Source organism: Microcaecilia unicolor, chromosome 2 (genome assembly GCF_901765095.1).
Source record: "Microcaecilia unicolor chromosome 2, aMicUni1.1, whole genome shotgun sequence".
NCBI lineage: Eukaryota > Metazoa > Chordata > Amphibia > Gymnophiona > Siphonopidae > Microcaecilia > Microcaecilia unicolor.
The window spans coordinates 252,615,052-252,903,409 of record NC_044032.1 but is presented as its reverse complement, the minus strand read 5'-3'; the positions used below and the strand labels follow the sequence as shown (position 1 = coordinate 252,903,409).

The 288,358-nt window shown below is 44.3% G+C and overlaps 3 protein-coding genes and 23 non-coding genes across 36 annotated transcripts; 2 read left to right on the top strand and 24 right to left on the bottom strand.

Annotated features, from left to right (window-relative positions):
- Positions 1-224: 224 nt before the first annotated feature.
- TRNAD-GUC lies at positions 225-296 on the bottom strand. The gene has a single exon. It is a non-coding gene; the product is annotated as a tRNA-Asp (tRNA).
- A 137-nt stretch (positions 297-433) lies between these two features.
- On the bottom strand, positions 434-506 carry TRNAM-CAU. Its single transcript has one exon. It is a non-coding gene; the product is annotated as a tRNA-Met (tRNA).
- Positions 507-1,478: 972 nt separating this feature from the next.
- On the bottom strand, positions 1,479-1,550 carry TRNAD-GUC. The gene has a single exon. It is a non-coding gene; the product is annotated as a tRNA-Asp (tRNA).
- Positions 1,551-1,687: 137 nt separating this feature from the next.
- On the bottom strand, positions 1,688-1,760 carry TRNAM-CAU. Its single transcript has one exon. It is a non-coding gene; the product is annotated as a tRNA-Met (tRNA).
- A 972-nt stretch (positions 1,761-2,732) lies between these two features.
- TRNAD-GUC lies at positions 2,733-2,804 on the bottom strand. Its single transcript has one exon. It is a non-coding gene; the product is annotated as a tRNA-Asp (tRNA).
- A 137-nt stretch (positions 2,805-2,941) lies between these two features.
- On the bottom strand, positions 2,942-3,014 carry TRNAM-CAU. Its single transcript has one exon. It is a non-coding gene; the product is annotated as a tRNA-Met (tRNA).
- A 972-nt stretch (positions 3,015-3,986) lies between these two features.
- TRNAD-GUC lies at positions 3,987-4,058 on the bottom strand. Its single transcript has one exon. It is a non-coding gene; the product is annotated as a tRNA-Asp (tRNA).
- Positions 4,059-4,195: 137 nt separating this feature from the next.
- Positions 4,196-4,268, bottom strand: TRNAM-CAU. Its single transcript has one exon. It is a non-coding gene; the product is annotated as a tRNA-Met (tRNA).
- A 972-nt stretch (positions 4,269-5,240) lies between these two features.
- TRNAD-GUC lies at positions 5,241-5,312 on the bottom strand. The gene has a single exon. It is a non-coding gene; the product is annotated as a tRNA-Asp (tRNA).
- Positions 5,313-5,449: 137 nt separating this feature from the next.
- Positions 5,450-5,522, bottom strand: TRNAM-CAU. Its single transcript has one exon. It is a non-coding gene; the product is annotated as a tRNA-Met (tRNA).
- A 972-nt stretch (positions 5,523-6,494) lies between these two features.
- On the bottom strand, positions 6,495-6,566 carry TRNAD-GUC. Its single transcript has one exon. It is a non-coding gene; the product is annotated as a tRNA-Asp (tRNA).
- A 137-nt stretch (positions 6,567-6,703) lies between these two features.
- Positions 6,704-6,776, bottom strand: TRNAM-CAU. Its single transcript has one exon. It is a non-coding gene; the product is annotated as a tRNA-Met (tRNA).
- Positions 6,777-7,748: 972 nt separating this feature from the next.
- TRNAD-GUC lies at positions 7,749-7,820 on the bottom strand. Its single transcript has one exon. It is a non-coding gene; the product is annotated as a tRNA-Asp (tRNA).
- Positions 7,821-7,957: 137 nt separating this feature from the next.
- On the bottom strand, positions 7,958-8,030 carry TRNAM-CAU. Its single transcript has one exon. It is a non-coding gene; the product is annotated as a tRNA-Met (tRNA).
- Positions 8,031-9,002: 972 nt separating this feature from the next.
- Positions 9,003-9,074, bottom strand: TRNAD-GUC. Its single transcript has one exon. It is a non-coding gene; the product is annotated as a tRNA-Asp (tRNA).
- A 137-nt stretch (positions 9,075-9,211) lies between these two features.
- Positions 9,212-9,284, bottom strand: TRNAM-CAU. Its single transcript has one exon. It is a non-coding gene; the product is annotated as a tRNA-Met (tRNA).
- A 972-nt stretch (positions 9,285-10,256) lies between these two features.
- Positions 10,257-10,328, bottom strand: TRNAD-GUC. The gene has a single exon. It is a non-coding gene; the product is annotated as a tRNA-Asp (tRNA).
- A 137-nt stretch (positions 10,329-10,465) lies between these two features.
- On the bottom strand, positions 10,466-10,538 carry TRNAM-CAU. The gene has a single exon. It is a non-coding gene; the product is annotated as a tRNA-Met (tRNA).
- Positions 10,539-11,510: 972 nt separating this feature from the next.
- TRNAD-GUC lies at positions 11,511-11,582 on the bottom strand. Its single transcript has one exon. It is a non-coding gene; the product is annotated as a tRNA-Asp (tRNA).
- A 137-nt stretch (positions 11,583-11,719) lies between these two features.
- On the bottom strand, positions 11,720-11,792 carry TRNAM-CAU. Its single transcript has one exon. It is a non-coding gene; the product is annotated as a tRNA-Met (tRNA).
- Positions 11,793-12,764: 972 nt separating this feature from the next.
- TRNAD-GUC lies at positions 12,765-12,836 on the bottom strand. Its single transcript has one exon. It is a non-coding gene; the product is annotated as a tRNA-Asp (tRNA).
- Positions 12,837-12,973: 137 nt separating this feature from the next.
- Positions 12,974-13,046, bottom strand: TRNAM-CAU. The gene has a single exon. It is a non-coding gene; the product is annotated as a tRNA-Met (tRNA).
- Positions 13,047-14,011: 965 nt separating this feature from the next.
- TRNAD-GUC lies at positions 14,012-14,083 on the bottom strand. The gene has a single exon. It is a non-coding gene; the product is annotated as a tRNA-Asp (tRNA).
- Positions 14,084-46,496: 32,413 nt separating this feature from the next.
- HDAC6 (histone deacetylase 6) lies at positions 46,497-176,264 on the top strand. 11 transcript variants are annotated; one of them, XM_030193921.1, is made up of 29 exons: positions 46,497-46,535; positions 53,046-53,202; positions 54,770-54,883; positions 55,434-55,519; positions 66,233-66,317; positions 66,624-66,664; positions 76,922-77,018; positions 77,354-77,451; positions 78,965-79,069; positions 79,252-79,320; positions 83,033-83,159; positions 84,205-84,270; positions 89,679-89,738; positions 90,153-90,242; positions 96,707-96,813; positions 96,944-97,011; positions 109,151-109,331; positions 115,081-115,209; positions 129,143-129,311; positions 130,194-130,327; positions 133,345-133,413; positions 140,437-140,629; positions 140,749-140,898; positions 147,627-147,801; positions 157,850-158,646; positions 158,728-158,844; positions 162,776-162,919; positions 163,005-163,133; positions 175,447-176,264. In XM_030193921.1, exons 2-29 carry the CDS (start codon positions 53,098-53,100, stop codon positions 175,510-175,512), a joined length of 3,771 nt encoding a protein of 1,256 aa, XP_030049781.1. In that variant the 5' UTR covers positions 46,497-46,535; positions 53,046-53,097; the 3' UTR covers positions 175,513-176,264. The 11 variants fall into 11 exon arrangements, with proteins under 11 accessions (XP_030049781.1, XP_030049780.1, XP_030049776.1 ...); XM_030193920.1 differs by having other exon boundaries at positions 54,764-54,883; XM_030193916.1 differs by having other exon boundaries at positions 54,761-54,883.
- Positions 176,265-195,678: 19,414 nt separating this feature from the next.
- LOC115462388 (LHFPL tetraspan subfamily member 3 protein-like) lies at positions 195,679-205,554 on the top strand. Its single transcript, XM_030192395.1, has 3 exons — positions 195,679-196,078; positions 196,890-197,126; positions 205,488-205,554. The coding sequence occupies exons 1-3, from the start codon at positions 195,679-195,681 to the stop codon at positions 205,514-205,516; spliced, it is 666 nt and encodes a 221-aa protein (XP_030048255.1). The 3' UTR covers positions 205,517-205,554.
- A 10,690-nt stretch (positions 205,555-216,244) lies between these two features.
- On the bottom strand, positions 216,245-252,415 carry LOC115462387 (proSAAS-like). Its single transcript, XM_030192394.1, has 3 exons — positions 252,273-252,415; positions 219,231-219,874; positions 216,245-217,526 (listed from the first exon to the last, which is right to left on the bottom strand). Exons 1-3 carry the CDS (start codon positions 252,339-252,341, stop codon positions 217,187-217,189), a joined length of 1,053 nt encoding a protein of 350 aa, XP_030048254.1. The 5' UTR covers positions 252,342-252,415; the 3' UTR covers positions 216,245-217,186.
- Between the last annotated feature and the right edge of the window lie 35,943 nt (positions 252,416-288,358).

The window sequence follows — 288,358 nt, the reverse complement described above, 5'->3', positions numbered from 1 at the left end:
CTTGTCAGCAACTCTAGGGATTCTAGAGGCCTTGGAGGAAGAGGCGGAGGGCAAGTGGTCATGACGGTCTCCTGGTGTAAAGGCCTCAGCGGTCATACAATGCAGGTTTAATCAGATCAGAAGACCCACTGTGCTGTCCTAAAGAAACTCATCAGAAGAAAAGTGACCCCCTCCCCCTGAAAGCCTTGGGATCATAGAGCAAAGAGAAACCTCAGACCACTTATCTCCCCGTTGGGGAATCGAACCCCAGTCTCCTGCGTGACAGGCAGGGATACTCACCACTATACTAACGAGGAGTTGGGGACTTGCACACCTGGAGTAATTGACACCTCTCTGGATTCTGAGCGCAGACTCAGAAGGACAACATGGGAGACCCAATCCCCCCTCCCCCCCACAAAATGAAAAATAAACACCTAGCCTGAGGGGCAGCAGATGCCTTCTCTGAGGATTGAACTCAGGACCTTCAGATTATGAGACTGACGTGCTGCCTACTGCACTAAGAAGGCTCTACAGCAAGTGCTTTTCATAGAGTCCTTAACAGCTGTCTGTAGCATGAGAGCAGGTGTTGGTGGCAAGGAAGAAGAGCAGATTGCTTCATTGCTGTTAAATGAAGCCGCAATTCAAGTGTTGTCGGATGCTGACCTGCATAGCTGAGAGAGGGTCAGGAGACAAGATGCCTCCTTTTCCAAGCCTTCATTCGGGACTTATACCATAGATGCAACAAACGGTCTGCAAGTCAGCATGAGACACGCCTTGTGCAGACTCAACAGCATAAAGATATCAGCATACGTAAAGATATCCACGTGAGAAAGGGCACTGCTGGAGGCATTTGGAAGATACCTTCCAAGGAGTATCCCCGAACATGCTCTCTCCAAAAGACATCACTCGAGGTGACACCCGCAAACCAGTCTCCGCTATCGTGTGAAAGCATGGGTGGTCCATAGCGTGGCCAGTGCCAAAGTTGGCTTCGGTGGGAGGAAAATGGACTAGAAGCGAAAATGGCTCCTTGAATGAAAACTGCAATGGAAAGGAAAGTCCTGCTCAATCTGTCCCCGAAGGGCCCCATACCCTGACCCTTTGCTCTCGGAATCGCAGAGAAAGCCACATTTAAAGCTTTAGGGGTATTTTGCTGGCCAGACAGTATCCTCTTCACTCCTCCATTATTTTGAATGGTGTCTGCTTTGTGTTCCTTCAGTGGTTGCCCCCTGCAGCACAGGCCACAGATGGTGCTTGTTGGAGCCCCTCCCTTCCCCCCTTGTCAGCAACTCTAGGGATTCTAGAGGCCTTGGAGGAAGAGGCGGAGGGCAAGTGGTCATGACGGTCTCCTGGTGTAAAGGCCTCAGCGGTCATACAATGCAGGTTTAATCAGATCAGAAGACCCACTGTGCTGTCCTAAAGAAACTCATCAGAAGAAAAGTGACCCCCTCCCCCTGAAAGCCTTGGGATCATAGAGCAAAGAGAAACCTCAGACCACTTATCTCCCCGTTGGGGAATCGAACCCCAGTCTCCTGCGTGACAGGCAGGGATACTCACCACTATACTAACGAGGAGTTGGGGACTTGCACACCTGGAGTAATTGACACCTCTCTGGATTCTGAGCGCAGACTCAGAAGGACAACATGGGAGACCCAATCCCCCCTCCCCCCCACAAAATGAAAAATAAACACCTAGCCTGAGGGGCAGCAGATGCCTTCTCTGAGGATTGAACTCAGGACCTTCAGATTATGAGACTGACGTGCTGCCTACTGCACTAAGAAGGCTCTACAGCAAGTGCTTTTCATAGAGTCCTTAACAGCTGTCTGTAGCATGAGAGCAGGTGTTGGTGGCAAGGAAGAAGAGCAGATTGCTTCATTGCTGTTAAATGAAGCCGCAATTCAAGTGTTGTCGGATGCTGACCTGCATAGCTGAGAGAGGGTCAGGAGACAAGATGCCTCCTTTTCCAAGCCTTCATTCGGGACTTATACCATAGATGCAACAAACGGTCTGCAAGTCAGCATGAGACACGCCTTGTGCAGACTCAACAGCATAAAGATATCAGCATACGTAAAGATATCCACGTGAGAAAGGGCACTGCTGGAGGCATTTGGAAGATACCTTCCAAGGAGTATCCCCGAACATGCTCTCTCCAAAAGACATCACTCGAGGTGACACCCGCAAACCAGTCTCCGCTATCGTGTGAAAGCATGGGTGGTCCATAGCGTGGCCAGTGCCAAAGTTGGCTTCGGTGGGAGGAAAATGGACTAGAAGCGAAAATGGCTCCTTGAATGAAAACTGCAATGGAAAGGAAAGTCCTGCTCAATCTGTCCCCGAAGGGCCCCATACCCTGACCCTTTGCTCTCGGAATCGCAGAGAAAGCCACATTTAAAGCTTTAGGGGTATTTTGCTGGCCAGACAGTATCCTCTTCACTCCTCCATTATTTTGAATGGTGTCTGCTTTGTGTTCCTTCAGTGGTTGCCCCCTGCAGCACAGGCCACAGATGGTGCTTGTTGGAGCCCCTCCCTTCCCCCCTTGTCAGCAACTCTAGGGATTCTAGAGGCCTTGGAGGAAGAGGCGGAGGGCAAGTGGTCATGACGGTCTCCTGGTGTAAAGGCCTCAGCGGTCATACAATGCAGGTTTAATCAGATCAGAAGACCCACTGTGCTGTCCTAAAGAAACTCATCAGAAGAAAAGTGACCCCCTCCCCCTGAAAGCCTTGGGATCATAGAGCAAAGAGAAACCTCAGACCACTTATCTCCCCGTTGGGGAATCGAACCCCAGTCTCCTGCGTGACAGGCAGGGATACTCACCACTATACTAACGAGGAGTTGGGGACTTGCACACCTGGAGTAATTGACACCTCTCTGGATTCTGAGCGCAGACTCAGAAGGACAACATGGGAGACCCAATCCCCCCTCCCCCCCACAAAATGAAAAATAAACACCTAGCCTGAGGGGCAGCAGATGCCTTCTCTGAGGATTGAACTCAGGACCTTCAGATTATGAGACTGACGTGCTGCCTACTGCACTAAGAAGGCTCTACAGCAAGTGCTTTTCATAGAGTCCTTAACAGCTGTCTGTAGCATGAGAGCAGGTGTTGGTGGCAAGGAAGAAGAGCAGATTGCTTCATTGCTGTTAAATGAAGCCGCAATTCAAGTGTTGTCGGATGCTGACCTGCATAGCTGAGAGAGGGTCAGGAGACAAGATGCCTCCTTTTCCAAGCCTTCATTCGGGACTTATACCATAGATGCAACAAACGGTCTGCAAGTCAGCATGAGACACGCCTTGTGCAGACTCAACAGCATAAAGATATCAGCATACGTAAAGATATCCACGTGAGAAAGGGCACTGCTGGAGGCATTTGGAAGATACCTTCCAAGGAGTATCCCCGAACATGCTCTCTCCAAAAGACATCACTCGAGGTGACACCCGCAAACCAGTCTCCGCTATCGTGTGAAAGCATGGGTGGTCCATAGCGTGGCCAGTGCCAAAGTTGGCTTCGGTGGGAGGAAAATGGACTAGAAGCGAAAATGGCTCCTTGAATGAAAACTGCAATGGAAAGGAAAGTCCTGCTCAATCTGTCCCCGAAGGGCCCCATACCCTGACCCTTTGCTCTCGGAATCGCAGAGAAAGCCACATTTAAAGCTTTAGGGGTATTTTGCTGGCCAGACAGTATCCTCTTCACTCCTCCATTATTTTGAATGGTGTCTGCTTTGTGTTCCTTCAGTGGTTGCCCCCTGCAGCACAGGCCACAGATGGTGCTTGTTGGAGCCCCTCCCTTCCCCCCTTGTCAGCAACTCTAGGGATTCTAGAGGCCTTGGAGGAAGAGGCGGAGGGCAAGTGGTCATGACGGTCTCCTGGTGTAAAGGCCTCAGCGGTCATACAATGCAGGTTTAATCAGATCAGAAGACCCACTGTGCTGTCCTAAAGAAACTCATCAGAAGAAAAGTGACCCCCTCCCCCTGAAAGCCTTGGGATCATAGAGCAAAGAGAAACCTCAGACCACTTATCTCCCTGTTGGGGAATCGAACCCCAGTCTCCTGCGTGACAGGCAGGGATACTCACCACTATACTAACTAGGAGTTGGGGACTTGCACACCTGGAGTAATTGACACCTCTCTGGATTCTGAGCGCAGACTCAGAAGGACAACATGGGAGACCCAATCCCCCCTCCCCCCCACAAAATGAAAAATAAACACCTAGCCTGAGGGGCAGCAGATGCCTTCTCTGAGGATTGAACTCAGGACCTTCAGATTATGAGACTGACGTGCTGCCTACTGCACTAAGAAGGCTCTACAGCAAGTGCTTTTCATAGAGTCCTTAACAGCTGTCTGTAGCATGAGAGCAGGTGTTGGTGGCAAGGAAGAAGAGCAGATTGCTTCATTGCTGTTAAATGAAGCCGCAATTCAAGTGTTGTCGGATGCTGACCTGCATAGCTGAGAGAGGGTCAGGAGACAAGATGCCTCCTTTTCCAAGCCTTCATTCGGGACTTATACCATAGATGCAACAAACGGTCTGCAAGTCAGCATGAGACACGCCTTGTGCAGACTCAACAGCATAAAGATATCAGCATACGTAAAGATATCCACGTGAGAAAGGGCACTGCTGGAGGCATTTGGAAGATACCTTCCAAGGAGTATCCCCGAACATGCTCTCTCCAAAAGACATCACTCGAGGTGACACCCGCAAACCAGTCTCCGCTATCGTGTGAAAGCATGGGTGGTCCATAGCGTGGCCAGTGCCAAAGTTGGCTTCGGTGGGAGGAAAATGGACTAGAAGCGAAAATGGCTCCTTGAATGAAAACTGCAATGGAAAGGAAAGTCCTGCTCAATCTGTCCCCGAAGGGCCCCATACCCTGACCCTTTGCTCTCGGAATCGCAGAGAAAGCCACATTTAAAGCTTTAGGGGTATTTTGCTGGCCAGACAGTATCCTCTTCACTCCTCCATTATTTTGAATGGTGTCTGCTTTGTGTTCCTTCAGTGGTTGCCCCCTGCAGCACAGGCCACAGATGGTGCTTGTTGGAGCCCCTCCCTTCCCCCCTTGTCAGCAACTCTAGGGATTCTAGAGGCCTTGGAGGAAGAGGCGGAGGGCAAGTGGTCATGACGGTCTCCTGGTGTAAAGGCCTCAGCGGTCATACAATGCAGGTTTAATCAGATCAGAAGACCCACTGTGCTGTCCTAAAGAAACTCATCAGAAGAAAAGTGACCCCCTCCCCCTGAAAGCCTTGGGATCATAGAGCAAAGAGAAACCTCAGACCACTTATCTCCCCGTTGGGGAATCGAACCCCAGTCTCCTGCGTGACAGGCAGGGATACTCACCACTATACTAACGAGGAGTTGGGGACTTGCACACCTGGAGTAATTGACACCTCTCTGGATTCTGAGCGCAGACTCAGAAGGACAACATGGGAGACCCAATCCCCCCTCCCCCCCACAAAATGAAAAATAAACACCTAGCCTGAGGGGCAGCAGATGCCTTCTCTGAGGATTGAACTCAGGACCTTCAGATTATGAGACTGACGTGCTGCCTACTGCACTAAGAAGGCTCTACAGCAAGTGCTTTTCATAGAGTCCTTAACAGCTGTCTGTAGCATGAGAGCAGGTGTTGGTGGCAAGGAAGAAGAGCAGATTGCTTCATTGCTGTTAAATGAAGCCGCAATTCAAGTGTTGTCGGATGCTGACCTGCATAGCTGAGAGAGGGTCAGGAGACAAGATGCCTCCTTTTCCAAGCCTTCATTCGGGACTTATACCATAGATGCAACAAACGGTCTGCAAGTCAGCATGAGACACGCCTTGTGCAGACTCAACAGCATAAAGATATCAGCATACGTAAAGATATCCACGTGAGAAAGGGCACTGCTGGAGGCATTTGGAAGATACCTTCCAAGGAGTATCCCCGAACATGCTCTCTCCAAAAGACATCACTCGAGGTGACACCCGCAAACCAGTCTCCGCTATCGTGTGAAAGCATGGGTGGTCCATAGCGTGGCCAGTGCCAAAGTTGGCTTCGGTGGGAGGAAAATGGACTAGAAGCGAAAATGGCTCCTTGAATGAAAACTGCAATGGAAAGGAAAGTCCTGCTCAATCTGTCCCCGAAGGGCCCCATACCCTGACCCTTTGCTCTCGGAATCGCAGAGAAAGCCACATTTAAAGCTTTAGGGGTATTTTGCTGGCCAGACAGTATCCTCTTCACTCCTCCATTATTTTGAATGGTGTCTGCTTTGTGTTCCTTCAGTGGTTGCCCCCTGCAGCACAGGCCACAGATGGTGCTTGTTGGAGCCCCTCCCTTCCCCCCTTGTCAGCAACTCTAGGGATTCTAGAGGCCTTGGAGGAAGAGGCGGAGGGCAAGTGGTCATGACGGTCTCCTGGTGTAAAGGCCTCAGCGGTCATACAATGCAGGTTTAATCAGATCAGAAGACCCACTGTGCTGTCCTAAAGAAACTCATCAGAAGAAAAGTGACCCCCTCCCCCTGAAAGCCTTGGGATCATAGAGCAAAGAGAAACCTCAGACCACTTATCTCCCTGTTGGGGAATCAAACCCCAGTCTCCTGCGTGACAGGCAGGGATACTCACCACTATACTAACGAGGAGTTGGGGACTTGCACACCTGGAGTAATTGACACCTCTCTGGATTCTGAGCGCAGACTCAGAAGGACAACATGGGAGACCCAATCCCCCCTCCCCCCCACAAAATGAAAAATAAACACCTAGCCTGAGGGGCAGCAGATGCCTTCTCTGAGGATTGAACTCAGGACCTTCAGATTATGAGACTGACGTGCTGCCTACTGCACTAAGAAGGCTCTACAGCAAGTGCTTTTCATAGAGTCCTTAACAGCTGTCTGTAGCATGAGAGCAGGTGTTGGTGGCAAGGAAGAAGAGCAGATTGCTTCATTGCTGTTAAATGAAGCCGCAATTCAAGTGTTGTCGGATGCTGACCTGCATAGCTGAGAGAGGGTCAGGAGACAAGATGCCTCCTTTTCCAAGCCTTCATTCGGGACTTATACCATAGATGCAACAAACGGTCTGCAAGTCAGCATGAGACACGCCTTGTGCAGACTCAACAGCATAAAGATATCAGCATACGTAAAGATATCCACGTGAGAAAGGGCACTGCTGGAGGCATTTGGAAGATACCTTCCAAGGAGTATCCCCGAACATGCTCTCTCCAAAAGACATCACTCGAGGTGACACCCGCAAACCAGTCTCCGCTATCGTGTGAAAGCATGGGTGGTCCATAGCGTGGCCAGTGCCAAAGTTGGCTTCGGTGGGAGGAAAATGGACTAGAAGCGAAAATGGCTCCTTGAATGAAAACTGCAATGGAAAGGAAAGTCCTGCTCAATCTGTCCCCGAAGGGCCCCATACCCTGACCCTTTGCTCTCGGAATCGCAGAGAAAGCCACATTTAAAGCTTTAGGGGTATTTTGCTGGCCAGACAGTATCCTCTTCACTCCTCCATTATTTTGAATGGTGTCTGCTTTGTGTTCCTTCAGTGGTTGCCCCCTGCAGCACAGGCCACAGATGGTGCTTGTTGGAGCCCCTCCCTTCCCCCCTTGTCAGCAACTCTAGGGATTCTAGAGGCCTTGGAGGAAGAGGCGGAGGGCAAGTGGTCATGACGGTCTCCTGGTGTAAAGGCCTCAGCGGTCATACAATGCAGGTTTAATCAGATCAGAAGACCCACTGTGCTGTCCTAAAGAAACTCATCAGAAGAAAAGTGACCCCCTCCCCCTGAAAGCCTTGGGATCATAGAGCAAAGAGAAACCTCAGACCACTTATCTCCCCGTTGGGGAATCGAACCCCAGTCTCCTGCGTGACAGGCAGGGATACTCACCACTATACTAACGAGGAGTTGGGGACTTGCACACCTGGAGTAATTGACACCTCTCTGGATTCTGAGCGCAGACTCAGAAGGACAACATGGGAGACCCAATCCCCCCTCCCCCCCACAAAATGAAAAATAAACACCTAGCCTGAGGGGCAGCAGATGCCTTCTCTGAGGATTGAACTCAGGACCTTCAGATTATGAGACTGACGTGCTGCCTACTGCACTAAGAAGGCTCTACAGCAAGTGCTTTTCATAGAGTCCTTAACAGCTGTCTGTAGCATGAGAGCAGGTGTTGGTGGCAAGGAAGAAGAGCAGATTGCTTCATTGCTGTTAAATGAAGCCGCAATTCAAGTGTTGTCGGATGCTGACCTGCATAGCTGAGAGAGGGTCAGGAGACAAGATGCCTCCTTTTCCAAGCCTTCATTCGGGACTTATACCATAGATGCAACAAACGGTCTGCAAGTCAGCATGAGACACGCCTTGTGCAGACTCAACAGCATAAAGATATCAGCATACGTAAAGATATCCACGTGAGAAAGGGCACTGCTGGAGGCATTTGGAAGATACCTTCCAAGGAGTATCCCCGAACATGCTCTCTCCAAAAGACATCACTCGAGGTGACACCCGCAAACCAGTCTCCGCTATCGTGTGAAAGCATGGGTGGTCCATAGCGTGGCCAGTGCCAAAGTTGGCTTCGGTGGGAGGAAAATGGACTAGAAGCGAAAATGGCTCCTTGAATGAAAACTGCAATGGAAAGGAAAGTCCTGCTCAATCTGTCCCCGAAGGGCCCCATACCCTGACCCTTTGCTCTCGGAATCGCAGAGAAAGCCACATTTAAAGCTTTAGGGGTATTTTGCTGGCCAGACAGTATCCTCTTCACTCCTCCATTATTTTGAATGGTGTCTGCTTTGTGTTCCTTCAGTGGTTGCCCCCTGCAGCACAGGCCACAGATGGTGCTTGTTGGAGCCCCTCCCTTCCCCCCTTGTCAGCAACTCTAGGGATTCTAGAGGCCTTGGAGGAAGAGGCGGAGGGCAAGTGGTCATGACGGTCTCCTGGTGTAAAGGCCTCAGCGGTCATACAATGCAGGTTTAATCAGATCAGAAGACCCACTGTGCTGTCCTAAAGAAACTCATCAGAAGAAAAGTGACCCCCTCCCCCTGAAAGCCTTGGGATCATAGAGCAAAGAGAAACCTCAGACCACTTATCTCCCCGTTGGGGAATCGAACCCCAGTCTCCAGTGTGACAGGCAGGGATACTCACCACTATACTAACGAGGAGTTGGGGACTTGCACACCTGGAGTAATTGACACCTCTCTGGATTCTGAGCGCAGACTCAGAAGGACAACATGGGAGACCCAATCCCCCCTCCCCCCCACAAAATGAAAAATAAACACCTAGCCTGAGGGGCAGCAGATGCCTTCTCTGAGGATTGAACTCAGGACCTTCAGATTATGAGACTGACGTGCTGCCTACTGCACTAAGAAGGCTCTACAGCAAGTGCTTTTCATAGAGTCCTTAACAGCTGTCTGTAGCATGAGAGCAGGTGTTGGTGGCAAGGAAGAAGAGCAGATTGCTTCATTGCTGTTAAATGAAGCCGCAATTCAAGTGTTGTCGGATGCTGACCTGCATAGCTGAGAGAGGGTCAGGAGACAAGATGCCTCCTTTTCCAAGCCTTCATTCGGGACTTATACCATAGATGCAACAAACGGTCTGCAAGTCAGCATGAGACACGCCTTGTGCAGACTCAACAGCATAAAGATATCAGCATACGTAAAGATATCCACGTGAGAAAGGGCACTGCTGGAGGCATTTGGAAGATACCTTCCAAGGAGTATCCCCGAACATGCTCTCTCCAAAAGACATCACTCGAGGTGACACCCGCAAACCAGTCTCCGCTATCGTGTGAAAGCATGGGTGGTCCATAGCGTGGCCAGTGCCAAAGTTGGCTTCGGTGGGAGGAAAATGGACTAGAAGCGAAAATGGCTCCTTGAATGAAAACTGCAATGGAAAGGAAAGTCCTGCTCAATCTGTCCCCGAAGGGCCCCATACCCTGACCCTTTGCTCTCGGAATCGCAGAGAAAGCCACATTTAAAGCTTTAGGGGTATTTTGCTGGCCAGACAGTATCCTCTTCACTCCTCCATTATTTTGAATGGTGTCTGCTTTGTGTTCCTTCAGTGGTTGCCCCCTGCAGCACAGGCCACAGATGGTGCTTGTTGGAGCCCCTCCCTTCCCCCCTTGTCAGCAACTCTAGGGATTCTAGAGGCCTTGGAGGAAGAGGCGGAGGGCAAGTGGTCATGACGGTCTCCTGGTGTAAAGGCCTCAGCGGTCATACAATGCAGGTTTAATCAGATCAGAAGACCCACTGTGCTGTCCTAAAGAAACTCATCAGAAGAAAAGTGACCCCCTCCCCCTGAAAGCCTTGGGATCATAGAGCAAAGAGAAACCTCAGACCACTTATCTCCCCGTTGGGGAATCAAACCCCAGTCTCCTGCGTGACAGGCAGGGATACTCACCACTATACTAACGAGGAGTTGGGGACTTGCACACCTGGAGTAATTGACACCTCTCTGGATTCTGAGCGCAGACTCAGAAGGACAACATGGGAGACCCAATCCCCCCTCCCCCCCACAAAATGAAAAATAAACACCTAGCCTGAGGGGCAGCAGATGCCTTCTCTGAGGATTGAACTCAGGACCTTCAGATTATGAGACTGACGTGCTGCCTACTGCACTAAGAAGGCTCTACAGCAAGTGCTTTTCATAGAGTCCTTAACAGCTGTCTGTAGCATGAGAGCAGGTGTTGGTGGCAAGGAAGAAGAGCAGATTGCTTCATTGCTGTTAAATGAAGCCGCAATTCAAGTGTTGTCGGATGCTGACCTGCATAGCTGAGAGAGGGTCAGGAGACAAGATGCCTCCTTTTCCAAGCCTTCATTCGGGACTTATACCATAGATGCAACAAACGGTCTGCAAGTCAGCATGAGACACGCCTTGTGCAGACTCAACAGCATAAAGATATCAGCATACGTAAAGATATCCACGTGAGAAAGGGCACTGCTGGAGGCATTTGGAAGATACCTTCCAAGGAGTATCCCCGAACATGCTCTCTCCAAAAGACATCACTCGAGGTGACACCCGCAAACCAGTCTCCGCTATCGTGTGAAAGCATGGGTGGTCCATAGCGTGGCCAGTGCCAAAGTTGGCTTCGGTGGGAGGAAAATGGACTAGAAGCGAAAATGGCTCCTTGAATGAAAACTGCAATGGAAAGGAAAGTCCTGCTCAATCTGTCCCCGAAGGGCCCCATACCCTGACCCTTTGCTCTCGGAATCGCAGAGAAAGCCACATTTAAAGCTTTAGGGGTATTTTGCTGGCCAGACAGTATCCTCTTCACTCCTCCATTATTTTGAATGGTGTCTGCTTTGTGTTCCTTCAGTGGTTGCCCCCTGCAGCACAGGCCACAGATGGTGCTTGTTGGAGCCCCTCCCTTCCCCCCTTGTCAGCAACTCTAGGGATTCTAGAGGCCTTGGAGGAAGAGGCGGAGGGCAAGTGGTCATGACGGTCTCCTGGTGTAAAGGCCTCAGCGGTCATACAATGCAGGTTTAATCAGATCAGAAGACCCACTGTGCTGTCCTAAAGAAACTCATCAGAAGAAAAGTGACCCCCTCCCCCTGAAAGCCTTGGGATCATAGAGCAAAGAGAAACCTCAGACCACTTATCTCCCCGTTGGGGAATCGAACCCCAGTCTCCTGTGTGACAGGCAGGGATACTCACCACTATACTAACGAGGAGTTGGGGACTTGCACACCTGGAGTAATTGACACCTCTCTGGATTCTGAGCGCAGACTCAGAAGGACAACATGGGAGACCCAATCCCCCCTCCCCCCCACAAAATGAAAAATAAACACCTAGCCTGAGGGGCAGCAGATGCCTTCTCTGAGGATTGAACTCAGGACCTTCAGATTATGAGACTGACGTGCTGCCTACTGCACTAAGAAGGCTCTACAGCAAGTGCTTTTCATAGAGTCCTTAACAGCTGTCTGTAGCATGAGAGCAGGTGTTGGTGGCAAGGAAGAAGAGCAGATTGCTTCATTGCTGTTAAATGAAGCCGCAATTCAAGTGTTGTCGGATGCTGACCTGCATAGCTGAGAGAGGGTCAGGAGACAAGATGCCTCCTTTTCCAAGCCTTCATTCGGGACTTATACCATAGATGCAACAAACGGTCTGCAAGTCAGCATGAGACACGCCTTGTGCAGACTCAACAGCATAAAGATATCAGCATACGTAAAGATATCCACGTGAGAAAGGGCACTGCTGGAGGCATTTGGAAGATACCTTCCAAGGAGTATCCCCGAACATGCTCTCTCCAAAAGACATCACTCGAGGTGACACCCGCAAACCAGTCTCCGCTATCGTGTGAAAGCATGGGTGGTCCATAGCGTGGCCAGTGCCAAAGTTGGCTTCGGTGGGAGGAAAATGGACTAGAAGCGAAAATGGCTCCTTGAATGAAAACTGCAATGGAAAGGAAAGTCCTGCTCAATCTGTCCCCGAAGGGCCCCATACCCTGACCCTTTGCTCTCGGAATCGCAGAGAAAGCCACATTTAAAGCTTTAGGGGTATTTTGCTGGCCAGACAGTATCCTCTTCACTCCTCCATTATTTTGAATGGTGTCTGCTTTGTGTTCCTTCAGTGGTTGCCCCCTGCAGCACAGGCCACAGATGGTGCTTGTTGGAGCCCCTCCCTTCCCCCCTTGTCAGCAACTCTAGGGATTCTAGAGGCCTTGGAGGAAGAGGCGGAGGGCAAGTGGTCATGACGGTCTCCTGGTGTAAAGGCCTCAGCGGTCATACAATGCAGGTTTAATCAGATCAGAAGACCCACTGTGCTGTCCTAAAGAAACTCATCAGAAGAAAAGTGACCCCCTCCCCCTGAAAGCCTTGGGATCATAGAGCAAAGAGAAACCTCAGACCACTTATCTCCCCGTTGGGGAATCAAACCCCAGTCTCCTGCGTGACAGGCAGGGATACTCACCACTATACTAACGAGGAGTTGGGGACTTGCACACCTGGAGTAATTGACACCTCTCTGGATTCTGAGCGCAGACTCAGAAGGACAACATGGGAGACCCAATCCCCCCTCCCCCCCACAAAATGAAAAATAAACACCTAGCCTGAGGGGCAGCAGATGCCTTCTCTGAGGATTGAACTCAGGACCTTCAGATTATGAGACTGACGTGCTGCCTACTGCACTAAGAAGGCTCTACAGCAAGTGCTTTTCATAGAGTCCTTAACAGCTGTCTGTAGCATGAGAGCAGGTGTTGGTGGCAAGGAAGAAGAGCAGATTGCTTCATTGCTGTTAAATGAAGCCGCAATTCAAGTGTTGTCGGATGCTGACCTGCATAGCTGAGAGAGGGTCAGGAGACAAGATGCCTCCTTTTCCAAGCCTTCATTCGGGACTTATACCATAGATGCAACAAACGGTCTGCAAGTCAGCATGAGACACGCCTTGTGCAGACTCAACAGCATAAAGATATCAGCATACGTAAAGATATCCACGTGAGAAAGGGCACTGCTGGAGGCATTTGGAAGATACCTTCCAAGGAGTATCCCCGAACATGCTCTCTCCAAAAGACATCACTCGAGGTGACACCCGCAAACCAGTCTCCGCTATCGTGTGAAAGCATGGGTGGTCCATAGCGTGGCCAGTGCCAAAGTTGGCTTCGGTGGGAGGAAAATGGACTAGAAGCGAAAATGGCTCCTTCAATGAAAACTGCAATGGAAAGGAAAGTCCTGCTCAATCTGTCCCCGAAGGGCCCCATACCCTGACCCTTTGCTCTCGGAATCGCAGAGAAAGCCACATTTAAAGCTTTAGGGGTATTTTGCTGGCCAGACAGTATCCTCTTCACTCCTCCATTATTTTGAATGGTGTCTGCTTTGTGTTCCTTCAGTGGTTGCCCCCTGCAGCACAGGCCACAGATGGTGCTTGTTGGAGCCCCTCCCTTCCCCCCTTGTCAGCAACTCTAGGGATTCTAGAGGCCTTGGAGGAAGAGGCGGAGGGCAAGTGGTCATGACGGTCTCCTGGTGTAAAGGCCTCAGCGGTCATACAATGCAGGTTTAATCAGATCAGAAGACCCACTGTGCTGTCCTAAAGAAACTCATCAGAAGAAAAGTGACCCCCTCCCCCTGAAAGCCTTGGGATCATAGAGAAACCTCAGACCACTTATCTCCCCGTTGGGGAATCGAACCCCAGTCTCCTGCGTGACAGGCAGGGATACTCACCACTATACTAACAAGGAGTTGGGGACTTGCACACCTGGAGTAATTGACACCTCTCTGGATTCTGAGCGCAGACTCAGAAGGACAACATGGGAGACCCAATCCCCCCTCCCCCCCACAAAATGAAAAATAAACACCTAGCCTGAGGGGCAGCAGATGCCTTCTCTGAGGATTGAACTGAGGTCGGTAGTGCGCGGCCGCAAGTTTGTAATAAAATACCCATGTACTTTCCCACAGTCAATCATGTTTCTTATGGAAAGTTGTTTTTGTAACATTTAGAAGGAGGGGGTGCTCTAGGCCTGCTATGACTTTCTATTCTCCGGAACCTCTATATAGTTTTTTGAAATATCTTTTAGATTCTGCTGTGTTAATAATATTTTTGTCTCTTGATATAATTCTGCCCTACTTAGATTTTGGGTCTGTTTGAGCCTTATATCTATGACCCCTCCTTTTGCACTGTTTATTAGTTGTGGATGTCATTATATTTCAGCTCAGAATTATGATTAGGTTTACACTGTTCTACTTCTTGTTGCTTTTTTATGGGAGCTTATTCAAACTGAGATATCTATATTCTCTTACTCAGTTCCTTATTTTTTCTGCAGCTGGAGATTTTCAGAATATTTAATTTGAATTCGCAGATATTTATGTTTGTTTGTAGTATGTTTGACTCTTCTTTTTCAAATAGAATCTACAATACTACAATTTTTAGCTCAAGTTGATTATTTTTCACAGCAAACTGTTAAAATGGCTCTATAGGACTCTAGATAGTAGGTTTTCAATTTTCTGTGGAATTTTTAGAAAATCAAGTGACTATAATTTATGCAGGAAATGTTTCCTTTATTTTTGCAGGATCAAGTTAAACTTTTGGATTTTTTGCACCTCACTAAAAACTTTACTCCTTTGTTTCCCTAAATTTTATTTAATTGCTTCTTAAGAGTTTTTGTTGAATTATTTCTTGGGTTCGTAGTCAGGGGGGTGCTGGAGGATGTCTGTGGAATGGAAGTGTGAAAGATCAGCTCCTGAACCACAGCAGAAATTTCACTGCAAAACCTTACCAAATCTTATTAGAGCACATGATTTCTTATGTCCTAATATGTGTAATCAATGACAGAGTAAATTGGAAACCTACTCTGCTTCTCAATGATTTGGCAAACGTCCAAAATATTATATGCCTTCTCCTACAAAAGAACCAGTTGGTCCTTATAATGGTGACAATATGGTGGCTGTACAATTGCAGAGCATATCAGAATTTTGTTTCTGAAAGTAGGAACAACATTAAAGATATCAAATTTGAAATAACTAATTTGACTTCTAAAATATTGACGTTGGACTCAAAAATGGAAAACTGCAGGAAAAAACATTGCTTGTCCACAAAATTGCAATAGACCATACATTACTACTTACATGTTGTAATATTTATTTGCCCTTATACAAAGAAATAAGTCTCAAGATGACTAACTCTGAACATTTGTGGAGGTAAATCTTTCGCCGGTGGATTCCTTCCACAACTTGATTAATAATTTCAAATACTGCCTTGTGCACTGACCTCTTTTGTTCTGGTCAAATTGTGTAGTTTAATGTAACTAAGCAGTGTGTATTATTTGTTATACTGAATCTTGGTTAGTTATGGGTGGGCAGCATTATTAGCATTTGCCCTTGGATTATACTTCCTACTAATTTTAGTATGTTTGTTGAAACTAGTGCTCAGTATATTACCCATTTGTATAATCTGTCTTGTTCCTTTTTTGGTTGTTTTACCTGATATAGAGCAATAACTTATGTATGGACTGTCGTTTAGATAGTTGAAAATCAAGGACTGAATGTAATGGAAGATTTTAAAGATTGTTTTTCAACTCTGCCTTGACCAACAGTGCACTCAGGGTCTGTATTTTTGATTAGAAGTAATTCTGTTTGTGTGAAATGTGGAAGAAGATAAGACACAGCTCTAATTAATATGGTATGTGAAGGGAGAGGAGGAGGCTGTTTTGAGTTCAGTCTGGCCACCTGGACTGAGAAATAAGTGACCACATTCCCACAGTATGGCTTGTTTACCTAAGCAGAGAAATTCTGAAGCATTCTGTAATTTTCTTTAGCTCTGAACATGAGTTCTAAGCCTAATAAAAAAGGGAATTTCTGCCAGTGAATTTGGGTGCTCGTCTGTGAGTAACTTACGTACTGCGCAGAGAACTGTATTTCTTGGTCAAGACTCCTGGCTTTCACCATGAACAGGGCCCTCCCCCAGCTGATGATAAGAACCTGGATGTAGAGATTAAAGACCAGTGACGTATGTATATTATAATTTATTATTGCTTCTTTTCCTGGTCAAGAGACTCCTAGCATTGCTTGGATGTAGGGACCAGTGATGTAACGATTGTTTCGTTTTAACTAAAGATAGGTATTGTTTCTTTTCAGTTATATAGCTTAATCATTGTGTATACATCTTAATCATTGTGTTTCTTAGACAATTATGAACCTCTAATAAAAGTCTCACTTACCTAATACGAATCCAAAAGAATCCACAGTAATTACTGAGTAGTCTGTGTCAGTGAGGCAGGCTGTAAAACCAAGTCACAACAGGAACAAATCCCAGGTTAGCATAATTTGTTTTTCTTTCCTGATCTCAACAAATTTTCTCTGTCCTTGTAGCTGGATCATTCTCTTTCTTGCATAGTGCACCTCAGCTCCAGCTCTGCTACCCACTACCCTGACTTTACAAACAATGGGCCCCTTTTAGCAAGCTGTGGTAAAAGGGGGATTTGTGGTAGTGTTGGTGCATGTCTCTGATGTGTGCTGAGGCCCCCTTTCACCCTTTTACCACAGTGGTTAAAAGGCTGTTTTTTTTAAAAGAAATGGCCCTACACTAATCAGAGGGATTGGTGCATGGCCATTTTTGGGGCAGCCCTTATTGCCATCTATTTAGGTAACAGTAAGAGCTCCTGCGCTAACCTAGTAGTAATTACCACCAGGTACGCCCCGGCACTTCAAAAATACAAAATATTTGTATAGCACTGAAAATGATGTGTGCTGGGGATAGAAGCTACCGCTGGGCTCCTGTGGTAGCCTGGTGGTGCGCAGCAAGCCCAATGGCGCGCAACAAGCCCTTTGTAGAAAGGCCCCAAAAAGAGAGATCCTGTCACTTTAAATGGTATATGATACCTGTTTCTTCTTCTGCTGGAAGCCCTTATTACTGTGAATCTAACTATCCTAGAAATAAAAGGATAATTCAATACTCCTTTTTTATTGCATTTTTGAAATATTACATATTTCCCACAATAACAAAGGAAACAACAAGAAACAAAATCACATCGCCTACTAAAGGAAAGAGAAGCAAATACAGGAGGAGATATACCTTCTATATTGCCCCCATCAAGAGGGAGGAAGAGGCATCATTAAATATTCCTAAGTTTTTCTCTTTCAATTTCAAACTTGCTTTGGCAGTGCAACACTAATAAAACCCTGTGCTGGCAGGACAGATACCTGGAGTTTTAAAAATTCCTCTCCAAAAAATTTCCGTGACTCAAATTCAGTCAGAGCACTCCCTACTCAGCTTCTTCATACACATTATCAAATACTAGTAAAAGAGGCCCGTTTCAGAGCAAATGAAACGGGCGCTAGCAAGGTTTTTGTCGCCAACACCCCCCCTCCCTGGCCAACCCCTTCGTTGTTCTGCCATTGCTCCGCCCCCAACGTCATGACGTTTGACGCGAGGGCGGGGCCTGGAGCGATTTCCCCCCGCCTCCCTCCCTGCCAACCCATTCGTTGTTCTGCCATTGCTCCGCCCTCGAGGGCGGGGCCCGGAGCGATTTTGGTGGCTTCACCACCACGAACCTTCGAACCTTTTTGAAGGAAGTCAGGGCTTGGCTTCACTGACGTCAGTGTCCTCAGAACGTTGAGGGTGAGTTTTATTATAGTAAGATATCTGTTCAACAGCTACTTCTCTTTCAGCAGCTTTCAATGGCTTTCAATAAGGTCATTTTTCCATTTAATTTTTTAGAATTTTTAAATCAAAGGATGAGTGCGAAGTAACAACACTTGTACAGAAATATGCCAGGGCTACAGAAAATCTAAGGGGGTCTTTTACAAAGCAACAGCAAACCCAAAGCGGGCTTACTGCTCATTAATCTGGAACTACCGTCAGCCCAATGCGGCCACCAGCGATAGTGAGGGAGAAAGGAGTCTGTGTGCAGCTGTGACAGCAGCAGGGAGTGGGAGTGGGCGAGTTTCAGTTTCAGCCGAAAATGCCATGGAATTTTTGCCTGGGACCCAAATCCAAATTTCAGGCTGTTTCGATGCCAAAACCGAAATTTGGACTGTTTCTACTCAGCCCCTGTGTATACCCCCTTACAATTCTACAGAACACAGCTGCAACATTGACCTATGGTTTGGGAAAATATGAAAGAGCATCCATGCCCCTTATTAAATGAATTACATTGGCTTCCTATACACTTTAAATTTGCTTGTATGATGTATAAATTGTTGTATGGTGATGGCTCTGGAAAGCTGATTAATTATTTGGATTTTCCATCATCTTTTTCCTCGGCTAGGTCAGAACATATTTTGAAATTAAATTATTCATCTTTTAAGGGCACTCAAAAGAAATCAATGTTAAGAGTTGCCATTTCTACGTCAAGGAGTGAAACTTTCGAACAGGTTGCCTGGAAATCCAGAGAATACCATTATACTCTGCTTTTCCCAAAGAGTGTTAAAGTCATTTTGGGGTCCTTTTACTAAGATGCGCTGAAAAATGGCTTGCAGTAGTGTAGGCGTGGGTTTTGGGCGCACGCTGATCCATTTTTCAGCACGCCTGTAAAAAAATGCCTTTTTAAAATTTTTTGCCAAAAATGGACGTGCGGCAAAATCAAAATTGCCACACATCCATTTTGGGTCTGCAACCTTACCACCAGCCATTGATCTAGCGGTAAAGTCTCACACAGTAACTGGGCGGTAAATACCTACATGCCTCAAATGCCACTTGGCATGCGTCAGATACGTGCATCCGAAAATAACAATTATTTTTCAGCTGCGCTTATCGGATGCGCACCAAAAATGAAATTACCACAGGAGCCATGTGGTAACCGGATGGTAACTCCATTATGCCGTGTATTGGGTGCGCGTAGACACTTACATGGCTTAGTAAAAGGTCCCCTTTGTTTGTTGAGAAAGACATTTTATAGTAATAATGAAAGATGTGTTTTAGATTAAAGTTTTTAGATGTTTTTATTGTAATTCTCCTGAATAAAGGAATTCTTGTTTATAATCTGCTTAGAATCAGCTTTGAACTTACGGAATATAAGAATCATGTAGTATAGTAATTATGCGCTGTCATTTTAGCTCATATTTCTGGAATAATGACTGAATGCTCTACTGCCATTTAAGTGCATAAGTGTACTCTTATACACATAAATGCCAGTATTCTATAAATTTTGTTACTAACATACAGCTTTGTTGGTACAAGAGATCATAACATGTGTTCACCACCCTATCATTTATGTTGTTTGATGCATCGTAAGAGAACGTTGGACTCTTGATGCATTGCTGGAACACAGTCTGTGTCGAGTCCCTGGACTGATTTGTTGGATATATAATAATGGATTCTATTTTAGAACCAGATCTTTTGGTCCCTCCTTTTGTGGGTCATCCCTGCTGTGTTTTGCCTTCATATTTATCATGGGGAAGCTGTTCTATTTTTCATTTGCTTTCTAAAGGAAAATAAGCAGAGAACCAGAACTAACTTCACCTAAAAAAAAAAAATGACAATTATCCAGAGAATGCTGTTAAAAGACAGACACAGCCCTGAACGATGGTCACATTATCTGAGTGCTAAAAGTCACTCAACTAGTTTTGTGACAGGAAAAGCATCTGTCTGCCACAGAGAGGATCCAACCTCTGTAAACCAAGGCAGAAGCCAGACTGTTGACAATTATGGATCTCTGGAGCAGACCTCGGAGAGGGGGGGGGGAGAGGGCGGGTCTGGTAGGCCGCCTGGCCAGGTACAAGAATGATGTAATTAGAGCTATATGAAAGGAAAGCAGCCTGGCTTTCACACGGTGAGACAGGACTGAGGTGCCCAGAGACCTGGAAGCTGGCATTTGGTTGTGGGAAAGCTTGCTGCCATTCCTAAGAGCTCAGGAGCTGCTGGACTTAAGTGAGTACACACTCTCGGTCCCCCTCCTCCACCCTGCAGCCATACTACCATTGCAGCTTAACCTATGAACTATTTACGTGTATAATTCAACATCATCTCTAGCTCATCCTGCACTGACCCGATTAAGGGAAAAAGTAAGGCGTTTCAGTACTCAGTAGTAGTAGCTCAAGGCGAGTTATATTCAGGTGCCACGCCCACAGGTGTTTCCTTGTCCTCAGAAGATCTAACCAGTCAGTCAATATTCAGGCTGTGGTAGTCAGCGTTGTGTTTTTTTTAAAGCCAGAGTCCGGTTACTGGTGCTGAATATCTGGGTCTTCACAAGCCCCTGGAAGTTATCTGGACAGCTTAGGACTACTATTTATGTGGTCCAGCATGCCCAGACAGTGCTATGGCACTGTACAGTTATGTAGCACTGTCTATCTGCCCTGGACCAGGCTATGGCTAACTCTTGCTGAATATTATTCTGTATGTTTGTACATAAGGCAAAATCACAAGGAGCTTACCTGGTTTCTCCCCCGAGTTCTTTTCTAGTAGATGGGCCTAAGAAGAGTTTTTGGTATGTTTTGTAATAGTGTTATTGGAAATGAAGCTCATTTAGAGGGCCTATCCTTACTGGGTGGGATCTATCTAATACTGTTGAATACTCACAGTCACTAGCAAGGAGGTTTGAACAGGAGACAGACAGCAGAGCTTGTCACCCTATCAATTACATTGTTTTGGGTGTACCAAGATAGTGATGGCTGCATTGGAGAGAATGAAAACCCCATTGAGTGGACCAGCTTCAGCTTTGTGATGCCATGCCATGCCATCTCCTGTTCATCAAACCTCCTTGGACACTAGAAGGGTGGGAAGGAATTGTGAGAAAGGTAGAAGTAGTGTGTTTGCTGGCATGCTACCTGAGGGGAAGGCAGCAAACTTGCCTTCCTGCACAGATTCAGAGGACAGAAGCAGGGTCTACTAGACTAGTAACTCAGGAGAACTGGTGTATCTACAGAGATGCCAAAGAAACCATCCCAAAGAGTGAGATTTACCACATCAAGGAGTGAGACTGAGGGCCAAAGAGTGAGATTTTCTAGATGATACATCCAGGGTTTAAATCTAGAATAAATGAAGGGGTCTATTTACTAAGCCACACTAGTGGCTTCTGCACAGCATTGCTGACACAGCCCATTCAAAGTAAATGGGCTGTGTCGGCACTAGTGCACAGCCAGCTGTGACACCGGCTTAGTAAACCCCAGCATATGTGTGGTATTGCTTCGCAAATGAATTGAGGTAGCATTAAATGATGTTGGCTTTTCTTTGGAGCTTCTGAAAGGATACAAAGTAGGGAGCAATTTGAGTAAAATTTTTAAGCTAAAAATTGTCTCCCACCCATCGGTTTCAGAGCACATGTACTTGCAATAAAGGGGAAAAGGACAGGGCAAGGGGAAGCAGTAGGCAGGAAGGTGTGCTCAGATTTCTTTTCACTGCTTGGACCATTTGGTTTACTTCTCTAAGGCTTACCTCTCATGAAAGCAGTGATCAAGATCAGTGCACTGGTATTGAAGCTCTGATGAGTGAGAAATAGGGCTCAAAGCATGAGAAAGTGGAGGAGTGGCCTAGTGGTTAGGGTGGTGGACTTTGGTCCTGAGGAACTGAGTTCAATTCCCACCGCAGGCACAGGCAGCTCCCTGTGACTCTGGGCAAGTCACTTAACCCTCCCTTGTCCCAGGTACAAATAAGTACCTGTATACAATGTGTAAGCCACATTGAGCCTGCCATGAGTGGGAAAGCACAGGGTACAAATGTAAAAAAAAAAAAAAAGCTTTCAAATGTGTGTGGCACCCTTCCTTTCAGCCAGTCACCCTGCCCCAACAGGTCTAGCACCTCTTTTCAGCAATCCCCTCTCTCCCTTTCCTCAGCACCCCCACTCCAGGGGTCCAACACACCAATCCAGCACTTTTCTCCCTTCCCCCCCGGCACCGGCAACTCTGTATTTTCCCCTCCCTGCTTCTGCTACAGTGTTTGCAACTTACAGCACTGGTGCTACCCAGCAGCGATTCACACACACAGGCTCACAGTAGTTCCTGAGTTCCCATGCAAGACCTCTAGAGATTATACCCCCACCCTATCCCTCCTCCTCACACCCTTTGCTACTGCAGAATGAATCAGGGAGGGCAATTTGAAAAGCCATTTCCATGGGTAAAAGTGCATCACCTTTTATAAGATTGCCCACCCACCCTATATGTGAGTAAAAGAAACACAGGTATTGCCATTTTGTGGGCAATTTTACCCACTGTTGAGGTAGGTGCTCCTGAGGGTTTGGAAATATGTGCATGCTTTTGCATCTTTAAAAGTGTGCATTTATTTTTCCTACAAAAAAAAAAAAAATCACAATTTTTAGCGGATGTAAATGTGTGCAGGTACTTTTCCTGGGCTAATTTTCAAAGCAGAAGTACATCACATGTACTAATTTGAAATTTCAGCCAAGTCCATGGAATGAAAAGTATGCAGTACTTTTTCACCTATGCATGAAGTTATAAAATTACCCCCATAAACAGCCATTTTTATTGATTAAAGCAGTTTAGAAGACCAGGTAAGGACAATGATGGCATTAAGGGGAAAAATGGAAAGGATGAGTAACTTAAAGAAAAACAAGGATGTGAATGATTTATTTCAAGCTTAACTTTTATTGGAGTAGATTGTAAAGAAGATTCATAACAATACAGTTCTATAAGTAGTGATGCAAATACAACAAGATCACATTTCAAGAAATTTGTATATACTCTATCAAGCCAGCCAGTGGTGCTTAAACTGGACCTTGATTCCAGCCCTCCCCCCTTAGCCAGTAAGGTTTATCTGTAATGAATACAGAGGCAATGCCTGCAGATATGCTTACTCATGATTGATATCCTGAAAACATGACTAGCTGATGGGAGAGGGGAAGTATGATCCATGAGGTACAACAGAAGTAGATTGCAGGCCCACCAAAGGGGGGGGGGGGAAGATTCCCCAGGTGTGCCCGGCTGACCCGGTGGCATGGGAGTCCTGGGCCCCTTCAACTTGGGCTTAGACTCCCCCCAACTGCAGTACCCTGAATGGCTGGTGGGGATACCCAAAACCCGCCAGCCAAAGAGCTCCATGCCCCAAACCTCCCCTGGAGTGAGGAAGTTGGAGGCATGCTATCTAGCAGCCGACTGCCAGCACTCCACACATGAACTGATCATGTGCTAGGAGTGCTGGCCTTGGTGGTTAGAAAGCATGCTGCCAACTTCCTCACTCCAGGGGAGATTTGGGCCACATAGCTCTTTGGCTAACTGGGCTTAGGCATCCCCGCAAGCAAAGGTAAAACTTTTAATGGGGGTGGGGAGAGAGCAGAAAAGAATGGGGGAAGGGTGGGAGCCCCCTAAGACTGTTCGCCCCGGCCTGGCTTTCAGCGTCCCTGGTAGAATAAGAAATATAGCAAGCAGTTTTCAAGGCACATAGACCATCAAAATAACCAAAAAGACACACATTATCTCAAACAAAAGGGTGTCATCTATAGAGCAGCTCACTTTAAGGGGCTATTTTCCAAAAGATCCAGCTGACTAAAGAGTTAGCTGGTTAGATCTGAGGTTTTCAACATTTATCATCGTGCAGCTGAACAAGACACTGTGGGCCCTGTTTACGAAGCTGCGCTAGAGGCACGTTAGCGTTTTTAATGCATGCTAACAATTAGCACACACTTACTGGGCCTACACAGCAGGTGCTAATTTTGTGCATGCGCTAAAAACACTAGTGCACCTTAGTAAACAGTGTCCTGTATTTAGCCACTGGAAAACAGGTATTTCTGAAGGCATACTAAGATTGGGGATTGGGGAGAATGGCACAAAATAAAGAAAAATATTACATTTTCAAACATACATGCATACTTTCCAGCTGCAGATATAATAGATAGAAGATATGCTGCTACTTTTGTACCTGTGTGAGTTTTAGCCAGTTTTGAAAGAGTTTTGACTTTCATTACGAGGGTTCATTTTGGTTACACTTAAATGTTTGTGAAGCTGGATTTGATTACTGTTTTTAAATAGTTTTTGGTGACTTCATCAATTTGTTTTAAGAGTGGATGACTATAGAGAGGTAACTAGAAGGCATGTGCAGCTTTTACACATGTGCGTAGCAGGTGTTAACATGTGTGAATGTCCTACATCTTTGTAAAAGAGAGAGAGAGAGATTTTATTTTATTTATTTATTTTCCAGAACTTGATATACCGCAAAATAGGGCCAATACTGGTGGCTGAGTGGTTTATAACAGATGAATATAACAATCTGATGGTGGACCTCTAGCAGATGAAAGGATGGGACACACAAGGAAGGGGAGACAAACCACAACAGAAGGAATGCTAGTGGGTCAGAGTGGAACGAGAGGGGCCTAATTAGGAAACAGCCTCGAAGATGGAAGATAAAAGAAAAGTCTTTAACCGCACTTTAAATTCTTGAAGAGATGTGGGTGAATGAAGGAGTGGGGGCAGAGAGTTCCAAAGTTTGGGGCCTACATAACTAAAAGTAGTTTCTTGTGTGAGAGAGATTTGAAGAACACAGGGGGCCAGAATGAGAGAGCGAATAGAATGGGATGACAAGAAGAGACAAAAAGGAAGAACACATGACGGAGTCAGTTTGGGGTGTGAAGGTCAATTCAGAGTAAAAAATTACACCAAGGATCCTTGTGGAAGAACTGAAGCTAATGGGTTTATTGTCAAGTGGGGATACGGGGGGGGGAGACCATTATTTCTTACCCAGACTGAAACTGCCTGAAACAGCACTTAGGCAAGAATTCAGGGGGGAGGATGGAGATGAAGGATCAGAGATATGGCAGAGAACCTGAATGTTGTTGTCATAGCAGAAGGAAAGGCAACCGTGTTCTTGGATGATAGTAAGGAGAGGAGTGAGGAAGATATTGAATAGCATTGGGGATAGGATAGAGCCCTGGGGGACACCTGATAGGACAGGTAGAATGGCCGTACAAGAGTTGGATGGGTTAGTTGGAAAGAGCAGTTGGACAGGTAGCTGGTGAACCATGAGATGAGATTCCAATAGAACAGAGGTGACAGTGAAGGAGGGACTGCAGAGCTGTAGCATATGCAGTTTTGAAGGGGGCATGTTTTGGGTGCTACTACACACACTGCTGGTGGTGGTCCACCCCACCTCCCTCCTGAACTCACTTCCTGTTTGTGAGGGCATGACCGGAACCAGCACCGTCAGAGTGTGTAGCAGCACTGGCATTATGAAAGGCCCCACGGCTTCTCTCTGCTTTATTGCCACTTCTGCACATCTCAGAAAACAGCAGTGGCAGACGAAGCAGCAGGTAGAAGAGCTGACATGTGATTCTGAAACGGGAACCAGGATGGCAAACCGGCACCGGGCCCCCCCTTGGAGGCAGGACTCAAGGAATTGCCCCCCCCCCCCCCCCCCCCCCAGCAGCCCTGCTGAACAATTACAATTATGACCTAAAAATCAAACAACACAACAGTTTAAATAATTGAGAATAACTTCTGTATTTAAGCAGACACACTCATTCTACCCAATTATAGCTGATAACAGAATCAAATAACCATTTAAAACTTCCCAAAATCATAATATTTAAAAACATTATTTTCCACAGTGGCGTTTAAACAGTCATAGGGAAGCAACTGCTTGCGCTGGGATTGGTAGCATGGAGTGTTGCCACGATTTGGGTTTCTGCCAGGTACTTTTGACTTGGCTTGACCACTGTTGGAAACAGGATACTGGGCTTGATGGTCCTTTGGTCTGTCCCAGTATGGTAATGCTTATGTACTTATGTTCTTAATATGAGCCATGCAAAGGCTGTTCCCTGGGCTCTAAATTCCACAGTTCTGGTCCTATCCCTATTATGGACCTCTCCTTGTAATCAAAAGTGATGGATTGTGGGTAATATTACCCTAAATTGTCCCTCTGAGTGCAATTTGCATCCTGGTACATACCAGGAGACCCAAGATTTCATGTAACTGGGGCTATTGTTTAAATTGTATATCAGCTTAAACCAGCAGTCAATAAAGAGTGACCAGAGAAGGTGTTGCCCTATCTCATCTACAACTGCTTAAAATTATCTTGGTGGCCATGTTCCATAATCCTGTAATGGGCTAATTGTTACTGTGTTAGGCCCAATAGGGCTGTATTACAATAATCTAAAGTAGCTAACAATCCTCTGCTAGGTATACTGCCCCATTTTAAACAGGTCATAGAAGTAGGAATTGAGGCGTGCAGGTCAGTGTGACTCAAGTTTCACCAGTATTTTAGAACAGAATCTGCCAAGATAGAGCCTGTTCTAAAACACAGGAGAAATGGACATTTTATATGCTGGGTGCATGCACTGTTAACATCCATCTAATAAAAATGAATGTATATAATATTGAAGGGTTCAAAGCCAACACATAACTGGTTATCTATGCGACCTTAGACACATAATCGGGTACTATTTCAACGCTGTCACAATGATTAGTTTCCCTTGCCAACTTGGAATTTGGAAGAGGACAAAAACCACTGGGGATTAAGGGGGTAACCCCTCCAATCCTTCCACTGGAATGCTGGCTCAATAGCAGCTGTTTACCAGATCTTAGACATGGTTGGTAGCAGGTGTAATCCCAACATCGATCTTTTAGGACACAGATGTTTAGTCCCCTTCTGAAATGGGGAATAAATGTCTATGAACTTGCCACTCCCTTGTCCCACTGAAAACACACTTAGACCAAGCTATTTGCATACACTTTTATTTATTTATTTGTTGCATTTGTATCCCACATTTTCCCACCTTTTTGCAGGCTCAATGTTACTTACATAGTACTGTAGCGGCGATCGCCAATACTGGTATGAACAAATACAGGGTGAGGTTATGGTAGAGTAAAGGTCACATGTGACAGACACATTGGGACTCATAAGAAGGAAGAGTTATGTCCAGTACAAGCTTTTATTTTGTTGTGTTTCAGGGTTAAGGCATTTAAGTTGGATTGTTAGAGTATGCCTTTTTGAACAGGTTAGTTTTTAGGAGTTTCCGGAAATTTAGGTGGTCATATGTTGTTTTCACGGCGCTTGGTAATGCGTTCCATAGTTGTGTGCTTATGTAAGAGAAGCTGGATGCATAGGTTGATCTGTATTTGAGTCCTTTGCAGCTTGGGTGGTGGAGATTTAGGTATGTTCGTGTTGATCCTGTTGTGTTTCTGGCTGGTAGGTCTTGGGTATGATACGTGCAAACAGTATGCTAGCTTTGTAAAATGGAGGCGAACATTTATGTAAGATAAATAGTTGTTGTAATTGTCTAATTGTTTGTTTTATGTTACTTATTGCATGTAACTACTACTGATAATGTGGATATAACTATTTAAGTAAATAGATTCACATTTATACGTATATGGTGATTTATCAACTCTGATGGATACACCTTATACTGGGGTCCTTTTACTAAGCTGCAGGAAAAAGGGCCCTACAGTAGTGGCGGGGGCTGTTTTCCCCATGTGTCAGGGCCCTTTTTACTGCAGCTGGTAAAATGTTCCCCAAAAAATGACCATGCGGTACAATTAGTCTTACTATGTGGCCATGCGAGGGAGGGGGAGCACTTACTGCCACCCATTGAGCTGGTTGTAACCGGGCAGCATGTGGCAACGCCCAATTACTGCTGAGTCAGCACCACGCTATAAAATAAAAACAATTTTCTGGTGAGACGGAAATGGCACATACTTGAGGCGAAACTATCGCTGCGTTGGGCTGGCAGTAGTTCCATGTTAGCATGTAAAAGAGCCCCACTTTTTCTTAAGTTATGCCTCTGTTTATTTGTGATCTTCCTCCTTTCATTGACATGCCTTGTGACCTTCCCTTGCTTCCTTGTTTTTATCTCCATTCATGTGTGCACTATCCTACCTTCCCTCCACCCCCAGCCTTTCTAGCTATCCTTTCCTGTTTAAATTGTAAACCACTGAATTTGTGGATGCACCTATGAGGTCCCTTCTCTTCCCTTGGATATCACACAGAGATGGTTTTCTGAGAATAATTTAGTATGGTTTTTATTGTAAGGAGCTTGTCCATTACAGTTTGCAAAAACAGAGAGACAGAGAATACTCAGAGCTTTTTTTTTTGTCTCACTTCATATAGGGATGAATCATAAATTTCCTCATTATTCTAAATTTGCATACACGATAACAAGCTAGCAGAATAACTATGACCATATGTAGTGGCATCATTACAAAATGATTTAGCTTATGCTTCCATCTAAAGGATAAAAGCTTGCACAAGTACAAAGAGGTTTTCAGCCACTTTCCAGACTTTCAACATATAATAGTCTTTTCATGACAGAGAAACAAATTATTTGGTTACTTTTCTGCATAATCTATAGCTTTCCTGTTTCTCATATCTGATTAATGAGAGGCGATCAGTGATTTGCAATTCAAATTTGATTGTCTTGTACCAAAGCAATGCACTCCCCTGGGTTCATGTGTCCAGCCTTTAAGGTTTCACATAGCACTAGAGTTTTTAGTTGAAGTTTTTTGTTAATCTAAAAGTGTACCACCATGAGAATTAAGTACACCTGGGTGTTTGGGACACTGCCTCTGAAAGCAGCAGTAGCAGAAGCCATTTTGAGCTGTGGAAATTCTGCCTGATAAGAGTTGAGAGGTGTGGCAGCCGTGTTAGTCCACTCTTAAAGGTTATCAATAGAAATCAAACAAAATAAAACATGGAAAAGAAAATAAGATGATACCTTTTTTATTGGACATAACTTAATACATTTCTTGATTAGCTTTCGAAGGTTGCCCTTCTTCGTCAGATCGGAAAAGGAAGAAGGGCAACCTTCGAAAGCTAATCAAGAAATGTTTTAAGTTATGTCCAATAAAAAAGGTATCATCTTATTTTCTTTTCCATGTTTTATTTTGTTTGATTTCTATTGATGCCTGATAGAGCAAATTGTTTTAACGAAAAGAGGATTCTGAAACAGATTAATCTTAAATTGGATATTTTGCCTGTGATTTTTGAAATGTTTCTATATACTTCTGCTGGCCAGCCCTTCCATTTCAGGTGCCTGTATCATTTGCAGGGTAGTTGACTTTTGTTAACTTAACTCTGTCCTATGGTGGTGCATTGGATTGCTTCTCAATCCTTCCTGCATATTTCATCTGCCCATTGCCCCTGCTACTATCTCTATGGCTAGAGGTAATGTAAAGAATTTCTAGCTAGTCCCATTCTCCTTCCTCACTGACTTTGACTCCTGGCTTTTCTTCTTCCATGATCCACCTTCCCCCTCCCTCTTCCTAGGTGACTTTAACTTCCAAACAGAAGATCCCTCTGACTCTTACACCTCAAAGCTCTTTGCCCTTATGTAGAATGTAGTTGAATGAAGCTTGTCTGTGAAGAAGGTAAGCTCTTTGAGCAGGGACTGTCTTTCTTCTATGTTTGTGCAGCGCTGCGTACGCCTTGTAGCGCTATAGAAATGCTAAATAGTAGTAGTAAGAAGGGAGTATTTTGAAAATTACAGGAACACTAATGTGGCATCAGACTTGGGGGCATAGTTATCAATGTAGGCTGCTGTTTAGATGCTTTAGTTTACCACTAACTCATGCTATTTCAGCACAGATCCCATTTTATGTATTGAGACCTAGCTACTAATAACTGCAGTAAACAATAAAGTAACACTTCTAAAGAGTAGCCCACGTAGCTAACTTCTCCCCTTGGAGTGCAAACTGTTTGAATAGTATATATCCTTCAGAAAATTAATGTGATGTGAAACATTGGGACTGGGTGCGAGGTGCTGAACAAAAATCTGTACAGATGTCATGGAGATTGTTTCTGGGTCGGCTTAACTTTTGGAGCTGTAATTGAGCATATCCACTCTGTAAACATTTATTTATTACATTTGTACCCCGCGCTTTCCCACACATGGCAGGCTCAATGCGGCTTACATAGTAACAATATAAAGAATTACAAAGTCGTAAGAAGAATATACAGTTTGTAGTAAACGCAATATTAATGGGGTTAACGGATAAGTAAATTGAACATAGGAGGAATTGGGTGCAGAAGGAAATGAGCATTGGGAGGTAGGTGTAGGAAGATGAAGAGGAATGGATATGGGGTAGCAAAAAGGATAATGGGAAACAGGGTCAATGTATAACAATCGTCAATAAGAATCATGTGGGCAAGCTTTGGTTAGGTTGAATCGTTAGGGTAGGCTATCTTGAAGAGATGGGTCTTCAGTGCTTTTCTGAAGGGCAAAAGGCTGTTAATGGTACGGATAGGTCTTGGTAGAGCATTCCAAAGCTGGCTACCTGAAAAGGAAAATTTGGATGCGTAGAAGGATTTGTACTTATTACCTTTGCAGTTGGGGAGGTGTAGATTAAGGTAAGTATGGGAAGACGTCAAACTGTTCCTGGTTGGGAGGTCGATAAGGTGATTCATGTATCATCATATCAGGTTGGTTGGATGCTACTAGAACACGATAAGCTATTTTTGTATGATATTTCTATAATGATGTGTCAGGTTCTCAGGTTCAGAGCCCGCGGGGCCGGGCTCTGGAGCAAACGTGAGCCCTTGGGCTGCTGACGAGGAGCGACAGCAGCAGGCAAAACCCACCAACCAACGCTGGGCAAGCACACCGACACCGGCAGGGACTGCAGGCACTGCCCAGCGAACCGGAACACATGGACTGGAATCCCCCGGACTGGAGGACACAGGACTGGAACACACACCGGACCGGAACACATTGGACTGGAGCACACTGGACTGGTCCGCACAGCTTCACCTGCTCTTAGCTACTAAGCCCCCCAGGAGTTGAGCTCCTGGGTTCGAGTAGCCGACAGGACTTACTGGATACCGGATGACATAGGGACCAGGACTGGAAACAGAAGTGCTCCTAAACCTAAACTGATCTACGTGCTCCCAAGCCCTAAACCAGCAGGAGTGTTCCTAACAGTAAACTGACAAAAGGACTTCCTAAGCCCTATACTAAACAGGAGCTCCTAATCCCTGCTCAAGAAAGGGACTTCCTAAGCCCTAAACTAACAGAGCAGGGAACTAAACACAAAGCTAACACAGGTGCTACTAAGCACCAAGCTACAAGCAGAGCTTTACACTAATAAGCTAAACACAGAACTAACCAGCTACCTAAGCACTGCTCTAGCAAGCTAGAAACAACTAACAAGGTGCTTCCCAAGCACTACTCTGGCAAGCAACCAGAAGAGCTCCTAGCACTAAAAGGGAAGACAGGGGAGCCACAAGGAAAAAGAAGGGAAGCTAACACATAAGCCAAAAGTGATTCTAAATCACCAAACACCAACAGCAAAGACTGCAATGCTCCCAATAGCACAAACACCAGAAGTACTTCTAACAGCAAACTCTGCAGTGTTCCTAACAACACCAAACCCTGAAGTACTTCTATCAGCAACAGAGCTTCCAAAGCCCTACACACAGCAATGCTTCCAAAACCAAGAGGGAAAAGCAAGAAAGCTAAACACACAGTCACCAGTGCACACTGCACTAGCACTAACCTGGCTCTTAGCAAAAGCAGGCAGGGAAACTAGACACAAAGTCAGAAGTGCACACTGCACCACCCTACCTAAAGCAAACACAACCGTTGCAAAGGCCCTGAAGGAAACAACACCACTTCCTTATCAAGGCCCTCCCTGATGATGTCACACTCCCTAGACCTAGGCAAAAGCACACTGACCCAGAGAGGCCCAACCCACACCAATGCAACACTGTGAAGCACTTGAAGCCAGTACACCCAAAGAGAGGTAGAGCAACTCAGGCAACACACACACAGGTGCAGTATAGTGAAACAATTAGAGCCATGCTGCTGGAAGCTGCCAGCACAGAGAGACAGAGCCAGCTCAGAAAGGACAGAGAAAAGAAACAGAAGCCAGCTAAGAAGCTGACCCCCAGGAAAGAGGTAAGTTTGAGAGGGGTTCAGACCCCAATCATAACAGCAGCTCCCCCTCAAGGCTCCCGTGTCCCCACGGGAGCTCCAGGTCTCAAAAGACAATTTAGGTCTCCATGGGTAGCTGTTATGAAATCTCCCAATGGGTTTCACAACATAAATCTGGGCGGCTGGGCAGGACGTGACAAGTACATCTGGAACTAGGAAACCAGAATGGCTTTGGCCGCCACGAGGCTCTTTAGAACGGCTGCTAGGCAGGATCAGAGTCTTGGATGCAACAAGCGGAGTTCTATTCAACAGGAACCATCTCCTGAAGGAGTCCACAACTTCCTTGACTTCCTGGCACTCCACTGTAGCAGCCAGAACTGGGCTAGAGCCCACACCCATCCTGGAATCTGAAGCCAGACAGGAACTCGAACTGGACTTCAGACTAGACCTTGCCCCTTGGCTGGAGCTGGAACTCAGAAGGAGTTCAACATCTTGGCTGAAATGGGAACTCGGAGTAGACTCAGCATCTTGCCTGAGACTGCAACCTGGTCCGGCCTCAGCATCTTGGCCGGAACTGCCACTCAACTCGGACTCAGCATCTTGGCTGGACTTGGTACTCAGCATAGACTCAGCATCTCGGCTGGCACTGGAACTCGCTCCGGACTCAGCATCTTGACTGGAACTGCAACTCGATCCAGACTCAGCATCTTGACTGGAACTACAACTCGATCCAGACTCAGCATCTTGACTGGAACTGCAACTCGATCCAGACTCAGCATCTTGACTGGAACCGCAACTCAATCCAGACTCAGCATCTTGACTGCCAATGCTGCAACTCGATCCAGACTCAGCATCTTGACTGGAACTACAACTCGATCCAGACTCCGCATCTTGACTGGAACTACAACTCTCAGCATTTTGACTGGAACTGCAACTCAATCCAGACTCAGCATCTTGACTGGAACTGCAACTCGATCCAGATTCAGCGTCTTGACTGCCAATGCTGCAACTTACTCCAGACTCAGCATCTTGACTGGAACTACAACTCGATCCAGACTCAGCATTCATCATGGACTCATCACTCGGTGTAGACTCAGCATCCTGGCTGGGACTGCAACTCGATCTATACTTAGCATCTTGACTGGAACTACAACTCGATCCAGACTTAGCATCTTGACTGGAACTACAACTCGATCCAGACTTAGCATCTTGACTGGAACTACAACTCGATCCAGACTCAGCATCTTGACTGGAACTGCAACTCGATCCAGACTCAGCATCTTGACTGGAACTGCAACTCAATCCAGACTCAGCACCTTGACTGGAACTACCACTCGATTCAGACTCAGCATCTTGGCTGCCACTGCTGGAACTCGCTCCGGACTCAGCATCTTGACTGGAACTACAACTCGCTCCAGACTCAGCACCTTGACTGGAACTACCACTCGATCCAGACTCAGCATCTTGACTGGAACTGCAACTCAATCCAGACTCAGCACCTTGACTGGAACTACCACTCGATCCAGACTCAGCATCTTGGCTGCCACTGCTGGAACTCGCTCCGGACTCAGCATCTTGGCTGTCACTGCTGCAACTCGCTCCGGACTCAGCATCTCGGCTGCCACTGCTGCCACTCGATCCAGACTCAGCATCTTGGCTGCCACTGCTGCAACTCGCTCCGGACTCAGCATCTCGGCTGCCACTGCTGCCACTTGATTCAGACTCAGCATCTTGGCAGGCAAAGCCCTTCAGGCTGGACTCAGAAGTTTGGCGGGAAAAATCAGGAAGCCACCTTCTTTCAGCTTGGGCTTCAGGAGTATCCCGCAGGGTTGGCTCTGAGAGGAGTTGGAAGCGGTAAAAGAACAGCTTGGTAGAGGGATCAATAGCAGAAACTGGGTTTTCTTCGAACCCAAGCCAGGAGACACGCCTTCTTTCCGCTGCAGCTTCAGGAGTATTCTTCAGGGCTGGATCAGACAAAAGTGCAACCCGGTAATCCTGGAGTGTCAGAAACGGATCCAGATCAAAAATGGGGTTGGAACTGGGATCCAAACTGGTACTAGGAGGCTTGGTATGAAGCAACACTCGAACGGGACTCAGAGACTTGCCTGGAAGCACAGCTTGGACTGGACTCGGAGATTCAATTACCAGCCCCACTCGGACTGGAATAGGAGGCGCAGTCAGCGTTTCTCGGACTGGACTCCGAGGCTTGCTTGGAGGCGCCACCTGGACTGGCACCGGAGGCTCGGTGAGAAGCCCCCCCCCCTTCGGACTGGAATCGGAGGCTCGGTCAGCAGCGTCCCACGGACTGGACTCTGAAGCTTTAGTGGAAGCGCCACTTGAACTGGCATTGGAGGCTCGGTCAGAAGCGTCCCTCGGACTGGACTCTGAAGCTTGGCTGGACGCGCTGCTCGGACTGGATTTAGAGGCGTGGCTGGGCGCACTGCTTGACCTGGATTCAGAGGTTTGTCTGGACGCTCTGCTTGAATGGGACTGGATCCCTGCTGGGCCCAGAGCGTGGAATTCCAAAGACGTCTTCTCTCAGCGACAGCTTCCGGAGTATCCCACAAAGCTGGATTCAGGACAAGGCTGTGGCGATACTCTGAGAGCGTGATGAAAGGGTCCATATCTGAAACTGGGTTTTCAGCAATTCCAAGCCACCGGACACGTTTTCTCTCAGCTGCCGCTTCAGGGGTCTTCTTCAAAACAGAATGAGATAACAGTTTATTCCGATACTGACGAAGAGTCATAGAAGGATCAAGAACAACGATGGAGCTGGACCCCAGCTGGCTCAGCTGGGCGGGGGTTCTTGCCGGGCTCATGGCCTTTGCAATCTGTCAGGTTCTCAGGTTCAGAGCCCGCGGGGCCGGGCTCTGGAGCAAACGTGAGCCCTTGGGCTGCTGACGAGGAGCAACAGCAGCAGGCAAAACCCACCAACCAACGCTGGGCAAGCACACCGACACCGGCAGGGACTGCAGGCACTGCCCAGCGAACCGGAACACATGGACTGGAATCCCCCGGACTGGAGGACACAGGACTGGAACACACACCGGACCGGAACACATTGGACTGGAGCACACTGGACTGGTCCGCACAGCTTCACCTGCTCTTAGCTACTAAGCCCCCCAGGAGCTCCTGGGTTCGAGTAGCCGACAGGACTTACTGGATACCGGATGACATAGGGACCAGGACTGGAAACAGAAGTGCTCCTAAACCTAAACTGATCTACGTGCTCCCAAGCCCTAAATCAGCAGGAGTGTTCCTAACAGTAAACTGACAAAAGGACTTCCTAAGCCCTATACTAAACAGGAGCTCCTAATCCCTGCTCAAGAAAGGGACTTCCTAAGCCCTAAACTAACAGAGCAGGGAACTAAACACAAAGCTAACACAGGTGCTACTAAGCACCAAGCTACAAGCAGAGCTTTACACTAATAAGCTAAACACAGAACTAACCAGCTACCTAAGCACTGCTCTAGCAAGCTAGAAACAACTAACAAGGTGCTTCCCAAGCACTACTCTGGCAAGCAACCAGAAGAGCTCCTAGCACTAAAAGGGAAGACAGGGGAGCCACAAGGAAAAAGAAGGGAAGCTAACACATAAGCCAAAAGTGATTCTAAATCACCAAACACCAACAGCAAAGACTGCAATGCTCCCAATAGCACAAACACCAGAAGTACTTCTAACAGCAAACTCTGCAGTGTTCCTAACAACACCAAACCCTGAAGTACTTCTATCAGCAACAGAGCTTCCAAAGCCCTACACACAGCAATGCTTCCAAAACCAAGAGGGAAAAGCAAGAAAGCTAAACACACAGTCACCAGTGCACACTGCACTAACACTAACCTGGCCCTTAGCAAAAGCTGGCAGGGAAACTAGACACAAAGTCAGAAGTGCACACTGCACCACCCTACCTAAAGCAAACACAACCGTTGCAAAGGCCCTGAAGGAAACAACACCACTTCCTTATCAAGGCCCTCCCTGATGATGTCACACTCCCTAGACCTAGGCAAAAGCACACTGACCCAGAGAGGCCCAACCCACACCAATGCAACACTGTGAAGCACTTGAAGCCAGTACACCCAAAGAGAGGTAGAGCAACTCAGGCAACACACACACAGGTGCAGTATAGTGAAACAATTAGAGCCATGCTGCTGGAAGCTGCCAGCACAGAGAGACAGAGCCAGCTCAGAAAGGACAGAGAAAAGAAACAGAAGCCAGCTAAGAAGCTGACCCCCAGGAAAGAGGTAAGTTTGAGAGAGGTTCAGACCCCAATCATAACATGATGATTATGATAGTGATATATAGCCACTAAGAGGAACATTTTGGTGTATAAAGGTTTTTTTGGTTTTTTTTTCCCCATGTGTGGTGATTATAGTTGACAGACTGCCCAGGTTAATTAAGGCCTTTCTAGTATTCTGAAAACACAGGTTTTTCCTTTACATATTTGTATTTTTGGTTTTGAGATTTATAAGGAATATTTTATCTGGTCATTTGGGGGCTACAAATATAGTTTGTATTTTTTTGTACCACTGGGACTTACCTTGCACTATTGGTGGTGGTAAGTGTTCACTTACCGCACAGCCATTTCTTTAAAAAAAAAACAGCCTTTTGCCCGCTGCGGTATAAGGGGGCCTTGGCATACATCGAAAACATGTGCCAAAGCCACTACAGACCCCCTTTTATCGCAGTTTGGTACAAAAGACGCTTGGTGTTTTAGTATAGACTAGGATTTATTGATTTTTTTGTAAAAAAATATTTTTCCCATTATATTTTGTTGAATTCAATTAATGATTGATGATCATCTATGTGGACCTTAGAAATGTTCTTGTCATTTCTAAATGCTAAGGTCCACTAGTGTTCCTTCCATTGAGGATTCTGTTACCATTTACCTGAGGAGAACCCAGGATCTTAATGTTGCTTGTGTGGATGGGATGCTTTATCTTAACATCTAGAAAATTAAAATCTTTATTAAAAAAAAAGGTGCACCTAAGAATTTAAACTAGAAAGAATGCTGAAAGAATAGCTATGTATGTAAATATAGTCTCAAGATATTTGTCAACCAAAAATACCATGAGACAGCAATAAATGTCAAACAGTATTTATAGACATGTTATGAAAAGAATACCATAAACAATAAATGTCAACAGTATTTATAGACATGATATAAAAAGAATACCATAAAAATTAAAGACCAACAGTATTTAAAGATACATATACCTACAGCACAAAGATACCTATGGCCCTTTGACAAAGGTGCAGTAGGGCTACCGCACAGCTTGTTCTCACCAAGCCAAACCTACCATCGGGGTAGCGCAGGAGCCCGGTGGTAGCTCCAAAGTTGGGGCGAGCAGATTCCTACAGTAGAAAATAATTTTCGATTTTCTACCGTGGGGGAGTTCCTGGCAGTAATCGGCAGCGCGGCCACATTTCTGCATGCTGCCCGATTACCATGAGAGGGAAGGCAGGCTGAAGTGCCGAGCCTGCTCGCCTTTCAGTGCTCCCCCGGACCCCGAAGTAAGAACTTTTAAATTCTGGGTGGCACACAGGAAGGCGAGGAGCAGGCAAAGGACTGGGAGAAGAGGGAGGGTAGCGCAGGTTGGTTGGCTGGTGCTGGCTTCCGTTCGTAACATCCCTCCTGACGTCAGCTCGCCTGGAACTGAGAGGGAGGGGGAGGGAGAGGGGGAGGAAGGGAGGGGGCCTGGAACTCAGAGGAGAGGGGGGCCTGGAACTCGGAGGAGAGGGAGGGAGGGGGGCCTGGAACTCGGAGAGGGGGGAGGGGGTCCTGGAACTCGGAGGACTGGGAGGGAGGGGGGCCTGGAACTCGGAGGAGAGGGGGGCCTGGAACTCGGAGGGAGGGAGGGCGGGGGCCTGGAACTCGGAGGAGAGAGAGGGGAGCCTGGAAATCGGAGGAGAGAGAGGGATGGAGGGAGGCCTGGAACTCGGAGGAGAGGGAGGAGGGTCTAGAACTCGGATGAGAGGGGGGAGGGAGGGAGGAGGCCAGGCTGGAACTCGGAGGATAACCTTGCTAGCACCTGTTTCATTTGTGTGAGAAATAGGCCTTTTTTACTAGTGGCCAATAATGCTGAAAATTTATTGCCAGGTCAGGGGCAGCATAGAAGGTTTTCAGGAGATTTCTTGTCAGTTTTTCATCTTCTTCTTGCATGGGCTTCCTTCCACTTGCAATTTGAACACTGCTAATGAGAACTAAGTGTGTGCACAAGCCCGCCCGGCCCAAACCAAAAGTGAAAACACACATTGGTACCTGTTTTTCTGTACTAAAATATTAGCCTTTCAAAAATTTAAAGTGCAAACAAATTTTGAAAAACTCATTTAAAAGCACAGATGAACAGCGCCTGCACTTCCAGGTTTGTCTAGGCAGGCGCATAAGAGCCACATTTACTGCAAACCCTTTGTGCGCATGTGCCAGGCATGATCCTTCCCTTGCTTTTGGTTTGTTAATGTCATATATTATTTGCATAACATTTCTCTTGAGCATCGCTTAGCTATTTTTCTGCACTGCTGTACGAGTCTAGTAAAAAAAAAAAATATATATATATATAGCATTTGTATTTCATTATGTCTCAAAAGCCAGGGTTCAAAGACTATGAATCCTGTCATCGTAAGATGTCGATTACAGATCCCCATCTCAAATGTCTCTGCTGTTGTTACGCCTGGGAAAGTGAGCCCTTGTGCCCCAGCTGAGCACGGCGAAGATGGAGCAGCACCCCGCTCTGTCAGGCAGCCAGACAACCCCTAGCTTCACCTGGGAAGCGACCGCTGTTCCCCGAGAGTTGAGCCCCCAGGTGCAGGGGGCCACCAGGACTTCCGGAACCAGCGGGATGAACGGCCACCAACCACAGGCGGGAAAGCTGACACAGTCCAGTAACCAGGAAGGCAGCAATACAGCAGAGTAGTCAGGAGTCAGTCCAAAGTCTGGGCAGGCAGCAACACAGCAGAGTAGTCAGAAAACAATCCAAGGGTCAAACACAGGATCATAAGCTAACCGGCAGTAGAACACAGACGAGGACCGCGACCTCTACAGCAATAGAAGCCGAAGCATGGAAGGACTGGTGGCAGGGCTTTAAATAGTGCAGGAATTAGACTCAAACATGTGCAGCTGTTCCAAGATGGCTGCCTCCATCAGAGGAGATGTCTTACGCCCAAATATGGGCTTCCTTCCTGATGCCGCCCAACTCCAAGATGGCTGCCACAACCTAAGATACCCATCTCCAAGATGGCTGCCCTCTCCTGGAGATGCCCAAATCCAAGATGGCCGCCACATCCTCGAATGCCCATACGCTGCGGAAGCAGGGTGTACACCTGGAGGAGTGTAACAGAGTGTAACAGCTTTCTTGACCAAGAACACACAGCAGAAGACTGTGCTACTGTAAAAAAATGATGGCAAAGTCTTTAGAGATTCGGCTGCTTAAACTCAAAGACTTATTCTGATCTCAGCCTTTTTCAGGAGACGCTACATCTCAGAAGAAAAAGATGAAAACCAAACATCTAGTAAAGCACATGGAGATTTCATCTATTCCACAATATGGTGTGCCTGCAGATTCTGTTCCCCCCCTCCCCACCCCACCGCTTCTATACCCAGGGGACAGGATCAGAGTATCCCTGAATAGCAATCGGCATTGATTGGACACCTCTCACGGCATTGCTGTCAGTACTGCCGGGACCCTGCAGGAACTCTGTCAGCCAGCTGACGATGTGTCAACTGATTCCAGCACTGCTATAATTGGATCAATAGAAGTGTCGGGCCAGCTTAACACCCGTGTCTTGACATCAGCCTGGAGTCGGGTAACTGGAAGTTTATCGACATAGTCGACCTCCTCATCTACTTCTCGAAGCCGATTACATTCTTCTCGTAGGAAAAGTAAATGGCGCTTTTCTTCTTTCTCTAGAAGCAGTAGGTCTGTTTCACATAGAAGGCATAGGCATGTACACCACTCTAGTCATGGTAGATGCTGTAGATGCTGGCCTACTCATAGTGGAGGACATCTCAAATCGGCTCGGTCTACTCAAACAATTAATACTATTAATAGTTCTGCTAATTCTGTTCAGAAACTGGCTCCTTCAGTGCAGTAAGTTTCTCCATCATCAGTTACAACCTTTGAAAATGTTTCAGCTAATTTTATTTATTTATTTATTTGTAGCATTTGTATCCCACATTTTCCCACCAATTTGCAGGCTCAATGTGGCTTACATTTGCCGTAATGGTGGTTGCCATTTCCAGGTAACCAAATTACGAATGGTATTGCATTAAGGTGCATACATAAGTACATAAGTACATAAGTAGTGCCATACTGGGAAAGACCAAAGGTCCATCTAGCCCAGCATCCTGTCACCGACAGTGGCCAATCCAGGTCAAGGGCACCTGGCATGCTCCCCAAACGTAAAAACATTCCAGACAAGTTATACCTAAAAATGCGGAATTTTTCCAAGTCCATTTAATAGCGGTCTATGGACTTGTCCTTTAGGAATCTATCTAACCCCTTTTTAAACTCCGTCAAGCTAACCGCCCGTACCACGTTCTCCGGCAACGAATTCCAGAGTCTAATTACACGTTGGGTGAAGAAAAATTTTCTCCGATTCGTTTTAAATTTACCACACTGTAGCTTCAACTCATGCCCTCTAGTCCTAGTATTTTTGGATAGCGTGAACAGTCGCTTCACATCCACCCGATCCATTCCACTCATTATTTTATACACTTCTATCATATCTCCCCTCAGCCGTCTCTTCTCCAAGCTGAAAAGCCCTAGCCTTCTCAGCCTCTCTTCATAGGAAAGTCGTCCCATCCCCACTATCATTTTCGTCGCCCTTCGCTGTACCTTTTCCAATTCTACTATATCTTTTTTGAGATACGGAGACCAGTACTGAACACAATACTCCAGGTGCGGAGCGATACAACGGCATTATAACATCCGCATACCTGGACTCCATACCCTTCCTAATAACACCCAACATTCTATGGAACAGATCATGGTATATATATATATACCATGTGCATACATACGTGTTAAAAATAAATTATGGTATTGCATGAACGTTTCTGAGAATAAGTTGGATTGTAACATACATTAGGTCATCGATTATAGAGAGTCCCTATTCAGCATAAGGTTGAAGTGGTAGTGCTTGATCATAAATATCAAAGAGGTTAATCAGTCATGAGGTAAAAGATCGGTTATGTATAGATCGTGTATAGCGTTGTTATTTAGTATTTAAGATGGAAGTTTATGGTATGCCTTCTTGAAAAGATCTGTTTTCAGTAGCCTTTGGAAGATGGTTAGTTCCTGCGTTGTCTTTATGGCCCTCGGTAGTGTGTAAAACAAAAAGAGCAGATCGTGTAGAAATGAAATGCAATTTATTTAAACAATACAACAGTATTTATATGAGTACAAACAGCCCGACACAGGCCGTGTTTCGCCCAACTGGGCTGCTTCAGGGGCTATACAGAAAATCCTTTGTTGCCAAATCTAAGGCACACTCAGAGATACGCGACTGAAGCACTGGCTCTATATCAGTGGACCATGTTTTGAAATCTCTGACTCAGCTGTTTTTTTCCAAACCAAGCCTTGATGCATGATTTCTACAGTGTGCCTTAGATTTGGCAACAAAGGATTTTCTGTATAGCCCCTGAAGCAGCCCAGTTGGGCGAAACACGGCCTGTGTCGGGCTGTTTGTACTCATATAAATACTGTTGTATTGTTTAAATAAATTGCATTTCATTTCTACACGATCTGCTCTTTTTGTTTTCCATCTTGGAGTTTGCAGACCGTCTGCCTTCGTGCTTTCTTGGACCCTCGGTAGTGTGTTCCATAGCTGCATGCAGATGTATGAGAAACTGGTCGCGTATGTGGATTTATATTTTGGCCCTTTACAGTTAGGATAGTGGAGATTGAGGAATGTGCGTGATGATCTTTTCGCATTCCTAATAGGCAAGTCTATAAGGTCTGACATATAGGTCGGGGCTTCCCCGTGAACAATTTTGTGGACCAGGGTGCAAACTTTGAACGCAATTCGTTCTTTTAGTGGAAGCCAGTGTAGTTTTTCTCTTAGGGGTTTGGCACTTTCGTATTTCGCTTTCCCAAATATGAGTCTGGCTGCTGTGTTTTGAGCGGTTTGAAGCTTCTTAATGATTTGTTCTTTGCATCCGGCATAGATGGCATTGCAGTAGTCTAGATGACTTAGCACCATTGATTGTACTAGGTTGCGGAATACTTGGGAAGAAAGGTTTGAGTTTCCACATTGCATAGAACATTTTCTTTGCTGTGTTTTTCACATGGTCTTCGAGTGTGAGATTCCGGTCAATTGTGACTCCCAGAATTTTCAGGCTGTCTGAAACCTGGAAGGGTGTAGTCTGGGGTGTTTATGGTGTTGGGTTTGTTTGTGTTGTATTGTGAGGACAGGATGAGACATGGAGGCATATTTTCAAAGCACTTAGCCTTCCAAAGTTCCATAGGTTTCTATGGAACTTTGGAAGGCTAAGTGCTTTGAAAATATGCCTCATTGTGTTTTTTCTGCGTTTAGCTTTAGTTGGAATGCGTCCGCCCATGAGTTCATTATTTGGAGGCTGTGTGTGATTTCATTTGTGATTTAAGTTATGTCTTGTTTGAACGGGATGTATATCGTGACATCGTCTGCATAGATGTATGGGTTGAGTCCTTGGTTGGATAGCAATTTGGCTAAAGGTGTCATCATTAGGTTAAAAAGGGTTGGTGACAGCGGTGAACCTTGTGGTACTCCGCATTCAGGTTTCCATGGTGTTGACATTTCTGAGTTTAAAATCACTTGATAAGATCTTGCTGTTAATAAGCCTTTAAACCATCTTAGTACGTTTCCTCTGATCCCGAAGTAGTCTAGGATGTTTGAGAGTATTTGGTGGTTGACCATGTTGAACGTGCTGGACATATCAAATTGTAAGAGTAGTACATTGTTTCCAGCTGCAATTAGATGTTTAAATTTGGTTATGAGAGTGGTTAACACTGTTTCAGTGCTATGGTTGGATTGAAATCCTAGACCGTGATTCATGTAGTATTGTGAATTTGTTTAGGTAATTGGCGAGTTGTTTTTGTTACCATACTTTCCATTAGTTTTACTATCACGGGGATGGATGCTACTGGTCGGTAGTTGGTTGTGTCATTTAGTTTTTTCTTTAAGTCTTTGGGAATGGGTGTAAGTAATATATTTCCCTTGTCCTTGGAGAAAAGTCCGTGTTGTAGCATGTAGTTCAGGTGTAACATAAGGTTTAATGGCTCAATTTTTTAGGCAGCATATTTCAACTGCTTCAGAAAATTCACCTATACCTCACCAGAATATGGTTAGATCACATATCACAACTCCCGCTTCAAGAAAGAGAACATGGTCAATATCTCCATCATCTTCCTAGCAAATGGAGTCACGTACCATGTCAGAGGTCAGAACACCTTCTAGGAATTCATCTCCTAACTCTCATGAATCTCCAGGGAAAAGATCATAATCTACTGACTTAACAGTGATCTCCCTCAGAATTCTTCTACTCAACAACGTAAGGAAGACTGTGCATATCCTCAATTTCTACTAAAAATGGCTAATGTACTTCAGTTACCAAATACATTTCAAGTTTCATCTACAGAGCCTGAAAAACTGTGTTGAAATACTTAAATATTAATAAAGGAACCGTACTTCTTCCCACTGAGGGAATTTTACAAGATCAACACAAACAGATCTGGTCTACTCCTTATACTATACATATACTGTATAGGTATAGAGTCCAAAGCGTTTTAGGGCATGGTAGCCAACAACTTCCATACTAATCTGTGGTAGTTAAGTCAGCAATGAGGAAGCATAAAACTGGAAAAGAGAGTATATCTTATCCTCCTAATAAAGATCTTAAATGTATGGATCTGTTAGGACAGAAATCATATCCGAACACAATGCTACAGGCTAGGATTGCTGTTCATTCCTTCCACTATGTGCAATATTTATACCCTGTCCAAGTGCAATATTTATACACTCTCAAGGTCAATATTGCTAAATTACAAGATTCTTCAAACCAACTTTCTAGCACCCTTCCTAACATTAACCAGGATGTAGAGCTATGTTCTTAGTTTATGATAAGGGCAGCATTTGATAGTTATGAAACAGCAGTGTGTGGAATGGCAATTTCCATAGCTATGTGCTGTATGGCATGGCTACGTTCTTCTGCTTTGGCTGAAGATCTTTTTGATAAAGTGGCGGATCTTCCTTGTTTAGGAGATAGCCTTTTTGGACCCAAAGTAGCAGAAATGATTGGTAGTGTTAAAGAGGAATGCACAAGTCTAGACACCTTGGAGGAAGATCAGTCCAAGAGTTCTACAACTGAATACAAATATCTGGCATATTATCAGTCTAAGTCCAGGTTCTCTAATAAACGTTTCTGCCCATAGCAGAAGCCAACTTATCAGAACAAGCAGCCTAGACAAAAACATTATCTATCGTCTAAGGTTCAGGATAGGAAACAACCTAAAGTTGTTAATCCTCAACATCCAAAGTCCAACCCTAGTTTCTGACATCTCAGTGAATGCCGACCTACTACTACTTAACATTTCTAAAGTGCTACTAGGGTTATGCAGCGCTGTACAGTTTCACAAAGAAGGACAGTCCCTGCTCAAAGGAGCTTACAATCTAAAGGATGAAATGTCAAGTTGGGGCAGTCTAAATATCCTGAATTGAGATATAACGGTTATGTGCCGAAGGCGACGTTGAAGAGGTGGGTTTTGAGTAAGTATTTGAAGATGGGCAGGGAGGGGGCTTGGCGTATGGGTTCAGGGAGTTTATTCCAAGCATAGGGTGAGGCGAGGCAGATGGGGTGGAGCCTGGAGTTGGCGGTGGTGGAGAAGGGTACTGAGAGGAAGGATTTGACCTGAGAGCGAAGGTTTCGAGTAGGAACGTAAGGGGAGATGAGGGTAGAGAGGTAGTGAGGGGCTGCAGATCGAGTGCATTTGCAGGTAAGTAGGAGAAGCTTGAACTGTATGCGGTACCTGATCGGGAGCCAGTGGAGTGACTTGAGGAGAGGGGTGATATGGGCATGTCGGTTCTGATGGAAGATAAGACGAGCAGCAGCATTCTGAATGGATTGAAGGGGGGATAGATGGCTAAGTGGGAGGCCAGTGAGGAGTAGGTTGCAGTAGTCAAGGCGACAGGTAATGAGAGAGTGGACGAGTGTTCGTGTGGTGTGCTCAGAAAGGAAGGGGCGAATTTTGCTGATGTTGTAGAGAAAGAAGCGACAGGTCTTGGCTATCTGCTGGATATGCGCAGAGAAGGAGGTCATTTGTCAAATTTCTGCAATGCTTGGAAGATTATAACAACCAACTCATGGGTGCTGCAAGTGATAGAACAGGGTTATCGAATAAATTTCATCATTATCCACCAACACATGTTCCGTCAGCATGCGGAAACCAAACTGCTTATTCACTCCTGCTGCAACTGGAAGTGAACAGATTGTTGCAAGCACAAGCAATCGAATTGGTACCTCCAGAACAAAAAGGAATCAGATTCTATTCCAGATACTTCCTAATACCAAAAAAGTTGGAGGGGTTTCAAGCTATCCTAGATCTCAGGATACTCAACAAATTCATCAAAAAAGAAAAATTCAGCACGTGCACTCTGACGAACATTGTCGTTCTGGCAACGAGGAATTTGGTTAGTGTCCTTGGACCTCAAGGATGCTTATCGGCATATCCCAATAATCCAGATTTATTTATTTAGTTGTTACATTTGTATCCCGCATTTTGCCACATATTTGCAGGCTCAATGTGGCTTACATAATACTGTAAATGCATTTGCCAAGTCTGGTGGGGTAGATTCGTGTCAGTACCTTTGTTTCACTGTGCAAAATGTTCATTATCAGTACAAGGTTCTCCCATTCGGTTTCACTTCTGCATCCCGAGTTTTCACAAAATGTGTAATATACCAGCAATAGCTCACCTTCGTCAGCAAGGTCACATCAATTCTCCATATCTAGATAACTGGCTATTTGTTGGTCACACTCCACAAATAGTCCTCCAAGCACTGCAGATGACAATCCATCTTTCAACTCTTTGGGTTTCCTCATCTAATCTGCTTCTAATATAATAAAACGCACCGTGAACGTTCTGAAGACAACGTTCTGAAGTCACTCAAACATTACTTGAAGGGTTCGTGGATTCGTGGTGTGAAGCCAGCCAGGCTGCCAGCCGTCTCTGCCCCGCCCTCGCGTCAAACGTCATGACGTCGAGGGCGGAAAAAAACAAACAAACAGCGCAGCATCAGGGAAGGAGGCGGCGCTCCCGACGTCTCTAGCCTTCCCTTCGCTGTGTTCCGCCTTCTTCTGACGTCATCGTCAAGGATGACGTCAGAAGAAGGCGGAACACAGCGAAGGGAAGGCGCTAGACGTCGGGAGCACCGCCTCCTTCCCTAACGCTGCGCTGCCGGAACCGCCGCCACGGAGGTAAATTAAAAAAAAAAAAAAAAAAGGGATGTTGGGGGAGAGAAGAGGGTGGGCAGTTGAACAATGGGAGCGGGAGGGCAGAGGAGAAACGACAGCAAGGATGCGAAGGGGGGGGGGGGGGGGGGGGGGGGGGGGGGGGGGGGAAGAAGAGGGCGGGACAGCATGGGGGGGGGGGCATTGCCCCCCCCAAACGACGACGACGACGACGACGACGACCCGCAGCGGCGAACGGGGGCCAGCAGTAGTACAGGCAGCAAGCAGCAGACAGGCTCGACTCCGCTTCTCTGCCCTCTCGCATCCCGCCTTCCTCTGATGTCATTTCCTTTCGGGCGGGAAGCAGAGAGGGCAGAGAAGCGGAGTCGAGCCTGTCTGCTGCTTGCTGCCTTTACTACTGCTGGCCGTCCGTTCGCCGCTTCAACTTCGGTACCAGGGGCTGTTGGTAGCAGCGCTGCAGCGATTACAACAGTCTGCCTCGGAGCCTCAGCCTTCCCTGCTACACGTCCCGCCTATGCGGAACAGGAAGTTGTACCAGAGGAGGCGGGACGTGTAGCAGGGAAGTCCGAAGCAGACTGCTGTTATTGCTGGCTGGCTGCAGTGCCGCTACCGGCAGCGATCAATGCAAGTGAGTGAGGAGGAAGGAAAAGGGAGAGACGCTGGAACCGGGATTGGGGGGAGGTGAGAAAAGGAGAAAAATGGAGGTACTGTTCAGCTGCACCTTTGGGAGGAGCGAGGTGATGGAACCATGTGGGTAGGGGTGAATGGTGGCAGGAGGAGGATCTACAGGATGGAGGGAGAGAGGTGCAGGTCTGCTGTGCTGGATATTTTTTTTTTTTTTGGGGGGGGGGGGGGTGATGAACAGAGAGGAAGAGGTGATGGATTGGGGGGGGAAGGGATTGTTAGATGTGGATTAGCTGGTAGGAGGGAAGAAGGGAGAATGGATGGTAGGAGGAAGGGAAGAGAAAAGCGAGATTCTGGTCATTGAGGGAGCATAGAGACAGGGACATAAAGGGACAATGCTGGACAGAGAGGGGATAAGGGCATACAGGGACAATGCTGGGAGGGAAAAAGGGATATTGGAAGATGCAGGACATAGGGTGGGTAAGAGGACAGGGGAGATGCTGGAAATGGGGCGTAAGAAAATGATGGGAGGGTGCTAGACATTGTACGGGGATGGGGACAAAGAGGGGATATGCTGGACATAGGAGAAATAATGATATAATGGGGAAGGGGACATGGAGGGATGCTGGATTGAAGTAAGGGAAGGAAGATATGCTGGACAGAAGAGGTTGAGAAAAAGAGAATATACTGGTCAGAGGAGTGAAAATAGGGAGAGAGGGTGCTGTATAGAAGGGAAGAAATAGAAAGAGAGGGTGCTGGAAGAGGGGAGAATTAGCAAAAAAAAAAAAACAGGAATAACAGGATGAAGATTGGGGTGAGGGACACATTGAGGGCAGATACTGAAACTCCAGGAAGGGTAGGGACAGGGCAAATGAATATGCTAATATGCTCCGCCCCATCCTTTCCCCCCCAAATGAAACAGTCAAACTACGCCTATGCGGGACAGGCTGGAACAGGGAGAGAGGGGAATTGCTGGAAATGGATGAATGGAGGGGCAGGGAACAGAGGAGCATGGATTGGGAGGGCAGGGCTCAGGGAGAGAGGGGAATTGCTGGATAGGGATGAATGGAGGGGACAGATGGGCATGGATGGATATGGATTGCAGGACAGGCCTCAGGGAGAGAGGGGAATTGCTGGATAGGGATGAATGGAGGGACAGATGGGCATGGATGGATATGGATTGTAGGGCAGGGCTCAGAGAGAGAGGGGAATTGCTGTATAAGGATGAATGGAGGGGGCAGGTGACAGAGGAGCATGGATGGGCATGGATTGGGAGGGCAAGGCTCACACTCTCTCTCTCATATACAATGTCTGGAAGAGGGGAGAATTAGCAAAAAAAAAACCAGGAATAACAGGATGAAGATTGGGGTGAGGGACACATTGAGGGCAGATACTGAAACTCCAGGAAGGGTAGGGACAGGGCAAATGAATATGCTAATATGCTCCGCCCCATCCTTTCCCCCCCAAATGAAACAGTCAAACTACGCCTATGCGGGACAGGCTGGGACATGGGAGACAGAAGAGCATGGATGCGAGGGGGGATCATGGAAGGGAGAGAGGGGAATTGCTGGAAAAGGATGAATGGAGGGGGCAGGGGACAGAGAAGCATGGATTGAGATGGCAGGGCTCAGGGAGAGAGGGGAATTGCTGGAAATGGATGAATGGAGGGGGCAGGGAACAGAGGAGCATGGATTGGGAGGGCAGGGAGAGAGGGGAATTGCTGGATAGGGATGAATGGAGGGGACAGATGGGCATGGATGGATATGGATTGCAGGACAGGCCTCAGGGAGAGAGGGGAATTGCTGGATAGGGATGAATGGAGGGGGCAGGTGACAGGAGCATGGATGGGCATGGATTGGGAGGGCAGGGCTCAGGGAGAGAGGGGAATTGCTGGATAGGGATGAATGGAGGGGACAGATGGGCATGGATGGATATGGATTGTAGGGCAGGGCTCAGAGAGAGAGGGGAATTGCTGTATAAGGATGAATGGAGGGGGCAGGTGACAGGAGCATGGATGGGCATGGATTGGGAGGGCAGGGCTCAGGGAGAGAGGGGAATTGCTGGAAAAGGATGAATGGAGGGGGCAGGGGACAGATGGGCATGGATTGGGAGGGCAAGGCTCACACTCTCTCATATACAATGTCTTTCTGACTCACTCTCACACACTCTGTCTCACAATGTATCACATTCACTCTCTGTGCCACACAGTCACTCACACACTCGCTTAGTCTCATACACTCACTCTCACAGAGAATCTGTGTCTCACACACACTCTCTCTCTCGCACACACACACACACACACACTCTCACACTGTGTCTCACATACACACTTGCACACACTCTCATTCTCACACACACACACTCTCACAAACACACTCACACCCAGACTCACTCTCTCTCTCTCACACACACACTCACACTTTCACTCTGTCTCTCACACAGTCACTCTCACATACACTCTCCCAAACATACACACTCCCGAGGAAAACCTTGCTAGCGCCCGTTTCATTTGTGTCAGAAACGGGCCTTTTTTACTAGTCAATATAGAAAAGTCACTTTTGCAACCCACATAACAACTAGATGACAATAATAAATATATATAAAAAGAAAAGATACAGGCCTATAGCAGCATTGCAAATAACAAAGCAAGCTCTGGAGCACTGACAAATACATTCTGAATATAACCCTCCTTCATAGACCCCCTCAAACTTCCCAACCCCACCATCCCCTCGGGAGTATTGTTTTCAATAGCGATAGCAATTATTTTGATCTGGCTAATATGGTGGCAAGCTCCGCCCACTGCCTTCAGCCCAGTTAAAGGGCAAGATAGGCTCATGCCGGCTCCTGTCCTGTCATTAAATCTCTTTACCCTGTTCTTTGGCGTCCCACGCTCCTCTGACGCAACTTCCTGTTTCCGGTTAGGCGGGATGCCTTAGAAGGAGAGAGCTCTGTCATAGTGGAACGGGGTACCGGAGAAGGAAATCTGAGATTGTTGGTAAGCGACTTCAGGTTTGAGTTTCACCGGGGGTGAGGTGTGAAATGCTTGATCGCGGATAAGGAGGAGAGTGGAAGGTACAGGGCGAGATGGCAGATCTTGTCGAGGGGTTTTCGGCGTCCGGTATCTTTGCTTTTGACAGTCTTACAAAGTCAAAGCAGCAGGTTTATATTTGCATTAGGACAAAACCTGAACTAGATTTTCTTGTTGAGACATAGATGTTTTCCTGGAGCATGGTTCCAAATCCTACTTCATTCAGAATCTTCACGTTCATCATGACATAACCTTAAAATTGTGTGTTGATCAGATCAAATAGAAAAGTTAAGGGGTGTGCACATGGTCATCTCATAAACATTTCCCTTTGAATAGAAGGCTGAAAGAGTGAGGAGAACACCACATTAGTGTTTGATAGGAGGTATTCATTTTTTTTATTAATTACTAGTAAAAAAGGCCCGTTTCTGACACAAATGAAACGGGCGCTAGCAAGGTTTTCCTCGGAGTGTGTATGTTTGGGAGAGTGTATGTGAGAGTGACTGTGTGAGAGAGAGAGTGAGTCTGGGTGTGAGTTTGTGAGAGTGTGTGTGTGTGAGAATGAGAGTGTGTGCAAGTGTGTATGTGAGACACAGTGTGAGAGAGAGTGTGTGTGTGCGAGAGAGAGAGTGTGTGTGAGACACAGATTCTCTGTGAGAGTGAGTATATGAGACCAAGCAAGTGTGTGAGTGACTGTGTGGCACATAGAGAGTGAATGTGATACAGTGTGAGACAGAGTGTGTGAGAGTGTGAGTCAGAAAGACATTGTATATGAGAGAGAGTGTGAGCCCTGCCCTCCCAATCCATGCCCATCTGTCCCCTGCCCCCTCCATTCATTCTTTTCCAGCAATTCCCCTCTCTCCCTGAGCCCCTGCCCTCCCATCCATGCTACTCTGTCACCTGCCCCCTCCATTCATCCCTATCCAGCAATTCCCTCTCTCCTGAGCTCTGCCCTCCCAATCCATGCCCATCCATGCTCCTCTGTCCCCTGCCCCCTCCATTCATCCCTTTCCAGCAATTCCCCTCTCTCCCTGAGCCCTGCCCTCCCAATCCATGGCCATCCATGCTCCTATGTCCCCTGCCCCCTCCATTCATCCCTTTCCAGCAATTCCCCTCTCTCCCTGAGCCCTGCCATCCCAATCCATGCCCATCCATGCTCCTCTGTCCCCTGCCCCTCCATTCATCCTTTTCCAGCAATTCCCCTGTCTCCCTTCCATGCCCCCCCCCCCCCCTCACATCCATGCTCCTCTCTCTCCCATGTCCCAGCCTGGCCCGGCCTTTTCTCCCCCCCCCCCTTCGCATCCATGCTGTCGTTTCTCCCCTGCCCTCCCGCTCCCATTGTTCAACTTTACTGCGCACCCTCTTCTCTCCCCCCCCAACATCTCTTTTTGTTTTTTTTTTCTTTTTAAATTTACCTCCGTGGCGGTTCCGGCAGCGCAGCGTCAGGGAAGGAGGCGGCGCTCCCGACGTCTCTAGCCTTCCCTTTGCTGTGTTCCGCCTTCTTCTGACGTCATCCTTGACGTCAGAAGAAGGCGGAACACAGCGAAGGGAAGGCTAGAGACGTCAGGAGCGCCGCCTCCTTCCCTGACGCTCCGCCCTCGACGTCAAGTTTGACGCGTGGGCGGGGCAGACACAAAGCGATCTCACCCCCTTCACTTTTGGAACGTTGGGTAAGTGAGGCTTCATTTGAACGTTGGAGGTGCGTTTTATATAGAGAGATTTTCAAATACACGCAGAAAAGGAAGGGAATTCCAAGTAAACAAAAATCACACATAATCCTCATTTACAGCCCTGTAGCCTACATCAAGGACCCAGTTTACTAAGCCATGCAGTAGGCACGCAAACTTTTTAGCTTGTGTTTAAAATTAGCACGCGCTAACACTAGAGACACCTGTAGGAATATAATGAGTGTCTCTAGTGTTAGCGTGCCTCTGCGCAGCTTAGTAAACAGGGCCCCAAGAGAGGAGAGCTACCACAAAGTTAACAACAATAGCAATAAGGAAAATCAAAACAGCATTAGGTTAAACACTTGTCTAATACAATCATTTTCCATAACCCTTAAGAAAATTTTTCTAACTGCTTAAATTCCCCCCAAAATATACTCCTTCCCTTGGTACGTGATGATACATTTACAGGGGTATTTAAGAAAGAAAAGCGCTCCCAGGGCAACCACTTGAGGCTTCAGGCTAAAAAAGAAGCCTTACACCTTAGCTGTGTTGCCCTGGAAACATCCGGAAACACATTAATCTTTTCACCACAGGATTTTTCATCTTTTTTCAACTCTTCAAAACAGATGGAGGTATTCTTGAATATCCTTCTTTCAGTATAATAGCATCAACACTTATTTTTTTTGTATAGATTTATACACTATGTTATGCTCAGTGCTTTATCTGAGAAACAGATCTTCTATACTTCTAGTGAACTTTGTGTTTTGAGCTTAATTCTTGGTGTTTAGTAGGACTCGTCACACCAGCATCTTTTTAAAGAAATCTGCAGTTCAAGAACCAGATATCTCAAAAAGCTGAGAAAAGTCTGTGTTTCAGGAGCCTGCTCACTGGGTGGCTTGGCCCCGTCCCCAGAGAACTTAAAAGCGCTATGGTAGAAGTGGGAGTGGTTAAGAATAGCTTAAAGTTTAATTTATTTTGTATATATTTTTTGCTGTTTATAGCAATCCCTTCCTCTTCTGTGACATGATCCTCTCCCATGCCAGGAGATTAGGTTTGAGTACTGTCCTGAGCTTGGGAAGGAGCCATCTATAAGTTTTTAGTTGTTTTTTTTTTATTATTTCTTAGCAATGCCTTTAATTTTTCGTTCCTCCCACTCTTTGCTAATCCATTTTCATTTTTGCTGTCTCTGCACACTTGCAGGAAGCCCACTTCCCTGCCCTTCAGTACAAGAGTCTAAAGTCCGGCTCAGAAAATGGCCTCACCCCAGGATCACATGGAGCGCCGAAATCTCCGCTCATCTTCCCGATCTCCTTCTTTTCCAGCTGAGAGTGCTGCCACTGACACCACCTCTGCATCGGTACAGGAGAGCTTCATTCATGTTGGAAGGAGAGTGACCCAAGGGAAGGCAGAGAGATGATGGGAGAGAGGCAGTCCCTGGGTCACATTGTGCCAGTTACTGTTTAACAGGAATAAGACAGTTGCTAGGTATTCACAAAACAAATTAACTGGTTAGACTCTTACAAAGAAAATGTACTCATCCCAGAGAACGTCTAATCATGGAGCATATGATGCTCCAGACAGTGAGTAAGAGGGATTTGCCAGATGCTGAGGCAGCTGAGTCCATTCCAAGTCTGTTGTGGATCAGAGTTGTCATATGAAAAATTGGGTATGTAATTAATTAGTCCAAGTTTGTATGAAGATATCAGCCACTCAACAGGGAATAAGGGTTATGGCTGAACCTTTGAAATCTATATGCTGGAACAAAAATCCCCGTGGAGCAGTGATTCCTCTGATGATGCTTGTGTGTTTTGACTCTGTGGGTCCCAGCTTGTGCCTGTCTCAATGTACTGGTTACACATCACATCACTTTTCTCACTCAAGTTACTGCAGAGTGGCAGCAGGCAAAGAGTGAAAACTACATCCTTATACAGTTGGTGGGCAACTTTAGAACCTGCTGTTGACCCAGCATGCCAACTAGCGAGTGAAAACATGTAGAATGTCATAATGAGGGTAATTTTCAAACAGGTTGCCTAGGTTTGGAGGATAAGGCGCTTGTTTTATAAAGACGTAGAGGTGCCTATGCGTCTTTTATAAAATACTGGAGATAAATCATCAGAAATCAGGGGAGCAGATATAAAGTGTGTGTATTTTATAAAAGAACCTGCGTACTTGACTCTGCCTCAGGTCACACCCACAGGCACATTGCATAATCCTGTAGTAATTTTATAAAAGCCTTTTTACATAATAGAGAGTTTATAACATTATCCCCAGTTTGTTTCCTTTCTGCAGTAACTTTCTGCTGAAAGTTGCAGTTTGATGTGAGCTGGGATTCACATGCAGGCGTCATCTAAAGAGATCATTGTTGCATGGAGACTCTTATTTTAGATTCTTTGGAACTGTTTATGCTGAATAACACCCTGGACTCACTCTGCTTTAGCAGGGGAGAGATAGGAGGGTGGATCAGCTAACTGTTCTTAAGCACAAACACTGACCTGGGCACAAAGTTCACAAAAACAGACGAGTCAAGGCAAGGAGCAGAAGACTGGTAATTCTTAAAAATAAGTTTTTGTTTTGTGATCATATAATCTTAAGATGGCGAAATAGGTGGAAAAGGCAGTGGCAAAAGCTAGAAGGATGCTTGGGTGCATAGGGAGAGAAATGGCCAGGAGGAAAAAGGAGGTGATTGAGACTTACATAAAGGTCTTATTGAGACTTAATTTAGAGAACCGTGTAAAGTTCTGGAGACTTCACCTTCAAAAGGATATTAATAGGATAGAGTTGGTCCAGAGAGCAGGCATCATTAGTAACAATCGTGTTTTCATGTTGTCAGAGTTGGATGCTGTCTTCCTTCATTTTCATTTTATTCTTTTTTTCTTCCCTTTGGATTTTGATGCTGATTTCCTGTCCATGCTGAGGAGAGGCAGAAAGGAGGACGAAAGGGAGTTCAGCAGCAGTCCCTGCAGGAAGTAAAGAAAAAGGGCAAAATGAAGTTAAACAAGAGCGTGGAGGAAGACATGGTCTCACAACTCAAAGGCCTGGTAAGTGCTTGTGTCAACACTTTGTATACATTAAATCTAAGCTGCAGTTACAAGATCCCCTCTGTTAATATTTTCCTAACCATCTGTGTCATGGGGAAGAGCAAACTCAATTCTTCTCACTTCCATCCCCCCCCCCCCAAAAAAAAAGACCGAAATGGACTGTGCTTCTCTATCCAGTTCTGCACTGCAGAAGCCCTAAAAGTGTGGAAAATTCCTTTGATAGCCCCTGAAATCTGTATTTATCTTGAGCCAATCCTCTTCTCTTCCCCATCCCCCTATCACCATTTTTCTTTGCCTCAAGTCTACTTCAGGCCTTTTGTGATGTGTTATAGAGAGATTGGAGATCATTTTTTTTTTTTTAGCCTTGGCATTGAAAACAAACGCTGTTCTGCAAATTAATTCTAGACTGGGCTGTACATTCAAGTTATAACACTTTATATGTGCGTGTATAATTGCTGTGGCCCTGAAATTAGTACTGCTGTTGTTAATTTTTAAGCAAAATTTGAATTACTATATTGACACCTGTGCCTTTTTTTTTCTCATCCTCTAGGATCTGAACTTGAAAGCCACCGTCAAAGCTACAGCTCTGGTGTGTGATGAAAATCTAGAGGACTTCTATTGTCTCTGGGACAAGGAGTAAGTAACCTTTTTAATAGTCCGCACCTTGTGATTTTTTTCTTCAGGGCATTGAATGAACAACAGGTAGATTGAATGGGCACAATATCTTTTCCATGGGAAACTTAGAGTGTTGATCTAGGCTGAAGAGGGGTGTAACTTTGATCAAGGTCCCAAAGTGAGAAAATGTCCAAGGACAGTTTGCTAGGTTTGTGCTTTTAAAAAGTTTGTGTATGCACTGTTGGCTGTGCAAGAGAATTATTGGATGGTGGATGAAAAAAGTGTTGAGAGAGAGAGAGAGGTCGGACGGATGATAAGGATGCTGCTTTCTATCTAGGCATATGGGTTTTACCACCCCTACTCTGTCTCTAACAAATGGTCAACCCATGTGGTTTCTAGTGTTTAAGGCTGGTGGTGCACCTGGGGACGAGTTGAAGAATGGTCTTTTGTCATTGGGAGTAGCATTCACAGGTGTCCAGGTCCCGCTTTGTCTTTCCTCCATGGCTTGTCAAGAGAAAATAACAGGGTATCTCTCTGTTTCAGGCTTCTGTTTTTCCTATAAGGAGGGCCTTAAGGGCTTGGTTGTGAGCGCTCTAAGAGTGCAGGTTGCAGCTTTGGTGTGCTGTGGGGATTGGCTGCAAGGCACCTCATTACCAGCTCATCCTGGTAATGCTTGTATTTTTGGGTTTCGTTTTTTTCTTTTTTGAAGAGTGTCACAACTGCATCCTTCATTGTGGTTGATGGTTCTGGCTTAGGACTTGAACTTGGTCCTGCATTCACTCTGCTCTTCTCTTTGAGCCCTTACAATTAAGGCTACATTCTGGTAGCTAATTGGCTAGCTGAATTTCAGAGTGCTCTCCTTTAGGGAACCTTTCCTTTATTTTACAGAATCAGGGGGTTTTATCTGTATTACTTCCAACTTTCTTGCCTAAGCTGGTCTCAGCCTTTCATGTCGATCAGGTTGTCTTCTTTCTCTCCTTTTGGAAGGAGGACTGTAGAGAAATTTTCAGGAGCTTTACATAGTTTGATGCATTATTTGGAAGCCTGATCACTTTTTTGTTCTATTTGTGGGACTAAATAAGGGAAAAATGGCCTCAGTGTTGCATGGTGGTGCAAAGAGGCAGTGTCTTTGGCTTATCTCCTGAAGGGCCACGTATGGCTTGAGAGCCCATTCTACTGTGAGGGGAGCACAACTGATGTGAAAAGATTACATACAAGGTTAGGGCACACCAAAATAGGCCCCAAGTTCACCCTTTACTAGCCACTGATAGAAATAACAGACTGTTAGAAGTATATTTAAAAAGTGATGTTTATTCAGCAAAGCAACACAGATAAAGTGCAAACAGAAATAAAGATTTTTATGACCATTCTAAGAACCCTGACACTTTTTCCTAAGACAGTAAAATGAAGAGGAATCAGATGACTATAATATATACTCCATACTGGAAAAAGCCACCTAACAACCCAGCCGTAATTGTTATCACAGGACTTAAAATATATGACCTTTGTATATTGGTAGTCTCCCCCCCCCCCCCCCCCCCCGACAGTTGGAATTTGCAGGGTATGACAATGTAGGAGGTGATGCCTTGAGGTGAGAAAATAAGGTGGTTCCCCACCCTTGATCTCTGGCATGCTTGACTTCTCCTTGTTATTGTCGTTGTTGTTGAAGATGTTGGTGATTTAAGATGCTGAATCATTCCAAATCTGACCTCTGCTTTTGCATTTGCATCTCTATACAGTTTATCAGTAATATCCTTCACATCTCAACAGCACCATATTGGGTGATTGACTGGAGCCCTTTTCTTGTGGCTAAGCCCAACAACAGGAATCGCTCTCGCATCTCCAAAAGTTGGGGCTCTAAGTGGCCTGGGGTTTCATAAACACTAGTCCTTATCCAGGATTGTCTGTATTCTTCCACACTGGGACATGGATAGACTACTGTCATTACCCCTAGCTTGTGCTGTCACAACTTCCATATGACATCACATACCAACACTACAGGCTTGGTCAGATTAGGTTCTGTGATACATGAGTTATATTGAAGCAGAGGGTTTATTCCCTAAAGGACCAGGTCCCAGGTGATGACGTAGGCCAAATTGCACCCCATTTTTCCAGCAGAACTTTTTGTAGCAGCCACATGCTTGTCTTTGCATGCATTCTTGAGACATTACTGTTTAGATATTCTGACAAGGGAGAGCACCGACCAGCATTTCGGGGATCCTCCCAAAGTAAGGGATGCTTTGTTACATTCTATATGTCTAGACTAGTCTGGTGAACGATCTTATTTGTTAATTTTCTTTCCTTGAGTCCTATGAGACTAGTCCAGGATCCTTTCCATTGCATTTGTTTTTTTTGGGGGGGGGGGGGTGGGGGGGGGGGTTGGGCTGGTCTGCTGTAGAGGCTGACTGAATTTTGGTTTCGATTACAGCACCGAAACTGGCCCAAAGTGAATTTTTGTTTTTTAAATATACAGGTATCGCCTTTCTGTATTTCAGTGAAAGTGATTTATATGTATTATATATAAGTACTTTCCCTGTCGCTAGTGGACTCACAATCGTAAGTTTTTGTACCTGGGTCAATGAAGGGTTAAGTGACTTGCCCAGAGTCACAAGGAGTTGCAGTGGGAATCAAACCAGAGTTTTGAGCCAGCTGCACTAAACATTAGGCTACTTCCTTTCCATATCATCATGCTGATCAATCCATAGACTGGTGGGTTGTGTCCATCTACCAGCAGGTGGAGATAGAGAGCAAAGCTTTTGCCTCCCTGTATGTGGTCATGTGCTGCCGGAAACTCCTCAGTATGTTCTCTATCTCAGCAGGTGTTGGTCACACACAGCAGCAGCTCTGGCTAGGTCTCCAAGCCTAATTTTTAGGTTTTGTTGAGTACCTGGGGTTGAGGGCTCTTCTTGAGCAAGTGCAAACCTGGTGGCGCCAGGTCCCTCCTTTTCTCCCCCCTCCCGCTGGCTCCGTTAAAAAAAAAAAAAAAAAAAATTTGGACGTCCTTAAAGGCGTTTATTTCGACGTTTATTTAACGTTTATTGCAGCTACTCACTGGGACAACCAGGTCGTTACAGCTCGGAGCGAGAAGCAGGTAATTTTTACCTTTTTATAGCGGGCAGGGGGTTCCCCGATCGATCTCCACGTGGCCTATGGCGTCGGAGGGCGAGGGCGCGAAGAATCGCTCCCCGGACCGCGTGTGCGCTTCTAGCGGGGATGCGGGGGTCTTAAAGTCTGATTCGCCCTTGTTGGGTGTCAGTTCGGAGGCCGGTCAGTGTCCCGGGTCTTCCTCCGGTGCGGCGGTTTTTCCCCGCCATAAACGCCCATCCCCCGCCGCTCGCCTCCGCCATCTTGGCCGGCCACGCTGCTCGGACGGCTTCTTCTTGGGCTGCCCTTGAGCTGGGAGACGTTAATGCCATGGCCGACCTTGATTTGGGCGACGGCAAAAAAGCGGCTAAAGTTAAGCGCCATTCTTCCCGCGCGGCTCCTTCGCGGAGTGTCGCGCCGGACGCCATCTTGGATGCGCAGCATGTTTCTCCCCCGCTCTTGCGAGCGCCGGTTGAGGGTGCGTCTAGGGCTGTGGCCCAGGCTGCTGAAGTGCATAGTCTGGGGGGTTTCTCCCCCGAGTTTATTTTGCTGCTGCATCAGGCCTTCCTTATGCAAAACGCTGCCCCTTCTCCCTTGTCCGATAAAGGGGTTGAGGCCCCCGGAAGTAAACGCCCTCGGGTGGATTCCCAGGCCTTAGAGGACTCTGTTTCCTCTGATGTAGATGAGGGCAGCGTATCTGAGTTCTCCCAACGGTCCTTTGGGGATTCCTTGGAGGAGACGGATTCCCGCTCAGATGGAGCGGATGACCCCTCTGCAGCGCGGATCTTTTGCTCAGAGGATTTGCCCAACCTGTTAGTGCAGGCCATGAGCATTTTGAAGATTTCCTCTCCAGAGGACGTCTCTCCCTCAGCCCCTGTTGGCTCCGCCATTATGCTGGGGACGAAGCGCCCGCCTAGAACCTTCCACGTGCATGATGCCATGCACACCTTAATTTCGGCTCAATGGATGTCCCGGAAGCGAGCCTCAAAGTGGCTAGGGCTATGTCCCGCCTCTATCCTTTGCCTGAAAGTGAACGGGAGGCCTTTCTTTGGCCTACCGTGGATTCTTTAATCACTGCGGTGACTAAGAAAATGGTGTTGCCGGTGGAAGGTGGCACGGCCCTAAAAGATGCCCAAGACAGAAGATTGGAGGCGGCCTTAAGAGGCGGCTGCCTTAAGTTTGCAGGCCTCAGTTTGCGGCTCCTATGTGGCCAGGGCGTGCCTGACGATTGTGCAGCGGGCTTCCCCCTCGGATCCTTCCTTGAGGGCTGATTGGCCGGCCCTGGAATCGGGCTTGGCTTATTTGGCATACTTACTGTATGATGTCTTGAGAGCCTCGGCTAAAGGTATGGCTCAGACAATCTCTGCGCGGCGCTGGCTTTGGCTGAAACATTGGTCTGCTGACCACGCCTCTAAGTCCCGCCTGGCTAAGTTGCCTTTTAAAGGCAAGCTGCTCTTTGGGGTCGAGCTGGACAAAATTGTGACCGATCTCGGCACATCTAAGGGCAAGAGGTTACCAGAGGTCAGGGCTCGGGCCAGTGCTCGCCCCGGTAACTCCAGAGGACGGTTTCAGGAAGCCCGTCGGGCTCCTCTGCCCCCTCTTCCTTCAAGAGGAACTTCTCCCCCAAGCAACATTCCTTTCGCAGAGACCGCCGTCCCGGAGGTGCGCCCTCCGGTCCTCCCCCAGGGTCTCGTACCCAATGACGGGGTCCTGGTCCATGGCCCAGTGCAGATTGCAGGACGCCTGTCCTCGTTTCTGGGCGAGTGGACCAGGGTAACTTCAGACGCTTGGGTGCTGGAAGTCATCAGAGACGGCTACAAGCTAGAGTTCTGCCGACCCTTAAGAGACGGGTTTGTACTCTCCCTGCAAGTCTCCGGTCAAAGCTGTGGCAGTGCAGCAGACCTTGGACAATCTGATCCGCCTGGGTGCGGTCGTTCTGGTGCCAGAAAATCAGCTTGGCAAGGGACGTTACTCCGTTTACTTTGTGGTACCAAAGAAAGGAGGTTCTGTACGGCCTATCCTCGACCTTAAAGGGGTCAATCGGGCCTTGAAAGTTCGGCACTTTCGCATGGAGACTCTCTGCTCTGTTATAGCGGCAGTGAAGGCAGGAGAGTTCCTGGCATCCTTGGACATCAAGGAAGCGTACTTGCATATTCCCATCTGGCCTCCTCATCAACGCTTTCTGCGTTTTGCAGTCCTGGGCCGACACTTCCATTTCAGAGCCCTCCCGTTCGGGTTGGCTACTGCTCCGCGGACCTTCTCCAAAGTAATGGTGGTCATTGCGGCCTTCCTGCGAAAGGAAGGAGTACAAGTCCATCCTTATCTGGACGACTAGTTGATCCGAGCCCCCTCTTATGCAGAGTGCGGCAAAGCTGTGGACCGGGTGATTGCTCTTTTGAGCTCCCTGGGGTGGATCATCAACTGGGAGAAAAGCCAGCTGCGCCCGACTCAGTCCCTGGAGTATCTGGGAGTTCGATTCGACACCCAAGTGGGCAGAGTGTTCCTGCCAGACAATCGGATTGTCAAACTTCAGGCTCAGGTGGACCAGTTCCTAGTAGCCTCTCCGCTTCGGGCTTGGGACTATGTGCAGCTGTTGGGCTCTATGACGGCCATGATGGAAGTAGTGCCCTGGGCCAGGGCTCATATGAGACCACTACAACACTCTCTGCTGCAGCGCTGGACTCCGGTGTCGGAGGATTATGCTGTGCGCCTTCCCTTGGACCCAGCAGTGCGCAAGGCGCTGAGCTGGTGGCTGAAGACAGACAAGTTGTCTGCAGGGATGCCTCTTTTAACCCCGGAGTGGATTGTCGTCACGACGGACGCCTCTTTGACGGGCTGGGGAGCCCACTGCATGGGAAGGACAGCGTAGGGGCTCTGGTCTCCTGCAGAGGCAAAGTGGTCTATCAACCTCCTGGAACTCAGAGCCATTCGGTTGGCGCTTTTGGAGTTCATCCCGGTACTGGCGTTGAAGCCAGTACGGGTCCTGTCGGACAATGCCACGGCTGTGGCCTATGTCAACCGCCAGGGAGGTACCAAGAGCGCCCCTCTAGCCAAGGAAGCCATGAATCTATGCCAGTGGGCAGAAGCGAACCTGGAACAGCTGTCAGCGGCCCACATTGCCGGAGTCATGAATGTCAAGGCGGACTTTCTCAGTCGCCATACCTTGGATCCCGGGAGAGTGGCAGTTATCGGCTCAGGCGTTCTTGGACATCACGAAGCGCTGGGGCCAGCCGAGCCTAGATCTGATGGCGTCATCGGCCAATTGCCAAGTGCCGCGCTTTTTCAGCAGAGGACGGGACCCTCGATCTCTGGGAGTAGATGCTCTTCTCCAACAGTGGCCGACACGAGCTTCTCTATGTGTTCCCGCCCTGGCCCATGTTGGGCAGGGTACTAGACCGGGTGGCAAAGCATCCGGGCCGGATAATCCTGGTGGGTCCGGACTGGCCCAGACGTCCCTGGTATGCGGACTTGATCAGGTTCTCAGTGGACGACCCTCTGCGGCTGCCAGTGGAGCAGGGCCTGTTGCATCAGGGTCCCGTGGTGATGGAGGATCCCTCCCCCTTTGGTCTTACGGCCTGGCTATTGAGCGGCAGCGTCTGAGGAAGAAGGGCTTCTCAGACAAGGTCATCGCCACTATGCTGAGAGCGAGGAAGCGCTCTACTTCTACTGCTTACGCCAGGGTTTGGCGTACCTTTGCAGCATGGTATGAAGCAGGCTCACTTTCTCCCTTCACTGCTCCAATTTCTTCAGTGTTGGCGTTCCTGCAAGAAGGTCTGGAGAAAGGCCTGTCGCTCAGTTCCCTTAAAGTCCAGGTAGCGGCTCTGGCTTGCTTCAGGGGCCGCCTGAAGGGTGCTTCCCTGGCTTCGCAGCCAGATGTGGTACGTTTTCTCAAGGGAGTTAATCACCTGCGCCCTCCTCTGCGCTCAGTGGTGCCTGCGTGGAATCTCAACCTGGTGCTAAGAGCCTTGCAGAAGCCGCCTTTTGAACCCTTGTCGAGGGCATCTCTGAAAGACCTGACGTTGAAAGCAGTCTTTTTTGTGGCTATCACTTCAGCCAGAAGAGTTTCCGAGCTCCAGGCACTCTCATGTCGAGAGCCTTTCTGCAGTTCACTGAGGCAGGAGTGACTATTCGCACAGTGCCTTCCTTCCTGCCCAAGATTGTTTCTCGCTTCCATGTGAATCAGCAGCTCTGTCTCCCTTCCTTTCGTAGGGAGGACTACCCAGAGGAATTCTCTGCTCTCAAATATCTGGATGTGAGACGAGTCATCATCAGATACTTGGAAGTGACCAATGATTTCCGGAAATCGGATCATCTGTTTGTCCTGTTTGCAGGTCCTCGTAAGGGTCTGCAGGCTGCTAAGCCTACAGTGGCAAGATGGGTCAAGGAAGCCATTGCAGCGGCTTATGTGGCCGTGGGGAAGGTGCCGCCTATCTAGCTGAAGGCTCACTCCACTAGAGCTCAGGCGGCCTCGATGGCAGAGGCCGGGTCCGTCTCCTTGGAAGAGATTTGCAGGGTGGCAACTTGGGCATCGGCCCATACCTTCTCCAGGCATTACCGCTTGTCTGTGGCTGCTCGGGCGGAGGCCCGGTTTGGAGCTTCAGTGTTGCGGTCAGGGATTTCTATGTCCCGCCCTGGGTGAGTACTGCTTCGGTACATCCCACCAGTCTATGGATTGATCAGCATGATGATATGGAAGGTAAAATTATGTATCATACCTGATAATTTTCTTTCCATTAATCATAGCTGATCAATCCATAGCCCCTCCCAGATATCTGTACTGTTTATATTCTGGTTGCATTTCAGGTCAAGTTTAGTCTTCAGTTCCTGTTCAGGAGGACTTCGTGTTCAAGTTTTTTCAATTGGATTCTTCAAGAGTTGAGACGAGTTTGTGTTACAGTGAGCTGCTGCATTCCTCTCCCCTCCGTTTTACGGGGCTGGATTGAGACATAAATTCTGCCGGCGCTCCCTCCCGCTTCGTGCGGCTGTAGGGCAGCTTTGTACCCCTCCCGCTTCGGCGGTGTTAGGGTCAGTCAGCTCCTCCCGCGGTTGCGGTTGCAGGATAAGCCAGATCCCCCCGCATCGGCGGGGTGGTGTCCCTCCCCTGCTCCGCGGGGATGAGCTGGACGGATTCCCCTCCCCCACTTGTGTGGGGATGAGCTGGGTTAATTCCCCTCCCCCGTTTCGGCGGTGGTGAGCTGGGCAGAGTGTCCCTTTGTGGGTGTAATTCTCTAAGTGCTGAGTCCTGCGGATGGAGCTTTGATATCGACATACTGAGGAGTTTCCGGCAGCACATGACCACATATAGGGAGGCAAAAGCTTTGCTCTCTATCTCCACCTGCTGGTAGATGGTCACAACCCACCAGTCTATGGATTGATCAGCTATGATTAATGGAAAGAAAATTATCAGGTATGATACATAATTTTTCCCTTTCCTGCCTGGTTTTGATTTCAGCCATGTTTTCAGCTTCGACCGAAAATTACCATATGTTTTTGTTTTGTTTTTTGGTGGAGCCGAAAATTTGTGCTTTGTCCCATTTAATGTTTAATAAATACTTAATATATACCACCTTTCCTAGGAAGGTCAAAGCAGTTTCCAAAATTACAATGAAAAATATGCAATAAGAAAAGAACTCTATTATATAACAGGAAAGACACATTCTTCAAGAATCCCAATCATACTACAAACAGAGAAAGTTTTTCATCTAGGTAAGCCAACTCTACACCATCTTGCAGAATACAATGGTAACTGCTCAATCCGAAGAGTCATTAAAGGCTACATTTAAAAAATGAGTTTTAAGAAGAGTTTTAAAACGTGGAAATGAAAGTTCAGCTCTTATGTCTAAAGGTAGATTATTCCAAAGCCAAGGTGCTAGAAAGTAAAAAAGCTGCTGTCCTGGTAGTTTCATGACGTGCAGCCTTGGGCGAAGGCAAAAACAAGCTTTTAGAGTCCAATGATTGAAGTATTCGATTAGGCGTATATGGAATAATTGCTGATAAGTAAGGGGGCTAGCTGTATGTAAAATCTTATGAGTAAGGATTAGGATTTTGAATTGTATCTGAAATTTTACTGGAAGCCAGTGAAGTTGTTTGTTTGTCTTCCTTCCCCTGAACAGGAGCTGCCCTGCCACCCCCCACTCCTATCTTACAATCCTTGGTGGTCTAGGGGTGTAGTTTGGGCAGGAGAGATTCTCTGTTATTCCTGCCCATTCTGGCTCTGCCCTCAAAATGGCTACCACAACATCACTAGACTGCCAAGGAATGTGAGCGAGCTAGTCCTGGGGGAGGAGAGGGGCTACCTTTTATTTATTTATTTTTTTTATGTTTTTTGTTTGGTTTTGTTTTTTGTACTGTGATTACAAGTAACGCAGTTATGATCTTGCACTATAGTTTAGAGTGTTCCAAATAATTGTTTTTGATACAAAATTTTAGCAGGGATTTAATTTGGGATAAGCTCCTTAGCAGTTACCTTCTGTGGAGTTACAATGTTAGTTGTCACGTTGAGTGTGGCAAAGCCAACCACTGTGAAAGCATTGTGGGTTTTAGTTTGGTTTCATTAGCTGCAGTCCATGTGTGTGGAGACTATTTTGCTTAATTATTTAGAGCCCTGTTTACTAAACTGTGTGCTAATTCTAGAGACGCCCATATTCCTATGGGTGTCTCTAGCGTTAGCGCACGCTAAAAATGCTAGTGCACCTTAATAAACAGGGTCCTTAAAGTATATTCTGGTTGGATACCGTGGGTTTAGCAGAAGGATTTATTTGTTCTTTCTCACACCTTTTTGAGTAGTAGCTCAAGGTGAGTTATATTAAGGTACAGTAGCTATTTCCCTGTCCCTGGAAGGTTCACAATTTAATTTTGTACCTGAGGCAATGGAGTTAAGTGACAACCAAGATCACAAGGAGCAGCAGTGGAATTTGACCCAGGCAGCCCTGGATATCAAGCCTGGTGCTGTAACCAAAAAGCTACTCTTCCACTCCACTGCAAGCTCCAACAATCCCCAGCGACCCTCAGTAGTTCACATTCATGCAACTAAGATTGAATTTTCAGCTTCGGTTTCAGATGAAAAGGAGGTGATGAGTTTGGCAGCAGTTTCTGTGACAGTTTTGGTAGACCGTAGGCTGATAAGTTTGTTACAGTTACTCTTGATTCTCCTTCCCCTAAAGGTGGATCCTTTAGGCGTGGAGGATGGGCATGAATTCCCCCCCCCCCCCCCCAATTCCAAACTCGAGGGGATTTGGGGGAGGTATGAGGTGGCTTTGTTACAGAAATACCAGGGAGCTACAGTCTGCATAGTGTCCATATAAGGCAGAGCTTGTCTGTCTCCATCTGCTGGTAGGGGGCAAAACCTGAGTGGTCTAGTGGGACTCGATGAAACAAAATTAGCAGATGAGACCAATTTTCCCCAATATCATATCCTGCCATCAGGCCAAAAATGTAACGTGATTAGATACAATACTGACTGTAACCAGGACCTGGGTGGGAATTTGCTTTTTGGTATTTCATTCTGTACTTGATGATTTGTGTTACTTGGGCAGCACACATGCAGACAGTCCAACCAATACAGAGAGAGGTGGAGAGACTCAGATTCTCTGTTATATGCATCCTAAAACTCTCCCTGGTGATTGTTGGCTCTTCTCATCTCTTCTGTAGTTTCCCGGAATCTCCAGATCGACTTGCTGCGGTGAGGGAGAAGCTGACTCATTATGGGCTACTGGAGCGCTGTGTCCTCATACAGGTAGTGCTTGGACCCCCTTTTCCTCATACCAGGAGCCCCTGCTGAAACATTGTGCCTTGATACAGATGATTCTCAGCATCTACCTGCTCCCTGTCTATTACTTAGGCTTTTCTTAGAGGCATATTTTCAAAGCACTTAGACTTACGAAGTTCCATAATGAACCCCATAGTCTCCTTTTCCATCTTTTGTCTCCTCTTTCTGAGGCCCCTCCCTCTTGATATTTCCTTCTAAGCTGGGAGGGTCCTATTATTTTCATAATATATCTGTAATATTATCAGTTAATGACCCTGTAACTTCCTTCCTTAGGCTCGTGCAGCATCTGATGAGGAAATTCTGCTGGTACACAGGTAAGTGACTTTGCCTTCCTACTCAAGTTGTGCTCCAGCTAAGCTCTGACACCTCAGCCTCAGGCAGTGGAGGTCTCCGCTTCTGCTCCTAATCCTATTGCCTGTTTTTAATTCTGCTAGGTGCTACTTGCATGATTTTTTTTTTCTTCTTGGAGTTACAGCAAATTAAAGCCTTAGTTAAAGGATGCACTACTTCAGAACTGTACGGTCACACAGACTCAGACTTTCTGCATGTGCATTGTCTACAGTTTGCTACATTTCTCTTCTAGTTTCCATTGTCTCTCTGTTGGTCTTTCCCTGTTTTGTTTTAGGTCCTTATTTTGGAAGCCCTATTCATAATTTTTACATTAGAGGCCGACCGAATTTTGGTTTCGACATTGAAACAAACCTGAAATTCGGGTTAGGGTTTTGGCCGAAAATGCCTGTGTCCCACCTGCAAGCCCTCCCTGGGCCTACCTTACTAACTGCCCTGGTGGTCTAGTAGCCTCTTCGGGTGCAGGAAAAGGATTCACTCATTCCTACCCAATGGCTGCTGAGCCTCGTGAGACTGCTGTGGGAGGTCATGGCAGCCATTTTCCGATTGGAACCAGCACGGTTATAGATCCTGCTCCTGCCTGTGTTGGTTCCGATAGCAAAATGGCTGCTGGGGCTTCCCTCAGCAGCCATTTGGAATGGAGCAGTGCACCAGGGGGAGGGGGTGTTGTCATTGGAAAGGGTTTTTTTTTTTTTTTTTTTTAATCCAGGGGGAGGGCGGGCAGTTTTTGCCAAAATTGAGCTACCAATTTCGGTCACAGATTCATTTTTGGCAGAAACCAAAGATCCTGGGTTCAGTCAGGCCTTAATTTACACATAGTCATTTACACATGTATCTCGGATATACTTAAAAAACCTGATTTTAGAAAGATGGGCTTTACACATTCAGATCTGCAATACGTTCATATGGTAAAAGTGTGTGGTTTTGAACGGGACCAGAGCAGGGCCAAAAAATACATGCATATTCCCCATTTTACAAGGAGAATGCACCTCTTGTCATCTCCAAGATCATCAGGGCTTACACTTGCTCCTGGGGACATGTAGGTTTGTAAAAGTGCTTTAAAGGAGGGATTAAGGAAGCTCACCCCTTTAACCCCCAGTGTTCCCCCCCCCCCCCCCCCCCCAATACACAGTGACAAATAATTGCAGGCTCTGTACCTAATTGGGACAATTTAGACGTGTAGGTTTCCAAAATGGCCAATCAAAAAGAGAGTAAAAAGAGCTTCAATATATTAATATAAAGCACTACAAACTATTTAAAAAAAAATAACTTGTCAGTAGTACTTTGACACCTTAATATAGTGCGATCAGAAAAAATTCTCTGCTTTTCTCTTTGTATAGTACACTGTATAAAAGCCCAGCAGTTACTTGAATGAAAAATCTAGGGGTAATGCTGGATACAAAACTAAATATGGAAGATTATAATATAGTTTCTTTTCTGAAAGGTGTCCTGCCTTTAAATCAAGCTTGTTCATGTTAAGTAGGGCGGCATCGGCATCACACACCTTAGTCCTTGTGGATCGTCGGAACCAGAGGGTGGATAAGGACTACCTTACCCAATGTCTTTTCCTGCCCTGAGTCATGCTTACTGCATTTTGGATGTTCTGTCCATGGATCTCATTCGGCCATCTTCTTTTCTTTTTCATCACTCATTTGAATGTTTCAAGCATCACTTTTTTTTTTGTGATCAGTTGGTCATCTTCCATCCTATAGATGCACCCAAACATGACCAGTTTTCTTTGATCGTGTCCACAGCCATTACTTTTCCAAATCCTCTCAGATCTCTTATGTTGCTCACCATGTTCCTCTAACTTCGTATTTTCCTGTAACACTTCATTTAAAACGTGTTTAACTTCACAGTGTCTGCCTCTTTATATTCCAAGACTCAAGTGTATAGCAATGTAGTCATCGTGCATACATTTAGTATTCACAGTTTGGTTATTATGTCAGTGTTCTTGCTATTCCACATTGTGGTCAGTCTCAGAAAAAGCACTACTCGCTATTTGATCCTCCTTTGAATTATCTTGCTACAGTCACCATCTTTAGCTTTTGCACTTCTCAGATATACAAATTGGTCTATGCATTTCAACTTTGCGCCTTCTATGAACACCTGCACCACTTCGTCATTATCCATCAGCATTACGTTCATGTTATGCCTGTTGATGTGAAATTGAAAGTCTTCGCCAGGCTCACATGTGACCGTCTCTGAGAAAAGGTGACTAAAGTCACCAGGAACAAAAAATAAGATTTTAATGAATTCTGTTAGAGCAGATAATTTAATACAACAGTCCAAACCCCATCCTTTTTGTGTGAAAAAAATGAGTTGCAGATGTTCAAACGTGTAACTTTTGCAGACTGCTTATGGACCCATGACATGAAAAATTGGCCATTATCAACATTTTGGATCTGCTACTGTAGTCGCCTTTTCCAAGAGACAGTCACATATTTCTGTCAGATATGTTTGCAAGTAGTTCTTCCCTTCTGTCATCATATCCATAGCGAAATAGGAGACAAAAACTCTGACAAAGAATGTCGGAATTAAACAGGGTTTATGGTCAAATGATTTTGTAAAAAGTATACTAGAGTACTGATCATTAAGTTCCACATTAGGGCAAAAAAACTATTTTATAGATGAGAAACTTATGAGTATGGCTAATTTTACACAGTAGATTTAATATTCAAATTGATGCCCACATCCTTTCAGTCTCCGCCACTTTGATATTATGCTCATATTTATATATTAAGATTGACAATGTTTTGGTGGCAAAATATAAATCTGCTTTCTTCCCAGTTGCAAGAATCCAGTTTACCTGATAAAAAGCCAATGTTGTGTGACTTAATGCTAATACAAAGGAACATTTGGTTTCAATCTCGGATCTCTGGTGCGCCAGCTATCAGACTTGGTTGACCTCAGTGCTTTTTTTGTAGGAAAAAAGGTACTGGTACTCATTATGGGTGGGGCCATCACATATGGCTCTGCCCCTATGATAGCTACACCCCTTATACCAACCATGGCGCATATAAACAAGCATCATCGTTGAAAATATTATACCAGTATAGGAGAAAAAAATAACTTGAATGTTTTCATTATAAATAATTTCTGTAAGATGTTACAGCTCCAGTATATCCACTACAAAATAAGACAGCAGATGTAAATTCTCAAATTGGACATATTCTAAACACTAAAATGAAAATAAAATTATTTTTTCTACCTTTGTTGTCTGGTGACTTTGTTTTTCTGATCATGTCGGTCCCAGTGTCTGATTCTGCTGCTCTGTATCTGTTCCCTTAACTCTGTTTCCAGGGATTCCTTTCCATTTATTTCTTTACTTTCCTCCTTTCTTCTTCATTTTTTCTCCACATCCATAGGTAAAAGCTGGGTCCTCCGCAGACTTGACTGGAGGAGATACATAGTGGATCCAGTTTTTGCCTATTTTCTCCATCCATTTGCAGTTTTTCTCCTCTTTTCCCTTTCACTCATCTCCGTCAGTATGCATCTGCTTCCTATTCTTCCCTCCCCTCCATCCATATGCATCTCCTGTCCTTCCTCGCGCTTCCCTCTCATCCATCCATGTCCAGCATTTCTCCTCTCTCCTCCCCTCCATCCATGTTCATCTCACTTCCTCTCTCTTCCTTCCCCTCCATCCATGTCCAGCATTTCAACTCTCTCCCCTAAATCCATATGCATCTCCTCCTCTGTCTTCTCTCCCCACCCCTCCATCCATGTTCATCTCACTTCCTCTCGCTTTCCTTCTCTCCATCCGTCCAGCATTTCAACTCTCTCCCCTCCATCCATGTGCATCTCCTTCCTCTGTCTTCCCTCTCCTCCATCCAAGTCCAGCATTTCTCCTCCCTCCCTTCCCCTCCATCCGTGTGCATCTCCTTCCTCTCTTTCCTTCTCTCCAACATTTCTCTTCCCTGCCCTCCACTCCATCCATGCCCAGCATTACTCCTGTCTCCCCTCCCCTCCATCCATGTGCATCTCCTTCCTGTCTCCCTTCTCCTCCATCCATGTCCAGCATTTCTCCTGCCCTCCCCTCCATCCATCCATGTCCAGCAACTCTCCTCTCTCCCCTGCCCTCCCATCCCATCCATGTCCAGCGATCCTCCTCTCTCTCCGGCCCTCCCCTCCATGTCCAGCGATTCTCCTTTGCCGCTATCCTTCCCTCCCTTCCATGTCCAGTGACTCGCCCCAGCTTCCACCTGCCCCTCGAGATAGTTCCTGCTCACCAACTTTCCATTCTGCCCCCTGCAAATCTAATATTTACCAAAGTCGCGGTAGTGAAACCAGCAAGCAGGCAGGCTCGCCTCCTCCTCGCTTCCCTCCCTGCCCTCTCTCAGCACAGCGTCCCGCCTTCCTTTGATGTAATTTCCTTTCCGCGAGGGCGGGACGCTGTGTTGAGAGAGGGCAGGGAAGCGATGAAGGCAGGACGCTATGCTGAGAGAGGGCAGGGAAAGCGAGGAGGAGGCGAGCCTGCCTGCTTGCTGGTTTCACTATCACCGGTTCGCGCTGCAGCTTAGTACTTCCCCTTTCCTAGCTATCTTGCGGATGTCTTCAGTTAAGTCCCTGTCCAGTTCCTCCGACTGTGAGGGAGGTCTGTATATCACTCTGATATAGATACATTTTCCTTTTCCTCTTTCCAGTTTAACCCACAGCGCTTCTTCCCTACCCCACATGTCCTGCAGTTCTGTCACTTGGATATCATTCTTAGCATATAATGCCACACCTCCACCATTTTTTCCTACTCTGTCCTTCCTGAATAGATTATAGCCAGGTATAGCAACATCCCAGTCATGGTTCTCCGTGACTGCCACTAAATCCAAGTCCGCTTCCATCATTGTAGCCTCAAGTTCTAGAGGTTTGTTTTCCATACTACGGCTTTGGTATACAAGGCTCTCCAGATTTTACTCTTTTTATTCCCTTCTGTAGAGGCATTAGATGTCCTACCTTCTTTGGGGTTAATTATGGCTTCGCGGCCTTTTATACCCATCCCCATCAGTTAGTTTAAAGCCTTCTTTAGTACTTTAGCCAGCCTGTTGCTGAAGACACTCCTTCCCTTCCTTGACAGATGGACACCATCACCGCTCAGTGCCTCTTGGAAAATCATCCCATGCTCTATGAAACCAAAGCACTCTCGTCTGCACTAACCACGCAGCCACGCATTTATCTCCAAGATGCGAGCTTCTCTCATTCGACCTTTACCTTCGACAGGGAGGATCGATGAGAACACCACCTGCGCACCTAGATGTGTCACCCTCTGACCCAAAGCCACGAAGTGTCGTACGATCAAAGCAATGTACAACAATTATAATCAAAGTAAGAAAGGAACGAATTTAACCAATGGGAAAAGAAACAGTCATAAGTAGAACAATCATATCTCTACTTTCCTCACTGCAAAGACTAGATTCTAGACATAAGACATAAGCATTGCCACACTGGGACAGACCAAAGGTTCATCTAGCCCAGCACCCTGTCTCTGACAGTGACCCATCCAGGTCACAATCACCTGACAAGATCCACGGAGCAAAGCATTTTGTACTGCTTGTCCCAGGTATAGTGGATTTTCTCTACGTCAATTTATAACATTCTATAGCCTTTTCCTTCAGGAAGCCGTCCAGACCTTTCTTAAACTCTGCTAAGCTAACTGTTTTAACAGCATTCTCCGGCAACGAATTCCAGAGTTGAATTACGCGCTGAGGAAAGAAAAATGTCCTCATATTTGTTTTAAACTTACTGCACTCCAGCTTCATCGCATGCCCCCTTGTCCTATTATTTTTGGAAAGCGTAAACAGACGCTCCACATCTGTCTGTCCCACTCCACTCATTATTTTATATACCTCTATCATATCACCCCACAGCTGCCTTTCCTCCAAGCTGAAGAGCCCCAGCCACTTTAGCCTTTCCTCATAGGAACGTCATCCCATCCACTTAATCATCTTCATCACCCTTCTCTGCACATTTTCTAATTCTACTATATCTTTTTTGAGGTGTGGCGACCAGAATTGAACACAATACTCTAGGTGCGATCGCACCATGGACCGATACAGTGGCATTATAATATCCTCATTTTTGTTTTCCATCCCTTTCCTAATACCTAACATTCTATTTGCTTTCTTAGCCGCAGCAGCACACTGAGCAGAAGATTTCAACGTATCATCAATGATGACTCCCAGGTCTCATTCTCGTTCCGTAACTCCTAATACTGGACCTTGCATGACGTAGCTATAGTTTGGGTTCGTCTTTCCCACATGCATCACTTTGCACTTCCTCACATTAAACGTCATCTGCCATTTAGACGCCCAGTCTCCTAGTCTCGCAAGATCTTCCTGCAACTTTTCACAATCTTCCCGCGATTTGACGACCTTGAACAACTTTGTGTCATCAGCAAATTTGATAACCTCGCTAGTTACCCCCACTAGGTCAATTTATGAAAATGTTAAAAAGCAACGGTCCCAGCACAGATCCCTGAGGGACCCCACTAACTACCCTTCTCCATTGCAACCATTTAACCCTACTCTGTTTCCTATCTTTCAACCAGTTTTTAATCCATAACAATACACTACCTCCGATCCCATGACACTCCAATTTCCTCTGGAGCCTTTCATGAGGGACTTTGTCAAACGCTTTCTGAAAATCCAGGCACACAATCCATAAGCTCACCTTTGTCGACATGTTTGTTTACCCCTTCAAAGAAATGCAGTAGATTGGTGAGGCAAGTCTTCCCTTCACTAAATCCATGCTGACTTTGTCTCATCAGTCCATGCTTTAGAATGTGCTCTGTTATTTTGTTCTTAATGGTAGTCTCTACAATTTTGCCCGGTACTGACGTCTCACTGGTCTATAATTCCCTGGATCTCCCCTGGAGCCTTTCTACTTGTACTTCTGCTTTTTATTATTTAGCCCCAGCCTTTTGGAATTCTTTACCAACTTATCTTTGTCTAGAAACCAAAGGCCTTAAAACCTACTATTTTACCTTAACTTTTCTCTGCCCAGATAATCCAGGCATGGTTGTTACTGCCTCAAGTGTACTTCTGCCATTCTGTGATTTTTATTATTTTTTTATATATTTTTTCTTACCTGTTCATTCTGAAGTGAAGGGGCAAGATTTGGGGTGTTCCTCCCCCCCCCCCCCCCCCCCCCAGTTGTCAATTTTGTTTCAATGCTAATCTGCAATAATTACCAACGTTGCAGTTCCTTCTTCTACAGGCGTAGCTGTGGTTGAGGCTAGGAAGAGCCCCAACATGGCGAGCAATGTTTCGCTTAGCCCATTGGGTCCTGAACCACCCTCCGTGTCCTGGGGTGGTCGAAGCTGGACAGCTTGGGCCAAGGGAGGAAGCCTGGAAAGCTCCTGGAGTGCCAGCAAGTCCAGCACAATTGAGCCCCGAGGTATTCAATCATATTCCAGTGTCTGGTTCAGCAACAGCATCAAATACAGATGGTGGTGCTGGAGTCTCTCAACACGATACTATGATGTTTTCTTCTTCTGGAATTTCTCTGGAGCCTCTACGTTTGTTGGATAGACCTCCAGTGGCAACTTTAGATGCAATTTAGTCAGCTGTAGAAAACCTTCATAAGTTATGCTTAACCCTCCATTGCCCCTGGTACAAAAATAAGTACCTGAATATATGTAAACCGCTTTGAATGTAGTTGCAAAAACCTCAGAAAGGTGGTATATCAAGTTCCCTTTCCCTATGCTGATCCTTTATAACTGTATCACGGAGAGAGTGGTGGATACTTGGAATGCCCTCTTGCAGGAGGTGGTGGAGATGAAAACAGTAATGGAATTCAAAAATGCGTGGGATAAACATAAAGGAATCCTGTTCAGAAGGAATGGCTCCTCAGAAGCTTAGCGGAGATTGGGTGGCAGCACCGGTGTTGGGAGGCGGGGCTAGTGGTTGGGAGGTGGGTTTAGTACTGGGCAGACTTCTACGTCTGTGCCCTGAAAATGGTAGATAAAAATCAAGGTCAGGTATACATATAAAGTAGCGCATATGAGTTTAGCTTGTTGGGCAGACTGGATGGACCGTACAGGTCTTTTTCTGCTGTCACCTACTATGTTACTATGGCTTCGAAAAATATTAAGATTTGCAGGGGGCATGCTCTCTCCGGTGTAGGCCTAGTCTTTTCACCAGTTGGTCAAGCAGCAGAAGGCGTGTCGAAAGTTCTTGGCTGCGGCACTTACGACACTTTCGATGTAGTATTCAGGATCTCTGCTCAAAGTATAGCAATATGGAGACTCTCATGGCTGTGTGTTTCTGACTTGTAACATTCCATTCAGCAGAGGTTGGTGATGCCCCTTGCTGGTGGGGCTAACCTTTTTGGAGAGAAAGTTAGAGGTTGCTGACCAAATCAAAAAAACACATTGATAACTTCTCTTCTCTCTCCCGCTGGGCACCTTCTGCATCAACCTCCTCAACTAGGAGGACTTTTGGCAAGCCAAGGAGGAGTTCCTATTACTATCCTATGCGCAGGTGCAACTCTTCGGCTCGCCAGCCTACTCAGGCTTAGCCCCAGCATGCTCATTCACGTTGACAGCTTGCGCTTAAGGCCCCTGCTGCTCCCCAGGCAAAGCAAGGGACGAGCTTTTGAATGGCTCCAGCAGAGCATAACCTCAGTAAAAGTATCTGTCCCAGATGACTTGTTGGTTGGGGGCAGGCTAAAATATTTTCACCAAAGGTGTCTCATGACCTCCGACAGGTGGGGTTCTTCAAATTGTCCATCTCGTATACGCCATCAGTTGGTTACTCAAACCTCCAAATTGCCCACCAAGAGCTCATTCATTCAGCTGTCGGCACAGGCAGATATTTGCAGAGGAACTCTCCACCCTTCTGAAGGCTCATGAGGTCGAACCCATTCCACCAGGGGAAGAAGTGCAGGGATTCTATTCCAGGTACTTCCTTGTGCAGAAGAAAATGGGGGGGATGCGTCTCATCCTAGATCTAAGGGCCCTGAACAAATTCCTAGTCCAAGAAAAGTTCAGGATGGTTTCCCTGGGCACCCTTCTCCCAGTGATTCAGAAAAATAATTGTCTATGCTCTCTGGACTTAAAGGATGCATATACTCACATCCTGCTACTTCCTCACTGGAAGTATCTTCAATTTCAGCTGGGAACACCTCACTTTCAGTACCAGGTGTTGCCTTTTAACCTTGCGTCAGCTCCCAGGGTCTTCACCGTGTCTTTCGATAGTTGTAGCTTCGCTGTGCAGACACTGGGAGTCTGTGTTCCCTTATCTCAACGATTGGCTGGTGAAGAGCACCTCGGAGGAGGATGCTCAGGCGTCCATGTGGATGACCATTCGGGTGCTCAAGCTACTAGGGTTTGTTTTAAACTACCCCAAGTCCCGTCTCCACCCTGTCCAGTAATTGGAGTTCATAGGAGCCCTGCTGGAAACACAGAGGGTTCGAGCCTACCTCTCGGAGGGTCACAGCTTGGCAGATGTTGAGATTGTTGGGCCCTATGGCTTCCACGGTATACGTTAAACCCATGACACGTCTTCATATGAGATCAGCTCAGTGGACCCTGTCTTCTCAGTGGTATCAAGCTAAGGGAAGTCTGGAAGATGTCATCCAAGTGTCCCCAGAGTTTGTATGCTCTCTTCGTGGTGGACCATTGAATCCAATTTGACTTGGACTTCCATTTCAAATTCCTCAGCTGCAAAAAGTACTGACGACGGATGCATCTCTCCTGGGTAGAAGAGCTTCACACTCTTCTTGGTCCTCCTAGGAAACGAATGTTCAGATCATGTCATCTGTGTCGGGAGGCTGTCCGGATGTGGCATTCGGTCGTCAACACGGCATGTTCCTTAGAACCACTTATCTGGCGGGTGAAAACAGTACCCTGGCCAACAGACTGAGCAGGATAATGCAACCTCGGAAGTGATCTATCAAAATGGGCATATCCCACAAGATCTTCTGAGCGTGGGGCACTCCCTCAGTGGATCTTTTTGCCATTCATATCAACCACAAGGTTCCTCGGTGCTGTCCCTTTTGCTTCTTGTGGTCATGTAGCTCCCCACCTCTCTGGTTCCGTCTCTCTCCAGTCCCACAGCTTTCACTATGACTCTACTTTGCCTGCTGCACCACAGAATACCACTAGGATCTCACAGTGGGGATTGCATGGCCCTGGCATGCTCATGCACACCCTAGTCATCCCCAACAAACACCAGTTTCAGGATCTAAGCTGCTTGTATATATAAATTTGTTTTTTTTATTTTGTTCTGCAGCCAGGAATACCTGGAGCTGATGAAATCCACCCAGACCATGGAACAGGAGGAACTGAAGGCACTGGCAGACAGCTATGACTCTGTCTTCCTTCACCCGGTGAGTCCTGTCCCTCGCTTTTAGCACAGTTTCACTTCAGGCTTGTGCTGTAACTTAACTGTCTTCCTCTGTATGCTGAAGCTACTAACACACGGCACGGTGGGAGGTAGAACTCTTTTTCTCTAACTCTTTACAACACATCTGAAATGTGCCAGTGTGGCAGTTGAGTCTTAACATCTATCTGTCCATCAGTCTGATTTCTTGGAGGTTCAATAGCTTTTGTTAAAGTAGATGATAGGGTATATTTCAGGACTAGGGTCTAAACCAATCAAAAATTACTAGTAGCTGATCAGTAAAAAGTTAAAAGGTCTTGACTTGTTTTCCTTCACCTGCAGAATTCCTTCAGCTGTGCCTGCCTGGCTGCTGGTTCGGTCCTGCAACTGGTGGATAAAGTACTAACTGGGGAGGTTCTCAATGGCTTGGCACTGGTGAGGTAAGGTCCCTATTGTTCATGGGATCCTGGGAGCAAGATTATTGTGGGGTTTTGGGCTGGAAACAGAGATTATGAGTTTGAAAATTAGACTATTTTATATTGTAGAAATGGTAACAGTGAAAGCGGGATTACGGATGCCTTTCTCCACCCCAGATTGGTGTTTTATGCTTCCTTCCTTTCTGGAGCAGTTCTCCTCCTCCCACAACACTGACATATTTACACTTTGGAAGTAAAAATGTATTTCTGTTTTTACATGGTGTTCTATTTTACAAATCCTGAATAGTCTAATCTCTATGGAGCCCTTGTACTAAGTCGTGTAGGTGCCTGTGTGTGCCCAGTGAGCGCCAATTAGGAACTACCATGTGACCCGAGTGGTTTCATTTTTTTACGCACTCCAACCGGGTGGAAGTCGGCATTGTATGCGCACTGACTATTATCTGAGACCATGGGTAGCAGTAAGATCTCAGGCCCAAAATGGACGTGCACCAATTTTCATTTTGCCATACGTCTATTTTCGGCCCCAAAAAAGTCCTTTTTTGCAGGTGCACTGAAAAATGAACCTGTATGCATCCAATACATGCGTCTACACCAGCACAGGCCACTTTTTGGTGTGCCTTCGTAAAAGGACTCCTGTATGAGGTGAACTTGGGTCTCGTCTGTTTGTCCCTTTTGTGTGCTGTTTGTGTATCATTGTTTGTGATTACAGTGCATTCTCGCTATCTGCGAGTTCAGTATTCACAGATTTGCTTATTCATGGAAAATAAAGTGCAACTCATTTTCGCTGTTCACAGCCATGCACAGTAGTACAAATGAAAGTGTGTTCCCATGAGGATGGAAGATACTTATAGAACTGTGCTTTGAGTATTGTTACACCAAAAACCTGTATATACTGTACATTTATTTTAAAAAGTGTATAAAATGCACAATATAATCGGCTGTTCTTTACAAGAAGGCTACATGAAATAATGAGTTTATGGTGTTCATAGTGCACTTTTGCTACCTATGTCACGCAGGAACGTAAACCCCTTTTTCCCATAGGATCAGTGGTTCCATATTTGCATTTTCTGTATTCACAGGGTTTTCTAGAAACCCCCACTGAATTGCAAGAATGGACTGTGTATCTGTATCCTTTGGGTTATTATTATGTATTACATTTGTGCCCCGCTATTTCCCACACCTGGCAGGCTCAATGCGGCTTACATTGTAACAATATAATTAATTACAAAGTCGTAATAAGAATATACAGTTTGTGATAAACGCAAAAGCTAATGGGTTTAACGGAAAGTAAATTAAACATAGGAGGAATTGGGTTCAGAAGGAAATGACATTAGGAGGTAGGCGTAGAAAGATGTAAAGGGATGGATATCAAGAAGGATAATGGGTTGTCTCCATGTATGTACTTATCAGTGTATTGATGGGGGAGGGGTGTAGGTTTCGGTGTTTACTTTCGTAACTTATCCCTGGTATTGAAATGGTATGTTTGTTTTTGGTTTTTTTTTTTGGTTTTCTTTAGGCCCCCAGGGCACCACGCACATCGGGATAAAATGAATGGCTACTGCATGTTTAATCATCTGGGTATTGCTGCTCGTTATGCTCAGCACAAGCACGCCACTGAACGGTGAGGCAGAAAGCAAAAACTTATTCCCGTGGGACCTTTAATCAAGGGGGGGGGGGGGGGGGGCGTGTGTGTTCTGAAGGCCAGGGCTGAGCGAGACTCCCAGCTACCACATTGACTTGATAGCTGAGAGTGAATATGTTCCCCCTGTGGCGACTCACTGACTTCTGTCTCTTTTCCCACAGGGTGTTAATTGTGGACTGGGATGTCCACCATGGGCAGGGCACACAGTTCATCTTTGAAGAGGATCCAAGGTGAGGACCCCCCACCCCCTCCCTATGGTTCCCATATAGTAGAGTTTCTAGTTACTGCAGTTCTTTTTTTTTTTTTTTTTTTTTTTTTTTGTGGATCTGGCACTTTTCCTCCTGCACAACTTGAACTAGGTCTGGAATTTGGTACCATGGGGATTTTCCCTAACTTATTGTTTTCTAAATTCCCCCCTCTGCCCCACTTCATCTGGTCATAGCACTGACAGTACTGGACTAGGGGCCATGCACCAATTATCTTTCCAGAAGATTGCAGTTATGGGCCCTGACTGACAGTTGAGTGTCGCTCTTAAGTAATGAACATGTTTCTTCCCTCTTGGGAACTGTAAGCGCAGTATCCCCAGTTTACTTAAAGAATGGAAGATCCAGGCTGGCTTATCACTGCTACTTGATAGGTGAGAGGGGGAAGCAGGGAAATGGAAAGTCCTGGTTGTTTCATTTTGAGGTAGCTTACTCAGTGATGCACTGTGGAAACATGAACAGAACTTGGGTTCTTGGGATATTTTGGCATGTTTTTAGGTGTCTTATGTCTAGAGGCACATTGTCAGGATAGGAATCAACAAGAGGAGCAGGAACAGTGTTGGTGCAGGGCACTAACTGCCATGGGTTTCCTCTGTGTTGTTGATGGTACACAACTTTTCTGCCTGTTTATTTTTTGGGGATCTGTGGCATTCTGCTGCATACTGGTAACAATACAATGTGTGTGCTCCTGAAGCAGAAGGAGCTAAAACAGGTTGTGAGAGAGACAAAACACGTGCCCTGCACCAGATACAGTCAAAAATCATAGCTGGCTCACACTTGAAATAAACCCATACTTTAGTTCCTTTCTATTTGTTATATACTTAGCTGCACTTCAATGCAGTTCAGTTCCTTGTGGTACCAGGGCAAACCTGTCTTATAAAGCAGGCATTTCAACATAGGCTGGTACATACTTATGCTGTCATCCACATGCCTTTCTGTGCAATCTCCCAACAGTGTTCTGTGCCAGCCTAAGTTGCAGGCTTTCCAGTCATAAAATCTTTTCAATTTTAAGAGATTTTGTTCTCTCTAGGAGTAGCCTAGTGGTTAGTGCAGCAGACTTTGATCCTGGGGAACTGGGTTTGATTCCCACTGCAGCTCCTTGTGACTCTGGGCAAGTCACTTAACCCTCCATTGCCCCAGATACAAATAATGTACCTGTATATACTATGTAAACCACTTTGAATTTTGTTGCAAAAACAAAAAACCACAGAGAGGCTGTATATTAAACCCCATTCCCTCCCCCCCCCCCCCCCCCCCAAACTTAATATCAGCCACCTTTCATTCTGCATTATGTCCTCTGAGATCAAAACCCCGGGAATTATCTCCCACCATTACCCTGACTTCTGACCTTACTTTACTTGATAACCACAGTACACCAAAAAGCCTAAAGTATATTGAAGTAAAAGTTAAAATAATGTAACATAAACCTGGCTGTTCAGCCATAGTAAGAAGCCATATGGAGACTGCCATTAGAATTTTAAGGGTAACACTTCCAATAACTAATTCTTTGGAGGGGAAAAAAAACCTTTTCAAAGAGCTATGCTTTTAATTTATTTTTAAAAGTTGGATAATAAACCCCACTTCACAATTCTAACAGCAGGGGATTCTACAACTTAGGATCAATTACCATGAAAGCCCTTAGGCAATTGGATTGCACTTTGATGTTACTGGGTATATCATAAGCAGAGCTTGTTGCAAGGATGCAAGCTCATTACAGGATCACACTTGCACGTTAGATTCTGCAAGTATACTGAACCCTCCAAATTTAAAGCACAGAAAATTAATCAGAGTAACTTATAAAGGATCCTGTATTCAACTGACAACTAATGAAGTTCTGCTAAAACTGGAGATACATGAAGGAGCTGTAAAACCAGTAAGAGAGCCATGACTTTGAACAACAGATTACATCAGTAGTTCAAGTGCTTATCTAACCAAACTCCTAAGTTCTTGATCCTTTTTTTCTGTTAAGGCAGGCCTTGACAAGTTTTTATTAAATCTAAGAGCCAGCTCAAAAACTTAGGAGCCAGCAGTTGCCACCTTTCTTGCTTAACATAGTAACATAGTAGATGACGGCAGAAAAAGACCTGCACGGTCCATCCAGTCTGCCCAACAAGACAACTCATGTGTGCTACTTTTGTGTATACCCTACTTTGATTTGTACCTGTGCTCTTCAGGGCACAGACCGTATAAGTCTGCCCAGCACTAGCCCCGCCTCCCAACCACCAGCCCCACCTCCCAACCACCGGCTCTGGCATAGACCGTATAAGTCTGCCCAGCACTATCCCCGCCTCCCACCACCGGCTCTGGCACAGACCGTATAAGTCTGCCCAGCGCTATCCCTGCCTCCCAACCACCAGCCCCGCCTCCCACTACTGGCTCTGCTATCCAATAAATGTCCACAGTGATTTTTTTTTTTTGGGGGGGGGACAGGGAAGGAAGGAGGGGGGACAATCCCTTCTCACATCAGCAACCGTTCTTTTGGGAACTGATTTACTAATGATGTTTTCTTATTCTGTGTCTGTGGACAAAGAAATTTTAGTAAATCAGTTCCTTAAGGTGTCTCTGCAGATTACTGGTAGAAGCCAGCAGTTTCTCTTCCCAAAATTATGCTGTAAGCTACCACCTTGATGGGCGAAACATAGACAATTGCCTCTTTGTTTTACATATCACCATAGCCTGGTCCCCACCATTTTCTCTCTCATGCACCCCTTCAGCTTTTATTCTGTCTGTCTCTATCTGTCTGTCTGTCTCTCTGTCTCTCTCTCTCTCTGTGTCTGTCTCGCTCTTTTTGATTTGATTGCCCCTACTTGACTGACTGTACATTTGTCCATTAGATTGTAAACTCTTTGAGCAGGGACTGGCCTTCTATGTTAAATTGTACAGCGCTGCGTAACCCTAGTAGCGCTTCAGAAATGTTAAATAGTAGTAGTAGTAGTTTCCTGTGCAACTCTGCTCTCTTTAAGCTTGAGCCGTGCCTTGCAAGAGTTTGAGTTGGTCCTGCAGTCTCAAGTCTTGCGAGACTTGAAATCACAAGAGCTCCCGCACGTCCCGAACAGCACGGTTCAAGCGAGTCGCAGCAGAGAAGCACGAAATTAGCTGTTTCTTCTGCAGCACCACAAGCAAAAAAAAATCCCAGGTACCAGAGTGCAGTTTCTAGGCACTATGGCTTTGGTTGAGCCCTGTGTTAAGGTATAACCATCAGTAGATGGAGCCACTGTCAGAATTTGCTGACACCTAGTAGTAACCAACACCTATTCCAGATTGTTTAAGTTTAACCTCTCCAAATCATATGATATTTATTGTAAACACTTGTGCAATGATAAATGAGGTGCCATAGTCATCATCTGTTTTTATCTGTAACAGAATATCATTAGCAAACAAGTGACGGGAGAGTCCATGTTTCTTTATAATCCAGTCTTATCAATCTCAAATACAGATCAGAAAATAATGGGGACTCAAAATGATTCTTAACTTTCTCTTTCCTTTGTGATTAGAGCTCCCAGTGATTTACTGTGTTGCCCTTTCACAGAACGGCATCATAGCACCTTCTTTGTAGCTGGCTGGCTACTCCTCCCTTATATAGCAAGATCCTGATAGTGTTGGGATTTCTCATCACACTGGTGCTAGGGTTTGAAGTGTTATAAGTGCTGACTCTTTTCTTTTTACTCTCCATCTGCAGCGTCCTTTATTTCTCCATCCACCGACACCAGCACAGCGGATTCTGGCCTCACCTATTGGAGTCGGGAAGCAACGCTGTAGGCCGGGGGCAGGGAGAGGGCTTCAATATCAATGTGCCTTGGAACCAGGTGAGGATGTTTCAGAGGAGAAGGAAGGTGGCCACATAATGGCATTAGGGCTAGCCTTGATTGTTGGAAGGGGCTGTGTCCATGTGAAATGTGTGGTGGGAGGAGATCAGTGAAGTTTTTATACATGTTAAAATTTAGTTTTGTTTTTGTGTGTGTAAACATTTAGGTAAAAAAGCTGCTGTAGTTGCAGTTATGGACGTGTAAACAGCACACACATGCTGGTGGAGTCCCCTTGTAAATTGTGTATCCTTAGTTCTGTGATCCTGTCCCTTCACAGGGAGATAGTCTCCTAAGAATAACTGGTGTGTGTTTTATTCTTGAAATCCTGTTGGTTACAAGTGCGGAGGCAAAAAGTGAGAAAACAGTGGCTATGGAGAACTAATCTTCTGTCTCTCTTTTATCTAGAAACATATCAAAAATTGAACTATTTCTTTGTCCTGAATGTCTGTAGATGTTGAAAAGTTAGCAGGTTAGCTACAGCATGTGCACAGCCTGTGACATCACTACATTGATCTGATATTGGTTTTGTAATCAATGTGGTCATCTCCAGTTCTTCAGTATTCAGTGCCTTCTGGTGGATTCTAGCTTGCATAATCTAGGATTTAAACAATTTTTTTGTAACCAGACCATGAGTGCAGTACAGTTAGTGTTCTTCATGGGCCTCCCTCTCCATCCTCTGTCCTTGTTCTTTTTTTTTTTTTGGGTGGTAGTTAGAAAAGTGTTGGAGGGCTCCCCCACCTGCAGCATCTTATTTTAATAACTGCTGCTTTCTCTCTTTGATGCTGTGTCTCCTAGTGTTTAAGGTTAGCTCATGGCTGTAAAGTACTGGAATTTTTCTCTGATAGGCAAAGAGCTTTAGCTGTATAGTCTTTTGTCAGCCTTAAACAGAGGAAGTACAGAGATACCAGACGTTGCTTACAGTAGGGGAAGTGCCCATGTGTGCAGTCTGTGGCTCCATTAATGTTTTAGGGATGTGTCTCTGGTTGCACAGCTGCACTCCTATCTGTAGCAGAACCTGATCCTGTATGTGTTTCCTTCTCCCTAGATTGGCATGCAAGATGCAGATTATATCTTCACCTTCCTGCATCTGCTCCTGCCTGTGGCCTTCAAGGTAAGAATGTGGATAATCATCTGCCCATATGCTTGCTTCGTTGCTTGCTCCATAATGACATTTGGCGGTTAAAGTACTAATTGGGGAATTCTCAGTGGTAGTCAAGTAATCAGGTGTTCTGGCTGTTCTTGTGATACTCAAGTTGGTGAATGATACAACATGGTTCCTGGCTGCCTTCCAAGGTACAAAAACTGAGTCTTTTTAGCACCTGTTGAAGAAACTGCATCAGATCCCTTTCTGTTTTCCTGTTGTGTGGTGGTGCATCTGGGGAGTCTTTAGGAATAAATTTTCAAAGCTTGGATGCTTTATATATGGGTGACAATGGTTGGTTCTCTGATGACAAGCAGGCTATAATTCTCACAATTGGATAACGTGATCCCGCGTTACCTGGTCCGGAGCTTCTAACAAGCTTTAACAGAGCTTTTGTGGAATGTGAGACATGTTCCACCACGCATGTGCGAGTGCCGTCTCACCCGCCATGAGAGCGTGGTTACCGCAGTTATTTTTCTATCGCAGTGGGAAGTGCCTGCTTTTTGTGGCAGCTCTTCACAGTCCAGTCTGGAAGAGCTTTTTGGTGCCTTTTGCTGTTTCCTTTGTTTTCTGATTCATAAGACCATGTTTAGGCCTTGAATTCAGCTGGGTTTTTCCTTTTTCTTTTTTTTCCCCTTTTTCTGGCACCTTTGTTTTGTTTGATTTGGCTGTGGAGGTCTTTCTGTCCATGTCCACTCAAGTTCCCAGTGGCTTCAAGCACTGTACCCGGTGCAATCTGATCATCTCTTGCAAGGACACCCATTCTTGGTGTCTCTAGTATTTAGGTCCCGACCACAGCCCTGCTAACTACTACTACTATTTCTATAACGCTACAAGGCATACGCAGCGCTGTACACCATACACGTAAAGAAGTCCCTCTTCAAATGGAGAAGCAGACCCAGGTTGCGAGAGAGGCTCAATGCAAGAGGATTTTTGGAGCCAGGTCCGATGCATCAGCATCAAGGTTGGCGGTGTCTGCATAGAGTACTGTACCAGCATTGGGAGGGTCAGTACGTATGGCTGCTGCTAGACCTGTTGACAGTGGGAGCAGCGGGGCATCGAGTGGGTCTCCACCTGTCTCGACGCTGACTGCTGCTCCCACTGGGGTGGGACCGTCCAGTGTCGAACCTGACCCTGATGTGACGTGAGGATTCGACATCGGCACCGAGGAGCCTCAATGTCAAGCTTTTAGCAGCCAAGAAGCATCGGCATCAATCGTCCTCGACACATGGTGCTGGGAGCTCCTGGACATCAAGGGATTTGGCACCCGAGAAGCATCCTCCAGAGAGCCTTTCTTTTCCCTCTTTTGAGAAGGAAATGGCTGAGGCCATTCCATTTCCTTTAGAGGTGAAGGACGAGCCCAGGGCCAAGATGCTTGAGGTCCAGGACTACAAGTCTCCTCCTAGGGAGGCTGTGACTGTCTCTCTCCAGGAGGTTGTCATTCAGAATTGGGAGTTACTACTACTACTATTAAACATTTCTATAGCGCTACTAGACTTACACAGCGCTGTACAAATTAACATGAAAAGACAGTCCCTGCTCAACAGAGCTTACAATCTAAATTGGACAGACGAACAATCAGCTAGGGGTGGGGAAATTGCAGTGGTAGGGGTGATAAGTGAGGGTGTTGAGTAAGAGAGTCATGGTTAGGAGTCGAAAGCAGTAGCAAAGAGGTGGGCTTTAAGCCTAGACTTGAAGACAGCCAGAGACTGAGCCTGACGTACTGGCTCAGGGAGTTTATTCCAGGCACAGGGAGCAGCGAGATAGAAGGAATGGAGCCGGGAGTTAGCAGTGGGGGAGAAGGGGGACGACAGGAGACATTTACCCAGAGAATGGAGTTCCCTCTGTTGCTCCCTGTCATGCCCAAAAAGATCAACACTATGTACCAGATCAATAGTACACCTGACTTTGATAATCCGCAGTTGCTTCATCATTCCATGGTGGTGGAATCTGCTCTCAAAAGAGCCAGGAGTTCTAGAGACTATGCTTCGGCGCCCCCAGGCAGAGAAACTTTTGGACTCTTTTGGGAGGAAGATGTTCAAGGCATCTATGCTCGTGTCATGCATTCAATCATACCAGCTCTTCATTGTTTACTTGTGGGACTCAGTGCGTAAGCTGCTATACTTGGCTGACACTCTCCCAATGGAGCAGGCAGAGTCGCTGCACGAGTTGGCCAAGCAGCAAGGTGTGTTGTAAGTTCTTGGCCAGGGGTGCATATGACACTTCTGATTTAGTATCCAGGGTCTCTGCCCAAACTATAGCAGTGCATAGACTATCATGGCTGTGCATTTCTGACTTGGAACCTGTGGTTCAACAGAGATTGGCGGATGCCTCATGCTGGGGGAGGTAATCTTTTTGGAGAGAAGGTTGAGGAGGTTGCTGACCAAATTAAGAAACATATTGATACCATCTCTTCCCTCTCCTGCCAGGCAACTGCTTCAGCCTCCTCATTTAGGTCTTTTGGCAAGTTGAGGAGGGGTGCCTACTACTCTGAAACATAGGTATACCATCTCTTCTCGCCAGCCTGCTCAGGCTCAGCCCCAGCGCATTCGTTCTTATCCGCATTGTGCGCCTAAGGCCCCTGCTGCTCCCTAATCAAAGCAAAAGATGAGCTTTTGACTGGCTCCAGCAGAGCATAGCCCATATCCGAGTGTCCGTCCTGGACGACTTACCAGTTGAGGGGAGGCTGAAGTTTTTCCATGAAAGGTGGCTCCTTAGTAACCTCCAACCGATGAGTTTTCCAAATAATCCATCTCTGATACACCCTATATTTGCATCTCAAACCTCCAATTTGCCCACCGGGAGCTCATTACTTCAGTTATCAGCATGAGCAGGTATTGCAGAAGAACTCTCAACCCTTCTGAAAGCCCATGCGGTCGTGCCTGTTCCACTAGGGGAGGAAGTGTGGGTGTACTTCCTTGAGCAAAAGAAGATGGGGGAGGCCTGGGAGGGCGAATTCCAGTGCTTGCACATTACTGCACTATTTGTAGATGGCCAATGAGTTTTGTGGATCAAATTGTTTCTTTGCGTTGATGGTGCTAGGAAGGGTGACGCAGTCACTTAAGTGTCTGTAGCAAGTTGGATCAAAGACGTGACTATTTCAGCGTATGCACTCAAGGGTTGCGAGCCGCCAAAGGGCTGCAAGCTCACTTGACGAGTGGGATAGCGGCATCCTGGGTGGAGTAGTAATGGATTACTTAAGTAGGGATTTACAGAGCCGTCACCTGGTCAACTTTGCATTTGTTTATGAAACATTTATAGGTTAGATGTTCAGGCTAGATGGGATGTGTTCATCCTGTCTAATAGCACTATAAAAATGATTAGTAGTAGTCAGCTTTGAGGAGTGCTTTGCTACATGCTGCATTCCATACATTCTGGACTGGTCTGGTAGGGTGATAAGGAAGGAAAAATTTGGTCTTACCTGATAGCTTTCTTAAGTCCAGTCGGACCAGTCTGGGTTCCTGCCCTGTGTTATGGTGGGTGGCATGAAGCTCATCGTTCTCATTCTTTCTTTTAAATATAAGTTTTCATTGTACTATGGAAGAATTCTGGCTCATCTGGTTCCTCAGGAGTGGGTTGTCACGGAACGCCTAGCACTGGGGCTAACCCCACGGCCACCTGGAGGGTCTATCCCCAGCACTGCTTAGGCCCACCTGCAGCTGAGCATGTGCTTTATACTAGTCAACTCTCTACCCCCGTGCATTAGGCTCCACTTGCCTCTGGACGAGTCTCTCACCCACAAGTTATTCCCCGGTGATTTCTAGGACACTGGGGCCACACTCTCTCAGGGGTCCCACAATTCCTGGAAAGCACCCACAGACCCAACACACAAACCACCAGGATTTTTAGTCAGTTCAAGACATCAGAGACAATAAATTATCAGGTTTTTTTTTTATTGTCACAGTTGAACAGTGAACCATATAAAACAGATGGAAAATTACAGCAAACCAATAACAGGTAAAACAAATAGGAATCAATTTTAAAACTATCTAACACTTGTTCTCTACCTGAGTAGTGCCTGGGGAGTACAGGAAATAGCAGGGCCTCAGTGAAGAGATTTTTCTCTTTCCTGTCCCTGTCTGAGACTGAGAGAAATCCAGTATTTCCAGGCTAGATTTGAGCTCCTGGGCCAATCAGAGCCCAGAACAACAATTTTTAAAAAGCTGGCCACACCACTGCAGGTTACTTCCTCTCTGTTCTAAACTAAAGAAGGAACAGTCATTTTTTTCTGTAACGGCTTTAAATATAAACATGCACCACCTGCTGGCCAAACTAGAGAAGAACACTTTATGAACTATTCTTATAATTCTCATGCTGGAAAGTTCACCATTTTGCCACACGGGTGTTCTCGTGGGGGACCTGAGCTTCTGTGCTTATTAGGAGAAAGGTTGGGCTATGTTGACCGTAATACAGGAAATCCTGGGAAGCTGTGTTTTCATAGTGAAGATCTCTCTCTCTTTTTCTCTCTCTCTCTCCTGACATAACCCATACATTCTGGTTTTGAGTTCAGTGTTTGTTAATATCTTAATCAAAAAAAAGTGTTCTGCTCTCTTTTCCCCATCTTACTTCCACATCACACAAAAATTAAGTGGAACAAAAAAAAAAGTTGTATGTTTCATATTATCAGTATACTACCTTAAAAGAAAAGAGACCCATAAGGGAATGACAGAGGGTTTTTTTTCAGTTTGAGAAATCACAGGATAGTCTTATAAGATTATAATTGTATAGGATTCATATTGTAACATTGTCAAATCTTTGTCAAAAGGATTCATATTGTAACGTCAAATCTTTGTCAAAAGGAAAATTTGGGATTTACCTGATAATTTCCTTTATAATAAGATTCTGACGTGATTAAATATGCATGATAAAACTTATACATCTAAGTGAGCTTGCAGCCCTTTGGCGGCTCGCAACCCTTGAGTGCATACGCTGAAATAGTCACATCTTTGATCCAACTTGCTACAGACACTTAAGTGACTGCGTCACCCTTCCTAGCACCATCAACGCAAAGAAACAATTTATTTTTATTGTACTGTGTTCTTATGATTAAAAAATGATTGTAAATTAAAAATGTATGAAATATGTAAATGTAAAACAGTTATTTTCTGCTAAGTTTGATGCACATGAAAATCCTTATTCTCTTAGGGGTTCTTATACTAAAACTTGTGTGCGATAATGGACATTAGCATGCGCTATGTGCCATGTGGCCCATAGGTATAAAATAGAATACGCAGCATTTAGTGCACGCTAAGCTTTAGTAAAAAGACTCCTTACTAATTCTGGTAGGGTGTGGGCGTGAAAGACTGGCCATAGAACTTCTGCCCAGGGTGCACCAACCCCATTTCTGATTATACCTGTGTTTTGTTTTTCCCCTCTAGTTTGAGCCCGACCTGGTCTTGGTAGCAGCTGGGTTTGACTCTGTGGTGGGAGACCCCAAGGTAAGAACTGGATACACAAGGTAGTCTGTGCCAGGACTAGAAGAGAAAGCTGGTACTGATCTCACTACAGCTCTCATACCATAACATAAAATTTGGTACTTAATGAGATGGACAGTAATCCAGTGCGATAATTTAGGAACTGGTTTGCATAAATTTTCACGCAATACAGCTCATTAGCATTATCTTGCATTTATTTGTTTTAATATTAATACAAACTAAAGTGTGTAGATAGATAACACAGTAATGTGTGCTATTTCACTAGTCAATAGAGCCCTTTGAATTCTGAGTCACCCTATACAGTACATTGTACACTGTAGTGCTCATCAGAGCACACAAAGGCATCATGCTGATACATGTAAAGCAGGAATACAACATGGGCAGCTTGGAATTAGTTGAGCTTTCTCTTTGCTGTAGGGTGAGATGGCAGTATCCCCAGCATGCTTTGCTCATCTGACACATCTGCTGCTGGGGCTGGCAGGAGGGAAGCTGATTCTGTCTTTAGAGGTAAGGCTCTCACCTCTTTATAGTTATCTACTGGGGGTGATGGTGGTCAGATGATCTTTCTCATAATCCCCCATTGTACTGAGGGAGGTTTTGGAGTCCAGGGGCTGTGCCTTGATCAAGCCAGAAGTAGTAAAGTAGGTCTTGCTCTCCCTTCAACATCAAGGCTTGAGGCAGCAAGAGCAGCAGAGACACCACTTTATCCTTGGGGGATGGGAGGGGCAGTATGAAAAAGGACCTGGAGGGGCTATTATCAATGTGAGCTACCATTAAGATTGATTATTTTATCACTAACTCACCCTGTTTTAGCACAGGTCCCATTTTATGCAGTGAGACCTAGTTACTGATAACCTGGGTTAACAGTAACATAACCCAACTTTATGGTAGCCCACATTGATAACTTCCCCCCCTAGTGGTTTAAACAGAGATTAGTACAGAGCTGTATTCTGATTGGCTTAGAACACAGCTTAAGATAATCAAATTTACATTTTCCTAATTGAGTGGTTGAGTGACATGGTGCAGTGAAGACATCACAATTCTACACATCTGTGTCTGAACTAGTGTCGGAAGAGAGACATAAGAAAGTGAATGGGTAGAATAAAGATATTAAAACCTCCAAAACATAATCTGCTATTAAATCATATAAACGCATAAATGAACATTAGCTGATTTAAGGCAGAGATCAACAACAGTAATACAGGTAATGAGTAATAGCGGCAAAACAGAGTAAAATTAAATCACACTGCTGTCTACAGAGCACTGTAAGATCATCACAGATAGAAAATCTTGTGAGAATGGAAGTAATTTGGTCAAAAAAAGACCTCTTTGAAGGATGAATAATTCTGAGGGAAATATCAGAAACGATAAGGAAATTTGAGTTTGTCTATGATGAATAGCATGAAAAATATAAAAATAAATTTCCTTTTCATTCTACCAGACCACACCAGAACATGTGGGTAATGCTCACCAGCCAACAGATGGAGACAGAGCTGTGATCCCTTCCCTATATTAGCCACTGTGTAGTCACAGCTCCCCGGTATTCTCTGTCTCCAGTAGATGGTGACAAGCATTCCTTCACAGGTGTTCTAGTGTGGTGGCTCCTGGGTCTGGCTGGAGAATTGGTAACCCAGTAGAACATAGTGGATGGAGAGGAATCTTGGTCTGGTGGACCCTTACACCTGAGGGGATTACCTGGAGGAGTTTGGGTCCATCCTATCTTTCATCAAGGATAGTCAGAGCTCAATTTGTCCACTGTTCCTCTGACATCCAGGAAAACAAACAAACAAAGTATATTAAGGACGGATGCCCTGAGTCTGTAGAACATTGACTCCTGTCCAGCAGCTGCAGAGTGAAAGAGGAGTTGGGGCAACAGCCAGGAGGGAATTCCAGTGCTATGCCCGTCCTCCTCATCTCCCTCAAGCTGCTTTGGGAGCACTGCATTAGAGAGAAGTCTCAGGGCTAGGAATGGCACAGGGGGAGTAAGGTTCCTGCAGGGATATGAATTCAGAGCTCTGCTTGGGTCTGATCTAGTATGGCCTGGAGAAGAGGTGGTCACCATTTTGCCCCAACTGAAGGCAGCTGCAACAAGGGGCTGAGTGTGCCCTCCCAACTGGCACAATAGGAAGACAGGGTGGTGGACCCCACCTCCTACCCTGTGGGGCCTTGGAGTCAGTACAAGAGGAGTAGCATGGCCTGCTTCATTAGGCATTCCTCTTGCAAAGGTTGCCGGGTCCCTATCCTGTTGGAGGGTGACACTGGTGGCGATAGAGGAGTAGGATAAGATGGTCTTGGGGGGCAGCAATTCAGACTGAGGGTCTTATGCCTGTGCCCTAGATGAGTTCCCCCCCCCCCCTGCAGACCCCCTGGGGAGGGGGTGAAGTTGAGCTGGGGGGGGGGGAGTTGAGGGCAGATGGCAGTGATCCTTTGGTGGTGTACCTCTTTCACAGAGAGGAGCAACTGGGCATGATAATACAGGCCCTAGAAGCGTTGAGTATTGTGGAGCCTGTCACTGAGGAGGCACGAGCTTCAGGGAATCCTATTCTCAAAGGAATTAAGCCCTTAAGAGCCTTTCCTGCTCATCAGTCTTTCATTGGGGCAAAGTTGTAGACACTGAATAGGAAAAGCTGTGGGAAAACTATACCCTCTCCTCCCAGAAGAGAAGAAATTGTAGCTCCCAAAGGTGGATTCGTTGGTCATGGTGGTGACCAAAAGGACAACAATCCCAGTGGAGAGTGGGACAGCTGTTGAAGATCTGCAAGACCATAAGCTGGAAGCCTTGTTGAAGCTGAGGTCTTCACCATGGGGCTTTAGGCAGCCATTTGTCGTGCCTGTGGTGCCAATTGTCAAAGGATTTATGCTCTTGACTTTGAGAGTTACATTCATAAAGTGGCCCTTTGAAAATGTACTAGGCCTAGGTAGATACATTTTTACTCTAAATTTCACTAAACTCTTAAATTTAGGAGCACAAAAAGTGGATGGTAACAGGCAGCTTTAGGATGGGGGAAAGAAATTAGGAGCCTAGCACTGATTTTCAGCACTAGGCTCATAAATGTAGGCAAGCAAATAGCAGGCCTAAATATGTGGGCATAACTTTTAAGCTCCAAATTTTAAGATGCATTTTTAGCTAAAAAGTCATACTCATGACTGAAATTTTAAAATGGAAACACTCCAAACTGAGAAGATACGAAAACAAGAGAACAATTTAGAATGGAAGAATGTTGATGGATATTTGGCTAAGAAGGGCTTCTGGACTTCTCTGGTAGGATTAAAAGAAAAATATCAGGTAAGACATACAGTGGAACATTGATTATCCATGCACCAATGCTCGGAGGTTGGCTTGGAAATAAAGCAAAACTCTGGGACTTCATTAAAGACATTGACACTTTACGAGAACTCAAACAAAAATGTGTGTGTTATGTGGCCAGACCTGAGCTTGAAAAAGCACTGTTCATATGGGTGATAAAAGAACACCTTAGTGGCCCAATATACCAAGCAGTAGCACAACTTTTCTGCTAGTAGAGGAAAGGAATGCAAAACAAAACTGAGAATGTTATAATGCCTTTGTATTGCTCCATGGTGCGACCGCAATACAAAGGCATTATAACATTCTCAGTTTTGTTTTGCATTCCTTTCCTAATTATTCCTAACATTCTATATGCTTTCTTAGCCACTGCTGCATATTAAGAACAGACTGTTTCAACATATTGTCAACAATAATACCTAGATCCTTTTCCTAGGCGATGACGCCTAATGTGGAACCTTCCATCACCTAACAATGGTTTGGGTTCCTCTTTTCCACATGCATCACTTTACACTTGCTCACAGTAAAAATCATCTGCCATTTGAATATCCAGTCTCCCAGTCTCATGTAAGGTCCTCTTTTAATTTTTCACAATCCTCTTTTGATTTAACAACGTTGAATAACTTTGTGTCATCAGCAAATTTAATTACTTCACTAGTTATTCCCATTTCTAGATCATTTATAAATATGTTAAAAAGCAGCGATCCCAGCACAGACTCCAGGGGAACCCCACTATCTTCCCTTCTCCATTGAGAATACTGATCATTTAACCCAAATCTCTGTTTTCTTTTAACCAGTTTTTATTCCACAATAGGAGATTGACTTTCTTATTTCCTCAGGAGTCTTTTATGAGGTACTTTATCATATGCCTTTTGAAAATTAAGATACACAGTATCGAGCGGCTCATCTTTATCCATATGCTTATGCACCCCTTCAAAGATTGGTGATGCAAGATTTCTCTTGACTAAATTCATTAGTAGAGTGGAAAGCTAGGGAGGCTTGCTTTACTCACAAGTGAACAAGAGGTTTTTGTTGATTTGGGAACTTACCTTCAGGCCATCCCGTCTTGCTGTGTTTTCTTTTTAAATTGAAATTGAAATCTGTAATACTTGGAGCAATTTCAGAAAGTTTTTAATGTAAATTGCCTATTAATCCAAGGAAGTGCTTACTACAGAGGGGAATGTAAAATTACTGCTATTCCCGTTCTTTTTTTTTTTTTTTATGAGGGGAGCGCGGAAGGATGTGATATATTCTAAAATTTGCCCTCCTAAAAGAGAACAAGGGCCACCCTAGCTGGAACTGGTTGAAAACTTTTACTACCATGGACAACATGGAGCTCTGAACTGCAACACAAACCCCAAAGTTGAAAAGGCAGTAATTGCCCTGAATAGCGCATTAAATCTAAACTCAATGCTGACAGCTCCCTAGGCAAGGAGCCCCAAGCAGGCAGAAACAGAAATATTAAACACCAAACTTGTGCTGCTAAAACCTGAGCCATGCTCCCCTCAGAATATAGCAAAGGAACTGTTACCCATGAGAATAGCTTCTAAATTGAGCAGTGCCAAGATATGGCTCTTCTATGACCACTCTAAAATACAGCTCCAGTATTTGAAATATACGAGTCGCAGCTGTTGCTGAAACTTCCTTTGTGGCGCCACGTTTGCTATTACATGTTGCAAACATGCATAAAGGGCGGCATTGAAGAAGGTACCTCTATGACTGCTAGTCCCATAGGTGAGCTGCTGGATTAGAGCCAGGCTGGAAAACGGCAACTGAACTGCAGTTTAGTGCTCAGTATTCCTTGGTTTCTGCTACCATGCAGAGCCCCGCATCAAAATGGCATCTGAATCGGAGTTTTTTTTGTCTTTTTAGATTGTTACGGAGAGCCATATTGTAAGGTGGCAAGAGTCGAGAGTATGGGAGCTGCTGCTGCCGTTAATGGAATAACTTTACTTAAAGATGCTTGTGTGTTGCTGACAACTGAGCATCCACAGCCAGAATGAAAGCAGTGACTTGTTCTCTCCCTAGCTGTCATGGAAACCTGCTAATCCCCAAACTACCCAAAAATGGCTATGCTGCATTACCAAACTGAAATACCAATCTCTGCTGGGAAAGTTAGTGAGACAGTCCCCATGCACCTGAGTCCTGACAGGGGAAACATAGGGAAAATAAAAGGTATACTTTCGTTTTTTCATTTTCTTGAAGGGGAAGGGTAAAGGTTTTGATATTCTACTTTTCTGTGGTACAAGCAAAACAGTTTGCATTTATTACATGCAAGGTAGTGGGCTCACAATTTGTTTTTGTATCTGGGGCAAAGTGACTTACCCAGAGTCACAAGGAGCTGCGGTGGGAATTGAACCCAATTCTCCAGCTTGTCAGCTCACTGCATTAACCATTAGGCAGTATTCCACTCTATCTCCTTAATGAGTAACAAATAGCTTGCCATGCTTAACCTGGGCTCTAGTAAAGAAACTGGTCCAGGAGCCAGCCTGATAGCTGTTATCTGTTCTGTGACACATCAAACCTCAAGAGACCCTCCTGGCAAAGAAGTGGGAGTAAGAGGAAAGGGACTTGGATCCATACAAGTATTTTGTAAACGCTTTCCTTCTTCATTACCAACCTGATTTTATATGCTGAGAGGAAGATTAGCACTTAACGTTAAAATTGTCCCTAATACCTGAAGATAGAAAGGTGGCCAATGTAATGCTGATTTTTTTAAAAGGGTTCTGAGGTGATTCAGGAAATTACAGACCGGTAAGCCTGATGCCAGTGCCGGGCAAAATAGTGGAAACTATTATAAAGAATAAAAGTACTGAACACATAGACAAACATGGTTTAATGAGGCAGATTCAACATGGATTCAGCCAAGGGAAGTCTTACCTCACCTATTTGCTTCATTTCTTTGAATGTGTGAATAATCATGGATAAAAGGTGAGCCAGTTGATGTAGTGTATCTAGGTTTTCAGAAAGCATTCACGTCTCTCATGAGAGATGAAAAAGGAAGGAAAAATTTGATCTTACTGATAATTTTATTTCTTTGAGTGCAGTCAGACAAGTCCAGATGACCTCCTGGTATGTTGGAAACCTGTATGAGGTTCCTTTCCTCCTCCACCCCCCCCCCCCCCCCCCAAAAAAAAAAAAAAAATCTTTTTGTTTGGGTTTGTGTGTCTGGAGAAGAATCATGTTTGTTTGGATCCTCAGGAGTGGGTATCTGAGGGTATCCCTAGATTTCTTATTGTGAGAGGAAGAGAACTGTAAGTGGTAGCTTGATATGGAAATTACTGGGGAGCTGTGATTGTACAGTGGTTAATGTAGGACAAAGATCACACCTCTTCAGTTTGTCCCCTTCTGTTGGCAAGTATAACCCACACATTCTGGACTGCTCTGTTAGAACTCGAGGAAAGAAAATGATCAGGTAACACCAAATTTTTCCTTATTGTGGTTGAATTTGTAATGTACGGTGAGGAATATTGAAAAATGTAACTGTCCTTTATAATGTTTATTTTGTTTTTCTCAGATTCCTCTTTCTTTGACACAGCACTTTGAAAAGCCTTTCTGCTTTGACTGAGCTATATATTCTTCAGCAATAACCCAGGCAATAGATTAGCTGGCTTCTTTTGGGTGCAGTAATTTTGTATGTGTGTTTTGTTTTTCTAATTGTGCACAGGGTGGTTACAACATGCGCTCACTGGCGGAAGGGGTGTGCACAGCATTGAAGATTCTGCTGGGAGACCCATGCCCGAGGCTTGCCTCTCCTGTTACACCATGTCAGAGGTGAAGGGAGCAGTAAACATATCAAACAGCTGAGGGGAAAGAAAAGGGATGGGCAGGAGAGGCAATTAGCAGAGCAAGTGATTGGAGGATAGCTAGCTTTAACTAATATTTTGATTGGGTTTTCCTGCAGTGCTCTGGAATCCGTGTCCGAGACAATCGGTGCCCACTATAAATACTGGGAGAGTCTATGGGACTACGGTAAGAAGCCTCACACACAAGGTTCTGTAGAGTGTCTTATTTGCAGTAGTTATTTCCTTATGTTATCACTCCCTCTGTGATCCCTTGTTTGAACTGGTTCTTTTTCTGTCCCTCACATTTGCTTCTTGGGGTTACAGTTTACAATTTATTGATACACCACCATTTAGAAATATTGTCACAGTGATTTACAAATAAGATCATAACAAAGTTGGTAAAGGAGATAAAATTTCTTGTAGAATAGAAAAGAAAACAGAAAATAGTTGCCAAGTATCTGAGGTCCGTTGGATTCCACACTTCTCTTCCCCCTGGCTCTACGTGATGTATGTCTCTTTATAAGTAGAGAATATCTCTCAATTCAATTGGGTCCAAAGGCTTCCAGATACAAAACTTTCTTGAGACCCTTCTTGAATGACTGTTAAGTGGGCTCAAGCCTAAAAAAAAAAAAACTAGATAATTGTTCCACAATGAAAAGCCTACAGCCCTGAAGGTAGAATGATGAATCATATCTAAATGAAGATATCAGAAAGATGGTAGCACAAGAAGATTATGCTGAGCAGATTTGAACGCTCTATGTGAGGAATAGGGTGTTGGCAGACAGAGTAAGGAAAGTGGTGGTGGTGAGTGATAAATCTTATAAATAAGTATTGTAAGGTCTCCACCACCGGGAGACTCTTGGAAAAGTCTCTGCACCGGGAGACTCTTGAGTCCCTCGGCGCTTTAGCTGAGCTGTGTGCTGTAATCCACTGCTAAAGAGCACATGGCAATCCACAAGGTCAGATTATACTTTATTGTAATCCCTTTGTGTCAGCTGCTCCTCCAAAGGTAGTTCCCACCACAGCATTTCTCAAGAAGCATAGCAGTTCAACAGCATAGTATTCAAAACAAAAAAAACAACCCCAAAAGGTTCCAAAATCTAAGCAGTTCATATAAAACAGTTATGCAAAGCAATTCTTCAAACAAAGTAGCTCAAAAAGGGCTCAAACTCCCAGCAGTTCATGTATAGCAGGTATGCAAAGTAATTCTCCACACACGGTAGCTCCTGAAAGGGTTCAAACCCTCCCCAGCAGTTCATGTCAGCAGTTAGGCAAAACAATTCCTCAAACACAGCAGTTCAGAAAGGGTTCAAACTCCCAGCAGTTCATGTAAAGCAGTTATGCAAAAGTAATTCTCCAAACACTGTAGATCAAAAAGGGTTCAAACTCCCAGCAATTCATGTAAAGCAGTTATGCTCAAAACCACCACTCCTCCTCTCTCCCTTTCAAAAGAAATCAACCTGGGGGGTGGCAAGGGTCCCTTCCCAACCAGGCCAGCATTATACCCTGACCACCACCCGCATGACCCTTCTGTGGTAAACCTGTTCTCTCAGCTCCCCTCATGGGATAGCCACCTTTTCCCTTCTTCTACCAGGCTGTCCTCACGAGCAGCCCTCTCCTGTTTCACCTCCTTTCCTTCCAGTTTAGTCAGAGCAGCAAATCTCCATCGGCTCCTCTTGCTCTAGTTCTTCCCCCTTTTCTTCCTCTTGCCAGTCCATAGGTTCCTCCCAACACCCATTGCTCAGCTGCTCTCCTTTTGCATGATTGGGCAGGTTCAGAAATCCTTCCCACATTCTGGCTCTTTGGGACAGGTTCTTCCAACTCCCTTCTCTTGCCCTTCTGACCTCCTCTGGGGGCTGTTGGGGATTGAAGTCCCTGTTTCTACCATGGGACCTACTCAGGGGCTGCTGGGAATTGTAGTCTTTTCCTTTTCTCCAGTCCCCCAGGAGAATAGACTCCTTCCTTTCTCTACCCATCTCCCTCCCTCTCGAGCCTCCTCGTTCCTCCATGTGCCTTCATTCTCCCTCTCACCCTCATATTCCTCACAGTATTAAAATTTTAAATGTAATTTTGTGAAGGATTGGGAGCCAGTACTCCTCCTTTAGTAGTGAAAATACATGGTCCCACTTTTTTGCCCTGTTAATGAGATTAACTGCTGTGTGTTGAACTATTTGAAGATGCCAACTAGCTTAAAAGCTTTTAAGTTAAGAGTTACAGTAGTCGATGTTGCTTATGGCTATCAAAAGTATTAGCGTTCACAGGGCTTTCTAGGAGAATCATGACTTAACTGAATATATTATCCTTAATTTAAAGGAGGCCTCTTTGGATATGTAAGAAATATGACTTCTGAACCCTTCCCTGTGCATGGTCTTGCCCTTATGTTATAAGAAGTGGGAGAAGTGGGTTTAGGCAGAAAGATACGAAGTTCTGCCTTAGTCACGTTCAGTTTTAGATGGCAATGGGACATCTAGATAGCAATGTCAGACAAGCAGGTTGAGTCTTGGGCTTGGATTCCTGGTGAAATTTCAAGTGTAGAGAAGTAAATCGAGAGTCATCAACATAAATATGGTACTGAAAACCATTGAAGAAAATCAAAGCACCAAAGGAACAAGTATAGAAAGAAAAGAGAAGAGGTCCCAAGACAAGGCGACTGATGAGGATCCACCAGAGCATACATGAAAATTGCAATGGTTAAAATAAAAAGAAAATTAAGGCAAAAAAGTCCTGAAATCCAAATGAGGATAGCATATCAAGTAGGATAGCATATCAATATGTTTACTGCTGTAATTGCCTCCTGCTCGTGTTGGATCTATTCTTACTTTACACCGCCTTGAGTGAATTCCTTCAAAAAGGCGGTAAATAAATCCTAATAAATAAATAGTAAGTGGTGATCAACAACACAAGGCCATACATCATAGAATTGGTGCTGAGCCTTTAGAATGGCTTTTTTACTCTTTGTGGCCAGCGCATCATTATAGAAGACAGAACTTGGTATCTGCTGAGTTTTCAGAGCCATTTCCTCCTCCATACTGCCAATTCAGGGCCTCTTCAAAACAGATTATCCATAACATGCTCTACACTGCCAATTCTGCACAGCCAGCATTTCACATAGTGCTGTGATTTTGTTCTTCACCCAGTGCAGAGGACTGTTGCATAGAGGAGTTCCTTCCATAGTTTTTGAGCAGAACACTTTTTCTACAGATTATCGTTCATTTTTCTTTCCTAGTATAGGTTGTGTAACATGGTTCTGGCCTGGTGTAGTTGCTCCAGATCCTACTTGCTTTCTGATCCTCCTAGACTTTTATCACTGGTTCTGTTCCTACAACTGGAAAAACGATTTTTGGGGCATAATACAGTCATCTGGATCGCTCCAACTGCTTTTACAAAGCTTGATGGAGCAATTCAGAAAATTCTACACAGCAAACTAAATAAGGCATGTTTCTGTGGATAAAGACTTTTTCCCCCCTATATATTCGAAGGTGCAAGAAATGCTGATCTACTCTAATGAATCCAAACTTCTAATATAAGACGCAGAATCATATACTAATTTCCTTGGTCTCCTAGAAAGTTCTGAAGAACAAAACATGCCACTGTTTTACCAATGCATGGCCTTCTAAACAAGTTCCATCTATTTTGTACTAGGTCCTGCTCTTGTCTTTTCTAGTAATAGTCAAAGCATCTTGAATAACCCTAGTAAAGATCCACGTCTTAGATCAATTAGACAAGGTCTTCGAAGAACCATTTTTCTTTTTTCATCCCAAATTGCTGTTTATCATCCTATCAAGCTACATCTCCAGAAAATACAGGTTTTTCCTCCAGATTTAAGAAATTTCCCTTTTCCCATGGCTGCCAGGCACTTAGCTTACCTGGGGTTCCTTCTTTGGAAGGGAAGTAAAGCACACAGTATAAAGCTGAAAAGACCACTGATCCATTTACAGCACCTAGCGCTGGTTCAGTCAACTTTTTATGTTCTTTAAGGTATATCAGTGTGAAAAAGTTGCCTTCCTGTTTTAGAGGCAGAGTACAATAAGTGCAACATCTGCTTAACTAAAACAATGATCCTTTTTTATAATTTGAGCCCCCGTCATAGGCAGTGATTCTTCAAAATCTACACCTTGCCCAACTTGGAGGAGGTAGGGTTCATATTCTCCTAAGCCAGTTGGAACAGATTACCACAGATTCCTTATTCATTTCTATAATAAATACAGGATACTGGTTAAGATTTCTAATGCAACTACCCTATCAGCCCTTGTAATGGTCTTATTTTCCCAAGAAGTCAGTCCGCTCCTATAGTGCTATAGAACTAGAGGCTGACCGAAATTCACTGCTCGGTTTCAGCCAAAACTGGTCTGGCCGACCCTTGAACAGAACCCACTCCCTACCCCCATGACCAGACAGAGCCTTCCTTCCCCCCGTGCCTTGCAACCAGACATAGCCCTCTCCCGGACCTACCTAAAACCCAGGTGTTCTAGTGGTCTAACCGGAGCAGGATCAATCCCTAGTTGCTCCTGCCACCTCTGCCATCAGAATGGCTGCCAAGACCTTCAACGGCAATCTTGCTAGATTACTGCAGAAGTTGCTTCAGCCATTTTGAGATTGGAGCCAGCAGGGTTTCTAAGGTAGGCCTGTGGAGTGGTGGGAGGGGTGGCTGTTTTGGTTGGCAGGGATTTTCATTTTCAGCTGAAAATTCACAAGTATTTTCAGCCAGACTCGAATCATGGCCAAATCAGAAATTCAAGCTAGTTTTGGTATTCAAACCAAAATTTGGTCGGTCTCTATGTAGAAACAATTCCTCACCTCATTCCAAGGAAGACAGGAGGCTTGCATTCCATCCTGGATCTCGGAGACCTAAATCTTCCTCTACAGAGAGAAATTCAAAATGAACTTTTTCTGTTCTTCTGTCCCCACAAAAGGAAGATTGGCTGTGCAGCGCAGATTTCAGTGATGCTTACATACTCATCCCAGTTCTTGTCCAATGCTGGCGGTTATCTCCAGTTTCAACTCTGCAGGGACCTCCAGTACAAATTCCTCTTTTTTCAGCCTTTTATTGGCGTCCAGAATTTTTACCAAATGGCTTGTAGTCACTGCCACACATTTTTACAAAGGCTATCTGGTGTTTTTTACCTTACTTGACAGGTTTGCTTGTTGCAGCATCTTCAGAGAGCATTGCATTAGTCCTTAGGAACAGGGTAATTTATTTGCTCCAGTCTGGGCTTTGTAATCAACTTCCAAAAATCAGACTTGCATCTTACAAACAAGACTGTCCTTCATGGAGGTTATTTTAGACAAATACAAGAATGGGCATTTTCTGCAACTGGACAAACAGTGCTCCTTAATGCTGTATATCATAAGGAAACTTTGAATATTCTCACTGCCAAAGCTTACTTAAATAGCTAAACTAATGGCTATTGTGGTGTGCATTGTTTTTTTGCTCATCTGAAAATGAGACAACCTTATTGGGATCTCAAATTCCAATGGAACCAGCATATTCAACCTCTGTCTATCATGCTGCATCCTTCATTTCAGTTACAAACCGTGCTTCATTGATGGAAGCCTAAGAGCAACCTCACACAATGTTTCCCCTTTGCTCCTCTGTAATACCATTTGTCCTGACAATGAATGCTGCCATCATAGGTTGGGGTGCCCACATAAACTCTCGCCTTATGTAAGGGATGTGGTCAAAGCCTTGAATGCCTCTTGCATATCAGCTGCCTTAAGCTACAGGCTATGTCCACTTTCTTCAAGACTATTTGATCTTAGTTCAAACACACAACAAAATATTTTATGTCCACAAGCAGGGACAGATAGAATCTTTCCCCCCATTTAAATACAAGCAGCTTATCTCCTTGGTATCCAGGATCAAGTGGCTGACAAGCTGAGTAGAGTCTTCCAGCCACATGAGTAGTACTTCTGTTACAAAGTGCTGCAATTCATCTTCCAAGCTGGAGGGATCCCTTGGATATATTTCCCATCATCGAAAATGCAAAGCTGCTGCTTTATTACTCAATCTGCCATCCCCAGATCATTTGGCAAGGGATGCTCTAACAGACTGGGCATCTAAATGGCAGATGATGTTTAATGTGAGCAAGTGCAAAGTGATGCATGTGGGAAAGAGGAATCCGAATTATAGCTACATCATGCAAGGTTCCACATTAGAAGTCACCAACCAGGAAAGAGATCTAGGCATCATCGTTGATGATTCATTGAAACCCTCTGCTTAGTGTGCGGCAGTGGCTAAGGAAGCAAATAGAATGTTAGGTACTATTAGAAAAGGAATGGAAAACAAAAATGAGGACATTGTAATACCTTTGTATTGCTCCATGGTGTGACCACACATCGAATATTGTGTTCAATTCTGGTCACTGCATCTCAAAAAAGATATGGTGGAATTAGAAAAGTTACAGAGAAGGGTAATGAAAATGATAAAGGGGATATGATGACTTCCCTATGAGGAAAGGCTAAAGCAGCTAGGGCTCTTCAGCTTGGAGAAAAGACGGCTGAGGGGAGATATGATAGAGGTCTATAAAATAATGAGTGGCATGGAACGGGTAGACATGAATTTCTTGTTTACTCTTTCCAAAAATACTAGGACTAGGGGGCACGCAATGAAGCTACAAAGTAGTAAATTTAAAACGAATTGGTCAATGTGTAATTAAACTCTGGTGTGGTAAAAGCATTTAGCTTAGCGGAGCTTAAAAAAAGTTTGGACTGCTTCCTAAAGGAAAGTCCATACACCATTATTAAAATGAACTCGAGGAAAATCCACTGCTTATTTCTAGGATAAGCAGCATAAAATATATTGTACTTTTTTTGGGATCTTGCCAGGTGCTTGTGACCTGGATTGACCACTGTTGGGAACAGGATGCTGGGCTTAATGGACCTTTGGTCTGTCCCAGTATGGCAGTACAGCCTCTGTTCTTCTTTTTCATCTGTCCCACTCATGACAAAGGCTCTGCACAAGTTTCAACAGAGGCCAGGCATGATGATTTTTCTAATGCTGCACTGGCCTCATCAAAACTCCATCCACCTTGCAGGCTTCCAATTTCATCATTTTTTATCAAACAGGACAGTTGCTGCTTTGTTCATCCCATCCTCAAAACCCAAAGCCTCACAGCATGGATAGTGAGCAGTACTTAGTCATGGCACTAGGTCTTCCAATGCATTTTAAATACATTTAAATTGCTTTTAGGAAGCCATTTACCAGATGTGCCCGTGCTTTCAAGTAGAAGAAGTTTTCCATCTGGCACTTTATAAATGGTCATGACCTCATTCACTGCCCTTCTTATCTTTATACTGTCTCTATCATGTAGGCTTCAAACTTCTGTCAGTGCGTATATCGGTGCTCTTTTGGGCTGTCATACTCAGATTGATAGCTGCCTTCGCAGTGTCCACTCATTTCTTGATTTATGAAAGACTTTCTCATCTCAAACCATCATTGTGGAAATCTGTGCCATTAACATTGTCCTTACAACCCTTATGAAGCCATCATTTGGGCCAATTCAGCCTCTTTCTGGTAGCATTTATCTCTGCTACAAGAATGTGAGTTTCAAACTTTAGTTACTTATTGGCAGGTAAACTTCTGGCCTATGTATTGAAAAAACAAGCCACTAGCATCTTTATAACCTATGTAAAGGATAATGCAGGAGAGGCCCATTAAGATAGAGATCTGATTGCACAAACCTTTGTGAAGTTTTATAAGGCTCTTTAAATACCATAGGCACCAATATCCCTGGACACCATCAACCAGTATTTTTCTGATGCTGGATTACCTCATCTAACCCCGGAGAAGGCAGATCAGTTATCTCTTCCCATTACAGAAGAAGAGCCTATGTGGGCTATTAAGAACTTGCTACTTGGTAAAGCCCCAGGTTTAGATGACTTCACTGCAAAATTGTCTATGTGCTTTAGGCAATATTTGGTGGGTCTATTAACGAGACTCTTTAATGGGTTAGAGGAGGGAGCTATCGTACCACATTCATGGAGATTGGCAAGGGTGACAGTCATATTGAAGCCTGGTAAGGATCCTGCTAACTACAGATCCTACTGGCCTATTTCCCTGCTGGGTACTGATTACAAAATTTTTTTTATTAAAATACTGGTGAAACAGCTACTGAATTATCTGCCCCATCTAGTGCCGGATACTCAGGTGGGTTTTATTACCATCTGACAAAGTTTCAATAGGGTTCTGCAGCTTATTTGAAATACAAGATCACGGTGCAACCCAGCACTATTTCTGGACGTAGATGCAGATAGGGACTACTGGCTCTAATTGATAAGAACCTTAAGTGTGTTTTGGTATGAAAGGCTGGTATTGGATTAAAATTCTTTATATACAGCTCTTAGCCAGTATACAAATTAATGGGACTTAGGTTTTTGAATTAGGGAGGGAAACGAAGCAAGGCTGTTCCCTGTCCCCTCAATTGCCCTAGCAATGGAACCACTAACACAGAAGATGAGGCAACAGCAAAATATTAAGGGCATCATTTGTGGGGATAGGCACCATAAACTACTTTTGTTTGCGGATTCCATATTTACCCTCACAGACCCCCATGGCTCCCTGGCAGGAATGGTAGAGTGGATAATAGTAGAGGCCCTGAGGAATTATGGGACAGTAGCAGGCTTTCATATCAATATGTCTAAATCAGAAGTCCTGAATATTTCTGTTAGCTCAGAGGATATAAGCGTGGTTGAAACGCCAGTATCCCTTTAGGTGGGCAGCCAAAAGCTTACGATATGTGGGTATTTAACTTATGGTGGACAGTGCCTCCATTATGCTGCTAACTATCACACCTTCTGAAGGCCATTTGGGAAGATTTGGAGGAGGGGAAACCTGACAGTGTCCTGGTTGGAGAGGGTGCATGTGGTTAAGATGATGGTCCTCTCTAGATTGTTATATTTATTTATGGCCCTGCCTGTCCCCTTATCAGAACAACATTTTTGTGCATTGCACCTTAGATTCTTCCAGTTTATTTGGTAAAGGACCTCCCCTCCCCAAATAACCAGGAGTACTTTTTGTCAACTTAGGGCACGAGGGGGCATTTTGGTCCCCAGTTTTAGATTATGTGTTTCTGGGATACAGTATTTGATTATGGACATTTTGAGAATTACTGTGCCAAAGATTTTAGCCTGCAGCTTGCTTAACAATGGACCTCTGGGCCTTCCAGACAGACTCCAGAAGTTTTGTAGCTAGTGTGATCACAGCAAGCTGCCTGGTATTTGCTTCAACGCAGAAGAAACCTGAGGTATCGGCACTCCATCTCACGGATATGAGAAGGAATTGACTTTTACATTTCAAAAAACTTGGGAAATATATGGTAGTTTTAATTTGCAAAGGTTATATGTCACTAAGTTTTATAGTGAGGGTGGGGGGGTCTGGGGGAATAGTGAAGGATTGGGATGGGGAGGTAGGGACCTTTTGGTTATTAGAGAAATTTCATGCAATGTACTGAAGAGTCACAGTACATTTTGAAATTGATGGGCTTACTTTAGGTTCTTGAGTTGAGAGGTGTGGTTTAAATTCAAGTAAAAAAAAAACCCCATACCTTTAGTTACTTATGAGCCTTTCATATGATTTCAAAATAACAATGTTGTGCTCTGACATCCCTGTTTTTATTGAAAGTGGTAATACCTTTTCATGTGAACAAGAATGTAATACTTTCTGCCCAAAGCTTCATAATCTACATGAGAGAGCCCTCTGCACTGCAAATGGGCACTCTCTTATTATCTCAAATGATCAGAATCTATCACAAAATCTGTGTAATTTTTTTTGTCTTCTTTGACCCCTACAGAATTGGCATTTCAGTTGCAAAATGAGCCTTAGCTAATTGGCTGGCATCATTCGTCCAGCTCTGTTGTAAACAGCCTAGTGTTCCTCTCTCCTCTAAAATGAAATTAGAGCCAATGCAGCAGCTACTGTAGTTTTTCTGAAGTCTGCTTCATTGTGCACCATTAGTGAAGTAACTACCTGGTCCTCGCTTCATACATGTGCATTGTAATATTGATTGGATCAATGTGCAATTTGAGACTGTGCATTTGGTCAAGCAGTGCTGGTAAATCTGTGTGAGATTGCAACTTTTGCACCCTTTTAATGCGTGGGAAAGGAGCGGGGAAGCAGCAGGATCAAAAAGATTAGGGAGACACTGGTGCTGGGTAAAGGTACAGGATGTAGAATAAAGAGAGCAGGTAGGGGATAGGGAGAGAGGAGAGAAACTGCTTGGCACAACTACATGATCCAACAAGGTATCTTCCCCAAGGAATATGGCAATATTCTACTCACCCCAATACCAAAAGATCCCAAGAAAAAAACAAATGAAATCACCAACTACTGACCACTAGCGTCTATCCCATTCGTAGTCAAACTGATGGAAAGCATGATAACCAAACAACTTACAGACTACATAAGCAAATTCTCAATACTACACGTATCACAGTCAGGATTTCGCCCCCTTCATAGCACTCAAACAGTACTACTCACTGTCCTAGCCAAATTCAAACAAGAAATAGCATTAGGCAAAAACATCCTCCTCCTCCAATTCAACATGTCGAGCGCTTTCGACGTGGTAAACCACAATATATAAACAAGCCTACTAGACAAGTTCGGGATTAGTGGAAACATACTCAGCTGGATCAAGGGTTTCCTAACTACCAGAACATATCAAGTAAAATCAAACTCAAATATATCATCACCGTGGAAAGCTTTCTATGGAGTACCACAAGGATCACCGCTATCACCGACCCTCTTCAACCTAATGATGACCCCACTAGCCAAGTCCCTATCCAATCAAGACCTTAACCCTTTCATCTACACAGACGATGTCATGATATACATTCCTTACAAAACCAATCTGACAGAAATCACCAACAAAATCAAGCTAAGCTTGAACATCATGGATACATGGGCAAATGCATTTCAACTAAAACTCAATAAAGAAAAAACACATTGTCTCATCCTCACATCCCAGCACAACACAGACAACCCCACAAGTATCAACACCCCAGATTACACCCTCCCTATTTCAGACAGCCTGAAAATTCTCGGCGTTATAATGGACCGTAACCTAACACTGGAGAGCCAAGCAAAATCCACTACAAAGAAAATGTTCCACGCAAGATGGAAACTCAAACGCGTGAAACAATTCTTCCTGAGGGAAACATTTCGCAACCTGATACAATCAATGGTAATAAGCCACTTAGATTACTGCAATGGAATCTATGCAGGATGCAAAGAACAAACCTTAAAAAAACTTCAGACAGCTCAAAACACGGCAGCTAGGCGCATATTTGGAAAAACGCAATTTGAAAGTGCAAAACCCCTCCGTGAAAAACTACATTGGCTCCCAATCAAAGAATGCATTGCCTTCAAAATCTGCACCATGGTTCACAAAATTATCTACGGTGAAGCGCCTGGTTACATGACAGACTTAATCGACCTACCAACCAGAAACACATCTGCTTCAACACTAACACATCTAAATCTACACTACCCAAGCTGTAAAGGTCTTAAATACAAATGTACCTTCGCATCCAGCTTTTCCTACATAAGCACACAATTGTGGAATGCGCTACCAAAAGCCATGAAAACGATGTACAACCACCTAAACTTCCGGAAAATACTAAAAACCACCCTGTTTAAAAAGGCATACCCTCCCGATCCAACTTAAATGCCTGACCTCGACTACACAAGAAAAACTAAAACATGTAATGAACATATCTCTACTCTTCTGCTCGACGATTCTTACTGTGGCCCTGCCATATGATCATCATCATACCACAACACCACATTGTACTTGTTCACACCAGAATCGGTAAACGCCATTCCGGTACCATGTAAGCCACATTGAGCCTGCAAATAGGTGGGAAAATGTGGGATACAAATGTAACAAATAAATAAAATACTAAAGTAAAAAAAGGACCTAGAGTGGGGAATACTGGTGTTGGGCAGAGGATAAAGGGGGAGGGTGTGAGAGGAATACAGGAGCTGGAGGTTTTGGGGAGGTAGTATCTTTGTGCTACCATGCTCTTGTTTTTGTAAGAGGTAGAGGGTATTTTGGTGCCATCCTTTTGGGGGATACTTCACAATTTTTCAGAAATTTGGGGGTACTTTCTACTTGAAAGGTTAATAAATACTGCTGTAAAAAAAATACTAGAGCCAGTAAACCTGTGCACTAAAAAAAGGGAGACTGTATTTATACTTGAATTGCGGAATGGATTTTTTTTTACAACTTGTTCTTTTGTCGACCCCTAGTGCTTGCCCTCTGCATAGATAACTGAATAGCGCTTGTATTGGAAACCTTATAAAGTTTGATTATATGAATTGTATTCCTCAGGGTCAGGGTACCTGTCACCAGAGGAAGAGAAGGAGCAAACAGACAGAGGGATGCTGAGCCCTGAGGAGCTAGATGCTCTTTTAGATGCAACAATGATAGAAGTCATGAGACCCTTGCCCAAGGAACGAACAGGACTTGTCTACGATGAGAGGATGAAGGATCACTACAACATGTGGGACAGGTTAGGGGAAGCTCGCACTTCTACTGCCTGTGCTATCCCTGTTCTGTGGTGGGACTGTGTGTGAGGGAAGCTTGCACTGTTGCTGCCTGTACTGTCCCTGTTCTTTAGTGGGACAATGTGTGGGAGGAAAGCTTGAACTGCTGTTGCCCGTGTTGTCCCTGTTCTGTGGTGGGACAGTGTGTGGAAGGAAAGCTTGAACTGCTGTTGCCCTGATCTGTGGTGGGACTGTGTGTGAGGGAAGCTTGCACTGTCGCTGCCTTTGCTGTCCCTGCTGTGTGGTGGGAGAGTGTGTGGGAGGGAAGCTTGAACTGCTGCTGCCTGTGCTGCCCTCTGTTGAGGGCATGAGGGAAACTTGCACTGCTGCTTCCCATGCTGTCTCTGTTTGGCAGTGGGAGAGCGTGAGTATTTCTTCAATTACAGCCAGGATAATGCAGCCACACCTTTGGTGATATCCTCCAATAGCTGCCAAAGCAGAGCTGTCCTCTCTAGCACAGACATTTGTCCCATACCAATGGGTATTTGTCCCATACCCATTGGTAAAAGGAGACACACTCTAGCTCTCAGCTCCAGGCCATTGCAGGCTAACTGATCGCTGAGGAAGATTTATCTGAAACGGGCTCTCTGTTGGACAGCAGTCGCATGACTTAGATACGTTTTTGTGCTTTGAAATTATTCTAACTCGTGATCTAATTTTTTGGGTAAAACTTATGTGGCTAATTCGGGCATTTACAGTGTTCTCTGTAGTAGTTTGAGGTGTGGATTTTATTTTTCAACACTTTATTAGTTTTGCACATTTATAGACAAGATGAAAGACTGTGATGTTTTCTATAGAGCTTGAATGATTTGGCTGAAAATTTGTTATAAAATGATTTTCAGCTCTAGGTGCTGATAACATGGCTCTTTAACTGAATGTCTTTCTGTTTACATAGTTGCTTTGGTTTTGCGGCTTGATATTGGGGAAGAGGTTTTTCCACAGATATTTACATATTTTTACTCTTCTCACCTGGGTTCTTTTAGTGAACTAGAGTTCTACACCCATTAAAGCATGCGTTACATTTTCCGCCTTAACCATTACGCCTGCTCACTTGTCAGTCTACTTGTTAAGAATAGGTCACATACGTTATATCTCTCTCTCTCTCTCTCTCTCTCTCAAGAGGAAAATAAAAACAAAAAAATATGGGAAATTTGCAAATGGACCTCAAAAAGTTTAACAGTACCAGCATGTATTCCTCAGACAGCGAGGTCCAGTGGGTTGGCACTGAGGTACCGGCGGGACTCCCTCCACCTAATGCCAAGCACACTTCCAACTCCACTATAGTACTGATGGGTCTTGATACCTGCTTCACAGCTTCTGCAGCCTTATCAAAAGCAGGGAAACCTGAAGCGATGGACCACACAGCAAATCCTTGTAAATCACCGCCAACCATGCTGTGCTAGTTCCCCCAGCCAAGATCAGCAAAGTTGTGGCTGCTGTAGGATCCGACACAGCTGTAGTACCCTGCCCACTCCTCTCCCATACGAGTCTAAGATGGTTACAAGTGAACCTCCTCTCAGCAGCATGAGGCAGTTGGGAACCATACAGCAAGGTTGAGCTCAAGCACTGCAGCCCCCCTCCCCCCACTCAATTCATTAGCATCGCCAAGAAATAAACCAAAAAGCCCTTAAGCAGCATCTCTGACTGAGACACACAAAACCGTGTGAGGGTTGAAGCCCTCCCCACTCAAGCCAGTGAGCAACCAGTTTGCTCTTAGCTGCTCATCTACCCCCCCTTTTTGGCCACTGGTGCACAGCATTTTCTCCTACCAGCCATCCTGCCTGGGCCTCCACATATCTGACTGCATCACATTCTGCTAACAACAAGCCAATCTCAACCCTCCAGGACGTATCTGAACCCATCATTTGGAAGCTATTGAAAGCCAAGTGGTTCTGTTAGTGGTATGTATTGTAGTGGCTCTTTGAAATATTAGCTATCTACAGTAATTTGAATAAATTAATGGGCATCTTGTGGTTCTCCAAACAATTGAATTTCTTGCAATTTTGGGGATGACTGTTTGTTTTTAAAGCCATTTATCTGAAGAAATAGACTGATCTATCTAAAAGTATGTGCAGGTTCCATACCTGTGTTAACCTCTACTGCACACCTTCGCTCAGTACCTTTAACGGACATCTCGGAGTCGCTATCTGGACATCAGTTCACACCTTCACAAGGCATTACTCTTTAAGTTCTGCCTCTAGGGCAGACAGACAGTTGTCACATACTGTCCTCCAAATCTGTTTGCCTGATCTTACTCCGCCCAGACTCTACCCTCAGGTTATCCTACTAATGTTGGATAACCTTCTGGACACACTCGGGCCCAGATGCTTAAAACTCTGGCGCTGTACTGAACAGCGTTACTCAAAGTTATATATAATCCCAGAGGAAAAAAGAGATCAAGTATACAGTCTTTCAAAAAAAACTCTGCAGTGAAAGCTAACAATACTTACAGGCTTATTTTCGAAAGAGAAGGGTGCCCATCTTTCGACATAAATCGGGGGATGGGCGTCCTCCCAGGGTCGCCCAAATCGGCATAATCGAAAGCCGATTTTGGGCGTCCTCAACTGCTTTCCGTCGCGGGGACGACCAAAGTTCCCGGAGCTGTGTCGGAAGCATAGCGAAGGCAGGACTGGGTCGTACTTAACACATGAGCGGCGTCAGCCAATAATGGAAAAAAGAAGGGTGTTCCTGACGAGCACTTGGCCGACTTTACTTGGTCCATTTTTTGTTACGACCAAGCCTCAAAAAGGTGCCCAAACTGACCAGATGACCACCGGAAGGAATCGGGAATGACCTCCCCTTACTCCCCCAATGGTCACTAACCCCCTCTCACCCTAAAAAAAAACTTTAAAAATATTTTTTGCCAGCCTCAAATGTCATACCCAGCTCCCTGACAGCAGTATGCAGGTCCCTGGAGCAGTTTTAGTGGGTACTGCAGTGCACTTCAGACAGGCGACCCAGTCCCATACCCCCCCACCCCCCAACTGTTACGTATGTGGAGGAAACAGCGAGCTCTCCAAAACCCACCACAAACCCACTGTACCCACATGTAGGTGCCCCCCTTCACCCCTTAGGGCTATGGTAGTGTTGTATAGTTGTGGGGAGTGGGTTTTAGGGGGCTCAGCACCCAAGGTAAGGGAGCTATGCACCTGGGAGCAATTTGTGACGTCCACTGCAGTTCCCCCTAGGGTGACCGGTTGGTGTCCTGGCATCTCAGGGGGACCAGTGCACTACGAATGCTGGCTCCTCCCACGACCAAATGGCTTGGATTTGGTCGTTTCTGAGATGGGCGTCCTCGGTTTCCATTATCGCTGAAAACCGGGGACGACCATCTCTAAGGACGACCATCTCTAAGGTCGACCTAAATGTTGAAATTTGGGCGTCCCCGACCGTATTATCAAAGCGAAAAATGGACGCAAAACTTGGGTGCCCCGTTCGATTATGCCCCTCCACCTGTATCAAACTATGTTCGATAGAGTACAAAAAACACTCAAGCGGAAAAAGCCTCAACCCTTCCTCCACTTTTGTGTTTCAGAAGAAACAATGGTAGGAATATAATGGATAAGATAATTTCACAGGCATAAAAAAAACCCCTTCAGGATAATTTTGTTAAAGCCTTAATCGAGCCAGCTTTTTGTGGATCCAATCAAAAATGTGATGTGAACATAAAATATCAAACTTAAAGCTGTGTTCATTCTCAACGCGCACTGATTGTGGCCAGAGACTCGCCCATATAATTGTGTCAAAGTGCAATACTTGTATCTACAATAAAACATACGACAAATAAGTGCCAAAAACAATAATACAAAGCTAGTGACTAAGTGCATCCCAAAAAACTGCTCAAAATTGATTTAAAGCAAGTACTTGCACCTTAAGAAGCGTTAGCCTTCTGTAAACGTCATTGGACACAGCTATACGGGCGAAACTCTGGTCACAGTCTGTGCACGTTGAAAATGAAAACAGCTTGTAAGTTAAATTTGATATTATATGTTTATGTAACATTTTTGTTTGGATCCACAAAAAGCTGGTTTGATTAGAGCTTTAACAAAATTATCCTCAAGGGTTTTTTTTTTAATGTCTGTGAAGTTAACTTTCTCTATTTCAGAAGAAACAATGGTAGGAATATAATGGTTAAGAGATCTTACCCATTATATTCCAACCATTGTTTCTTCTGGAGGAAGGGTTCTGAGGCTTTTGTCTTCTTGAGTGTTTTTTGTATTCTATCGAACATAGTTTGATATAGTAAGTATTGTTTGCTTTTATTACCGAAAAAGTTGTTTGTTTTTTTTGAAAAGCTGCACTGAACAGCTCCACAGAAATAACGCTGGAACAGCACATAAGAACAATTCCCTAATGCTCAATGTTAATGAGATGCAAGTATAAGTACGCTCATAGCATTGAGCATTAGGGAGTTCGATGGGAGGATAATGTGTGGTACATGCACTCAAGAGTTGTGCATTAAGCACAGCTCTTAAGCGAATGCCCAGAAGGCATAGGAGAAAACCCCAGGTGGTCTGGTGAGCCCCAGACCCCCCCCCTGAAAATAAATAAAACCCAGGTGGTCCAGTGGGACCTGTAGCCAGGACCCCACCCCTAGAGACTACCCCTAGTAGTCTAGCAGTGGCTCCCCCCCCCCCAACCTTCTCCTACCTAGGAGAAGGGAAGGAATCCTAGTCCCTCCTGCCGGGAGCATCATCAAAATGGCGCTGCCCAGCCTGGTGCATCCTGGGATGCACCGGCCAGGGTGCCACCATTTTGATGATGCGCCTGGCCACCACTAGGCCACTGGGGGTAGTCTTCAGCGGGGTGTCCACCAGGATTGTATTTATGTTTGGGGGGGTCTGGGGTCCACTAGACAGCAGGGCTTTTAGATCTGAGCTAAAAAGGTCATCCCCTCCCCATGGCTGGGCATAACCCTAATGCAAGCTGGTGTAGGGTTTCCTGTGGAAGGAACACCCTTGTTTGATGTGCTGCCCACTGAGCATTGGGGAGGTATATGGAATGACCTCTTTAGCATGCTCATTGAGCTCAGAGTCAGCGCACTCATCGGCTCTGTGCATTTGGTGCTAGCAAATGTGGGTGCTAGTGTGGCACTAATGGCCTCTAGTGCCCCCATTTGTATCAGAGCATTGAGGGCTCAGCTTGACAGGCATCAGAGGTGTGCTACTTTTATCCTGGCTGTCCTCAGAAAAAGCAGAATTGCTCACCTGTAATGGGAGGTTCTTTGTAGACAGCAGGATAATACAAACAAACTGTCCTGCCTAATGTCTCCTTAAAAAAAAAAAAAAAAAGAGGGAAACCACTAGCAGGACAACCAGCAAGTAGGTCCTTGAATTAACCAGCTCTACCAGAGACCCAAAGAAGTGGGCCATCTCAGATTGGTATTGATTGAGGAAGCAGGCTTAACAGGTGGGTGTAGGACAAACTTCTGTGGCAGAGAGGGGAGTCCTGTGCTGGTACTATCAGAGTATATCACCAGAAGTGTGTCTGCTTTATCCTTCTGTCTATGGAAAACCATGATACAGATAAGCAACTGTACTCTGTGAGGGGAGCTTGTACTACTGCTGTCTATGCTGTTCTGTGGTGTGATAGTATGTGTGTTTATGAGGGAAGCTTGCATTGCCGCTGCCTGTTCTGTCCCTGTTCTGGTGTGCGCTGCTTCTACCTGTTCTGGATTTACTTTGTATTGTCCTGCTGTGTTGTCTTCTTGCCTAGTTGTCATCCTGAGGTTCCCCAGCGCATATCCAGGATTTATCAGCTACACATGGATCTTGGTTTAGTGAGTCGCTGTTGCCGGTTGCCCTCACGCTGTGCCACCATTGACGAATTACAGATGTGCCATAGGTAAGATTGAAAGCCAGGTGGTTGTGTTCGTGTTCTGCATTTTAGAGTCACTTTTGAAATATTAGCTGTCTGGAATAATTTGAATAAATTAGTGTGTATCTCCTTGTTTTCTGAACTGCAGTTCTTGCTATTTGAGGATGACAGTTTTCAAGGAAATAGTTTTGAAAGCCATTTAGCTATCTAAATCAGTTTTTTACCTGGCTAAATTGCTGTCATCTCCATAACAGGCATATTTTTAGTTGGATTGCAGGAAGACGTTGCCAGGGACCTCTTTGTTGCTTTTTAAAAATAATGCACATAGATTTTCAGGAAAAGTTTGACTTGTCGTTAAAGCAGACAGAAAAGTCACTGTGGTAATTTTCAAAGTGAAGGCATTATTATTTCCCTTTGTGTCCTGGTGCAAAGTTCGTGGGTAAAAAGTACCTGAAGTCTTTACACCACAGCTGTAGGTTAAAATTGCTTCCTTTTAGACAGTGCTGTGAGAGATTATTTACAGAGGAGATCTGTCTATGTAATTCTAGGGCATTTGAGAGCGCTCTCCATCCTAAAGGATGCCCTGGTGGTCTAGGATAGGATGGGCAGGAGTGATCCCCAGTTACTCCTGCCTCCTGGTTCAAAATGGCAGCTGCAACTTTTTGCAGTAGTCTCATGGTACTCGGGTGATGCCTTGCATCGTTTGAAGCCCCCAAAGTCTCATTTAGGCTGCCCAGCACTTGGCAAAAAGTCACATTTAGGCCCACTTGACTGTTTTTGTGCAGGATCCAGGTCTTGTTGCAGCCTCTTTCTACCCTTTCCCACTCATTGCCATTCAGGCACTGTATTCTTCTGTTCTGGAACTCCTGTTTCCCCTCTTTTCAATAAGTTTTTTCTTTTTAAATTATTATTTATTTGTAAACTATTTTGAATGGATTAAAAACGGTATAAAATTTTATAAGCAGATAATTGCATTAGATCCAACTGTGTTAGGACGCAGTGGTCATCTTGAACTGTTATTGCTCTGTGTGTGGTCCCCTTAAAAGTAATTTCAATAGGAAAAATCCAGCATTATTGTACATTTTGTCCTCTGTGCTGCTGAGTCACCTCTTTATATTCCCTTTGTTACTTGGAAAATATCTGGAAATATCTCATGCTGGTGGTCTTCCTATGTGACCTGGCCTATCTTCTGAGCCACTTAAAAGGTTCACTCCCTGTCTGTGTATTCAGTCGCATCTCTCCTTCACATATGATGCAGAACTAGGAACCTTATGGGCCTGCTTAACTCTTCTTTTTTTTTTTTCCTTCCAGTCCTGGGTCCTTCTGGTTCGCCACTTTCAAAATAGTTTGAAATGCCCTCTTTATGAGTTCATCGTAAGATACTCTGTAACATGACAGACTCCACACACAAGTTATTTCTCCATGACCATTTCTCTAGATTTTGATCTTTAAGAGCAGATCCTCGTTACTATTTGCCAGGTCCCTGATCTTTTGATTCAGTGGCTCCACATCCTCCTGCTTTGCTTTTCACTTCCTCCACTCAATGCACCATTTTGGCTACCTTCATCGGGTTCTCTGAAAGTAAGTGTGCAGTTCTTTTGCCATGCTACTTAATTCAGACTTTAATTCTTCAAACCAGTCTTTCATTTCCAAGGTGGTTGGAAATAACTCTATCACCACACTCCACTCATGTTCACCATTCAGCTCAAATATGAATTTTTTTTAACATTGAATCTTTATTAAAATTTTTAAAGAGCAATAGAAAAAACATAGGTAATTCTCAACCAAAAACGTCATTAACAGTCCAACAATCCCCATACATTCATTGCCATCCCCCCCAACTCTCCCTAACCCAAAACCCAGTTAAATCCTAAGCACTCAGTGGCTTCTTCAGAGTGTTCATCCATATAACTAGAACCCCCTCCTCTTCACCCCCAAGAGTTAAGTAGCATTCAGTAGTAAGTCAAGGTGGACCCATTCTTCGTCAGATGAGTCATAACACCCAAGTCTATGATCTGTTAACTTATCCAAATCCCCAATAAGGGTTAACTTCTGAGCCAACTAAGTAATGTTAGTCCCATCACCTGCTTCCAGTGAGCAGCAATAACACTTTTGGCAGCTGCCAAGCCACTTGGGCCCCTTCTATTACCCAACACCAATAAACACCATTTAGGATCACAAGGAAATACAATGTCCTGTGTTGAAGTTATCCTCCTCGTAACCCCTTTCCAAAACTCCTGAGTCTTCCCACATGTCCAACAAATGTGAAAAAAGGACTCCTTTTCAAGGCCACATCTTCAGCAAAGATCAGAAACCATGGGAAACATAGCTTTTAACTTAACAGGAGTATAATACGATGTGGTCAACACTTTATAAGCATTTTCTTTAAGAAGCACACACATCGAGGCTTTTTTTCACTTTTAGACATACTACATTCCACTCACGCTTAACTCGTTCCCAAAGCTGTATATATGGATATTTATAAAACCCATTTTCCCGAATAAAAAGATATAGAATTGAAATACTCCCTAAGTTTTTCCAAAGAAGCCCATAAATTTTCTAGATGTTAAGTGTCGTCCAGGTCAGCTAGTAACCATCCTTGTTGGGAAATATAATTTTTTACTTGTAAATAAGGAAAAATATTTGAGTGAGATAGACCATAGGCTTGTTTAAGCTCTTCAAAAGAGCGCATTTCTTCCAGATCTAGAAAATGCCGAAAAGTAGTACATTTCCATTTCGCTTATTCCCCAAAAACAGCCCTCCCAAAACCTCCTAAAAAGCAGGGTTCTAGACTAATATGGGCAAAAGAAGGACTATGAGAGCCCCACAGCTTTTTTTTAGTAAACCCCACAATGAAAATAAATGAGATACAAAGGGATTGAGAGAGAGGCCCAGAGAGCCGCCTCTAATGTGTAACCCTGCATATTATATTGTTCCGTATTTGTGATTACATTAGCCCATCCTGACTCCAGGCCATATATAAGTTTCAACTGGGCTGCCCAGTAATACCATAATACATTAGGCGCTCCCCACATCACCCTTCTTGCCAACTGGGAGGATCATCATCAAATAAAACTGGAAATCTCAGCCTGGAACTGCAATAATTCTAACCATGGGATCGATGGAGGGTGAGTTTGAAACAAAAACAGTCAAGGCAGCAGATTCATTGAACTGCAGAAATCCGACCACCATGATAACCAACCTCTAGTCCAACTATGCAAATCCCAACGGAGCTGTTCTTGAATAAAGGAGTATATTTAAGTACAAACAATTTAGATAAATCTCTGAGTATCTGTATACCCAAATACCAAAAACTAGTCTTTGTCCTACAGAAAGGAAATGACTGTTCTTAACCCCCCCCCCCCCCTCCTTAGAAATTGTAATTCCCATTAACTCTGATTTGTCATAATTCACCTTAAATCCAGACATTCTCCCAAAGATATTCAACTCCTCTATTATGATAGGCAAAGAGGGGAATAATTGAACAGTGCCGGAGAAATAGATTGCCGGCGATCTATTTTGGCGGCGCCGCAAACAGCTGGCAGAACCATATTATCAAAAAAGGTGGCCGGCCATCTTTTCTTTCGATAATACGGTTTGGCCCAGCCAAATGCCAGAGTTTGCCGGGTTTGAGATGGCCAGTTTTGTTTTTCAACGATAATGGAAAAAAATGCCGGCGATCTCAAACCCAGCGAAATCCAAGGCCTTTGGTCGTGGGAGGAGCCAGCATTTGTAGTGCACTGGTCCCCCTGACATGCCAAGACACCAACCGGGCACCCTAGGGGGCACTTCTAAAAATTAAAAAAAATATATACAAATACCTCCCAGGTGCATAGCTCCCTTACCTTGGGTGCTGACCCACTCCCCACAACTCTACACCACTACCATAGTCCTTATGGGTGAAGGGGGGCACCTACATGTGGGTACAGTGGGTTTTTTTTTTGGGGGGGGGGTTTGGAGGGCTTAACACTTACCACCACAAGTGCAACAGGTAGGGGGGGATGGGCCTGGGTCCGCCTGCCTGAAGTCCACTGCAACCAACAAAAACTGTTCCAGGGACCTGCATACTGCTGTCTGGGAGCTGGGTATGACATTTGAGGCTGGCAAAAAAGGTTTTTATTTTTATTTTTTTAGTGTGGGAGGGGGGTTGGTGACCTCTGGGGGAGTATGGGGAGGTCATCCCCAATTCCCTCCGGTGGTCATCTGGTGAGTTGGGGCACCTTTTTGAGGCTTGGTCGTGAAAATAAAAGGACCAAGTAAAACCGGCAAAATACTGATTAATGCTGCTTTTCTTTTTTCCATTATCCGCGAAAGCCGCCCATCTGGTAGCTACGCCCATGCCCGCCCATGTCCCGCCTTCGCTACGCCCCCTTGAACTTTCGCCGGCTCGTCGACGGGAAAGCGGCGATGGTGTCAAAAAAGCAGCTTTCGATTATACAGATTTCGCTGCTTTTGAGAGATCGTCGGCCATCTCCCGATTTATGTCGGAAGATGGCCGGCAATCACTTTTGAAAATAAGCCCGAAAGTCATCCAAGGCACTCTCATATACAACAGAACATCATCAGCAAATAAAGCTATATTGTGTTCCACATCCTTTATCCAAACCCCTTTTATATCTACCAACGAACAAGCCCTCATGGCCAAAAGTCAACATGGATTTAGTGAAGGGAAATCTTGCCTCAGCAATCTACTACATTTCTTTGACGGGGTGAACAAACATGTTGATAATATTATTGTGTATCTGGATTTTCAGAAGGCGTTTGACAAAGTACCTCATGAAAGACTCCAGAGGAAATTGGAGAGTCATGGGATAGGAGGTAGTGTTCAATTGTGGATTAAAAACTGGTTAAAAGATAGAAAACAGAGAGTAGGGTTAAATGGTCAGTATTCTCAATGGCGAAGGGTAGTTAGTGTGGGTCCCCAGGGTTCTGTGCTGGGACCGCTGCTTTTTAACATATTTATAAATGACCTAGAGAAGAGGAGTAACTAGTGAGGTAATTAAATTTGCTGATGACACAAAGTTATTCAAAGTCGTTAAATCGCGCGAGGATTGTGAAAAAGAGGACCTTATGATACTTAGAGATTGGGCGTCTAAATGGCAGATGACGTTTAATGTGAGCAAGTGCAAAGTGATGCTTGTGGGAAAGAGGAACCTGAATTATAAACATCTCCAGCCCCCTTAATTTTTGTACTTGTATGCTCTGATTCTTTCGGAGGTGTGAAGCCACCATTCTTCCTGCTTTATCGCTAAATTCATAAATCTTTTGTTGAGTCAGACGTCTAAGAAATTCCATTTTACCTATCTTCAACTTTTTTGCAACTCAATTCTGCATTTCTGCAATTGTTCTAGTGTGGCCTAATCTCCTCCTGCTTGATAGTTTCTAGATGCACCAGTTGAGAGCGGAGCTCCAGGTCTTGCCTCTCCCTCTTTGTTTCCTCTATGCTTCCCATGTAATGAGATGTCCACTACCCCCACCTTAAGTGTGTCCCATAAAGTTCCATCAGAGACTTCCCTCATATCATTCAATCCTAAATAAGTTTGAATAACCTTGCGTAGCTCCTCACAGACCTTCACATCTCCCAAAGTATATTCATTCAATCTCCAAAAAGTGTGGCGTCTCTCACCCCTCACGCCCCGCAGCTCAATCCAGACTGGAGCATGGTCAGAGGCATGTACACTTTCAATATTTGATTCTTGCACCCTGTCCCACAGGTTCTGGCTACACCAAATCATATCTGTTCTCGTGTATGAAAGCTGTGCATGTAAAAAGAGTAGGAGTGTTGCCCTGGGTGCTGTAATCGCCAAACATCTAGCAGATCTAGATCTTTAACTAACTGTAAAATGTTTTGGCATTGAATCTAGCTAACTGTAAAATGTTTTGGCATTGAACCAAACTAACCCCACTCCCTCCCTTAGAATGATCCAAAGCTGTAAGTGATAAATTAAAGTCTCTTCCCAGCACCATCAGCCCTTTAACAAACTGGGAAGGATCTTGTATTGAATGAAAAAATCCCTCTTGTCCCATATTAGGGGCAAAAAGATTAATAAATGTTACCTATTGGTCATACACTCTTCCCTTACTGCCAAACACCTACCCAGCCCATCTCTAAAAATGCTTTCTTTAATAAAAGGAATCCCCCTTTTGATATAAATCACTAACTTCCCCATTTTCCCTCCACGAACATCCACATGTACATAACATTCACTGTAATCACAATGATGAAATAGTGAGACATCCCTTTTCCTAATATAAGTCTCCTGAAGCATGAGAATATCCCACTGAAGACATATCAACTCAAGAAAAATAATATTACATTTCTCTGGGTCATTTAAGCCATTAACATTCCAAGAACCCACCCTGTGTCCCCCATCCCCTTCCCACTGACAGACTGACCAAACCCCTCTCTGGCCAGTAAACACCCCGAGGAAGTGTGTCACCACTGGAGAGATCATTCACACTAAGCATATTTAAGCCCCTTGTACCCTGTCAAAACACATCAAAAGCATTCACTCCACATTCTGCTAACAACACACGCCATCTCCTCCCTAAGTCCTTCTTCATTGGATACACACATATCTGCTATTCAGTCTCAACCCAGCAGCTCTCATTCCACCTTATAATAAAACTACCCAAACTCTCACTCATAGAATTCCTTCAGCAAATAACTGAAGAGTATTAGGCGGAAAGTAAGTCAGAAGCAGGCCAAAGTTCACGTGATTGTAGCTGACTGAGCTTGCTGCACAGAGGTTGAACGTCCTCGGCCTGATTGAACTTTCTGCCAAGTGAACTTCTGCCTGGTTAACACTGGAGTTGGGTCTCCTTTAGTCACCTGCACCATTAGATCAGAACAACCCAGTTCAGACAAAGCCTTCCAAGCTTCCACAGTGTTCTGCACCCTGCGTGTGTGACCACCCACTATCTATAACAGTCCAAAAGGATAGAGCTACCAATAGCGCAGCCCAGCCTGCTGTAAATACTTCATAACTTTGCGCAAATCTTTCTGCCCCTGAAGAGTAGCTTTTGCCAATTCCTGAACAACCAAACTTTGTAATTGTCCGATTTAATATCTCCAAAATTTAGGGCTTTCCTTCATACATGATTAATCATGGAAACATGCTATTATATCTCAAGGGACAGAATCCTGCTGAGGCCCCAGACTTCTGTGAGCTCGATCAAGTTTAACAGTTGCTGCCCCAGAGTCACCCACAGCTCCTTTTCCTGAAGTCATGATAAAGGTGCAGAGCTCCTGCACTACTTGGTCACAATCGTTTTATTTATCCTCCTCTGGGATGCCTTTGAAACACAGGTTGCAGAGTCTAGATCTATTTTCCAGGTCTTCTAATGCCACCTGAAGATCAGCCCTTCCTCTCTCAGCTCCTGCAAATCACCATCCAGTCCTTCAACCTTCTCATTCTGCTCTAAGCAACTTCTGATGTCTCGCCCTTCTATCCTCAACTCTGAAATAGCGAATTGGATGTCCTTTCTGACTGCCAACATTTCCACCTTCAGATCTTTGAACCATCGGGTGACATCACACTTTGTAACGTGCTCATCGCTCTCTGCTGTTTCTGAATCTGTATCCGCATTTGCTATCTTGCTCCAGAGCACTGCCATGTTCTGCAGAGCTTCTGAGTTGCAAACTCTCATGTCAGCATTATATTTAAATTTTTCAAGCCTCTTCTGAGCAGCTATCGTTGGTATACTTTAGGAGGTGAGTACAGGCTTACATTAGGTTTTCCTCTAGCTCCGATGGAGCCAAGAAATCAGGCTGACGTCACTTCCTCCCTCTCAACATATGCTTTTCTCATGTTTGCTGCTTTAGGCTGTGCCATCTTGGGACCTGAAGTTGCAGCATGCTTTGGCCCTGCATAGGCAAAAGCCTTTAAATCCACCAATCTCTCTTGCACTGCCATTGATGAGCATTCATCACTACCTCCAAGGCACTGGTCAGCACCACACTGAGGTTTATATTGGAGGGGTTATGAGTTATTTAACATAGGTCACCCACAGAGCTTCTCACTCAGACCACCATTCACATCGGAGACTTCACTCCCTCCAAGACTCAATTTCAGGTCAATTTTACATTTCACCATTTAAATCAAGTAATGCAGATCTGATCACTAAAATTATATTGGAAGTGTACTTGTAAGATTGCTTATTTTAAAAGGCATAGAGAACATATGGAAGGATGATGCACTGCTGCAAAGTGAATTATTCAGTTCAGTAACTGGTTGAATCACACTGTTCTTCAGATAGAGCAGCAGAATCCCTGGAAAATATATTAAGCAGTGTGGTTCCAGGATGCAGGCAAAACACCATAGTGAGAGTTCCAGGACCTGTTGATAGTCACAACGAAAATGGGGAGAGTTGATCTGAAGCCAGCGACTCTGTTACCAACAGTAGCCAGCCAAGAAGCCATACTATTGGGTACAGTGTTACCTGTATCACTTTGAACTCTGAAGGTTAGACTCAAGCAATGGTATGGAGTAAATCAACTTCCAAAATATATTGCATGTACATTTTTTTATTTGTCTAGCATATCATTTGTGTTGCATTAGCTTTCCAACCTCTTCAAAAAAAAATTGTCTGTGAACCATGACAGCCAATTCAATTATTCTACTAAGAAAATTAATTTAAAAATACTGATGTTCCTTTGATCTTCTCATTAGGAAGGTATGAAAAAATATTTTGTGCAATTACATTGGTTGCCCATAGATGGAAGAATTTTTATTTAATTATGTTTTCTGTATAAAATACTATATGGCTATTCTCCATCTTACATGTGATCTTTGCTACCACAATTAGGAATCATTGGCTTTACAATTCTGATTTGATCTCCTTTCCATCCTTAAAAGATGAAAAGAGATTGAAGCTATTGGAATACTCTTGGGAATATCAATCTGCTAAATTATGGAAAGATACTTCAGCTTTATTTCATACTGCTGATTCCTACCTGGAGTTTAGGAAAAAGATCAAAACCTAGTTATTTCAAAAATCTGTAATAAATTGCAATGTATAATTTTTGATTTACTCTTGCTTTGCGCTATATTGTACAACCTTCCTGGGGGTTTGCTCTAGCTATCTGGTGGTGATAGTTTCATCTAGATGCCTTTTTTGGCTCAGATGTTGGTCCCCAGATACCACTTCTAAGATTTTCCTTTGGGGACTATCTCAGTTTGTTAAAGACTTGTGGGTGTCCAAGCCAAAAAGATTACTCAAGAATGAGTCCATTCCTGTGTCGCGATAGCGATTAATTATAGCTAGGTTTTGTGTTGCAAAGAAATGCAGACCATGATGTTTGGGGTCCTTTCAGTGTCCTCACTTCCAAATGTCAGTCTACCTTTAGAGGTAAAGGAAAGAGCAAACCAAGGTCCTTGTGCTTCTGGCTCCTCTTGAATGCCCCGGTTATGGCATCCCAGTCCATTCCTTTCAAGATCAAATGGGAAGATGTCTGTCTGTCTGTTGCGGAATGGACCTAAATCACATCCCATCTATGGGTCTTGGATATGATCAGTCAATGTTACAAGCTAGAATTTTCCTTCTCTCACACAGATTCCTTTCTGGTGTCGCCATGCAGCCCATACTGCAGAACCTCCTTGACCTTGCAGCAGTGGTACTAGTGCCAGAGACCAAACGGAGAGTTGGAAGATTTTCATCTATTTTATTGTATCAAAAAGGAGGGCATATTTTGTACAATTCCAGATCTCAAGGGTATAAATTGCAATTTAAAAGTGGCACATTTCAGAATGGAGACCTTAAGATCGGTGATTGCAGCTATTCGACAGGGAGCGCTCCTAACACCATTGGAGCACAAGGAGGCCTATCTGTGTGTTCCAATTTGGCCTTTGCATCAGAGGTTCTTGAGATTTATAATTCTGGGGCAGCGTGTCCAATTCCAGGAGATACCCTTTCAAATTTATTTATTCATTCAGTGGGTCTAAAAAGACATCTATGTGATTAACATGAAAAAGGGAGTGTTATAGTGGAGGGTGGGAGGAGTGTGTGACTCGAGAGAGGTGAGAGTGGTGCCAAGGACTTTCTCCAAGTTGATTTTGAAAAAACATGGTGGAGAAGGCAACTGAAATGTAAGCATATGTTCTGGAAGACATCCTAGGGGTGTATTGATGCTTGGTGCTATATTTGAGAGCTAGAGTGTTGAACACGTCCATTTTGAAGACTGAGGCAGGCCACTGTCGCCAAAACACGATTTGTGTCGAGTTTGTTGGATGTTTGAATAAAATTCCTGCATGATTCACAAAATCATCTAGTTCCATTTTTTTGGAGTAGCCTTTCTTTTCCAAAAGGAAGTAAGAGTTCACCCCTATTTAGATGACTGACTGACTGAAGACAATACACAGATGGAAATAGAAAAAGTGTCATTCAAAGTTCTGCAATCCTTGGGATGAGTGATCAACTTCGACAAGAGCAAGCTGGTTCCCATGCAGGACCTGGAGTGTTTGGGATCAAGATCTGACATCAAATTAGAGATAGTCCTCCTGCTACAGAGATTATGGAAGCTTCAGTCCCAGACAGATCAGTTCTGACCCAGAAAAGCTCTTTGAGCGTGGAACTGTGGGCAATTGTTAGGGTTGCTGGCAGCATCCATAGATTTGATCTCATAGGCTCGTGCTCTTATGAAACTGTTGGGGAGCTGTCTTCTCAGTTGATGATCATCATTCTCCTGGAGGTACAAGTGTCTCCCTTGGATGTCATGAACAAGAGTCAGCATAAAGTAATGGTTTCAGTCATGTAATGTTTTTATGAAGAGTGAGCCTCCATGCCTTCAACTGGATAGTGATGATAACAGGTGAGAGTTTGTTTGGCTGTGGAGCTCACTGTCAGGACCAGATGGGGTGGGGCGCATAGTCTCTGACTGAAAAGTCCTGCTTCATCAATCTTCTGGAGCTCAGGGCAATTCGACAAGTGCTTGGGATGTTTTGCCCAATAGTGTATGACAAAGTTATAAAGATATTCTTTGAAAACACAACTGTGGTAGCTTACATCAACAGACAAGAAGGCACCAGAAGTGGCTCTGTAGCTAACTTCAACACCACTTATTTGGATCTTTTGGCAGTTCATAATGCCAGGGTGCAAAATGTCCAAGTGGATTTCATCAGCAGACAGGGAGTGTGGGAACTGCCTCCTGTGGCCTTCGTACTCATAACAGGCCAGTGGGGCAGCCCACTTCTGGATCTCATGGAAACTAAGGCCAGTGCCAAAGCTCTGTACTGCTTCAGCTGAAAGAGGGAGCACAATTTCAGAGGTTTGGATGTTTTGATACAACATTGGCCATTGGGGGAGCTGTTTGTGTACCTGCTGCTTCCAATACTAGGTCAGGTGCTTCAAACGATTGCATCTTACCCTGGCAAATTCTAATAGCTCCAGACTGGCCCAGGACACCATGGTTTGCAGACCTAGTCGGTTTCAGAATCGATCGTCCACTGCACCTTCCCCGGAAGAAGGGCCTTCTGTTTCAAGGACTGCAATTCATGGAATATCTGTTTTCTTTTTGTCCTACGGTTTGGCTTTCAAGTGGTCGTGTTGAAGGTGCAGAAGATGTTCGGAGGAGGTGATTGCCACTATGCTCCAGCTGTATGGTGTATTCTAATGTTTGAATCATGCCATGGTGAGAGAGAAATTTGTCCCTTTTGCGGCAGTGATAGCACACATTTTGGTGTTTTCTTTAAGAGGGACTCCATTAGGGGTTAGCATTGGGATCCTTGAAGGTTTGGGTGGCAGTGTTATTCTGTTTCCAGGGGTGTTTAAAGAAAACCTCTTTGAACAGCTCATCCAGATGTAGGCCTTTTTTTCCTCAGGGGCATGAAATGCATTTGCCCCCTTGATCATCATTCTTGTTCTGAGTGGAGTTTAAATTTAGTGCTCACGTTTTAGGACTTCTGTCTTTTGAGCCTCGAAATGGTTTTCCTCCTGGCTATTTCTTCAGCATGGAGATCTTCAAAATTACAAGCCTTGTTGTACAAAGATCCCTTCCTCCATTGTACAAAAGCAGGAGTTTTGATCTGGATACTTCCTTCCTTCCATGTGAATCAAGTCCCCATACTTCCTTCCATAGGGAAGAATGTGGAGAGAAGTTTAGATAACTGCATTTTGCTTGATGTTAGTCAAGAGCTTTTTAAGTATTTTGGAATAACAAATGATTTCTGAAAGTCAGAGAGAGTGTTCTTTTTGGAGGTTCTAGAAAGGGCGAAGCGGCCTCCAAGTCTCTATTGCCTGGTGGCTCAAAAGATAATCTTGTCACCCTTTATTATGAGAGTAAAGCAGCCTCTTATAAGTTTGAGAGGACATTCCACCAGAGGGGGTTGAGCCTACTGTGCAAAGTTGCATGTGGTGTCTTCATTCAACATTTGTAAGGCAGTAATGTGGTCATCCTTTCATACATTTTGCCAGACACTATAGGTTAGATGTAGGAGTGCAAGCAGAGGCTGTGTTTGGAGCCAAAGTTATTTAGACTGGGATTTCAGGCCCCCATCCACCTTAAGGACTGATTTGCTATATCCCACAGGTTCTGAATTGGTCTGCTAATAGACAGTAAGGAAGGAGAAAGTAGGTCTTACCTGTTAATTTTCTTTCTTTTAATCCTACCATACCAGTCCAGAGGCCATCCTGAGTGCTGTGCCAGGGGTATTACTGTTGGTTCTGCTGGTTGCTTTATAATTATCGAAGAGTACAGTTTCTTCTCATGTTTTCAGTCATGCTTTTTGTGGTCATATTTTCTGCAAATTGTTTATTATAAATAGGATCATAGAACTCAAGTAAAAGGAAGATTGTATTGTCTCCATTGCTTTGTCATTCAGAATACTGACCTTTATAAGGCAGAGCTCACTGGTAGCAAAGACCAGTGAGCTATGCCTTATAATGGCACCAAGCAGCTCTGTCTGCATCTACTGGTTGACGGGCAGAAACCCAACACGTTCTGGACTAGTGTGGTAGAACTAAAGGAAAGAAATTAACAGGTAAGATCTAATTTCTCCATTGTTTTTCCTATCTCATCTCTCTTGCTTGACCCAGTGCCACAATCACATAAGCATAGAATAACAATCCTGTTCTACTTGTCATTGCTTATATGACTGCTGAGAAACAGAAAGCCCAGAACCTTCCAGAAGCAAGAGCTGAAGGATACTGGGGATGTAACTTGCCTTGAGCTACAATTGAAAAAAGTGTGAGCTCAATCCAAAATCCTTTTCCTTCCCTTCATTTTTCATGAGTTGAAATGATGAATGTCCATGGTCAAATGGTAGATCACACAGTGCTAATGTTTGGAGTAGATAATTGTGACCCACTAAGCGAAAAGGTACCAAAATGGGGTTACAGAAAAAAAGCTTTACAAATTTGGAGGGGCAAATTTCTTTTTTGAAAGTTTTGTGTACTATAAGGTCAGTAGAATGGGACTGTGCAATTTCTTTCACGACTTCGATGTTTTTCATGTTCTGCAGCCTAAAATGGAGTATGTGATTTCTGGGATTAATTACTTTTTTATTGATAAATGTTTCATTTTTTAAAGATGTAATTAGTCCATACCAGAGGCTGAAACTTGGCAGAATTATGCAGTTTGTATCCTTCTATCTTGTGGTATAAATAAGTCATATACAACCCATTTTTGTACCTTTTCACTCAGTGGGTCACAATTTCATCCATTTAAACAGTTTAGCTTAGTTACAATTACATTGTAATGTATAGTTAAATATAATCTGATTTTACAATTTTTTATAATTTAAAAATCATAATTTCTTATCAAATATGCTTTGTATCCATCTATACTTCAGAGGAATTTTGTTAAGATTTGGGGGTTTGCACTGGTTCCGGCTGTTTGCTTTGATCTGCTGATATAAATGGACCATTTGGCTGTGGTCTGATAGTCAGTTCTATTCTCACCTGTTTATTGCATTCATCTCTTTGCAGTTTTGTAGTAATCAGTCACTGGCTTTTGTTCTTTTAGTCTAGATTACATCAAGACCCTTCAGTCGACTACAGACATGAAGCAAAGGGATCTACATCGAAAAGGAAGTGAATACAACTCCATTTACCTCAACTCCAAGTCCTATGACTGTGCCCTTTTGGCTGCAGGCTCAACCTTCTCTGCTGTGGAGGCAGTAGTCACAGGAAAAGTGAGTGGTGCAAATCAGTAAGCATGCTGCTACTTGAGGGGAATGGAGGGGAGAAGTAGTATAATGGTAAGAGCATCAGGCTGAGAACCAGGAAGGCCAGGGTTCAGATCTCACTGCTGCTCTTTGTGGGATTTAACTCTCCATTGTCTCAGATACAAACGTAGGCGCCCTTTTACAAATACCACCTCCTAAATAGGAGGCGATAAAAGCTCCCCTAGGAAATGGCCATGCGACAAGCATTTCACTTATTGCACGGTCGTTTCCTTCCTTGGCCGGAAATTCCCTTTTATTGGGCGGCAGTAAAAGGGGATCTCGTCATGCGGCAAACCCGTGCGCCGACTCCACTGTAGGGCCGCTTTTACCAAGTGGCGGTAAAGGAATGTAACTTGTCTTGACCTACTGAAAAGAGCATGAACTCAATCCAGAATCTCTTCCCTTTCCTTCTATACCTCATGTACACATTCTACCACCACTTTGATGCATTCATGGCTGCCTCAGAATTTCCTCCAGCTGCTGTTCTCTAACTGATATTTGGTGGTTGGTCTATACAGCATGGAAAGAGCTTGGGAACAAGAGATGTATATCCAGCCATCTCAGTCACAGTAGGGTGCTGCACTGCTTAGACGTATGGAAAATGGCTCTTTAATGAGAGCCAGAAGGGGGAAGAAATAAAAAATGAGTATGCTTAGTGTCTCTTTGACAACAGACAGCTGGTTAACAGGGTAGATAGAGGATGTATTGTGTACAATAGCTGCATGACGAGAGCCACCTGGTTAAGAGTGCAGAGAGACTGCATGTGATGTTCCTTTGAGAGCTGACTGGTTAGGAGAGGGCTTTTGCAGGAAGTTTTCAGCTGCCTGTCTTTCTCATGGTCATTACCAGGTGAGGAATGCTGTAGCAATTGTACGTCCCCCAGGACACCATGCCGAGAGGAGCAAGGCCTGTGGATTCTGCTTCTTTAATTCAGTGGCCCTTGCAGCTCGCTTTGCACAGAGACTGGTAGATCGGCCAATCAGGTGAGTGAGTACTACTTTATCAGCTGATGAAACACATCCCTATTCCAGAAGCTGACACAAGGTCTGAGGTGGTTCTTATCAGCAGGGCCGGTCTTGGGCCGAGGCGACCGAGGCGGCCACATAGGGCCCCGCGCTTAGGGGGGCCCCGTGCGGCACGCCTCAGTCAGCCTCTTCCCAGGGCACCGACGTAAACAAGCCAGGTAAGCATGGCACGGCGCCGCCGCGCCATGCTTACCGCCACCCTGCCCACCCTCTTCTTCTCCCCCCAAGGGGAACGATAATTTTTCTTTTAAATTTACCCTCCGTCGCCGGAATCCAGCACAGGCAGCAGCGAGCGTCAGTGAAAACGCTCCTCCCCTCCCGAGTCCCCCCGACGTCTGTAGCAGAACAGAAGCTCTTCCTGATTCGTTCATTCTCATTATCCCGCCCCCGAGGGGCGTTTTGACTGACGCTGCTGTGCTGGATTCCCGGCGGCGATGGAGGGTAAATTTAAAAGAAAAGTTAACCTTCCTTGGTTGGGGGGGAGAAGAGGATGGCAGGAGAGGGCAGGGGGAATAGGAGGGTCGCTGGACATGGTGGCAGGAGAGGGGGTTTCTGGACAGGATGGCAGGGGCAGGCAGAGAGGACAGGAGGGTTTCTGGACATAGGTGGATGGCAGGGGAGGGCAAAGGGGACGGGGGGGTTCTGCACATAGGTGGATGGCAGAAGAGGGCAGGGGGGACAGGAGGGTTTCTGGACATAGGTGGATGGCAGAGGGGACAGGAGGGTCGCTGGACATGGGTGGATGGCAGGGGAGGGGGGTTTCTGAACATAGGTGGATGGCAGGGAGGACAGGAGGGTCGCTGGACATGGGTGGATGGCAGGGGAGGGGTGTTTCTGGACATAGGTGGATGGCAGGGGAGGGCAAAGGGGACGGGGGGGGGGGTTCTGCACATAGGTGGATGGCAGGAGAGGGCAGGGGGGACAGGAGGGTTTCTGGACATGGGTGGATGGCAGGGGAGGGGGGTTTCTGAACATAGGTGGATGGCAGGGAGGACAGGAGGGTCGCTGGACATGGGTGGATGGCAGGGGAGGGGGGTTTCTGGACATAGGTGGATGGCAGGGGAGGGCAAAGGGGACTGGGGGGGGGTTTCTGCACATAGGTGGATGGCAGGAGAGGGCAGGGGGGACAGGAGGGTCGCTGGACATGGTGGCAGGGGAGGGGGGTTTCTGGACAGGATGGCAGTGAGGACAGGAGGGTTTCTGGACATAGGTGGATGGCAGGGGAGGGCAGAGGGGACAGGAGGATCGCTGGACATGGGTGGATGGCAGGGGAGGGGGGTTTCTGAACATAGGTGGATGGCAGGGAGGACAGGAGGGTCGCTGGACATGGGTGGATGGCAGGGGAGGGGTGTTTCTGGACATAGGTGGATGGCAGGGGAGGGCAAAGGGGACGGGGACGGGGTTCTGCACATAGGTGGATGGCAGGAGAGGGCAGGGGGGACAGGAGGGTCGCTGGACATGGTGGCAGGGGAGGGGGTTTCTGGACAGGATAGCAGTGAGGACAGGAGGGTTTCTGGACATAGGTGGATGGCAGGGGAGGGCAAAGGGGATGGGGGGTTTCTGCACATAGGTGGATGGCAGGGGGGACAGGAGGGTCGCTGGACATGGGTGGATGGGAGGGGGGGTTCTGGACATAGGTGGATGGCAGGGGAGGTGGGTTTCTGGACATAGGTGGAGGGCAGGGAGGACAGGAGGGTCGCTGGACATGGGTGGATGGCAGGGGAGGTGGGTTTCTGGACATAGGTGGATGGCAGGGGAGGGCAGGGAGGACAGGAGGGTCGCTGGACATGGGTGGATGGCAGGGGAGGGCAGAGGGGACGGGGGGGTTGCTGGACATAGATGGATGGCAGGGGGGACAGGAGGGTCGCTGGACATGGGTGGATGGAGGAGAGAGAAGAAATGCTGGACATGGATGGAGGCAAGGGAAGAGTGAGGAAGGAGATGAGGTGAGGGAAAAGGAAGAGAGGAGAAAAAGTGCACATGGATATAGAAAATAGGCAGAAGCTGGATCCACTGGACAGTCAAGTCTGCGGAGGACCCAGCTTTTACTTATGGATGTAGGGCAAGAAATGAAGAAGAAAGGTGGAAAGTAAAGAAATAAATGGAAAGGAAGCCCTGGAAACTGAGTTAAGAGGACAGATAGCAGCACAATCAGATACTGAGCCAGCATGATCAGAAAAACAAAGTCACCAGACAACAAAGGTAGAAAAAACTATTTTATTCAGGATTTATTAATTGGAATATGTCAGTTTTTGGAAATGTGCATCTGTGATATTTTTCATGTAAGTTTCAATTTTTGTAGTATTGCTGCATGCTGATTCTGACTTCTTGAGGTTACTTTCCAGTTCAGTATTTTGCCTTCATGTGTTTTTCAAATGTGATCAAGGAAGGTGCAGTATTCTGCTAGCGTATAGTTTGCAGCCATTTTTGGTTTTTTTTCACTAGGTTGTGCACTGGTGTTTTAGAGCCCGGTGTAATTAAAGTTGGCTTTCCATGCCACGCATAAGGTTGTAGCTCGTCTTGTCCTTGGAATTAGTGCTGTTTATGGTTTCATGATAGCATTTTGCTTATTATTTCAATCAGTTTTTTTGTACAAGTTTAGCGTCATTTGTCTTTATTTGAAATTTCATAATTATAAAAATGGAATAATCTTATCAATGGGGTGGGGCTAGGGTGGGGGTGGAGCCAGGCTGGGCGGGGCTAGGGTGGGCGGGGCTACGATGGGGCCCCACCAAATTGGTCTGCATAGGGCCCCGCACTTGCTAAGACCGGCCCTGCTTATCAGATAAGAACGTTGTCTAGTTAACACTTGAACAGAGGGCCGGTCTCCTTTACTGGGTGCATATAATCACAATCTGGAGCAGGGGACAGGTTTTCTTTAACCAGTGCACACAGTTGCAGGCTGAGTAGAGGGAACAAGCCTCTTGTAAAATGTTGACCTCAAGCCAGTGGCATCTCCTTTTCTTCGGCTGCAGGGTACTGATTCTGGATTGGGACATCCACCATGGCAATGGCACACAGCACATGTTTGAGAGTGACCCCAGGTAAGGCAGCAGAGTGTGTGTACCACCCACTCATAAATGGTGCACCACTCACCCTGAGGTAGCTTTCTGTGGTTGGTAACAATAATAAATATGTATCCTATATATATTCCCAACGAAAATGCATGTTCTTATACATTGAAACTGAAATGGAAATACAGACTGTGTGACTCACAAATAGACCTAAGAAACTGAGATAATTAACAGGTCATAATCAGTCCCTGCGTAAGATACAAACTGATTAGAATTGGTTATATAGAGTATACATACTCCAGAAAAGGTAAGCCGTGAGAAAACTAAAAAATAACTTTTGACCAAAATGTGAAAACTCCTCTGGAACCATAGAACATATGTTCTGGAAACACAACATAAGAGCATGCTGGCAGAGTGCATTGGACAACACACCCTTACTGTATTGGATACCGAGATAACAAACACCTCCTGAAATCTGTTTAGACACAAACCTAGATACTTTGTAATTGATGTAAATCAGAAATTCCTACATGTTGCAGCTAAGAATTCAGAGTTTGTGTGGTTCTTTTAAAATTAGCTGTAAGACTCCAAGGTTTGGATTTGCTGCTCCTCGTAATAGCTAAATTTATTTAATTATAGGCGGTAGACAATTACATCAGTAAACATATTTGAATAACAGTACATATTGTGGCTTAGTATGCTGCTTATAACACCACAATACATATTAAAATATCTTAAATAGGCAGCATAGGGTGTAAGCAGAGGTGGAACAGTAGGAAGATGAGCAGAGGTTCTCAACCCACTTGGGACACACCATCCAGTCAGATTTTTAGGATACCACAATGAATTTGCATGAGAGAGATTTGCATACAGTTGAGGCTGTGCATACGTATTTATTTCATGCACGGTCATTGTGGTATCCTAAAAATCTGACTGCCTAGAGATGTTCCTGAGGTCTGGCTTGAGAACCCCTGAGATAGAGTAAATAGGAGTTAAATAGAAATAAGGGTGACTAACTTAAGGAAAATGTTTACATGAAATCCAAAAAGGTGCAGGAACATGATCTCAGCTAGAGTATGAGTGGATAAGCAAGTCCTGCTACAGTATGTGCAACTGATGTTTGTTCTTGTATGTGTGACTAGCTAGCTAGTTGGTTATTCCATTAAAAGTAGAGCAAATTTTGCCTGCTTCCTGAAGTAGGAGTCTTGCGTTAGGAGAAAACTTGTTGCTGAGTGTCTCATCACTTAGTTCCCTTTGGAGAAGGACCTTACATAGCTGAACTTACGTTCCTTGGGAGGATCTTACATAACTGAACTTGTGCTTCTTGGGAGGATCTTACATAACTGAATTTATGTTCCTTGGGAGGACCTTACATAACTGAATTTATGCATGAAATATAGCTGCTTGATTAGAGGGTGTGCTGGAGGCATTCCTTGGTATGTTTTTAATTTGCCAATGTTTAGCACTTGCCATGTAAAGTATTACACATGATTAATTTAGGACAGCCTTTTGCCATAACCAGTGGACAAAGTTATGTAACTTTGTGCATATATATTCAAACAGAGACTTTTGTGCATTAAGACTGCGCTGAAGTTACACACATAACTTTACCTGCTCTGTGGGTTTTCTGAATACTGACTCTGTATTTATAGGATACTAAAGCAGAGCATGTCTCCTTCAGTTAAAGGGTGGATCTGCGAGTGAAAGGGAATATCACCCATACAAAGAAATTTCTGTAAACAGAGGAAAAGAACCTTTGAGTAGATTTGAACTGTGAGAAAGCCTATAGATTGTGATAAAGAAACAAGAGCTAGTACACAGTTTGAAAGTTAATCCCCTCACTCCACTCTTCCACAACAAAAGTATACCATACCAGAACAGATAGATTATGCCTCTCTCCCAGCAGATGGAGACAATAAACAAAGTCCTTTTAACTCCTATAGGGCACCATGCAGCCATCAGCACCTCAGTATTCTCAGCCTGCAGCAGATGATTGATGGGTATAACTGCATCATGTTTATAGATTTGGTCTGGAAATGACCCCTGAGCCCAGTTAGAGCTGGTCACCAGTTGAGTGGGGATTCCTGTGCCCACAGCCTGGCCTTTGGAGAAATATCTGGAGGAATCCAGGTTCTTTCCCTCCATCTCTCTCTCTGTCCCTATCCTTTTTACCTTTTTCTCTCTTGCCTTTTGCTCTTCTGCTCCCTCTCTAGCTGGGCGTTAGCAGTTTAAAAAAAAATACAGGAAGAAAGGAAGGGACTGCTGAGGAGATGAAGAGCAGGAAAGGGTCCTTGATAGGTAAGAACTGCTTGGCAGAGGCAAGTGGAGGACTCCTGAACAGGGGGCGGGGGGGGGGGGGGGGGGGGGGGGGGGGGGGGGGGGGAGAGGGAACAAAAAGATTGGTTTGATTTATTTCTGGGAGCAGCGCTGGAGGCATTAGCAGCCACAGTGGAGCCTTCCACAGTGTTTGGTGTGGTGCAGTCTCGTTTGTTGTGGTGCCAGCTTTAATTTCAGTGCCATGAGTGATGCAGGGAGGTTCTCCTTACAGCAGTGTTTGTGTGGCCATTAGGTATTGAGGCACCTGCAGAGTGCTCCCAAGAACTGCTCCAGCTGTGGTGGCCACCAAGGGAGCTCAGGACATTGTGGTCATTCATGTGGCAGGGCAGCAGAGCACATTCACCATGTGGAAACTGTGGCAGAAGCTCAGACTGCAGCACTTGCATCCAAGGAGATGCATGTGGTAGTTCAAGAATGACCTCCATTTTGCAGGTGGCATGGCCTGAGTCTTGTAGTGATCCCCTAGGCTGGATCCAGAGGGAGCAGGAGGTGGGATCAGTGGAGCATTGCATCAAGCACAAAGGGGTTTGCAGTGACTCAGGGACCTGCCTTTTCTTAAAAAAAAAAAAAAAATCATCTTATTTATGACTCTACATGACAATAAATTGGCACACCATTGTTCCTTCAGTTTATCAATGAGAGTATTTGAATCTGTATTAATATCCATTTCAATTAAACCATTTATCCCTTCTTCCCCTTCTGCTCTTCCCCTCCTCTACCCATCAGTTGCTTGCCTTTTCTTCAGAATTTGTGCTTCTTTTACAGTATTTGCAAAGAGCCTTGTTGCAGTAGACTATGGGGAAGGGGGAGAGGGACGTCTCTGCCCTTTGGAGAACCAGGGACTATAAAGGTAAAGGCAGGAGCCACCAGCAGACTGGGAGAACCAGTTGATGGCAGGCTCCGAGGATAGATGACTAGGTAGTCTTTGAGACCATATTGGGGCTTGGAAGAGGGGGAGCTTTCCACTAGAGAGGGAAATGATCTTTCTTTAGTCCACCTCTTCAGGAGAGAGAAGCTGCCATTATTTTCCAGTTCCCAGAGTATTGTTCTTTATTGCAAGGCCTGGGGTTAGTAGTAGGCAGCTCCCATCAACTGTGTGGCACTCTGACTCTTCTCCTATCCCCCTCCCCTTTTCCAGTGTCTCACTACTGGCACTATATCCTTATTAGTTCTGTTTTGTACCTGTACTATTCAGATCTCTAAGTTTGAGCTACATATTGTCTAAACTCCACTATTCTCTTAAGACCGAGAGCAGTGTGTGAGACTGGGCACTGAGCAGTTCAAACTTGCTGAGAGTCATGTGCCAGAAGAAAACAGAATACTTATTTATTTCATAGAACTTGATATACCACTAAGGCCTCACAAGCAGGCATAAAGCATTTTACAAAATGGAAAAACTAAAAATGATTAACGGTAAACAATAAAAACAAAATGTAAAAAAAATAATTTTTTAATTACGTCATGAGGTAGAAGGAAAGATCAACGTGAATAGGTGGGTCTTCAGAGCTTGTTTAAAAGTCTAGAGAGAATAGCTGTTTTATAGAGGTGGCACTGCCAACAAATCTGTGGAGTAAATATTGGAGGATGAAAAAACTAGGGGGTGGGGAGGGAGAGAACCAACTTGAACAGGTTGGAATTGCAGAATCAAAGTCTTGCTGAAGCAGGCCTTCCACATGGCCTGAAGTCTGTGGTTGGCAGCAAATTTCTGTATGGCCTGCTTGTGTGGGGTTAAGAGGTTCCCTGTTGACTTGTCCGAAAATGGATGCCTGAACGTGAAAGAGGTCACTTGCTTGGAAACTTGATTATCTTACATTGTGGACATATTGTATGACCTTATCACAACCTCTGCCAGAAGAGTAGCTGTTGGGTTCTAGAGCCCAACTGAAACCAGGATCTTCAGTTTCTGCTGAAATTGAATCTGTGACCAAAACTGGTCGCTCAGTTTCAGCAGAAACCAAAGCCAAAAATGAAACAGGCCTGTCCCCATCCCAGACCCACCTGCTGTTGGCACCCTCCACCAGAACTCACCCTCGGTAGCACTCCCCTCCTGAACCTACTGTGTCGTTGGTGACTACTGGAGCAGGAGCGATTCCTGCCTGCTTCTGCCTCACAATAGCTTCCAGAACTTCCAGTGGCAGCCTCGTGAGACATTGACTGGAGATCATGGCAGCCATTTGAGATTGGAACCGGAACAGGTAAGAGCAACTAAAAATCGCTCCTGCCCATTCTGATTCTCAAAATGGTTGGCGTGACCTCCAGCAGCAGTCTTGGAAGCCATTTTGAGGAAGGAGCAGGTGTGGGCAGGTGCAAGTGGGATATCTCTTGCCCCCACTTTCCACCAGCTGTCCAACATAATAGGCCTGGGATGGGGCTGCTGCCGGTGGGGGGGAAGGGGGCTCCTTTTGGTTGAGGAGGAGTAGGGAGGGAGTGAGGGCTGCACAGCATGAATTTGGTTTCAGCTGAAAATGCACAGGTATTTTTCAGCCAAAACTAAAACAAAACCGAACACGGAATTTGGGCCAGTTTTGGCACTGAAACCAAATTTTGTCAGTTTCTGTTGTCTCGGCCCAGTGGATGCTGTGGATGAGAAACAGAGTTGTGTGTGTGTCTTCAGAATTCTGGTTTAGAGAGCTTCTCTTTGATGAAGATTTGGAAAAGCTGTTGAAGGATCTTTGTTGCCAAGCCCAGTTGGCTATCAGAAACCAGACCCAGGAAGGGTTCAAAGTCTGGTTCTAGGAAGTAGTGGTTTCAAAAAGCATAGGATTTTTGCCCAGGCAGGGGTTCCACCCTGTGATACAGGTTTTCAGTTAGATCGTCTTTCTTTCATGTCCTCAAGAAAGCACTTCAGGTCAGAGGACCATCAGTTCTAGCATGTTGCCTCAAGTAAGTGGTCTCTTCTTTGGCAGTAGTGGTCCTACCGTTAGGCCAGCTGAGACAGGGGCCTCAGGTGGCATTCCCTTCTACCCCACACACCCGGCCATATTCTGTTTGTTTATATTTATTAAAACTTTATGGATTGCTTTTTTTAACATGTAAATCAGAGCAATGTACATAAGAAAAAAAAATTCATCAAACATTAAAGGAATGCCATTCCATGATAAGAAAGATCACATTCACAACAAGAACACACTTCAAACATAATAACAAAAAAACACACAGAAGTCTGATTGCCAAGTACAGCCTTGCTTCCAGGACTATTGCCAGACACTACCCATATGCACGTAAACAGGAAGTTACATTAGAGAGGCGGGCCACAGTACAGAGAAGAAGCCGATGCTGGTGGCAGGACAGTGTATAGGAATCACTGCTGCTGCCACAGCCACAGGCTTTTGGAAAACAAAAAAAGAAGGACGATTCAGGAAAGGGGGTTGAGAAAGGACGGTGTGGGGGGGGGGGGGGGGGGAGAAGCCACACCATGGCCAGGGTGGGGGGAGAGATGTTGGACTTGGGGGGGGGGTGTGGGCTGGGGGCATAATCTCATCCTTTGCTTTGGCGGCAGATTGCTTTTGGGCTGTCCCTGCTCTTTGGCATACCTTCGTAAAGGACATCTTAAAGTTCTGAAGTGCCCATTCTACCAGTGGGGTGATTACTCACAGGGTGGAAGTTAACTCAGTCTCTCTAGTGAACTCCAAAGCAAAGCAGGCTAGATGAGGACGTTGCATTTGGAGCAGGAGGCTGCTCTATTATATCTGATCCGTTGTGGGCTGGTTTGTTGGGTGATGAGGAAGGAAATATCTGGTCTTACCTACTAATTTTCTTTCCTTCAGTCCTGCAAGACCAGTTCGGAGTCCTGTTCTCTCACAAGCTTCTTAATCTATTTCTGGCTGGTTGTTGCTAACAGTCCTTTTGGATCCCTAAAAACAGGTTCCCTCTTTTAGTTTAAGATTTTTCTGGTGGTGTTCAGGTGGACATGTGGTGAATTTGATCCCTCCCTCCTTCATCTGTTGGGTTATTTATTTATTTTTTAAGGGGGGGGGGGTTGACTACACATGCTTTGTTAGAAAAAATACAGAGGTATTGATGACTGCACAGTGTCTTATATAGGGTAGGCATTCACAAGCCTTTTTTCTCTGCCTCCATCTGCTGGTAGAAGGGCACGACCCATCTATTCTGGACTGGTCTGTAGGACCCAGGAAAAGAAAATTTAGCAGGTAAGATCAGTTTTCCTTACCTCGCAAACAGCATAACACTAAAAGTCAATATTCATCACCTGAAAGTGTGCTGTATGCTGTTCAGGTGCCTCATTTATTTATCTCTGGTCCTGGTTCTGATAAACCCTCTTGGTGGGGGAAGGGAGGTGGCACTACTAATGGGTCTCTTCAATCTTAGCATGCTTTCTTTTAAATCATAATATATGTGATGAGAGTGGAGGAACTTAATAAAGAGACTACTTACTGGAGTGGCAGTGGGTGGGGTTTGTGTGACTGTGTATCTGGGAGGTCAGGTTGTTTGCCTGGGTGTTGTATAGTTCCCACAGCTGGATAGTTGAAACAAGACCAGTTGGTTGAGAGAATTGTTTTTTGATTTACCTAGCAGCTCTGTGTATATAGTAATACAGTGGAAGGAAAAATAAACACCTCTGGACCTGAGTCAGTAAATCTCATAGGCACAGAATGAGGAAAAAATAAATCCAGCCCTCTGTATGTATGTGTGTGTTTGGTTGTATGTGTATGTGTTTTTCCCACCATTTCTAATTTTCGTCCCTCTTCTGAACAGTGTGCTATATATCTCCTTGCACCGGTATGACCAGGGCACTTTCTTCCCCAACTCAGAGGACGCTGAGTACGATAAGGTTGGGCGTGGTGAAGGGCAGGGCTTTAATGTGAATGTGGCATGGAATGGCAGTAGGATGGGTGACCCCGAATACCTGGCAGCATTTCAGCGACTGGTCATGCCCCTGGCATATGAGGTGAGCTTACAGTGAGCAGAAGCAGTATCCTTGCTTTCACAAAACTGCATTGAAATTTAGGAAAAAGGAATTGGGCAATCAAGCTGGGGTAGACTACTGACACTCTTGTTTTCCTGCAGTTTAACCCAGAACTAGTTCTGGTGTCAGCTGGTTTTGATGCAGCCCGGGGTGACCCGCTTGGTGGATGTCTAGTGACCCCTGAAGGCTATGCTCACATGACCCACCTTCTGCTAGGATTGGCAGGTGGTCGTGTCGTCTTAGTGCTGGAGGTATTTCTGCTTACATTTTCTTTTGTCTACCCCATTCTTTCTTCTATTTTATCTTCTGTCTATCCTTACAGCTTTAACCTGTGTCTCCGTTCTCTCTGCTGTTCTTGCATACGTAAACATTGCAGGTGTGATAAGTAGGTATCTTGGTAGCTGAAGAGTTGAGAAAAGAGACTGAGACTGTTCAAAGTAGACAGAGTAAGTTTAGCAGGGAACAACTTTAACTTGGGTATCCTATATCTTTTCCATGTAGGGCATTTATTGTAGAGTATAGATTTTTTTATACTGTAGCTTCATCCTAAAGACAAGCTGGAGGAAAAAGGGGGTAGAGCTGTCTTTGGCATTGGATAGCTGGCAGGACGGAAGTACTGGAGTGTTGCGCCACCATGCAGCCAAAGCTTAGCTGTGCCTTTCTTCTCTTGGCCTGTCTCGGAAACCCAGAGCATTATGACCCCCAATGACATGGAAGAGGAAAGAAGTGCTTCCAGGGACAGTTACTGCTGCATTCCCAACTCTTGTGATGGAATGGCTTATTAGCTTATGGGAACTAGTCATCCAGAAAAGGCTGGAGTAGCAATAGCATAGCTGACAGTGCATTCTTTTGCTTTTGTGGTTCTTCCAATGCTGCTAGGAGGGAGAGTGCAAGGGAGGGTGAAGTGAGACTTGTACCTGAGTCCTCGCATTTCATTATTTCACCAGTCTCTGCCCCCAGTCTAAAGATGGCTTTATCTATTGTGCAGCCAGTAGGAGAAAATGTGAGTCGTTTTTGGTAGTCCAATAATGCAAACCTAAAAGGTCACAAGGAGGCCTCTAGTGATGTCTGATTGCATCAAAACATTTACTCCAGAAGCCCTGTCTGAGAGAAGCAGTCTTGCCACATGTTAAAAGCACTTTGTACACTCTCTGTAGCTTCTATCTGGGATCTGTATTTTAGTTCTATGAAATCTGTTTGGAATCACAGCCAGGAAGAAAAGAAATACATGAAGGCCTAGTCTAACACTAGCGGACAGCAGACAGAAAATCTGAACAATTAGTAGACTGTAACACAAGTGTGGTACACAAACACTTTTATTGATTAGATACACTGATGTGAAAAAAGTTTCCCCCTTATTGCATATATATTGCACTGAATAGTTTCTGATCTTTAAACAAAATGTAATATTAGACAAAGGGAACCTGAATTACAGTTTTTTTTTTAATTATTACATAATTTATTTAAGGATCAAAGATAGCCAACACCCATTTCACCCATATGAAAAAGTATTTCCTAAACTTAGTAACTGGTTGCACCACCTTTAGCAGCATTAATTGCATCCAAATGCTTTGATATCAGTATTTCACATTGCTGTTTTAAGGATCTTAGTCCACTCTTCTGTGCAGAACTGTTTTATTCTGACACATTCTTAGGTTTTTGTGCATGAGCTCCTTGTTTTAGGTCCTGCCAAACGGCATTTCTATTGGGTTCAAGTCAGGACTTTGACTAGACTAGTCCAAAACTTTAAATGTATTTATTTGGATTTATTTACTGCCTTTCTGAAGAAATTCACCTAAGGTGGTGAATGAGGCATATTTTCAAAGCACTTAGACTTACAAAGTTCCATAGGTTACTTTGTAACTTTGTAAGTCGTAAGTGCTTTGAAAATGAGCCTCAATCAACAGAAAATGTATTCAGATAGCAGTACATATTATGGCATAGTATACTAATTACAATGTCAGCACAATACACAATAAAACATCTTAATAGACTGCATAGGGTGTAAGCGAAGGTGGAGCATATAGATAATATAGAATAATAGGAGTTAGATGGAAAATAAGGGGACTAACAAAGTTGCCTGGGGAGTCAGGAGGATGAAAATGATCTCAGCTAGGGTGGGAGTGGATAAGCAAGTCCTGCTACAGTACTGTTTGCAGCTGGTGTTAGTCTTTATGTGTGCCAGACTAGCAAGTTAGTTGCTTCCTCCATTAAAGGCTTGGGAGAAGAGCCAAGCTTTCACCTACCTCCTGAAGTAGAGAGAGAGTCTTGTGTTGAGCGAAGCCTTTTGGGGAGTGCTTCCCAGAGTGTAGGGGCTACTCCGGAGAAGGCTCATTGATTTATGTCACATCGAGTGTGTGGAGAAGAGATTCTGTCCTTCATGTACTCTAGCTCATTTCCTTTAAGGTCAGACAGAGTCTTAAATTTAGCCCTGTATTATACTGGTAGCTAGTGAAGGTTTTGCAGAAATGGTGCAATGTGATCATAGTAACATAGTAGATGACGGCAGAAAAAGACCTGCACGGTCCATCCAGTCTGGCCAACAAGATAAACTCATATGTGCTAGTTTTTGTGTATATCTTACCTTGATTTGTACCTGTCTTTTTCAGGGCATAGACCGTATAGGTCCGCTTAGTACTATCCCCGCCTCCCACCACCGGCTCTGGCACAGACCGTATAAGTCTGCCCAGCACTAGCCCCGCCTCCCAACCACCGGCTCTGCCACCCATTCTAGGCTAAGCTCCTGAGGATCCCTTCCTTCTGAACAGGATTCCTTTATGTTTATCCCACGCATGTTTGAATTCCGTTACCGTTTTCATCTCCACCACCTCCCACGGGAGGGCATTCCAAGCATCCACCACCCTCTCCATGAAAAAATACTTCCTGACATTTTTCTTGAGTCTGCCCCCCTTCAATCTCACTTCATGTCCTCTCATTCTACCACCTTCCCATTTACGGAAAAGGTTCGTTTGCGGATTAATACCTTTCAAATATTTGAACGTCTGTATCATATCACCCCTGTTTCTCCTTTCCTCCAGGGTATACATGTTCAGGTCAGCAAGTCTCTCCTCATACGTCTTGTAACACAAATCCCATACCATCCTCGTAGCTTTTCTTTGCACCCCTTCAATTCTTTTTACATCCTTAGCAAGATACGGCCTCCAAAACTGAACACAATACTCCAGGTGGGGCCTCACAAACGACTTGTACAGGGGCATCAACACCTCTTTTCTTCTGCGCCATGTTGATTACAACTTTCTATCAATCTTGCTGCAGCATTCTGAACCAATTGGAGCTGGTGCAAACCCTTTGTAGTCAGAACACTGTAAGTGCATTACAGTAATCCAGTCTTGAAGTTATCATAACATGAATCACTGTAACAAGACTTGCCTTCTCAATGTATGGAGAGGCTGTGTAGTTATCGCAGATGATAGAAGCAGCTCCTGAAGGTTGCTTGGAAGCATTAGAAAATATATAGATCAATCGGCATTTTGATGCTCCAAGGCCTCGATTTGACAGCTTCAATTAGTGCAAAATACTGCAGATTTGACTCTGTAACCCCTGCCGTCCTTGAATTGCACTGGCGTCTTGTAGAGGCTAGGATTCAATTCAAATTGGGTATAATGATTTTTAAAATATTGTATGGAGAAGCCCCATTTTATTTGACTGAATTAGTACATTTATTATTAGACCGCAATCCCTATGGATTGCATGATCTGTTAAGTATGTGCTCACTTGTGTTAGGCACCCAGAGGAGCTCAGTTTTACTTGGGTTCAGGCAATGTTTGTTCCTTTTAGACTATTCTTGAATGGTAATCAGTTTATTCAGGGCTGTGGGAAAGTCTGGGTCAGTGGGTATAAGTAGCTGCAAGTCATCCGTATAGATGTGGATATGAATATCCATTGACTGTATCAACTCAACTAGTTGCTTGAGGTAGATATTAAACAGAATCAATCCTTGTGGTACCCCATAGGACAGCGCTAACGATGTAGTGAGCTGCTGCTGAACAGTACAGACTGTTGCCTATCTGATAGGTAGGATCTGAACCAGGCAAGTACTGTGCCACTGATAACTGTTTCTACCAGTTGTGCTAGTATGATATTGTGGTTCAGTGTCAGAAGCTGCTGAGAAATCCAACAGTACTAACACTGAGGCAAATTCCCTGTCTTGGTTTCTGTGAAGATCTAGTGGGGATACATCTGGGTTGGAATCCAGACTGGCATGGATTTTTGCCAGTCGTTGGTCTGAATACACTTGTTCCATAAGTTTTCCTAGAAGTTGGATGTTGAATATTGGCTGGTAACTTTCAAGCTTGTCCTAGTCAAGGTTGTTCTTTAGCAGAAAACGCACCACCTTTTTTAATACTGTTAGTAGTTACCCAATAGAAAGAGAGGAGTTCACAGTTTTTGTGGCCCCTTCTAGGTGGTCCCTGCTTGCCTGCTGCACTGTCTTTGGTGGGCAAGGGTCAAGGGAACAGGTAGTTAACAGCCTTTTAGGATTTTGTCAGTTAGGTTAAGAGACACATGTCTGTAAAGAGAGGGCAAGTTTTTGTACTCTTGATTAATGAGAGGAGACTGATTGAGACTGCCTGTATATCCTGGTGGATACTTTTAATTTTGTTGGCAAAGTATGCAGCAGAATCATTGTGGTTCAGTTTGACTAGACAGGCTGGTTCTTTTGTGGAGGTTGCAGTAGGCGGTCTACTATGCAGAACAAGTGCTTGGTTTAATTGGCAGCCTGTTCAATACATTGAGAGAAATAATGGGGTGTTTTGTGGCTGCTGTTAAGGCTTGGTGGTAATTTGTCATGTGTTTCCTATAGCTTAGCCTGTCCTCATTCAGGTAGGATTTACGCCATGTTCTTTTACATCTTTCTTATTTAAGGGTCCGAAGTTCTGGTGAGATCCAAGGTGAGCATTTGTGAGTGGGACATTCAGATCTAGACTTGCTTTTGTGTTTTAGATTGTTGTCTTGCTGCATTAACTCAAGTGTGCTTCAGCTCATGGACAGATAACATGGCAGTCTTCTTAAGAATTTTGTGGTACAGTGTAGAATTCATGGTTCTTTCAATAAAGGCACATTTTCTAGATTTCTGTATCAGCAAAGCATTCCCACACCATCACACTACCACCACCATGTTTGACTATTGGTATGATATTCTTACTGTGGAATACTGTATTTGTTTTATGCCAGACATAATAGGACCTGTGTTGTCCAAAGTGTTCCACTTTTGACTCATCTATCCATAAAACATTATACCAAAAGACTTGGAGATTATTCAGGTGTTTGTTTACAAATGTGAGACTAGCATTGATCTTACTCTTGGATAGCAGTGGTTTCCACCTTGCTACTCCCCCGTGAATCCTATTTTTGCCCAGTCTTTCTTATTGTGAAGTCATGAACACTGTCCTTAGCTGAGGCTAGAGAGGCCTATGGTTCTTTGGATGATGATTTGAAAAGTTTTGTGTCTTTCAGATGAATTGTTGCTGCACCTTTGAGTAACTTTAGCACGCCGGCCACTCCTGGGAAGGTTCACCATTCTTCCAAATCTTCTACATTTGGAAATAGAGGTTACCTTTCACTATGGTTCAATGGAGTCCCAGAGCTTTAGAAATGGCTTTTTAATCCTTCCTAGACTGATAATATTTTAACAGCTTATTTTCTAGTCTCTTTTGGAATTTCCTTTGATTGTGGCATAGCATTTTTTTTGAAACTTTGTGGTGTCTATTTCACTTTCATGGTAAGACTCAATATACAGTAAGGTTTAGATTCAACAGGGCTGGCTCAATCAGCTGCATCTAATTATCATAGTAAAATAGTAAATGACTGGCAGATAGACCCACACGGTCCATCCAGTCTGCCCAACAAGGCAGCCAGAACTGCACAATAATATTGCAAACTGACATTTTACTTCCTTTCAACTTAAGGTGTCTTCCCATCCCCCTCTAAGTTATTCTCTTAGCATATGACATGAATGTGATATAAAATATACAGACATATTCTTGATTTGTCCTTGGTATTTTGGGTCACAGACCATAGAAATCTGCCCATCACCAACTTTTCCAACTGCTGGAGATGCTGTCGAAGCCCACACCAGCCCATCCAGATCTGTCCAGATATCAATCAAATTTCATCAATTGGTCAAGTAAATAAGCAAGCAGTTACTTGTTCATATGGGTGTTGGATAATTTTGTTCCTTAAATAAAAGAAGAAATGACAACACTGTGTTTACTTAGGTTCCCTTTGTCCAATATTACTTTTTGTTTAAAGATCAGAAGCCTTTCAGTGTGACATATATGCAATAATAGTGGAAATCAGGAGGGGGGGGGGGGGTAAATAAAGATTATTTAAGAAGTTATTAAATCTGCTTCTGAGGATCAGCATTTGAATTGCAGAAAGTAGATTAACAAAGGATAATGTATTAGTAGCACCACTAATCTTGTTTGATACATGTGTGATTTTTTTTTAATTGCTGTGAGCCGCTTAGATTTAAAACGGGTTATAAATTTTTAAAATATACATGTATACTTTTTCACATCACTGTACCCAATGCTACTACATTCAGCAAGTGTCTGTATCAGGGGTAAACATCTATATTGTTCCCAACATATGCTCTCAAACTATCTCATTCACAATGCTGAACATATGCCAATCAGTGATGAATATCTCCAAAGATCTTTAGGGGTGTACTGAAATTAATAGCATGATGCAATGTCATAGAGCTGCTGCACCAGGTTGTGTACTACATTGCTTGAGGTTCAGCTTACTCATTGTCTAACTTTTCTGTCTACAGGCCGCAGACAGGGGCATATCTTTGTTTTTCTCTGCCCCCTTGGCTGGAATACCCCTTCCCCATGTCTTTTCCTCCTTTTGTCTCTCAACACCCTTTTGTCTTCTACTGTTCCATTTCTCTCTCTCATACCTTTTAATTATACTGTATGTATTCAACTGTTTTCTTTCCTTGCCTTCCACACTCCAGGGTGGTTATAACTTGACCTCTATCTCTGAGTCAATGTCTATGTGCACACGGACCCTGCTGGGAGAGGCCCCTCCAGGACTGGTGAAGCTGAAATCTCCCCAACCCAGTGCACAACGGTCCATTAGTAACACGATCCATGCACACCTCAAGTACTGGAAAAGTTTACGGCTTAATGGTGAGATTGGGATTAAGGGGAGATGTGGAAATATCAAGGGAAGGGGCTAGAGACGCTGTATTCATGCTTTTTTACACACTCTTCAAGAGTCGGAACCAATGGGTGCACCTCTTGTGGAGTTTAATAGACCAGCTGCTATGGGATGTGCTTCTGTGCCCTTTGCTGTAGGGATCTCCTCCATTTCCTTTAGTCCTTCCCAGTCATCCTCCAGTCTGATAGAGAAGGCTCTATAGCAGTCAGCTCTAGTGATTTAGTTGCTGAAGGGCTTGATAGTCATTAAAAAAAAATTTTCCATAGTTAAAGTTGCCCACAGCAGTTGTGAAGCTGCCTCAGTGGTATACAAACAATTGACAGCAGCAACAGAGGAGTGGGAACTAGAGTAGGCAATCCAGAGACAAACAAGGAGACTTCAGTCGATGTGGAACAATTTATTGGTGAAGACTCAACACAGTACCGTGTTTCGGCTGGTAGCCTGCATCAGGAGTCTAATAAAATAACATAACAATAAGGTGACATTGAAACGACAATAAAATGCTACAACATATATAAATTAATATAAAACAAATTGATATAAAATGTTTGCCGATGTAACATAAAATATTAAAGGTTTACAAGACAAAATTAAAAACAAAAATTATTGAAATACAATATCAGAATAAAATGAAGTAGGGACTGACCTTTTAAATAAAGTGCAACACCATCAAACAGTCAATGACTATAGATGTAATAAAAAGGTACAGTATGGTCTAAGGGAAAGAAATACATCTATTATAAGACATATGGATAATAACATGTACATTATGTGATGTATATAACACTTAATGATACTCTGTCAGTAATCATAAAATACAGATGTAAAGAAATTAAGATGATTAAAAGTATGTGCACCAAAAAGACTGTCAAATAAAGTATACTACTGTCTCTTTGACTGTGTGAGTGACCAAATGAAAGCACATGAAACAAAAAAAATTAAAAATAGATTCAAAAATATCTAACCAGACTATCTACAAAAAAACAGTCAAGTGAACTATGAGCAAGATGTTATAGAAAAAAAGCCATTAGTGTGAAAGGGAGCAAGAGGGGCAAAGAGTAAAAAGAAATGGGCTCAACTGTCTGAATATGAAAGAGAAGTGTAATCCTTACATAGTAACATAGTAGATGACGGCAGAAAAAGACCTGCATGGTCCATCCAGTCTGCCCAAGATAAACTTATGTGTATACCTTACCTTGATTTGTACCTGTCTTTCTCAGGGCACAGACCGTATAAGTCTGCCCAGCAGTTTTTCCCGCCTCCCAACCACCTGTCCCGCCTCCCATCAGCGGCTCTGGCACAGACCATATAAGTCTGCCCTCCCCTATTCTCGCCTCCGAACCACCAACCCCTCTTCCCCCCACCTGCTTACCAACATAAGGTAAAAGTAAAATAAAATATAATAAAATGAAAATAAAGTGGTATGTTAATATCATTAGAGTTAAGTACGTAAAAAAGCAGCAAGGATGGGCATGTAATAACTGTGGACTCTAAGTAATATAAAATAGAATAAAGAGTGAAAACCTGTGAAAATTTGAAAGAGTGTTGTGGTAGATTAGCATATATAAAAATGAGGTGGTATGAGGTAGGGTGGTAGGTATGAATGTGTGGGAAATCTAGGTTACAGACAAAAGTGCTGATACTAAAGACGCAAGTGCCATGATAAAAAATAAACCAATGTGAAAAAAAATTGTGAAAAAAGGAACGGAAAGGTATGTACCTTATGCTAGAGGGCTATCTGTAACTGGCAAGAAAATAAAGATGCGATAGAATGATTGTGGAAATAAGTGTGCAGTAGAAACATCTTACATTAGAAAATTGAAGAGAGCTACATGAAAAGAGAAAAGTGCAATGGGGTTCTAAAATACTACCCTGTCAGTGATTAAAAAAATACCGGTTTAAAAGAAAAGCGGAGTGCTAGGTATACGACATAGTGTTATCAATGAAATGTATCCAAAATACTAACAGCCAACAAAGATGAGCATCGCTGAAAATATAAAGTACATACCTTTTTAAAAGACCTTTGGAAAAAATGCTGGGGTGAATCGAGTAGAAAAAGCAGCTGGGTACTCTTACAGTTTAAATATACCAATTGGCGCCAAAAGTGTGGAGGAGAAGAAAGAAAAAGAAAACATGCACAGAAATATAAAAAGTGGATTTAGTGCAAAATAGAAGAAAAAACATAAGAAAAGACAGCTCTAACAGGAAGCAGAGCTCATAATGTAATTTTGTGACTGGAAACTGTGTGCAATTCGGGTGCAAAAAAGGAGAACAGGAAAGCTAAAAAGTAAGAAAAGGATAGAACATAATCTTGAATATATGTGTTAAATTATTAGTGATATATTCTTACTGAAAAAGATACTCCCAGATCTTCCTCCCACCTAGACTTATATGTAGGTTTTCTGCAATCCCCCTCCATTAATAAATCATAGATTCTTAGAGAGAAGTTTCCTCTGACATGCCCCTTCATGCATTAATTCCTCAAAAAATATTAATCTCTCAGTGGGCCAGCACCTCACGTAGTCCTGAAGCAAATGTCTCAATTGAAGAGCACTTTTCCAAAACTAAAGCAGTTCAATTTTTTTTTGTAAGTTTTGAGCAGTGTGATTAATTTCATTCATCAAGGCAAGATTCATTTACTCTAGCTAATTCCTGTGTCAAAACTTATGGACTTCAGAGTAAGATCCTTCAGAGACATACCAGTTAATGGTTCAGAGGGAAGCCGCTGAAAGGCTCGCAGTACCACATTAAGCTGTTACTCCAGACAAATTGGCTACCTTGGAGATTTAACTCCTCTGAGAAAACTAACCACGTCCAGATGGAAAGCCAAACCCTTGGACAGACCGTCCTGCAAAAAGGACAAAATGTGCACCAATGAGGCCGAAAATTATGCCAAATCCCTCTCAAAAGTACTGCCTCTCTATTAATTGCATCTCATAATGCACATTGTGCCCACAGATTTTGTAACAGACTGCGTAATCTTGTAAGTTGAGACTGAATTGTTGGGGAAGAGTGGTCATGTAGTCCTGCTGTTCTCTTGCTGCTAGGTTTAGTAGCCCATTTAATAAAATATTCCCTAATAATAAGCCTTAAACCCATCACATCCAATACCCAGCATAGTATCCCGGGGATCATCCCAGACATGGGAGAAGCCATTTGTTGTCCTGGGATTGGTAGTATGGAATCTTGCTAATAAAGACACACACAAACTCTTCTATCTCGTAAACAAATTGCTTGACACCACACCAGTAACAACCAACAGCAAAGATACACCAGGGGTCGATGACCTCGCGAAATACTTCAAGGAAAAAATCATACAACTACGGCTCAAAATACCCACCAGCCCCACGGAATACACAACACTCCTAAGTTGTCTAGACCCAGAAGACGGAATATACCCAGCAGACAGGATCTGGACCGAATTCGAACTATTATCAGAAGACCTAATCTCTAAAACGCTCAAGAGATTCGCCAAATCCCAATGCAAACTAGATATCTGCCCAAACAACCTCATGAAATCAGCCCCCCAACAATTCATAATAGACCTAACTAACCACATGAACTACATGCTACAAAACGGACTTTTCCCAAAAGAAAAAGGAAACATTCTACTCACCCCAATACCCAAGGACACACAGAAAAACACAAGCGAAATAACAAACTACAGACCAGTAGCATCCATACCACTAATAACTAAAATAACCGAAGGGATGGTTACCAAACAACTCACAAACTACCTCAACAAGTTCTCCACACTACACGACTCCCAATCAGGATTCCGGTCAAATCATAGCACAGAAACAGTGCTAATCACCCTAATGACCAAATTCAAACAAATGATTGCAACCGGCAACAATATACTCCTACTACAATTTGACATGTCGAGTGCCTTTGATATGGTAGACCACGAAATCCTACTAAACATTCTCGAATACTTTGGCATAGGAGGTAATGTTCTAAACTGGTTCAAGGGGTTCTTAACCACACGTTCATATCAAGTCACATCAAACTCAACTACGTCAGCTGCATGGACACCTGATTGTGGAGTACCGCAAGGATCCCCCCTCTCACCAACTATTTTCAATCTAATGATGACCCCCCTGGCAAAACTTTTATCTAACCATAACCTCAATCCACATATATATGCCGATGATGTAACGATATATATACCATTCAAAAAAGACATCAATGAAATCTCTAACGAAATCAGCCAAAGTCTACACATCATGAATACCTGGGCAGATGCATTCCGACTGAAACTGAATACAGAAAAAACTAAATGCCTCATACTTACCTCCCAATACAACACGAATAAATTTACTGCCATCAACACACCTAAACTAAATCTGCCAATCTCAGAAACCTTAAAAATCCTTGGAGTCACCATCGACCGCCACCTAACTCTCGAGACTCATGCAAACAACACAACAAAAAAAATGTTCTACTCCATGTGGAAACTGAAAAGAATTAGACCATTCTTTCCAAGATCTGTTTTCCGTAGTCTAGTGCAATCACTCGTACTCAGTCACCTGGACTATTGCAACTCATTATATGCAGGATGCAAGGAACAAATACTGAAGAAACTTCAAACAGCACAGAATACAGCAGCCAGACTCATCTTCGGAAAACCAAAATACGAAAGTGCAAAACCCTTACGGGAGAAACTACACTGGCTACCACTCAAGGAACGCATCACTTTTAAAGTATGCACCTTAGTCCACAAAATCATTCACGGTGAAGCCCCTGCATACATGTCTGACCTAATTGACCTGCCACCCAGAAACGCTAAAAGATCGTCCCGAACCTTCCTCAATCTCCATTTCCCTAAGTGCAAAGGCATAAAATACAAAGCACTGCACGGATCGACTTTCACATACATGAGCACACAATACTGGAATACACTACCCCGCAGTCTGAAAATGACCTACGAACTGACCGACTTCCGCAAACTACTAAAGACTTATCTCTTCGAGAAAATCTACGGCAAAGATCAAAACACATAAAGCCCATGCAATCTCATAGACGCGCACCAATACACTCTCTGAACCTCAACTCCCGTGCTTAAACCCTACCTACTGACCAAATTTGTCAGACCTCCCTATTCCCTCGATTATGTTTCCCCCCTCTCAACTCACCCCTGTTATAATCCACTATTCGATCCCCTAAGAATATCTTGAACTTACTCTGTCTTATATAATTCTTCACAATGTAACCCATAATTGTACTGCAACCAACTGCACTTCCATTTTTACAATGTATTGTAAGCCACACTGAGCCCGCAAATAGGTGGGAAAATGTGGGATACAAATGCAAATAAATAAAAATAAATAAATAAAATCCTGTAGGATACTGGGCTAGATGGACTATTGGTCTGACCCAGTGTGGCTGTTCTTATGCTCCTATTCTCCCGGTCCTTCATTCACTCCCTAATGATTCTGGTAGTCTTAAATGTAATTCATTAGTGTAGTGTAAGCCATTAATTATTAAGTTCTGTATCACTGATTTTAAAAAGCAAAGCAAAAAAGTGAGGTGGCTCCAAAGAGGATGTCAAAATATATAAGAATCTTTAGTGTAAGAAGGAGGTCATGGAGACGAAGACTGTGTCAGAATTTAAGAAAGCATGGGACAGACACTTGGGATCCCTTAGGAAAAGGAGGGTTACTGGGGAAGGGCAGACTGGCTGGGCCATTTGGCCCTTATCTGCTGTCATGTTTCTGTGTTACTTTTTGAACAACTGACTTCTAGGGGCAAGACTTCCATAACGTCCATTACCTGATATAATAAGGATCAGACACATCCTCTTGTATTAAAGAGCAATGTTTCTGCATACCACAGTAGCCTCTAGTCTGCCCAAAGGAGCGTCCTTAGTTGTGCTTCTTTGTCAAGGTGATTTTGTTGGTATGCTCCTTCTGGCATCGGACCCCCATTTCAATGGACGTGCTGTCCAACAATGTCACTCGTGGGCATAGCCAATTATTGTCCAGATGGAGTCCATATGGAATACAGAGAATGCCTGATATTAAAGGCAACATGCAGCTGATGGGCAGAAGAGGAAATACGCTTAGGAGGAATCTAAGAAAATATTCCTTCACAGAAAAGGTGGTGAATGCGTAGAATGGCCTCCTGGTGGAAGGTAGAATGGAAGGAATCATGGACAGGCATGTGGGATCCCTTAGGAAAAGGAGTTAGTGGTTACTGAGGAAGGGCAGACTGGATGGGCTGTTTGGCCCTTATCTCCTGTCATGTTTCTTTGTTTCTATAGCAGGCAAGATCCATCTTCATCCTGGTAGGACACATGGCAACAGCTGTTCATATAGTGCTCTAGCCAGACTTCATATTAGGCCCCTTCAGTGGCATTTCAAAGATTGTTGGTACCGATTTACACAGTCTCTGTCCACCAAAGTCTTGTTAAATCACCACATCAAGGCTGCTCTTCATCATGCAGGGTGCTCTTTTTTGATGTGTCAGTCGTGATTTGAATAGTTGGGTCTGATGGACAAAAATCGGGTGGGGTGCACACTTGAACGATTTGCATACACAGGGAGAAAGGACAACACAGGAGTGATACAACAGTATCAGTCTTCTAAAACTGAGGGCAGTTCGATTGGCTCTTCAGGCTTTTCAGACACACGCCACCAAGTCATCCATGTGCGTTCAGGCACTCAGATTGCAATGTTGTATATCGACAAGCAGGGAAGGATGGGGTCCCAGACCCTCTGCAGGGAGCTGTTAGGATATGGAGATTTGTAATCTGACTTGAGTCCCATGTAATCACGTCATACCTGTTGGGGAAGCAGAATACGTTAGCAGATTCCTTAACCATTGGCTGGAGCTACATGAGTGGTCCTTGAAGACCACTTTTACTCAGTACCTTTTACTCACAAGCGGGGAAATCCTTTAATAGATCTCTTTGCATCCCCACACAATAGCAAATGTCACCAATTCTGCTCCAGGTATTCAGATCCAAGAAGAGCCATGGAAGATGCGTTTCAAATCCAGTGGCATCAGGGCCTCTTGTTTGTTTATTCCCCCATTCTTCTCATTTCAGGGACTCTACAAAAGGCACACCACATAGCAACTGGACTAATTTTAGTTGTGCCCTGTTGGCCAAGACAACCGTGGTTCCCTCTACTTCTCCAAATGTCTTTGCGACCACCATTTTTTCTTCTGTTGCATTGGAATTTGATAACGCAGAGGGCTGGCAAACTACATCCAAATCTCAGTTATTTTCGCCTAATAGAGTGGTTGATCCAGCCATATCTGTAAGTGGCCTCAGTTTTTCTGAAGAAGTACTTCAACTTCTTTCAGCTACAGGAAAAGATTCTACAAAAAGATCTTGCGCATCAAAATGAAGGTGATTCCAACACTGGTGTACACCGCTTCAGTTGGACTCATACCCTCTGCTCAGTTTTCTAGATTATTTGCTGCACCTTTCAAACTCAGGTTTGTCTTATTATTCAATCAAAGTTCATATAGCAGTATTATCTGTTTTTCACGATTCCATCGACGGTTATTCATTGATAAAATATCTCATTGTCAAACATTTCTTAAAAGGCCTACTACACCTGTCCCTCCAATAAGATACACTACCCCAGCTTGGAATCTCAATTTAGTCCTGGAATCCTTGTCGCACTTTCCATTTGAGCCCATGGCATCTTCTGATCTCAAATTTCTCTCCTGGAAAACATTGTTTCTGGTAACACTGATGTCTGCTAGAAGGATTGGAGAAATGCAGGCGCTTGTGTACTACAAGCCATATACCCAGATTCTTCATGTTAAAGTAACATAGTAACAAGTTCTCTTACAAACATGCCCAAAGCTTTTACCAAAGGTGGTGTTGGAATTCCATATCAACCAGTCAGTTCTTCCAACTTTCTGTCCACCTCCACAGTCTAGCGACTATCATAGATTTACTCCATACCTTGGGTTATAGAAGAACTATTTCCCCACTACTTAAAGATGACTTCATCTGAGGATATACCCTCACAACCTTTCCTCATATAGCTCAGTCACCCAGAGGTCACTACTACATTCATGCTGCAGACGCGTTCATCTCTGACATTCCACGTATTACAGCCCATTCCTTGCAAGCAGTGGTGGTGACTGAAGCACATTTGCAGACATCTTCACTTCCTGTCACTCAGCTGTTCCTAGTATCCAGCCCCCTTCTCTTACTATCTACTGTATGCAGTGTCCCATTCCATAGGCCATCACTATGGGGCAAATTGGGTTGGCAAATGTCACCTGAAAAAATTACTATGCCATCCCAACCAGAACCAGCACAATGCAATCCGGTATCTTCCACCCTCAATCTGGCATCTCCTCCTCTTATCAACCCCCCCCCCCCCCCCCCCCCCCACACACACACACATACACACACACTCTTGATTTGGCATCTCCCCCTCTCAAACACTCTCCCCACCCCCAGCTATCACTTGTTTTTCCTCTAGAGGTCACTTACTGTGTCCCACTCTCTTTGATGCAACTTTGGTTTATGTGCACAGTCAGCACGCAGCAGCAGAGGAAAGGCACCAAGGCAGACCACAGGCAGCATATGTGACTCTCTACCGCTACCGGTGACCTCTAGAGGAAAAACAAGTTGTAAGATAGCCAGGCATTCTGGAGGGGGAATTTGAAAGAGAGAGAGAGATGCCAGATCGAGGGTGGTGGTAGTGGTGGGGGGAGGGTTTGAGAGAGGAGGAGATGGCATGCAGCTTATGGGTGCTTGTTCTGGTTGGGGCGGCAAGGCAATTTTTCGGGGTGGCATTTGTCACTCTGTAGCAATGCCTATGACTGATGGGGAGTGTAATATAACACAAGTAGCAGCTCCGGGAGTGTGTAAAAGAAGATTCCACATGGATTCAAATCCAGGAGAACACCTTTATTGACACCAACAAAGACCCGACACGGGGCTGTGTTTTGGCGGGACAACCCTGCTTGCCTCAGGGGTTGAAGAGACACTGGTCGGTGAAAAGAAATGTTGCAAATATACAATCTTAGTTCAATGTCATATATATACTGCAATCACAATAAGTAAAACTGCAAAAACAGTGCTAGCCGCAGTAAACTCCAAAAGTGTCACAAGATGGCCCCGTATCGGGTCTTTGTTGGTGTCAATAAAGGTGTTCTCCTGGATTTGCATCTGTGTGGGATCTTCTTTTACTCACTCCCGAAACTGCTACTTGTGTTGCATTCTGTACTTTTCTCTGTCTCCTTTGGATTTCCATAGAGGTGCTTTCCTGTTGCTGTTTGTCCAGGCAGTGTAATACAACAGGAATTTCCTTACCATCAGTTTCCTCCAGTCAGCTCCCATGACCATTCCTTTCAAACTGAAAGTTTTGCTGTTATTTATATTCGTTAGGGTGTTATCTAGTTCCAGAAATGCTCAGACTGGAGGGACACCCGTTGAGAAGAAGTGAAGTAAAAGTAATGTGTCATTGCTCCTCTATTGTGTTCCCTGAGAGGCTGTATCCATCATTCCTGACTTTTTAAAGAAGTTTAAAAAAAGAAATGGATGATAAAAAGAAATTCTGTTGGGTGCACTAGTAATGCTTGTATGGGGCTCAGTTACATTTGTTATCTCAGGTTTATAACAGTAAGATTTCCATAATTTTTGACAAATAAGATTAACTGTCACCTGAACTTACTGCATTTTTTTTCTTTTTGTTTTGCTGTTTTAACGCATCAAGAACATTTTCACAGAGCAAGGGAGTGCATGATAGGACATGCTATGCCGAGTCAGACCAATGGTCCAGTAAATCCAGTTGGTAGATTCAAATAAGAATGGCCATTTCGTGTTGGTCATTCCAGGAGTCAGAAGTGGCGATAACCCATGTCTGTCTAGCTAATAATTAATGGACCATCTTCCTGAAAACTGTCCATATGTTTGTTTTTTTTAACCCAGCTATAATATCAGCCCAAATTACATTATATTCTATAGCTTAAGTGTTGCACTCTTTTTAAATTCTAAACTGTGTGTTAGTAAAAGTTTGCATTCTTCTTCTCCTTTGCATGTAGTCCCTAAAGCCCTTGGTGAAGAACCAGCAGTAACCAGAAGTCTTTCACATAGTCCCATCAAAGATCAGATCCCCTTTCCTAAAGTGAACAGGCAGAAAGAAAGTGTTAAGAGTTCACCAGCACAACCAGTAACCACTGAGAAGGTGGATGGGAAATCTCAACTGTCACCAGCATATTCATCCACCTCTGGGAAAGGAGATAGCAGGGGTCAGGAGTCGCTGGCAGCTGCCGGGAAGTATGATAAGAAAGGACAGAAATTGCTTGCCTCCCCTGAGAAGGTTCAAGAAAGAAGTCTGAGGTCATCAGCTCCACCAGTAACCCCTGGGAATGTTGACAAAGGGATGCCAGTGGAGGAGACAAGGGAACATCAGATTCCATCTGTCAAGAATGTACAATATTGTGGTGAACAGTCTGCCATCTTGAGGAGTCAGCAGTCTCCAGCTACCCCAGGAAGTTCCAACGGAGTAAAGGATGACAAGAAGCAGCTGTCAACAGAGGTTATAGGGCAGAATGAGGAGGCAAGGGATGTGCAGCCTGCTGAGCAGATCTGCACCTCTCTGGAATCCCTTCACCTGAGGCAAGACTCTCCTGGCACTTTATCAAGCCTTACTGACTCCACCTCTGCCCATCAGAACATTTGCTCTACACCAGTGGGTGGGGCAAGGAAAAAGGTTTGGCTCCATGCAACATCCAGATCCATCCCAGATTCTCCTGGCTTGGTTACAGCAGGGTACGTATCAGAAAAAGAAATGGAGGGCAGCGATGGGGCCAGAGAGGTAAAGGAGCAGACTCCAGAGGTAAGTGTGCTCTATATGTTTCCTCCACTTTGTTGCCACAGAAAGGAATGCTCCCATTTGTAAACTGTACGTCCCTATCAGTTGCAGGTTGGTGATTTGAAGGAGGAGGAGCAATTAGAGGGGGCTAGTGGCAGGAGCGGCCCTGGAAACTTAGGTACCTTGGCTCATTTGTTCAAGAACAATCCGGAAGCAAATTCGGTAAGTGGTGGTGGGAGGCAGAGAAGAAAGCTGACAAAAACTGCTATGCAATCTGAGATTTGTCCTGTTGAGAGACAGCAAGATTGAGGTGCATCGGAAGAACAAGGGGGGGGGGGGGCATTGTGGATGACAGGAAAGGATCTCTGGTAGATAATCATGAGATGGGACTGCAGAGAAAGTTCAGTGTATATATATCGGAGAAGAAGGGAACCAAGGAGGACTAAAACTTATTTGAAAAACCAGTCTCAGTGCAAGGTACGTGCAACAAGCTTGCTGAGTGATGTTAGACGTGATCAAACAAGTCATATTGGGTTTTTTTTTTTAAGAGAAACCTAACAGAAATTATCTAAAACTTTAACCAAAGCTAACTTATCTGCTCTGACAGAGAAGGAAGAAGCAGAATTCTAAATTAAGAACTTGTATAGACAAGACTGTATGACTTGAATACCTGTGATACTTAGCTAGTAGGTTGGGGAAGGGGGGGAGGTTCTAGAGGGTGGGATAGGAAGATATAATTGAAGAACATCTTTGTGTACAGTGCTGTTTATGTGTTGAATTTAATAAAAAGGAGTTAAACATAAAAGCAGGTGGCAGGTGACCAGAATTAATATCACCAGCTAAAGAGGCCACTATAGCTATATGGTATGATGGAGCCTGCAGGAGAGATTATGGGGAAAGGCTTCTAATCAGCTCCTGTGGAAAGTGCAGGGAATGGGTGAAAGAGGACAATATTGGGCCTCGTTAATAAAATTAGTAACCAGCAAATAAGACATATGGGAAATAATTGTATAAGGAGACACCTAGTTAAAGTGCTTTTTAAGTCACCTAATGTGAAGTCTAGTTTATAAAGACAAGAAGAAATCTGTCTTTATAAAATGCTAGTATAAGTGGAGGTACGGACATTACACAAGCTCTAGGACTGTTGTAAATTGTCTGCACCAATGTTTCTCAAGTAATTGTGTAAATTATAGTATTTTATAATTGATGTGCTTACTTACACACAGTACCCATGCTCTGCTCAAACTCCATCCCTGTGCATGCCCACCAGCAAAGTATGTGCTAGGATTTCCAAGTGTTACTTTTGTGCCAGTCAGATTTTTCTTTTTCTATAAGAGTTCATTTATACACGTATGTGACCACATCTACATGTAAATGACTAAATTACAGTCAGAGCTTTGGGGATTTATCTCAGAAAAAGCGAGGCTGAAATCTTTAAACTGAAAATAAAATTAACATCTCAAAGCTAAAAATTATGTGTTTGACAATCTTTAAGGTGTGTGCATGATGTGAGTTAAAATTGAGGATAATTTTCAAAGCCATTTTACCTGGGCAAATTGGTCTGTATTGTAAATTGCCCTCCAAAAGGTCAAAACTGGGGGGGGGGGGGGGGGGGGGGGGGGGTATTGACAGCTTGCATAGTTCTAGCTCTACTAACCAGGAGTATTTAGGCTGGAATAAAACACTTTGAACTAAATAACATTTTTAAATCTGCATGATTACTTTGCCCCCTCCCTTTCCTGTAGAGAAAGGAGGTGCAAAGTTTCTGTCTGTGTTCCACTTCACCTCTGCTTACACCCTATACTGCCTGTAAGAAATGTTAATGTGTATTGTGTTGACATTGCAAGAAGCATACTATGCCACAATGTCTACTGTTTGAATGTGTTTACTGCTGTAATTGTCTATTGCCTATATACGAGTTATATTTATTCTACACCACCTTGTGGGACTGGAAGCATGTCATTGGATATACCAGTAGTATTGGGGAGGGGGTACATTAACTTAACCCTTTTAACCCAATTTTTTTTACAAAAACAGAATCCTGCTATAATTTAAGGTTTGTCCTGGGAGTGGAGGAGGTAGAGACCAAGGTGGTTACAGGAAGTCAACAATGTTTCTTTCTAATAGGGAGTAGTCAGAGGGAGGGGGAGAAGGAAGAATTTGATCTTAGTCCCAATAGGAAGAGTTAGGGAGATTTTTAAGCTTACGTTGACCCTCATTCTGTGATAAAGCTTTGATAATTAGAGATTTGGTTGTGGCTAAGAAGTTAGATTTCTCATGGAAATTTGTATGTAAGAGGATTAGTGTTGTCCCTATATTAGGTCCTGGAAGTTTTAGTATTCTACATTTGCTCTTACAAAGAAAAACAAGGGGGGAAGAGTAGCAATTATTTTAGGGGCTAAGTTTAAATTGCAGAAATACCCTATTGAGACAGGCGGTGTAGGGGTGAATTTTATGCGGGTAGGAGATAACAGTTACTGCCATTCTTAATTATGTATATCCCACTGGGGAATAGTACAATTATGCATGGCATTATTTTTGTTAGTGGAACAGTGACTGAAGACTTCAGAGTTGGTAATAATTGGAGATTTTAGGCTTCATCTGGACAGTATTAAATGTCCAGAACTAAATTTCTGTGTACTGCTGAATTAATTTTGTTAAATTGGGAACCAACACTCAGTGGGGGCCATCTGTAAGATTTGTTAATCATTCCTAATGGGTGACAATCAGTAGAGGCCCATGGAAGTTGGAGAGACGGGTAAAGTGATTTGGTCAGATTACTGTTCGGCCCTTTTCTTCATTTAAAGGAGTGAGGAAGACCACTGAAATATCAGCCCAGGATGGATCGTAGAATTAACCTGGAAGATATATGTGTGTTATTAGACAGTATAGATAAGTATATTGCTAATTTAGATAGGTCCCTCAGAGAATTGGCCTCAATTCCCCAACAGTTCTGTTCAGTATATTTGGGAGTGACATTGCCGAAGGGTTAGAAGGAAAAGTTTACTTTTTTGCAGATGACACGAAGAGTGCACATCTGGAGGAAGTGGCCATGGGAGATATGATCTACAAAAATTAGAAGAATGGTCTAATATTTGGTAGTTAAAGATTTTATGCAAAGAAGTGCAGAGTGATGCACTTGGGGTGTAGAAATCCAAAGGGGTTTTATGTGCTAGGTGGTGAGAGACTGATATGCACAGACCGGGAGCGGGACTTTGGGATGATAGTGACTGAGGATCTCAAGGTGGCGAAGCAATGTGAAAATATGGTGGCTGAGCTAGAAGAATGCTAGGCTGCAGAGAGAGGCATAACAAGCAGAAGAAATGAGGTGTTAGTGCTCCTGTGCAAGTCATTGGTTAGACTTCACTTGGAGTATTGTGTTTAGTTTTGGAGGACATATTCTACTAAAGACACACACACACACACAATACAATACTTGAAGCACTTCAGAGAGAGGTGACAAAAATGATGGAGTTTGCATCAAAAGACATATGAGAGGAGACTTGAAGACCTGAATATATGTATACCATGGAAGAAAGGAGATACAGGGGAGATATGATACAGACACAGAGGGTGGAATCAAAACAAAATTTAAGACTTCTTGGCTGCTGATGTTGTTTATGATGGGCTGGAGTTGGCTTCGATGATAACTCCAGTAGTTAAGAAATAAGGCCAGTGCTGGGAAGACTTCTGTGGTCTGTGTCCTGAAAATGGCAGACAGATCAGGATCAAGTGTGCATGTTATTTGCTATGAGTGTGGGCGCTGTGTATCTCAGTGGGGGGAGGGGCAGAAGACATTGTCATGTAAATACATGTAAAAATTAAAGTGAAGTATGTGGGGGGGTCCGTGGAGGTTTTGAAGGTTGAAAAGAAGTCTTCATTCTGAAAGTCTGGTAACTTCCTGTAGTAGCAGATTTAGCAGTAGTAAGAGAAGCTGGAAAATGAGAGGTCTAAAAATTACTAGAAAACCATTCTAGCATTAGTGCGCACAGGGAAATGGCTATTTTAGTATAACACAAGTAATTGTTTTGTTTATGCTCTGTCAGATCAATAACCTATTAACAATTAGTATATGCATGCTATGTAATCACCTTTGGGGCAGGAGTGAGATGTATTGGCCAAGCTGTGTGATGTTCTCCTCTCTTCTACACAGGGAACATTGTATGCGGTGACTCCACTGCCCTGGTGCCCTCATCTAGAGTCAGTGCAACCAGTTCCCTCTTCTGGCTTGAATGTGCTGCAGGCCTGCGGGGAGTGTGGCAGTGCTGAGAACTGGGTCTGTCTAGTGTGCTACGAGGTAAATTTTCTCAGCAGGGGAAAGCTGGGTCTGGAGCTTCCTAACCTGTTCTTTTTAATCCCTTTCATCTCTCCCTTTTCCCCAGGTATACTGTGGCCGGTATGTGAATGAGCATATGCTGGCCCATAGCCTGAATTCTGGACACCTCATCGTGTTGAGCTACTCAGACCTCTCTGTCTGGTGTTACGGCTGTAACTCTTATGTCCACCACCAGGTAGGGCTACATACCTTCTTGTGTATCTTGCTATCAGCTTTCTACTTCTTCCTGTGTTCTTTCCTTTCATACTTTTCACCTGATACCACATACATCAGCTCAAGGATTTTTATCATAAATACCATTTTAGTGCAGTTCTTGGATGATTAAAAGCCCTTCTTCCTATCGGCACATAATTCACTTCCAAGGCATGTTCGGCCCCTGGATTCTTATTGCGCTAGGAGTTAATTTTAAAAGGCATTTCTGTGGCTGCAATAGTGTATTGCATGCAGAAACAGCATTTTTTCTAAACTTGCCTGCAAAATGCTTGCTTAAACTTATGTGCATACATATGACCTGAGCTGACCTGGAGACAGGACTGGGACTTGTGCATTTTTTTTTTTTTATTTACAAAATACAACCCACTGAGCGAAAAGGTACCAAAAGTGGGGTTACAAATAAAGATAAAGGCTATAAAAGTTTGGAGGGGTAAATTTGGGCAACTTTCATTTTTGGCAATTAAAATTCAATGCAAAGAAATGCAAAGTGATGCACTTAGGGAATAGAAATCCACGGGAGACGTATGTGTTAGGCGGGGAGAGTCTGATAGGTACGGGTGGAGAGAGGGATCTTGGGGTGATAGTATCTGAGGATTTGAAGGCGATGAAACAGTGTGACAAGGCGGTGGCCGTAGATAGAAGGTTGTTAGGCTGTATAGAGAGAGGTGTGAACAGCAGAAGAAAGGGGGTGTTGATGCCCCTGTATAAGTCGTTGATATGGCCCCACCTGGAGTATTGTGTTCAGTTTTGGAGGCCGTATCTTGTTAAGGATGTAAAAAGAATTGAAGCGGTGCAAAGAAAAGCTACGAGAATGGTATGGAATTTGCGTTACAAGACGTATGAGGAGAGACTTGCTGAACTAAACATGTATACTCTGGAGGAAAGGAGAAACAGGGGTGATATGATACAGACGTTCAAATATTTGAAAGGTATTAATCCGCAAACGAATCTTTTCCGGAGATGGGAAGATGGTAGAATGAGAGGACATGAAATGAGATTGAAGGGGGGCAGACTCAAGAAAAATGTCAGGAAGTATTTTTTCATGGAGAGAGTAGTGGATGCTTGGAATGCCCTCCCGCAGGAGGTGGTGGAAATGAAAACGGTAACAGAATTCAAACACGCGTGGGATAAGCATAAAGGAATCCTGTGCAGAACGAATGGTTCCTCAGGAGCTTAGTCAAGATCGGGAGGCGGGGCTGGTGGTTGGGAGGCGGGGATAGTGCTGGGCAGACTTATACGGTCTGTGCCAGAGCCGGTGGTGGGAAGCGGGACTGGTGGTTGGGAGGCAGGGATAGTGCTGGGCAGACTTATACGGTCTTTGCCCTGAAGAGCACAGGTACAAATCAAAGTAGGGTATACACAAAAAGTAGCACATATGAGTTATCTTGTTGGGCAGACTGGATGGACCGTGCAGGTCTTTTTCTGCCATCATCTACTATGTTACTGTGTTTGTGTACTATAGGGTCAGTAGAATGTAACTGTGCAATTTTTTTCACACTTTGATTTTTATCATGTTCTACAGGCTAAAAACTGCAAACTTGCTATTCCCCCCCCCCCCCCCCCCCCCCCATTTTTTTAAAATTGATAAATGTTTCTCATTTCTTAATGGGTTAGGATTATGCAGTTGATCTCTCTACCCCACTTTTAGTACCTTTTCACTCAGCGGGTCACAAATACGTGCATATATCTTTAAAATAAACTGGTAAATTTGTGTGACAAAGAGCCAGTGTGCTGTTGAGATGGACATGGGGAAGCAACTGCTTGCCCCAGGATTGGTGTCATGTGACCTGGCTTGGCCACTGTTTGCAAAACAGGATACTGGGCTAGATGGACCATTGGTCTGACCCAGTATGGCTACTCTTATGTTCTTAAGACCCATGGGATAATTTTCAAAGGAAGAGTATCAACAAACCTTCCCTTTGAAAACTGGTGTTACTTGCATATACCTAATGCACATTTTAGGTGGCCTGTTATAAAAGTACCTTCCAGGAGGTGATTTTGTAACTGAGCACCTAAAAGTACCTAGAGAAAGGAGGTGCACACATTACATCTGCACCAAGGAAGCTGTAAGGTATGTGTCAATACACATATGTGTTTAAAAAAAAAAGAAAGAAAGAAACTTGACAATCAAATGCATGATATTTTTGAAATTACATAACAGCGAGAGTGCCATCACCACTCCTTTAACCACCCACACTGCACGCTATATGTTAAAGAGGAAATCAAGTCAAATAAAATAAACATTCCACATGACACAAATAGCAGTGTGGAATCATTATAGATAGAAATTCCATGTGTGAAGGGAAGGAGGTTTCTTGTAGGGCTGTACTACCGTCCGCTGGGACAGAACAAACAGACGGATGAAGAAATGTTTACAGAGATTAGGAAAGCTGGCAAATTGGGCAATGCTATAATAGTGCCAGGGAGATCAAATTTCTAGATGTAATAAACGACTGCTTCTTGGAGCAGCTGGTCCAGGAACCGACGAGAGAGGGAGCCATTTTGGATCTGGTCCTTGGTGGTGGGCAGGGCATAGTGCAAGAGGTGGCAGAGTTGGGTCCCCTGGGAAACAGTGATCATAACATGATTAAGTTTGAGCTACTATCTGGGATGAACCCACAAAAGAAATCTACTGTAGCTGCATTTAATTTTCGAAAGGGCAACTATAATAAAATGAGGAAAATGGTTATAAAGAAACTAAAAAGATTGGCTGCAAAGATTAGGACACTCAATCAGGCATGGATGTTATTCAAAAATACCATCTTGGAATCCCAATCCAGATGCCTTCCATGTATTTACAAAGGTGGAAAGAAGAAAAAACGTCAGCCGTTATGGTTAAAAGGTGAAGTAAAAGAGGCCATTACAGCCAAAAGATTGCCCTTCAAAGAATGGAAAAAGGACCCAAGTGAAGAAAATAAGAAGCAACATAAGCACTGGCAAGTCAGATACTAAGCATTAATAAAGAAGGCTAAAGGAGAATATGAAGAGAAACTTGCCACAGAGGAACTCACAGGAATAACTTTTTCGAGTACATCAGAAGCAGAAAGCCTGCGAGGAAATCCATGGGACCGTTAGATCACAAAGGAGCAAAAGGTGCGCTCAGGGAGGACAACGCCATAGCGAAGAAACTGAATGAATTCTTTGCTTCTGTCTTTATGGAAGAAGATGTAAGAGATCTGCCTGTACTGGAAATAGTTTTCAAGGGTGATGATGCGGAGGAACTGAAAGAAATCTTGGTGAACCTGGAAGATGTACTGAGCCAAATTGTCAAATTAAAGAGTAGTAAATCACCTGGACTGGGTGGCATCCAAGGTTACTCAAAGAACTCAAGCTTGAAATTGCTGTTCTGCTGTTAGTAATATGTAACCTGTCATTAAAATCGTCCTTAGTACCTGAAGATTGGAGGTTGGCCAACATGACTCCAATTTTTAAAAAGGATTCTAGGGGTGATCCAGGAAATTATAGACCAGTAAGCCTGACTTCAGGGCCGGGCAAAATAGTAGAAACAATTGTAAAGAATAAAATTACAGAGCACATAGACAAACATGGTTTAATGGGACAGAGTCAGTATGGGTTCAGCCGAGGAAAGTCTTGCCTCACCAGTTTGCTTCATTTCTTTGAAGGTGTGAATAAACGTAGATAAAGGTGAGCCAGTTGATGTAGTATATCTAGATTTTCAGAAAGCTTTTGACAAAGTTCCTTATGAGAGACTCTTAATTTTCTCAAGAGTCTCTCATAAGGCACTCCACTGTACACCTCCCTTCATTGAGAAAAATGACTATTTAACCCTTCCCTCTGTTTTCTGTCCAATAACCAATTGCTAATCCACAGAAGGATATTGCCTCCTATCCTATGACTTTTAATTTTCTTATTGGACAGAAAACAGGGGGAAGGGTTAAGTAGTCATTTTTCTCAATGAAGGGAAGTGTACAGTGGAGTGCCACAGGGATTTGCCCTGGAACCGGTGCTATTTAACATATTTATAAATGATCTGGGAATCAGAATGACAAGTGAGGTGATTAAATTTGCAGATGATACAAAACTACTGGCCTAGTGGTTAGAGCACCGGTCTTGAAATCCAGAGGTTGCCGGTTCAAATCCCACTGCCACTCCTTGCAAGTCACTTAACCCTCCATTGCCTCAGGTACAAGCCTAGATTGAGAGCCCTCCTGGGACAGAGAAATATCCAGAGTACCTGAATGTAACTCACCTAGAAAAAGGTGTGAGCAAAATCTTAAAAAAAATAAATATTCAGAGTTGTCAAAACAAGTGCGGACCTTGAAATATTGCAGGAAGATCTTTGGAAACTGAAAGACCGGACATCCAACTGGCAGATGAAATTTAATGTGGACAAATGCAGAGTGATGCACATTGGGAAGAATAATCCGAATCATAGTTATCTGATGTTAGAGTTCATCTTGGGAATCAACACTCAAGAAAAAGATCTAGGTGTCATTGTAGACAATACGCTTACATTTTCTGCCCAGAGTGTGACAGCTTCCAGAAAAGCAAACAGGATGCTAGGAATTATTAGGAAAGGGATGAAAAATAAGACCAAGAATATTATAATGCTTCTGTATCGCTCTAGGTGTGACCTCACCTTGAGTATTGTGTTCAGTTCTGGACACCGTGTCTGAAAAATTAGAAAAGGTTCAGAGAAGAGTGACCAAAATGATAAAGGGGATGGAACTCCTTCCATATGATGAAAGGCAGGTTAAGGCTGTTACACTTGGAGAAGAGATGGCTTGTGTGGGGGGGGGGGGGGGGGGGGGGGGGGGGGTGGGGATATGATTGAGGTCTATAAAATCCTGAGTGGTGTAGAACAGGTAAAAGTGAATGAATTTTTTTCACTCTTTCAAAAAGTATAAAGACCAGGGGACACAATGAAATTACATGGAAATATTTTTAAATCAAATAGGAAATATTTTTTCACTCAAAGAATAGTTAAGCTCTGTAATTCTTTGTCAGAGGATGTGGTAACAGGTTAGGATGTGGTAACAGCGGTTAGTGTATCTGGGTTTGAAAAAGGGAGAAGTTCCTGGAGGATAAGTCCATAGTCTGCTATTGAGACAGATGTGGGGAACCCGAATTATAGCTACATCATGCAAGGTTCCACGTTAGGAGTTACGGACCAAGAAAGGGATCTGGGTGTCGTCGTTGATAAAATACACTGAAACCTTCTGCTCAGTGTGCTGCTGTGGCTAGGAAAGCGAATAGAATGTTGGGTATTATTAGGAAAGTATGGAAAACAGGTGTGAGGATGTTATAATGCCGTGCGACCGCACCTTGAGTACTGTGTTCAATTCTGGTCGCCGCATCTCAAGAAAGATATAGTAAAATTGGAAAAGGTGCAGCAAAGGGCGACTAAAATGATAGCGGGGATGGGACGACTTCCCTATGAAGAAAGACTAAGGAGGCTAGGGCTTTTCAGCTTGGAGAAGAGACGGCTGAGGGGAGACATGATAGAGGTATATAAAATATTGAGTGGAGTGGAACAGGTGGATGTGAAGCGTCTGTTCACGCTTTCCAAAAATACTAGGACTAGGGGGCATGCGATGAAACTACAGTGTAGTAAATTTAAAACAAATCGGAGAAAGGTTTTCTTCACCCAACGCATAATTAAACTCTGGAATTTGAGTCACGTGATGCTAGGCGAGGGGAAGGTCGCCGCTTAAGAGAGCTCCGAGACCCCTCGTTAAACAACTTCCCCTAGCGCTGCACGCATCTGTAGAGAACCCACAAAATTGAGCTGGAAAGGCTCGGGAAACCTCCCTGGTGTGCACAACGGCTAGCGAACAGCGATTCGGGTCGGAATGGCCACAAAAATCAGCCGGAAAGACAGCACAAGGAGCCGCACGGGTGAAAACAAAATGGCGGCAATTTGTAGAAGTATGCAAGAACCTGTATGAAAAAAGAGCGAACTTCGCGCTAATGTTTCCTGCCAAACTAAGAATTCAGTACAAGGGCAAACAACACCTCTTCAGTTCACATGTGGAGGCCTTACACTTTGCTAACAAAATGGAGCTGAGACCGGAGGAAGGAAGCGAGGCCGCACGGAACAGCAGCCCAGGAGATCAGTGAAAAGGAGGTGATAAAGGCTTGGTTGGAGTAAGCCCAGACACTAAATACCTATAATGCTGACAGAACTGTAAGGACTATATAGAAAGGTAGAATGCATATCACCGCAGGGATTATCTAGGCCCCTATAGGGACCTGTATCAAAGTTCCCTGTATCAAAGGCCGTGCCTAAGCTCACATAGAAAAGATGTAAATTTAAGGCCAATACTATGTATAACAGGAAGCAGGACTGTATAAAAGTTAGAAACTTATAATTAACAAAGGGTAAAATATCAAATCTGGATGTCAGCGCTAGGGGGGAAAGGGGGGGGGGGGGCGTGACTCGTTCTCTAGCGAGAACAACAGGTCAGGAAAGGAAGGAGTACAGAGGTGGTGGAAGGGAGGGATAGGGGGAAGATGGGGAAGGGGAAAGGGGAACCATGGAAAGGAGTAAGGAGAGCAAGGGGTTTTTTTTTTTTTTTTTTATATATATATATTATTTACCTTGTTGGTTTGGACAGCCGCATACGGATCGCAACTGCAGATCAAAGACAGGAGGGTGCCCAGGGGCTGGGGGGCGCTCTTCAGAATGGGAAAGTTATCAGATGCTGTAATGGTTGTAAAACAAGAGGATGACCCCAATTAGGTTAATATCCTGGAATGTGGGGGGGATCTCCTCTCCGGTGAAACGTACTAAAGTACTGCAGGCTCTGCAGAGACACAGAGCGGACATAGCATTCCTCCAGGAGACCCATCTCTCAAATAAAGAGCATAACAAATTCCAGAAGGGTTGGGTAGAACAGGCAGTAGGCTCACCAGCACAAGGGAAAAAAGGAGGAGTGCTGATACTAATACGGAAGGGCCTGCAAATGCGAACTAAACTAATAAAACGAGATGAGGAAGGCCGAATAGTGATAATGGAAGTGGAAATAGGCACAACTTCATATATTTTGTGCAACATATATGCACCCAATGTATATGACAAGAAATTTTATAACAAATTATTGGAACTGTTGGGCCCATACCAGGGGGGCAATGTAATACTCGGAGGGGACTTTAATATGGTGATAGATCCGGAGCTGGATAGATGTAGTAAACCGGGTCTGCAGCATAGATTTCAATCAAGGGGTGTGCCTTTCCTTTGCTCAGCCCTCAACCTGATAGATGTGTGGAGAATATTGCACCCTTCGCAGAGGGACTACACACATACCTCCAGAGCGCACTTGACCCAGTCCCGTATAGATTACTTTCTCATATCCCCAGCACTGTTTTCCCAAGTGCCAAAAGCAGAGATAGGCCCATGCGAGATATCGGACCACGCGATGGTATGGTTTGAATTACAGGTTACGGGAGGGGGGCTTGGGAGGGGAGGATGGAGATTCCCATTTGAACTGTATAGAGATCCAAATTTTAAGCCTTTTATCAGTGAAAAATGGCAGGATTTCCAACAATTTAACGGAGGTCACAGACAGGAGGTGGCGCTATACTGGGAAACAGCCAAAGTTGTAATGAGGGGGGAGGTAATAGCTTATAGAGCTAGAGTTAGGAGAATGAGGGATGATAGAGATCCTCCGTCTGGAAAGGGAGGTTCGGGTGAGAAGGAAGAGATTAGGGGAGGAAGTAACGGACGAGAACAAGAAGGAGCTGCTCATAACCCAGAAAAACCTAAATGAGCTTCTTCATCAAAGAGCACACAAAACGCAAATGTACTATAAACACCAATTATTCCAATATGGAAATAAAGCAGGTGCACTAATGGGCAGGTTAGTACAAGGGAAGAAAGGGCCCTCAAGGATCCTACAAGTGAAAGATGGAGGAGGGAATCTCATAAAGGAAACTGGAGGTATTATAGGGAGATTTAGGGATTATTTTAGGGCTCTATACGCAAAACCCACGGATATTGTAGAAGACAGTAACCTATATTTAATAAACCAAAATTTGCCCAAGATCACTGAGGAGCAGAGGGAGACTCTGAACAAACCTATTGAGGAAGGGGAATTGATGCTGGCCTTACAACAAAGTGATTTGCACAAAGCGCCAGGGCCGGATGGGTTTAGTGTAGCATTTTATAAGATCCTGCAGGAGCAGGTCACACCCCCTCTGTTAGATTTATATAACCACATGATCTCAACTGGGACAATGCCAGACTCCCTTAATATAGCAAAAATAATTTTATTACGAAAGCCTGGGAAGGAAGACACTGACGTCAGTGCATATAGACCAATCTCCCTATTAAATAGTGATCTTAAATTATATGCAAAGATACTGGCAAATAGACTGGCAAAACTCTTGCCTGGACTAATAGCACCCCCCCAAGCTGGGTTTGTGCGAGGGAGAACAGTGGCAAAAAATGTGAGGGCCCTGTTGGCATCCTTGGAGACAGTGGAAAGACAGAAACGGCCTTCTCTGGTGGTCAGTTTTGATGCAGAGAAGGCCTTTGATAAAGTGGTGTGGGGCTTCCTATTTGCGGTGTTGACAAAGATGGGCATCGAAGGGGCTTTCCAGGATGCGATAGGAGCCCTATATGTAAACCCACAGGCATATTTATGGATCAATGGGGAACAGTCGCCTTTGTTTCCGATTGGGAGGGGCACGAGACAGGGGTGTCCTCTCTCGCCCCTGCTATTTGTCTTAGTCCTAGACCCATTGATCAGGGAAATTATGGACCATCCAGAAATAGAGGGGGTAAAATGGGGATCTGAGGGGTTTAAGATATCTGCTTTCGCGGACGACCTGTTGGTCCATTTAACGCAACCAAAAAGATCACTGGAAGCCCTATTAGAACTCTTTAGGGAATACGGGGACTTCGCCGGTTTTAAAATAAATTACTCAAAATCATTAGCGTTGGCCACAGATAATAATGTGAGGCAGTTGTGGGGAACAGAGTTCCCACTACGATGGGCATCAGAGTCACTCAAATACCTGGGAGTACAGATTCCTAAAAAAACATCGGAAATACATCTGATGAATATTGGTAATAGGATTGCAGCTTTGAAGGACCGACTAGATGGATGGGGAGCCCTGCCACTTAATCTACATGGGAGAGTGCATCTATTCCGTATGGTGGAGTTTCCACGATGGTTATATTTATTTCAGGTACTCCCAATAAGATTACGGGCTAAAGACATAAATCAAATCCTTAAATACCTAAGGAAATTTATTTGGAGAGGATCAAAGCCAAAACTCCCTTTGAAGTTAATGATGGGGTCATGGAGAGAGGGAGGCATTGGACTACCAAACCTCCGCCGTTACAATCAGGCAAGTCTACTCAGGCACCTGGGTGATTGGTTATTAGATAGGCAAGACTATACCCCCCGTAGTTTGGAGCAGGAATGTTTTAAACCATACCACTTATATTTCATGTTACAATGCCCGAGCCGACAACTCCCGTCATGGGTAAGCAATAGCATATTGGTAAGACCCTTGAGACAAATGTGGAGAGAGTTAAACGAGATCTGGGGGCTGGCAGCGGAGGAAACAGATCTGCTGCCGCTGCAGGGCAACCCTCAGTTTCTACCGGGTACGGAGAATAAAGTAATTAGTAGGTGGGCAACGATGGGGATCACCAGATTAGAACATGTACTAGATTCTAAGGGACGACTATTGGAGCTGGGAGCCTTGGGGGTGGGTATCACTCAAAACCATCAATTTGCGTATTATCAGATAGCACATTATGTCAGATCTCTAGAACAAGGGAAATTGAGTAGTGGACATGGGCGCCAAATAAGGGCATTTTTTAGTTCTATACGAGGGGAGCGTTTATCGGTCTCTGGATTACAAAAAGCATTGGGAGAGACGAGCAGAGGTAGAGATACAGGTTATATATTAGGGAAATGGGCCCATGACCTAAAGCGTCCAAACCTGAAGTTAGACTTTCAGAAACTATCTGCTAGGATACCTACTCTATCGAGAAATGCGACCATGAGGGAATGTCAATATAGGATCCTATATAGAGCATACATGTCAAAGCAGCAACTATCTAAATTCGGAGGAGGAATTGATCCTTTATGCACTAAGTGCGGGCAGAGGGAAGGCACACTATTCCATTACCTTTGGGAGTGTTACAAAATCCAGAATTATTGGAGGCAAATTGTGGGATTTCTAGAGTTGGTATTAAAGAATAAGGTCCCACTTACTCCGCAGGGTCTCCTTTTGGATCACTATGAGCTTTTTGTCTCGCACACGGGGGGAGCCAGGCAATTCATCAGGAAAGCCAGTTTAGTAGGTAAGAAACTGATTTTGCAGGCCTGGGTACACTCTGACCCGCCGGAGTATTGGCATTGGAGAAATAGATTATATGAATTGCTGATGATGGAGAGGAGAGAGGTGGGATCCTCCCCTAAGGGGAAGAAGGCATTCTTGAGGATCTGGGAACCCTATATCCAGTCCCTGGCACCCAGGGCGAGAAGTTTTATTCTGAACCGACTATAGGCGGTCATGTCTGGTTTTTTTTTTTGTTTTTTTGTTTTTTTTTTGGTTTGAAACGAGATGCATCACATGGTTGAAACAGAGTTTGTTGCTATATTCTGCAGTTCTGTATAAGCACCAGGATAACAGAGTCTTCTTTGCAGTATCATCCATAAAATCTGTTGAACATTAAAACCACCAGGAAGGGAGGGAGGGGGGAGGGGGGGGGGTCTAGGGATAAAAGAAGAAAATGATTTGATGTATGTGGAAGGTCTACAAGTTGTCTGTGGTATCAGTAAGGCTACCTGCCGAGCATTAAGTATACAGATTTCATATAATAAGTCAATAAATAGATTAAAACTTAAAGACTTCCAAAGGAGACAAGATATGTAATTTTATATAGCATGTTTATTGAGAATTCAACATTCTGTATCACATATTGTATCTTCAAAATATCATTGGTTCTTTGTTGTATTTTTCATACTCTTTAATAAAAAGATTTAAACATAAACTCTGGAATTCGTTGCCAGAGAACGTTTTGAAGGCAGTTAGCTTAGCAGAGTTTAAAAAGGGGTTAGACGGTTTCCTAAAGGACAAGTCCATAAACCGCTACTAAATGGACTTGGGAAAAATCCACAATTCCAGGAATAACATGTATAGAATGTTTGTACGTTTGGGAAGCTCGCCAGGTGCCCTTGTCCTGGATTGGCCGCTGTCGTGGACAGGATGCTGGGCTCAATGGACCTTTGGTCTTTTCCCAGTGTGGCATTACTTATGTACTGCTTGCCCTGGGATTGGTAGCATGGAATGTTCCTACTATTTGAGTTTCTGCCAGGAACTTGTGATCTGGATTGGCCACTGGTGGTCTGAACCAGTATGGCTATTCTTAGATGGTCCTACATCTGGGCACTGTGTTGCTCCACCTGCCCAGTGTGACTCATGGCTTTCTGAAACTCCAGACGGATCGCTCCTACCTCAGACTGCCGCAAAGACAACATGCAGGTAATTAGCTGCGTTTCCAGCATGTAGCTCTTTTAGCACCATATCTAAAGTCATGCTAGGATCTACGCCTGCCTCCATAACCAGCGCACTGATGCTGTCCTGCAAGTTGATTGTCTGCATGCAGAGTGCCAGCTTCAACTTGAATGGCCATGCACTCGACTACTATGGCTTGCCAAGATCCATTGCTTGATTTTAGTGGGCCAAGTATCGACTTGGATATTCGCTTTCCTTCAGCCTTGTTCATGAAGCAGTATGCCTTCCAGTTATTTTTGATTTTGAAGAAAAATACCTGCTAGAAAACCAGTTAGTACTAGTTCTGGCCCAAGGAGCTCTGGAACACATCTGATGCTTAGGCAGCCATCATGTGACTCATTATGCAGATGTGTCAATCCCACCCTATTTTGCCTGTTCTCTTTCCTTGGAAATGCCTATACATATACATATATATTACCTAAAAATAGGGGCTATATTTTCCAATTTATGCATGTGTACACTAAGAATTTAAGCACCTATTTGAGCATGTAAAATACTGGTCTGCATGCCCAAGGTGTGTATAAGATTATTCCCCTCCCCCCTCAATATTATTGTTTATTGAGATTTATTAACCACCTTTATAAAGAAGTTCACCCAAGGCGCAGTGTGTTGGCGTGTGATATCTCTTCATGGTTATAGGTGTCTATAATGACCACTACTTTGGAATACTTTTAAACTTAAACATGAATTTTTCTTTTTGCTGTTTGACCTTTTTTTGTTTCTCCTTATCATTGTCTCTTTTTCCCTCTAACATATTTGTTTTAATCTTTGAACAGGTCATTTTGGAAGCCAAGAATGTGGCCCATCGTATGAAGTTTAATAAAGATCTACCCTTACTGTAATTTGGGTATAACATTTGGAATGCCCAGGACCTCCTCACATTAAGGAAAAGGGGCCAGTATGGTGGTTGGAAGGTTTGGGCGTAACTTATTTACTTCGTCTTTCTCTGCCCCCAACTTTCAGACTTGCCTCTTACTCTTCGCTTAAGTGGTCAACAGGCTAACGTTCTTTCCACACCCCCTGTGCTGCAAGAGATGAGGGCAGGATTTCCACACTGACAATAGGAGATCACTCTCATCTCCAGAGCTGTTACATACTTTGTTCCTTCTGAGGATTCCTATAGACTAAATCTTCTCCCATTGATGAAACCCTCAGCTCTCTGAACGAGAGGCGTGTTTATAACCTCTTGTTTGTTAGAGCAGGAAAATAACAATGGATTTTACAGCCATCCATCTCTGAAGATAAATCTCAGTATCTTTGCCCAGGGTGTTAGCTATGTGCTCAGCCAGTTGTTAACCCTGTTTGGAGCTGGATTCAACAGGGCAATGAAACTTCTGGTGTGAAGGAGGATGACAAAAGCATAGCAACATTCTGGTGCTATATCTAATTTGAAAGTTGAAATTTTGTTTCCCTCATTGAGATTCTGACTACCAAACACTAGTGTGCAGAAGGGGGAGGAAGGAGAGAGGATTTATGAGCTTGCCACTAGTGCTGATGGACACTTTATGGGGGAAAGATACAAATTTTTTATTATTTTCTAATTCTGCAAAACAAGCAAAAAATTCTAGTTCTTATAAAATTATATCACCTTTTATTTGGCTGTGTGATGTCTAGTTATTGTCATCTACTTTTATTATACCATGCCTGAAAATTGAATGTTCCCTTTGTGTAGCTTAAGTTCATAGACTACACTGGGTCCTTCTCTATCATCATGTTCAATGTACTTTACTTCCTGGTGCAACGCTGTTGACCCCATTTGCTCTGACTGCCCCTTACTACTTCACAGCTAATTTTTCTGTTCAAGTGTCATGATCTCTTGGCTTCTGTTACTGTTTTTGTTACCACCACCCTTTCCATGAAGAAATATTTGATGTTTTCAAGTTTATTCCCTTGGAGCGTTTATCATCTTTTCTACAGCTTCCTTTTTGTTGAAAAATACTTGTTCTTGTGTGTTATAATAGTGAAGTAGTTTCTTTTGGTCCCCAATGTCTTCAGGGTATACACAATTAGGACCTTACTTCTTTTCAGGGGCTTAGTATCAGTTAGTTGAACAGGCTAGATATGTTAAGATCTTTTTTTGGAAATGTGGATGCCTTTGAGAAGCTGTGTGATATTTATGTGTTAGCAGGTGCCCTCTTTTCTAACCTTAGCCTTGTCTTCCTGCACCTGCCAGATGGATATCAGCTCTCCTGCTCCTTGAAAAGAAAATTAACTCACAAAGCCTGTACAAAAAAAAAAATCACCAAGAAAAGAAAACCACCCTCAACAATGAAGGGAACTGCCAAATCCTGACGACAAAATCTCTCAAGGGCTTGCCAGCTACTTATGAGTTCCCAATTGCACAGCTTCTGCTCTTCCCTCCTCCCAACAGGTCCTGCATCATCACCTGTGGGAGTGAAGCTGATAGTGCTGTTGTCAGGCTGTACGCCAACCCCATACCAATCACCAGTAAACCCCACAAGACTGATGCTGTGTGGCTCCCCTCAGCTGCAGCCATCCTTCCTTCACCCCCCCTCCAACTTTACCTTGAGTTGATCATCTCTCTGTGTCACACACATGCATACATATGTGCCCACTGAAAGCGTGGGCTCTCTGATTCAGTGGAAGCACAGAAAATCAAAGCATGAAGTCAGCTCCCCCTTCTTGCATGCTGCCTCATGCTATCTCCCCCACACACACACACAGTTTCTCAGCCCTTGCAGACCAGAAAACCTGCACTACCCCAGCTGCAAAGGACTTAAATACAAGATGATGCACGCCACTACCTTCTCTTAAAAGAGCACGCAGATATGGAATGCATTACCTACAGACCTGAAAGCAATCAAAAAAACATTCATCTTTCGAAAATCTCTGAAAACATTCTTCTTCAACAAGGCCTACAATGAGAACTTATAACCTCACTAAGTCCACTCAACTATGAGCGCACACCTCCTATAATTACCCTAACAACTCTCTTCCCTCACCCCTTCCTAAGCGCTACACGTTACTAATTGTATCCGATATCCTGTTATGACAATGTTATCAAATCTATGTAAGCCACATTGAGCCTGCAAATAGGTGGGGGAATGTGGGATACAAATGCAATAAATAAGTAATGAAACCTCCAGCGTAAACACAAACACTACCACTCTTTTAATATCAAAGTGGATGTTTCTCCTGTTGTGTTGCCCCATTAAGGAAGAGTGCCTGAACGGGCAGTAGACCAGGAGAAGAAATATCTACTCTGAGCTCATAGAGACTGATCCCGCTTAATATCCCTGCAACAAGCCAATACACCTTCCCTTAAAAGACTTAGGCCCACCAGTGACAACACAGACACCTCTAGTGGCTGTGCCATACCAGTGTTACAAATTGAACTATCCAGGGCCACCCCATTCAGTGGAGCTCTGTCTTCTCTTAGGCATTCCTTATTCATAGCTCAGTTTTCAAAAGGCCTCTGCCACACTAGGTCCCCCTCCTTTGAATGTATGCCCTCAGCTCCAGGGTGCTACAGCAGGATTGTCAGTGGCCACCCCTCTGCTCTTACCAACAAGCTATAACGGAGCCCCATGCATATGCTTGGGACTATTCATGAGACTGATGACATATCCTCTCATCTTATAGGTTATCAATGTTGCCACTGTTGTAGAATGCTTTGTCATGCCCTTTTGAACTTCCTCAAGAACTTTCTACAGATAGCCAAGAGGATAATCATTCCTATCCTAGGTTCTTCCAGAAAATAATAAAAGCATATCTGTAGAAACTACTTGTCATGGGCAACAGACAGGATTTTCACACTATCCTGCAGTTTCTCAGCAATTAAAAAATTGGCAAACACTACTCATGATGCAAGTGCCCTCCAGGTGCCTAGACCTAAAATTAAATCTATCCTGTGCTTGGCCTTGTTCACCTCCAGCTTATATAACTAATCATTGGTGTTTGAAGCAGCTCTCAAGAAATCCAGAACATCCAAGATGCAGGCCAACATCCCACCAGGAAAGAAGCAAAAAAATTCTGCTATGCCTCCATGCTCATTCTGAAGACACTTGCTCATTAGCTGCAAATCACACAATGCTACCACTCCCTTATACAGCATGATCCCCTCCAGTGGGTATCCAAGAGCAGTTATCTCATCTGTAACTTCATTTAGAGGAAAATGGTTTCACCTCATAAATTCCACTCCTGAAGTTTATAATGCTGCCTCCTGTATATTAAATGTCTATTGCAGTGCATAGAATAGCATGGCTCTGAAAGCTTCCATGGATGCCTTGCTGATGCTCCCTTCATTGGAAACAGTCTTTTGAAGGAAACTGTCAAATACACAGTCTCTATGATTAGAGACCAGGAGTTATCTGCCCAGTTACCAGAGCTTTTTTTGAGGGGGTACTGAGAACCGGCACCTTTTCCATTGCTAAAATTGACCCATGGCCCCCAAGTTTTAATGATAGAGCTCAGGCCCTACACACCAATTCTGTCCTGTAATAGATTCTGTGACTGGTTGCAGGGGGCCTGGCTATTATGAGGTGGGTCCCTCAGTGATCACCCCACTGCTGAAGGGTGGCCTAGCATTTGAGTACCAGCACCTTTTTTTGCAAGAAAAAACACACTGCCGGTTACTAACCACTCGGTCTTGTTCAGGAGGGGCCAGGAGTCATTTTGCAAGAAACAGCCCTTCATACAACAGTTCTGTACTTATGGATTCTTCCAATCATATGCATTACTGACTCAACAGCACCAGCTCTTGTCAACCTTATAAACAGTGGCAGACCTCATGAACGGAAGCAACGAAGAGCCACAGCATCTATTGCTATCCAATCTCATCCTAGTTTTTGAGAGCTGTCTAAAGAGGCTTAAAAATCCATTGAGGCTCATTTTCAAAGCACATAGACTTGCAGTTTTATAGAAATGTATGTAACTTTGAAAGTCTATGTTCTTTGAAAATGAGCAGCAGTGGGTGCTAAAGATCAACTGGGGATACTAGATAAACTTCTTACAACTCTCCCCCACCTAAGACTGCAGATTTATTTTCACTTTGCAGCTAGAGTTATTCTTGTTATTCATGTAATAGAATTGGCACCCCTTTCCTGACAGATTCATAGATTTTACTCCTGGTTCCTTCTAATCCCCAAGACACTTTTTTTTTTTTTTGGGGGGGGGGGGGGTGTCTCCAGTCCATAATGAATACACAAGAACTCAACACTTTCATACTGAAGGAGAAGTTCAAGATAAATTATTTGGTTACCATTGTTCTGCTCATCAGTCTTTTTCAGCTTGCCTCTTTAGATAGTAAGGACACCTACACTCATATACCAATTCATCCACAACATTGCAATACTTCTGTTTTATATTCCAGAACCATCTCTATTAGTAATGAGTTGTAAGCTCTTTGAGCAGGGACTGTCTTCTATGTTTGTGCAGTGCTGCGTATGCCTTGTAGTGCTATAGGAATGCTTAATAGTAGTAGTAGTTGTATCCTTTGGTCTTTCTTCAGCACCTTGGTGTTCACAAACTGCCTCAAGGTTGCAGTTACCCACCTTTGTAGAAGCAGATATATATTTTTTTGCCATATCTGGATGTTTAGCTCATCATGCAACAGGCCTGACAAGATGAGTGCAATACATCCAAGATCAGTGGGTCCTTGCTGTAGTGTCTCGGATTCCTCATCTATGAGACCAAATCCTCCTTGGTGCCAAATAGTAATCTCCTTCATTGGTACACTCCTGGACACACAGACAGCCAGAACTTACCTAACAGATGAGAGACAGCAAAAAGCACACAATCAGAATGCTGTGTTCACAACTATGTGGTACCAGATACGTAACCACCCAATCCAGCCTATGGGTCCTGGGGTACAGAGGCCAAAGTCTACATTGTCCCCTTTGAAAGATTGCATATACATTGTCAGTGATACCTCATTGCCAACTTCTCCATGAGTCAGTGTGTTGCCATGTGTCAGATGTTCCCTGGCCTGGTGGCAGGACAACAACAATCTCTCCAAGTGCTGCCCCTTTCAGCCACCTAGCTGCTCCCCTCTCACTGCTGATGTCTCTACAACCAAAAGGGGGGGGGGTTGCATATTCTTCAGTTGTGCATCCAAAGTGCCTGGATGAGCAACAAGAGAACCCTACACATCAACTTGAGCTCTGTGCCCTCTTCTTAGTGCTTTAGATCTTGAAAGGAAAACGTGTATTAGGGCAATCAAGACACCATGTTTTACATTAGCAGACAAGATGGTTTGAACTCTGTCCAGCTCTTCCATGAGGCAATCAAGATATGGAATGTAGCCTTCTCCATGGGAGCTATTCTTCAGGCCACATACTTTCCAGGTGAGAAAAGTCATGTAGCAGATTCGCTCAACCAGAGGCTAAACCCTCACAAATGGTTTCTAAATGACCAAGTAGCACGGAATCTATTCAGCAAATGGGAATTGCCCAATGTCAACCTCTTACCACTCTGGAAAACAAATCACAAATTAACCCCCAATCATTATCGTTTGTACAGTATCTTAAATAAACTAAAGAAACATCTTTATAACATAATTTTAATTGTGCTCATAATGTGGTGGCATCAGCCCCAAACTGAAGTCATAGCTACTATCAACAGAAAGTTTAATCACTGCACAAAAAAATGTTTATAGTGCAAAAACAACATTTAAATTGATTCTTGAAAAAACTGCAAGAAATACTGGTTCACCAAACTCAAATTGAAAATACTTATTTTCAGAAGCAAGTGCACTGGTGGGTGATGCTTAGGGTTCACATTAGTTTAGTGTTAAAGTTGGTGTGAGTGGCTTCCAAGTAACATTACAAGTGTCTCTGAATGATAGTTGGTCTCTCTGAAGCAGATAAGGCAAAATATGGTCTGTGTTGTGGACCTGTAATTCTTTGAAGTATATCCAATTTTATGTATAGTTGAACATGCCTTTCAAACTGATACATCATTTACCTGTGCACTTGCTTCTGAAGATAAGTATTTTCATTTTGAGTTTGGTAAACCAGTATTTTTTTTTTTTTTTTTTGCAGTTTTTTCAAGAAATAATTTGAACTGTTATTGCACTATAAAAATTGCTTTTGTGTAGTGATTAAACTTTCTGATGATGGTAGCTGTGACTCCAGTTTGGTGCTGCTGCTACATGTTATGAGTAGGACTGCATTTCGATTAAAATTATTGTTTATGGGCCATAGCCAACTGTTCATGGGAGGGCATATGGATGGATTGGGGAGGCACACATTTACTCTCCCTCTCCCCCCCCCCCCCCCCCCCCCAAATGAGATATTATACCTTTGCTGGTTGGGATGCTGAAGGCAGTGGAAGAAATCCACTGCTAAAGTGTCTCCCTTTTTTCTTGTGCTGCCTCAGGAGTGAGGAAGTCAACGCCTCCAGCTGCCAATGCTGGCACTCCCTAAGCATGCTCAGTTCATGCCCGAAGTAAGCATGCTTACAGAGTGCAAGGGTTGGTGGCTGGAGGCACTCCGCTGACTTCCTTACTCCTGAAGCAGTACAAGGAGGAAGGGGGTGACTCAGGCAGTGGATTTCTTTGGCTGGCGGAGCTTCGGCTACCCCAGCAACCATTGAACAGGTATTGTACCTTTGGAAGGGGCTTTTTCACGTTCTCTCATGTGCCCCCCTGTGCCTTCACTCATTCTTTCTCTCCACATGCCCCCTTGCCTTCACCCATTTTCTCCATGTGTGCCCTGTACCTTCACCCATTCTCTCATGTTCCCCTTGTATCTTCACCCATTTTCTTGTGCTCCCTGTGCCTTCACCCATTCTGTCTCCATGCCCCCTGTGCCTACGCCCATTCTGTCTCCATGCCCCCCATGCCTTCGCCTATTCTCTCCATTTGCCCTGTGCCTTTACCCATTCTCCATGCGCCCCATGTCTTCACCCATTCTCCATGTTCCTCCTGTGTCTTCACCCATTCTCTATCTCTCCATGTGCCCCCTTTGCCTTCACTCATTCTCTCCATGTGCCCCTCTGTACCTTTACCCATTCTCTCTGTTCCCCCTGTGCCTTCACCCATTCTCTCCATGTGCCCCCTGTGCTTTCACACATTGTCTCCCTGTGCCTTCACCCATTCTGTCTCCATGTGCCCCCTGTGCCTTCACCGATCCTCTCTCTCCATGTGCCCCCTGTACCTTCACCCATTCTCTCATGTCCCCCTGTATCTTCACCCATGTTCTTGTGCCTCCTGTGCCTTCACCCATTCTGTCTCCATGCACCCCCCTGTGCCTTCACCCATTCTCCATGTACCCCCTGTGCCTTCACCTATTCTCTCCATTTGCCCCCGTTCCTTCACCCATTCTCTCGCCATGTGCTTTCTGTGTCTTCACCCATTCTCTCTCCATAAGCCCCCTGCGTCTTCACCCATTCTTTCCATGTGTCCCCGTGTCTTCACCCATTCTTTGTCCATGTGTCCCCTGGGCCTTCACCCTTTTTCTGTGCCCCCATTCTCAGTCAAATATGCCTCCTTCCCCCCCCCCCCCCCCCCACCATTTCTCCTGGACCAGCGGCGGCAGCTCTCCCCTCCCAAGTTACCCAGTTTATTTGTCTTGCAATAAATATTCACCCTGCAGCAGCAGTGTATTGAAACTCTGTCTTGGCCTGCAGCAGTCCTTCTGATTCAGCGGCCCCTTCTGAAAATAGGAAGTTGGGTCAGAAGGAAAGTAGAGTTGCTTACCTGTAACAGACATTCTCCACGGACAAATGATCTTCCAGCCACACAAATGGTGGTGCCACAGTGTCACAGCTGACCCAGTAGTCCCAAGCTGAAAAGATTATAGAACAGTCTTCTGCCCATGTGGGGCATTCCCACCACAATGTAACCACTGGCAGTAGAGCCGCTAGTTATATCAGAGCCAGCTTTAACTCTGGGAGGTTTTATGTGGCTGAAAGATAATTTTATCCAGGGAGAACATCTGTTACAGGTAAGCAACTCTACTTTCTGCATGGACAATGATCTGTGTAGCCACACAAATGGAGACGCCCAAGCTACAGGTAACAGATCATAACATGACTACGTCATGTATAGCATTTATACTACTAGAATAAAAGTGAGATGTCATCTGCTGTCCCAGAGAAGGAGACAAGTTGAAGCATCAGACCGGAGGCCAGGACTGCCTGCCCAAAAGAAGAATCCCGCGTTGATTCCATATCTATGCAGTAATGTATGGTGAAAGTATGCGGAGTCGTCCACAAATGTTGGGTGACTCCTAAATTAGCTTTCTTTGCTGCTGCTCAGAGCCTGTGAGCTGTAATATGTGGAATGGGTAATGATTGAGGAAAGTTGTGAGGATTCATTAAAAAAGTGATTGCAGTCCAATTAGATGATGATATTTTCATGACTGGCTTTGGCCTAGGTGAAGGCCAATAAGAAACAACTGTGAAGGCCTGTTGGTTGAAGTTGTACACTGGAAATAAGTGAATAATCTAGTACAGTCCAGATAAAGGATTTGTAAATGCTGCTGACTGATGCAGTGGTGGATAGAAACTGGGTAATGGTATGACCTGGTTCAAATGAAAGAGACTACTTTTGGAACAAATTTAGGTGCATCCTTAGCACCACCTTATCATCCAAGATTTGAGTATAAGGAAGGTAATATACTGGGACTTGCAACTCTCCAATGCGTCTTGCTGAAGTAAGAGATACTAAAAAGACTCGTTTTCCAGGAGAGGTATTTCAATGGTGCTGAAGCCACAGGCTCAAAAGGTTGTTGCATGAGAGCCTCCAGATGCAGGTTAAGGTCCCATGCTGGAGTAGGGGATGTAAATGAAATAACCCCTGCAGAAAGCATTTCAGTATAGGACACTTGAAGATAGTGGTGTTATCAATTGGGTCAGAGAAAACCAACAAGGCTGCTGCATGTACCCTTACTAAACTATATGTGAGGCCCACCTGTTGGAGACTGGGCAAGTAGTCCAAAAGATGAGATATGGCTCAAGAGAGGATTAAGGTGCATTTGGAGACACCATTGCTGAAAGCAGCGCCATTTCGATCTGTAAGATTTTTTAGAAGCTTTTCGAGAAGCCATCAAGACATTGATGACACCTGGAGAGAACAGATCTTGGTCTTGGCGAAGGGCTGAATCAGCCAGGCTGCTAGATTGAGGGATTTCAAATTTGGATGTATTACCTGGCCTGAATCCTGACTGATCAGATCTGCATTCTGTGGTAGGAGTATCAGTGGCTATGCCACAATGTTGAGTAGCATTGGAAACCACAGCTGGCACGTCCAGTGAGGGGCAATGAGTCATGTGGACATGCTCTCACTTCACCTTTTGGAATGTTAGAGATACCAATGGAATTGGAGGAAAAGTGTAGAGGAGATGTTGATGCCATGAGATGTGTAAGGCATCGTCTGCTTCCCTGTTCTGCGATGGATACCTTGAGCAAACTCTGCTGCATTTAGTGACCTGAGGGGTTGCGAACAGGTCTATTAATGGCATACCCCACCACTGGAAGAGGAAGCGAGTAATTGTGCTCTTCAATGACTATTCGTGAAGCTGAAGATGTCTCCTCAAAGTATCCATAAGTACACAAGCATTGCCATACTGGGTCAGACCGAAGGTCCATCAAGCCAGCATCCTGTTTCCAACAGTGGCCAATCCAGGTCACAAGTACCTGGCAAGATCCCAAAACAATACAATACATTTTATGCTGCTTATCCTAGAAATAAGGAGTGGATTTTCCCCAAGTCCATTTCAAAAATGGCTTATGGACTTTTCTTTAACCTTTTTTTTAAACCCTGCTAAGCTAACTGCTTTTACCACATTCTCTGGCAATGAATTCCAGAGTTTAATTACACGTTGAGTGAAGAAATATTTTCTCTGATTCATTTTAAATTCACTACTTTGTAGCTTCATTGCATGCCCCTTAGTCCTAGTATTTTTGGAAAGAGTAAACAAGCGATTCACATCTGTTCCATTCCACTCATTATTTTATAGACCTCTTATCATATCTCCCCTCAGCCATCTCTTCTCCTAGCTGCCCTAGCCACTTTAGCCTTTCCTCATAGGGAAGTAGTCCCATCCCCTTTATCATTTTTGTCGCCCTTCTCTATACCTTTTCTAATTCCAATATGTCTTTATGAACTGCAGTGACCAGAATTGCACACAATATTCGAGGTGCAGTCGCACCATGGAGCAATACAAAGGCATTATAACATCCTTATTTTGTTTTCCATTCCTTTCCTAATAATACCTAACATTCTATTTGCTTTCTTAGCCACTGCCGCACACTGAGCAGAGGATTTCAATGTATCATCAACGATGACACCTAGATCCGTTTCCTGATTGGTAACATAGTAACATAGTAGATGACGGCAGAAAAAGACCTGCACGGTCCATCCAGTCTGCCCAACAAGATAACTCATATGTGCTACTTTTTGTGTATACCCTACTTTGATTTGTACCTGTGCTCTTCAGGGCACAGACCGTATAAGTCTGCCCAGCACTATCCCCGCCTCCCAACCACCAGTCCCGCTTCCCACCACCAGCTCTGGCACAGACCGTATAAGTCTGTCCAGCACTATCCCCGCCTCCCAACCACCAGCCCCGCCTCCAAATCTTGACTAAGCTCCTAAGGATCCATTCCTTCAGCACAGGATTCCTTTATGCTTATCCCACGCATGTTTGAATTCCGTTACCGTTTTCATTTCCACCACCTCCCGCGGGAGGGCATTCCAACCATCCACTACTCTCTCTGTGAAAAAATACTTCCTGACATTTTTCTTGAGTCTGCCCCCCTTCAATCTCATTTCATGTCCTCTCATTCTACCATCTTCCCATCTCCGGAAAAGGTTCGTTTGCGGATTAATACCTTTCAAATATTTGAACATCTGTATCATATCACCCCTGTTTCTCCTTTCCTCCAGAGTATACATGTTTAGTTCAGCAAGTCTCTCCTCATACGTCTTGTAACGCAAATCCCATACCATTCTCATAGCTTTTCTTTGCACCACTTCAATTCTTTTTACACCTAGATCCGTTTCCTGATTGGTGACTCCTAATGTGGAACTTTGCATTACATAGCTATAGTTCGGGTTCCTCTTTCCCACATGCATCACTTTGCACTTGCTCACATTAAACGTCATTTGCCATTTGGATGCCCAGTCTCTCAGTCTCATAAAATCCTCTTGTAATTTTTCACAATCCTCTTGCGATTTAACAATTTTGGACAACTTTGTGTCGTCAGCAAATTTAATTTCCACACTAGCTACTCCCATCTCTAGATCATTTATAAATATGTTAAAAAGCAATGGCCCCAGCACAGACCCCTGGGGAACCCCACTATCTACCCTTCTCCGTTAAGAATACTGACCATTTAACCTTACTCTTTGTTTTCTGTCTTGTAACCAGTTTTTAATCCACAATAGTACACTGCCTCCTATCCCATGACTCACCAATTTCCTCTGGAGTCTTTCATGAGGTACTTTGTCAAATGCCTTTTGAAAATCCAGATACACAATATCAACCAGCTCACCTTTATCCACGTGTTTGTTCACCACATCAAAAAATGTAATAGATTGTTGAGGCAAGATTTCCTTTCACTAAATCCATGTTGGCTTTGTCTCCTTAATCCATGCTTTTGAATATGCTCTGTAATTTTGTTCTTAATAATAGTCTCTACCATTTTGCCTGGCACCGATGTCGGGCTCTCTAGTGTACAATTTCCTGGATCACCTCTGGAACCTTTTTTTAAAAACGGCGTTACATTGGCCACCCTCCAATCTTCTGGTACCATGCTTGATTTTAAAGATAAATATATATTACTAACAATAGTTCTGCAAGTTCATTTTTGAATTCTATCAGTACTCTGGGATGAATATCATCCGGTCCAGGCAACTTGGTACTTTTCAATTTATCAAATTGCGCCATTACATCTTCCAGGTTTATAGAGATTTCATTCAGTTTCTCTGACTCATCGGCTTTGAATATCTTTTCTGGCACCGGTATCTTGCCCAAATCTTCCTTGGTAAAGACCAAAGCATAGAATTCATTTAATCTCTCCGCTATGGCTTTGTCTTCTCTGAGTGCCCCTTTTACGTCTCGGTCATCTAGCGGTCCAACTGAGTTTTTTTCCGGCTTCTTGCTTTTAATCTTCCTAAAAACAATTTTTACTATGTGTTTTGCCTCTGCTATGACATTTTACTTGCTTGGAAGGTAAGAGGCAATGAGAGATGATTTGTGGTGAAGAACAAGATCCCACAATTGAGCCTCCCTGCACAGGGAGCGAGAGCCCATCCATCCTTGCTTGTTGACGTAGAACATTGCAACCTGATTATCCATTCAGACATGAACTATTCGATGACTGAGTTGGGATGAAAAGGCCAGGAACACTAGATCGATCACACTGAGCTCTAGAAAGTTGATGGATTTCTTGGCCTCATGGAAAGACAAAATGCCCTGAGTGTGGGTGTTGCCAGTGTAAGCTTCCCAGCCTTTTTTGGAGGTGTCTGTCCTGAGATTCTCAGTTGGTTCTGGCATTTGAAAAGGCGCACCTGCTAAGATGCGAGGGTGAGTCCACCACTCTAGATCCTGCTTTATAGTATTGAAAAGGTAGATCTTTGTGGTCAGCGGCTGTGTATATTGACACCATCTGTCATGGAGCTACCACTGAAGGGATCTCATCTTCAGTTTGGCATAAAGCCGCAGCCATATATCCCAGTAGCATGAGAAGTACTCTTGCTGTTGTGACTTGAACAGTTGAGAGATAATGAATAAGTTCTGCAATCCAGCTTGCTGTTTGACATGGTAGTGTGGCCAAAGCTGAAGTGGTATGCAGTAGAGCTCCAGTGTACTCAAGCTCCTGAGTTGGGCAACTTCTGATAGATATTGAGGAATCCAAGCTTGGTCAGGAGGGATATGGTCAGATGTATGGCCCTGTTGAGTTCGCCTGGAATAAAGGCCACTATCAGCCAGTTGTCCAGATAGGGAAATACTTGAAATTCTTGATGATGCAGATGTGCTACTGTTGCCACTATGCATTTGGTGAAGACTCGGGGGGGCTGATGTGAGATCAAACTGAAGCACAGTGTACTGATAGTGATCTTTTCCCAAGAGAAAACTCTGGTAATGTTTCAAGGCTGGGTGAATCCGGCACATGGAGATGTGCATCCTCGAGATTGAAGGATGTGAGCCAGCTGTTTTTCTCCAGGAGGGGGCAGAATCATGTGTAAAGAGTTCATCTTGAATTTTTCTTTCCGGATATATTTGTTGAGGCAACAGAGATCCAAGATAGGCCTCATACCTCCTGTTTTCTTTTATATGAGAAAATACTTGGAGTAAAACCCCTCTTGCTGTTGTGAGGGAGACACTCTCACATTAATGGAGAGCAAACCTTTGAACTTCCAGGTGCAACTGATGCAGCTGTGATGAATGCTGCAGGAAGGAGGCTTCCGGTAGGGCAGTTTCTTGATGAAACGTAGACTGTAATCATACTGAACTATGCTTCTTACCCATGCATCTGATGTTATCTCTGACCAAGCTCCAGTGAAAAATCTTAACCTGCCTCCCACTTGTAGTGGATGAAAAGTTATGGTGTCAAGACAGTAGGATTTGATTTCATTGTTTGGGATAAGGAAGGCTCATGAGGCCTTTTTGCCCCTGCTTCTGCTGACGAGTAGACTGGTTAGTCTGGTAGACATACTGAGGCAAATTTCCAAAGCACTTAGCCTTCAGGCTACGTGCTTTGAAAATATGCCTCTTTATTTCCCGAATACGGTTTCTGAGACTGGTATTTTTTTTTTAATGAAAAGTTAGACGACGACTTATAAGACAACTTGGGCTGTTTTATGTTCTCTTCCTCGAGCGTGTCAATGGTCATACATTCATCCTTAATAGAATCAATGATTTCTTGAACATGGTCCCTAAAAAGATTGTCTTCTGTACATGGGGCATCTGTCATCTTATCGTGGACATCGGCCCTAAGCGCTGAAGACTTAAGCTAAGCAACATGTAGCTATCTCCACTGCTACTCATAATTACATTAGTATTGCCATACTGGGATAAACCGAAGGTCCATCAAGCCTAGCATCCTGTTTCCAACAGTGGCCAATCCAGGTCACAAGTACCTGGCAAGATCCTAAAACAGTACAATACATTTTATGCTGCTTATCCTAGAAATAAGCAGTAGATTTCCCCCATTTTAATAATGGCTTATGGACTTTTCTTTTAGGAAGCTATTCAAACTTTTTTTAAACCCTGCTAAGCTAACTGCTTTTATTACAGTCTCTGGCAATGAATTCCAGAGTTTAATTAACAAGTTGAGTGAAGAAACATTTTTGCTGATTCATTTTAAATTTACTACTTTAGCTTCGTTGCATGCCCCCTAGTCCTAGTATTTTTGGAAAGAGTAAAGCGATTCACGTCTACTCATTCCAATCCATTCATTATTTTATAGACCTCTATCATATCTCTCCTCAGCTGTCTTTTCTCCAAGCTGAAGAGCCCTACTGTTTTAGCCTTCCTTCATAGGGAAGTCATTTTCGTTGCCCTCCTCTGTACCTTTTTTAATGTTCGTATCATTAGCATCAGTAGATGCATGGATTCTTTGCACAATTTTCACAGTCATCTAAGAGTAGTGAAAAAGAAGTCTTCTCTTGAGACTGAAGAGAATCCAGTGAACTACACATTCGACCTATTACTCGAGAAAGGTACTCTGTATAGTAGGAAAGGTGTACAGAAATCCTTGCATTCAGCATTGCATTCTGGTACATGCGCTTCCCCATAACATCCATTAGTTTATGGTCCTTGGAGGGGAGACATTGTAAGAAGTCTCTGCTGCTTCTATGTCTTCACATGGCAGGAATGGACTACAGTGGAGTTATGCGAAAGCTGAGGCTTCCCATGTCCATTTACTTCTTGCACTTTATATTTTGTCTCTAAGCTCTTTTTGGCTGACCGAGATGTATAAGGTGTCGCACAAATCGTTTTAAACCTCAAGAAGGACTTTGTGAATGGGCAAAGTGATGATTTTTTTCAGGGCATTCGAGTACCTGAGGACCTTCATCTTAGTTGTGAAGTGGAAGTCAAGTCCTAAAGCTTTTGCAATTTTCATAAAGAGTTTTGGAAAAGACGTATCCTTGGGTGGATCCGTCATGACGAGCTCCAGAGGAAAGGGGTCTGATGGTAGACCTGGAGTCCCTACTGCACCAAGAAAACGTTGGAGAAGGAGTATTCGGACTAGAGAGTTGCATAGGGACAGAAATCTTACCCGTCCCCACTGGAATCTTACCCATCCCCATCCATCCCTGCAAAAATGTAACCCATCCCAACCTGTCCCCGTAAGAATTTAACCCATCCATCACTGTAAGAATTTAATGGTACATAAAAGAAAATTCCAGTCAGCTCCCTCAGTCTCTCTCTGGATTTGAGCCACAGCACTGTAGGCAAGGAAGGAATGGAAGCTGAAACTTGGAACACTCTGGTGTGCACATGTAAGATTTGTCTCTGATTTACTGGCACTGTGTGCTGAGAGGTCACCACATGCACGCGCCAGTAGGTCAGGTGACATCTGATGCTCATGCCTGTGTCAGAGCTGAGGTCTGCTCATCAGCCTGGGAGCAAAAAGGATTAATTGTAACATAGTAAGTGACAGCAAATAAAGACCAGAATGGCCCAATAGTCACACTCTTTATCAATTCATGATTAAATCAATGAGTGTGATAATATATACTTGATTATGGTCTTTCTTTTGTGTTTCTGGAACATAGACCATAGAAGTCTATCTGGCCCTAGCCTTATGTTCCAACTGCTGGAGTTGTCGTTGAAGCCCACTCCAGTCTATGCGTCATCTCATTTGTGGGACACAGATCGTAAAAATCTGTCCAGAACTGTCCTTATGTTCCAGCCACTGAAGTTGCTGTCTAAGCCCTTTCCAGCCCATCCTAAACCAGACTTCCATATATTAGACACAGACCATACAAGTCTGCCTGGTATTGGCCCTAGTTAATCACAGCTAGAGTCGCCATCTAAGCATTACTTCACACATCCACACACATGCAGCCATTTAAGGTTAGGTTTTTTATAACTTTCATTTTCTAATTAGAGATCCTCTGTGTTCATCCCACGCCTTTTTGACTTCCATCATCATTTGTGTCTCTACCACCTCCTTAATGGAAAGTTTTCCACATTTATGCTGTTAAAGCAAGGAGGAGGAGGAGGAGACAGCACTCAAAGAACTTGGTACTCAGTAGATGAGAGGCTGGTGCAGGTGTAGCTTACACTTCCACGGGAACCCAGCAGAACTGCTTCCATCCCTGCGGGAACCCCACAGGAACTGCTTCTGTCCTCATGGGAACCCCGCAGAACTGCTTCCGTCCCCGCGGGAACCCCACAGAACTGCTTCTGTCCCTGCGGGAATCCCGCGGGTTCCGCGGGATTCCCGCAAACCCCGTTCCCATGCAGCTCTCTAATTCGGACCATGTGCTAGAGATGGAGGACATGATTCATATTCAAATAGTAGCTCCACCTCCATAGAGGCTGAAGTGGATAGGGACCAAGTGCATTTACATGATCTGGGCAAGGGTTGTGACAATGGTGGCGCTGAAGGCGATGATGCAGGTTTGCTCGCTGAAGGTAGGATCTGAAAAATTAAGTTTTGCTGCTGATTGTAGAATTTCTTAATGAGACAGCATCACTGAAGGAAACTGAGGCAATGATTATTGCTCCTGTAATTGTGTGTCCAAGTGAGGAGACTATAGGGAGTCTGAAGAAGGGGATGACGCTGAAGAGCTGTATGACTGTCCTATGTCTGTGGTGCCTGAATTGAGAAGCATGATGAACTGCTCTTGATTTACCAGCATGGGAGTTGTGACTGGCAATGGAGCATTTGTTAGATGGCGCCTGACTGTGTTGGCTCCGACGGGAGCTGCTTCGAGTCAGGGAGTGGTGACGTGGATGCCTCAAGGTCGACTCGTGAGCTATGATAAGTTGGGGAGTCTGGACGCCAATGCTTCAGCATTAGCACATGCATAGGAATCAAGGGTTGTCTGGACACCAACATGCTTGGCACATTGTTAGAGGGAGGTGTGTTGGTGCCAGTGGTGAGCTGCCGCTCCAACCAATGGAAAAACCCTGTGTTGGAGCCGATTGAATGTGTGAAGCGGTAGACTCTTGAACGGGGCCAATTCGATCTCCTTGCTGGGTAGCGGAGGAGCTTGCAGGTGATGGCTGTGAAGCAGAGCATTTGGATATATGCTGCTTTGAGTGGTGATTGTGAAATATAGATTTTTTTCTTATGTTCATCTCTGTGACGTTTATCCTCCTGTAAGGCTGATTTGGATGCAGCGGAGTGAGAGTGAGATGAATGGGTCACAGCAGTAGAGAGGTTCAATTGTTTATTTAAATAGTCTTGCAACTTCAAATCTTGGATTTTAAGTGCTCTGACATTCATCTGATGATAAAACTCACAGGATGGCACCTCATGCTTAGGGCCCAAACAACAATAACAGAAGTCACGCGGGTCTGTATTTCACATTTTACTTTTGCACATAACACATTGTTTAAATTCCTGCTTCTTTTCAGCCATGGTTCAAAGTAATGTTGCTAAATTGAACTCAGCTAGCTGGTGCGAAAGAATGATGTTGAAAACAAACTGTGTAAAAAAACATGAAGAAGAACTTCTCAATGGGTCTTGTCGTACTGTGGCAATGAAGAAACTGACTAATGGCTCTACTGCCAGTGGTTACTTGGTGGCAGGAATGCCCATGAATGGGCAGAAGACTCTTCTAGATTCTTCTCAGCTTGGGACCACCGGGTCAGCTGCAACACCATGGCATCATCCATTTGTGTGGCTGGACAGATCATTGTCTATGGAGAAAGGCCCAGTGCAGGCTGGCAGCATTTTAATACACTGCTACTGCAGGGCAAAGTCTTACTGCAAGACAAGTAACTAGGTAAACTGGGAGGGGAGGAAGAGATACTGAACTATGTAGACAGGGGAGGGAGAGAGGGATGGCAGTTACTTATTAATCATGATTAATGATTAACGTCTTAACAGCGGCTATCGTACAGCCCTAGTTATGAGCACAATTAAAAGAATTTCCTAAGGATGTTTATTTAAGATCTTGTACAAATGATGATGAGTGGGGATTAATTTTTTGTGATGTGTGAATTTTTCCTCCTTTGTTTAGTGTTGTTACCCTGTCTGGTGTGTTTTTTTTTTACTCTGGAAAACAAGACATGTAACACCTGCTGTCTCTGATGTCCCCATTGCATAATGACCTGTGTGTATTCTCCCTTTCATAGGATTGGAACCTATTCTATGCCTTTCCTAAGTTTCCTCATTTCCAAAGACCCTTAGAAGGTACATTAGGATGGAGCCACTTTTGTTTTTGATAGTGCCCAATTGAGCAAGACAGATTTGATTGCCCAAACTGCTCACCTTAGCCCCACCACTGTAACTGGGGAACCAGCCTACTCTACTGGCCCAGCAGGGAGGCAACCCAACTTCGTCTCTTTCTTTGATTGTTTCTATGTTGAACAGCATGTCAATCTCCTACTCTTGCAGACTGTCCTATACATCCTTCTGGACTTTAGAAGACCTTCAGCAAAATGATCCTACTAGTTAAAATGGTTTTGGTCTTGTTTCTAGAGCTGTACTGAATAGAATTGTTTTGTATGTCCAAATACAAATAAGTGAAGACAAATACATATGCATTCCAAGTATGAATAACTGGCAATAACACATTAACATGAAACAGTATAATTTCAAATTTTTAAAATATTAGAAATAATCATCATTGTTTACATGCATACGGGGGGGGGGGGGGGGGGGGGGGGGGTTCCTGTTCTTTTGTTATGTTTTGTTTTGTTTTTTTAGTAACTACACTATTCTACTTTACCTCTACCTTAAAACTATGGAGAAGCGTTCTTATGAAACATATTGAAAGTTTTCATGAGAAAGATACATTCTCCTTTTAGAAAAGTGGCACCAGCTACATCACTTGGCACACATGTCAAATGAATGGCCAGAAAGGCTTTAGCACATATAACCAGGTTTGGGTAACTGTGTTGATTTAGTTTTTACTGTCAAACGGGGTCTTCAGTTCTTGGTAAACAAAGCTCTGCAAGGCATTTGTTCATTTCAATTTCCAGATCTGAAGTTGAAATTTTTCCTTTACAGCGTACTTGATGATGAGAAGAATCCCATCCGGCCCAAACAGCAAATGAATCTGAAGAACTACCCTGCCATGTTTCCTTTTTGGGAGGTTCTGCATTTTCATCATCAGTTTCAGTTAATTCCAGACTAGGATGAATCACATAAATATTCAACAAGTTTGTGTGCAGTTCAGAGGAATTTCGAATCTCAAATGGCAGTATACCAAATTTCTTAAATAAAGTTAGGTGTGAACACACCAGCTCTAGGGCTGTTGTAGGTGTTCAGGCCTAACAAGTGTTTACGCAGAGTGGTGAAATCAATGGGGTTACACTACGAAAAGACAGTAACATCACCAGCTACAACAGGTACAAAATGGCTGTCCATAGCAACATTACCAACTTAGAGATCCCTTCTTATTATTCATCTTCACAGTGTATATTTAAGTCCTTAATTTTTGCTTCCTGGATATATAAATGAGATTTAAAAACAAAAAGCTTGAATTTGGGACATGCTCAGAACCATTAACATTTCTGTAGCGGAGAGAGGAAAGCAGATTAGGTCAATTCTTGAATGCTGTATACCTATTGTTCTAGCACAGTGTTAAAATAAGTTTGAACTGGATTCGCAGGGAAGGAAGTTGGGGGGGGGGGGGTCTCCTTTCCTCCCTCGGCCAGGATTCATGTGATGGGTAATCTACCTCCTCAGCACTTGGTGCTTATTCTTTCCCTGCCACCAATCTGCTTGCTACTAAACCATTAAAGGACAGACTGTGAGAAAGCATTGATGCAGCATATTCTCCCTAGCATGGTGGAGTCTGAAGCACCGCTGTCTGCTCAGCAGAACTAATCACAGCTCTCTCCTCCCTCCTTCCTGACACTACAAGCCAGACTGAGCAGCCTTAATTATAACTGGTAGATCTAATATTCACCATGCTGGAAGCCAAGGAAGTGGCCAAACTCTATCAGACAGATTTTGTCCGTAATGCGAGGGCAGTTGGAGCCCTTTGGGCCGTCTGTACCCTCTGCTTTGGCCTCATTGAAATTGTAGTCCTCATCCAGCCCACCTGGGTGCGGACGGCACCAGCCCACTGGATGCCAACCAGTGCAGGCCACTTTGGCCTATATCAGGTGTGTGTGGAGGCAGAGTGGTCTGTAGAGTGCTGGGGGTCACTGGCTACACTGACCCCTGTGCCAGCCTTCAAGGCAGCAGCAGTGTTTGTGCTGATGGCGTTGGTGCTGGTGTTGGCCAGTGTGGGCTGCTTCGGGCTCTTCTGGTTCTGCAATGCAGCTACTGTGTACAAGGTCTGCGCATGGCTTCAGCTGACAGCTGGTGAGTCCCTAAGTGGGTGGTCGCTGGGGTGAGGTGGGTTATGATGTCTGGCTGACTGGGAGGTGGGGGGGGGGGGGGGCAGTAAGCATGATGTAGATATGGAAGGCATAGATCTGCAGGAAAATTGTCTTTGGCCTGTGTGTTTTCTTCCTTCAGATTTTTCTCTTGTCCCACTGTAGTTTGTATTATTTATTCTTTCAGTCTATTCTCCCTTGTCTCACATTCTGTATATCTTTATCTATGTTTACCCTCCTTGTATAGTCATGTTCTTTTCTCATTTAGGTGTTTATAGATCAGCTGTTTCATTCTTATACTCTGTCTCTGTCATTGAACAAAGCTCTGCTTCAGTGTCTACCAGCTTTCTTAAAGGCATAGCACCAACTTTTGATACTTATAAAAATGAAGGCTTTGTACTAGCTGACCAGGTGCTGCTGTCTTGCAAGGATCGCATTTAGCTTTTCCAGTGTACATTAAACCAGCAGTCTACAATTCTGCTGCTGCACCTACACCTCTGCTAATGCATCTTGTACCTGCCCTGCAACAACCTCCTCCTCCTTCAACACAGGGATGCCTATTCCCACATCTTTGCCAGTGTACCTCATTCCTGTGCTGTAACACTCCTTGCTATTCCAGTACTGAGACCCACATGTGGTTCACCCACATTCAGTACAGGATATGATCAAGACTTTGTCAATCTGAGGATCCAAACATGGGTTCTCCATGAGCATTTGGAAGGTAATATTGTATGGTTCTAAGATTACTATAGGTGTAGTCTGTAATTTAACATTGGGTATTGGGTTTTTTTTTTCAGCTACTTGTCAGGCATTGGGCTGCATCATTTTTCCTGATGGCTGGGGAGCCCCAGAAGTACAGTTTCTGTGTGGACCGAAGGCTGGGAGTTACCACCTGGGGAACTGTGCCATCCACTGGGGTTTCACCCTAGCTATCCTGGGGATCGTTGACGCACTGGTACTCTCTCTGCTCGCCTTTGTGCTAGGGAACCGCCAAGATGCACTCTTACCTGAGGATTACTCGCCAGAGAAGAGAGGTAATGCCCAGCTAGCATCCTCTTCATTGTTAAAACTGCATACACACTGATCCTGCCCTGAGGTAAGGGCAGGTCTTTAATATTACACAGTCAGGCTAGTCTCCTTTAACCCTGCACACAAACTCATCCCACCGTGAGGGGAAGGCAGGTCTCTTTTAATACCTTGCGTGCACACACCCCCACCCTTTGGGGAAGGCAGGTCTCCTTTAGTTCTGCACACATTTATAGCATGCAGTTCTGTTATAAATCTGCTCCAGTGTCTGGGGTGGCATAAATTTCTCTTGAGGTTAGAGGTGCTCATAATTCTATTATACAACAAGCAGAACTGCATGCTTTCAGCGCTATAGCCCCTCCTCTCACCCTCTGCATGGAAACATCTTGCCTGTGATTGGCTGTTGCTAGGTGATGGCCCTGGCTAGGCTGGATGGTGAGAGCTGCAGTGCGGGGAAGGGGCTACAATTCCTGTCTCAGGTCACTGCAGCAGGCACAGACAAAAGGAAAAAAAGCTTACCTCTGTCATTTCCAGGTACGCTGGCACTTACACATACTGCTGTTCAGCTCCCTTCCTAACTGAAAAACGAAAAAAAATTATCCTGATTTGTTTGGGATGCATCATTTTCCCAGCCATCAGGGAAAATGATGCATCCCAAATGATGTATCAAGCAGACTAGTGGGAGGGGGGGGGGGGTGTGACTAACTGATTTATGAATGAGATTGGGTGCTATATAAATACTCAGATTGCAAGATTGGGTTAAGTGGGAGCAGAGCAGAGAGTCAAAATTTGCTGACCATCTCAATAGCAATCTTCAGTTGAAAAAAAAAGAGGGATAGATAACTGAGAATTATCAGGATTTAGCTCATGCCTTTTCAGTATGAGCTGAAGGTGAGTTATATTCAGGTGCATGAGGTATTCCCCTATCACCAGAGTGCTTGCAATTTAAGGGCATCTTTTATCAAGCTGCATTAGCAGCTCAGGTGTGGTAATGCCGACAAAGCACATTCCCTTTGAATGAGCTCCGTCGGCATTGCCTTGCAGTAACCGCTAGTGTGGCTGAATAAGTCTGTACTAGAAAGCTGCACAGGGACAGAAATTTCTCCTATCCCCACTACTATATGCCTTTATTTTTTAATTTTATATAGAAACATCTGTAGTGTAACACAGAACTGAAATCCACAATACAGTATTGCAAATAACAAAGCAAGGGCTGGAGCACTGACAAATACATTTTGAGTATAACCCTTCCCCTTTTCACAAACCTCTTGAAAACTCCCCCATCCTCTCCTAACATCTCCCCCAATCCCCTCCTAACAAAGACAATGCAAAATCTAGGAGGTTTAATAAAACCTCACATTTGCTATTGTTTTCAATTGCGATAGCAATTCTTTTGTTCTGGCCAATATGGCAGCAAGCTCTGCCTACTACCTTCAGCTCAGATAATGGGCAAGATAGGATCATGCTATCTCCTGTCATTAAACCTCCTTGGGTGCTCCAAGCCTATTTAGGTTCTCCAACAGCTTCTCTCAGTGTGTTCCAAGCCTCATGTTGGCGGCACTAGAGATTTGGAGTATACACTCCCATGAGAACCCCATGGCGACTCACCCCATCCTTGTAGGAACCCCACAGTGACTTCTCTGGACATGCCAAGTCACAAGCATTCAGGTCTTGATCTCACATTGGTTCCCGGCTGCTCCCACAGTCTGTCAACTTTCCCTCCTGCAGGTTCGGTAATTCTCTCCCTCTTCCCACTCCCCCCACCTCAAAATCCAGTGAGTTGCAGGCAGCACTGACTGGTTCTTCTTTCTGCTTGGTCTCACCTTTTTTGATGCAACTTTCTGCTTATGGGACCAAGAAGAGAGAAGGACCATGAGCAGCAGCACATCTTTAGCACTGCCTGTAACTCGCTGCTTTTGAGGAGGGGGAATAGATGATGGACCAGTGGGGGGAGGGGGAATAGGGAGAGCTGCCAGACCCATAGGATGATGGGAGGGGGAGAGAAGAAAAGATGCCAGACCAATTGGGGGGGAGGGGTGCCAGATCCATGGGGGGACAGGAGTGGGAAATAGATATCGGACCAGCAGTGGGGGGAGGGGGTAAAGGGAGAATTGCTGAACCCATGTGGTTGGGGGGGGGGGAGGAAAGAGAGGAAGACGTGCCAGACCCATTGTTGGGGAGGGGACAGAGGGAGGGAGAAATGCCAGATCCACGAAGGGGTGGAGGGAGAAAGGAGGAGACATGCTAGACTTTGGTGGGGGGAGTGGAGGGAACAGAGTGAGAGACCAGATTGTAGTGGGTGAGAGGTCCTGGATCCATGGTGGGGGATGCAGGAAGGAGAGAGACAGAGAGGGGCATAATCGAAAGGGGTGCCCAAGTTTTCCTGAGGACGTCCTCGCAGGAAGTCCCAGCGAAGGGGCAGGGAAACCCGTATTATCAAAACAAGATGGGCGTCCATTTTTCATTTTGATAATACGGTCGGGGACACCCAAATTGCGAAATTTAGTCTATCTTAGAGATGGTTGTCCCCAATATTCGGCGATAATGGAAACCAAGGACGCCCATCTCAGAAACAACCAAATCCAAGCCCTTTGGTCATGGGAGGAGCCAGCATTCGTAGTGCACTGGTCCCCCTGACATGCCAAGATACCAACCGGTCACCCTAGGGGGCACTGCAGTGGACTTCAGAAATTGCTCCCAGGTGCATAGCTCCCTTATCTTGTGTGCTGAGCCCCCCAAACCCACTCCCCACAACTGTACACCACTACCATAGCCCTTATTGGTGAAGGGGGTCACCTACATGTGGGTTTCTGGTGGGTTTCTGGTGGGTTTTGAAGTACTCACATTTACCACCACAAGTGTAACAGGTAGGAGGGGGGATGGGCCTGGGTCCTCCTGCCTGAAGTGCACTGCACCCACTAAAACTGCTCCAGGGACCTGCATACTGCTGTCATGGAGCTGGGTATGATATTTGAGGCTGGCATAGAGGCTGGAAAAAATATTTTAAAAAAAAGTTTTTGAGGGTGGGAGGGGGTTATTAACCATTGGGGGAGTAAGGGTAGGTCATCCCCGATTCCCTCCGCCGATCATCTGGTCATTACAGCACATTTTTATGGCTTGGTCATAAGAAAAAAAGGACCAGGTAAAGTCGTCCAAGTGTTTGTCAGGGACGCCCTTCTTTTTTCCATTATCGGTTGAGGATGCCCATGTGTTAGGCACGCCCCAGTCCCGCCTTTGCTATGCCTCCAACACACCCCCGTGAACTTTGGTCGTCCCCGCGATGGAAAGCAGTTGAGGACGCCCAAAATCAGCTTTGTGTCAAAAGATGGGCATCCTTCTCTTTTGAAAATAAGCCTGAGAGTGAGAGATGCTGGACCAATGGCGGGAGGGAGGGAGAAAAAGATGTTATACTGCAAGGGTGGGCAGGAAAGATGTTAGCCCCGGGGTGGGGGTGCTGTAGGAAGGAAAGATAGAGGGGATTCACTGGCCAAGGGATGGGACAGGGACCCAGAGAAAAGATGCTGGGCATAGAGGGAGCCTAGGGACAGGGACACAAGTGCAATGCTGGACACAGAGGGGAGGGGGAGTGTCAGGGACACTGAGAAGGCAGATAAGGACCATGGGAGGAAGAGAGAGAGAAGGAATGCCGAGGGAAGATGGACATGGAGAGAAAGAAGTGCCAAATGGACAAGGAGATTCTAACAAGTTAGTTAAAAGAAGACAGAGGAAAACAGAAGTCAGAAACTGGGTCTAACACTAGAAGAAAAATAAAATGACCAGACAACAAAGGTAGAAAACTATGTATTTTAATGTATTAATTAGAATGTATAAGTTTTTTGGAATATACATCTGCCAAGATTGGTTTTAGACATGGCTGGGACCCTCAAGAAAAACTTTACTCGGCCTTCTATCTCCAGCGTACCTGTGGTAAATCTCCAGCTTTGGGGTGGACCACCCTTGAGGACTCTGCTTCTCCCATCCCATGAGATTCCTGTGGACCTGGAAGTCATACCAATGGGTTGCCCGCAGTTTCCGCAGGATTTCTGAAATGCCCATTCCCCTGCAGCTCTGAGGCAATGGAGTGTTAAGTAATTTGCCCAAAGTCATAAGGAGGAGGAGTGGGATTAAAACCCTGGCTTCCCAAGTTCACAGCCTGCTGTTCTAACCATTACAACACTCCTCCACTCAAAATCAGGGAGATGATGTGCTGGTCAGGTAAAGTGTGAATGGGAGGGAAGGAATAGGTGGGAACACAGAATAGAGAAGGGACTTAAGAGAGAAACGGAGAGCAGAGGCTGAAAGTACAGAGTACAGGATAACAAAAGAGGTGGAATGAAAAGATGAAGGGCAAAGTGGACAGATGATTCATCCCTAATTTTCTTTGTTGTTTCTCCCAGGTGAGGTGAGTGGCTTGTGCAGCCGCACACAACCAACTACTCTCATGGTTTATTCTAGAACTAGTTGCTTTTCCATCCTGGGTTTGGATAAATTATCCCAACTTCCTTCCATTGCAAGGATTTTGGTGTGATTGTTTTTTCCTTTGTAATGTGGATCAGGATGTGCTTTGAATGCAACAACTACTAACGCTTATAAATTTATATTTTCCTTAGCTGTTTAATTACAATGATTGATAATAATGCTCCCTTCTGCCAGACAGCCTCCACTTCCTGTCTGCAGGACAGCATAAGGGACTTAAAAGCCAGAAGCTTTCAGTTTTCCTTAGTGGATAGAAAGGAGATGTGTTATCTATGGGGAGGAAGGGGAGCTGCAGTGTCGTAGCCAGAAGTCAATTTTTGGGTGGGCCATCAGGTTGGATGGGTGGGCAGTAGACAGTGGTGTGCTGGTAAATGTTTAACAACAGGCTCTCTCCACGGTCCACCTCTGCGCCCGCCCTCCCCCCCCCCGTCCACCTCTGCACCTCCCCTCAAAATTGCAGAGCTGGCTATAGCCGGAGAGAGAGCCTGGGGTGGGGGAGGCAATGCATTACTCTCTCCAGGAAAAAAAATTTAAATGATCCCAGGTTCCAATCTAATTCATGTTTAATGTGGGATAAAATGCCATAAATAAGTAAATAAATATAAACTTTTAATGTTGAGCACCTGATTCTCAAAGTGGACATATTCCAAACACTATAATGAAAATAAAATGATTTTTTCTACCTTTGTTGTCTGGTGACTTTGTTTTTCTGATCATGCTGGCCCAGTATCTGATTCTGCTGCTATCTGTCCTCTTAACTCCGTTTCCAGGGCTTCCTTTCCATTTATTTCTTTACTTTCTGCCTTTCTTCTTCATTTCTTGCTCTATATCCGTAAGTAAAAGCTGGGTCCTCCGCAGACTTGACTTCCAGTGGATCCAGCTTCTGCCTATTTTCTTCATCCATGTGCAGTTTTTCTCCTCTCTTCCTTTTCCCTCATCTCATATCCTTCCTCACTCTTCCATCCCCTCCATCCATGTCCAGCATTTCTTCTCTCTCTCTTCCCTCTCCTCCATCCATGTCCAGCAACCCTCCTCTCCCCTGCCCTCCCCTCCATCCACCCATGCCCAGCAACCTTCCTCTCTCCTCTTTCCTCCCCTCCATCCACCCACCCATGTCCAGTAACTCTCCTCTCCATCCATCCATACCCAGCAATTCTCTTCTCTCCCCTGTCCCCCTCTATCCATCCATACCCAGCAATTCTCTTCTCTCCCCTGTCCTCTCCATCCATCCATACCCAGCAATTCTCTTCTTTCCCCTGCCCCCCTCCATTCATCCATACCCAGCAATTCTCTTCTCTCCCCTGTCCCCTCCATTCATCCATACCCAGCAATTCTCTTCTCTCCCCTGTCCCCTCCATCCATCCATACCCAGCAATTCTCTTCTCTCCCGTCCCCTCCATCCATCCATACCCAGCAATTCTCTTCTCTCCCCTGCCCCCGCCATTCATCCATACCCAGCAATTCTCTTCTCTCCCCTGCCCCCCTCCATTCATCCATACCCAGCAATTCTCCTCTCTGCCCTGCCCCTATCCATCCATACCCAGCAATTCTGTTCTTGCCCCTGCCCCCCCCATATCCATCCATACCCAGCAATTCTCTTTTCTCCCCTGTCCCCTCCCTCCAGCCATCCATACCCAGCCATTCTCCTTTCTCACCTGCCCCCCCTTCCCGCTCTCACCCATGTCCTGCGATTCTCCTTTGCCCCCATCCTTCCCTCCCATTCCATTCCACCTACCCGACCTCTTCTTCCCCAAAAAAATTTACAGTGGAAGCAGGCTGAGCTGCGTTCCTGCATCTGCCTCCCTCTCTCTCACGGCAGTGCTTCCCAGACAACCAGATTAGTACAGATCGATCCTACATAGACATTCAAAGCTAACAGGAATACCTGGCCTTTTTTACACATGCAGAATACAGATAGACCCACCAAGCACAAAATAAGTAACCACAAACCGTGATTAGAAATATGTAGATAAACATTAAACTGAACCCCCAGGAAACCAGACTGCATACAGTGCAACCAGAGAGAAAGAAAAATAGTGATTTATGTCTCTCTGTACTGTGCAAAATATACAGATGGCAGATGTAAATTTCAAACTGACATTCTACTCACTAAATTAAAAATTAATAAAAATACAAAAAGGAAAATAAGATACCTTTTTATTAGACGAAGGGCCTTGTTTACTAAGCAGTGTTATAGGCGCGTTAATGTCTTTAACGCGCATTAACCATGTATGCATGTTAACCGTGTATGCGCCTACAATATCCCTATAGGCACCTACATGGTTAACGTGCGTGCAAAATGCTACGGCGCCTTAGTAAACAGGGCCCTAAAAAAGGTATCACCTTGTTTTCTGTTTTTCGTTTTATTTTTATTAACCTTTACAATGGACTAACATGGTTACAACACTACTTCACCCTAAATTAAAATGAAAATCCTTTTTTTTTTTTTTTAATCTTTTTTTTTTGGCCATTTAATTTTTTCAACTGTGTAGGTTTAAGTCTCTGCTTAATTCTTTCTTGTTTTTTCTTAGATATTTTTCCAGGGTCTCCTATTCCTTTCTCATTTTTCTCTCCCCCTCCTGTCTTCTTTACTTCTTTCACTACATCCATCACTGGCACTAATCTTTTTCTTTCAGCTTTCTTCCATTTTTCTGCCTTATTCAGATTTAATTCATTCTTACTTTCCAGTCTTCAAGCTCCCTTTTTTTTTTAACTGAACCTTCTTACTGCTTTCTATATTCTTTCCTTACACCTGCACTTCTATTCCCCTTCCTCTTAATTCCTAGTTTCTTTTCTCTGTTCCCCTCATTATCTAGCATCTCCTCCCTCTCTCTCTCTCTCTCTCTCTCTCTCTCTCTCTTTCCCTCTACCATGCAGCATCTCATTCTCCCCTACCAACCAGCATCACCCCATCTTTCTTTGTCTCTTTGTCATTTGAAACAAAACAGAAGACAACCTGCTGCAGTATCCAAGCAGGCAGTACCAACAGCAGCAGTGATCCAAGGAAGGGTGAGACAGCAAACATTCACCCAAATGTAACTTTAATGGAATCTTGACCCAACTTGGCCAAGTTTCAGATAGTCACATTGGTTTCCAAATATATTCTCTGGTAAATGCATAAGTATCCAATATATACTGCAATTCCTGCACTGAAGAAGAATCAGTGCAAATTCAGTGTATATTGGATACTTATGCATTTGCAGAGAATATATTTGGAAACCAGTGTGACCCCTGACAAAGGTTATCTGAAACTTGGCCAAGTTGGGTCAAGATTCCATTAAAATTACATTTGTGTGAATGTTTGCTGACTGCTTGGATATGGAAGAAGGTTATCTGAATCATGGCCAGGTTGGGTCTAGTTTCTATTACATTTCAGTGATCCTTTGCTTATGAGCCCTCCAGGAACAGAGAAATATCCAGTGTACCTGAATATAACTCACCTTGAGCTACTACTGAAAAAGGTGTGAGCAAATCTAAATTAATAATAATAATAATAACAACACGTCCTGCCCTGAAATAGCAAGAAGGCCTGGCAAGAGACGTTGAGTGTCCCTGTAAGTCATCCATCCATGAGCCTGCCAAGGCTGTACAGAAACACTGAGTATTACACATCTTACCCTGGGGCAGAAGCGTAGCCAAGTCTTGATGTCAAGGGGAGCAGACCTTTTGTAAAACAGGTGTCAGTGAGAAGCTGAGGCGCTGATCTGCATAGGCGCTATTTTATTCAACATCCAATTGAGGGAGTGGCCGCTCCCTTTGCACCCCACCTCGCTATGCCTCAGCAGTAAGGACTTTGTGAAAAGGCTGAGTGTTGCTTTGGGTTTTGTGTAGTTGTCCTTTCTCTCATGCTGTTCTCTTCTTTTCTCCTCTCTTTCCTTTTCCTTTTCATTCAGGTCTTCCGTTAGCGCTTTCTCCTGACTGACCTCTGCTGCTTTTCCTCTTTAAGCTGAAGACTCAAGACTTCATTTTCAAACTCCTTACCTGCTTTCATCAGTGCTTTTTCCATTTCATGATGAAACAAGGATTTCTGGGTGTGGGTGTCAGAGGTGATCCCAATGGACAGCTTCCAACCATAGTCCAACTTTGCTCTTCCAACAGGTGAAGAAAGGTCAAAGAGCAGGACACCCAGAACTATGACACCCAACACAGAATGAATTCACTCCATGCCAGTCTCAGTGCTCCTGCTGATTTGGAGAGTCAGATGTAAACTGAAGTCTAATCTCATGCTTTACCTTATGACTGTTTCTCATTCATGCACAGATACAAAGCGTTTGGAGGTTGCTACTGTTGCTTGGTGGGGGGGTTTAAAGCATTTTCACTCTCTTTTTAGAAGCCACTCCTGCCTGTGTCTTTCTATTAAGTCTTAATTGGATGTGTTCTTCCTCTCTATTGAAAAAAGACTGAATAAACATGCTCTCCCAGAGAGAGAAGTGTAGTCTGCTTTCCTCACCCCAGTTGGTACAGTGTAAGGGTATCTTTGGCAAACTTTCAGCCTTTTACCCCCCCCCCCCAAAATAAGGGCCCCTTGGCCTCCTGAACAATCATGATCCACACCTATCCTTGACTAATCTGGGTAAATAGGGCTACTTGAAAACAACCCACCTTCCCTGTTTCTTTGAGTTTGGGTCATTGCCAGGATCTATTTTGTTTCACCTGGACTGCAGCTGCTCTTTGCTGCCTTCTCCCTCCCACGAGCAACTGCCCTAGGTAACTGCCTAGTAGGGATGTGCATTCATTTGAAATGACGTTTCCCATGTGGTTTTATGTCGTCTTTTTCCCTCGTGTGTCATTAATAATGTGCACACTTCTGAAAGAATATGCACTTTTGCACTGTGAAGACTGTGCATTATTTGCAAAGAAGGTTCAATTGTGTTCATGCGCTCTTTGGATGCTGTTTCCTAAAAACTGTGCACTCTTAACAATATTGCTCCCATAACAAACAATAGACAAAATAAAATCCACTAAAAAAAAATAAAATTCCCATAAATGATACAGGAAACAATACAAAATGAAAATATTCAGGCCACCCACTCCTACTGCCTAGTCCTGCCTATCTGTTGGGGCAAATTAAAAAAAAACCCCACCCCTAAAGTCAGGAAGAAAAAAAAACAGAAAGTAGGGGTGGCCCAAACAGACCTCCAGCAAACCAACAAAGCGCCTCAAGTGGAATAGACCCAACATAGAATCGTGTTTTGGTAGGACAAACCACCTGCTTTGTCAATAAACAAGTTTACACCCTTCATCAATTTGCTGGAGAACTTTGGTCCACCTCTACTTAACTGTTGAGCCGGCCCTGCACCCGGTCAGCATCTCATACTATCTCTTGCACCCCTTCCTTTGATTTCTCCAGCTGTCTTGTCTTTTGTATGTTCTTTCCCCCTCCCCCCACCAACCCTCTGATTTCTTCACTCTAATTGCAGTTTCTCCTCTCTTCTCATTGTCTTTTTTTTTCACTTAAAAAAAATGTTTAGTATTCATTTCAGGCATAATGGGATACATGGCTCTTAACCCTGAAGTATTTTATGCTGACACATATAGCTACGTTGTTGAGTTGCCACTAATCTGTTATAATGTTGACCCGTCCAGTCACATTGCAATCTACTGCTTCATGTATGTTAGATTAGTGACACTATTAGTTACTGTCTCATGTAATCCATTTACCCCATGTATCCACCCTAGTTACATTGTTATCTATAGTTCTATGTAATTTACACCCTGTTCCACCCTTTTTTACACATGCAAAATACAGATAGACCCTCACCAAGCACAAAATAAGTAACCACAAACCACAATTAGAAATATGTAGATAAACATTAAACTGAACCCCCAGGAAGCCAGACTCTGCATACAGTGGAAGCCACATTGACTCGAACTTTGTCAGGATAATGTGGGGTATAAGAACTAATAAAAATAAGAAAAATCAAACTCCTTCTGCACATTTTATGATAATCAAATATTAAATATGTAAGAACAAATCGGAGGAAAGGTTAATGGGCACTTGGTGACTATACCCAAGATTCCAGATTTGACCTCTGTACAAATGGCTCTACTTTCATGCACATAAAATTATCTCTCTCTTTCTTTTATCTGCCCCCTTTATCTTTTTCTCTTATTCCCTCTCTCTCTTCTCTCAGTTATTTTTATTCATGTCATTTATTTATTAGCTGCATTCGATAACTTGCTTTCTGCCAACATACCGTACAGCAGGACACACTTAAAAATCCAGTACATCATATTTAACCCCTCCGTCGGCCCATGAAAAACAGCTGCACAGAATCCAACCACAGAACTCAACCACTTTTTCAGTGGTGTAGCCAAGGGTGGGACTGGGTGGGCCCAGGCCTACCCACTTTGGGCTCAGGCCCACCCAGTAGCAGCACACCTATGATGTGGCTGGCAGGGATCCCCAAGCCCCACCAGCTGAAAACTCCCAACAACTGTCCCTCCTGCATACCTTGTAAATGGCATCTTTGCCTGCAGCGGGCAGCGACTGATACATACTGCTCATACTGGCCCCACAGCCTTGCCTTTGATGTATTCCCGCCTATGCAGAAACAGGAAGATGCATCAGAGGGAAGGCTGTGGGGTCAACATGAGCAGTGTGTATTAGTTGCTGCTTGCTGCCAGTGAAAATCTGCTACTTAAAAGGTATGTGTGGGGATCCAATGTGGTCTGAGCACTTTACATATAACATACTTTGTCTATATCAAACAGAGCTGGTGGTGGGAGGTGGGACTGGTAGTTGGGAGGCGGGGATAGTGTTGGGCAGACTTATACGGTCTGTGCCAGAGCTGGTGGTGGGAGGCGGGACTGGTAGTTGGGAGGTGGGGATAGTGCTGGGCAGACTTATACGGTCTGTGCCAGAGCCAGAGGTGGGGCTGGTGGTTGGGAGGCGGGGATACTGCTGGCCAGACTTATACGGTCTGTGCCCTGAACAGGACAGGTACAAATAAAAAGTAGCACATATGAATTTATCTTGTTGGGCAGACTGGATGGACTGTGCAGGTCTTTTTCTGCCATCATCTACTATGTTACTATGAGATGGGATGTTTGAGAGACCATATAGCAAGCAGGTGAGAGAGGAGAGACCAAACCACTTGTGGGACAAGGCAGAGTTCTGCCCACCCATTTTGGACCCAGGCCCACCCAAAATTGGGTGTCTGGCTACGCCCCTGCGACTTTTCTCATAAGTTAGACAATCAGACTTTTAAGTCATTTCCACAACAGGAAAAAAGAACAGGACAGAGCTCCAAAGGAATTCCTGATGTGTACTAACCTAGCTGCAGCAAAGCTGGATGAGTCAGCAATTACTGCTAAGATGATAGTAACTATGGGTAGGTTCATAAAGCACTAATTGATCGGCAAGGTACCTGATGAAGACATTTTTAAACCAGGTACCAAACTCTGAATTTAATCCTATTTTTCAATAAGTAGTTAATGTAATTCCCATGGGGAGAAACATGATCTCTCTAGGGTTGATATTCAAAGTGATTTAAACCTGCCAGAAATGGCTCCTGGCTGGTTAAATTGCTTATTCGGGGCTAAGCAGTCATTTTCGGTGGCATGAACTGGTTAAGTACAGCAGAAAATAAACAGTATTATTTTTGAAAGAGAAGGGCGCCCATCTTTCGACATAAATCGCAAGATGGGTGTCCTTCTCACAGGGTCACCCAAATCGGCATAATCGAAAGCCAATTTTGGTTGTCCTCAACTGCTTTCCGTCGCAGGGACGACCAAAGTTGCCGGGGGCATATCGGAGGCATAGTGGGACTGGGGAATGCTTAACACATGGGCGTCCTCAACCAATAATGGAAAAAAGAAAAGCGTCCCTGCCGAACACTTGGACGACTTTAACTGGTCCTTTTTTTCTTATGACCAAGCCACAAAAATGTGCCCTAAATGACCAGATGACCACCGGAGGGAATCGGGAATGACCTCCCCTTACTCCCCCAGTGGTCACTAACCCCATCCCACCCTCAAAAAAACATTTTAAAAATATTTTTTCCAGCCTCTATGCCAGCCTCAAATATCATACCCAGCTCCATGACAGCAGTATGCAGGTCCCTGGAGTAGTTTTAGTGGGTGCAGTGCACTTCAGGCAGGTGGACCCAGGCCCATCCCCCCCCCTACCTGTTAGACTTGTGGTGGTAAATGTGAGCCCTTCAAAACCCAACACAAACCCACTGTACCCACATGTAGGTGCTCCCCTTCACCCATAAGGGCTATGGTAGTGGTGTACAGTTATGGGGAGTGGGTTTTGGGGGGCTCAGCACACAAGGTAATGGAGCTATGCACCTGGGAGCAATTTGTGAAGTCCACTGCAGTGCCCCCTAGGGTGCCCAGTTGGTGTCTTGGCATGTCAGGGGGACCACTGCACTATGAATGCTGGCTCCTCCCACAACCAAATGGCTTGGATTTGGTCATTTCTGAGATGGGTGTCCTCGGTTTCCATTATCGCCGAAAATTGGGGACGACCATCTCTAAGGACAACCATCTCTAAGGTCAACCTAAATTTCGTGATTTGGGCGTCCCGAACCATATTATCGAAACGAAAGATGGACGCCCATCTTGTTTCAATAATATGGGATTCCCCGCCCCTTCATCGGGATGTTTTGTGAGGACTTCCTCAGCAAAACTTGGGTGTCCCTTTCGATTATGCCCCTCAAAGTAAAACTGGCTATATTGGAGGTATTCTAGGTGCAGAATCAGCACAGCCGGTTAAGTGCTGATATTCACCACATAAATAGGACCGCATAAAAGTCAGACCTATCTTTATGCAGTGTCCCATAACTGGTTAAGTGCTGAATATTCCACGTAACAGGCTGTTGTTTAGCCCAGTGGCTCCCAAACCTGGTCCTGGAAGCACCCCAGCCAGGTTTTTAGGATATCCACAATGAATATTCATGAGAGTTTTGCATGCACTGCTTCCACGGCATACACATCTCTCTTATGAATATTCATTGTGGATATCTTGAAAACGTCAAGTTTCAGGATATCCACAATGAATATTCATGAGAGAGGTTTGCATGCTCTGCCTCATTGTGGATATTCATGATTAAGATTTGTATGCATTAGAGGCAGTGTATGCAAACCTCTCTCATGAATATTCTGGAGGCACCCCAGCCAGTCAGGTTTTCAGGATATCCAGAATGAATATTCAAGAGAGAGATTTGTATATACCACTGCATACAAATCTCTCTCATGAGTATTCATTGTAGATATCCTGAAAAACCTGACTAGCTGGGGTGCCTCCAGGACCAGGAAGCCGGAGCCCGGGTATGGCCCAACATTGAATTTCCAGCCATAATACCAACAGCAGTCAGCAAAATGCTAAGTACCACCAGCTGAATATTGACCCCTCTGTGTTTTCTTACATGGAAAATAGCGACAGATAAAGAGCATAAGGTTTATCCAGTCTGTGCATCCATACCAGCTTCTCTGCAATGTTTTCCTCTCCTTTAGAGATCATCTGTGCTTGTTCCATGCTTTCTTGAACTCAGATACAGTCTTCATCTCCACTACCTCCACTGGGAGACTGTTTCACACATTCACCACCCTTTCAGTAAAGAAATATTTCCTTAGATCAAAGGCATAGCCAGCCCTGATTTTGAGGGGCGGGGGGGAAGTACATTTCTCCCCCCCCCCCCCAGTACCACCGCATTAAAAATATTACATTTTCTGGCAGGGATGCCAAAGCCCTGCCAGCTGAAAAATTTGCTGCTGAGCTGCTCCCTTCCTCGTGCCGCTGCAGTAGCACGAACGGCGGCCTGACTCCTCACGCATGCTCAGTTCAAAAGAACTGAGCGTGCACAAAGAATCCTGGTGTTAGTGGCTGAAGGCATGCCACTGGCTTGCTCTTTACTGCAGAAGCTCGGTAGCAAGTTTCTTTGGCTGGTGAGGCTTTGGCATCCCTGCCAGCCATTTAATGCTGCAAGTTTGGAGGTGGCCTGAACCCAAAGTGCCTCCCCCATCCGTGGCTAAGCTACTGCCCCAAACAAGTTTGTAAAGTATTCACAATGAATATTCATGAGAGATATTGCATACATTGCCTCTACAGTACACATGGGATAAACACAAAGGAATCCTGTTTAGAAGGAATGGATCTAAAGAAGCTTAGTAGTAATTAGATGGCAACACCAGTAATTGTGAAGCAAAGCCAGTGCTGGGCATACTTTTACAATGTGTGCCCTAATTGTGGCTGAATAGAAAGGTCAGTGCCAGACAGACTTCTATGGTCTGTGCCCTGATCATGGCTGGTCAGATTTGGATGGGCTGGAATGGGGCTTCAATGATAACTTCAGAAGCTGGAGAACAAGGACAGTGATGGGCAGACTTCTACGTTCTATGCCCTGAACATGGCAAGGACAAATCAAGATCAGGTATATATATGTAGTATCACATCATACCTTATGCTATGAGTATATCTTGTTGGGCATACTGGATGGACCATACAGGCCTTTATCTGCCATCATCTACTATGTATCTGTTACATATTCTTTAGTGAAACCCTGAAAACCAAACTGGTTTGTGGTCCTCTAGGATTGCAGTTTGACAGCCCTGCCTTAGATTACTCTCATTCTATTTCTTTTTATCCTCATCCTATGCCTCTCATTCCAGAGCTTCCTTTCTGCTGAAAAAGGCCCACCTCCTGTGTATTTATACCTCCAAGGTATGAAAATGTTTCTATCGTATCTCTCCTAGCCTCCTTTTTCTCTAGGATACGTGTGTTTAGATCTTTAACACTGTTTCCATATGAACTTTGACATAAATCATTGAGCATTGTAGTAGCCAACTTCTGGGCTGACCCCAGCAGTTTTCCAAATTATACATAACATAGTACTCTGAATGAGGTCTCACCAGAGACTTACACAGAGGCAACTTCATTTCCTTTTTCTTGCTAGTTGTTTCTCGTCCTGACTTTTGTTGTTGCTTTTTTTTTTTTTTTTTAATCTACTTAGCCATCTTTAGATCAACAGATAGGTTCACCTCCAGCACATGCCCAGTCATGCCCACATTGCCAATTCTGGTGTCCAGAGATGGCCCAGAATTGAATATTTGGGTCTAATTTAGCCGGCATTAGTCAGCATTTAAAAAACATGCTGACCACTGCTGGTTGAATATTGACCAGAAAGTAGAATGGAGTTCAGTATCAGACAAAAAATGGATCTAGTTTGTACCAGACCACAGAAAAGTTAGTGTGCTCAGAGTTTGCAAGGTAAAACTTTTCCTATCTAATGGCTACCCCTCTGGTCTTTCAAATATATCTGTCATGGATGTGATCTGGGCCTGGGTTTTTATTTCCTTTGGCTGAATCATGCCTTTGTGGATGTGTTTACCAGGCCTAGGCCTCTTAATGTGACCCTGGAATTGAGTGAGCTTAAGGAGGACTGGTAGCTTCCTTCACAATCTTTAATGTGATTATTGATCATCAGCTGTTAATCCTGTGTGTTACAGAACATGGTGGCGAGAGAAGAAGACACTTCAACTTTACCTCAATCATGCTGAAAGGGAAGTTGTTCACCCTCAGAAAAATTGGTTTTGGGGGGGAGAAGTTGCTATTAATTATCATAAGACTTTTCAGCTTAGGCAATTATATATTTGACAATTTATTATGATAGAGTGTTACTGATGGATAGGCCAACAACAAGGGATTTTTCTTGTTTGGAGAATAATAGGAGAGTTTATGTTACTCAGCAGGGTTTAATTTATAGACAAAAAGGAAATGGAACTGTGCAGTGGGAGAGAAGGGGGTGGGAGCTAGTGTGAACTGTTATTTTACCAAACCCACACACATACATAAACATGTTCTCCAGAGTCTTCCTCCTTACACTCATCAAGCACTGGTGGGTGAAAGACAGCTGGGGATTGAGCACTGGTGGAGGTTTGGGATGGGGGATCACTGGGGTAAGGAGGAGGACAGACAGAATGGGGCCCTCCTTTGTGACCTTGTTCCTCCATTCCAAAGGGGATTCTCCTCTGACCCCTGTCCCCCCTCCAGCCACCCAGCAATTGTCCTCTGTCCCCCCCCCCCCCCCCTGCAGCCACCCTGCGATGTTTAACTGCAAAATTAGGGAGAAACATAGCCAGGAAGTTTAGACATTGTGACTTATGAGCTATGTAGTGTAATAAAACGCACCTGCAACATTGTGAAACTGACACCGTGGCTTCATTGAAGGGTTCGTATCATTCGTAAGTTTGTCACATCTGTCTGTGCCCCGCCCTCGCGTCATGACGTTTTGACGCAGTTCCCTCTGATAGGTCTGCCGCCCTCGTCATCACGTTTTGACGTGAGGGAGGGGCAGAGAGAGATGTGACAGACTTACGATGTTACGAACCCTTGTTATGAACCCTTAACTGAAGCCACGGAGTCAGCTTCAGAATGCTGGAGGTGCGTTTTATTATAGTAGATTACAAAATGCATTAAATAGCCTCATTCATCAGAGAAGATTCATTACATTACAATTCAGTTGCCATCATTTATTCCGATATGGGAATCGGATGGGCACTTGTTTGGCCACACTGGTTTGTGCTGAGGCAGGGCCACATTTTATCCCACTTCTGCACGACCCAGTGGGGGCTACCATTAAAGAAAATCATTCTATAGTGAAGTTACTCAAGAATTACTGTATATGCTGGTAGGGATACTGACCTAGATGTTATGGAGGGCTTTTTATTGCAGATTTGCCACTTCCCACCTTGTGACCGGCAGAATTAGACTCATTTAATGTGCCTAGGCTATGTGGGTACTGTCAGGTCATAAGACTCTGTGGCCTGATGGATTATCTCTGGAGTCTTATAACATTTTAGATGAGCAGGTGGCCCTGGTGTTGGGAGCAGTTTATGATGAGTCCCTGACCATGGGCCTTTTCCCTAGCACTATGAGGGAGGCAACTATTTTACCAATTTTGAAACTCTTGAGAGACTCTTGGCTTAGTAGCTCATACCGTCCAATCTCTCTCCTCAGTGTGGACATTAAAATACTGGCTAAGTTAATTGCCAATAGATCACAAAATGTGTAGCCACACATCAGGTGGGGTTTGTAAAGGGTAGAACTGCGGCTTGATGGGGATCAATACCCTACTGCAGTCCTGGCCAGAATCACATCTACTGTATGTCTTCCCTCCTTGACCCATGGTAGGCCGCATGTTGAAAAGGATCACATTGCATTGGGGTTGAATAATTCTTGTAGGCCCGGATTGGCTGTGGAGGTTGTGGTACACAGACCTGATTCAACTACTGAATGGGGGTCCCCTCCATCTTCCTCAGGTACACTGCCTACTGATGCAAGATCTGGTGCTCATGGAGGATCTGTGTACCTTTGGTCTTATGGCTTAGCCATTGAAAGGACTCAGTTGAGATGAAAAGGTTATTCTGATTCAGTCATTGCTGCCTTACTTCAGGCTCATAAATACATCCACGGAGTATGCAACGATGTGGAGGACATTTGAGGCCCGGTATTCTGAGTGTAGATTTTCTTCCTTTTCTGCTCAGATTGCGCACAGCCTAGCATTTCTTCAGGCAAGTCTTCAGAAAGGATTTTAGTGGGTCAAATAACGACTGTCACCTTGCATGGTGATTCTTGTATATTTCATGTTCTGTATAAGTTGTCCAGAGATGAGAGAGGTCCATACATGATTGCTCATCTGGTTAGTGTTAGATTAGTGAGTTGTTTAAGGTTGTTATGTTTATTCTGAGTTTTTCCTTACTGCTTGTCTATGTAAATACTGAGGAGCTGGACTGGATGCCAAGAGAGATATGTCTAAGCTCAGTTTTCAGTTCTCTATCTCCACCTGCTGGTTGATGGACACAACTATCCCACAGGTTCTGGAATAGTGGAAAGGACTAATGGAAAGAAAATTAACAGGTAAGTCCTATTTTTTCTTCCAAAACCCAAAATGAAAACACTTAGCTATGGATAATTTATCTACTGTACCTCTCATAGACAGTGGAAGATAGGAAAAACTGTTATAAACGTCTTTGAAGAAGACAAAAGTGTACTACTGCAGAAGAAAAGAAAAAAAAGGTATTCTCTCCTAAATTTAAACAGAAGGGCCATACTAACCCAACTGTAATAATATTATACCTGTAGTTTGGAATCCTACCTGAAAGCAGTACGAGCTCCAACTGGGCCCCAACATCCTCCTATTTCATGGTGTTATTGAATTAAACTTATGAGTAACACATACTTTTTCAGGTATAGCAGTCTGAAAACATACTGACTGAAATCCCCGGTCTTACAATAACATTTGCTATTTAAAAGGAGGTTCTATTTATCATTATATTTATGTACTGGTTATTTCCCTTGTATAAATGCCTTACTATTCCTGTTTAGCCTTGCTAAACCCACTTCTCTCCAGTAAAGTTATTGTTGTGAATTATATCCCTGCCTCTATAGTTAAAGTTTCTGTAAAACTGACAGAGAAGTTCTGTATTCTGCAAATGTTCAAGTTCTAATGTGTTAATAAAAAAACGTTGAAACATAAACTGACAGAGAAATCCTGCAAGCAGCCTAGTGTCCCAGAACCATGTTTTTCCAGGTAAGGGAGGAAATGTTCTTGTATATTCACCCTCTGGTAATGTCACAAACTGTCGAAAACATCAGACTCCTGAGTTGTGCTACACTAAAATACATGATAGGCTTTATTGGCACCAGTTTGTACTTCAAAAAAAATAAATAATACAATTTTGACTCTGCAGTTTGGCAAAAATAAATAAATAAAAGAGAACTAGCAAAGAGGAAAACCAGAGAATGTAGTTAGATCTGTTTCTGGTGATTTGTGGAATTGCCTATTAGACTTTCCTTAATGTGATAATATGCCTTCCTTTGGGTGATGCCTATGTGTGTCTCTGCTCTATGACTTATGGCTCACAGTTATTTCGGTTAACTGGTTACCCATTGTCTGTCTGACTCACTGCAGAGTGGCAATGGTTGAGGACACTCAGAATGTGTTCTGTGCTGGTCCATGTGTAACAGTGATCTCTTTGGGGGATGGTGGTATTTCGCTCTGCTCCATGACTCCCAGTTTACATTTGTCTCAGTTTTCCAGTAAAGACCATTTTGTTACAGCTTCGGCTACTGCTAAGTAAAAGTGTCTGAGCTTCTTAACACATTTTTTTTTTTTACAGAAGCTGAGTCTGTATAAAAAGGATTTTTAACCACTGAGCTGAGAAGATCTCAGGAGAAGGAAGTTGTGTACTAATGGGCACCTATATGTAAATGTTTTGGGAACTGGAAGCCATTCTGATGATATCCCATCTCCAGAAACAGTTTTTGGGGTCTCTCTCTCCACCCAAATCCAAACCGGCTTTTCCAATGCCTGTACTGGAACGCAAACACACATGCACATACGTGTACAGTTAAAGAATGCTTTAAAAAAGAAAAATGAAGCAAAAATAATCAAGAAACCATCTCCTGCCCCTTGAACTGCATCAGTCATCTGCATGATGTTATACAGAATGAGATACATTCATTAAGAAGAGACTATTCTGTACGTTTACATATATATATTTATATTATATATTTTTTCTTATCTTTTTTTTTTTTTTTGGTTACACTCTTCCTGTTGTCAATTCCTGCCCATTTTCGCCCTCTTTATTCTGGCAGGTACTTGAGGAATTGCTCAGAGAATTCAGGGTCGCTATAGCTAGCGTAGCGTTTGATGCGGAGTGCCTTGGTCGGCTCATCCATGTGCTCCTCTGGCCTTTTTGCACGCTGGAGCCGGTAGGTGGCATCTCCCAAGACAGCAGAAGGCTCCTCATCTTCATCTCCCAGTCTTTTGACCCTCAGCAGGTTAGTCTGAGGCAGGTGCTCTTCATCCAAGGAGCGACGCAGACGCTTGGCAGGTCCCTGGAACTCCAGCGGGCCGAGATCTCGCCTTGGGAGGTGCTGGGATTTTCCAATGATGCCTGCCAGGATTCGACCCACCAAATACCTGCAGAGGAAGAAAGAAGGTGCATTCTGGTTACATGCAAAGCTGGGTAAATGCAGGCCTTTCACACAAGCTGTAATATTAGAAACCTAATTCCCATTCACATAGTGCCACAATAAAAATATATTTTAAAAGACTTCTTTTTAAAATAGATGGTGTATATGAAATCATAACCTCTTATGGGGAATAATTATAGGACTTAGGACTTACAGAAAGTAATATTCTTTAAAACATCTCCAGTGATCTTCCTGTAAACGTGATAGAAAGCAATATTTCTCTGTTTATTGTTTTTCTATACAGTATGATCATGGAAGACACAGCACTGTGAAAGATATAGTAACATAGGGTCCTATATTTAAAATGATTTAAATGGCCAGGAGAGACTCCTGGCATTTTAAATTGCCTTTCTGGGGCTAACTGGGCATATTCAGTGGCATTTTACCAAATAGTGACACTGAAAATGTCTGGTTAACGCCCAACATGAAACCAGCTACGATGGGATCATCCCGGGGCCAGAATCAGCAAGTGACCAGTAAGTGCTGATATTCAGTCAGCGGCCATGTCCAGCCAGTTAAATAGCTTGAATATCGGGGGGGGGGGGGGGGGGGGAGGGATAGCCTCTAATTCTAGAAAGTTGCACGCCCAAATTTCCAACTGGCATGCAAATTTCTGTGAATTAATTAGCTGCTGATTGGCCTTAACCAATTATTGGCTACTATTGGTGTTAATTGATGCTAATTGACACTGTTGCATGTAATTGCCCTTAGCTAGTATTTTATGAGTTTATTAGTTGCACACTCAAATTCCAGAGCGCACAACTTCAAAGCGGGTGTGGACCTGGGAGGGGCGTGGGTGGGTCAGGGTACATGCCAGGCAGTTATGTGCGTGGGTTATAGAATGCCAGCATTTACATGTCTAACTGTTAGGTGTGAGCATTTACGCCAGCCATTATAGGTCATTGTGCATAAAATTAGGTGTGTAAAGTGCATGCACAAGTGCCATTATAGAATTTGTGCTTCGGTGATCTATAGAGAATTACCCCCATACACTAGCCTCCTGAAGGCAATAAAAGATAGGTGAATGGAAGAAGGCCCGGGACAGAGCAGAAGATGCTCAGGGGGCCTTTTACAAAGCTGCACTAGTGTTTTTAGCTCGTAAAAACTAGCTGCTGGTAAATGCTGAGATGCCCATAGGAATATAATGGGTATCTCAGCGTTGACCGCCAGCTGATTTTTACCGTGAGCTAAAAACACTAGCACAGCTTTGTAAAAGACCCCCTCAGTGACAGGAGAAGTAAAACTAAAATGGGAAATGACTTAGGGTTTGAAAATTTTGCTGGGATATGAGAAGTACAGAGTACTGGAATTAGATCCATCAAGAAAACAGAACTTTATGGGACACTAGCTACAAATAAATGAATACTTTGAAGGTTACATTAATTTTTGTCTGCAGTTTTCTTCATTGTGCTATTTAAAATTACTGATTTAAAATAGGGGTTTGTGGTGTTGCAGGATCAGAAAATGGAAATGGGCAGAGAGTGAGTGGGCCTTTCATTCATTATTTGCCTTTAAGGTCTGTGGGTTTTGACAGATGACATCAACCAGCACTCAACTGCAGTGAGAGAGCATAGTGATGGAGAATGGCTTTGAAGAAGCAAGTTTGGGCTCAGGAAATCAACTCCCATCTGACTGCTATGAACCTGGGTACCTTAAAACTTCTTCATCCATCTGCCCATCCTCCTCATTGGGTTCTTCCAGATCTGTGCGTGAGGGAGATGCTTCATCTTGCCTGTAACGGTTAAGGAGCTCCTGGGCCAGCTGTGCATTCAGTTGGTTTCTTGAGCTAGGAGTCATCACCATGTTTGACATTAGCCCAGTTTCATCATAGTCAGGATAAAGGCCCTGAAATTCATTCTCCATCTTGGTAGCCCTGGCAGACCCAGGAAGCTGATTAGGGTACCCCTTTGCCTGACTCATCTCATTCCAGAGATGCAACAGATTGGCTAGGTATATGGCATCCTTGTCTCCCTGTCGTCCATCTTCCATGGCCTGCTGCAGGGCCAAACCCAGCCGCTCATCCTGATCCCGCCCACTTAGTGCAAGCCGGTCCAGACCCTGCTCTGTTCTTCCTGCTGTGCCCATCCTCTCCAGAGCCTGGGCCAGCCTTTCATCCTTCTGCATACCAGCCAATCGTGCCAACAGGGCATCGCTGACCTCTGGAAGGTAGGATTTATTGGGAGGGTAGCCCATCATCTCAGCCTCATAGGGCAAAGGCATGGAAAGGTCTCGGCGGAGACGTCGGTTAGTTCCCACATCCTGGTGGACCGGACTTTGTGGTCCACTCCCTAAAGGCTATAAAAGAAAGAGAAAAAGACAAAAAGAGATGAGAATTTAAACAAATGTTCAATTCTTTAAAAATATATATATAATTTCAAGGTACATAGGCAGAAAAACAACTTGTCTTGCATAGATTAGCTCTCTTCTAGTTTCCAATAGCAACCAGCCATCTTCCTAAGTCTTTTTGGCATTTGAAAGATAGAGAGCTAATTCTGCCAGCACAGTCAGCCTATTAACTTATCATTGTCTTTGCTGTATACTTGCTTATGACTTCCTGTTTAGACACTGCAAGTTAGTTCCTTGGCTTAAGCTGACTGTCAGACCTACAAGTTAAGACCCCCTGTGAGTTCTAGACCAAGACCACCCACTAGTGAAAAGAACAAGTACAAGTGGACTATATAATGAATACAGGGAAAGAGGCACTACCTTTCATGAGGGAATTCTCCTTCCCAGAGATTCAATTTATTCTGCATAGCACAAATATCGCCCCTCATAAGAGACTCCCAGGTGATAGGAACATTGCCAAAAAAAATATTTTAAAGGGGGTAGATGAATGGAATGCTCATCCAGAGCAGATGCTGGAGACTGAAAGAGTAATGGACCTCAAAAAGGCATGAGATAAGTCCAGAGGACTGAATGTTGCAAAAAAAAAAAAAAAAGTGAAGAAGTAGCAGAAGCACAGCCTAGTCACATGTATTTACTGCAGAGCACCCTACTCAAATAATTCAATAACTAGTATTGATGAATATCCAAATTGATGGCAAAATGGGTAATATGAAATGCTGGAAATTCTAGCATAAACACAAGCAACCTCATGGTCAGGTGTGTTTGACAGGCTGTTGTGCAATGATAGAACTATCAGCTGACCGCAATTATAGTAGTAGCTAGCAGTCTTAACGGAAACATAGATGATCACATAGGTCTGAATGGCAGGCTACAGAGGGACCTGGGAGGCTGGGTGTTCAGGCAGTAGCCACGTTATTACTGGAAGCTCTGTAAATTATGGCAATGCTTTATGTCTGGATTTGGAAAGAGAGATATGCTGGATGGGAACTAAATGGAAAGATGCTCTATTCAAACCAAGATGGCAGAAAATAAATGAAGAATATAACAGAAAATATTCTGGATAAGGAGAGATCTCTTACAAGTGCTTTGTGGCTGACAGGTGGAACCTTTAAATTTAATAATTTAATTTAATACATGGATTTATAGCCCATCACTTTCAGTCAAGCAGATTGAACAGTGTTGCATAAGGACAGTCATAACAATAACATGGATTTTAAAACCCCCCACCCCCAAAACACAACAGCACATAACAAATAGCCAAGTCTTCAACTGCTTCCTAAAGTATACATAATCAGATACATTTTTCAAATCCACAGGAGGATTACTCTGTAATAAAGGAATTGCACCTGAAAAACACTGGGCCTGTCTCCTCACTGACTTAAATTCCCTCACTGGGTAGAGATCCAAATTACAAGTACCCTGAGAGCAAAGCATTTATCTAGGCACAGAAACTTTTAAATATTTTCTCAGATAATCCTTCTTCAGGATAAACAGGAATAAATGAGTAGGCTGGTTGACTATCACTGACTATGTTATTGTGCAGTAACAAAGCACGCAATATTACAAAGAGACAAAAAGTTTACTAGCATTGCCCTGCTTCCCTGGCACCACCCTGGGGATGATTCACGGGAAAGCAAAAAGGGAACACCAAGTCAAACCAGATTAGCTTTCACACAAATAACATTTTATCTAAAGATATAAGCAGATCATCATAACCAATGATATTTTCATCCTCAAGGACAGGGGTCGTCAACCCAGTCCGTGGGACACACCAGACCAGTCTGGTTTTCATGATATCTACAATCAACATGCATGAGATACATTTGCATGCACTGCCTCCATTGTATTCAAATTTATCTCATGCATATTCATTCTGGATATCATGAGAACCTGACTGGTTTGGTTTGTCCCGAGGACTAGGTTGAGAACCCCTACTTTAGGAGTTCATCTAGCATCCTCTTATAGATTTGTATGAAGCTATCTTTGTTGTATACTGTCTTAGGTGAATCTCCTCATAAGGGTAGTTAATATATCTTAATTAATTTAATCAATATTCATACATTTATTTATCATTTCCCTAGGTCACAGTATAAAAGAAGCCTTCTCTTTGCTGGGGGTGGTAATCGCTATGTTTGTCTCTGAGGGCATGCTTATATTCTACTACTTCCTGTACAGATAAATAAAACCTGTCCTTTTTCAGGCCTTTCAATGCCCCTTCTCTTTCAGGGGTTTGATTTATTACCATCCATTTCTAGACATCAGGAGCTGTCCAGTGCTGAAATCAGGTTAGATACAGAAATCTATGAGCCCAGTTTTCAAAAGTATTTATCTGGGTAGTAGCACCTGCCACCAATGGGGGCCGATCGTCACATTTATGCAGCTTCATCCAGATAGTGCTGCTGAAAATCACTGCAGTTCACCCCAGTGCTGAATGTCACCACTATTTGGATAGGGGTAATTCTATAAAGGTCACCTAAAGTTAGGCACTACAATCCAGGGCACTAAGGTCAAACATTATATTGGCAATTGGGCACATAATTGTCATTATAGAATACTAGCATAAGTCCATATTTTACCACCTAACCTTAGTGCATATGGGCTAGGCATGCCCCCCCTGCCCATACCCCTCTAATGTACATCCCACCAACAGTTGTACGCTAAAAGAATTACGTGCTAAGGTTATAGACTTATGACTAAGGGCAATTACACATGGAATTAATTAACTTCAATTATAGCCAGGCATTGGTAGTTAGAGCCTAATTTAACAATTAAGTTATATCATAACTGCCATTATTCTGTAACCTGAATTGGGGGAGGGGTTAGCACTAGCACTGACCACCCTAGCCAGATATTCAATGCTGGCCACCATCCAGATACCAGTGCTGAATATCCAGATTTACTTTAACTATGGCAGCTGGTATTTATGAAAAATGCTGACCACCCTGGTGGAAAATCTATCTGTATGTGATCACAAGGGGTAATGTCCAGTGCTGAAAGCAGGACAGATGCATCAGATAAAGGACATCTTCATACATGCTAAACATCATGCATAAGCAGGCAACAACTAAAGACATGTAGGAAAGCATATAAAGTATGGATCATGACATTCTTGCTAACCCTTCTGCATGTGTGTGTGTCTGTGTAAATCTGTGTGTGTGTCTGTACATATCTGTGTGTGTGTGTGTGTGTGTGTGTGTGTGTGTGTGTGTGTATGTTTATGTGTATCTGCATTGCCTTTGAGAAGGTGGTATATCTGTGTGTCTGTCTATTGGTCTCCTATGTGGTCTCTGTCTATAGCAGAAAGAGAAAGAAGAAGTAGTTTGAATAGATCATTTCGTAAATATTCCATTGGTTTGGAAGAAATAATAAAATTAACCCATATGATATAATATATGAAGCCATTAAATGGCACTGTTAACAGATTTCAAAGGATGAATTTTACAGTTTAACCACAGGGTGCTAGTCTCCCTGTTTATAAAGTCATAGCTTCTTATGGGGAGTAATTACAGGAATCATATAAAGCAATATTCTTTAAGACATCTCCAATAGTTTTCTTGTAAAGATGATAGAAAGCATTATTTCTTTTTTTTTTTTATGGTGTTTATATAAAGCATGGCCATAGGTATTGCTGTGCTTCTCCATCACCAGGACACAAAACACAAAGCAACCAGTAGCAAATTCAAAAGTTCACTCATTAGGTGATCAACCATTAGGAAAACTATAAGGTTCATTCGCTAGACTTCACAGTGGAATTTACATCAAAGAAAATAAAATACACATCTGAATCACTAAGAGCTCATCAGGGATAGGGGTGTGACAACATTGGGGCATGGTGGGAAACCATACAGACTTTCTACTCCTTCTCAAATTATATAGAAACAGAAACATGTAGGCAGATAAAGACCATATGGAGGGGCATAATCGAACGGAAATGCCTATCTCCATGGGCGTTTATCTCCGAGAACGGGTCCGTGAAGGGGCGGAGCAAACCGTATTTTCCAAAAAAATGGACGTTTTTGAGCTGGGCATTTGTTTTTTTTAGCAATAATGGAAACTAAAAATGCCCAGCTCAAAAACGTCCTAATCTGAGCCATTTGGTCGTGGGAGGGGCCAGGATTGGTAGTACACTGGCCCCCCTGATATGCCAGGACACCAACTTGGCACCCTAGGTCAGTGCGGTGGACTTCAGAAAAAGCTCCCACGTGCATAGCTCCCTTACCATGGGTGCTGAGCTCCCAACCCCCTCCCCCAAAACCCACTACCCACAAATGTACAACACTACCATGGCTCTTAGGGGTGAAGGGGGCACCTACATGTGGGTACAGTGGGTTTTGGAGACCTCCCATTTACCAGCACAAGTGTTACAGGTGGGGGGATGGGCCTGGGGCCACCTGGCTGAAGTGCACTGCGGTACCCACTAAAAGTGCTCCAGGGACCTGCATACACGCAGGCCTCTAGGACTTGTTGCTGCTGTATAACATTGGCACACCAGTTGACACCTTAAGACTAATCTCTCCGAAAACGTCCTTTATTGGAATAACCACGTTTACTCACAGTTAACTGCAGATCAGAGGTTGTGCCCCACTGGCAACGAGTCTCCCTGGTACTGAGATGAGCAGTAGGTCAGAGCTGGCAGAATGCTGAACAATACCCTCTTTCAGCCACATTCAAGGTAAGAACTAAGTTCTGTAACGTGGCTAACACAGGAAAGGGAACTAAAACTTGCTTACAAAAATGGCCACTACCGCATGGACTACAACAGGAAATACAACAGGGCACACTGTGACCCAGTAGGCAGGGGGAAAGGCACCATGGGAGAAGAGCCTACCAACTACCAACATCGTGAGACTGTAACACAAGCTAATGAAATCACGGAGCCCAATACCCTACACCCACCACAATGCAATACTGATGTGACCCTGTACTGCACCCGACAGCCACATCTGACCCAGGAAAAGGCTGTGACAGGATCGAACACATTCTGCTGTCATGGTACGGCATTTGAGGCTGGCATACAGGCTGGGAAAAAAGTTTTTAAAGTGGGGTTTATTTTGGTGGGAGCGGGTTAGTGACCACTAGGGGAGTCCGGGGAGGTCATCCCCGATTCCCTCCAGTGGTCATCTGGGCAGTTGGGGCACTTTTTTGGGATTTGTTCATGAAAAATAAGGGTCCAAAAAAAGTGACCCAAAATCGTGGTAAAAATGCCTTTTTTTTTCGATTATCAGCTAAAGACGCCCATCTCTCCTCGGCTGATAACCACGCCCCAGTTCCGCCTCCACCACACCTCCGACACGCCCCCGTCAACTTTATTCGTTTCCGCGACGGAGTGCAGTTGGAAATGCCCAAAATCGGCTTTCGATTTTACCGATTTGGGCGCCTTTGCGAGATAAATGTCTATCTCCCGATTTAGGTCGCGCTATAGGTGTTTTTCTCTTTCGAAAATAAGCAGGATGGCCTATCAAGTCTGCTCATCCATGTCATCTATTCTCCCTATCACACCCTTAGAGATCCTATGCACTTGTCCCAAGTTCTCTTGAATTCAGAAACATTTTTCATCTCCACCACTTCCACTGGGAGGCTGTTCCACAAATTCACCACCCTTTCCATAAAGAAGTATTTCCTCAGGTTACTTCTGAATCTATCCCCTTTCACCTTCATCCTATGCCCCCTCATTCTAGAGCTTCCATTCAATTGAAAGAGACTCACCTCCTGTGCATTTATGCCACCTAGGTATTTAAATGTCTCTATCATATTTCCCTCCTTTCTTCTAAACTATACATACTGAGATCTGTAAGTTGGTCCCCATACACTTTATGATGAAGTCCACTGACACATTGCACCCTGCTTTACTGTCCCATAAGGAAAATAATTGATCAAATTAATAAACATTAAACATTATGCCTTGGGTATGTCTCTATGTGTATGGCTGCGTGTGCATGTGTGTTTATGTGTCTGTGGCTCCTGGCCTCTTACATCCTACTGAACTGGCTGGCTGAAAATATTCAGCGGCACTGAACTGGGCAGTGCTGCAGAATATTGATTCTCACCATCCCAGCCCAATCTAAGCAGAGCCAGGGTGGTTCAGGAGTGGAGCTGAGATGGACTTGGCAATTACGCAGGCATCAGCAATATTCACTGCTCGTTTGCATACCTAACTGGGCAGATAGGACCACATAAAATGCAGACCTATCTTTGCCTGGTTAGGTAAGCAGGAACATCAGCCAGAGTCTGCATAACAACCAGTTTCGCTGAAGACCTGGATCTTCAATACCAATGCCTGGACAAGTCTTGGCATTGAATACTAGCTCTAATTTAGCTGGTGGTGATCAGTGCTTAAAAAAAATCACCACTGGCTGAATATTGACCTGAATGTGTCATTTCACTGTTTGTCTGCTAAGTTTTCAGAGAGTTATTAGGCCCCTGGATAGATCGATGGACAGACATTTTTGACCCCTTATATTTCCAACATTCCATTGGATTGGAAAAAATAACCAAACAGTCTTTATTAGTGATCATGGCCAGAGGAAAAAAAGAGAGAGGCAAATTACAATGATATTTTGCATTAACAAACACTTTTCCAAGAAAGCAGGACAGGTACAGAAGGCTGTTTATTGCTGAAATCAAGACAAATACTTGCAGGAAAGGAAAGTAATAATGCATCTGTAACCATTCCTACTGAGATCCCACCTTGAATTTGAGTGCAGTTCTGAAAAACATATTTCTAAAAGGACATTGACAAGATGAAGGCAGTTTAAAGGAGGGTCACCAAAATGGTGCCTTGCCTGCACTATAAGCTATACACAAAGGGACTGAAAGAGTTAAATAAGCATTGTCTACAAGCAGGATTAAGGCACAGGTAAACTACTACTACTACTAAACTAGATGCCTTCTTAGGGCCCAAATATACAGGAGAGGTCTACTCACATGCTCCAATTCAATGGCTGAAAATGCAGATTTTTGCATTGGTAAGTCAAAGAAGTGCATACATGGAAACCTGACCCCCTAGCAGTAGTACCACAAAACTACCACTAGGGGTTGCTGACACCATTTTGAACCCCGCACCAGCAAGTGCAGGAACAACTGGGGAACACTCTTGCCCAACTCCACTAGAGACCAGTGAACTTTGAAGGTTGGCCTTGGTAGGTGGGGGTTGTGATTAGTTCAGAGGTTTCCAAACCTGTCCAGGGGGAACCCCAGCCAGTCAGATTTTCAGGATATCCATAATAAATATGTATGAGATAGATTTGCAAACCAAAGAGCATAGTATGCAAATCAATCTCATGGATATTCATCATGGATATCCTGAAAACCTTACTGGCTGGGTTTCCCCTAGGACAGGCTTGGGAATCACTGAATTAAGGGGAGTACCTTAGGGGGGGGGGGGTTGTGATAAGGAGGTTGGCTTTGGCACTGTCATGTGGGGGGCGGGGGAGGGAGTAGTTGTTCTTGCAAATCACAAGCCCCTTTAAGATACAGCCTGGAAGCAATGGGCCACAGCTTTGCAGCCTGATGCTCCCACAATGTTAAAATAACCCCATCTTTTTGTCCTTCTGTGTTAAAATTGTACAGCGCTGTGTAACCCTCATAGCGCTTTAGAAATGTTAAGTAGTAGTAGTAGTAGTTTTTGCTGGGGTTATTTTTCCAGCTATAACATGGCTTATGGTGTTTCCTACTAGCCACGTTATAGAATTTACATAGTAATGAGGTGTTCTGCGTGCATTTTCATGTTTTGCATCTCATTACTATTTATCCTGTGGTGACTTAATTAATGGTGCATTATAGCACTGCAATTTGCATTATAGTGCTTTAACACATCTTTTAACATTTACCCCCTTAAACGTTTAAAAATGGCAACTAAATATATTAGTGTATTTGAATACAGGGCCCAGCCTTGAATTTCTGGGCATAAAGCCAGTGGTAGTAAGCATAATGCTGAGCGAACACCACAAGCTGAATACCAACTCTAAATTGTTCTGCCAATAAAAATGTTACAATCTTGTAGAAAAAATGAGAGTTAGGGAGAGGCAGAGAGATAAAAATGAAAATGAAATAAAAGATGCAGAGAAAAAAGATGAAGTTGACTCTGATCCTCAAAAGCTCATGCCTCAATAAATTGGTTAATCTATAAGGTGTTTTTGTCAATTTTGTTGCACCAGATTGAAATAGCTACCCTTTTAAAAAAAATTTATAAGAGAAAAGAAGTAACGAGAAGTGGCTCAGATGACACAAAATTCAAGTGTCACATCTCTATTTTAGAAACAACAGAGGAAAGGTTATAGAGAGAGCGAGAGACAAAGAGAGAACAGAGCAAAATTAAGGCAGATAAGGATCATATGGCCTATCTATTCTGCCCATCTATGCCATCTACTATCCCCTATCCCTTCCTTTTCCTTAGAGATGCTATGTAATTGTGCCAAGCTATCTTGAGGTCAGATACAGTTTTTGTCTCCACCATCTCTAGCTGGAGGCCATCCCGTTAATTCACCCCCCTTCCCATGAAAAAGTATTTCCTCAGCTAACTCCTGAGCCTATCCCCTTTCATCTTTGCCCTCTAATTCCAGAGCTTCCTTTCAATTGAAAGAGCCTCACCTCCTGTGCATTCATGCCATGAAGGGATTTAAATAACTCTCAAAAATCTCCCCTCCTGTCTTTCTTCCAAAATATACATATTGAGATCTTTAAGTCTGTCTCCACACATTTTATGATGAAGACTACACGCCATTTTAGTAGCCGTCCTCTGGACTGACTCCATCCTGTTTATATATTTTTTGAAGGTGCAGGCTTCAGAACTGTACACAGTATTCTAAACGAGGTCTCGCCAGCGTCTTATACAGAGGCACTATCACCTCCTCCTTTCTGCTGGCCATTCTTGTCCCTGTGCACCCAAGCATCCTTCTAATTAGAGAGAGAGAGACTAGAATCTCAGAATTGTTTTTGAGAAAGAGCTAGAATCAAGAAACTGACACCAGAATCAAGAAAGTATGTCTTTTCTGCGCTGTGTAGTTCTTTCCCTTTCACATTTGTACAACACATACGTATGGTCATGCCAATAAATTTTCTTTGAATTAGAAACCCAGGGCTTGTTCCATGTTGCTACACTGGGAGCTGTCCAGTGCTGAAAACATAGAAACACCCTAGTTATTATCCCATCTCTCAACCTGTACAAACTGGACACTGGATGATTTAGATGAATTACAGCATTAGAAAGCCTTTTACCTATAAGCACTGGTTCAAATCCAGTAGGGACATAAAAAGGTAGCCTCAGTTGCAGGGGTCTTAGTACAAACATTCACATTGCAAGTTTCTACAAATCTGCATATTCTGCTGCACATCTGGTCACAGATGTATGATCAGGATATGATCAGAAAATGAGACCTCACATCAGGTTATACTAGTATATCATCTAGACATGCCAGCAGCACCCCATCCTTTGTAAGGTCTACTACCAGCATGCACCTGCCTGTTCCATGTGCCCCATGGTTCAAGCAGCTTGATGCTGCATTATTCACTCAAAGCAATGTTGTTTACTTGCTGTTACTTAGCTGTTGAAGGAGCTCTGAGGTCCATGGAGGCCACTCTTCTGATTGCCTCAGAGCTCTCTTTTCATAGCTGTTCTTAATTATCATTAGAATTTGCAGGCTCAGAGCACTTATGGATTTCATCACAGTGATTTATTTGTCTCTACCATTTATTTTACTTAAAATAACTTGATTTAAGATGCACATTGCTCCAGATTTATTTCTTTATTTTGTCTGTTTCAGGATAGATGTTTGTACCCAGAAACAAATAAATCTGCTTCTCAGCATAAGAACTTTACTGAAAATATGTTTCTGCTTGCTGCTTTTGAATACATTGATGTGCATACTCTGCACAGTTAATGTCAACACATTTATATTTTATTCAGCTTAGTTTGCAAGAAAAAGAAATAGCAATTAAACTGAAATTTCAGTTCCATCTGTCTTGACCTGTGAAAACATGGAAAAATAAAACCATAGGCTCTAATTATCATCAAGTGTGACTGAAAGTCATCAGCAGAGAAGCAATGAGCAATGAGAAAATCTGAGCCATGGAGGGAAATGATAACATACATGAAAGCTTCTACTGGCAGTCCTGGCTAGCAGGGGATCATTAGAGCTCAGCAGAGGGTTCAGAATAGGACTGCCATGGATAGATTTCTTTCATCATTTCCTATAATGACTCTGGTGCTCTGAAAAGAAATGGGATGTAAGTCAGCTAAATGGAAATGAAGCTAAAAGCAATGAAGGCAGCTTATTGTTTAGCCAGAATGATGAAGAATTCTGCATGAATGCAAACTATGAGTTGGCTGACCTTGAAGAGCATTAACTGCTGACGCTAAGAACATGCACCTGATGCCAACAACAGCAGTTAACGCAGTCAGTGATTTGTGTCCATTCATCCCAGCCCACCCATTTCCCGTAAGGAGTTAGGACAGGTTGGCGGGAGATTGCTGCACTGCATCCTCAATGGCTTCATCAAGGCAGACTGGGCATAGAACCTGCTTGGGGCTTGAAACATCATCCATGTGTGCTCCTTATCAGTGTGTTTCAGGGGAAATAGCAGCAACCAAGCAGCAATTATTCAAGGGTGAGATGTTGTTATGGCAATGTCGGGGTTGATATTCCGAGTGATTTAATTGGCCAGAAACAGCTCCTGGCTGGTTAAATTGTTTGTTCGGGACTATCTGCAGATATTCAATGGCCCTTTGCTGGTTAGCACTGCTGAATATCCCCCCAGACTGCTAAACTCAAAGCTGGCTATTTTGTGGGTGGTCTGGGGACAGTCGGCACTTATGCTGTTAAATGCCAATATTCATAACTTGACCACCTAGGTTAAGCGGCCAGAGCCCTATCTTTATGTGATGTCACTTATGCGGTTAAGTGCTGAGTATTGCACTTAACTGCGTAAGAGATGACCGGCTGCATAAACTCAGATATTCAATGCCAGTGCCTCTCAGGTTGCATCGGTGCTCTCCCCTGAAGTCACCCTTCCTCTATTCACAGCACATTAATATTTTGGGCGTCTCAGGGAGCTGATTCCTCTTCCCTGAAGTTTCTCTTCAGTTAACCATTCAGGAATCATAATTTGGCTGCTGTCCGCTCTTCTTGAGGTCTCATTTCAGTTCTGCATGTGTATTCATAATTTGTGTGCCTTAGGGAGTGGCTGCCTCTCCTTAGCCACTCATGCTGAGCTCATACCTTAGGTGTCTCTTGGCTCTGCTGTCTCCTTCCCTGAGTTCCTCTCTTCAGATGTTTATGCTGAAGTCATACTTTGGCTGTATCACTGGTGCTGGGGGAGGTGGGACACGGGGGGGGGGGGGGAGGCCCTCCCCCCCGCCATCTCTTCAGAGTAATTAAGTTAGGTCACACTGTCTTGGCAGCTCCCAGATCCCTCTGACTCATGCAGGACTAACTCCTGATGAATCAGTCTTCCTGTAAATCACTTGAGTGGAACAAGCATATTGTGTTGGTGTCAGCAATGAAATGTCCTTTAAAAAGGAATAAACATCATCTTCAGGCTCCTCACATCATAGGGCAGCAGGTGAATTTACTTCTTTTGCACAGAGGAGCCAGAGTGTTGAGATTAAGTCCCCAGCTACAGACTGATAACATTGCCTGATCTGGTCTCCTCACTGTGTGCCATGGCCCTCGCTCTGTAGAAGTCTTTCCATACCTGAGAACCATACACTTAAGGTTTTTTCATATGCAGTGAAAGGGAAAAAGCCATTCCTGCCTAAGGCCCAAAGATTGTAGGCATATATGAAATGAAATACTAACATCTGTGCATACCAGCACACGTGCACACACACACACACACACACACACACACACACAGACAGACAGACAGATATAGGACTATATTCAGTAAATAGTGGCCAAATTTGGGCACGGAAAAAAATAAACGCTAAGCATTATTCTAGAAACGGCACTCAAAGTTGGGTGCTGTTTATAGAATAGTGTTAGCACCAGTACCCATGGGCACATGGATTTACACCAACTGAAACCTAGTGCAAATCCTTATGCCTAAATTAGTCACAAACAGGGGCGTAGGCAGACTTCGGCGGGAAGGGGGTCTAGATCCCGAGGGAGGGGCACATTTTAGTCCCCCCCCCGGTGCTGCCGACCCCCTGCCATTTTAACCCCCGCCGCCATTTTGACCCCTCCCCCCCACTGCTACCACCACCTTTGACCCTCCCCGGCGCCAACCCTTTCGACCTCCTCTTCCCCCCACCGCCAACCTTCCCCCGCCACCGCCTTTGGGTACCTTTGCTGGCTGGGGTCCCCAACCCCCTCCAGCCGAAGTCCTCTTCTCCGGCATGGCCGCGTTGCTGATCTGCAAGGGCAGGCTTCTGTTTCTGTGAGTCTGACATCCTGCACAGATGTCAGACTCACAGAAACAGAAGCCTGCCTTTGCAGATCAGCAACATGGCCGCGCCGGAGAAGAGGACTTCGGCTGGCGGGGGTTGGGGACCCTCACCAGCAAAGGTACCCGACGGCGGGGAGGGTTGGCGGTGGGAGGGGCCAGGGCCAAATCTACAGGGGCCCATGCCCCCATGGCCCCACGTAGCTACACCCCTGGTCACGAATCTGCCATATTCTATAGCAGTGCACACAAATTTTAGAAATGCCCCTGAGCCACCCATGCCCCTCCCATGGCTATGCCCCCTGTTTAGATCCACACATTAAAATTGACATGTGCATCTTTTTGGAATACTGACGAGAAAGATGCATACATAAATTCAAATTGCTGCCAATTACTGCCAATAATTATTAGCTAATTGGCTCATTGGTCAATTAAATTGCATGTGCAAATTAGTGAACACAATTTTGAGTGCCATATATAGAATTAGGGCGAAAGAGACTAATGCAACAATTTTGGGAGTTATCCTGAATTCTATCTTTTCTTTGGAACCTTAAGTATATTAAATTGGGATTAAGGTGTTTTAAATAATTGCAACAGCTTAGACAACTCAGATCATACCTACACGAGGAACATTTCAGAATTTTAGTGCAGGTGTTAATATTATTAGAATACTGTATATTCTTTACTTAGGGCTGCCTATGAAGCTTTTTTCTAGATTGCAGCTGTTGCAGAACACTGCAGCTAAACTCATATTAAGAGGTTGAAAAACCGATAAGAGTTTTGCTGCTGTTATAAACCTTACACTGCTCACCTATAAGAGCTGAGATTTCTTGTTTAAACTGCTATGATTAATATTTAAAATCTTGAACAGCTTGGCAATTTGCGTCCATGCTGCATCTTGTTCTTTTCTGGATCATAATCAATCATTATGTTCCAATACTAATAATTCCTTAGCTTTTTCCGCTCTTAAGAATTTGCTTTGAAGGGTAGGTTGATAAAGCTATTTTCTTATCAGGCACTACAAGAATGGAATGCTCTTCCAACAGAAATTTAAAAAATGGCTCTACATAGTTTCAATGTCATCATTATATTAGGACCTTTTTATTTAAACATTTTTTCCAAAAGATGATTGGATGTTTTTATTTATTTTTGTTACATTTGTACCCCGTGCTTTCCCACTCATGGCAGGCTCAATGTGGCTTACATGGGGCAATGGAGGATTAAGTGACTTGCCCAGAGTCACAAGGAGCTGCCTGTGCCTGAAATGGGAATCAAACTCAGTTCCGCAGGTCCAAAGTCCACCACCCTAACCACTAGGCCACTCCTCCACACCACTTTCACTTGTTATATTCATTTTTGATCATTTTGTTTTTATAATTTGATCGTATTTGATCCTGGATTGTATTTTAATTTTAATTCTGAATTTATTGCATTTGGTTTTATTATGTTTTATGAAGTATTATATGTTGTGTTGGTGATTTATATATGTTTATTGTTTGATAAAATCATTTGAGCTGAAATTCAGCCTGCAGTGGTCAGCGGATTTTAAACCACTGACAGCGCTCAGCTGAATAAAGGCTGAATATTCAATCCTGGGCTATATCTGGGCACCAGCATTGAAAATCTGGGGTCAGCTGCCAACCACGATATTATGCGGGTGTCAGCTGATGTTCAGAGCGGGCACCCACAGAGCTATGCAGGCAAAGATAGGACTGCCTTTTGTGTGATCCTATCTACCTAGCTAGCTATGCAGTCACTGACACTGAATACAGCCAGTTGCCCACATAGCTGCTGGCTCCTGCCCCACACTGTCCAAGGCAGGGCCGCCAGGCTCGGGCCCCCCCCCCCCCCCCCCAGGATCACTGACATTTCCGCCTCCCGGATCATCACCATTGCTGCCCCCCCCCAGGATTGCTGCCTGCCCAAACTGCAAATACCTTGGCTGGCGGGGATCCTGAGGGCCCCCCCAGCCAGAAGATGTCTTCCTCCAGCGCTGTTCTTTCCTCGGCCGCATTGCCTGCCCCTGCGGCTGCTTTTTCTCTCATGTCACATGTTCGGTTTCAAAACCAAGCATGCACAGCCTGATGGGAAAAACAGCCACTTGGCAAGCAATGCAGCAGAGGAAACAGCAGAAGAACTCTTCTGCTGGGAGGGGATCCCTGCCAGCCAAACCAGAGGTCCTGTTGTGTCTTCTCCTCCAGGTCCTACCCAGCCTCCAAGAGAGGTCCAGTGCTGGAGTTTTCTTTCTCCTGCTCCTGCCAGGACTTGATTACCCAGGTCCCGTCAGGAGCAGGAGAGAGAGAAAGAGACCCTGGCGCCAGGCCCCCCTTGGAGGCCTGGGACCGAGGTATTTTGCCTCCCCCAGCCCCCCTTTCAGCAGCCATGACCAAGGAAGTTTTATGACAGGAGATGGCATGAACCTACTGGCCCAATTATTCGCAGACGCTATTGAAAATAATAACAAACTTGTGATGTTTATGACTGCCTATGTGTGTGGGTTTTTTTATATTTGAAAGCTTCCCATATGTAACCTGAAGGTTTTTTCTTACCTCTGGGGGGGCCTGGGGTATTAGCCGCGGTCTGCAGATGCAAGTGCTCCGGAGTGGCAGACTTGTTTTTGGAGCCACGAGAGGCTTAATTTTTGTGAGGGACAGCTATAAGAAAGGCCCTGGCTCTGCCTCCCCCCAGAGATTAAAAAAAACCCAAAAACTATCATTACATATGGGAAGCTTTCAAATAAAGAAAAAAGCTGTCAAATTAAAAAACAAACAAACACATAGGCAGTCATAAACCTCACAAGTTTGCAATTGTTTTCAATAGCATCTATGAATGTTTGGGGTCACACAATATGGCTGCTGCACAGGGGAGACGGCTTCAACCTTTTGACATCACGCCATCTTCTGTCATAAAACCTCCTTGCCATGGACCACCCTGACACTAACCAGGTACTGCTGCTGAGGTCAGAGTTGATATTCAGTGGCACTGCCCAGTTAAATGCCACTGAATACTGGCAACACAAAGGACAGGAGAACTACCCTCCACAATCCATCCAAACATTCATGCTCATACCCAGTGGCGTTCCTAGGGGGGCGGACACCCAGGGTGGCGCCCCGCCCCCCGGGTGCAGCGCCCCCCCCCCAATGCAGCGTGGACCCTCCCCGGTGAAAGAGCCCCCCCGCGAAAGAGCCCCCCCCGGGTGCATGCCGCTGAGGGGGGGTGCCGCAGCGCGTGCCTGCTGCGAGTTTACTAACTTTGCTTGTTCGCTGCAGCTCCCTCTGGCCCGGAGCAGGAAGTAACCTGTTCCGGGGCAGAGGGAGCTGCAGCGAACGAGAGAAGTTAGCGAACTCTCGCAGCAGGCGCACGCTGCGGCACCCCCCAGCGGCATGCACCCGGGGCGTACCGCCCCCCCCCCCTTGGTACGCCACTGCTCAGACCATCCATCATTTATCCATGAATTTAAAACAGATTCTAAATGCTTATCCATACTCCTATCCACTCCCTCTTCTCCAGTCACCCACTAACACACATTTATTCATTAGGAATCACATAAAGATACAGTATGATGGGACCTCAGGAGCTCACCCAGTCTGCTCTGCTGTACCTAACGCATCCCAGACGGGTGTGAGTCAAATAACTCCAGTAAAAGAGATTCTACCACTTCTCCAGGATGCAATTAGTCACAAGGCAGAACCCTTGGGAAACCACTTCATATGTTCTAACACGCTGGCACTGAACCATCAATAATTACATTTAGAGCACATTTTCCTCCCAGTTAGGCACCCACATAGAGGAAGTAGGAGCGAGATTGAATATATTCATAAACAAACTTGGATAATTCTATGACAGTAGTCCAATCAATAATTGCACATATACTGCGAAAGAACCGCACACTATCCCTACCTACACAGTGGCCCACTTAGAGTATAATGTAATGCTATGCTATGCCATACAAGTACTCTGCCTTTATATTAATAATACTAATATCCCACTCAATGTATCACCTGCACCATCTCTTTTCCATAGTTCAAATCCCTGCTCCATGATTCATGTCATTCTATGAACTGGTACACAATGCCCAGAAACATATCACTCACACACACACACACACACACACACTTCCTTACCACAGAACAGATACAGCAAGCCTCTCTCTCTCTCTCTCTCTCTCACACACACACACACACACACACACACATGGTTCAGATCTGCTGCTGGATTACTTATTCTTTGTCATTCAGGTGGCCATATTACTCCATTGTTGAAAGCCTTTCATTGGCTTTCTGTGCTGTCAAATCAAATTTAGGATAATTACTTTGGTATTTAAAACAGAGCTTTACAAATCCCAGATGCCAAGTCACCGTGGTAACTAGAAATATCCCCATGGTGCTTGAGATGTCTGCCCCCCCCCCCCCTCCTCCCCTGCTGCTGGAACTGGAATTTCCTTCACTTCTGTATCACACGTCTTTCAATGGGTTTAAGTCTCGTGGTGCAGGAACTACGGCATGGTCTTCGGGTCTCAGATCCTGTAAGACCACACAGTAGATCCTGCACTGCACAGTTCAAATTTACTGAGACTCACACAGGGCAGAGGAGAAGAAAGGTCATTTGAGCAGCAGGCTTTAGCAGATTGAAAGATGGGGCTCAAGCTTAGTTGGTCACTGGGGAATATGAGTGATAGCAGGTTGGCATCATTGGGTAGCAGTAGGAGGGTGTGACTGGATAGCTGGGGGAAGGATGATTGGCTGGCTACCTGGGTGGTGAGGGCTAGTAGGAAGATAGTTGGATAAATGGGGAATATGGGGCAGTGGCTGGAAGGAGTGGCTGGTTAACTTGGGGTGTGGGGATGATAGGGGTAACTAGGAAAGAGGTGGCTGGCTAGATGGGGGTAAGGGTGGCTAGTTAGCTGGGGCAGTGGCTGAGGAGTGAGGGATACCCAGACGGATGGGGAAGGAGGTGGATGGGGGAAGTCAGCCTGTAGGGAAGTGATAGATACTGTGATAAAGTCACATCCAGGATAGTTGGGTTAAGGCAGTGTCAGTCTGAAATACAAGTCCCAGAAGGCATTGCAGGCAAGGAGCCAGGGGGTGAGATGAAAAACCCAGACTGGACTCCTAGCTGCAATAGGGGAAGATATGGGTGTAAGCTGGCAGGATGTGTAGAGTGGCTGCCACTAGGGGGAGAGAGAGATAGAAAACCCTGTGTGCAGGAGCTCATCATTAGTCTAATGCTCAACTCAGCTGGTATGGGTGTGGGGGAAGCTAATGGAAGGAGAATGATTGGTTGTGAGAGCAGAAGCCAGGGAAGGAGGCAGGTGGGAAGGAGTCCCAGGGGAGAGAGAAGCAGAAAGAGAGAAGCAGTTGCAGGCTGAAAACCCTTAGGTAAGAGAGGTCCCTAAAGTACTGAAGCAGGCTGAAATCCCTTGGGTGTGAGGAAGTCCCAAAAGTATTTGCAGGCTGAAAATCCTTGGGTAAGGGAGGTCCCTAAAGTATTGAATTTACCAGTGAAGCTGATGCAGGGTGAAATCCCTTGGGTATGAGGAGTTCCTAAAGTATTGAACTCTCCTGAAGGTAAAGAGAGTAGAAGGTAGGAACTGCTGATTTAACTGTGATGATGAACTGAAAGAACTGCTTCTATTTGGAATTGAACTACTGTTTATTGTGCACTGGATAAAGAGCCCAGACTGGAGCTGACTGTGAGCCTGTATTGAATCCTGGTAGGTGCTGATAGCCTACTGCTTAAAGGGGACTATTTGCCACACACTTTCAGGTGGCTTACATGTGCTTAAGATTGAAGGTGAATGCTGCTGTAGGAACTGTGTATCAGGTCTACTAGAAACCTGCATGGAATAAAGTCTTTAAGATTGAAGTTGCGGGTGAACATTTATTTCTTGACTGTACCGGGAGCCTGTGACTGGAGGAGATTGTTCTATCCTTGGCTGCACCTGGAGGGTCCTGGTTACAATATGAGACTAGATGACAACAGGATGGGAGAATGAGAGAGACTGGGGGTTGGAGGGTTGCTGGCTCTGTATTTCTGCTAATGTCCTACAGTGGTGCTTTACGGGGATGATTTGTTAAGCTTTCTTTTCCCTTAGACCCAGAATGGGAAAACAGCCTTAGTAAATCAGGCCCTAAAGGAGCTGTAGTGGACCTCAGAGGGGACCTATTATCCTGCTCTTCAACACTGGTAGAGATGATATGAGGTTTAAGAGGTCTCAATCACCAGCTGCTAACTTTTCTGGGTTGGCTCCTAGATTCTAAGAAACTTTGTGTAGGCCTTGTTTAAAATATTACACATTGACACTTTTTCTCATCTGAAATTGGTACTATCATGATGTAGCTCTTCTCATAGCTTATGGCCATTGGATACTGGGTTATTGTCAGTTCTCCTTGTTAAATTTTGCCCATCTTTCTGTTAAACATAACCCCATATTTTCAACTGCAGCTCCTTATCTTTGGAACTCTTAAATTGAGTTTCTTCAAGTTGATAATGATCATTTATGGGTCAATAGTTACTCACCATGGTGAGTGTTTGCTGTCTGTGGCATTTCAATAGTCCACATATATTCAATGGTGCTGTCCAGTAATATTAAGCCTTCGCTCTATAATGTGAGTGCCTAAATGTATGTGCCATTTACACGCTCAGATTACAGGATACTATCACTTACACATGTGGGTGTTAAAAGTACGTGCATAATGCTATAATGCTTTTATATCATTCCATGGTACAACTGCACCTTGAATTCTTTGGCAATTCTGGTCACCGCATCTCAAAAAAGATATATGAGTAGTAAATTTACAACAAATAGAGAAAATATTCCTTCAGTCAATGAGTAATTAAACTCTGGAATTCATTGCCAGAGGTTATGGTAAAAGCTGTTAGCTTAGCAGGGTTTAAAAAAAGGTTTGGATAATTTCCTAAAAGAAAAGTTCATAAGCCATTATTAAGATGGACTTGGGAAAATCCACTGCTTATTTCTAGGAGAAGCAGAATAAAGTCTGTTTTACTGTTCTGACATCTTGCCAGGTACTTGTGACCTGGATTAGCCACTGTTGGAAACAGGATACTGGGCTTGTGGACCTTCGATCTGTCCCAGTATGGCAATGCTTATGCTCTTATGTTCTAAAGTGCTAGTTGGGTGCTAAACGGTATTCTATAATCTTAGAATGTAACTTGCATAGTACAAAAATGCAAGAGGGTGTTCATGCGTACTTGCTATAGAATAGTGTCATTTACATGCTAAATAAGTGGATGTGCCTAAATGTTGGTGCATAAATTCCAACACCCTAGTATTCTAGAATGGAAACTGGGTGCCCAGATCTCATGACAGAATTTGGGTTTAGCACCTAGGCTTTTCGGGCCTAACTCTTGGAGCACTTTATAGAATTGTCTCCTATGGATAGCTGGACGCCTTCAGAGGATGTACAGTGAGATCCTATTCTATAATGGCATCTGGGCACCCAGCCCCACCCTTGTCCCACCCATATAGATAGATAAATAGATAGATATCCCCTTGCATTTTCATGCTGGGGGGGGGGGGGGGAGGGAGGAAAGCAACAGAAGAGAAAGAAAAAAACTTCCATAAATTTAATGAACCATAGATGAAACAAAAACAAAAAGTGCACAAATAATAAAAGGAGCCAGAAGATTCTTTATTGCTAGCATTAGTTATAGCTGAAAAATAACTCAGCACAGAATTTAGAACCAGTGATTGATTCCATTTCTCTAGCATTTGGTTTTAAGATTTTCTCGAGACCCCTGATGCAGGCATATGTTTATGCTGAAACACAGCTGTGTCGGGTCAGTTTTCAGCTATTCATGCTGGGGGGAATTCATAAATGGGATCTGTTCTATAAAGGGTGTGCCTTTTATAGAATAGCACTTAGTGCCAATTCCCACGCCTAATTGTGGGTGCCAGACTTATACCTAATGAAACCTTGGTGTAAATGCTGGCACCCAAGTTAGGCACACTGATGCCGTATTCTGTAACTACACATGCAACTTTTTGGAATGCTCCTGACATGCCTGTGGCCACGCCCCCTTTTGAGTTACGTGTTAGTAGAGTTAGGTGCCCTGCATTACAGAATAGTGCACAGCCAGATGTGTGCACAAATTTTAATAAGTGCCAATTAACACTAATAATTGGCTGTTAGCACCCAATTATTTCCACACGTCTTGGGTGTGTGCCAAAATCTGGACACCGTATATAGGATCTAGTAGGCTGCGTAAATTATGCACTATTGTAGAATAGGTGCCCTGCAGGTACTTTCTCAGGTTACTGTATGCTTAAGTGTAGAAGTGCTAGAATTCTATCTGGCCGATTTTGTAAGTGATTTAAGCAGGCAGGAGCCTCTCCTGCCTGTTTAAATTGCTTCCTGCTTCCTAAGTGGGGATATTCAGCAACACTTAACTGGAGAATGTCAAACCAAAAAGTGGGTAGGTCAGGGGCAGTGTTGGGCGGCACTGGGGAGGATCCTGGGGTTATGCAGATGTTGGCAATATTCAGTGCCGGCACCCGTATAGGTAAGTGGCTTAATATAGGACCTCCTCAACCACATAGCTCTTTTATACAGCCCCGGCTGAATATTAACTGGGCCCACATAAGCTCTGGTGCCCAAAATTAGCCCCTGATATTCAGTTCTGGTGCCCGGATATGGCCTGGCACTGAATATTGAGGGCTAATTTAACCGATGGTTAGAACTTAAAAAACGCTGTCTGTCGCCAACTGAATATCGGGGGGGGGGGGGGTCTGCATTTAAGCTCACAAGGGGCAGAGAAATATGAGTGTCTAATTTATAGAACTGCTCTTCACCTGCATACGTTAGGACAGCATTTTTTCTGGCCTAACTTTAACATAATAGTTATATGGAGAGTGCTGATTATCGCTGCTATGTGTATAAATGGGCGAAATGCCTTTGCTCCACCTTGGCACTCTACGATATACAGTCAGAGGGAATTTGCAGTGGCATTATACAAGCAGAGGACAATTCTGAAAAGGGGCTCCTAGATTTAGTCACCTAGATGGTGCCTAGTAGGACCTTATTCTATGAAGGAAAGTAGGCACCTACTTTCCTTTATTTAGAATATTAGTGTAACTGGGTACGCGGTTAGGTGTGGTTAGGTGCGAACACTTGCACTAGCCATAGAGCTGATGCAAATGCTTACACCTAGATGTCGGAGATACACATGAAATTTACTGCTCGAAATTCAGCCCAGATACGTAGCCAGGTTGTGACACCAAGAGGAGCAGAGAGCGGACTGAATAGGCATGCACATGCACTACGTAGGTATGATGGACTGCTGAAACATAGGCGCCGGCACCTTCGGAAATCCGTTTGAGGAAGTGGTCGCTCCCCTGGCACTCCACCTAGCTGCACCTGATTCAGCCCACAGTGGTAAGCGGTGTCTGAGCCATTCACAGATGCAGGCTGAACTGATCCTGGCCTTTGAATATCTGGGTCTCAGTGGTCACCCGGAAGTTAACCGGGCACTGCCTGATATTCAGACTGGAGCCCGGTTAACTTCAGTTAATAAGTTAGGACAGCCTTTTTTGCTGCTCTAACTTTATGCAGTTACTTGGCTAGTTTGGGGGCTGAAACTCACCACTAAGTGGCTATATTCGGGCTCCATCCATGCCCCATCCCCAGTCCTCTAACCTAGCCACTAGTTAGTGAGATATTCAGCAGCACTAATCGGTTAAGTGCTGAATATCCCTGGATAGTCCTGGGCAAGCCATTTAAACAACCAGGAGCCCTCTTGGTCATTTAAATAACTGTGAATATCAGACCCATAATATTCTCTAAGCTAGATGTGTGAGTCCCACCCACATTTACGTCCAAGTGTAAAACACACTCTATGTTAGACGTATGTGTAAGAGTAACCTAATGATTAGAGCATTGGTCTTGACCTCCAGAGGGGGCAGGTTCAAATATCACTGGTGCTTCTTATGATCTTGGGCATGTCACTTAACCCTCTGTTGCCTCAAGTATGAAATTAGATTGTGAGCCATTCAGAGACAGAGAAATACCCCATGTACCTGAGTATAATTCATCTTGAGCTACTACTAAAAAAGGTGTAAGCAAAATCTAAATAAATATATGCCAGCATTTAGTCATTTACACACACACATTCATCACATCAATGTTAGCATCATATTTATAGAATTACCCCCATAGTGCTGCTGAAAATTCAGGGATAAGGGACATATCTTTATAGAGGTGGCTGTTGTATGGATAAGTCTTTTTAAAAAATCTAAACCTTAGTTTTTTGTAAAAATTGAAAAGCTTGTTTCAATTAGCTTTTGCCACGGATTAAAGATTTTATAAATGCTGGCTGTGTTTCTCTAATTTTATGCATGTATTTGTTGTGATTTTCTGGGAATAAATATATTTTCAAACTGCAGAATGCAAACACTTATAAATAAATAAAGTGGCTGAGATCAGGAATTAAAGACATGCAGAGCTGGATAAGAAGCCTTTGGACTGTATTGGGATTGAATCACCTACAGTGAAGAAATTTCAGGAGCTATACCCATATGAACAGCATCACTTCTGGATATGCAAGATACCAAAATGCTGATTAAATTAATGTCCAGCATGAGCTAGGACAGGGCTTCCCAAATGAGGTAGCAAAATCCATGTTTGGGGTTGCAACCTGGGCAGCCTGAAGAAATAAATCATTGGCCAGATGAACCTGCACTAGAATTAGGCTTTGCTGGCTCTCTGGAAGGCAGAAGATGAAGACAGCAAGTAGGAGTAGCAGAATGGATGAAAGGTAGAATTCTGGGGATCGCACGCTTTCTGTGACCACAATAATGGGGTCACAATCAAAGAAAATTTGATAAGCACTGTGCTAAAGGTTCTTCTTCCCTTGAGCAGGCCCAAAATGAAAGCTCAGATATAATCCGTTCAGTGAACCCATGTGAGAAAAGGCAGCTCACCCAGCCCTGCGGAGTCCAAATTTTCTACATAAGTCAGCAGCAAAGCCCAGACTGCTCAGGCTGAGGAAGAAGTGCCTGACACCGAGACTACAAAAACCACAAACGGAAATAGGAAAGCCCCATGGCTGCAGTTATTCCAGAGAAATTTCTGGAGAAAATAGGAGCTCCCTAGAATAGAGAAGAACAGCTGCAGAGCCTTCCACATGTCCTCACTCCTTGGTGTGGAACTTGAAGCCTTCAGGTATGTTTTGCAATTCAAACTCCTGATTGTCTTGCCAGATCAGTCCTAGTAAGTGGGTATTCACACTTCTACCAGCAAATGGAGGCAGAATTTAAGAGAGCTCCAGTGACTACACCTCCCCCTGTAACAATGTGAAACAGTAAGAACCTCTTCAGTAAGTTCTCTGTCTCAGCAGATGGTAGTGTGTTGGTGCAGCAGTGAAGTATTCTGTCTACTGAAGCTCCTATAAGGACAGTCTTGAAGGCCGAGGGTTGTTGTTCTACCCATTCCAAGTACAAGGCTGAGGCAAGGGTTTGTGAGGGCATCAATCAGTGGCTGCTAAACTCTATTTCCTGTTGGGACTTGCTCTTTGGAGTAGTGGTTCCAAGATACAATAGTAAGAGCTTGCTCTGTCAAGGAACCAATTTCCTTCCACCACCATTCGGACTGCCTGCATAGTGTGCTTATAGAGGTATTACTCTCACTGGCCTGCTTTTCCTGCTACCCTCATTTGTTTTAGACGGGACAACTTGGGGCACTGCCTTTCTCTCTTTAATTAATGGGGAATAACAGTGGATGACTCAGACAAAGCCACACTACAGGTTATGTTTGGGAAAGCAAAGCAGGGCATGCATTGTTCAGGCTATAGGGGCCAGCACAAGAGAAGCATGACCAGCTTTTAGCCCTAATTGTGACAGAACTAGCATTTTTCCTTAGGGAACCAGTGGTGGTCCAGGAGTCAGCAAATCCAAATGAGGAAGATCCCCCACCCTGGAAGAATGCAGCCCAGGAGTCAGGGGCACAGCAGCAGAAGAAGCACACTTCCCTCACCCATGCCAAGCACTTTTCTGGAAGGGCCTGTGGGGGTGTCCACTGTAGGTCAGTTTTACTATCTTTCATAGGGCTCCTCCAGCTCCCAGATGATCTCTGCTGGCCAGGGATCGCCCCTGCCTGAATTGCATTTTTGGCCTCCTTTGTTAATGCAGAATTTATCTCCATGATGGATGAGGGCTACTGTCCATGAAGTCTATGATCCAGTGGGGCTGTTAGACTTTATCTCTCCCCAAGTCTACTCATGGCTCACAGCCATGGGCTCTTCCTCCAAAAGATCTGAGAAGAAAATTTTAGAGAAAAAAAGAGTATAGAGGAAGGGGCACTCCAATCCATAGACGAAGAAAGTTCTTGATAGTTAAATTCTTTAGGTGGTACCTTCTTTGAGTATTATGGAGGAAAGAGAGAGGTAGGATGCCAGACTCTCAGTAGATCCCATTTGACATGTATACAGAGGCCACCCAAATCCTTTCCTCCCCTGACTCCCCCAGTGGTCACAAACCCCCTCCCACCACAAAAATATGCCGTTTCACAACTTTTTATGTTCACCCTCAAATGTCATACCCACCTCCCTGGCAGCAGTATGCAGGTCACTGGAGCAGTTATTAGGGGGTGCAGTGGACGTCAGGCAGGTAGACCCAGGCCCATCCCCCCCACCTGTTACACTTGTGCTGGTAAATGGGAGCCCTCCACACCGCCCCCCAAACCCACTGTACCCACATGTAGGTGCCCCCCTTCACCCCTTAGGGCTATAGTAATGGTGTAGACTTGTGGGTGGTGGGTTTTGAGGGGGATTTGGGGGGCTCAACACACAAGGGAAGGGTGCTATGCACCTGGGAGCTCTTTTACCTTTTTTTTTTTTTTTGTAACAGTGCCCCCTAGGGTGCCCAGTTGGTGTCCTGGCATGTGAGGGGGACCAGTGCACTACGACTCCTGGCCCCTCCCACGAACAAATGCCTTGGATTTATTCGTTTTTGAGCTGGGCGCTTTCATTTTCCATTATCGCTGAAAAACAAAAACGCCCAGCTCACAAATTGTCGAATAAAACATGGATGTTTATTTTTTCCCAAAATACGGTTCGGTCCGCCCCTTCACGGACCCGTTCTTGGAGATAAACGCCCATGGAGATAGACGTTTTTGTTCGATTATGCCCCTCAATGTGTTCTGTAATTTTATTCTTTATAATAGTTTCCACTATTTTGCCCGGCACCGAAGTCAGGCTTACCAGTCTGTAATTTCCCAGATCACCCATAGAACTATTTTTTAAAAATCGGCATCACATTGGCCACTCTCCAACCTTCAGGTACTATGGATGATTTTAATGACAGGTTACATATTACTAACAGCAGATCATCAATTTCATGCTTGAGTTCTTTGAGTACCCTTGGATGTATGCCATCCGGTCCAGGTGATTTACTACTCTTTAATTTGTCAATTTGGCTTGGTACATCTTCCAGGTTCACCAAGATTTCTTTCAGTTCCTCTGCATCATCATCCTTGAAAACCAATTCTGGTAAGGCAGATCTCTTACATCTTCTTCCGTAAAGACAGAAGCAAAGAATTAATTCAGTTTCTCCGCTGTGGCCTTGTCACCCTAAAGGTGAGTTGGCTCACATGGAATCAGGAACCACTTTTTTGACAGACTCCATTTATGATTTGATCCATGCCCTGGTTAAAATTTGGCCATAGTGGTCACAGTCAGGTGTCTTCCATGGTTTTGACATCGGGCAGCAGACTTTGTATCCAGATCACAATTGAGAAGGCCACCCTTAAGGGACAGCTTCTTTTTGAAAAGGATCTGAAAAGGCTGATCACAGACTTGGGCAATTCCAACTCCCAGAAATGGCTGCACAACAGGATGTAGGAGTTCTTTAGAAACTCACCTGGACAAAGTAGGTTTTGGAACTCCAAACAGTAAAGACCAGGCAACAGAAAGGCAGGATCATTAGCAAGGATCATTCTTCTCATGAGGATAGAAAGAGAGTTCAAGTGTTCCTTGTAAATATCAAGGCCAGTATGTTCTTTCATAGGGCCCAGGGGTACAAGTTGCTTGAAGCAATTTAACCAAGAGTAGAGCCTTGTTTGGTGGGACCATCAGGACTTATAGGTACCTCAAGAAATTTACATTCTAGACTTTTCTCTTAAGGGTCAACTAGCAAATTGGCTTTGATTCTGTAGCTCCAAGGGTACAGGAACGCTAAGGGTGACAACCCATGTGACATTTCCAAGGAGGAATAGTCCCTAGACCTCATGCTTAGCTATGGTAGAAATTGATTGCCTGGGCAGTAGCTGAAGAGATGGTATTCTGCCTGTGGACTCAATAGTTCCTGCTCCAAAAGACCCTCCTAGCAGGATGGTGTCTAAAGTCTTGGGAATATGAGGGTATTTTTCTTTTTAGGAAATACCAGTTACAGCTAGAGTATTTATACCCCAGAGTCAACTATGTATAGGAGGTGTAATTGGAATTCCACAGCTTCATGTCTCTTAATGTGCAGGGATAGTTTGAGGAGGGAAATTCTTCACCTGCAGAAGAAATTTGGGATCTCTGGGTGATTGCCATGGCACCCCAGGGCCTCTCAGAGGTTTCCTTTAAGTGGTTCCATATGGTTATTTACTTTACCCTTCTGATAACAGGGTATTGCATGAGCTTTGCAATATTGTCAGTGCCAGGTGAATTCAGGGGACCCAGGTATTATGTCACAATGAGAATCAGGATGTGATAAATCCAACACCTTTTGCAGCTAAGGGGTCTTCTTCACCAGGAGCCAATTCAGATGGAAGACCTTTTTCTGTGTTTTATGCTTGGCCCTGGAGAGATCAAGGCTATGCAAACCAGGTTACTTTGGGGAAGGTATAGCTATGCTGTTGAAGGCACTAAAGACATTGATTTTGCTAGCAAATAATGTATCACAATGTGAAGATTTTTGATGCATGATATCAGAACATGCCTTCTTTCCTTTTTAAGGCTTTCATCTGCACCATTCTGTCCTTTCTGTAGGGAGATTTGGACAAGAGGTTGACTTTTAACTTCTTCAAGGTGCAGTATTTTACAGGGTGCATATTGAAATGAGGTCAGTAGCAGCTAACTCAAATATAATTCACTTTCTTAAAGTGGCAAAACATAAGCAGCTTCAGTCTGAGCACTGGTGCCTCCCTGGAATCTTAACTTGGGTCTATAAGACTTTGGTCTTGTTCCCCCTTTAGCCTTTAAAGAAGGCATCCTTCAAGGACTGAACACTCAAGACATTATGCCTAGTAGCTCTCTACTCAGCAAGGTATGTTTCAGAGATGCACCCACTGCCCTACAGGAAACCTGATTTTGTTATTTCTAAGGTAAAGATGTCACTTCAGCCAACATCTTTCTTTCTCCCAAAATTAGTATTCCTTTTCACTTGAATCAATATATTTCACTCCCGGCCTTCAGAAGGATGGATTCCTGGAGAAGGACAAGGATCTATGTGTTTTGGATGTTCACAGGGTTTTACTGGGTACTTTAAGGTCATTAACCCATCTAAGTTGTTGGACAGAGCTGTTGTTCTGTTCAGTGGTTCATGAAAGGGGGAAGTGACATCAATAGCTTCCTTGCCTAGCTAAATTAAGGAGACAATCACTTCTGTTTATATCAGCAAAGGGCTAAAGGTCCCTCTGGGATATACAGCCCAATATATCCCCCTTAGGAGAGCATGTCTGTGCAAGGCAGCCATTTGGACTTCTCTTCATTCCTTCTCAAGACAGTATTGACTGGAGATCTAAGCTGGGGAGACAGAGCCTTCACAGTGAGTATCTTTAGAGAAGCCTTATCTTCCTCTTGCCTAACTTGAAGGAGATGAGGGCATCCCACTCTTCTGAACTGGTCTGACAGGATAAAAAGGAAGAAGAAGTAGAAATTTCATATGCTAATTCCTTTATTTCGAGTCTTGACAGACCAGTCCATGACCTGCCCTAGAAGTTATTAGGCCAGAGTAACAGGAGATTATGAAAAATAAATGTTTTCTTCAAGGTGAAATCAAAATTTTACTTGTAAAGGTTAATAATTTAGGGGCAATATTCATTTGTGGCAGTCAGTGTGTGATTTGAATTCCAACTGTTGTGTTAATTTTATACCTTGATATTCTTCACTGATAATGAATTACTTATTTAAATTAATTTATGCGTGCTTTCATTTGCAATAATACTTTTCTCCATCTTTAACTAGTAATTCTTTCAAATAATGGTTAGTTCCAGTATTCTCCAGTTGGCTAGACAGAGGAGCATTATAAGACTAGGGAAAGAAATTGGATTTTTACCATTCTCCATTCTGCAATCTGCTAAAAGAATCTGGAAATAGGGTCTTACCAAAGAAGAAATAACAGAAGCCTGCATTTCGTTATTTTAAAAGAAGTATTTTGAATAAACAGTTCTTAACCAGTGCACAGAAAATAAGGAGGAAGCATTAAGGACCTACCAGAACTTCTAAACACCACTGAAATCAAGAAAGGCCACTCTGTTAGCATTTCATGGAAACAGAATTTATAGGATAGACAAGCTAATGACAGAGACTGTCCAAGAACCAGTTGTGCTGGTATTACAGAGACTACAGAACATCCATTTTCAGAGTACAGGAGAATGTGTTACATCTCCTAAAATGGCCTGTAATAAAATATGACACTTATGCTCTGACACTATATGGCCTCTTCAGTTTTCCACACAGATATCACCATGCTGCAACAGTTTGGTTGATAAAGGTTATATATTCATCATTTATGGAAAGTGAAATGTTCCATGTCTCTTAAAAATGTGGACTATCAGGTAACAGAAGATATGAAATATACAACAAAATAATTCAACAAGTGGGGAAAAAGTTAACGAAAGGAATTATTGCTATGAGAATGCAGTAATTTTTCTGAAAGGGGTGTAAACAATTACATTAAATAATCTTATTTGCATTTATATCTATTTTATACTTTTGTTTTAAATAAATTGTTTACAGACACACACTGCCCCACCACAGAACAGGTACAACTTCACACACACACACACACACACACACACACACACACACAATTTGCCCCACCACAGAACAGGCACAATATCACCCCCCCCCCCCCACTGCTGTACCACAGAACAAACACAACATCACAAAAACACACACACTCACACACAGCCCTACCACAGAATAGGTACAACATCATACACACACACATACTGCCCTACCATAAAACAGGCACAACATAGGTAGCAGCAGTACAAGCTTCCTTTACACACACACACACACACACACACACACACACACACACACACACACACACACACACACACACACTGCCCTACCACAGAACAGGCTCAACATAGATAACACCACACACACACTGCCTGATTCCCTCACACACATACACGTACCCACAGAACAGGTATAACATAGGTAGTAGCAGTGCAAACTTCCTTCACACACACACACACAAGCACAAACATACACAAACACAATGTGCCCCACCACAGAACAGGCACAACATAGGTAGCACCACACAAACACACACGCACACTGCCTGATTCCCGCACACACACGTATCCACTGCCCCACCACAGAACAGGCAGAACATCACACACACACATGCTGCTCTACCATAGAACAGGCACATCAGTGCAAGCTTTCCTCTCTCGCACACACACACACACACACACACACACACACATACACACTGCCCTACCACAGAACAGACACAACATAAGTAGCAGCAGTGCAAGCTTTCCTGTCTCACACACACACACTTCCACACCACAGAACAGGCACAACATAGGTAGTGCGACACACACATGCATGCACACACACACACACACACACACACACACACACCCTGCCTTATTCCCTCACACACATACATGTATCCACTGCCCACCACAGAACAGGCACAACATAGGTAGTAGCAGTGCAAGCTTCCATCACACACACACAAACGCACACACACACTACCCCATCACAGAACATGCACAACATCACACACACAAGCACAAACACACACAAATACAATGTGCCCCACCACAGAACAGGCACAACATAGGTAGCAACACACACACACACTCTGCCCAACCACAGAACAGGCACAACATCACAAACACATGCACACACAAACACACACACACATTGCCCTACCACAGAACAGGCACAACATAGGTAGCACCACACACACACAAACACACTGCCTGATTTCCTCACACACATACATGTACCCACTGCCCCACCAACACACATACACTGCCCCACCAACACACATACATGTACCCACTGACCCACCACAGAACAGGCACAACATAGGTAGTAGCAGTGCTTCCTTCATACACACACACACACACACACACACACACATACTACCACATCAACGAACATGAACAGAACAGGCACAACATCACATACCCACAAACACACACAAACACAATGTGCCCCACCACAGAACAGGCACAACATAGGTAGCAACACACACTCTATCCCACCACAGAACAGGCACAACACCACACCCACACACACAAGCACGTACACACATGCTGCCCTACCATAGAACAAGCACAACATAGGTTGCAGCAGTGCAAGCTTTCTTCACACACACACACACACACACACACACACACACACACACACACACACACACACACACACACTGCCCTACCACAGAATAGGCACAACATAGCACCACAGAACAGGCACAACATAGGTAGCACTGCACACACACACACTGCCTGATTCCCTCACACATATACACATACCCACTGTCCCACCACAGAACAGGCACAACATCACACACACACACATATGCTGCCCTACCATAGAACAGGAAAAACATAGGTTATAGCAGTGCAAGCTTTCCTCACACACACACACACACACACACACACACACTCAACAGGCACAACATGGGTAGCACCACATACACACTGCCTGATTCCCTCACACACATGCACGTACCCACTGCCCCACCACATAACAGGCACGACATCTCACACACACACACTGCCCTGCCATAGAACAGGCACAACATAGGTAGCACCACACACACTGCCTGATTCCCTCACACACATACATGCATCCACTGCCCTACCACAGAAGAGGCACAACATAGCTAGCAGCAGTGAAAGCTTTCCACATACACTGCTCCACCACAGAATATGCACATCACAAAAACAAACACACATACATGCATACACACACACACCCTGCTCATCACAAAACAGGCACAACATAGGTAGCAACACATACACACACTCTGCTCCACCACAGAACAGACACAACATAAGTAGTAGCAGTGCAAGAATCCTTCCCTCAATACACACACTACCGCATCACAGAACATGCACAATATCACAAGAACACACACACATACACGCACACACACCCTGCGCACCACAAAACAGGCATAACATAGGAAGCGACAGACACACACTCTCTGGCCCACCACAGAACAGAACAGGCACAAGACAGGTAGCAGCAGTGCAAGAATCCCTCACACACACACACACACACACACACACACATAACACTGCCCCATCACAGCACAGGCACATCAAACACACCAACACCAACACACAAACACTACCCCACCTCAGAGCATACACAACATAGGTAGCAAAATACACAACACACACTCTGCCCCACCACAGAACAGGCACAACATAAGTAGCAGCAGTGCAACCTTCCCTCACACAGAGACACGTACGCACAATGCAAACTGCCCCACCATAGAATAAGCACACATTTGTCTCACCACAGAACAAGTAGAACACAGCCAGCAGCAGTACAAGCTTCCATCTCATATACACAAATACACACACAGAGAGCCGCAGTACATCCACTAAAGAGAAATAATCCACCTGCATTCCATATCTTGACAGGGAAAGACAAATTCAAACCTCTGATGCCACAATAAAAATCCTTCAGATAAGCTGCAGAGATTGGGAAATGTTGAATACTCCTTTCCCTCTTTTAATTCCCTTTCCCTGGGTCTTACCTTGCTGAAAGTAGGAAGGGTGTTGGAGGAGAGAAGGAGAGAGGTGAGAAGGAGAGCAGGGCCCATCATACTGGGGGATGAAGAATGAGGCTGCCCCAAGAAACCAGGAGAGAGGAGAGAGGAAGAGATGGTGAAGGGTGGAGGCTCTGAGGTGGACTACAGGAGGAGGAGGAGGAGAAGAGTCTGGTGCTGAAGCTGCATCAGAAAGGGGAGGAGAAAGAGACACACACAGAGACATAGAGAGTCAAACAGAAAGAGAATTGGAAAGAGACAGACAGAAAGAGGAAACGAGAAAACCTCACTTTTCAGGGCAGATACTGATCAGCAATGACTGGAAATCTGAGACAGAGGAAGAAAATGCAAAGGGGCACATTCATTATATAGGCTGGTGTAAATGTATCTGCTCCCTGTTTCTGGGGTTCCTTATCTTTGACATTAGGCATTTAGAGCTGGCTTGTAACCCACTACCAGCATAGACTCATAGCCCTCCCAGTGTACAGTCTATTCTACATGTGGGAAATGAGGGGGAGGGGAAATTTTTATAAAGCTTTTTCCATGTGTAAATCCTATTTTGCATGCAGCAAAAGAACTTATATAAAATTTTGCAACCACATAGCCACATAAAAAGATCAGTTCTATAACAAAGAGCTTACATTTCTGTGCATGATATACACATAAGGTGCTTATTTTAGAAGCTCTGTTCATGTTTTGGACATCTGAAAATTGGCATTTAGACATTTATATTGCATGAACATCGAAATACCTATTTCATAAAGCCAGAATAAGGACATCTAATACTGCTGTATGTCCATATGGCAAGGGGACGTGTTTTAAGTGGGACTAAGGAGGGGCATAAAGATGGTTCTTGGCACTTCCAGGTTAAAGAAAGGTGCTCTGATTGAGAATTCTCTACTGAATGGAGATAAAGGAAGTCACAGTAGGTATTTTTCTGTCCCTGGAGTGCTCATAATTTAAAAAAAAACAAAAATTACAAAGAGCTGCAGTGGGACTTGAACCAGCAATGTAACTTTCAGCTTTTAACCATTAGGCTATTTCTCCATTTAACTGGTTAAATGGCCTTTTTATAATATGGACATTTCTCTGTGTGCACACAAAATCTATGTTTGGACATTTCAGTTTGTAAAATGGATGCTCATGCTGGACATTTCTAGCATATTGATGTTCATCTCATATGTATTTTAGAAAGGATGTTTTAAAATACATGTGAGATGGATGTCCACATTTTAAGTTGGATGTCCTTCCCAAAATGCCCCTCCACATGTTCAGAATATTTGAACATGTATGTGCACATGTTTTCATGTATATGTCAGAATGTCACCTAAGTGCTATTCTGCAAGTACCCATTTAACATGTATTTGCAAGGGGTTATAGCCAGGGGCGGGCCTGGATGGGCCCAGGCCCAGCCACTTTCCCTCCAGGCCCGCCCAGCCAAGATCCTCGTACCAGTCCCCACCTGCTCACCAGCTCCGTCGAGGGACAGACCAACCCTCTTCTGCCACCCGGCACACAGCCTTTAAAAAAAGAATCAGAGAAGCGCCTTGCGTCTGCTGCTCTCTCTGCCCTGCTCTGCTCTGTTGCAGCTGTAAAGCGATTTGCTCGTCGGCCCTTCCTTCGCTGTGTCCCGCCCTCTGATGTAACTTCCTATTTCTGCGAGGGCGGGACACAGTGAAGGAAGGGCCAACGAGCAAATCACTTTACAGCTGCAGCAGTGCAGAGCAGGGCAGAGCAGCAGATGCGATGCGCTTCATCGATTCTTTTTTAAGGCTGTGTGCCGGGTGGCAGAAGAGGGTCGGTTTGGCCCTCCTTCGACGGAGCTGATAGGCAGGGGAAGGTATTTGAACATTGCCAGGTTGGGGTGCTCACTTCCCCCTCCTCGCGCATGTGGCCTTTCACTTGCCAACTTGGAAGGCACAGTTTTTAAACAAAAAGATGGATAGGTGTGATGATACAGCTGTGGGGGGGGGGAAGAAAATGCTACTTCAGCAATTCGGAGGCCAGTGCCACATCTGAGGAACTGGGAAGGAGGAAGGAATTTTTCACTGTTGCAGAACTGGGTATAGCCGAAGAGGAAATATTTCTTTTTAGCTTCTGTGTAAAAAGAAACATTAAGACAATCAGAATCAGAGTGGAAGGGGGTACCCAAGAAACACTACTCACACCTAGTGCCCACCGATATTAGCTCTGGGCCCACCCAAAATGTCAGGTCTGGCTACGCCACTGGGTTATACACAGGAGGAGCAGAGCATGGGTGGGACATAGGCAGGGCTCCCACTTATGTGTAATTTACATAGGTACCTATCACATTTAGATGTGCACATAACCAGTTCTATGGTTTGCATAAGTCTTGGTGCTTAAATGTTAAGCGTATCAGTACCTAGGCACCTACTTTCCTTTAAAGAATAGAGTCCTGCTGCAATGCCCTCGGGGGCACCCGCATGGAGGAGCCCAGTTAAAGAATCGCTTCCAAAACGTCCCCACCTGGAAAAGTGCACTCACTTTTACACATAGAATGGAGGCAGAATTCCATGTAAACACACTTTTACACCTTTTGTGTAGTAGGTGTAAATCTGTGCACTGGCATTTATGCAGTGTTGGGGCTGGTTCTAGCAACCTCCTTCAGACAAGAGCATAGACTCCTGTGTTGTCTTTATAAAATGATAACAAGAAAACACCTTCCCAGATATCAAGTATATCGTGCGAAAAACAATTTTTCAGTAAATTATTTATTTATTTTATTTATTTATTAGGATGTATTTGCCGCCTTTTTGAAAGAATTCACTCAGATGTTCGAACATGTTGTGAAGGATCTTCAGACCAGAGGTAGTAAAGATTCCAATAGGATATAAATTTCACCAAGGAACCTCCCTCTGTATTAAAACATAACTAGTAGAAACCACATCTTGAAAGCAAAGAAAGCACCAACTTTTTATAGACAGATAATATCAAGGCTCAAAAGGGGACATGTCAAGGGCATTACAAGAAGTTGTGTGTACCTAAGTTGCACGGTTATGAATTTTGAGCACCATTTGTAGAATTGTCCCCTATATGCATATGATTTGGTTGCAGTACAGCACACTTTTTTCTTTTCTATGGGGGCATTAGGGAACTATGCCACTTGACTTATCAGGGAAGAGTCAGCAAATATTTTTATAGAATTATTTGCACCCTGAAGCAGAGCTGGTGCTTGAAATGTGATCGCATTGGTGCTCGCCTTTGCTTTCAAGATAAGTTTCTACTAGTTATGCTTTATGGACACTGTTGAGAAATCACTTTGACTCACATGACACTATATTCACAACGGGATCTAATGATTGTTAATATGGTAGGTGGGGGGGGGGGGGGTTCCTCTGTAAAATTTATATCCTATGGGAATGCCTTCACAACATTTGCAAACCTTTACTGAAAAAAATGTTTTTCGCATGGTATACTTGATATCTGGGAGGGTGCTTTCTTGTTACTGTTGGCTTGTGCCTACATTTGGATATTGATATTATCTATACAACAGGGACCTGTTTGGACTTCTCACATAGGCTTCTATTATAAAATAAAGTCCATAGTGACCAATATTACGTACATACCAAGGGCAGGTTGGTCTACCCAGGTGCAGGCAGCAAGGGAGTGCACTGAGCAGTTGCATGGCTGTCCCTCTGCCAGTTCCCTGCCCCCTCTGACATCAACTTCCTGTTCTGCAGTGGGGGGGGGGGGGGGGGGGGGGACCAGCAGAGCCAACAGCCGTGTGACTGCTCAGTGCATCCCCTTGCATGGAGGAGGGGGTGCTGTGTCTTAGGAGGGGGTGCTCCACTCTGGGTGGAAATCAAGGTAGGTACACCACTGCATGTCAGTCACTCACTGTGAGGTACACAGCACTCCATCCCTTCTTCTCTTCCTTTTGTTCCATTCCTGAAGTCAATGTACTTATCTATGTATTAGAATCATGTACTAAAAGCTCAGTGCACAGTAGCCTAATGCCTGTGTAGAAAAGAAAAGTGTGCTAAAGTGCAATCAAATCATACACATATAGGGGACAATTCTACAAATGGTGCTCAAAATTCATAACCATAAAAAAGTCAACACGAAGTGCAGTTCTGTGAAGGATGCACACCCTTTACAAAATCAGGCTTAGCGTCAATTCCCACGCCTAATTTTAGGCACCACCATTTACGCCTACTGAAATGTGGTGTACATTCTGGCACGCAACTTAGGTGTGCTAAGGCCATATACTATAATTCTGCATACCCTATGACCATGCCCCCTTTTGAGTTCCACACTATGAGTGTTAGGCACCATGCCTTATAGAATAACTCGCTGCATGATGCATATGCAAATGTTAATGAGTGCCAATTAACAACACTAATTGGTTGTCACCATCCAATTATTGATAGTTAAGGACTTCTTACTTAAGTTGTGCACACATCGTGGGCATGCACAGAGGCGTAGCTAGGTGGGTCACCAGGGGAGCGACCGTGTCCACAAACAGACATCCGACAGTGACGGCATCTATTTTTCACGCAATCTGTCACATGAAAAATACATGTCGGTGCCGTCGGCAGTCCGCTCTCCATTCCCCCCTCCCCCCTGGAAGCCTCAACCTGGCTACGCTTCTGGGCATGCACCTAAATTTCAGCATGCAATTCTAGGTGCCATACACAGAATCCGGAGGATAATTTGTATGCAAGAAATGTGCACCAACATGGGACAGCACAATGATTGCCATGGACACATGCACACACAAACATGCGTTAGCAACAGAACTAATATTTTGTACACAAAAAAACTGTATTGTATCTGGAGTTGCATGCATTTACATTATGCAAATTTATATATATATGGTATCAGTTAAGTTTCTCAAGAATGGAACAAGTGTGCTTTATTAGTGGCCTGACACGGGCTGTGTTTCAGCTTAACTAACGCCTGCCTCAGGGGTCAATTCCACCAAGCAATACTGGATGCGTAAATTGTTGCTCAAAATATAAGTATAGTGGCTCAACACAATAAAAGTCCACTCTGGTAAGTTTAAAAGGAATAGCTCGAGTGGAACAAAATGCTGACAGATCGTGCCAAAAAGTAGCTGAAGCTACTCCTTTTATACTTATAATGTATTTAGATTTTGCTCACACCTTTTTCAGTAGTAGCTCAAGGTGAGTTACATTCAGGTACACTGGATTTTTTTCTGTCGCAGGAGGACTCACAATCTAAGTTTGTACCTGAGGCAATGGAGGGTTAAGTGACTTGCCCAAGATCACAAGGAGCAGCAGTGAGATTTGAACCGGCCACCTCTGGATTGTAAGGCTGTTGCTCTAACCACTAGGCCACTCCTCCACTTTTTGAGCAGCAATTTATGCATCCAGTATTGCTTGGTAGAATTGACCCCTGAGGCAGGCATTAGTTACACCGAAACATGGTCCGTGTCAGTTCACTAATAAAGTGCACTTGTTCCATTCTTGAGAGCCCTTTGTGCTTTTTTTTCTGGATTGCTTCTGCTGTGTACTTTGACACTCTCTCTTGTATGCATCATTTAAGTTTCTGCAGTCAGGTATTTACCCTTCATTTCACAGCCCCAGCACGAGCATTCTGATATTAATAAGCTAAAGTGCGGCTCCTTGTGATCTTGGGCAAGTCACTTAACCTTCCATTGCCTCAGTACAAATTTACGGGTTCTTTTACTAAAATGCAGTAAATGTTGCACTTACCACACGGTTAAAGCTAAAATTACCATGCAGTAAGTGCAAAGATTGTTATTTGTGGTAAATACATGAAGAGTGCCCAGTATCTGCCCCGAAATGACCACAAAGGGCAGAGAGATGCCGCACAGGCCCCACTTTACATGCAGTGCCTAACAGCATGGGAGCACCTGTGCTATTAGGCAATGCTTGTAAGGAAGGCTAAGAAGGACTTTGAAAAAAAGATTGCGTTGGAGGCAAAAACACATAGTAAAATATTTTTTAGGTATATTAAAAGCAGGAAGCCGGCAAAAGAATCAGTTGGACCGCAGGATGACCGAGAAGTAGAAGGGGCGCTCAGGGAAGACAAAGCCGTAGCGGAGAGATTAAATGAATTCTTTGCTTCGGTCTTCACCGAGGAAGATTTGGGTGGGATACTGGTGCCGGAAATGGTATTCGAAGCTGACGAGTTGGAGAAACTTAATGAATTCTCTGTAAACCTGGAGGATGTAATGGGGCAGTTCTACAAACTGAAGAGTAGCAAATCTCCTGGACCGGATGGTATTCATCCCAGAGTACTGATAGAACTGAAAAATGAGCTTGCGAAACTATTGTTAGTAATATGTAATTTATCCTTAAAATCAAGCGTGGTACCAGAAGATTGGAGGCTGGCCAATGTAACACTGATTTTTTAAAAAGGCTCCAGAGGAGATCCGAGAAATTGTAGACCGGTGAGTCTGACGTCGGTGCCAGGCAAAATGGTAGAGACTATTATTAAGAACAAAATTACAGAGCATATTCAAAAGCATGGACTAATGAGACATGGCCAACATCGATTTAGTGAAGGGAAATCTTGCCTCACCAATCTACTACATTTCTTTGAAGGGGTGAACAAACATGTGGATAAAGGTGAGCCAGTTGATATTGTGTATCTGGATTTGACAAAGTACCTAATGAAAGACTCCAGAGGAAATTAGAGAGTCATGGGATAGGAGGTAGTGTTCTATTGTGGATTAAAAACTGGTTAAAAGATAGAAAACAGAGAGTAGGGTTAAATGGTCAGTATTCTCAATGGAGAAGGGTAGTTAGTGGGGTTCCCCAGGGGTCTGTGCTGGGACCGCTGCTTTTTAACATATTTATAAATGACCTAGAGATGGAAGTAACTAGTGAGGTTATTAAATTTGCTGATGACACAAAGTTATTCAAAGTCGTTAAATCGCGGGAGGATTGTGAAAAATTACAAGAGGACCTTACGAGACTGGGAGACTGGGCATCTAAATGGCAGATGACGTTTAATGTGAGCAAGTGCAAAGTGAAGCATGTGGGAAAGAGGAACCCAAATTGTAGCTACGTCATGCAAGGTTCCACGTTAGGAGTCACGGACCAAGAAAGGGATCTAGGTGTCGTCGTTGATGATACGTTGAAACCTTCTACTCAGTGTGCTGCTGTGGCTAAGAAAGCAAATAGAATGTTAGGTAGTATTAGGAAAGGAATAGAAAATAAAAATAAGGATGTTATAATGCCTTTGTATCGCTCCATGGTGCGACCGCACCTCGAATATTGTGTTCAATTCTGGTCACCACATCTCAAAAAAGATATAGTGGAATTAGAAAAGGTGCAGAGAAGGGCGATGAAAATGATAAAGGGGATGGGACGACTTCCCTATGAGAAAAGGCTAAAGTGGCTAGGGCTCTTCAGCTTGGAGAAAAGGCAACTGAGGGGAGATATGATAGAGGTCCATAAAATGAGTGGAGTTGAACGGGTAGATGTGAAGCGTCTGTTTACGCTTTCCAAAAATACTAGGACTAGGGGGCATGCGATGAAGCTACAATGTAAATTTAAAATGAATCAGAGAAAATTTTTCTTTACTCAACGAGTAATTAAACTCCGGAATTCGTTGCCAGAGATTGTGGTAAAGGCAGTTAGCTTAGTGGAGTTTAAAAAAGGTTTGGACGGCTTCCTAAAGGAAAAGTCCATAGGCCATTATTAAACGGACTTGGGGAAAATCCACTATTTCTGGGATAAGCAGTATAAAATGTTTTGTACTTTTTTGGGATCTTGCCAGGTATTTGTGACCTGGATAGGCCACTGTTGGAAACAGGATGCTGGGCTTGATGGACCTTTGGTCTTTCCCAGTATGGCAATACTTATGTACTTATGTAATGTGGTCCGGGTCACTGAAAGTAAATAACAAAACTGATCTAATTGTGCATCTGCACCACAACCCCCACCCCCAACCAATTGCATCCCCACAGTCACACTCTTCCAACCCTGCACCTAATCCCCTGCCCCCACACCAAGAGCAGTCCCTTCCTTGAAACCTCTTCCTCAACCTCAAGCCCAGCCCTCTGATAGCACAATCCCACCCCTCCACAGCCCTCTCCTCTCCCCACCCCCAGACACAGGTTGGGAAATTGTGATCAATGGCAAGCCAGTTCGTATTTTCCAAACTGCATCTCCCAATCTTGATGCTAGTGCTTCATCTCTTCTTGTCTCTCCCTCTGTCTCCCTGTCTAGAGAAGTCTCTCAGTATTTATCCTCTTTATCTTCCGTCTCTTCCTTCCTTCCCCCTTCCATTTTTCTATCTGTTTTCCTGTCTGTGTGCCTGTCTCTTCTCTACTGCCCCCCACCCCCACCTTTATGCACCAGTTTCCATAGAGACTGGTTGCTTTATTAAGTGGCTAGGGCCATTAGAGGCTGAATGATGGGACTTGGGTAGGCTGATAACCATTATCCTGACACGTGATAAAGACTAAAGACGCAGGACTGGGAGCTTTGTTTCTTCTGTCAAGCAATTGCAGGATATGAAAGCAAGACCATAAAGACGCTTCCTCTGCAAAACTGGAGGGGGAGGGGCAGAGGTGAACTGAAATGCTAGAAGAGAGTACAGCAAAATACAGGACACAGAAAGTCTGACTCAACTCCTTAAGATTACTGGTATGATAGAATTATCAGTCCACCAAATGAAAACCAAGCACACCAAATTAGATATAATCTGTGGATAATTCAGGGCTGAGAAACAAAGAGCAGCACAACATCAGAAGCAACAGGCTAGGAGAGTGAGAGAATATTATCTGTGAATTTATTTCATTTATTAGGATTTATTTATCACCTTTTTGAAGGAATTCACTCAAGGCAGTGTACAGCAAAAATAAGTCAAACATAGGGAACAGACAATTACAGCAGTGAAAATATTCAAATAACAGTACATAGTACAATATCAACACAATATACAATAAAACATTTTAATAGACAGCATTGAGTATAAGCAAAGCTAGAACATATAGATAGATAAGAGAGGGTAGCAGGAGTTAGAAAATAAAGGAAGTAATAAGGAAGTTGCACATGAGGTCAGAAAGGTGCTTGAAACATTATCTTAGCTAGGGTAGGAGTGGATAAACGTGTCCTGTTATAGTATGTGCCAGTCATTTTTACTGCTCCTTGCAAAACTGAGATAGGGACAGGGCCAGTGGGCCAACTCAATTAAACTTTAGGCCCCTTGGTCCACCGACAATCATAATTACCCCTCTACTTCTCGCAGAATAATATGGGTAAATGGGCTATTTGACAACTGCCCACCCTCCCTGCAGGTACAAGCATGGTGGTTCATTGAGTTTGTGTGATTGTTAGGACCTATCATTTTGCTCTGACTACAGGGGCTCTTTATGACCCCCAGAAGCTGCTGCCCTATATGGCTGCCTATTCATGCCTAATGGTTGGACCAGCCCTGGATAGGCAACAAGAAGTTTCTGCATTCAGTTCCTGATAAGGTTGTGCTTTTGTAGAGTTTGATGACATCTAGTGGACTGGGAGAGAATTTTTGATTTAAAAAAAATGCCTCTACCAGCAGAAGACTAAATAGCTCAGGATAACAGAAGCATTCACTAAGGCACCCTTTACATATATTTGTTTAATGTCATAGTATTATTGTTCACAAGACAGAATCCAAAGAGTACGGGTAAATCTTGGCAGCCAGAAGTTAGATGTAACAAACTATTATGCACCACTCATGTATATGGCCTGACTGACACAGGGCTGTGTTTTGACAGGACACACCTATCTGCTTCAGGGTCTTACACTTACAGTAGAAACACAAAAAGGGTTGGTGCAGAGCAATGCAACTTGTATTTGAAAAACCACTGACTTGCAGTGAATTCCAATTAGACACAGTCAAGTCTGCCAAAAGTCAGTGGTTTTTCAAATACAGGTTGAATTGTTCTGCACCGACCCTTTCTGTGTTTCTACTGTAAGTGTAATGTAAGCCCCCTAGTCCTATGAGCTGACTCTGTCCTACATGTACCTGAATAGGAATTTAAGTGTGCCACCAGTGGCCTGCAATGTTACCTCCAACAAAGTACTTATGTAAAGACAAGGGAAAAAGTTTCATTAACAAACTAACCTCGTCTCAAGTTCCAAAAAGCTTGAGAGGAAAAATAAGTCAAAATCTAGAGAAAAGGTGTTACATTCCAAAGGAAAATTTTGTAAGTAATTACATACAGGCATAGGCGCCCGGTATAAGAGGCTTGGAGAGGCTAATCCTCCCCCTGCTGCAGCAGAATGGATCAGCTGTAGAGTCCAGCTGCTCTGAGGGGATTAAATTGTTGATTTACCTCCATCCTCACAGCAGGAGCTGCAGTGAAAGCCCTCTAGCAGTTGTAGAAATTGGTTTATGGTTTGTTTACCTTACTGCTGGGAAAGCAGGGGGGGTTGGCTGGAGGTGTCCTGGGTTGCCAGGGAGATATTTAAGGAGGATGGCTTCCTGACCTGCACTGAGGACAGATAGCAGCAGAACGGATACTGGGCCAGCATGATCAGAAAAAGTCACCAGACAACAAAGGTAGAAAAGATCATTTTATTTTCATTATAGTGTTTGGAATATGTCCACTTTGAGAATCAGGTGCTCAACATTAAAAGTTTATATTTATTTACTTATTTATGGCATTTTATCCCACATTAAACATGAATTAGGGTGTTTTGTGGCTCTACATGAGAATTGTGATGATATGATCCCTTGTTTCATATTGTTGACAGTCTGCATTTTCCTTATGGGTGGTATATTGAATTGTAAGCTCTTTGAGCAGGGACTGTCTCTCTTTGTTAAATTGTACAGCGCTGCGTAACCCTAGTAGCACTCTAGAAATGTTAAGTAGTAGTAGTAGTAGTAGTATATTGGTGTATTAGGACTGCCCAGTGTAATATTTATGGTATAGTAAGGTTCTGAGTGTGTTTTTGGACAAAGTTGTGCATAGTGTTTTGCAGTTGAGTGATTGTGGTTAGAATATGCTTTGAGCAACCACTTTATTCTTTGACATATGATACACATCTAATATCTAAATTTAATAAAAGGTATTAATTGTGACTTTTATTTTTATTTATTTTTTCTGTGTGTTATCAGACAATTATGGATTTAAGCTCCACCCCTGGCCCCACCCCTAACCCCGCCCCCTTTAGCCTCCCCAAACAGTTGGGCCACCGACCGCCTATGCATACAGAATAAAGAAAACATGACCAACTGAAAGTTTAACAGAATATTCCACAAGAAGTGGTTTACGTAAGGACTAGTTGAACTATAAAAGTTCTATAGAATCTTGATTAACAGGGGTACAAGAAAGAAAACTATACACCTCAATGTATAAATGCAGGGATAAATGCAAAGGATAGTTACAGCTCAAATGTTTCTTCCCTCCCTCCCACTTAACAATAACTATGTGAAAACTCCTTTTATAGCTCAGAACACTTTGGTGTACACAAAAATCAGAACTGCCTTTTTCTAACTGCAATATCAGATAAGAGGTTCTGCAGAAAATGTGGTATCCCACTCTAGTACCGGTACACTTTCTCTCAGGATCATGAATCAACCAGGAAAGTATAGCTTTATCCCCTGCTATTACCCTCTGTGTGTCAGTGTCAGTGTCTCTTTAGCTCAATGAAAATGGATAGAAAATTTAGTCTAGTTACTGGATGTCATAGGTGCAATTACTGAAGACTTATCTAATGGTTGGTTCAAGCTTTCCTTGGGTCTTCTTCCTACGTGGAAATGGTGGTGCCCTTCTGCTTCGTTGTCTTCCTTCTGTGCAGGATGGTGAAAAGCAGTGGAACCTACTGTCTACTACTAAAACCAAAACAAAATGGAGAGAAACCTACTTCCTTACCCAAAAGTGTGTACAACTTGCCACTTGGGATATGTTCCTTAAAAAAAAAAAAAAAATCTCTTTTAGTTTAAGAATCTGAATACTGGTTTGGACTAACTGTTTCTTAAATAAAAATAATTTTTGGTGTATGCTAAATACTATCTATCTCAGACTTTGTTTCACCTCACTAACTACCTGTTGTCTTCTTGGTTGACTCTCTTCAAAAATATTCACTTCACACACACTGTAGCAATCAGAAAGACAAAATTATTGTCTTTCAACGACAACAAAAAAGTATAACTGTTGTAATATCCACTACACTTTAAGTCCCCAGTGACAATGAAGCCACTGAAGAAAAAAAAAACCTCCTCCGCCTCAGAATTCTCAGAAATTCAAATACACTCTGAATTACACCTGAAGCTGAGACATATTTCAACCCTTTCACGGTTCAGATTTATTTCTGTATGAAATTTAGATCAACTTCAATAAGTCTTCCCTATAGAATATCACAATAAAAAAAATGCACCTCAGCTTGTATTGATTTTCATTCTCTCTTCTTTCCTTTAGGTTCTTACAGCCCATTATAAACCATAAAAGCTGTATTTCTCTGTTGATCACTCCACCCTTCACCTATCCACACCCATCCTATTAGAATATCAATGATATGCTTTGATGTCCCCATGCATACCTCCTACCCACCCCCATCCTCCCACCCTGTCAGACTGTCATAGTAATGCTTGAATGTTTTCACTTATATACACTGTCAGCTAGCACATTTGCTTATTTCCGATCTGACGAAGAAGGGCAACCTTCAAAGCTAATCAAGAAATGTATTAAGTTATGTCCAATAAAAAGGTATCATCTTATTTTCTTTTCCATGTTTTATTTTGTTTGATTTCTATTGATAACAGTTAGATGAAAAATTACTATTAGGTAATTCTGATAATTATCAGAACAAATTCACATTACACTGTACTTTAGAGCAGTACTTCCTCTCACCAAAGGGTCACAAAAAGGTTAAAGTCTATCCAAATCACATTCACATTTCAGCTCTCACTTCCACTCCCCAAACTTCTTCATATATTAGTCGAACAAATTATTTATTTCTTCAACTCACACTTTAACCTCCCAGACTCTTAGACATCCACCCTGCCTGTTCAGAGTCCAGTCTCTTCTCTCTTCTACCTTGAGATTCCTGTGGTCAGCTGTGCAGCCAGTCAGATCAAACTATGCAAATCTATCGTAAAGAAACCTCTCATTTTCACTTTTAACTTTTAACATACAGCACCTTATAGCCATGCTTTGAGGACAGTTATATAAAAATCTGCACTTTTAAACCTCTCTTAAACCCCCAAAGAGAAACTCACAATTTAAAGTGTTTTACATATCAAACGTCCTCAAAGAAGGTCACAACACCACTTTAGGACCTCTGGGCACCTAAATCCATAAGGTTATAACCATACACAACCATCAAAATGTTTCTAAACAATTTATCTTATATATTGGTCTCAGTGCCATGTAGACTTTTTGTGGGTTGCTCAGAGCCCCCACGTGCCTGAAATGAGTTCCCCCCTTCAAGCAAACAAAATAATATTTATTTATTTTATTTGTTACATTTGTATCCCACATTTCCCCACCTATTTGCAGGCTCAGTGTGGCTTGCATAGTACCGTAGAGGCATTGTTGTGTTGTTGTGGTCGAATAAGGTTCATGTGTTACAGACACATTGGGAATCGTAGAGAGGAAGAGTTATGTATAGTTCATTTAATCTTAGTTTACAGTAAGACCCCTGAAGCAGACAGGTGTGTCCCATCAAAACACGGACCCGTGTCAGGTCATATTCATGAGTGGTGCTGAATAAAGTTTGGATTCTGTCTTGGATTATACGTAAGGGGTTTTACCTTTACCTTTGGGTTTCGCTTTTGTGTGATAGTATTATTCTTCACCACTTTGACCTTTTATTAGCAAAAGTGGTATATCAAATCCCAAATACGCATAAACATAAATATATAGATCTGCAGTATATACAGTTTTGAAGAGGGCACATTCTGGCATGTATGGGACTGTAAAGAATGTATTTATGATTTTGCAAAGGCAATAACTGCTGGATTCTATATATTACACTTAGCGTTCCGTGCCTAAATCTAAGCGTATTCCATAACAATATGCTTAGCTTAATTGGTTTAACAAGCCAATCAGCGTTGTTAACAGCATTTAACAAGCAATAATGAGCACTAATTGGCAATAATTAGAATATATGCACATAACACGCTAAGTATATACTGTAATGAACTGCGCCTAAATTCTAAAGCATGCAGTTCAAAAGAGGTGTGGCTATGGGCAAGGAAATGGGCATTTCATGGGCATTCCCAAATTTATGCACTTTGTTATAGAATATGGCCCAGTCTGCATAAATCTACGCGCAGGGATTTACGCCAGGTTTTCATTGGTGTAAATGGATGCGCATAGTTTTAGGCGCTGAGATATCAACTAAGCGTGTTCTATATTTTATTTATTTATTTATTTATTTATTTATTTGTTACATTTGTATCCCACATTATCCCACCTCTTTGCAGGCTCAATGTGGCTTACAATTCGTCTTGGATACTGAAATAGAAGAGAGTATACATTTGGCTTTACAGAGTGTTTTGGGTTACATGAAGATGAAATACATGATACGGTAGTGTAGGAGCAAAAGGCATTATAAGATCATGCTGGATGTATTAAGAGTTGTACAGTTACATGTGTTGCTCATTGTGATATATCTTGTCAAAGAGATAAGTTTTTAATGCTTTATGGAAGTTGGTCAATTCATAGACCGTTTTCAGGTGACGTGGCAACGCGTTCCAGAACTGCGTACTCATGTAGGAGAAGGTAGATGAGTGCACTAGTTTGTATTTCAGGCCTTTTTACTTAGGGGGATGAAGATTGAGGAATGTACGAGAAGATTTCTTTGTGTTCCTGGGTGGTAGGTCTATTAGGTCCGACATGTAAGCTGGGGCGTCGCCATGGATGATTTTATGGACTAGGGTGCAGAGCTTGAATGTGATCCGTTCTTTAAGTGGGAGCCAGCGTAGTTTTTCACGTAAAGGTTTCGCGCTTTCGTATTTTGGTTTGCCGAATATTAGTCTGGCTGCCATGTTCTGGGCAGTCTGGAGTTTTTTAAGTATTTGTTCTTTGAAACCAGCGTAAAGTGAGTTACAGTAGTCCAGATGACTGAGTACTAGTGATTGTACCAGATTGCGGAAGACAGTCCTTGGAAAGTATGGTTTGATTCTTTTTAGTTTCCACATTGAGTGAAACATCTTTTTAGTTATGTTTTTCGCATGGTTATCAAGTGTCAGGTGTCGATCAATAGTGACTCCAAGAATTTTTAGGATGTCCGAGACTGGTAGATTTAGTTTAGGTGTGTTGATGGTGGTAAATTTGTTCTTATTGTATTGTGAGGTGAGTACTAGGCATTGGGTTTTTTCTGCATTGAGTTTCAACTGAAATGCATCTGCCCAGGAATTCATGATGTGTAGGCTTTGCTTGATTTCGTTAGATATTTCTCTTAGATCTTGTTTGAATGGGATGAAGATCGTTACGTCGTCAGCGTATATGAATGGATTTAAGTTCTGATTCGATAGTAGTTTGGCCAAGGGTATCATCATTAGGTTGAAAATGGTCGGTGAGAGGGGGGATCCCTGTGGTACTCCGCATACAGGTGTCCATGTAGCTGAAGTGGTCGAATTTGAAGTCACTTGGTATGAGCGTGTGGTTAGGAACCCCTTAAACCACTTGAGGACTTTACCTCCGATTCCGAAGTATTCAAGGATGTGTAATAAAATTCCATGGTCAACCATGTCGAATGCGCTCGACATGTCGAATTGTAACAGTAGTATGTTATTTCCATTTGCTATCAATTGTTTGAATTTGGTCGTGAGCGTAACTAGTACGGTTTCAGTACTGTGTTTAGAGCAAAATCCTGACTGGGAATTGTGTAGTATCGAGAATTTGTTCAGATATTCAGTGAGTTGTTTGGTCACCATACCTTCTGTTATTTTAGTGATTAAGGGAATAGAAGCTACTGGTCTGTAGTTCGTTAATTCATTGGCATTTTTCTTTACATCCTTGGGTATGGGGGTAAGTAAGATGTTACCTTTCTCCCTAGGGAAGAGTCCATTTTGTAGCATGAAGTTCAGGTGGTTTGTTAGGTCATTTATGAATTGTTGTGGGGCCAACTTCATGAGGTTGTTTGGGCAAATGTCTAATTTGCAGTGAGATTTAGCAAATTTTTTAAGTGTGTGTGAGATAAGATCTTCCGGTAGTATAGTGAATTCAGTCCAAATTCTGTCTGCTGGGTAAACTCCAGGGTCTGGGTCTAGGCAGTCTAGGAGTGTGATGTATTCGATAGGGCTGGTAGGTATTTTGAGTCGTAATTGTATGATTTTCTCCTTGAAGTACTTCGCTAGATCGTCAACTCCTGGTGTGTCTTTACTGTTGTTGGTAACTGGAGTAGTATCCAATAGTTTGTTCACGAGTTGGAAGAGTTTGTGCATGTCTTTGTAGTTTGGTCCAATTTCAGTTTTGTAGTATTGTCTTTTGGTTTGTCTTATGGAATATTTATATTTTCTTCTGAGTTGTTTCCAGGCGTCAAGAGTGGGATCATCTTTCTTTTTGTTCCACGCACGTTCTAGTTTCCTGACTTTTGTTTTGAGGTTTTTCAGTTCTTCATTGAACCATGGTATTGAGTTTCTTCTGTGCGAGGTTCTGGTTTGGATTGGGGCAATATTGTCTAGTATTAATTTGCATCTATTATCCCATTCTGAGAGGAATTGGATTGTGTCTGTGTTTATTGTCCATCCGTCGAAGTAGATCTGTTGCCAAAATTTAACCGGGTCTATTTTTCCTCTTGTGGTGTATGTTTTCCGTGTTTGTTTGTCAGGTAGGTCTTTCATTCTCCATTGGAGGGTGATATGTGCTTTGTAATGGTCTGACCATAGTGTGGTGTTTGTTTGTGTAAAGTTTGCGTTGTGGTCGAATTTGTGTACTATAAGGTCTAACGTGTGTCCTTTTTTGTGTGTTGGTTGCGTATTTGATCCTTGTACATCCCATAATTGTAAAAACTCTTTACAGTCTTGGGTGTTTGTTGTGTTGAGATCCTCCAGGTGTAGGTTGATATCTCCTAATATGATGAGGTTGGAGGAAGAGAGACAGGTATTTGAGATGAAGTCCATGAAGTGTGTTTGACTGTCTCGCCAGTTGCCTGGTGGTCTGTAAAGTATAACTGTGTTAAGGTATTCCTGCAGTTTTGGGTGACTGATTCTTATGGAGGCGATTTCAAGTTGTTGCAGTATCGATTCAGCTATATTTGTGATGTTGAACTCAGATTTGTATATAATGGCTAATCCTTCTCCTCTTTTTCCGTGCCTAAATCTTATAGAATACGCTTAGGCAAAAATTATTTCCACGTGGATTTTCCAGGCACCATATACAGAATCTCCCCCTAAATGTGTACAATCCTAGATATCAGCTTTGCACATATTCTGAGCAGGGTCGTAGCCAGACTTCGGCGTTAGGGGGGGTCCAGAGCCCAAGGTGAGGGGGCACATTTTAGCCCCCTGGCACTGTCGACCCCCTCCCCCCGCCATTTTTGACCCCTCCCGCCACCACCACCACCTTTGACCCCCCCCCCCCCCCCCGGCACCAACCCTTTTGACCCCCTCTTCCCACTGCTGCCAACCCTCCCCTGCCGCCGCTGTTGGGTACCTTTGCTGGCAGGGTTCCCCAACCCCCGTCAGCCAAAGTCCTCTTCTCCGCCATGGCCACGTTGCTGATCTGCAAGGGCAGGCTTCTGTTTCTGTGAGTCTGACGTCCTGCACGTACAAGGGGTTGGCGGCAGGGGGGCATGCCCCTGATTCTGAGGCAAGAGTAAATATCAACTAACAGTTCATTTGGACCTGGGATTTTTCGAAGGACCGAAGGGGCAACTGTGCTTACCTCTCTTGTGTTTAAAACCTTGCAAAAATCCAAAAGTAGAATAGTTTTACTTTAGCTTCTTGACTGGCTCTTCCTGGATAGGTTGTAAAATCAGCACTTAAATGTTTATAATCCCGAGTGATGCAACACTTTCTTTGAACAGGTTTTTGGGTAAAATGGCTGTTCCCACTGATCGTGTTGCAAACTACACATGCATTTCCCCTTATATTTATAATATTTTATAAAAGGCTTCACGTTCACAAGCCTTTTGTAAAATGCTCAGGAAATTGTGTACATCCTGATATAAAATTCCCTTTCCCTGCTTAGCCTCCATAGGACAAATCAGGCTTTATGAGGCCAGTGTAATAAAAACATTGGGGTTGATAGTCAGCCGGTGGCACTCAACGTTTTGCTGACCACTGGTGGTGTTATACTTGGAAATTCAGTGTTGTATCGTGTTCAAGCTCTGGCATTGAATTTTTGGGTTTATGAAGCCGGTGAAACCATAGCTGGTTAAGTGCCATAATCAGCACTTAACCAGCTATGGTGAACCACATAAAGATAGGACTGTTCTTTATGCGGTCCTACTTATGTGGTTACTTTGGCCAGTTAAGTACTGAATATTGGCACTTAACCGTCCAAGTGCTGACTTCGCCCCTGGAACCCCCCCCCCAAATAGCCAGTTTCAAGTTGGGCACTAACCAGTTAAGTGTCTCTGAAAAGGACTGGTTACCACCGAACAAGCGATTTAACCAGCCAGGAGCCATTTCCGATCGGTTAAATTGCTTTGAATGTTGATCTGATTGGGCCCAATATTTTAAACGATTTAAACAGCCAGGAGAAGATCCTGGCCATTTAAATCACTTGATATATATAAACATTTGGAAACTCAAGCATAGGTAAGCAATCTCATTGTTGAATCAGGAAGAAAAACCTCAAGAAGCACCTTTCCCCACTAGTGAAGCGGGCAAAAGGGCTAGGGTTTCTTCATCATCGGAAAAAAACCTCCTGGGAATTTTAATTTCAAGCATTCATCAAAAGTTCATTACTTAATTGATTTTAAATGTTTGAAAAAATAGAGAAGGTACAAAAAAATCGAGAAGGTACTTATCTTCTCCGTTCCAACCAAAATCTTCTCTAGGGCTCCTCCGTAATTAGAACCGTGGTTAACGTTAGCCTCCATTTCGCCACAGCTGCTTCAGAACCTCCGGTCTAATAATACTCCGTTCAGACTGCCGACGGACACAGTTTATTGCATGAGATCTGAGACCATGAGGCATAGTGCTATTTATTGTACTGCAACGTCTCTCTGGAACTCAGTTGCATCTTCTTTTTGTCTGGAGCTCTCGTTCCCTAAATTCAAGACTGCTTTAAAAGTGCATATAGTTTTGAAAGCTTTTGAGAGGAGCATTGGCAGAGGTGTGGTCTGCTAGGGCGCTAGGTTCTCACCTGTTGTGACTTTATGACTGTGCTCTCTGACAGTTGTGTGCCTTCACTGGCTGGTTGATTTCTCTTTCTTTTTGTCTGTTTTCTATTTGAAGAATTGCATTCCTTTTACTCTATTGGGGGGGGGGGGGTTCGATATTCGGTTAAATTGCTTGTTAGGGTGTATCTGCTGAATACTGCACCTAATCGCATAAATCCGGAAATTCAATGCTGGGGCCCAAATTTTTCCCCTCCCCCACAGTCAAGCACTTTGTAACTCCATCCCTGTCCCCTCACCATCCCCACAGTCTTAATTTTCTTCCCCACATCTCCTCGCTCAAAGCTGAAAGGAAGATTTTAATGCAGTTTTATGGGACTAACAGGCACTGTAAATAAACAACTTAGACCTATAGTTTAAGAAACAATAATATTTAATACTCTTATTGAAATACTAATAATAATAATGTAACCCTATGGGTTAAATTTTAAAATATTACCTGGCTCCTACTAGATCTGGTGTGGAGACAGTGAGCAGTGCAGTGAAACTGAGTGGTCTGTGTGCATGTGTTGAGTGTTCCGCATGCTGATGGAACTCTCAGGAGAGTGACAAACAGCTCAGGCTGGCAGTTGGGAAGGAGCTGTATTGGTGAGAACATGTTACTAGGAAAAGACTGGAAGAAAGTTGATGCTGGAGATCATCACCTGCAAGAAAAGGTGCCCACCATTCAAGAGAGCCAGAAAGGGAAAACAAAGAGAACAGCTAAGTGACTGAAACTATTTAAAAAAAAGTGCACATAAGAGAAAATAGTAAAGAAAACCTGAAAAATAAGTGAGAGATAACTAAAAGAAGAAGAAAAAAAGAGTAGAGGAAAACTTACATGTTGCGATCCTTGAAGGTCTCTGGAAATCTAAAAGACAGGAGAAAAGAAAGTTTAAAAAATCTAGTGTTTTATAAAATTGAATGTGCTTAAATGATTTATGTGCCTAATATTTATACTTATCTGAAAATGCTCCCAATGTTTCTAAACTGATTTGTGTTGCAAACCTGTAATTGAAATACATATGTTAAATTTGCAAGTTTGTAAAATTTCATTAACATTTAAATATAATTCAAATAATAAAAAAATATTTTCTTTTTATTGATAAACTCCCTGGTTCGTGTTGAGTCATTTTGGGGAAACACTGTGACATATTTGGTACCATCATTGTAATACCTTGCTCTGCCACCAGGGGGTTTACAATATGACTGGCTTACCTGCTGTCTGGCTGGGCTGGCTTGGCTTGGTTTGGCTTGCTGGCTGGCTGGCTGGCTGGCTTTCTGGCTTACTTGCAGACTGACTAGGCTGGTTTGGCTTGCTGGGCTAGCTGGCTGGCTGGCTTGCTTGCTAGGCTGGCTGGCCGGCTGGCTTAATTGCTGGCTGGATGGATGAGCTGGACTGGCTGGCCTCTTCGGGGCAGGAAAGAAGCCCACTCTTTCCTGCCTGCTGCCGCTGCTCTTCTCACCACTTCTTTAAAATGGCTGCTGAGACTTCAAGTGGTGGCCTCGCAAGACTTCTGCTTGAAGTCTCGGTGGCTGTATCAGGCAGAGCAGCGGCCACGGGCAGGAAAGAGTGGGCTTCTTTCCTGCCCCGAAGAGGCCACTAGAACACCAGGGCGAGTTAAGGTAGGCTCGAGGGCGGAGCGGGCAAGCCAGACCTTTATCTACATGGATGGGGATAAAGCAATGGCAGTCTCTGCTCCTGCAGCACTACCGCTTAACATCTTACTGTTATCATGGTAGTACCACATAATTTAAAAAATTCCCCAATACCATGTCACTCTCTAATATTGATCCCTAAGATTTTTAAGATTATATACTGCCTTGATATGCATTCGGGAAGGGCAGTATAACAAATATAATACACCATACACCATAGTTCAGATTTCCTGTTGCAGAGCTGCCAAGTTACCCATTCCAGGCTTTTTGGCCGGTCCTGGTTTTAAACCTACATCCCAAAGCAGAGTAGTATTTGTGGTCCCTGATTATAGCCATTGAAATCAGTGTTGCAGGTCCCATAATGAACCAGGATGAGGTTGGCAGAAATCCAACTCTGATCGAAAAGTATCCCTCCTGGAATGGGTAACTTGGCAGTTCTGCTATTGCTTTCCCTAAGAAAGGCAAGGCCATAGGTCCATACATCAAAACCTGGAATCAGTTGCAACCTGATCACCAAATAAGGAACTTCAAATTAGAAGTAGAAACCTGAATAACCCAGTATCAGTGTCCTGTGCAAAACGCGGCAAAGATAGGCCATGTGGTCTTTATCGGCCTACATTTTTCCCTGTTTCATTTTCTCTGTTTTCTAAGCCCATTCACAAAACTGACATATTCTAATCAGTATATTCAAAATAAAGAGTAGTGCAGAGTTTCCATTTCAGGAGGAAGACTATTAGGTCAGTCCTGGATTTCTGCTGACCTCGTCCTGGTGTATTATGGGACCTGTAGGGTTGATTTCAGTGAGTAGAATCACATAGTGGCATTCCTAGCCTGGATGACACCCGGGGCGGATCGCCGATGCGCCCCCCCCCTGAGTGCAGCGCCCCCCCGGCGAAATGACACTACCCCCCGGGTGCATGCCGCTGGGGAGGGTGCCGCGGCGCGCGCCTGTCGGCTCCGAGTTCGCTAACTTTGCTCGTTCGCTGCAGCTCCCTCTGCCCCAGAACAGGAAGTAACCTGTTCCTGGGCAGAGGGAGCTGCAGCGAACGAGCGAAGTTAGCGAACTCTGAGCCGACAGGGGCACGCCACGGCACCCCCCAGCGGCGTGCACCCAGGGCGAACCGCCCCCCCCCCTTGGTACGCCACTGGAATGACATACCACACTGCTTTAGAAGATAAGTTTAAAACCAGGACTGTCCAAAACGTCTTGCTGCTGGAACTGGGTAACTTGGCAGTTCTGCTAGCACACCTTTCAGACTGACAGGGTTGAGGGATACCCCAGAGGCCAGAACATAATTAATATTCTTGTGTCTACAGCCAAAAATGCACTCCAACTCTCCCCAGCTTCTCTCTCACAGCACATAGACAAGTAAGGGTGCCATGATAGAGAAATGCAGTGGTTAGCTCTTAAGGATACTCAAGCACAGGGAATTCAAAAGACAAAAAAAGTGATTGGGAGAACCTTCTCGTTTATAATAAAAGGCCCTTTTAATGGGCTTTCCAGTAATGTACAAGTGTATCCCAGAGGAGGACTAAGAAAACAATAAAGCAAACAGTCCATAAAAATAAAGTGAAGTAATTACAAAGGGAATCAAATAGTTTCATTCATTGGATCACTCTTGGTCGCTGAATAATACCTTTCATCTAAAGTATCCTTGACATTTATTCACAGGCTGGAGGTTGCAGCAAATTCTTAACCTTCTTATGGAACCTTTTTCTTGCTTAGGGGGTGTTTTACTAAGGTGTGCTCACGTTTTTAGCATGCGCTAAAATTGGCCATGTCCTAAACATTAGAGATGCCCATAGAAATGCATTGGCATCTCTAACGTTTAGCACGAGCCCAATTTTAGAGCGAGCTAAAAACATGAGCATGCCTCAGTAAAAGGGGGTCTTAACTGATCAGAAACCTCTCTCTCACTGTGGGTAGGAGTCAAGCCCAGAGACATAGTTAGGTGGGGTGTAAGGGGAGTAGCCGCTCCCTCAAGCAGAGTTTGAATGAAATGGTGCCTGAGCAGATCAGCCCTTCAACTTCACACTGATGCCTATGTTACAAAAGATCTGCTCCTTTTGACATCAAAACCTGGCTACGCTTCTGCTCAAGCCTATAATTTCTTCTCTCTCTCTCTCTCTCCCTTCTTGTGGGTGGCAATTACATCTTGACGTCATCTCTTATACACATTTACATTTTAGATACACAAATGGATTTTTCAGTTTTGAGCATGTTTCAGGGCTAAGTGCTTTTATAAGTCAAAATAATAAAAACAGATATTTGGTTTCATGCAGATCTCTCATTTGTTGAAACAACTAAATGGTCTATAAGCCCATAATGCAGTCCATTGGTTTTCTTATATTTTGTTCTTGTGATGACTTATACTGTGCCAAAACTGAAAACTCTTATCTCTATCTGATCGATAATAAAAGGAGCTCATTGTGAACACTATTCACCCTAAAAGGTTGTTTTGTGGCTGTACATGAGGAATAGTGATATTGCATAACTAAGCATGTGTTTTTGTTCCTAGTCATGCAGCCAAAGGTTATGTAATCCTTTCAAGAAAACCAGTTAATCAACTTATTATGGTAATACTAGGGCCCAGCTAAGGAACAGGTTATTTTGAGTTTGTCTTCACTGGACCTTGTGCTATCACCATCCAGTTGGATAGGCAGTGCCTTAAAAGGTGGAGGATAAAGGGGATTTTTTTTTACATGTATATCCCACATTATCCTAAGCAAACTCGAGTTCAATGTGGCTTACATTTGAAAATACAGTGAGGCAGAATAATAAAATTCAGTAATATCACAGGAACAAGTAGATGGATGTGTCTCAAATATTTAGTTGAGATTAGCATCTATACCAAACTGAGCATTTAAAAGTCTGTCCTTTAATGGTGCCATATGTTCAGAAATCATAGCCATAAGTATAGAAAATTATTTAAACATTATCACACGCACACACCAGAACAGGCATCCATACATACACACATTACAAAAGTAAACAACAACCTCAACAAAGTACATCCAAAATGTATTTTGTATTTCTCCTTTTCCATCTTCCGAAATTCCAGTGTCACTCTCACTGCCATGACCTGACTCCGCCTGGCTCACCTTGAGGCTCTCGGGCAGGACACTCCACCACTGCACAGAGGGGTGTTGTAACATCTAAAGAGTATTGTTACATGTTAAGTAGTTCCAATGATATATTTTGTGCCCAAGGTACATAAGTCTTTGCACAAACCCACAGGTCAACCGATAGTATTGGTCAGGGGTTCATTATTGGAACCTGTTTCCCAGTATTTGGATTATTACCTCTAACCATGTGTCACTTGAACAGCTTCCTATGTACATGATTCTTCACATTTTACAACAGTTATCAATTGAGGATGATAGACGGGTCATTTTAGCTATAATTAGTGTTACAGTGCTATACATCAATGTTTCTTAAAAAGCCACATTGACATTAATACATACAGAATCGGAACTGGAAAATTTTGAATTTTTAGATTGATTGGCAGAATGTGTTATCACTAAAAATTATTTTCTACTAGTAAAAAAGGCCCGTTTCTGACACAAATGAAACGGGCGCTAGTAAGGTTTTCCTCGGAGTGTGTATGTTTGAGAGAGTGTGTGTGAGAGTGACTATGTGAGAGAGAGAGAGTGAATGTGCGAGTGTGTGTGCGTGACAGAGAGAGAGAGTGAGACTGGGCGCGAATGTGTCTGTGAGAGAGAGAGTGAGAGTGTGTGTCAGGGTCACCCCCTCTCTCCCAGTTCCAGTGTCTCCCCTCCCTCCCGCCCTCTGAGTTCCAGAGTCGTTGTCCCTTCCCTCCCTCCCTCTGAGTTCCAGGGTTGTCGTCCCCTCCCTCCCTCCCTCTGAGTTCCAGAGTCGTTGTCCCCCTCCCTCCCTCCCTCTGAGTTCCAGGGTCGATGTCCCCTCCCTCCGAGTTCCAGGGTCATCCCCTCCCTCCCTGCCTCCGAATTCCAGGGTCATCCCCTCCCTGCCTCCCTCTGAGTTTCAGGGTCCCCTCCCTCCCCTGCATTATGCTCTCTCCCCTGCATTCATCCATATGCAGGCAACATCCTCTGTGCCCTGCCCCCTCCACCCATCCATGTGCAGCATCTCTCCCCTGCCCCTCCACCTCCCTCCAAGTTCGAGGCCCCCTCCCTCCCTTCCTCCCCCCTCCGAGTTCCAGTGTCCTCCTCCCTCCCTCCCATTTCCAGGGTCCTCCCTCCCAGTTCCAGTGTCCCATGGAACTGGGAGGGGGGGGACAGAGAACGTTGGAGGAGTGACGTCACAGGTGGTTACAATCCCAGTGACACACATTGGAACGTTGGAGGAGAACGTTGGAGGAGTGATGTCAGCAGGTGGTTACGATCCCAGTGAGACACATTGGAATTTTGGAGGAGCAAATTATTATATTAGATTTGAGGATGATTGCCTTCAGGTTAAAGGGGTAGCCATGGGGGAAGAGTGGCCCCTACAATTGCTTGCTTGTACATAAATTTATCAATCTATGGAAACATTTTTTTTATGATGTTTTCCTTATTTTTTTGGGGGGGGGGGGGGGAAGAGATGTATCCCTGCAGAATTTGTTTGAAATATTTGAATACCTGTGACCCTCACGTCAAGTTTACTTGGCATATTGGGGGATCCACAGTTCATTTTTTGGATATGCATGTTTCATATTCCCCAGGTGGCTTTGACACTCATGCTATATTACACTATAAAAGCTTCCATCCCTGACAATTACGAAATAGTATCCCCGAGGGTCAAGTTTTGCGAGTCACGTTGTGATCAGAAGGCGTTTTTAACACATGCCAGCAGATGGCTTCACGATTCTTGCATCATGGGTACCCAAAGACAGTAGTACATAAAGCGTATAAACGAGCCAAAAATGCCAATTGACAATGGTTATTAGGAGGGAGTAATCAGAAAGAAGAGGCTTTAATTAATTAATTTATTTATTTATTTATTGTATTTGTATCCCACGTTTTCCCACCTCTTTGCAGGCTCAATGTAGCTTACAATATCATGGATACTGGAAATAGCAAAAGATATACATTTGGTTTTACAGAAGGATTTTGGGTTACATGGTCATGAAGTTCAAGATAGTGGCATTACAGAAGACATTGACAGACATTAGGAATACAAGATAGTGGTATTACAGAAGACATTATCAGACATTAGAAATACAAGATACTGGTGTAGCAGAGACATTGTAAAACAATAGACATATTACGACGTTTGTAGGTTGGAGATATTACATATATTATTCTTTGTGGTATATCTTTTCAAAGAGATGTGTCTTTAGTAGTTTACGGAAGTTGGTCAGTTCATAGGTCGCCTTCAAGTAGCATGGTAGCGCGTTCCAGAGTTGCATGCTCATGTATGAGAAGGTGGAGGCGTGTGTTAATTTGTATTTCAAACCTTTGCAGTTGGGGAAGTGAAGATTAAGGAATGTTCGAGAAGATTTTTTTGCATTCCTGGGTGGCAGGTCTATTAGGTCTGACATGTAGGCTGGGGCATCTCCATGGATAATTTTATGAACGAGGGGTATTTTACCATACTTTTCACAGGTTAATCAAGTACAATAAATCATCCTTAAATATTGGAACATTTTGTCCCTCCATAAAAGATTGGAGTCATTATCCAAATTTGCCTACACTAGAGGCAGAAATTTGGGGGAATTGCTTGGGATGTCTCATGAACACATTGAATGGCTGGGGACTAGGAGACATATTGCTTGTGATCATTGTGTTTCCTGTAAATTTACTATCACTACTGACTTCATTGTCATTCCGGGCACCACTAAACAATACCAGTTACGACAATGTACAGATTGTTCATCCAAGCAAGTTGTCTATGGCATCAGGTGCCCTTGACAAATTGTATTTGTGTCAAACTAAAAAGCAGGTGAAACACAGAATTGCTCAACATTTAGTAATTTGAGACCCAGGAATGCTAGAAGGTCTTCCCCTATATTCCTCAACCTTCACTTCCCCAGCTGCAAGGGCCTAAAATACAAACTAACGCATGCATCAAACTTCTCTTACCTGAGTACACAGCTATGGAACACACTACCACGCACCTTAAAAACTACTTATGAACTAACCAACTTCCGCAAATCCCTGAAGACCCACCTATTCAACAAGACATACCAATAAGATCAGTAATACACCACAACACTACCTACTATCAAGAATGTGTTTTCTATATCTGTTTATTTGAACTTCGATTATGTTATATTCTATGACATCTCTGCCTACCCATTATTAATGACTACCTATTATCAGGAATGTTTCTTGCTTATATCTGCTTGTTGAAAACTCGACCACAGACGGCTGAGGGGAGACATGATAGAGGTATATAAAATAATGAGTGGAGTGGAACAGGTGGATGTGAAGCGTCTCTTCACGCTTTCCAAAAATACTAGGACTAGGGGTCATGCGATTAAACTACAGTGTAGTAAATTTTAAACAAATCGGAGAAAAGTTTTCTTCACCCAACGTGTAATTAAACTCTGGAATTTATTGCCGGAAAATGTGGTGAAGGCGGTTAGCTTAGCAGAGTTTAAAAAGGGGATGGACGGTTTCCTAAAGGACAAGTCCATAAACCGCTACTAAACGGACTTGGAAAAATCCAAAATTCCAGGAATAACATGAATAGAATGTTTGTACGTTTGGGAAGCTTGCCAGGTGCCCTTGGCCTGGATTGGCCGCTGTCGTGGACAAGATGCTGGGCTCGATGGACTCTTGGTCTTTTCCCAGTATGGCATTACTTATGTACTTATGTACTTATATGACACATGTGACTACTATCAATACTGTTGTGCTTCCTATATCCACTTGTTAACTCTCGATCACGTTATTCTTTATATAACAACAACAACAACAACTCTGTAAGCCACATTGAGTCTGCAAAGAGGTGGGAAAATGTGGGATACAAATGCAATAAATAAATAAATAAATAAAATCGAGATGATGTTCCCTTGATTGATCATTGGAGGGCAGCACAGCATCAAGTGGAAGATTTACAGCAGATCTTATTACATAGAGGAGGCAATGTCTCAGCAATTTTGACTCATATGGAGCAGAGAATGATCTTTGCTTGAAATACAATTGAACTGTGGGGCCTCAATAAAGAAGTAGATTTGGTGCAGGTGTGAGAGGACTCAGGGTATTTTAACTTATGTCATTTCTGCTGCTTACCCAAAACACGATGGAGTCTTCTGGTTTAGGAGATTCCAGTAGGGATGATTTTATTCTGGCAGTGGCCAAGAGAGGGTTTGTCTTTAGAATGTTTCAGGTATGTAGTTTTAACTGTTAGTAATATTATTATGTGTTTGTTGTAGGTATTAGTGGAATTTCTCTCATCAGCTTTATGTTTCTAGTTTTAGTCTCTTGAAGGCGCCAAGTGACGAAACACGTGAGCATGTTGAGCCTAATGTAGCACGAGAGATCTGTATGTATGTGAATTGTGAACCACACACTTCTGGAGTAAAGGTCTTCTGAACTGTGGACTTGGGGCAAGTTTGAAGCCTGACAACAGATATGATGTGGGGGGGAAGTCAACAATGTAAAGTGATGGAATATGATCCTTGCTGGATGCCTCTCCATGCTCAATGGGATAATTCAAAGGACATTTGATGAGTCAGCCTGTTATGGCCCTTCAGTTTGTGATTTGCATAAGTAGAGGAGTGTGGTAGTCGTGTTAGTCCACTCTTAAGGTTATCAATAGAAATCAAACAAAATAAAACATGGAAAAGAAAATAAGATGATACCTTAAGCCGCACGGCCATTTCTTTTCTTTATTTTTTTTAAACAGCCTTTTACCCGCTGCAATAAAAGGGGATCTCAGCACACATGAAAAACACGCACTGATACCAGCACAGGCCCTCTTTTGCCGCAGCTTAGTAAAAGGACCCCTCAAATGTTTTCTAATTATTTAAACCACTTAAGGGCAATTCTATAGAGGATACTTAAATTTAGACACAGATTGTATGCACTGGTTTATAGAATAGGTGCACTTACACACATGAATGACATCACAACTTGGCCTTCATGTGCATACAGTATATGCTAGGCAATTTTCTATAAAATTGCCATGCTATTCGCACGGGACTAGATTCAATAAATGCACCTAAAGAAATCAGTGCTGAAAAAAAATCTGCTTTAGCTGTTGCAGCTTAAGTGGGTTTTTAAAGATGCTTTTTTTCAGTGCTGATTTTGTTATGTGCCATTTATGGAATCTAGCCTCATACAACTAGAGTGTTTTGAAGATGCATCAAAAATTTTCACTATTGTCAAATCCATTTGACAGCTCTGATGCACCAGACCTCCCTGACCCCACAGGGCTTTTTTTAAATTTTCCCTGGTGGTCCAGTGGACCTTGACCCCACCTCTCCATGGCCCTCCCCGTAACCCCCAAAAATCTTTTTCCCCCTGGTGGTACATTATTATTATTTATTACATTTGTACCCCGCGCTTTCCCACTCAAAGCAGGTTCAATGCGGCTTACATAGTGTAAACCCCCTGGTGGCAGAGCAAGGTATTACAATGATGGTACCAAATATGTCACAGTGTTTCCCCAAAATGACTCAACACCAACCAGGGAGTTTAACAATAAAAAGAAAATATATATATTATTTTTTAAATTTATTTATTTATAATTTCACATAATTACAAGATACACTTGTTAAAGAAAACTCGGAATTGAAATATCAATCAGAAGAAATTACAATAATATTTCTCATATCAGTAAAAACAATATTTTCCTATCTTAGACCACCAACACTTGGGGGGTAGTCAAAGAACTTGAGGAGAACAAAAAACAAAATATTTTTCTTATTTAGGCAATAGGACCTAGACCGCCCCACAGGTTGTCAATACTTCATTATTTCCCTTTTTATTATTTGAATTATATTTAAATGTTAATGAAATTTTACCAACTTGCAAATTTAATATATGTATTTCAATTACAGGTTTGCAAAACAAATCAGTTTAGAAACATTGGGAGCATTTTCAGATAAGTATAAATATTAGGCACATAAATCATTTAAGCACATTCAGTTTTACAAAACACTAGATTCTTTAAACTTTCTTTTCTCCTGTCTTTCAGATTTCCAGAAACCTTCAAGGATCTCAACATGTAAGTTTTCCTCTACTCTTTTTTTCTTCTTCTTTTAGTTATCTCTCACTTATTTTTCAGGTTTTCTTTACTATTTTCTCTTATGTGCACTTTTTTTTAAATAGTTTCAGTCACTTAGCTGTTCTCTTTGTTTTCTCTTTCTAGCTCTCTTGAACGGTGGGCACCTTTTCTTGCAGGTGATGATCTCCAGCATCAACTTTCTTCCAGTCTTTTCCTAGTAACATGTTCTCACCAATACAGCTCCTTCCCAACTGCCAGCCTGAGCTGTTTGTCACTCTCCTGAGAGTTCCATCAGCATGCGGAACACTCAGCACATGCACACAGACCACTCAGTTTCACTGCACTGCTCACTGTCTCCACACCAGATCCAGAATGAGCCAGGTATTTAACCCATAAGGTTACAATAGTAATAGGGGTTACAGAGTGTTGCTAGAGAAAATATATGTGAAGTATATTAGAATAATGAAAGAGAAGGAGATGGGATACGGGATAAACATAGGGAATTTTGGTGGGAGATGTAGTCTGGTTCATTGTTTTTGTCTCCTGGATATGTGTTAGGGAGATGGGTTCATAGGGTTAATATTTGGGTAGGCTTGCTTGAACAGGTGGGTTTTTAGTGATTTCCGGAAGGGAAGATATTCGCTGATTGAACGGATAGGTCTGGGGAGGGCATTCCAGAGTTGGTTGCCTAAGAAGGAGTGAACCGGACCCCTTCCCCCATGCATGCACACACTCCCCTACCAATCCCGACCCCACCCACATCCTGGAACACAATGGCGGTGCCCAGGCCCTGCCCAGTGCATTCTGGGATGCACTAGGCGGGGCTATACACATAAAAGGAGTTTTTTTTCTTATATGGTGCTTAGCCCTGCCCAGTACATCCCAGAATGCACTGAGCAGGACCTGGGCACCGCCACTGTGTTTTGGGCAGGCCAGAGGCAGGAGGAAGGAGCTGTAGCTCCTGCCCTCCTGTCTCCACCTTATAAAGATGCAGGGAGGGGTGTTGGTAGGGTTAGAACCAGGAGAGAGTGGTGTTTGCACGCATTGGGGGGAAGGAGTCTGGCTCACTGCACCACCAAGGAAAATTGTAAAAAAAGCTTTGGGAGGGTCATGGGGAAGGCTATAGGAAAGAGGGTCAGGGTCCACTGGATCACCAGGGAAAATTAAAAAAAAAAAGATTCAGGGAGGGCAACAGGAGGGGGGTTGAGGGTCAGGGTCCACTGGACCACCAGGGAAATTAAAACAACAACAAAAAACAAAAGATTTGGTGGGTGTCGGGGTCAGAGGGTGTCAGGATCCATTGGACCACCAGGGCAGTGGTGTACCAAGGGTGTGGGGGTGGGGGCAGTCCGCCCTGGGTGCACGCCGCTGGGGGGTGCTGCGAGTCTGTCGGCAACGCTCGTTCTCTGCTCCCTCTGCCCCGGAACGGGTTACTTCCTGTTCCGGGGCAGAGGGAGCAGGGAATGAGCGAAGCCGATAGGCGCGCGGCACCCCCCCAGCAGGTAAAGATGCACCCAGGGGGGGCGTTTCGCCGGGGGGAGGTGTCCATCGTTTCGCCGCTGGGGGGGTGCCGCGCATCTGTCGGCAACGCTCGTTCCCTGCTCCCTCTGCCCCGGAACAGGAGGTAACACGTTACGGGGCAGAGGGAGCAGGGAATGAGCCGACAGATGCGCGGACCCCCCCCCCCCCCCAGCAGGTAAAGATGCACCGGGAGGGGGTTGTCTGTCATTTCACCTGGGGGGGGGTCACGCTGCACCCGGGGGGGGCGCATCGGCGATCCCCCCCAGGTGTCAGCCACCCTAGGAACGCCACTACACCAGGGAAATGTAAAAAAAAAATTGGGGGGGAGGGATTGGAGGTGAGAAATAGGAAACACAAGCAGGCAGCCTTTGCAGCTGCCTGCTTGTGCTTCTCTCCTTTCCAACAGCTCCAGAGTAGCTGAAAAATTTGCTCATTATATTACTGCTGCTCTGGAGCTGTGCATCCCCCGGAATACTCATTAGAATACTAAAGAGCTTATTGTCGTTGTAATATATTTGCATGGGGTTCTTGGTGGCTGCTAATGACAAACGTTATTGCCACTGAAAACTCCTTTGTGCATTACTAACTACATAATCCTTGCTTTAGACTGGCTAGAACCAAGCAAATGTTAATAGCAATTTAAGCTTTGTGCATCTGACCTGGAGTGAGAACACCATCTGTACAGCTTATTCAGCAGCCATCAGCTGACGTAAAAAGCAGAAACCAGGTTCACACACTGAGATGCAGTCTCCCCAATGGCAGAGTAAAGCTGCCGAGCCTGATTATATAATTTTCCAGAACTGTCAGGGGGTTGTTGCTGGACCATCATTGTTGTGCACTGCCACAGCAGCAAGAGAAACTGGATAAGTTAAAGGGTGTGTGACTTTTAACTGGTTACAAACTTCCCATGGTTTACCTGAGGTCACACCCAGCTTACGTAAATTGGGCAGGAAGCACTGTCCCTGAGGAGCCAGAAGGGAAATAATAAATCCAGGAGGACCTGTAGTAGAGCCATCAAAAGGACTTCTGCAGAAGTTATATCTGTACTTTCCCTAAAATACCTCTGTCAGAGATGGGAAGGACCACCCTGGTACATGTATGCTGTTTTAAGGGAGAACAACAGCCTTTTGTCTCTGGTTAGAATGTGTGTGTCAATTAAAGCAGACCTACTGGCTCACTGCAGGTAATATTTTGTCTTCCTCTGCACGGCAGAAGGGATGGAAGGGTCTCTGTCACCACCTTTCCCCCTCTTCCTTACTGACATTTAGGAAAGGCTAGTAGGGAAGGTCGCCAGAGGCCTGAACAGCTGCATCCTGTTTAGTTAAGAAGGACACATGTTGTGTCTGCCCCCAGGTATGGGGGATGGGGTTGCAGCAACCGAGCTACTGTCATACAGTGAAGGGCAGCATAGTCACCGTGACATCCCAGAGAGGATGCAAACCTTTATGTTTAAACTGTTTTATTGACGATATGTATAATACAATTCAACTTGGATTATTCATACAACATGGATCAGTATACAAAATCGACATTCCAACAACAAACCCAACAAGGAGCAAACCTTTAATTAAACTGGAAATATAGGGTAAAATTAAATCCTATTCACCCCAATATACAAAAACATATCCATAAAGACAAAGGATGGGTCGTTTGCTATTTGCCATTATCTAGTATATATTGTTATTAAACATGGATCATCTCATGGGCTAAAGGAACACTCACCCCCTCCTCCATAAGGAGGTGATGCAACCGTACCTGTGTGGGCCTATCTTGCACAATTGACAAAGCCAGTGGCGTACCTAGGGTAGTTGACACCCGGGGCCGGTCATTTTTTAACACCCCCCTCCAAAATCCAGTACTAGGCATACCAAGAATACAAAACACTCAGGACCTATAGAGCAATTCTACCATACCATAAGCAGTCATTTCTATGAGTCACACATGGAAAAATAAATCTTAAACACTACAGTGAGCACTAGAACATCAATTCACCTATTGTAAAACGAAACCAGATAGATAGTACAGATCGTCAATCCTGCACAGTCAATGCCAACTGAAAGTCATGTCTTTTTCACAAACACAGATACACCCTAATCCACTATAGAACAAGTAATCATAAACTTTCTATTTAGGCAAAAATTAAACTGAACCCCCAAGATGCCAGACTCTACATACAATGCAACACCACAGAAACCGAAAATGTCCCCTAGTACTGTGCAAAATATAAAGGCAGCAGATGTAAATTTGGAAAAAAAAACTAACAAATACCAATCACCACTTTACAAATTAACAAATAGAAATAAAACAAAAATAGAAAATAAAATACCATTTTATTGGACTAATACATTTAGCTGTCAGAGGCCAAAACCTTCTTCCTCAGGTCAATACAGTATAGTGTGTTACAGTGTCCTAACCTGACCTGAGGAAGGGGGTTTTGTTCTCCGAAAGTTAGTCAAAATGTATTAAAATGAGTCCAATAAAAAGATTACCTTATTTACATGTTCTATTATAAACATTTATTAACACAGCTACAATACTACTTTATCCTAAAGCAAAAAAAACAAAAAAATATATTTTATTTACAGTTTGTTGTCTCTGGTTTCTGCTTTCCTCATCTTCTTTTCACTGTCTTCCTTCCATCCAGCATCTGTCTTCGTTCTTTCTTTGCCATCCAGTGTCTGCCCTCTCTGCTGTCCCCTCCATCCAATGTCTGCCCTCTCTCCCTGCCCCTTCCATTCACTGTCTGCCCTCTCTCTCCCCCTTCCATTCACTTTCTGCCCTCCCTCTCTCCCCCCCATCCATCCAAGGTCTGCCCTCCCTCACCCCCCCATCCATTAAGGGTCTGCCCTCCCTCTCCCCCCATCCATCCATCCATCGTCTGTCCCCTCTCTCTCTCTCTGCCCCTTTTTTCAGTCCCCTGTTCCAGCCCTCTTATCCCACCTGCCCCTAGTTCTAGCCCCAGCCCACATCTCCCACTTGCTCCCCCTTTTCAGCCCCACTATCCCACCAGTCCGCAGTTTCAGCCCCAGCCCTTTTCTCTCACCAGTCCCGAGCTTCAGCCCCAGCCACTTCTCCCTGTCCCCTTTTCAGCCCCCAGTCCCCCCAGCTTCAGCCTCTGCCCCTTTTCAGCCCCCAGTTCCAGTACTAGCCCCCTTATCCCACCTACCCTCCTTTTCAGCCCCCTTCATCCACATGCCTTGCATTAGGGACCCCTTTTCAGCCCCAGACCCATTTTCCCACCAGCCCCAGGCATGGCTCCCATTTTCTCGCATGGCCCCTTCCCCACCCCCCCTTCTCCCCACCCGTCCCCTTCTCCCATCAGAGATCCCCCTCCCCACCCCAGTCCCCTTCTCCCCTCTTCTCCCATAAGACCCCCCTCCCCACGTCCCCTTCTCCCATCTGAGACCCCCACCCCTTCTCCCCAGCCCAGTCCCCTTCTCCCCTCTTCTCCCATCTGAGATCCCCTCCCCACGTCCCCTTCTCCCATCTGAGATGCCCAGTCCCCTTCTCCCCTCTTCTCCCATCTGAGACCCCCCTCCCCAAGTCTCCTTCTCCCATCTGAGACCCCCATCCCTTCTCCCCAGCCCAGTCCCCTTCTCCCCTCTTCTCCCATCTGAGACACCCCTCCCCACGTCCTCTTCTCCCATCTGAGACCCCCCACCCCCTTCTCCCCAGCCCAGTCCCCTTCTCCTCTCTTCTCCCATCTGAGACCCCCCTCCCCACGTCCCCTTCTCCCATCTGAGGCCCCCCTCTCAAGTCCCCTTCTCCCATCTGAAACCCTCCTTGCCCATCTAAGCCCCCCCCCAATTCGACCCACCTACCACCTTCGACGACAGCCCTCGTCTCCTGCCTCCATCCGGGGCTTTTAAAAAAATTCTGAAAAGCAGCATGGCAGGCAGCGCTTCGTGTCTGCCCTGCCTGCTTGTAAAAGAAAGCGGCAAATCTCCTCGTCGACGTCGCAACGTCGCGTCGGGTATTCCCTCACTGGGTCCCGCCCCCCACGAGGGCGGGACCCAGTGAGGGAAGACCCAACGCGACATCGTGACATCGATGAGGAGGTTTGCTGGCGCTTTCTTTTACAAGCAGGCAGGGCAGACGCGAAGCGCTGCCTGCCATGCTGCTTTTCAGAATTTTTTTAAAGGCACAGGATGGAGAGGAGACGAGGGCTGACTGCAGTCAGCAGCGGAGCACCCCCCACCCACTGACACCCGGGGCGGACCGCCCCCACCACCCCCCCCCCTTGGTACACCACTGGACAAAGCTACAGGAACCCAAGGGAAGACCAGACCAGATGTATTCCACATATTAAAAATGCAGAAAAGTAACAGTCAGCATAATTAAAAGGAGTGGGTAAAAGATGCTATACAGAAAAAAAGAACATCTTTCAAAATATGTAAAAAGCATCTGAATAAAGAAAACAGGAAGCAGCATAAGCACTGGCAAGTTAGATGCAAAGCATTGATAAGGAAGGAAAAAAAGAGAATCTGAAAGGAGGTTTGCTGTAGAGGCAAAAACTCATAATAATTTTTTTC

Bases quoted from the DNA above. Each gene is read 5' to 3' on its own strand.
- HDAC6 (XM_030193916.1), top strand. From the start codon at position 53,098: ATGGCCTCACCCCAGGATCACATGGAGCGCCGAAATCTCCGCTCATCT. The intron at 97,012-109,150 runs GTAAGAAGCCTC...TGTATTCCTCAG, and splicing joins GGAGAGTCTATGGGACTACG to GGTCAGGGTACCTGTCACCA. The intron at 115,210-129,142 runs GTAAGATTGAAA...TTGTTCTTTTAG, and splicing joins GAATTACAGATGTGCCATAG to TCTAGATTACATCAAGACCC.
- LOC115462388 (XM_030192395.1), top strand. From the start codon at position 195,679: ATGCTGGAAGCCAAGGAAGTGGCCAAACTCTATCAGACAGATTTTGTC. The intron at 196,079-196,889 runs GTGAGTCCCTAA...TTTTTTTTTCAG, and splicing joins ATGGCTTCAGCTGACAGCTG to CTACTTGTCAGGCATTGGGC. The intron at 197,127-205,487 runs GTAATGCCCAGC...CTTTTCATTCAG, and splicing joins TTACTCGCCAGAGAAGAGAG to GTCTTCCGTTAGCGCTTTCT.
- LOC115462387 (XM_030192394.1), bottom strand. From the start codon at position 252,341: ATGATGGGCCCTGCTCTCCTTCTCACCTCTCTCCTTCTCTCCTCCAAC. The intron at 219,875-252,272 runs GTAAGACCCAGG...TTTCTTTTATAG, and splicing joins CCCTTCCTACTTTCAGCAAG to CCTTTAGGGAGTGGACCACA. The intron at 217,527-219,230 runs GTACCCAGGTTC...CTTCCTCTGCAG, and splicing joins ATGGATGAAGAAGTTTTAAG to GTATTTGGTGGGTCGAATCC.